The 288,358-nt window shown below is 47.7% G+C and overlaps 3 protein-coding genes across 4 annotated transcripts; 2 read left to right on the top strand and 1 right to left on the bottom strand.

The window, feature by feature from the left end:
• The first annotated feature begins 52,307 nt into the window (after positions 1–52,307).
• Positions 52,308–91,268, top strand: ANP32A (acidic nuclear phosphoprotein 32 family member A). 2 transcript variants are annotated; one of them, XM_045530616.1, is made up of 7 exons: positions 52,308–52,529; positions 82,807–82,956; positions 83,158–83,280; positions 85,593–85,791; positions 87,446–87,543; positions 89,714–89,777; positions 90,029–91,268. In XM_045530616.1, exons 1-7 carry the CDS (start codon positions 52,476–52,478, stop codon positions 90,088–90,090), a joined length of 750 nt encoding a protein of 249 aa, XP_045386572.1. In that variant the 5' UTR covers positions 52,308–52,475; the 3' UTR covers positions 90,091–91,268. The 2 variants fall into 2 exon arrangements, with proteins under 2 accessions (XP_045386572.1, XP_045386578.1); XM_045530622.1 differs by lacking the exon at positions 52,308–52,529 and adding an exon at positions 63,716–63,989.
• Positions 91,269–116,726: 25,458 nt separating this feature from the next.
• LOC123623467 lies at positions 116,727–125,015 on the top strand. The gene is made up of 2 exons (XM_045530601.1): positions 116,727–121,136; positions 121,792–125,015. Exon 1 carries the CDS (start codon positions 117,625–117,627, stop codon positions 119,152–119,154), a length of 1,530 nt encoding a protein of 509 aa, XP_045386557.1. The 5' UTR covers positions 116,727–117,624; the 3' UTR covers positions 119,155–121,136; positions 121,792–125,015.
• A 15,528-nt stretch (positions 125,016–140,543) lies between these two features.
• CORO2B (coronin 2B) lies at positions 140,544–273,751 on the bottom strand. The gene is made up of 12 exons (XM_045541820.1): positions 273,426–273,751; positions 209,241–209,441; positions 167,438–167,554; positions 155,515–155,664; positions 154,709–154,873; positions 152,495–152,611; positions 151,090–151,194; positions 150,381–150,477; positions 147,203–147,315; positions 146,780–146,870; positions 146,440–146,579; positions 140,544–142,485 (listed from the first exon to the last, which is right to left on the bottom strand). Exons 1-12 carry the CDS (start codon positions 273,438–273,440, stop codon positions 142,354–142,356), a joined length of 1,443 nt encoding a protein of 480 aa, XP_045397776.1. The 5' UTR covers positions 273,441–273,751; the 3' UTR covers positions 140,544–142,353.
• Between the last annotated feature and the right edge of the window lie 14,607 nt (positions 273,752–288,358).

The raw sequence follows: 288,358 nt of genomic DNA, 5'->3' as shown, positions 1-288,358 counted from the left end.
CAAGGTAGACTCTGAAACCATATCAAAAACTTTTAGTGTACTATGACACTAAAATCCATTGGTCTGTCTTGTGGCTTGAATGGACTTTTACCCATCTGCAACTTTTCAATAATCCAACTGACACTAGCACTCTCACCCAACAGGCAGCGGCCACGTTACCCACAGAAGCCCAAGCAGCTGAGGGCCCCGAGGCGGCTCCACCACTCGGAGCAGCTGATAACATTGCCCTTGAGATTTTACTCTCTCCAGCTCACGGTAATGCACTGAAGTTTATAGCACGAGGTTACATGGATTTACAGGTTACATGGATTTACAGATTGAGTTACGTTTAACTCAAGTAACCCTCTCAAGACAAATATAAAACTGGACCTTCAAAGGGGCCTTGGATCAAAGGTAACACCAGTAAAGTAAGCACGAATGAAGGACAAGAAAACGGCAAACTCAACACGTCTCCTGCCGATTTACAAGTTATAAACAGCAACCATCAAATAATCAGACCTGTCAAGAAGTTAGCCAGAAAGACTTGAAATTGTCAAGAAGACTATTGGAGATACAGTCATGAGTGTTTGAGGATGGGGACGAGTTCTGAGAAATGTGTCATTAGGTGATTTCGTCATCGTGGGAACATCGTAGAGTGACTTACACAAGCCTTGGTGGTGCCACCTACAACATACCTATGCTACATGCCTTGCTCCTGGGTCACAAACCTGTACAGCATGTTGCTGTACTGAATACTGTAGGCCACTGTAACCCAGTGGCAAGTACCTGTGTATCTAAATATCTCTAAACATGGAAAAGGTACAGTAAAAATATGATATATGAAAGATAAAAAATGATACACCTGTATAGGGCAGCTTCGTCATAATATCAAGGGGCCACGTCATATATGTGGTCCATTGTTGACTGAAGTGTCGTTATGCAGGGCATGATGGTATATTATTTCCACCCACTATTGTCAACCATCAACATTACCTCATGTATACACTAGGCCCAAAGACATTAGCTATGAGAATATGAAGCAAAGCATTTAAATAGCTGTGTGTGTGTGTGTGTATCTGTGTGTGTGTGTGTGTGTGTGTGTGTTTTAGTTTAGAAAAAAAAGCACCGGAAGAACTTTTTTAGAAAGAAAGCCCAAAATAGTTTTTGCTGTCAAAAGGAAAATATATTCAGTGTTGATTGTATTTGACCGAAGTGCATATAAAACGTTGCATACAGATTGCTCTCCCTTTCTTTCCAAGAAGACATCCTAGTGTAAAACAACAAACAAACATTAGAAATAGTGAATGGGAATTAATGCTGGGTGTTCTGAATATCTTGCATATGATTCAGCAATAAAAGACAAAAGAAAGACTGTACTCAACTTTCAAAATTTGGTGCCAGAGTCATATGTCCAGTAATATACTCAGCATGCCCGATTTAGCTCATAATTTATAATTATGTGTAGCTGTTTATTTCTGCTCAATCACAGGCTATGAGCAGAAGGTAATGGTGGTGAGGATAATGTGATCATTGTTTTGAAGAGTAATCAGGAATTATCTGAATTACTTTTAAAACTCTCCTTTTACAAATGAACAGAAAGTCATTCTGTTGCATTTTTTAGGATCCAACTCCCCACCCCCCAAATGTATGAATAGCTGATACTTAAACTGCATATTTAGGAGCAGCTTAAATCTCAGAGTCATGAAATACCTTAACACCTTTCATATTTGGCATGAATAAAGTATTTTGCTATTTATTGAGCTGATCAGCTCGCAGGTTAATATGACCAGCTATCGCCCACTCCTCCCATCCAGCCTGGCAGAGCAGGTGTGATCACTCTCTCCTCAGTTTCTCATAGCTCTTCATACATAAATGTGATGTGGCATTGTCCACGAAGTGCCACGGCCACGAATCATATTGCTACGAACTGGCTAGACCAACTTCTTCAAAGTGTGAACCATTTCTCATTTTTTCCTGCATCTCCCAGAGTGACTGACATATAGTAGACATCAGTAAGTACTTATAAAATTAATATGTTTTATTGAACTATCTGTCCCATTCCTGAGTTTCTTTGGATTTCAGAGGCCATATACTGGGTGTGATGCTCCAACTGATCTACCAAGTGACCTGTAAGACTGAGCTTTAGGTGAGGCCCAGAGCAAGAGCAGGTTCTGTAGCGGGTCCAGGCTGTGGCACAGGCCATCCTGCCTGGGGCTCAGGCCTTGATCTAATAGATCCAATGGCATCCAAAGGTTTATAGTAAAAAAAAAAGAAGAAGGAGGAGGAGGAAGAGGAGGAAGTAGAGGAAGAGGAGGAAGAGGAGGAGGAGGAAGAGGAGGAGGAAGAGGAAGAGGAGGAAGAGGAGGAAGAAGAGGAGGAAGAGGAGGAAGAAGAGGAGGAAGAGGAGGAGGAGGGGAAGAAGAAGGAGAAGAAGGAGAAGAAGGAGAAGAAGGAGAAGAAGAAGAAGAAGAAGAAGAAGAAGAAGAAGAAGAAGAAGAAGAAGAAGAAGAAGAAGAAGAAGAAGAAGAAGAAGAAGAAGAAGAAGAAAGAATGAAGAAGAAGAAGAAGCAGAGAGAAGGGAGAAGGGAGAAGGGGAAGGAGAAGGAGAAGAAGAAGAAAGAAGAAGGAGGAGGAGGAGGAGGAGGAGGAGGAGAAAGGTGGCTGTATGGAACATGTATGGAACAGGAAAGTCCCAATGAGAGAACCACAGCATAGTCTCACAGGGTTTTCAAGCAAAGCTACACCTTCCTAAGCTGAGAGCTATTCTTCCTTTGAGAAGAATACCCTGGATTGTCTCAAGGAATTTGTAAGGTCTGAACATTTGACTATTTGGTTGGTTCCGCAGGAAGTCAACTTGGAGATGGGGTTTGGTGGACAGGAGGTATATTGGACACTGCACTTGGCAGCAACTGCCTGTAAGAGAGTAAGAGAGACAGGATTGGGCAGGGGGAGAAGTTGAACTGCAATAGTTCTAACAGACACCTCAACTGCTCACACAGGGAACTCTGGAATAGGATGTCCCTATGGAGTTGTCCTGCCTTGAAAGGGAAAGGGGGCCAGAATGGCCACAGCAGTGAGGTATTAGATGTGGGCTTTCCCCAGGGAGGGGACATAACCCTGGGCAAAGCTGCTCCCATGGGCTTTGAGAAATGTCCACAGGTGGCTCATCTGTGATACTGTTCCTGGCAATTGGAGTAATGAGAGTCTCAGTCCTGGATTAGGGGCTCTGAGTAGAACACACTATCCACCACACCATGGGACTCTGAGTGGCTATGTGGCTTGAGTTTCCAACCATGAATGAAGTGTTCTCTGATCAAGTAAGCCATGACATTTGAGGTATGCAGAAACAATCTCTTATCAAATGGAGGTGGTATCTATGAGATGAGGTTCAAGAAGTTGTGGAAGGCACACGCAAGTCACACTTACCACCTTCTGCCACAGTGCTGGTCTTCCCTCAATTCAATCCGTGCCCTTCTGAGGACCTCCCATTGCTCAATAGGCAGAACTTAGAGGAATTTACCTGGTTATCCACTCTAGGTGGAAAGAGAATCACCTGAGAGATGGGTCTACATTGAGTTTTGGGAAGTTGCTGACAGTTTGGCAACCTGGTTAGGGATTTGGAAAGAACAAGATTGTTAGATTGGTGACAAGAAAATCTGGGTAAGAGGTATGAGGATGGATGTATGAAATTGGCATAGCATGTGGGGATATGTATGTCCCATGTGAATGTTTACCAGAGGGCATCCATTGTAGATGAGGCTCTCAGATATAAGGTGGCCACATCAAGCAAATGCAATTATCAATCTAGATTAGATCAGCTAATAGCAAAACCCAAGACTGAGCACCATTTCCCAGGGAGACCGGTCAACTGTGCAGTGGCAATATTGTCACATTGCACTCATCAATTTGTCCTGATTGAAATAGACACCTATCAGGCAGAGTCTGATGAAAATAGTATGACAAAGAAAAAGAAAGAAGATAAATTTTTAAAGAAATTAAAAAATATGAAATAGATACCTATTGTGGGGTATTAGTTTATCTTCCCTACCCATCATGCTCTTGCCAGCATACCATCTGTGATGTTAGAGAAAATTTTATTTACCATCGTTAAATTCCATGTGCCTTTTTTTTTTTACAAAGTACTCGCTTCATAGCATTAGCAATGCAGCAATGGGCTCCCACCCATGGAATTCACTGGTGTTATCACATACCTCTCCATCCAGAAGCAGGTGGCCCAAGAGAACAGAGAATGACCAGCTAAAGACTTTCTGTAGTATCTACCAGAAGACAACACCTGCAAGGGTCTAGGAACCAAGGAGTAAAACTGGGAGTGGTCCCTCTCATTGCTATATCTGATAAAATCATTGGGAGAATTCTTGCTTCCCATCCCTGAACTCTGAGCTCTGCTGATTTGGAAACCTAGGTCCTCAAGAAGGACAGTTACTCCTTTCAGGAGATATAATAATGGGTCCGTTAAACTTGAAGTTGAGTCTTCTACCTGATCATTTAGGATTCCTCATGCCACTGAATCAATAGGCTGAGAAAGGATAACTGTACTGTCTGGTGGAGGTGGTACCAATTACCAAATTGCGTTGCTGCTGCACATCTGTGAAGAATTGTGTTGCTGCTACAGAAATTGTGCTGCTGCAGAAAGGACCACTGTATCTGGAGTCACTCTAAGGAGTCACTGGGGTGCCATTTAGAATAGAAAAATATTTAAAGAATAGTAATTGCATGACCAATATTAAAAGCCAACTAAAGACTACGGTAACCTAATAAAGCCAAGAATACCAAAGACTCAGACCACTAAGGTACAAGTGTATTTTTTTACCAAGTAAATAACCCCAACTAGCCAAGGTGCTGGCTGCAGGCCAGGGTAACACGGAATGAGTGGTAGAATAAGAAAGTGAAAAATATCAATTATGGCCTTGTGACCAGTTATAGAAATGAGATCTGAAGGATCTATGCATATTTCATGTACATATTAACCATTGATACCATATTTTACATGAGGAGCATTGCTGGTGCTCAATTTTACAGTAAGTTCAATAGACCATGAGAAGCAACATTCAGACTCAATGGGAAGGACTGGAAGAGACCTTGGACCTGAGGTGGATACGATAGCTGAAGGGACTTGCCCTTCCCCTCGTTAGAGGATAAAAGGAGAACACGCCTTCGTTTGTAGCAGAGAGGGGCTCCATGTTTGACGTTGTTAGATACAGATGGAAAACAAATGTTGAATATCGAAGGGGTCTGTGCCAGTCCTGGGTGTGTGTCCACCAGACCCACTCAGGTCCTCCGGCCCTGCTCAGCCCTGCATCTCCAGGAGGCTAATCCTTAAAGACTGCATTGCCCAGGCTCCTGGAGGGGCTGAGTGGTTCTGGAGGGAGGATACAAAGTGGGAGAAAGGAACAGCCCAAATACTTTCCTCTGGACCTCTTCACCTCAGGCGACATCTCCAGAAGTAGCTGAGTTTCCTCCATGCGTCTGTCTCCCACAGGAAAAGTCTGCCACGGTTCCGCTTCCACCAGGTGGCCCTGGCCCTGGGCTCTGGTTGCAACGCTTGTTCCCTCTCTCCTTCCGCCTAATGGCAGTAGTGCCTTCTTAACGTTTGCTAATGCTTGGGTTATTTAATTTCCCCTATTTTATTTCTTAGCTTTCCTATCACCTTTGCGACCAATTTCCTGTGTTAATTTTTTTTTTTCATTCTCAGTACTTATGTGGCTTCTACTCCTTCATGAGACCCTGACAGATTAACTGTCCAAGAAGAGGGAAATGGTTAAAAGATAATAATAATCAAAATAGTTTCTATTTATTAAGAATTGACTATGATCCAGTCCCTGTGCTAGAGATTTTATATGCGTTAACTCATTTAATCCTCCCAATAACTCTAAAAGGTAAGCCCTTCATTTATCTCCATTTTGTAGACAGGTGGCACAACTTGCCTGAGGTCACACAGATAGTCAATGGCCTAAATGAGACTTGAACAAAGGTCTGTGTGACACCAAATTCATACTCATCTTAACCATTCGTCACCATAATGCATATTACACAAACAACCAAACAATATTTTTTTAAAAATATGGAAAGTGCCCATGATATGATATTAAGTTTTAAAAGTAAGACAGAAAACTTATGAATGGGATCCTAGGAGGTTTTTCTTAAAAAGTCTCATATGTACCTATTTGTCACATAAATGCTATTGGATATGTCAAAACAAGCTGTTTCTACGTGGTAAAATTACAGATTGTTTTTATTGTCTTCCATATGCACCTGTGTGCTGTCTGAATTTTCCAATCTAAAGGTCTGGGTGTGTATGATCTGTATCAATCAGGACACAGGTCCTAATCGTCACCAGGCTCTCGTCAGTCTCAGTGTGCCACCTCATGGTCCTGCCATTCTCACACCAGCCAGCAAGAAAGAGGAAGGGAAGAAGTACGTACCCATCCTTTGAAGGAGATGCTTGGAAATGTCATATACTTCTGTTGCCATGGCACTGACCAGAGGTTAGCCACAGGGTCACCACAGGCTCCAAGGGAGGCGGTGAATGTAGCCATTTAGCTGGGTGCCAAGGTGGGTGCTATTTAAAGAAGAAGGCAGAGAGGCAGGCAATTGGCATTATCTTGCACAGACTGTATAATCAGTATATTGTAGAATAAAAGCGAGTTGTTGCTTTAATTAATAATTCTACATAACATCTAACTAACTGGATTCTATTTGTATCCAGATAGAGATGTTTTACCTTTTGGCCTTTACAGGGGGTGTCGTACACAGGGGACTGATTTTTTTTAAGTAAACGTTTTATTCTGGAATAATCTTAGCCTTACAGAAAAGTTGAAAATACAGCACAGAGAGCTGCTTTACTCAGCTTCAGTATTCCCAAATATTATCATCAAATTAGCACGGCGTATTTGTCAAAACTAAAAAGCCAACCAAACTGTGGATTTAATTCAGATGTCACCAGTTTTCCCATTACTGTCCTTTTCTGTTCCAGGGTCAAATCCAGGACCTCACATTACATTTAGTTATCATACCTTAGTCTCCTTTGGTCTGTGACGATCTCTCAATCTTTCCCCCTTTTTTTTCCTTGATAACCTTGACAGTTTTGAGGGGTGCTGGTCAGGGATTTATGGAATGTCCCTCACTTTGGCTTTGTCAGATGTTTTTTCACGGTTGTGGGTTTTGGGAAGAACACCACGGAGGTGAAATGCTCTTCTCATCACGTCATATGAGTGCACGGCATCGTCAATGATACTAACCTTCGTCATGTGAGTAAGGGAGTGTTTGACAGGTTTCCATACAATAAAGTTGTTATTTTTCTATTTCTATACTCTACTCTTTGGAAGTAAGTCACTAAGTTCAGCCCACACTGGGGTTATCTACATATATTACTTGGTATCTTTCTGTTAAGAATATTTGCCTCTGCTAAGTGGGAGGAGGAAATTTTAAGGCTTATGGTGCGTTGCTTTTGCTTTAAGGCAATGAACAAATGATGAGACCATCTGATAGGCATATGATCAATGCTCGGGACAACCTGATATAGCCCTGGTTTTGAAGAACGTACAATCTTGTCAGGGACAAAAACATGTAAGCAAAAGAGTCATGGTCCAAATTGAGAGGTGGTCTAGAGGTGTGTGTCCAAAGTGCTATGGAGCCTTAATGGCCCAGGTGAGGTGGGGTTTATTCTCCGGGAAAGAGGAGGTAGAAAAGGCCTGGGGGGGGAATGGAATCTGAGAGGAAGCTGAGTATACCTGTTAGGTTAAGTAAACAACTGCAGGTCCTGTTAACCATGATCAGAAAAAAAAAAAGAAAGAAAGAAAGAACAAAAATATGGTTTGTAGGCTATGAAGCTCAGCGTTTGATTTGCTGGATTTGAGATGGAAACATTCAGTAGACATTTGATAGTCCAACCTGGGTCCTGGGAAGAAGAGGAGTTTAAGAGACAGATTTGGAAATCTACTCTCAGGGAGATGCGGGAGGCCTCAAGAGTAGTTCAGGTCTTTACAAGAGAGCGTGGAAAGTGAAAGGGGGTGGCCAAAGGAGAAGAGGAAAGGATTCAAAGGTCCCTCCTACCCAAAACCTCTCTCCAGGCACACATCGCCTTTATAGCGTGAAGCAAGACCACATTCACTGCAGGAGCAAAGCATGTACGGGAGAAGCAGTCTGCACCCAACCCCAAGGCAGATACTAGGGTGTTCTTCATTAAGTGAAGGTGCTTCTACTGAACACCACTAAGGAAGGATTTTTGAATAACTTGACGGCTGTGCTAATGGATGAGCATGACTTCTTTCTTTCTCCCTGAACCCTAGTGGTTAAAACCAAGAGAAAACATCTTTTATGACATTAAAATGCTCAGGTATATGTTTGTTCTAATTACGTAAGTTACATCTGCTCAACAAAAAAATTAATAACATTAAGAAACAAATGGCGGCCGGGCATGGTGGCTCACGCCTGTAATCCTAGCACTCTGGGAGGCCGAGGCGGGTGGATCACTTGAGGTCAGGAGTTCCAGACCAGCCTGAGCAAGAGTGAGACCCCGTCTCTACTAAAAATAGAAAGAAGTGATTTGGACAGCTAAAAATCTATATAGAAAAAAAAATTAGCTGGGCATGGTGGCGCACGCGTGTAGTCCCAGCTACTCGGGAGGCTGAGGCAGTAGGATCGCTTAAGCCCAGGAGTTTGAGGTTGCTGTGAGCTAGGCTGATGCCACGGCACTCACTCTAGCCCGGGCAACAAAGCAAGACTCTATCTCAAAAAAAAAAAAAGAAACAAGTGGCAAAAATTACTCATAATCCTGCCCTACAAAATAATTAACAACTAAAATTTTTGTATGCAAATACACACACAAATAGATATCATAATATAATGAATGTACATTGAGGGAAATGTAGAAACTATAGATAATTATATGGAAAAATTAAAGTTACCTATATAGCCTCCTGGAGATTTTTTTATGCCTATGTTTGTATATCTTTTGTCAACCAAAAAATGTAATCATACTGTGCACAATGTTCTATAACTCTCCTTAAAAATATGCTATGATTAATCATTATCATCGTGATCATTAGAGTTATTAATTATTGAAACATACTTTCAGGGAGGTATCTTTATTCCCACTTTACAGATTAAAAAATTGAGGATGGCAGATATTAAGTAAATTGTGATCTGGAGCAATTTTAACCAAGTCTTATAGACTCCAAACCCATGCACTTAATCTATGTCAATAAATACTCATTTAGAACATTGGCTTAAAATTAATTGTTCAACTAATTAAAGTTATCAATGCAAAATCTCAGTTCAGTTTAAAATATTAATCATTCTCTTATTCTCCTTATAAGTCTAGAGAATTTTAATAATTTTATAAAGAGCTTGGATTAATTTTGGTCTCATTTATAAATTTAATTAAATGCTTTAATTATTTCAAATTCAATTTTTACATTTAATATAGTCAATTTATTTTTTAAGTATTTCAATTATCTCATTAACAAAGAGACCAATAACATTTCTAAGTTTAGTAACTTCTAAATAAATATGAGTCTTAATGCTTTTAATTGTTCCTCTACTATTAATCAAATAAATAAAATTTAAACATGAACAACTTTAAACCAATTTACTCATTTATGCATTATAAGTTAGAATCTCAAATCTAGCACACTAAATTCCATTAAACATTATAGTTAGATAAAGATGAGTTCATTAATACATAAATATTAATAGTGCTTATTTGATTTACTTCTTAATCTTTATACTTAATTCTAAGTATCTTGAATCAAAATATTTATCCAGTTACAGTTCATGTAATGAAGGAGAAGAAGCCTGTATTAGACTAACTCTTTTACCAATAACGATTATAAGGTCTGGAAAAATATAAAAAACAACTATGTGAAGGCACTGGAGGGCAACTGAAAGTAGAGAGAAATGAAAATGAATATTATCCTTGAAAAAGGGACGTTCACTGGGTGAGATCCACATTCAATCGTTTTCCCCTAGTGCACATCCAGGTTCACTCACTGCAGTGCCTAGGGAAGTCAAGCTCGGAGAATGGTGCTTTTACTAGGTTGATGAGATGGAGGTCAGAATTTTGGAAACAGTCCAGAGGCACTGGAAATTGAGGGGAAGAATCCTAGAAAGGAGAAACCAACAAAGGAAAAGATCCAAAGTGTTCATATAAATTTCCCTCAAATCCTTGACTGATTCCTAAATTGTATATGCACAGGAAAAATCTTCAAGAAACCTAGCTAGCAAAAAGAAGGTTAAAAAACTGAGATGAGATTTTGGAAGTGCTCTAGAACTCAGGAGATTAAGTTTTGTATTTAAGTCCAACCAAAATAGCGGAGTTTGGTAAATATGTTGGGCTTTCCATTGAAACATCAAAAGGGCCATACCTTAAGGGTAAAGACCACATTCCAGAACCAAGGGCAAAATGAATATATCTATCCTAACAAAGCCTAAAACTAAGCCCCCCAGGATCAAGTTGATCTGCCAGTAATTTATCCATTTCCATGGCAAATGTAATACTTGTTAGAGGAAGATAACCTAATCCAGAGTTTCTACAACAACCAATTCACAACAACAAATATACAATTTTTAAAAAGTACTAGACATGCATAGAAGCAAAATATGTGACCTATAATCAAGAGGCCAGTAGAAGCAGATGAACAAATGACTCAGATGTTGGAATTAGCTGAAAAGGGCCTCAAAACAAGTATAAATACCTTAAATAATCTATAGAAAAAGATGAACAAAATAGGTGAACAAATAGGGAATCTCAATAGAGAAATGGGAAAATATTTTTTACAAAAACAAATAGAAATTCTGGATGAATAAACTGAATTTCATCACAAGGAATTATCATACAAACCCAAACTGACTGACATTCTACAGAATACTTGCCCTGTAAGTTTTAAAAAGTGTCAGAGACATGAAAGTCAAGGAAACATGATAAACTGTTTTACGATGCTCAGCATACAGATTCAGTATATTTTTGTTAGATTCATACTCATCATAGTCATTCATCACCATAATACATATTGCATAGCTATTAAAACAATAGTTTCAACAAATATATTAGATAATAAATATATAGAAAAGTACTCATGATATAATATTATTTTTAAAGTAAGATTAAAGGCTCAATGTACAGAATCCTAATAGTTTTACTTTTTAATATCTATCTATCTCATAAATGATACTATATATGTTGATGAGGAAAGCCCTTCTTTACATAGAAAGTGCACATTGACAGCTAACAAATATAAAAGTAATAATAGAAAATTATCATTTTACTGCAACTAAAAAATAATTAATTTAGGTAGACTCATCCATGGATGCTAAAGCCTTTAAATGAAAAGTTGGTAAGGAACTGGTTGTTCACATATTTCACAAGTCTCACACAACAGGTTACTTAATGATTACAAGAGGCGGAAAAAAACAACTTTACATTGGAGGAATTAGGTTGGCAATACCATAACTCAATGATCAAGCCTTCATGGCAGGACAACAAGACATATGTGCCTCCTAGTGTAATATAATTTAAATAGCACAGTCTCACCCATGAGTATTCTTGCCAAAAATATTTAACCTGATTTTTAAATTATTTAGATCCAAGTTCCATTTTATGAGAAATATGTGGGATAGAGGAACAGGTTAAATGACACCATGAGGACTCAATCAGACAAATCCAGAAGGTGGAATATATTACAGGACAACTGGCCCAGTCTCTTAAGAAAATGTCATGATGAAAGAATGCAGATTCCTGACTGTCCTAAATTTAACAAGATCTTAAGACATATAACCACGTTGCATTGGTACTTGATTGGATTCTGGTTTGAATAAATTAGAGTTTAAATATATTTGGGGGATAATTGGAAAATTTGAATATAGACTGGGTATTGGATGATATTAAAGAATTATTATTAATTTTGTTAGAGGTGACAATGAGTTGCAATAAAGTAGGAAAATGTAATTACTGTTTGGAAATGCTGTGGTAATGTATTAATGTTATTGTTCTCAATTATGTAATCCCTCTTCCCTGGGTGAGGATTATATATCCTTGCCTACTCTCATCTCTTGGCCTGTGATTAACAGGCCTTCCTGTAGAGGTAGTATATTTCCCCACTCCATTGATATTATGCTGGTTTTTGATTGGTGAAATGTGAGCAAAAGTGACAGTTTGCCAGTCCTCACAGAAGCTTGAAGTGGCACTGCAAGTCACTGTCTGCTCTCTTATTAATTTCCTTCTTCCATGAGAATGGTATGACCCAGAGAGGAGCTGCTCCTTCGGCTGGGTTCACAGGATGAACAGACAGGTAGAGTAGACCCACAGCCTATCCATAAACTGAACTATGACCAGTAGCTTACATGTAATGTGAAGGAAAATAAACCCTTGGTCTTGAAAGCTGCTGTTTGGAGGTTATGTTTTATAGCAGTATAACTTACTAAAAGCTGACTTATACAGATGTATATTGAATTAATTAGGAATAAAATATTTTACATTGTTTAGGGAAAATTCAAAGGCACAACAAAGAATCAAATGGAAATTTTAGAATTAAAAAATGCAACAATTTAAAATTTTAAAAACTCACTTGATGGGCTCAATAGAAGAATGGAGATAACAGAGGAAAGAATCAGTGAATCTGAAGCTAGAAGGACAGAAATTCGATACACCTGAAATTGAATAGCACTCGTTAAATAATCCATAGGTCAAATAGAAAGTCTAAAGGGAAATATTTTAAATGCATTGAACATGAAAATAGAGCATATTAAAAGCGTTGGATGCAGCTTAAGCAGTGCTAAAAGGCAAATTTATAGCACTAAAATGCTTATATTAGAAAAGAGAAGTGATCTCAAATCAATAATCCAAGCTCTTACCTTAAGAAACTAGAAAAAGAAGAGAAAAATAAGCCCAACTTAAGCCAAAAGAAAGAGATGATAAAGATAAGAGCTGAAAAACAATGGAGAAAATCAGTGAAACAAAAGCTGGTTCTTTGAAAATATCAATAGATTGACAAACATTTAGTAGATGGACAAAGAAAAAAATGAGTGAGGGTACCAATTACTAATATTAGGAATGAAAATATGCACCCTATAGACATTAAAAGGATAATAAAGGAATATTATAAATAACTCTACATACATAAATTTGATGATTTAGGTAGAAATCAACCAATTCATTAAAAACGAATACTAAAACTCATCCAATATAAAATAGGGAATTTACACAGGCCTATAACTATTAAATAGATTGAATTCATAGTTTTTTAAAGTCTGAAAAATCAATCTCCAACCCCAGGTAGTTTCAATGGATGACTCTACTAAATGTTTAACAAAGAATTAATGCCAATTCTATACAATCTCTTTCAGAAAACAGAAGGAACACTTCCCAACTCATTTTTTATGAGGCCAGCATAATCTTAATACCAAAACTGACAAAGAAATCACAAAAAACTAAAACAGACCAATATTTCTCATGAACATAGAAGCAAAAATCTTCAACAAAATATTAGCAAATTTAATATTGTAATATATAAAAAAAATTAAACACCATGACCAAGAGGGTTTTATTCCAAAGATGCAAGGCTGGTTTAACATTCAAAAATCAATTGGTATAATCCACCATATTAACGAGATGAAGAAGAAAAATCACATGATATTATCTATCAATTCACAAAAAAGGCATTTGACAAATTCAACACTTATTTGTGATAAACATCAAACAACAACAACAACAAATAAAAAATTCTCACCAAACTAACAATAGAGGAGAACTTTCTCAACTTAATAAAGAGCATCTGGCTGAGCATGGTGGCTCATGCCTGTAATCCTAGCACTCTGGGAGGCCAAGACGGGAGGATTGCTTGAGGGCAGGAGTTCAAGACCAGCCTGAGCAGGAGTGAGACCTCATCTCTACAAAAAATAGAAAAAATTAGCCAGCCAACTAAAAATAGAAACAAACAAAAAAATTAGCCAGACGTGGTGGTGAACGCCTGTAGGCGCAGCTACTTGGGAGACTGAGGCAGGAGGATCGCTTAAGCCCAGGAGTTTGAGGTTGCTGTGAGCTAGGCTGATGCCACAGCACTCTAGCCTGGGCAACAGAGTGAGACTCTGTCTATAAATAAATAATCTACAAAAAACCTACAGATAATGTTGTATTTAATAATGAAAGACTGAATGCTTTTTCCTTAAGATCAGGTTCAAACAAAGATGCCACCTCTCATCACTCCTATTCAATAGTGCTAGTAATCCTAGCCAGAGCAATAAGGTAAGAAAATGAAATAAAAAGCATACCGATGGCAAGGTAGAAATATTAGAAGATCACATGATTGTCTATATAGAAAATACCAAGAAGTCTAAAAAAAACCCCAAACATTCTAGAATTATAATAATAAGTGAATTAAGAAAGTTTTGGGATACAAGATCAACACACAAAAATCTGTCATATTTCTGTACAGAACAATAAAATGTGGAAACTAAAATTAAAAACATAACAGCATTTATAATTGCTCTAAAAAAGAGAAATACCTAGCTATAAGTCTAATAAAATGTGTGCAGGATACGTATGCCAACAATTACAAAAGAGTTCTCATGTTTCTTTGACCTTCACGGCTTTGACACTTTTAAATATTACAGGGCCAATATTTTGCAGAATTTCAGTCAATTTGAGTTTGTCTGGTGATTCCTCATTATTAGATTCAGGTTATGTATCTTTGTCAAGAATATCACAAAAGTGGGTGCTGTGTTTTTCTTATTGCATGCTCTCACGTTTCAGGGTTTCAACTTACCCCCTTACCAATCATGTTCACTTTGATTGTTTGAATAAGGTGTGGCCTCCCAGGCTTTTCCACTATAAAGTCAATTCTTTTTGATTAAAAAAAAATTATGTACAGCAAAGTTCACTTTTTCTTGGTGCACAGTTCTTTGAGTTTTGACATATATATACAACAATGTAACCACCAATCAAGATACAGAACAGTTCCATCATTCCAGAAATTTTTCTTCATACTACCCCTTTTTAGTCAAGCCCTTCCCCTCCCCTTAACACTAAACAACCACTGATCTATTCTCCACCCCTACAGTTTTGCCTTTTCCATAGTGTCTTTATGCTTTAGAGGGTAATGTCATATAAATGGAGCCATACAGCATATAGCTAAAGTATGTATGTAAAATCATACAATATGTAGCTAAGGCTATGCTATTGTTCTTTGCAATCAATAAATATTTATGGGAAAATAATTTTTTTTTGAGACAGAGTCTCACTCTGTTGCCCGGGCTAGAGTGCTGTGGCATCAGCCTAGCTCACAGCAACCTCAAACTCCTGGGCTCAAGCAATCCTTCTGCCTCAGCCTCCCAAGTAGCTGGGACTACAGGCATGCACCACCATGCCCGGCTAAATTTTCTATATATATTTTTAGCTGTCCATATAATTTCTTTCTATTTTTAGTAGAGACGGGGTCTCGCTCTTGCTCAGGCTGGTCTCGAACTCCTGAGCTCAAACAATCTGCCCACCTAGGCCTCCCAGAGTCCTAGGATTACAGGTGTGAGCCACCACGCCTGGCCAGGAAAGTAATTTTAAACTATGAAAATATCCTATTCATCATCAAACTTTCCACTTATTTACCTATTTATATCAGTATGGACTCATGGTTTCCTGTATAATTCAGTGGTCATAATCCATTACTATCATTATATATTTTGATCCTCAAATTGTCCCTGATTTGGCTAGTAGGAGTTCCTTCAAGTTTGCTTTTATTTCCTTTTGACATATCCCATCAATTTTTTTAATCTTTAATTTTTAATTATTATGGGTACATAGTGGTTACATATTTATGGGGTACATATGATGTTTTGATACATGGATACAACATGTAATAATCAAATCAGGGTAATTGGGGTATCCATTACCTCAAGCACTTATCATTTCTTTGTGTTTGGAATATTCCAATTCCACTCTTAGCTTTTAAAAAAATATACAATAACTTACTATTGAGTACAGTCACCCTCTTGTGCTATCAAATATTAGATCTTGTTCATTCTATCTAATTATATTTTTGTACCCATTAACCATCCTCACTTTATTCCCCTCTCCCCACTACACTTCCCAGCCTCTGGTAACCATCATTCTACTCTCTTATCTCCATGAGATCAATTGTTTTAATTTCTAGCTTCCACATATGAGTGAGAACATGTGAAATGTGTCTTTCTGTGTTTGGCTTATTCCACTTAACATAATGTTCTCCAGTTCCATTCATGTTGTTGCAAATAACAGAATTTCATTCTTTTTATGGCTGAATAATATTCCATTTGTGTAAATGTACATTTTCTTTATCCATTCATCTGTTGATGTACACTTAGATTGATTCCAAATCTTGTCTATTGTGAATAGTGCTGCAATAAATATGGGAGTGCATATATCTTTTTGATATACGGATTTCCTTCCTTTTGGATATATGACTAGCAGTGGAACTGCTAGGTCAGATGGTAGTTCTATTTGTAGTTTTTTGAGGAACCTCCATACTATTCTCTATAGTGGCTCACTAATTCCCACTACTGGTGGGAATGTAACCAGTGTATGAGGGTTCCTCTTTCTCCCCATCCTTGCCAGCATTTGTTATTGCCTGTCTTTTGGATAAAAGCCATTTTTAACTGGGGAGAGATGGTATCTCATTGTAGTTTTGTATTTCTCTGATGACTAATGATGTTGACCATTTTTTCATATATCTGCTAGCCATTTGTATGTCTTCTTTTGAGAAACATCTATTCAAATATTTTGCCCATTTTTAAACTAGATTATTTGATTTTTTTCCTGCTGAGTTGTTTGAGCTCCTTATATATTCTAGTTATTAGTCCCTTGTCACATGGGTAGTTTGAAAATATTTTCTCACATTCTGTAGGTTGTCTCTTCACTTTATTGATTGTTTCCTTTTCTGTGCAGAAGTTTTTTATCTCGATGTGATTCTATTTGTCTATTTTTGCTTTGCTTGCCTGTGTTTTTGAGATAAAACTCAAAAAAATCTTTGCCCAGTCCAATGTCCTGGTGTGTTCCCCCAATGTTTTCTTTTAGTAGTTTCACAGTTTCAGGTCTTAGATTTAAGTGTTTAGTCTATTTTTATTTGATTTTTGTTCATGGCAAGAATAGGGATCTAGATTCATTCTCCTGCATATGGATAAATAGTTTTCCCAGAATCATTTATTGAAGAGACTATCCTTTCCCCAATATATGTTCTTGGCACCTTTGTCAAAAATGAATTTATTATAAGTGTGTGTATTTGTTTCCGGGCTCTCTATTCTGTTCCATAGGTCTATGTGTCTGTTTTTATGCCAGTGCCATGCGGTTTGGTTACTACATCTCTGTAGTACAGTTTGAAGTCAGGTAATGTGATTCCTCTAGTTTTATTGTCTCTGCTCAGTATGGCTTTGGCTATCCTGGGTCTTTTGTTGTTCCCTATAAATTTTAGAATTATTTTTTCTATTTTTGTGAAGAATGTCATCGGTATTTTGACAGGGATTGCATTGAATCTGGAGACTGCTTTGAGTATTATGGACATTTTCACAATATTAATTCTTCCAATCCATGAGCATGGAATAGCTTTCTTTTTTTGTGTGTCCTCTTCAATTTCTTTTTTCTTTTTTTTTTTTTTTTTGAGACAGAGTCTTGCTCTGTTGCCCGGGCTAGAGTGAGTACCGTAGCATCAGCCTAGCTCACAGCAACCTCAGACTCCTGGGCTTAAGCAATCCTTCTGCCTCAGCCTCCCGAGTAGCTGGGACTACAGGCATGCGCCACCATGCCCGGCTAATTTTTTGTATATATATTTTTAGTTGTCCAGATAATTTTTATTTCTATTTTTAGTAGAGACGGGGTCTCGCTCAGGCTGGTCTCGAACTCCTGACCTCGAGCGATCCACCCGCCTCGGCACCCCAGAGTGCTAGGATTACAGGCGTGAGCCACCGCGCCCGGCCCTCTTCAATTTCTTTCATCAATGTTTTATAGTTTTCATTGTAGAGATCTTTCACTTCTTTGGTTAAGTTTATTCCTAGGTGCTTTATTTTATTTGTAGCTATTGTAAATGGTATCACTTTCTTAGTTTCTTTTTCACATTGTTCACTGTTGGCATATAGCAATGCTACTGATTCTTTGTATGTTGATTTTGTATCCTGCAACTTTACTGAATTTGTTTATCAGTTCTAATAGTTTTTTTGGTGGAGTCTTTAGGTTTCTCTAAATATATGAAAAGATCAATTGTCTACAAACAGGATAACTTAACTTCTTCCTTTCCAGTTTGGATGTCTTTTATTTCTTTCTCTTGTCTGATTGCTCTGGCTAGAACTTCCAGTACTATGTTGAATAACAGTGGTGAAAATGGGCATCCTTGTATTGTTCCAGATCTTAGAGGAAAGACTTTCAATTTTTCCCCATTCAGTATGATACTAGTTGTGGATCTGTCATATATGGCTTTTATCATGTTGAGGTATGTTCCTTCTATACCCAGTTTTTTGAGAGTTTTTATCATGAAGGGGTGCTGAATTTTAGTGAATGCTTTTTCATCATCACTTGAAATGATCATATGGTTTTTGTCTTTTATTCTGTTGATATGATGTATCACATTGATTTATTTTCATATGCTGAACCCTCCTTGCATCCCTGGAATGAATCCCACTTGATCATGAGGAATAATCTTTTTACAGAGTTGTTGAATTTGGTTTGCTAGTGCTTTGTTGAGGATTTTTGCATCTATGCTCATCAGAGATATTGGTGTATAGTTTTCTTTTTTGTTGTGTCTTTGGTCTTGGTATCAGGTTGATACTAGCCTTGTATTAACAGAATGAGTTTAAGGGTAATCACTCCTCCCAGATTTTTTTAAATAATTTAGGAAAGATTGGAATTAATTCTTTAAATGTTTGGTAGAATTCAGCAGTAAACCCATTGGACCCTGAGCTTTTCTTTGATTGGAAACTTTTTATTACTTCTTCTATCTCATTACTTGTTATTGGTCTGTTCAGGTTTTGGATTTCTCCCTCGTTCAATCTTAGTAGGTTGTATGCTTTGGAATATACACATTTAGGAATCTAGGTTTTCCAATTTATTGACATATATTTGCTTATATTTCTCTCTAATAATCCTTTGAATTTCTGTGCTATCAGTTGTAATGTCTTCTTATACACTTCTGATTTTATTTATTTGAGTCTCCTCTCTTTTTCTCTTAGTCTGGCTAAAGATTTGTCAATTTTGTTTATCTTTTCAAAAAACAACTTTTCATTTCATTGATCTTTTGTACTTTTTGTTTCAATTTCATTTATTGCTGCTGTAATCTTTATTATTTCTTTTCTTCTACTAAATGTCGGTTTGGTTTGCTCTTGTTTTTCTGGTTCTTTAAGATGCTTCATTAGGTTGTTTATTTGAAGATTTTCTACTTTTCTGATGTAGGTACTTACTGCTATAAACTTTCCTCTTAGTACTACTTTTACTGTTTTGCATAGATTTTGGTATGTTGCATTTCCATTTTCTTTTGTTTCAAGAAATTTTTAACATTCCTTCTTAATTTCTTCACTGACCTACTGGCCACTCAGGAGCATATTGTTTAATTTCCATTTGTTTGTATAGTTTCCAAAGTTCCTCTTGTTATTGATTTCTAGTTTTATTGCAATGTGGTAGAGAAAAATACTTGATATAATTCTGATTTTTTGAATATTTAAATACTTGTTTTGTGGCCTAATATACAGGCTATCAATAAGAATCATCCATATGCTGAGGAGAAGACTGTGTATTCTGTAGCTGTTGGATGAAATGTTCTGTAAATATCTATTTGGACTGTTTGGGCTACAATGCAGATTGGTCTGATGCTTCTTTGTTTATTTTCTGTCTGGCTGATCTGTTCAATGCTGAAAGTGGGGTGTTGAGGTCTCCAGCTATTATTGTATTGGGTTCTAACTCAGTTTAGCTCTAATAATATTTGCTTTATATTATATATCTGGGTGCTCCAGTGTTGGGTACATATATATTTATAATTGTTATAGCTTCTTCCTGAATTGATCCCTTTACCCTCATATAATAACCATTTTTGTTTCTTCCTTACAGTTTTTGTCTTGAAATCTAATTCATCTGATATAAGTATAGTTACTGCTGCTCTTTTTCATTTCCATTTGCATGGAATATCTTTTTACATCCTTTATTTTCAGTCTATGTGTGTCTTTACAGGTAAAGTGAATTTCTTATAGGCAGCCTATATTTGGATCTTGTTTCCTTATCCATCCATCAACTCTATGTCTTTTAATTGGAGAGTTTAGTCCATTTACATTCAATGTTATTATTGGTAGGCAAGAACTTACTACTGCCATGTTATTTAATTTCTGATTGTTTTATGGTTCACTATTTCTTCATTTCTGTCTTCCTTTGTGTAAAAGTAATATTCTCTGGCACTATATTTTAATTTCTTGCTTTTTAATTTTTGTGTATCTGTTGTAGGTTTTTTGATTTGAGGTTACTATGAGGCTTGCAGAAAACATCTTATAACCAATTATTTTAAACTGATGACTACTTAAATCTGATTACAAAAAACAAACAAGCAAGCAAAGAGAAAGCTAAAAAAAACACTCTATGCTTTAACTCCATCTCCCCTGCTTTTTGACTTTCTGTTGTTTCTATTTATATCTTTTTATACTATCTCTTTAAAAGTTGTGGTAGTTATTATTTTTGATATGTTTGTCTTTTAGTCTTACTATTCAAGATATGAGTGGCTTACACACTGAAATTATAGTGATAGAATATTCTGTATTTGTCTGTGTACTTACTGTGCCCAGTGAGTTTTATACCTTCACATGACTTCTTATTGTTTGTTAACATCCTTTTCTTTCAGATTGAAGAACACCCTTTAGCATTTCTTGTAGGACAAATCTGATGTTGACAAAATACCTCAGCTTTTGTTTGCCTGGGAAAGTCTTTATTTCTCCTACATGTTTGAAGGATATTTTTGCAGGATATAATATTTTAGGATTATTTTTTTCCTTCAGCACTTTGAATATATCATGCTAGTCTCTCCTGGCCTGTAAGTTTTCCACTGAGAAATCTGCTGCCAGACATTTTGAAGCTTTTTTATATGTTAGCTTTTCTCTTTCTACTCTTAGTATCCTTTCTCCATCCATACCTTTGGGAGTTTTTAATGTTTTTTTTTTTTTTTTATTGTTGTTGTTTTTGAGACAAGGTCTTGCTCTGTCACCCAGGCTGGAGTGCATGGAAGTTTGATTATTAAATGCCTTGAGGTAATCTTATTTGGGTTAAATCTGCTTGGTGTCCTATGACCTTCTTGTACCTGAATGTTGATATCTTTCCCTAGGTTTGGAAGCTTCTCTGTTATTATTTCTTTGAGTAAACTTTCTACCCCAATCTCTCTCTCTACCCTTCTTTAAGGCCAATAACTCTTAGATTTGCCCTTTTGAGTCTATTTTCTAGATCTTGTAGATGTGTTCATTTTTTTTTCTTTTTTCTCTTCTGACTCTGTACTTTCATATAGCTGGTCTTCAAGCTCACTAATTCTTTCTTCTGCTTGATCAATGCTGCTGTTGAGAGACTCTTACGTATTTTTCAGTTGGTCAATTGAATTTTTCAGCTTCATAATTTCTCCTTGACATTTTTTTATTATTTCCATCTCTTTGTTAAATTTCTCTGATGGGATTCTGAATTCCTTTTCTGTGTTATCTTCAATGTCATTGAGCTTCCTTAAAACGGTTCATTTGAATTCTCTGTCTGAAGGGTCACATATCTCCGTCACTCCAGGGTTGGTCACTGGTGCCTTATTTAGTTCATTTGGTGAGGACATGTTTTCCTGTATGTTCTTGACGGTTGTGTGTGTTTGTCATGTCTGAGCATTGAAAAGTTAGGTATTTATTCTAATCCTTGCAGTCTTGGCTTATTTATACTCATCCTTCTTGAGAAGGTTTTCCAGGTATTCAAAGTATCGTGATCTTTGGTCACTGCAGTAGTACCATCACTAGAGGGTGCCCCAGCCCAGTAATACTGCGACTCTTGCAGACTCCTGGTGGTACTGCCTCAGTGGGCTTGAGTAAGATATGAGAGAATTTCCTGGATTACCAAGCAAAGTCTCTCACTCTTTTCCCTTTCTTTCTCCCAAACAGAAGGAGTCTCATTCTCTGTGCTGGCTGCCTGGAGTTGGGTAGCGGTGACTCAGGTACTCGTGTGGCTACCCCAGCTGGGACTGTGCTGGGTCACCTGTAAAGCCAATACAGTATGGGGTCTTGCCCAAGGCCCCTGGTGACTACTGCCTGCCTACTGCTGATGTTTATTCAGGGTCCAAGTGTTCTTTAGTCAGCAGGTGATGAATCTTGCCAAGACTGAGTCCTTCCCTTCAGGGCAGCAGGTTTCCTTCTGACCTAGGATGTGTCTAGAAATGCCATCCAGGACCTAAGGCCTGGAAGCAGGGGCTTCAGGTATCTGTTTGGTACCTGATATTGTTTTGATACCTTTATTTCACTCTGGCTGAGCTTGTACCCGTTGTAAGATAAAGTCCTCTGCAATCTTTCCCTTTCTTTCCCCAAGTAAAAGGAGTCTTTCCCTGAGCTGCACTGCCCGGAGTTGGAGGAGGGGCGACACAGTTACTCCCTTGGCCACCACAGCTGGTGTTTCACTGGGTCATGTGCACCCCACTGGCTTGAAGCCCAGCACAGTACCAAGACTTGCCCATGGACTGCAGTCCTTGTGGCCTGACTGCCTTTCCCAGGCCACTTTAGTCATCCTGTGGTGGAACTAGCCAGATTCCTATCCCTGGGGCCGAAGATTCCCCTCTGGCCAGGGCTGCTATAAATGCTTGCTCTGCCTGGATTGGTGGCTTATGCCTATAATTCTAGCACTTTGGGAGGCTGAGGCAGGAGGATTGCTTGAGTCTAAGAGTTCAAGTTTACAGTAAGCTATGATTGCGTCGTCATAGCGGTGAGACTCTGTCTATAAATAAATAAATGCTCCCTCTGTGGGCACCCTCAGAATTCTGCCCTGTGTTGTGTTCCACTGTGACAGGGCAGCCCTAAGTTCCAATGCAAGGTCCCACAATCACCTCGCTCTCCCTCCACCAAGCACATGGATTCTCTCTCCATGTGGCCCTGCTAGGGGATAGGGAAGGGTTTGTGCAGGCAATGCAGGACTGTCTTTCCTACTCTCTTTGGTGCCTCTTTCCTTGATGATATTAAACTCAGGTACTATGATTGTTCACCTGATTTTTGGTTCTTATGAAGATTCTTTTTTGCATGGATAGTTGTTCAATCTGGTGTTTCTGCAGGGGGATGATCACTAGAGGGAGCGTTCTATCTGACTATTTTGCTCCACCTCCTTCCCCAAAGTCCCCATCAATTTTTGAGCACTTTTTAGCTTTCAGGCACAACAATATGCCTCAGACTTCCTTTGGGCTCATCACTATTGGGAGGCTCCTTCTCCCAGGCTCTTTCGCAGACAGAGCAGGGGAATACATATGCATGTATGTACAGACACATAGTACATATACATAGATATAGATATAGATATATATGAGGGCACTTCAAAACATTTGTGAAAAAAATGGAATTAAAAGGTAAAAATAAAAAATACAAACTTTATTTCTCAACATAAGCTCCATCAAGTTCAAGGCACTTTTGTAAGTGATAAGACCAGCCATTTAGTCCATTCCTAAAGAACTGAGGGTCCTGAATGTAACCATGTCAATGAAATATTTTTTATATTATTATTATTTTCTTTTTTCTTACCAAAAAATTACTGTATAACTTAAATTTTTTATTTTATTCACCTAAAAAAAAATCTTTAAAGGAAACAAAAAGAAGTCTGAAGCCAAATCAGGACTGTACGGTGAATGCCTAAAGATTTCCCAGCAAAACACTCACAAAATTGCCCTTGTTTGGCCAGATGCGGTGGCTCATGCCTGTAATCCTAGCACTCTGGAGGCTGAGGTGGGAGGATCGCTCAAGGTCAGGAGTTTGAGACCAGCCTGAGCAAGAGCGAGACCCCATCTCTACTAAAAATAGAAAGAAATTAGCCATACAATTAAAAATATACATAGAAAAAATTAGCCGGGCATGGTGGTGCATGCCTGTATTCCCAGCTACTTGGGAGGCTGAGGCAGAAGGATTGCTTGAGCCCAGCAGTTGGAGGTTGCTGTGAGCGAGGCTGACACCATGGCACTCTAGCCTGGGCAACAGAGTGAGACTTGGTCTCACAAAAAAAAAAAAAAAATGCCCTTGTTTGATGAAAGGAATGAGCAAGAGCATTATTGTGGTAGAGAAAGACTTGTCTAGTGAAGCTTTCCTGGTCATTTTTCTGCTAGGGATTTGGCTAACTTTCTCAAAATATTCTCCTAATAGGCAGATGTTCTCATTCTTTGGCGCTCCAGAAAGTCAACAAGTAAAATGCCTTGAACATCCCCAAAAAACTGTTGCTATGATCTTTGCTCTTAACAGGTCCAATTGTGCTTTGACTGGACACGTCCACCTCTTGGTAGTCATTGCTTTGATTGTGCTTTGTCTTCAAGATCATCCTGGTAAACTGTGTCTCATCTGCTACAGTTCTTTGAGGAAATGCTTCAGGATCTTGATCCTACTTGTTTAAAATTTTAATTCCAAGCTCTCCTCTTGTCTGCAGCTGATCAGGGCACAACAGTTCTGGTACTCATCAAGTGGAAAGTTTGCTCCACTTTAATTTTTCAGTCAGAATTGTTTAAGCTGAGCCAATTGAGTTGTTTATGGTGTTGGCTATTGTTTCTGCTGTTAATTGTCAATCATCTTCAATTAGGGCACAAAACAAGATGAATTTTTTCCTCCCAAACTGATGTGAATGATCCACCACTATGGGTGTCATCTTCAACATCATCTTCTCCCTTCTTAAAACAAGTTATCCATTTGTAAACTGCTGATTTCTTTGGGGCATTGTACTCATAAACTTTTCATAAAGCATCAATAATTTCACCATTCTTCCACCCAAGCTTCTCCATAAATTGGATGTTTGTTCTTGCTTCAGTTTTAGCAGAATTCATGTTGCCGTGATAGGGGCTCTTTTCAAACTGATGTCTTATCTTTATTAGTGCCACAAACTAGATCCTGTTCACACATGTTATGACAAGTCAGCATGAGTTTATATTGGCACACACAAAAAAATTAAAAGCCTAGCATAGTTTTTTCATACAATGCATTTTCCACGAACATTTTGAAGACCGCTTGTATATGGCCACACACACATACACATATATATTTCCATCTATATTTATTTTTATCTCTATTTATATAAATTGAAAACTATGAGCTCACACTAACACCTTGAATTCCAGTCCAACATTGCAGGGTTCATTCTAGTTTTATCCCTTTCCGTGTTTTTAACTCTCTTCCCTGAGAGAAACCTGATTCCAATCATTCTTAATATATTTAGTTCTTCAGTACGTGACTAATTTTTCAGTGTTACCACCCACCCCTCCCTCATGCAAAACTCACATTCAGATTTCAACTTTTCACCTTGGACTAGCTTCCTGCATGAACACCTTCCTCGCTCTGCTCGAGCTGCAGCACCCACTGCCAGGCTGGCCTTGGACATGGATACCCTCCTTTCCCCTGCTTAGGCTCTGAAACTCCAACCGTGGCCTCCCCCAGTGCCCACATGAATGCCTTCTTCATTCTGCTCGGGCTCTGGAACCCACAACAGCCCTTGCCCCTCCCCACAGGGATTTCCTCCTCACCCTGCTTGGGCTCTGAATCACCAGGATGGGCCACTCCTCTTGTGAATGTACCTCTTACCTGGCTCTGGACCACACTCTCTGCGCCAGCTTGCCCCTCCCCTCACCATACAGACACCTTCTTATCCGCGCTGGACAGCTTTCCTATGCAACACCCTCCTCCTGCTGTTCTGGCTCTGACAATGTGCCCGGGGCCCCCCTCCCACATGGATGCCCTCCTGTCTCTGTCGGAGCTGAAGCTAGTCTATGTCCAGTTTGCACAGGGCATAGCCTGTTCACAGATCTTAAATAAAGGGCCTGGGTTTTACCAGAGTCCTTCATACATGGTGAATTCTGAACTCCGATATTTGTCTCCTCATAAATGTGAGACTGCCAAAATCTCTGCTTAGCTTTTTAGCCCCTTAGCAACTTTCTGTTCATTTGCTAGGAATCTTATGAACCCAACTTCAGTGTCAGCCAAATATCTTAAGAGGAGATTATAAATAGAATTTCAGGCTCTCTTTTTTGCATTTTCCTTTTTTCTGGGATCTTGACCCCTCAAATGCTGGCTGCATAGGTGGCCCTGAACTAGAATTTTTGTTTCCCTAGCCCAGTAAACTTGCTAAAGGTTCTAGGCTGCCCTTTATATTCAGGCTTTATGGCCAGAACTGTGAATTTGTAAATGCCCTGAGGGGGAAAAGCTACAGAGAATGTAGAACACAACTCAATGTACTTCTCTTTGCTTCAGGATATTGGTCCTTCAAGTCCTAGCTGTTTTGCTTACTCTCCAATGCTTTCAAATAGCTTCCATAAAATAGCTTTTTTAAATCTATTTTTCATAGTGGTTCTCAGTAGGAGAGTACATATCATACCAACTATTCTGTCTAACCAGAAGCAAAAGTCTACATTTGAGTTTTGGTTTTGTTTTTTGTTAAATATTTCTTTGAAGCCGGGCGCGGTGGCTCACACCTGTAATCCTAGCACTCTGGGAGGCTGAGGTGGGAGGATCGCTTGAGCTCAGGAGTTCGAGACCAGCCTGAGCAAGAGCGAGGCCCCGTCTCTACTAAAAACAGAAAGAAATTAGCCAAACAACTAAAAATAGAAAAAAATTAGTCGGGCATGGTGGCGTGTGCCTGTAAAAAATTATATATATATTTCTTTGCATTGGTATGTCAATAGGTTCAGTTATTTCAGGGAAGGGGTCAGATTAGAGTGCGTGTAGACAACCATCCTTCTAAAGTAATTGCTACTTTCATGCTAGAAGAAATTAGGTATATTCCGTTTCTCTCTTTAAAAGAGCTAACATGAAGGGCTGGGCATGGTGGCTTATGCCTGCAATCCCAGCACTTTGAGAGGCTGAGCTGGGAGGATCACTTGAAGCCAGAAATTTGAGACCAGCCTGGGCAACATAGCAAGACTCCATCTCTACAAAAAAAAACAATCAAAAATTAGCTGGGCATGGTGGTGTGTGCCTATAGTCCTAGTTACTCTGGAGGCTAAAGCAGGAGTATCACTTGAGCCCAGGAATTCAAGGTTACAGTGAGCTATGATTGCACCACTGCACTCCATCCTGGGAGACAGAGTAAGACCCTGTCTGTAAAAAATAAATATATAAAAATTTTTAAAAAGAGCTAACATGATGGTTATTCATATAGGGTTCTCTGTATCTTGAACGACTCAGATGTGAGCAGAAACTGTTGCTCTTGGTAGATAGCCCATTTCTTCCTTTTATCAAGCCTATATTATAAAATATAGAAATTTCAAGGCAGAATTATAAAAATTGGAGTATATTTTAAATGCTTATATGCAACGAATGTGACCTTTAAAATACAAAACAGATACAATCTTTACATTATATTATTTACTAGATGATTATAAGAATATTAATTCACACAGCACTGTCAACATTGGTGTCCAGTAAAGGGCCACAGATTTAAAGTTGGAAGAAAAACATCATTTTCATCTACTCATCAATGTGCCTTATGAAGAGAGATATAATCTCATTTGGATACAACATTCGTATTCTAAATGTGAACATCATTCTGTATAATGTGAGTCCCTGGCCATGACAGGTCCTAACTGGGGGAACTGTCCCAAAGCAACAGAGGTTAGAAGAAAACGCTGACCGTGGACTTGCCCCTAGACATAACATTGTAAGGAAAAGAATTCAGGTATAAAAAATTACCAGCTTTAAAGGTGTTTTACCATGTTGTCTTCACACCAGAATACACGTAGGGAATTACATTGACTTCCAGGTCTCATTGTGAGCATCCCAGGTGCTGCAGGACAGGGTGGTCTAGTGGGGAGGGCAGGCATGCAGGGTAGGACCAGTCTAAACCCCAGCTCCACCCACCACTCACTCACGGTGTGACCTGGGGCAGTTGTTTAATCTGTATGGGTTTGTTTCCCCAAAAGGGAAGAGAAATTAATATCCCCCTTACAGAGGTGTTGTGAGAATTAAATGACACCATGGTACACGAAAGAACCTGGCAAATAGTATTTGCCTTTTTAGTGACTGTTTTCAAGGATGGTTTAAGGTCTGATTAGTAATTGTTAAACCTATGTGACTACAATATCTCGTGACTACCGGTTCCACATATAGAATACTTTAATTTTTCCAAAATGGCTGGCAATAAATTTCATTCAGTAGTCTAGCTGCATGAGAATGGCTATATATAATGTACATATATTAGTAGCTTTCGTGAACACGAAACAGTAACGATCTAGAAGATTCTTTAGGAATATCATGGTTGAATCTCTTCATCTCACAGATGTGGAAACCGGGCCCAGGAGGTGAAGCACCTTGCTCTAGGTAGCCTTGTTGGTTACTGGCAGAGCCAGACTGGTGTATGGGGGCCCAGACTCCCCCACACACTTGGAGGCTTAGGCTCCTAAGTGGCACTATATCTCTGCTGGTTCATTCTAATGGCAAGGCAAGCCACATGGCCAGCCCACACTCCAGTCTGGGAAATGGATTACACCTCCCAGTAGGAGGAGCTGCTAAGTCACACTGCAACAAACATGGATATAGGGCAGGGTGAAGAATTGAGAATGTTATTGCAATGAATCTACCATAAAAGGTCAACGTCTTCGACAACCCTGATCTTTCCTCTGAACAAAAGTAGCCAGGGGTCTCATACACACTTTTCCAAGTGCAAGTATTACATGTATCTTTTGACTTTCTAAGCATCTCCTCTTTAAACTGTGGGGAAGCCGTGGGGAGGTCTGTGTCTACTGAGTGCCTTTGTGAGCTCAGCAACACTGTGATGAATGTGTACAGAGGCATGCATCTGTAGGAATCAGTGAGCTAGCCCTGCGGGCTCATGAGCAAGATAAGATACACATGGGAACAATCATGAGCCGTGAATGGCAGTGAATGATAAGTGACCCAACAGTCAGGACAGAAAAGGCTCCTTGAAGGAAATGAAATTTACACCAGGCAGGGAAAGCAGATAGGACTTAAACAGCCAGACGGAGGGAGGGGAGAATGTCTTAGCTGAGGGAAATGGCATGATAAAAAGTGCAAAATCAGGGAGGGGGTGAGCCTGGGCTCCTGCCGGAAGGTAGAGGGCATTCAAGGTAGAAGGACAAGGTTAGGATGGCTGGGACATTATGATGGCTGGGGCTACACCTATATTAGGGTCTTTGAGGCTGTGAGTCAGAGCTGGGCAACTTCAGAAGTGGAGACAACAGAAAGCAGCCTTCTCTACCACCGGGCAGAAGAGCTTGGGTTAAGAAGGTCTGGGCAGTGGGAACTTAAAAGGGAAAATGCAAAGGCTGGTTTGATGTGAAGATTGACAGGATTTGGGACTTTTATGTCCCTTGCATTCAGACAGTAGTGGCAATCTGTATTATAAGTTAATTCGGTGTTTAATGATTTTGATATATATGTGTAAAACTGAAGATTCTTTTTCTTCACAATTATCTCCACTCTCTTATCCTAAATGCAAAAATATTGGTTGCTTGGTAGGTAAACAGAATTTTTCGGTTTATTTTTTAATCCCTGAAAAAAATCGGAACAAATGCAAATCAAAAGTACATATTAGGAACATTCACTTTTGAAAATGTTGTATTTAATACTGCTCATCTGCAGCACTCAAATCCAGTTCTATTTAGGTCTAGTATTTTTATTTTAGATCTGCTCTGTCCCACATGTGAGCCACTACTGAGTACTTGAAATGTGGCTAGTCCAAATTGAGCTCTGCTGAAAGCATAAAATATATACCAGATTTCAAAGACTTAGTACAATAAAAGAATGTAAAATATCTCTTTAGTCATTTTTATACTGATTACTTATTGAAATTATAGTATTTTGGATATCTTGAGTAAAATAAAACATGATTAAAATTAATTTTCCCTGTTTTCTTTTTACTTTTTTAACGTGACGGCTAGCAAATGTAAAATTATACATGGGCTCAGATTTGGGGCTCATATTATATTTCTGTTGGACAGTGCTATTTTAAAAGCTAAATTTTGTCTAGAAATATTATGTTATGGAGCTGTCCATATTGCAGTTAATGACATTAACAGGTGGAGGTTTTACATGCTCAATGCAATGAAAGATTGTTCCATACATTTCTATTTTCTTCCTAGGCTGAATCTGTGATATAGTGATAAGTCCTACAAATATCTTGAAGCACATGTTATATTATCTGCTTCTAAGGACAGCCATTTATGTGATTATCATTCCTTTTCCCATAGGGAAGGGGATATGAAAGAGAATTGCAATAAAGATTTCAACTTCTTAAAAAATTTTAGTAATAAATATTTTAGATTATCACTAAAGCATGATAAATTAATGTGCCTGCATCATTTTAGCATTAATTTACAAAATCTAAGTGCAGCAAGCAGTAGGCCCTTACTGAACAGGTGTGCTTTGTTGTTGCAATTGTTTAATTAGGTGTCTCGAGTGTCTTTCATCTACAGCAGTTCCCTTGCTGCTGCTTCTTTTCATGACATTGACTTTTTGAAGATTCCAAGTCAATTGCCTCATTAAATACCATGCTTGGTGTCCATCAACTCATCCCACCCCTCCCTGAATTCCTGGAAAATGGAGACCGAGCCTAGAGAAGCTTACTTACACTCAGGTAATACATTTTAGTAAAAATACTTCCTACATGATAGTGTGTACACTTAATATTGCATCATATTAGGAAGCATATATATGAAGTTTTTCTGTTTGTGATGTAAGTTTGATCACTTATTTAAGGTGGTGATTGCCAGATTTATTCATTGCAGAAGTATGTTTCCATTTGCAATTAATAAATAGTCTGCAGGATGACACATGTGAATATTTGGTTCCCCTAATAATTGTTCACCTAATGGCTGTATTAGGTGTACATCTATTGCCAGTCCTTGCTTGAACCAATTATTTCCTTAGAGGATGCATATGATGATTTTTAAATTCTGTAGTTCCTTTTACATCTATTAGTTAGCGCTGTTCTATAGTCACCTTTTTCTCTTTTTATTACCCTGAATTCATGGATTGTTATTTATACAATATTTTACAACTAATTCCAGTCATTATTTATTTTGATGCTCAAATTGTCCCAGATTTGACCAGTGTCCTTTAGACATGCCCCGCCATTCTTTGAGCACTTCTTTGCTTTCTGGCACAATGAAATGTCCCAGATTCACCTTGTATAATACTTCCTCTGCTCTAAATTGGGCCCTCTGTAGTGAAGAAAGGTATTTAGAGGCCAAGATCCGGACATGAGGTGTGCTCAGTGCTACTAGGGTCTCTCAAGGAACAGATTTTTAAAATTGAGATACAATTCACATATAAAATTCACCCTTTAAAAATGTACAGTTCAAAATGCAAATCAAAACTGCAATGAGATACCATTTCATACTTATTAGGATGGCTATGTTAAACAAAAACAGCAATAACATCAGAAAATAACAAGTGGTTACATGCTCCATATTTGGCCAAGAAAAAAAGAAAATAAAGAAAATAACAAGTATTAATAAGGATTAGAAAAATTAGAATCCTTGTGTACTGTTGGTGGAAATATAAAATGACACAGCTGCTATAGAAAACAGTGGGAAGTTCCTCAAAAAATTAAAAATAAAAATATCATATGATCCAGCAACTCCACTTCTTGGTATATACCTGAAAGAACTGAAAGCAAAGACTTGAATGATATTTGTATATCTATGTGCACAAAAGCATTATTCACAATAGTCAAATGGTGGAAGTAACCCTACTATCCATTGATGGATGAATAGATAAACAAAATGTGGTGTATACATACAACGGAATATTATTCAGACTTAAAAAGGAAGGAAATTCTGACACATGCTACAACGTGGATGAACCTCGAGATCATTATGCTAAGTGAAATAAGCTAATCACAAAAGGACAAATGCTGTATGATTCCACTTATATGAGGTGCCTAGAATAGTCAAATTCACAGAGACAGAAAGCAGAGCAGTGGTTGCCAGGGGCTAGAGGAAGGGGGGCTTGGGGAGTTAGTGTTTAATCGGCATAGAGTTTCAGTTTAGGAAGACGAAAAAGTTCTGGCCATGGATGGTGGTGATGGCTGCACAACAATGTGAATACACTTAATGCTGCTGAGCTGTACATTTAAAATGGGACCTTTTAGGTTATGTATATTTTATCATAATTTAATTTTTTTGTCATTGCCTGTTAGTATTTTCACAGAGTTGTATTACCATCATCCCTATCTAATTTTAGAAAATTTTCATCCCCTCCCCCAAAGAAACTCAATGTCCATTAGCAACCACTTCCCATCCCCCCTGCCCCAATGCCTACTTTCTGTCTTCGTGTATTTGCCTATTCTGGACATTTCATATAAACAAAATTATAAACTGTCTGGCCCTCGTGCTTTTCAGTTAGCATCATGTTTTCAATGGTCATACATGTCATTGCATGTATCAGTACTTCATTTCTTTTCATGGCCAAACAATATTCCACGTTATATAAATATACCATATTTTGTTAGTTTATTCATTAGTTGCTGGATATTTGGGTTGTTTCTATGTTTCAACTATTATGAGTAATGCTGCTGTGAACATTAGTGTAGGCATTTCTCCGCGAACACATGCTTACAATTTTCCTGGAATTGCTGGGTTCTCATGATAACTCTACGTTTAACGTTTTGAGGAACTGCCAAACTCTTTTTCCACAGCGGCTGAACCATTTCACGTTCCCTCCAATCTATGAGGGTTTCAAGTGAACAGTTTTGTCATTTTCTAAACTTCTAAAAAGTTGTATACCTTGGCTTAAATGATACACCTTTTGTTTTGTTTTGCTATGCAAATTTGTAATAAAATAAACCGGGAATGACACACGCGCGAAAAATGAACTATTTTAATAATAAAATGTATAGCGCAACCCCTGTCATCTATAATCCAGACGATTTTCCTACTCAACCTGTGGCCTTCTGACTACTTGCCTGACTCCGACGGGTAAGGACAGAGACGATTCGCAGACACACCTGTCTCGCAGACACACCTGTCTCGCAGACACACCTGTCCCGCAGACCGAGGTGGCGCTCAGCATCACTCCCACCCCTGCTCCGCAATGCAGAGCAGAAGGGACTACATTTCCCAGAATGCCCCCCTTCCAGGTTGGCGTTTGCCTGGAGAGGAATTTGGGGGGAACTTGGAAGGCGGAAGGGAAGGGGAATCTATTATTCTCCAGAGGCGGTGACAGCCGGTTGCTGAACAGACGCTCCGGAGCCCCCCCTTCAGGCTGACACCTTCCGCGTCCACTGCCATCCTCGCAGCGGCTGCCCTGACTCGCGCCCCCCGCTCGGCGACAGCCTGCGGGCCCCCGATGCCGTGTACCCCAACCCTCCACCCCGAGCGCCGAGACTGGCTTGTGTTTTCCGGAACAGACCCCGCATAATGCACATGTGTAGGGGGGCGGGACCATATTGGAAATACAATCCAGGAGAACAAAACTGTGGCGTGTCCAGAGACCCTGTGTTTTCACCACCGGGAAGTTTCTATTTCGGAGCCCGATGAGTTAGTTCAGCCTTGCTGTCCTTCATCTACCATGTGCGTTCTTTTTAAAGCATGCTATTAAAAACTCTTTTGTAAATACCATTTCATGGTAGAATAACAATCTATCAAACGAATGTCCCATAATTTAAGAATTAGTCCTATAATGTTGACATTTAGGTTATTTTTATTATTTTGGCTATTATAAATAATTCTGAAAAGAGGGACATTTTTTATTATTTCCTTTAAATAGATTTTTTTAAAGTGATATTTCTGGTTCAAAAAACATAGACATTAAAGGTTATCAACATACGTGGCTAGCTCGGTTTTCAGACGTGTAACAATTTATACTCCTACGTGAATTGAGCAAGCATTCGTCTGGCCACTCCACGGCCGTCATCAAGTACTATCATTTATCAATAATCCTTGCTAATTTGATAGGTACAATTTAGGTTTTAAAATTCAGGTTTGCTTTTCATTCACCTGTTGATTAACCATTTGTTTTCTCTCCCTCCCTCCCTTCCTTCTTAACTCTTTTCCCTCCCCTTCATTCTTTTCTTTTCCTCTTTGTTATCTTTTCCTTCCTTCCTTTTTTTCTCTCTTTCTCCATCTCTCCTTTCTTACCTTCCTCCCTCCCTTCCTTCCATTATTTCATCTTTCTATCGTTTCTCCCTCTCTAGAATTTACATCTTTTGGCTGCAAACCTGTCAAATGTTGTTATGCTTTTGTAAATTCCGCCCCCCCACACACTTCCTACTGCATTTAATTGTTTCTATTTTATTATATATTTGAACACTCTCATGCAGCAAAAACTATCCCTTTAGAGTCCCTAACACTGTTTTTAATCCTAGAAAATATCTTTGCCATTCTGGTATCAGATAAATGTTGACCTCTATTTTCTGTTGTAAAATTTATGACTTGATTTTATATACTAACTCTTTGACTCACTTAAACGTTTTTTCGGGTACATTAAAAGAAGATCTAATTTATTGTTTCCTCAAAATAACTAGTTGCTTGAGCACCCTTTGGACAAATCATACCTTCATGTAATTTAATATTTTTAGATCCTCAGTGTGGCTCTTCTATTTTTCTAAGACTCTTTTTAATAACTAAGACATGCTTGTTGAAAAAAGTTCAAAACTTTAGAAATACATAATATGGAAAGTGAAAGAATCCTCCCCCCAGATATAACCACTGCTGATTATTTAGTGAATTATTTTAAAATATAGCTTTTAAAGTTGAAATATATTTTACAAAAATAATACACATAGATTTTAAGTGTACAGTTTGATGAGTTTTGACAAATATATACCACCACCTGATCAAGATATAAAACATTTCTGCACCCAGAAAGTCTCCTCCTACTCCTTTCCAGTCAACCCCCCCAAAGCAACAATTATTCTAATTTCAATCATTATAATTTAGTTTTGACTGTCCTTGAACTTCATATAAATGGAATTGTAAGTATAAACTCATCTGTGTCTGACTTCTTTCACTCAACATAATGCTTTTGAGATTCATCCATATCGTTCTGTGTATTTGCAGTTCATTCCTATTAATTGCTAAATAGTATTCCATTGTATGGGTAAACCACAATTTATTAATATTTATCCATTCACTTATTTAAAAAGAACATTTAGCTTCTTTCCAGTTTGCAGCTATGTTGAATAAATCTGCTAATTACATACAAGCACTTCTGTGGACATTTCTAGGAATGGAATTACTGGGTCATAGGGTAGGTGTAACTTTATGAGAAACTGACACACATTTTCCAAAGGGGTTGTACCATATGACCCCTCCTCCAACAGTGTGGGACAGCAGCTCCACATCTTCACCAACACTTAGTATTATCTTGTGTGTGTGTGACGATGATTTTAATAGTTTTAATTTTTTGGAATAATCACAAATTTAGAGAAAGTTGCAAGTACAATACAAAAAACCTTTTTTTCCCAAACCATTTTACAATATGTTGCCAACCTGATGCCCCATTTCCCCCTAATTCTTTAGTGTGTATTTCATACAAACAAGGACATTCTCCTACATAACCACAATACAACCATAAAATTAGGAAATTAATATTGATACATACAACCATCTAATTCTCAGACCCTACTCAAGCTTTAACAATTTTCCCTATAATGTTCCTTCTAGCAAAAGGATAGAGTTCAAAAATTATATACTGCATTTAGTTGTCAAATTTCTTTACTTTCCATCAAGTTGGAACTATGCACATGTTTCCTTGACTTTCAGGACCTTGCTACTTTTGAAGTTTACAGGTTAATCATATTGTAGAACAGCCCCAAATTTGGGGTTGTCTGTATCTTTTCATAAGTACATTCAGGTTATGTATCTTTGGCAAGATTATCATAGAAGGCACATGACTTTAATTTTCCCCTTAACTAATGGTGTTTACTGATCACTTGAATAAGGAGGTGTTTGCAAGGCATCTACACTATGAAGTTACTGGGGAGGTACTTTGAGATTAGGTAACCATTCTGTTTCTTCCCACACTTTTAATTTGTTCATTTATTAATGTATATCTGTATGAACTTGTGATTTCCTATATTCTTCAGTGGGTCATAACCTATCACTTATTTTGATACTAAGAGTGTACCAGATTTAGCCCTGTAATCTGGCTTCTGTATCCTTTTGACATGTCCTTATCATTCTTGGAACAAAATATCTGGCTTTGTAGAATAAGAATATCCAGAATCACTTGTACTTTTCCTCCCCTCTCCTGGAACCAGCCATTTCTCCAAGGAGCCCTAGTTTCTTTTAGTGGAAAATGGTATTTAGAAACCAAGATTTAGGCACTTAGTGTACTCATTGTTATTGCCGCATCACTGCTTCCAGGGCCTCTCTCAAAACAAAACAAGGGCACATATGGAGGGACACACACACACCCCAAACACATACATTTACATCTATCTTTATTTCTATACCTGTCTACATGTATTAAAAACCATGAGTGTACACCAATATTTCTAATTCCAATCCAACACCATAGGGTTCACTTTAGTTTTCTTCCTTTCCATATTTGTAGCTCCTTACTCTGACATGTGTTATCCTTAGTATATATATTATTTAATCAATATGCTGAATGCATCCAGTCTCCCATGTTCACTGTCATCCCCTCCCCAACATGGTCATCCTCCTCACCATGTTCACTCACTGTGACACTCCACTCTAGGTCATTCCTCTAATAGAACACCCTGCTCACCTTGCTCAGATTCTGAAATCTTTGGGTCTCCCTGCCACTTGATGCCCTCCTTACTCCACTTAGGCTCTGACTCCCCATGCTGGGCCACCCTCCCATTGATACTTTTCTCATCCAGCTCAGGCTTTAACTCCCCAGGTTGGGCTACCTCTCATATGAACTCTGCTCTCCCAGCTCAGGTTCTGACATCTTACACTGGCTGCCCCCTGTGTGGGCACCCATCTTACCCTGGGGCTCATGCTCTAATATGCCATATTGGACTGTCCCTGGACATGACTTCCCTCCTCTCTCTGCTAGACTTCTGACCTGCCATGCAAGGCTGCCTCCCATGTGGTTGGTCTCCTCATGCTACTCAGGCTCTGGCACCCATACCAGGACTTCCCACTGTGGGGGATGCTTTCCTCACCCTGCTCAGCCTCCGATAGACTGTTCTAACCTGTCATGGCTCTATCTCCCACCCCCACCAAATCTCCATCATGTGGCATGTTCTTATTACCTATTTATACATCTTCTTTTGCAAGTGTCTATTTGAGGTTTTTGCCTACTTGTTCTTCTTGGCTTTTTGATTTGTAGGAGTTCCTCATATAGTCTGAATCCAAGTGTCTATATATATATATATATATATATATTTAAATATATGTATTGAGAATGTTCTCAAACACACTGTGGCTTGCCTTTTATTTTCTTAATGGTGTTGATGAGCAGAGATTTTTTTATGAAATCCAATTTATAACTTTTTAAATTTATGCTAGTGTTTTTTGTGTCCCATCTGAAATATTTGCCTACCTCAAATTCAGAAAGCTATTCTCTTATGTTTTTCTTAAAAAGCTTTAAAGGTTTAGATTTTATGTTTACATGCATAATCCATCACAAATTAATGTTTATGTATGCTGTGAGACATAGGTCAAGGTCTTTTTTTTCCATACAGATATCCAGTTTTTCAACACCATTTGTTGAAAAAGATCTTCATTTCCTGATGAATGACCTTGGATCTTTTTTTTTTTTTTTTTTTTTAGGCTGGTCAAGTGGAGCAGTGGGAGTGGAGAAGGAACAAAGGAATCTGTAACTGGTTGTGATCAATTAGTTGTAAACACCACTGCACTTGGACCAACAACCTTGGATCTTTTGCCAAAAATCAATTACCATATAATGGAGATTTATTTGTGGACTCTATTCTGTTCCATTAACCTGTAGTCCATCAATACAACAATACTCCATGGCATTTGAATACTATAGCATTATAGCCAAGTGGCATAAGTCCTCCAACTTTGTTCTTTTTCAAGATTGTTTTTTCTAGGTCTTTGAATTTCTATATAAATTTTAGAATCAGCTTGCTGATTTGCTACAAAAAATGTCATTTGGTATTTTGGTTGAGATTATGTTAAATCTATAGATCAAATTGGAGAAAATTGCTACCTCAATGATATCAAGTGTTCTATTCCATGAACATTATATAACTCCATTCATTTAGGTCTTTGTTAAATTTCTTTACAATGTTTTACAGTTTGGAGTATAAATGTCTTGCAGATCTTTTATCAAATTTATTCCCAAATATTTTACGTTTTTGAATGCTAATGTAAATGTTATTTTTTAAAGTTCATTTTTCAATTGTTTTTTGGTAGTATATACAAATACAGTTGATTTTGTATATTGATCTTGTATCATGCAATGATCCTTTTTTTTTTTTTTTTTTTTTTTTTTTTATACAGATGGGGTCTCGCTCCTGCTCAGGCTGGTCTCAAACTCCTGAGCTCAAGCGATCCTCCTGCCTCAGCCTCCTAGAGTGCTAGGATTACAGGCATGAGCCACCACACCTGGCCTCATGCAATGTTCTTAAAGTCATTTTTCAGTTTTGGTATTTTTTCACAGATTTTTAAAGATTTTCAATGTAAACAATCATGTCTGCAGTAAAGGCAGTTTTGCTTCATTCTTTTTCAATCTGTATACCTATTTCTTTTTCTTGCCTTATCACACTGGCTAGGACCACCAATACAATGTCAAATAGAAGTGGTGATAGTGAACATCTTTGCCTTTTCCTGATTTTAGGTAAATATTATTCAGTATTTCACCATTAAATGCAATGGTAGTTGTATGATTTTTTTTAGATGCTCTTTATTAGATTGAGGATGTTCCCTTTCTTCCTAGTTTGAGATGTTTTAATTATGAACTGGTAGTTACTTTTATCAAATGCTTTTTCTGAATCTATGGGGTTTTTTTCCCCTATACTTAATTATTGTGGCAAATATCATTGATTTATTTTCTGATGTTAAAGTGCCCTTGCCACCCTGAAGTAAATCCCATTTGCTAAATTTCGTTTGGAATTATATCCTTTATAATTTTAAACTTTTGAAATTTGTTGAGATTTGCTTTATAAACTGAAGTATATTTTATTTGATAAATGCTACATATGCATTTAAAAGGAATGTATATTCTGTACTTTTGGGTGTAGTATTCTATCAATACTAATTAGGATAAAATTGGTAGATGGTATTGTTTAAATATTCTATATTTTAATTTAGTTTTCTGCTTATTCTATGTTACTAAGAAAACTGTGTTGAATTCTCCAAATATAACTGAGGATTTGTTTATCCTTTTATTCTCTCAACCGCTGCTTTGTGTATTTTAGAGCTATGTTCTTAGTTGCGTATAAATTTAACATTGTTATTGGCTTGTGTTGAATTGACCCCTTTATCAGTATAAATTTTCTCTCTTTATTTTGAGTAATACTTCTTGCATTAAAGTCTACTTTGTCTGATATTAATATAATCATGTGTGCTTTCTTTGATTAGTTGTTTGCATGACATATTTGATCCATTCTCTCACATTAAACTTATTTGTATTTTCAGATTTTTGTATCTTGTAAGAAGCATATAATTGGGTCTTTTAAAAAAATTTTCCAACAATCTGATTTCAAATCAAGTGTTTTGTTCATTTACCTTTACTCTAATCATGAAATAATTAATTTTGGATTAAGTCTATCACCTTGCTATTAATATTTGTTTTTTATTTTTCCCATCTGTTCTTTTCTCCCTCTTTTCACGCCTTCTTTTTATTAATCAAGTATTTTAATATTCTTTTTATCTTTTTTGTTTTCTTTTGACTGTCAGTCTTTTAGCAGTTAATCCTAGAATTTACAAAATGTATTCTTATTACAGTGTAACTGTTACTATCACAAATAATACAAGAATCTTACAACAGTTATTGACTTCATATATTTTACTTTCTATCTAGATTACAAACTCCACAAATATTTATTATAATTGTTGTTTTAAAAGTGAATAGTCTTTTATATTTAATCAGTACGATGGTGTCTAGTGATTTTTCTTCAACCTGAATAAACTATTAATACTTCAGGATTACTTACCATGTTAGACCACTAGGGGTGCAACTTCACAGTTCTTTAGTATGTTAGTATGTGAAGATAGTCTTTTTTTTTTTTTTAACTTTCAAATTTAAAGTTTTGTCTGGTTTTTTTTTGTACAGAATTCTAGGTTGACAGGTTTTTGTTTTATTTTGTTTTCCTTTCAGCATTTTAAAGATATTATTTGAGGGCTGGGCATGGTGGCTCATGCCTATAATCCCAGCAGTTTGGGAGGCCAAAGTAGGACGATTGCTTGAGGCCAGGAGTTTGAGACCACTCTGGGCAATGTAGCAAGCTCCTGTCTCTACAAAAACAAAAATAAAAATAAAAAATTAGCTGGGCATGGTGGTGCATGTCTGCAGGCCCAGCGACCTGGGATGATGAGGTGGGAGGATTGCCTGAGCCCAGTAGTTCAAGGTTATAGTAAGCTATGATTGCACCACTGCACTCCAGTCTGGGTGATAGAGAAAGACCCTGTCTCTCTCTCTCTCTTTTTTTTTTTTAAGTTATTCCATTGTCTTCCACCATACACAGATTTTTGTTACAGATCAATTATTATCTTTATTGTTGTTCCGCCAGAGATAGTGTATCTTTTCTCCTCTGGCTGCTCTTAAGATTTTCTTTTTATCTAAGGTTTTCAGAAATTTGACTCTGCTGTGCTTAGGTGTGATTTTATTATCCTGCTTGAGGTTTGTGAGGCTTTTTAAATCTGTACCTTTATCATTCATTAGAACAGAAAAATTCTCAATGATTATTCTTCAAATATTGCTTATGTCCTATCTCTCCTCAGTTTCTGTAATACTAATTACATGTATGTTAGACCTTTTGTCTGCACCCTATATCTCTCTCTCTCTTACTTTGCTATTTTTTTCCATTATTTTTTTGTTTATGTGTTCAGTTTAAATATTTTCTATAACTATTTTTGAATATGGACTGGCACTATAACCATTAAAATAGTTCTTAATTTGAGAATATTTCAACTCTCATTTCTAGAATGTCCCTTTGATTCCTAATCGTAGATTCAAATTCTCTGTTGAAGTACTCTATATTTTCATCCATTTTGTCTATCTTTTCCTCTAATTTTTTAAAACATACTAATGATAATTATTTTAAAGTCCTTGTCTGCTAACTCCAATATCTGAATCATCTCTGGGTCTGCTTCTTTTACTGTTTTATTTCATGGTGATTGTTTTGTTTTTTTTTTTTTTTTTTTTGGTCTGCTGGATGTAGTGGTTAATACAGTGAATGGGCTCTAGATGATATTCTTCTGAATACTGAATCTTGTTCTAGTAGCAAATGTCTACGTAAATTTAGCCTTCACACTTATTGTGTAACACTAGTAGTTCATAACCCATAATCCTAGGATGTGGGCCTTCTAAAGTCTCCACAAATATCTAGCCATTCATTAAGGTTTATACATTCTACATTCGGCTGAGCCTAGCCTCTAGCATATCCCCATTATTGTGCAACCCCTGAAATCTCTGTTTAGCTTTCAACTTCCTAGAAACTGTTCTCTGTTATACCTCCTGGAGACTTGCCTTGTACATACAAATCTTAACAGTGGGCCAAATACTTGAGGGAAATTTATATGTAATTTTTAAGGGCTTCTTCTCTGTAGTTCCCTCCTCTAAGTGATCTTATCCTCCAAATTCAACTATGCTAGGAGGCCTAAACTCTGATCTCAGTTTTCTCTGCCCAGAGACACCGCTGCTCTCTGCTTGGGCTCTGTATCTCTGTGCTAGGATGAATGTGAGTTTGACCTCACGTGCTTCCCTTTTCTGAAGAGTAATAATCCTGCCTTGGTTGCTGTTCAGCATCTGTACATTGTTGTTTTACACAATTTGTCTAGCTTCTATTGTTTACATCAGAAAGGTGAGTTCAATACTAGCTACTCAATCATGACTAGAACTGGAAGTCAACAGATTTATTTTTTAAAAGAAATGAATTTAAGAATCCATTATGTTTTTCTCATCTCTAGCTGTAGTGCAAGGTTAAACATAAACAGCCTCTTACCTTACCACATGCTCACACTAAAATTCAGATTGCAAATTTAAAGTTTTATATATATATATGTGTGTGTATGTGTGTGTATATATATATATATATATATATATGAAATTTTTTCTGGCCAGTGCTAAGAGCCAAGAAAATTCTGTATTTTTATAGGGTTCTGTCTTTTATTTTCGTGCCTTCCATAAAATACTTAATAGCTTAATAAAATATACTCAACTTAATCTTTGCTAACTTTTCTATTATTCATATAATTGGAGTAAAACTAAAAAATTTACATATTGATTTTCATATTAATAGAACACTAGAGGAAAAAATATGTCTCAGGTCAAAGATAGAACATTGAAGTACAAGTGCTCAGATTTCCTTCAAATGTTAAATAAGAGTGAAACAGATGAGCTTTGTCATCCCATTCCTTCTTGCCCCTTGATGAATGCAAAACCTAAAGGAATAAAAGCTGTGTACCTTCACTAAAACTGGCATGTACACAAAATCAGATTGGAATTAGGGAGATCTGTAATTCCCATTTCTCCTGCAAATTGCCTCTTAAAACAATTCAATTCCTGGGTAGGAGCCTAAAATAAAAGACAAGACAATTCCTGGGTAGGAGCCCAAAATAAAATTGTTATAGTAGAAAAGCTTCTGTGTTATGGTCATAGAAACCAGAATTTATTTTTGTTTCCCTCATGTTGGAAAGAATAAAGAAGTTACGTAGCAATCCCTGTTTCCCCTATAGAATATTGCTACCTGACATTGAAGATCAAATTAATTTAAATGTTTCAATGGTACTTTTTAAAGTATGGTGCCTATGATGTTCAAAGAATTTATTTAGTCATTAAATATATACTGAATATCTATATTCAAATAATGAAGGGGTAATAAAAATGAATCAAACATTTTTTATTATCTTCAAGGATTTTTGGAATTTTGTGGGAAGGGTAAAGATACAGCATGTGGAAGTAAGTGGCAACTTGCTACGCTTTATAGTGTTATGAAAGTTCCAGGAGAGGAAAGCTCTTGGTTGTGTAGGTATAATGGATCATCAAAGGTTTCATGGAGGAACTGGCATCAAGTTTGGCCTTAAATTTTAGGTATGATTTTGACTGGTGGAGAAGAAAGGATAGAGTGTACAAGGTGAAAGAATCACATAGTCAAAGATAGAAAAGAACAGGGAATAACAGTGGGTCTAATTTGCCTGGAAATTAGAAATAACCCTGGAAAGGTAGCATGGGGTGTCCTTGTCGAGAGCTTAAAGGCCAGGTGGGGGAGAGCAGGACACAGGGAACCAGAGAGGCTGTTCCCTGTTGATCAAAGGAGCATCTGGCCACAAGACGGTATCAGACCACAGGGCCAGTGCTGGTCTAAACAAGAGTTTCCAACTACCTGATCTTGGACAATGTAGCAAATTCTCATAAAATAAAATTTTATGAGAACAGAATTTAATTCTATTCTGTCCTATATTCTGAAGGACTGTCCTATATTCTCAAGCTGAGTCCTCCCTACATTACCATTTTAAAAATAGTCTATAGAAAAATAAATGATAGTTTTTTTAAAGAATATTTTTATCTGGCAAAAATTAAAAGTTGGAAATTCTATGTTGGTCCTCAAGCCCTTTTTTTGAAATGTTATTGGTGAGAAAACCAGAAGCCTGGGAACCACTGCCACAGAGAGTAGATTTAGGTATGAGGGAGCTAGGAGCTCTCTCGGGTACAGTGGTGAGAAAGAGGGGCTCCAAGGAGGAAAGATAGTTAAAAAATTAGAGGACGAGGTAACCATTTGGCTATAGGAGTCAACAGAGCACAATTCCAAGGATGCCACTGATAAAAACAGGGGAGTCAGGAAGATAGTGGTAGTGTGGTGGAGGCAGAGTAGGCAGAGGCTGGCTGGGAAGATGACTTTAGTTTTGGAAATGTTGTGTGGTTGCTTCTGTAGGACAGCTCTTTGGAAATGCCCAACGAGCAACTGAAATGTCAGTCTGCAGCTTGGGAAGGGAGGTGGCTCATTTACTGAGGTGACAACAGACATTTATTTTATCCCTATTATGAGCCAAGCACTAAGTTTGGGGGAAAGAGAGATATTTGCATGTTATTTCTTTTCTTCATTAAGTACTTGTTATTAATATTTAATGTAATCCTTTTATCTCTATTGTATGGTACTTTGAACCTGTAAATTCAAAGACACACTGCAAATACAACAATACTCAAATTTACAATTGATCTGCAAAATCATAAACAAATAGAAAACTAAGACTGAAAAAAAAACTTTATTAGTATATTAGTTAGCATAGGCTACAGTAACAGACTCAAACCTATAACAGAACAGCCCCATAAAATTTCTATCTTGGGCACAGTTTATCTCTTGATAGGCAGGTGAATAGGCTGGTGGAATGGCTCTCCTGTGAGACACAGGCTGAGAGAGGTTCCACCGCATAAACACGAGGCTTCTAAAGTCCCTCCATCTCAGCCAGCATGCATTGGCACTGTCAGACCTTGAAGTGGCAACATCATTTCCACTTAACCCTCAACTGGCCAGAACCCAGTCACATGACCCCATCTAACTGCAAGGGCATCTAGGAAGCATAGTCAAGCTTTGTGTTCAGGAGGAAGAGGAAATGGATTTTGTTAAACAATTAGTAGTCTGCCATAATTTGCATTAAATCATCTGAGAAAAGTTAAAGTCTAATAAATATAACACTTGGTCATGAAGAACACTTTGTCTATCAGTGAACAGAATCTTCAGCACTGCTTCTCTGTAAAGAAGTTCTTGGCATTTATAAGGAACTTCTATTCATGTCACAGTTAAACCATGCTTTAATAGAAATGAAAACCAGTTGAATTCCTATAACATTGTTTAGAGTCCTTGCAAGGGTATTATTTGCTTTTTCTAGCTGAAAAGCAATCTAAGCTAACTGACCTGAAATGATGGGAAAGAAGACAATATTCCAGTATTAATGTTTTCTACAAGCACATCCTTGACGACCTTCCTCTTTGTTCCCAGGAATATAGAAACACATGCCTCTTTGATGTGTTTGTGGTTTTGGGGATTCTTTCACCATCATCGTTTTTTCTTCAAAATTGTCCTTAAAGTGACAGTATCCTGCTGGGAACCCTTACTTAGCCTGTGACCACTTGCCTACTTCTAATAGATTTTGACTACAAATCTCATACCCTTCTGCTTAGTTCTGCATTTGAGCCTGGACATGTGCTTAGAGTAGCAGATAGAAACTCATTAGCAGTAATCCATCACTACTCAAGATCTTATGTCATTTGGTATCTACAGATCTCTGCATTTATTCATGAAATATAACATGTAGATCATGCCTATATTTAGATTATCCCTTAGGACTAAATTCCTTGTAATTTAAAATCAAATATCTCTACTGGGGATATTTTCTTTTAAAGTCCTAAGGTTATCATCAGCTCTGCTTTGTTAAGTCTTTTATTGACATCAACAATAATATATTGTTTCTTTTGACCTAGGATTTGGATAGGGAACCATCTGAAAGGAAATTAGGATTTCAGATACTAACTCTGCTTTAGATTGATCCTCAATAGGTGATGCAGTCTCTTCCCGGTAAGTAGTAGTGAGCAGAAGAGGAGCTTAGATGCAGGTAATGTGGATCATTAGAAAACTTTCACAGTATGATTGTATTAGAACATGTTAGTGGATTTTTAGCTTTGGTCACCTAGCACCAGAATACTCTTTGTTTGGGCAGAATCCTAAAATAGACAGGAGGCAGGGTCACACATCCCACTGTGGAAGCTAAAGGGGGCAGATAATCTTTTTCCCTGACAGCTGGGGCATCTGCAAATGTTCCTGCCAAGGGCTTTGAACTTTGAGGGAGTGACACAAAAATGCAGGATGCTGAGAGATCATTTGCAGCCATGGTGGGGTGCAGAGCCCACAGCATAGAGATGACTTCTGAGGTGTGGGGTCCTTTGCAGACTGTACCTAGAGCGTCATCTTGGCTGTGCTTTAGGCTGCCCGGCTTCCCTTGTTTCCTGCTCATTTCCTGGGCCTTGTTCTTCTTTGGCTCTGTGATGGCCTTATAAAAATTGCTTTCTGCTTGCATTGGTCAGGGTAAATTTCTGTTGCCTTCAACCAAAACTTCTGACTAGCACAAACATCCCAGTTATCAACTACATCTATATTTTCTGTTAAAAATAACCATTTTTCTTATTGCAAAAATTACTTACCAACTGAAAAACTTTTAAAATATAGACAAATAAAACACCCCTAAACCAAAAACCACTATAACCTCATCACTCATACAGAGCCATCGTTAAAAAAATTTTCAAAAACATTTTTTGGTACATACCCTGCCAGACTTTTTTCCTGGGCATATGAATCTTTTCTCTTCTTTTCTTCTTTCTTCCTTTCTTTCCCTTCCTTCCTTCTTTTTCTCCCCCTCTTCTCTTTTCTTTCTTTCCTTACTTCTGCTATTATAAAAGTGCTGTGATACCATGATTGACATGTCTGTTACACATCTTCACACACTTATATCCTGAATTTGCCTGCTCTTCTGTGACATCTACAGCATTACTTCTCCACACGAACACAGACATGATGAGCTGGTCCAGTCTAGTGAAAAGTGTTTATCACACTTCATCAAGTTGCCTTTGCATAAATATATGTAGAAGTGATAATTCTCCTACACAGAAGGCATGGAAGATAATTTCAGGTAAATTACTGGGTCAGAAGACCAATCCAGAAGAATAAAACGTGTTCCTCTGCTGGGTAAAAGCCTCAAACACCTAACATGGCTATCTCATTTGGTCATGTGCAATCAAATTCAAAATTTTATCTTAAGGTTGCTAAGATCCAGAATTTCCAGAGAAAGTTTAGAGTACACGTATACTCTCTTGAAAGGACCCAATATTTCGACCAGAAATACAATTAAAATTTACTAATTTCTGAGACTGCATTTTAAATTAATCTCTAATTCAAGAAGAGTTGTAGAATACATTTTTAAAAATAGATCATTACTTAGAGGTACAGATAATAACTGCCATTACAAAGCAGAGAATCTGAGAGGACAATTTTACTGTGTATGCTCAAAATTATAAATACTATTTGCAAATAGTAAAGATATTAAAACTTCTTAGAAAGTCTGATCTCTACCTCTTATACCATAATGGATTTTAGTACCCTTTTCTTCATGAAGGTAAACTTCAACCTCAGGAGGATTAAAACAAATTAGTAGACTCTAAATTAATTGCATTTCTATTTTTTTCAACCTAAATTGCCTTTAGTCACAGTCTTTGTTCTATAGCTCCTCATTCCATTATTTGCTTTTATGGCATTTATTTCTTTCCTTTATTGCCATATTTTATACTAAAAATAAGAGCTTATAGCTCTAGTTTTCTTCCTGATGAATAGCAAACAAACTTTCCTCTCATTGGTACCCCCAAATTATCTTTAATAAACATATTTAAGAAATGGATTCATGGCCGGGCGTGGTGGCTCACGCCTATAATCCTAGCACTCCGGGACGTGGAGGCGGGAGGATCACTCGAGGTCAGGAGTTCGAGACCAGCCTGAGCAACAGTGACACCCCGTCTCTACTAAAAAATAGAAACAAATTAACTGGACAACTAAAAATATATAGAAAAAATTAGCTGGGCATGGTGGCGCATGCCTGTAGTCCCAGCTACTCGGGAGGCTGAGGCAGGAGGATCGCTTGAGCCCAGGAGTTTGAGGTTGCTGTGAGCTAGGCTGACGCCATGGCACTCTAGCCCAGGCAACAGAGTGAGACTCTGTCTCAAAAAAAAAAAAAGAAAAGAAAAGAAAAAAAAAAAGAAAGAAATGGATTCACAACATTTCTAGTGATTTCCAAACAAGTGTGCAGGTAATTTTTTTTTTCCTTTTCAAAATAAACCATCTTTAAGCTGAGTTTAAGATTTCTACTGTTTAATTTTTTTTTTTTTTTTTTAAGAGATAGAGTCTCACTATGTTGCCTAGGCTGGTCTCAAATTCCTTGGCTCAATTGATCCTACTGCCTCAGCCTCCCCCACACTTGGGACTAGGTACTCACTATCCTGCTGGGCTTACTAGTTTAATGTTTAAAGTCATATATAATCACTGTTTTCATGCAGTGCTTTTTCTCCATTGATAAGGTAATTATTCAATCATTTTTAAAAATTATTTTTCTTTTTTTACCCAAATTTTATGTGAAGATTAAAAAATTGCATTTAAAAATCATCCAATGCTTTATTAGCAAAAGAAAATGAGGAATATTTAACGATTCAATCATGTTTTAAAAAATATTTCTTTTTAAAAATCATTCATTCAATGCTTTACTAAGCAAAAGAAATTAGGAATATTTAACTTCTTAGATCCTAGGCCTCAACATTATTTTGTTATTCAAATCAAAATGTAGTAGTCTTCACATTTGTTACCATGGATTTCAAAAGAATAATCTACATTTCTAAAAGCTATTTATATATACAGACAAAAGAGAATATAATTAGGCTGGAATTTTTCCATATCATTGTCTTTGGGGTCCAAGCAGAACCATGACGTAGGTAAAAAAGTACTATGGCGAGGTTCCAGTGCATGTGATTCAAGCTGAAGAACAAAAAGTTGAACTGTGAATATATTAGTTTGACTCAAAAAGGATGCTAACCAAAGGGTCTCCGTCTTTAGAGCTCAAACAAGGGTAAAGGAGCTAAAACGGCAGCAGCAACCATGTGTGTATTTATAAAACAGTATTTTCCAACACATATCAAAAGAAGCTAAGGACACCCATTTATTGTATGTCTTTGAGAACAAAACAGGCTGTTCATTTGGAATGGTTCTTGATGGAAAATACTCTGGAAGGCAGGAAGATATCTTTCCTTCCTTGGCTGTCGTTCTCTCTAGGGGGCCAAACTTTGTGTATCTCATTTATTCTTCTCAGTGTGAATCAAACCCAGTTCCAGAGGTTAGAGATTCTACATCTTTCATAATCTAATTTCTATTGCAGAGTCACTCAGTAGTTAGGAACTCCACCTATTCCCACTCTATTTCACAATTCAGCCAAGATTCCTTGGTATCGAGCTTCTTTTCTTACTATCTGAAATGCACAGCCATTCAGAGCACTTATTTACTACTATAATGTGCGATAAAATGTAACTTAAGAAACCACTGTGTAAAACAAGGAATATAAGGGTAGTATGTTTTTTTTAAATATTTGGTTGAGTCATGTGGGGCAAATGGGTCAGCTTTAGCTGTGTTATATTCCTATTTCCTCTTGATAATAAAAGATCAAAATCATATTACGATTTCCTTACAACTGAACTACAAATAAATCTATTTATAGACCGGACACGTGGCAGCTCATGCCTGTTTTCCCAGCACTCTGGGAGGCCGAGGCGGGAGGATCACTTGAGGTCAGGAGTTCAAGTCCAGCCTGAGCAAAAGTGAAACCCCATCTCTACCAAAAATAGAAAAAATAGCCAGACATGGTGATGTGCACCTATAGTATCAGCTACTCAGGAGGCTGAGGCAGGAGGATTGCTTGAGCCCAGGAGTTTGAGGTTCCAGTGAGCTATGATGACACCACTGCACTCTAGCCAGGTGACAGAGTGAGAGTCTGTCTCAAAAATAAAATGAAATAAAATAAAATGAAAATTTTTTCTTTCAAAGTATGTTGGGAAAATGGGAAGTATTCCATTGGTTATATATGCTTTTTGGATATTTCAACTTCTGTAATGAGTAACATACAGTGAAGCTTACTTTCAATTTTCTAACACTAATACAAAAACTCTCATTAAAATGTATAAGATGCTTCTAAAACCAACTGTTACATTTAATATTTTGATTTAGTGATCAGGCCATGATTTTTTCAATTCTAATTTTAGTTTCTTTCTGTATACTTTCTTTGATGGGGGTTTGAGCTTCGAAGTCTTCATCTTCAGTCCTTGTATGCTAGAGTGAGCTATTTGCTTCTTTTTAACAGAGCTGGATGGGACACATCTCTGCATTTGATTGGTTTGCTTTTGAAGGATTACTCTTCTGGAAACACGGTCCCATATCTCATTGCTAGCTATGTGGTATTAACTGTGGTTAAAATTTTATATTGAAGATGAGCATTTACCATCAAATAGAACATAAACTTCAGGACTCCTATGTTACATAAATTGTACACACCATATTGACTTGTTTGTAATGAAGAGCTCTGTTTGAAAACAGCCTTAAATACCATATTCAGAAATAACAACTGACTCAATCGGAAAAGACAGGTAATTTGGTGTTCATGTTTTAAAAGGAAGCCAATACAATTCAAAAAGAATAAATTCCAACTACAGAAATAGGCTTCAATAAGATTAACAAAATCTGAGGATGACACATTTGTCAGCTAAGTCAACAAGTCAAATAAATTATACCACTTATACTCAAATGAAATAAAACAATGACTTTTAATTTTTATTTTGCATTTCCCAGCTACTTAAGGAGTAAACATCAGATTTCAAATTCCATTTATTATTGTATCTGAAAGAATCTACTGAGTGAAATGCTTACTTGCAGCACTTTACGTTTGCAATTTATCAAGCTGCAATATTAAAGTTACTGGCTTCTTCCCCAGTGTAAGCATTCTATATGTGTTTTATTTACATTCTATTACTTTTTAATTCCTCCTAAACTTTACGTTTAAGAATGAAACTGTATTGGTGCTATGCAACAATATTTTAAATTTGCAACATACATACTGATTTATATCTCCCTTGAACCCACGTCTCTGAAAAATAAACACAATGTATCCAAAAAGAAAAAAACTACCTTGGGGTATGTGGGTTAAGAGTTTAGACATGTAGAAATAGACACTGAAATACAGTTGTGTGGAAAGGTAAAGATGTATCTGTCCTTGTTGACGACCACCCCCGTGGTCTATTAACAGCCATAGGAAGCCAATTTAGAGCCATAAGAAGTTGGTAAACCAGTGGGAATCAGGGCTTTAAGGTCTCTTAAAACTTAATGTGATTCAAAAATACCCAAAACAAGCAAACCGAAAAACCTGGAGAAAGTGCTCCACTTAGAGCTTCCTTGGCAACCCAAATCGAACCAAATGACTCAGATGGACGATTAGAATAAACTGTGCGCCGTTCTTTTTCACTAGGTCTATAAAGCCCATAAATTATGTTTGGTCCAGAAAACCAGGAGTTATTAGGACCCTCCTTTTCCACTTTTTAATATTCTATATATCCAGCAACAGTTCTTAATCCATGGTCTTCATTCATTTATCGCCTAAACAAGATCCTCGGTGCCTCCTGGTGATCACTTCTTCCCAGCTGACCTTATATGACAGCAAAATGAAATGCCTCTTCGTGGGGAGGGTCGAGACCGCGCAGTAACTCATCCAAAGGTGGAAGCATCTTGCTTTTATTTACTTATTTATTCGAGGGGCGGCGATAGCAGCGGCCTGACTTGGACGAGGCGGGAGGGGAAGGGGCGTGCTGGCTATGAGCCGCAACCGGGGGGCTGGAGGCCGCGGCGGAGATGGTGGTGGGCTACACTCCTACAACTCGACCTGCCGGACCCAGAATATGACGAGGCTCTCCCCCGCACTGCACCCTTGACCCCTCCCCCTCTTTCCAGGCCTTTCATCGGCCTGCCCGCCCGGCAGCCCGCGGGCTCCAGACCTCACGCCACTCGCCTCCTACCGCAACCCCGCTGTGCGGAGCGGGCAGGCCCCGGTGGGCCCGGCGAAGCCCTCGGCCCGGCGGGGACCCCGAACCGACCCCTGCGGCCGCGCCCCTCCCCCTCGCATAACGCACCTGCGGCCCCGCCCCCGGCCGAACGCAGAGGCGGCGGCGGGCTGGCGAGGCCAGGCTGCTTGGCCCTCGAGGCACAGTCACCTTCCCTTCCCCCGCCATTCCGCCCACCCCCCTCACTCAGCCACCGAGCTGCCGCCGCGCTCCTCAGCCGCCCCGAAATCTAAAGGGGTCCGTCTCCGGCACCACAACCAAATGGCTGAGCCTCCCTGGCCGGCTGCGCAGTCCATCTATTGGTCCCTTCCCCCCCGCCGCCGCCACCATTGGCTGTTGCCCGGAGACCCTCGGCGGCGATTGGCTCAAGCTGCTGCCGCTCGTCCGCGGGCCGCAGATCCCGCCTCCACGGTGATCAGGTTAGTGTGCGCCGCGGGTGCTGGGGGCTCGAGAACCGAGCGGAGCTGGTTGAGCCTTCAAAGTCCTAAAACGCGCGGCCGTGGGTTCGGGGTTTATTGATTGAATTCCGCCGGCGCGGGAGCCTCTGCAGAGAGCGAGCGCGAGAGATGGAGATGGACAAACGGATTCATTTAGAGCTGCGGAACAGGACGCCCTCTGATGTGAGCATTTGCCAAAAATATCTCTGTCGGTCCATTCTCCTACTTTGTGTGTGTGTGCGTTGGGGGGAGGCACTTTTTTTTGAGGGGGGTCGCCCAGGAGGTGCGGGTTTGGAGGTCGGACTGCAAATGAATTGCAGGGCTGGGGGGTTGCAATGCCATCCGAGCCTGTTCCGGCTTTCGCCGCCGCTGCCCTTGGTGTGTGACTACCTGTGCGTGTGCCCCGCGTGTGCGAGTGTGGGTGCGAGAGTGTGCGTGCGAGTGTGCACCCATCGGGGCCAGCGGGCGCACGCGTTTGGGTCGGAGAGAACGAGGCAAATAACCCTTGGAGCTCGCTGCTCCCGTGACTCCGTCTGGGGGGAAGATTAACGAGGGAGGAGGAGGAGAGGGGCTGCCTCCTGGATTTAACAACAAAAAAGGGGGTTTATATTTTATAAATGTATCCCCCTTCCCGCCCCCCTCCTGCGCCTCCCCCCTCCCTTTCTCTCGCTCGCTCGCACACACAATAAGTTTTGGGCTTCGCGAGTCCGGTTTAGTTTCTGATAAATGTGGGCCGAGGCCCCCGGGGAGAGCGCATGGGGAGGGGGCTGCCGCGGAGTTGGGAAGGGCTCGAGTTTAAAGTGCGTCTTCATTTCTTTGCAGTGATGAGGCGAGAGACGGGGGAGCCATATTTGTAACTTTGTAGTGTTCGTGAACGCGCCCTTTCTCTCCCTCCCTCCCTTTCTCTGCCTCCCTGCCTCTCCTCCTCTCTCTCCCTCACTCTTTCCACCCCACCTTCGGGCCAGATGCTGATGTTTCTTCCTTTCCTTCGAAGGGAGGATAAATTAGAAGGAGGGGGAGGGATTTTCGAACGTGCAAAGGCACAGATAATCCCCGTGCCTCCCCACCTCGAGCGATCGCTAGTGCAAGTTGCCCGAAGGCTACGTCCCGGTCCCCCTCGCCCCGGCTCCCTCCAGCCTCGCTAAGATGCCAGCCGTCGGGCCTTGGCGCCCCCGGCTCGAACCCCTGGCCCGTCGTTCTCAGGGGTGGGCTCCCCGGCAGCCATTCGGCGCCCGGTTGATAAACGGGCACGGGAAACTTTGTCAGGACGCGAGCTGCCCAGAGCCGGTGCCCGTGGTGGGTACTGGCTGGGTCCGCGCTTATGCGGGCACGGCAAACACGCAGCTCCGCGATGGGAGTTTGCCTTCGCCGCCGTTATTGATTGGGCAGCGGCGGGAGACGGCCGGAGGAAACTTGCACGGGTGGAAATTGGGGGGCTCGGGCGAAAGCCCAACCCGAGGAGGGGGAAGGTGAGGTGGGTGACTGGAACGCTCCTTTTTATTTCTGTCTCGCTCTCGCTTCCAAACATGAGTGTTTTATGCGAGTTGGCGGCTTAGCGGTGGAGACCCTGGGTCTGGGGCGGAGACGCCGGCCAACTCCCCACTCGGCCCCTCCGGGGTGACCGGGGGCGAGCGGACACCCCCAGCCTCCGTGGCTGGGGTTCTACAGAGTTGGGGATTTGGGCAGCACTCTGCTCTGACCTGTCGCCCCTCCAGCCCGTTAAACCCGAATCCCTGGCGAAGGCAGGCCTTGCTTCCTCTTTCCCTAGTTCCTCCCCCAAACCTGAGTGAGACTTTTGAAAACAAGATCCTTTTTGTCTCCCCCTTCCCATCATAACGCAGCTGTGGACTGTAGACGTGCGAGTGCCTTATGGCGCGCAGGGCGGGGAGAGGGGTGGCCGCCGGAGGGGAGGGGTGCCGCCGGAGAGGCTGGAGTTTCCGCGAACAATTTGCGGGCGCTTTTGCTTTCCCCGGCGGGTTTCGTCGGGGCTTGGACCCGGAGCCGGACCATTTGGGGGCTGGGTGTGGTGGTGGGGGAGGGGGCCGGAGCACGGTCTTCCCGCGTACTTTCCGGAAGCCCCCTGTGCGGAGGGGGAAGGGCGCCAAGTAGGGGCCGGGGTTGCGGCTGCCAGCTGTGGAGGCGAGGTTCGCCCAGCAAACCCGGTCAACGCTGCTGGCCAACTAGGAGCGAGATCGAAAGCGGGTCGAACCGGCTCTTTAAACTTCCCCGAGTGTGTGTGCTGGGGGAGGGGCGCGCGGCGCGCCGAACTGGGAGCGATTTCTCACGCTTCGCCCCCTCGCCTCCGAGTCTCCCGGCCCACACGCCTGCCCCCTGCCTTGAGGCGGGGTGGGGCGCGGGTGGCGGAGGAGGGGGCACTTTCTGCACATTTGGGGGGGGAGGGGAGAAAGCTAGCGAAAGAGGGACAAAAGGGGTGGGGGAGGAGGAACTGTATTTTTTAAAAAACGTTCTTAAGACAAATAGCTCCGGGAGAGCGCCCCCTGCGCCCCTCCCCGCCGCGCTTCCCCGGACCCCCACAAACCCACCTTCAGAACCTCTCCCAACTCGGATCCGGGGGCTGGTGGCCACGCCGCGACGCCGAAATAGGACGAGCAGCCATGTTTCCCGGGTCTCTCGCAGCCCGCCCCGCCCCTCCCCCACGGCGGGGCCGGCGCGGCGCGCGGGGCTCGGAATGCGGGCTCCGGGCTCCATGCGGCGCGGGGCGCGGGCGGGCGGCGGGGGCGCCTTTCGCGCCGGCCGGGGCGCGGCGCCGCCGGGCGGGCCTCTTGCTTTCCCGAGCTGGTTTCGAGCTCCAGGTGTTTTATTTGTTATTACGATTTTGAACAACTAGGCTCGCCTGGGGCTGGGCCCGAAGGGCGCCGTGGCGTTATTGGGGGGCGGGGGCAGCCGCCGAGGCCCTTGCGCGCCTGTGGCACGACTGCCGGGCGCCGGGCTGCCATTTTGTCACCGTGGCTGTTGTCGCTGTGGGGGGCGGGGGGAGTGGAGTCTTGCGCCATCGCCCCGACGGCCTCCGGCGCGGAGGCGGCTGGGGGAGCCGGCTCCGGGGACCCCCAGTTGTGCTCTGGCCCCCGATGGGGGTTTTCACCCCCCGCCAGCGGCCTGAGGCTTTGCTGGCGCGTCAGGGCGGCTGTTGCTCTGGGAGGACGACGATCCTCTTTGCAAGTCCCCCCCCCCCATCGCGCTCCCTACCTCCCCCGCCCTTCTCTCGGGTATCTCGCTGTTCCTCCTGCAGGCGTTCTAGACGTAGTTAAATGTGGCCTTAAGGACTAACCGTTCGCTGTGGTGTTTGCTCCTTCGGCGGAAGTGATAGGGTGAGGGGAAAATTAAACAAGAGGTTTCTTTTGGCTGGGGGAGGGGGTCGCACACGCGACTCCAGTGGCCCTGACTGAAGCCAAGGACAGCAGCCTCTTACCCGGGAGGGAAGAGTTGTCGTTGTGTTGGGGAAACGCCCTCCTGGGCTGGGCTCTCCGGGAAGGTAGGTCGAGCTCCGCGTTTCAGGTGGGTGTTGCAGCGCCCTGCGAGGTAGAGAAGCCCCTCTCGCTCTTTTCCTGCCCTTTCCGCTTTTATTTTTGCCTGGGGGAAGGCAGCTACAATAGTAAATATGATCCTAAGCCAAAAGGAGAGGTAATAAAGTTTGCTTTTGAAAAAAGTAAACCGTCTTCCTCTGGCTATTGACTTAAGAGCCAGAAAATTTGTCGTGTTGCGTTCTCCGATGCTGCCGTCTCTCTCTCTGGGACTTTTAAAAAGCCGATATAGGTGCTGGTTAAGCACCTCACTGGTTGAACTCTGGTGTCCACATAGAGACTAACTTTCATGGCAGTGTCCAGCAAAGGCTGCCTTGGAAGCCAGCTTTTACTTGACCTTTGGAATACATCGCATGATGTTTTCCAGGCTGACTTACTGCCTAATTGGGTTCAAGTGGCATGATATTAACTTCTGTTTATGCAAACCAACCAGGAATTCACAGGCAGAAAATTGAGCATGAGTTCTGTATAGTCACGGTCAGTTGAGTTCTGTTACTGGGTGCTGCTGCTGCTGATGGTAGTTTTGAGTCTGGGGGCTCCAGGGGGAAGCTGGGCTCAGGGACTACACAGATGTGGATTTGAATTCCCCTTGCCACTAGGAGGTAGGATGATTTGTTTAACCTACCCTTGTGACCTTGGGCAGATTAATTTAACCTACCTTTTTGAAGCTTGGTTTCCTCACTTGTAAAATGGGAACGAACAATAATCCCATTTAATCAGTAAGTAGCAATAAAACTGGTTTGATCCTGGCCCTCAGTAGGTGCTCAGTATGTGATAGTGTTATTCTCAGGGAGATACGCTGCAAGGCAGATACACTGCAAGGCATGACTTTGAGCTTCTCCCGGGTTTAGAATAACAACAACAACAATATTAACTAATGCTTACATGGCATCCATGCTGTGCCTGGCACATTTCTAAGTGGATTATACATATCAATTAATTTAGTCCCCACAACAGCACTATGAAGTAGGTACTATTATTTTCGTATACCAAGTAAGGAAATTGAGGCACAGACGGTTATCACATGACTCATGAGTGGCAGAACCAGGATTCAGTCTCAGACAGCCAATCTGCCTACTCAGCCTCTACACTCTACTGCCTCCCTTGAAGCACCTTTTTTTGTAAGACAACGTGGAGAAGAGCTTTTTCTTCTCCAACTTTGGAGTGGTGCCACCTTATGAAGGGAGTGAGTTTCCTGTTAATTGAAGGGATTGTAATAAAGACCTGGGTAGTCTCTGGTTGAAGATGGTGGGGTGTGGTTTAGGACCAGAGGCACTGTGGATTGCCATTTTAAGGGGAAAGCCGTACATTGAATTTGGTTTGGCACATCACCTCTGGTTAGGCTGAAATGAATCTGGCCTTTTAGGTGCTGGAGGACACATTTTGGGTAATGAGAAGACAAGCAGGAGCCACTCTTATGTAGTCTGCATCTATAGCCCAAAAACTGAACAAAATTGGCATGTCCTAGTATTTGGGACATAGCGTACTACTAACGTCTCGTGGATCATCTCACTTAATCATCCCAACAACCCCTTAAGGGTTGTGCAATATCTCTATTGTGAGGATGAATTACCTAAGGTTTGGAGAGGTCAAACAACTGGCAGGCAGCAGAGCTGGGTTCTACTGTAAAATCAGAGGCCCCTTTGGTGGACAGTAGGAACTTTGAGGATTGTGTAGTCCACTGGGGCCCTAACGTAGCCCATTACCAGAATTGCCTGGGGAGCATGTAAAATGCAAATTCCTAGGTTCTGCCCCTGGACATAGGTTTACCACTGGGGTTGTCAAACTGCATCTGAGCTGCCTGGTTTTTTACAGCCCATGAGTTAAGAATAATTTGTATATATAAACATTGCAATCAATTTGATTATATGGAACAATAACTTTGAATCCCAATTAAGTGAAATGTTATCCCCTCCAAAAGAATTCTACTTGTCTCACTAGCAGACCTGCATTGCAAAAAAGAAATTGTACTCAATATATTTTGAATTTTATCAATAAAAGAATTGTGAAAATGTCTTTTTTTCTCTCTTTTTTTTTTTCCCTGAGACATTGTCTAGCTCTGTCACCCTGGCTAGAGTGCAGTGGTGTCATGGTGGCTCGCTGCAACCTCAAACTCCTGGGCTCCAGTGATCTTTCTGCCTCAGCCTCCCAAGTAGCAGGGACTATAGGCATGGGCCATGATGCCCAGCTAATTTTTCTATTTTTTTAGTAGAGACAGTGTCTCCCTCTTGCCCATGCTGGTCTTGAACTCCTGAGCTCAAGCAATCCTCCCACCCAGAGTGCTGGGATTATAGGTGTGAGCCACCGGGCCCAGCCTCTTTTCTCTCTTGTTACAAAAGTGCCTATGTAGTGTTCTCAGTTTTGCTTCTTGGTAAAGTTTACTATCTGGCCCCTTTACAGAACAAGTTTGCTAATGTTTGGTTTAGTGGATTGGAGGCAGGGCCCCTGGGCTCTGGTGTTTTGTTTAAGCAAACCATGTATTAGCGTGTGGTCTTCCCAAGTCCTACTGTGTATGTGCCCTTTAACTAATTGGCACCTAGTGGAAACCAGCCTTAATCTAAGAACCTCCATAGGAAGAGAAATTGTCATTTGTTACCCATCTAGTATTGAGCACTCCTCTTTTCTAGAGAAGTTCTGTATAGCCACCTGAAATTCTTTTATGTTGTATACTCAGAATATTTCAAAAAATTTTTGTGTATCTTTTAGTTATGTGGTTACTCTTAAATTCTAGATGTCTTCTCAGAGGTAGAGGGAAGGAGCTTTGAACTATAATGGTTTGAGCTTTGAGGCCTACATAAGGTGGGACAGCTGTGTACCTAGTAGCTAACATCAGACTCTCAGGGCACAGATCACTGAAAACTGCAGATAATCCTGGAATCTCTAGCTTCAGCCTGCTGCTCTTACTTAGTGCATATTTCCTGGGGAATGAACCAGCAACAAAGTATCTTTGAGTTTCAGGGTCCTATTTTTCCCTCTAGACTCTTGTGCCTGAGCTAATGAGTGGAAGGAATGTTATAAGATTGGCCAGGCTGAGGAGATAAATTCGAGGGGACAAATCCTAGTCCCCATAATGGCAGCCTGTGCTATGACAACAAACTACAAACCCAGCCTCTCGAGGTGACTTACTCTAGACTTAAACAGTCTGCCATACTTCTTTGTAATATTAGGGCTGGCCATCCCAGAGCTTCAGTCCAAATTAATTACACCACATTGAAATAAAAACTTTGGAGCTGTGGTGAGCCTTTACAGAGACTGTGTAGGATCCTCTTCAGATGTCCCCTTACCATTGTGCCTGCCCTCTCTACCTTGGTGCAGTCACTTAGGAAAGGAGCAGAGAGCTTGTTTCTGAGTAGAGACTGGGCCCTGGTGGAATGAACTTGGCCCAATTGTCTGGCCTGAATTCTGACTTGGTTTAAGAGAAGGCTCATTATTCTGATGTCCAGAGGGGGTGCTCCCTTAGAGATGTTTGCTGCCGCCTCCCCCAACCCCTATTTTGGCCTGTCCATCCCCTGCTTTAGCTGGTTCTCTAGTCTCCTAGGATCTGCCCTGCCCCCCAACACCGTTGCCTTCCTCCCACAAACAAGTAGAGAAACATGGACCTGATTCTGAATCTCGTATCACATTGAAATAGAATTATATGACAAATGATGAATACCCAACAATGATGTCTTCATTAAAGAGATGGAGTCTGGCAGGGATGGCGATTTGTGAAGGCATCTGTTATTCAGAACTTCTCATTTAATAAAACTTGTCGAAACTGGATGAGCAAAGCACCCACAGCCCTGAGCCACCTTCCCAGACATGGCAGCAGCCTCCTTGTAGGTCTATTTGTCCTGATGACACTTGTTAATACAAAGTCTGTAAATAAGATGAATTGTCTTTATTCTACCACGTCAAGCTCTGTCCTGGGTTTCCTGGGCCACACCCCACAATCCCCTTGTTTTCCCTCGGATTTATTTTGGATTTATTTTGTTTTAGCACCACAGCTGCCCCCTGCATTCATTGGTGTACTGGTTTCCTTTACCAAAACCGGCTCCAGGCAGCAGATCTAAAAGATTGGCTTACTACTCTACTGTTATTTACTCTAATGTGGATTAAAGTCAGTGCTGTTTTTCCCAGAGGTATTTACCTTTGGAGATTCCGGTTTGGTGAGGAAATTGCCAGAGAACTATTAAAGACTTGGATGCTGTCCTCAGCTTTGCTGTTAACCATGTTGGACAAGTTGTTTGGCCTTTTTGGGCCTCTGTTTTCTCCACTCTAAAATGGGAGTGTTGAATTGGATCAGTGGCTTTCAAACTGTTTGATTCCAATTGTAAGAAATATGTTTTACACCCCTACTCAGTATGTACATACATTGGTACGTTATGCAAAAAAACTGACAACTTGCTCCCTTACTACATGTAAAACACTTTATTAAATATTCATTAAAAAGAAAGCTAGCTGGTTTTGACCCATAAATTGATTTCATTACTTGTTAATGTTTGAAAGACATTAAAAGGTGGGTATTAAGTTACCTTCATACCCAGATACTTAGCCGTTTGGTTTGGGGGGGTTGAGAAGATGCCTTTTGTAGCTTTGTGAAGTCTTCACTGAGGGTCAATTGTGATTTCTCCTGTTTTAAACCAGTGCAGCTCATGGGCTCAAGCTACACTCCTTCTGTCCAGCTCTTTCTCACTCTAAACCTTTGCACAGCATAAGGAGTCATTAGCCTAGCTTCCTACCCCAAACAGGTGCCTTATAAGCTTCCTGGCTGTGCCACTGGCCCTCCGCCAACTGTGCTCCCCTACCCCTTCTCTGTGCCCTCATGGCCCACAGCCCTTATCCTTCTGTGTGCAGCACATGGAGAGGCGGTGGAGGGGTTGGTTGCCTGGGGCACCCACACTCCAACACTGAGAAGAGGAGAAGGGGCCCGGAGTCTCCCACCTAGACCACCTGAGGGTGTGTCCTGCCTTCCACCTTCCAGCCGTGCATGTCCCTTCACCTCACAGAGCTTTCCCTTTTGGTCTCTGTGACATGAGGTTGTACTAGTACCTACCGCACGCACGTTAGCTGTTGTTGCCATTGTGGTCTGCTCTGCTACAACACCATAGCTAGCATTCACTGAAAAAGAGCAAACTTACCAGTAGACACATTATGTGAAAAGGTAACATTTCTTTCCATGGGAAAAGAGGTTTAGAAGCTGGAGATTCACACTTGTTGGAAGTTATTTTTCCCTACAAGCAATTTCAATAGTAAATGTGGTGTTTCTAGATTTGGGAATAGCTATAACATCTAAACATGGAGCAGCCCCAGCACTGGGTTCTAGGTAGTTTCTACTGAGGGCAATTGTCATGACTCGTCCCTCTCCTGGGCAACTGCTTTTCTCACTGTCCTCAGCAGCTGTTTCAGACCTCCACTCCTCAAACTGCTGCCCATTGACCTTCCACCCTTTCCCTCCCAGCTGCGAGGTCCTCCTCACAGAGAAAATTGAAACCTGGTTTCCTAAGCAATTCCTCAACCAGGCTCACCTAAATTCCTTCCCAGCTCAGAGGCCCTTTGGGTCTTTTCCACTCCTCCCTGCAGTTCCTCTCTCCTCCTGGGCACCTGGCTGCTCCTCTCGTGTGGACTCTTCTCGAATTCAGGGTGCTTCTCCCCTCCTAAAGCAAACTGAAAGGCTCCCTTGCCTGAGCGTGTATCCACTGTACTGTACCTACTGCCCATCTCTCTCTTCTTACACTCTAACTTCCTGAATTTCTGTGACCATCTCTGTTCCCTCACCCCTCTCACTCCTCAGCCGTCTTCGGTCTAGTTTGTTTCCTAAATAGTGCGGAGAATCCCAAAAGCCTTTATTTCTTCCCTTGCATGGCACCTCAGCAGCAGTGCCCAGCATCCTTGACCTTCGTGAACTATGCCCCCCCTTGGCTCTCCCTGGCTCTGGTATATCTCCTCTGGCTCTGGTCACTCCTCAGTTTCTGGTGTCCTTTTGCTCTCCTGTGTGCAGCCGTGAAATATTGACTCAGTCAAGCCTGGGCCCTGGGCCCTCTTATTCCGTATTTCCTGCCTGTGAAATCTCATCCTCACTGACAGCTGCAGGTGCATTGTGCTGCCTGGGATTTGACTTTTACCTCTTAGCTAAGCTCCAGACCCGCCTGATATCTTCACCTGGGTATTCTAACAGCATCTTGCTCTCAAGTCCAAAGAGAGCCCGTGACCTATGTACCCTGCTCTGCCGACCACCCACACACACACACTCGTGATCCTCTTTCCATCCATCACAAGTCTTGTCGATTTAAAATAGCCTCTGTCGCTTGCCAGCTGATCTCCTGCATCCTGGTCTGGTCCTCTGGAAGCCATGCTTCCAACTTCAGCCAGGATGGTCTTATCAAAACACAGATGTAATCATGTCACACCATACCTAGAATTCACCATTGTTCTTAGTCCAAAATCCTCAATAAGACCGACAGCGTCCTGCGTGGTGTAGCCACTGCTGACCTTTTCCTCTCTTCTGCCCTTTGTCCCCCTTCTCTCTGCTCTGGCCTCATCAGCTGGCTCTCATTCCCTCAAACCTGCTCCATGCTATGACTGCCACCGTCACCTGGTTAGCATCTAATCATCTTTACTGTCTCCTTCATCCTCCTTCCTCAGGTTTAGGTCTGGTTCTTTTGTTATAAAACTCTTAAAGAACTTCTTTAAAGCGCTTCAGTTTGTAATTAGACATTCCAGATTATGAGTATTTAATTAGTATCTGTCCTCCTGCATAGCGGATGCACTGCATATTTTAAGGGACCTGCTTTTGCTCACCATTGTGTATCCTCAAAGCTCAGCACTGTGCTTGGCACATGATAACCATTCTAGAAATACTGATAGAGTGAAGGAATGCGGTACTTACATCTTCTTGTCACTTTCATCACCCACTGTCTGATAAACCGAGCATGAAGCCGCTGAAACACAGATTCTCCCCCAACCCCCACCTCCGCCCCAGGTTGGTGTGAGTTCCTGATTCACTTGCCTCTGGGTAGGTGATGTACATACACTTTCTCAGCTCAGTGGTCTTCCCATTTTTCTGACTTTTGCATCCCTTGTCAGTAAAAATTTGAACGAGTCCCAGTATGTCTACCTTGTAGTTATGGATTATTCACATATACTGCATATAAATATTTATATTATAAAATGTAATGCCAAAAATATAAATTAAAAAGGATAAGTTAAAAAATGCTGAGTCCTAATATTTTTTTCCTGCATCCCATTGGATAGTCTTCGGCAGACTTATACCACTGCTCTAATTAGTTGCTTGTTTTATTTTTAATTCAGTTACAAAAGGTCATGCTGTAAAAGAAATGCCCGTACCTTGCCAAATACTATTTCCTTATTAAGATCTTCCCAGCCCAGGTGTTTGATGAGTAGGGGTGGGGAAATTCACAGCCCCCCTTGGATAAACTGGCTTGCCTGAGATCCCCAGCGAATCAAGGCTCTGTTGCCACATACCAGCTTGGTTAGGCTGTGTATACAGATCCACCAAAGTCCCCTCCAGTCATCCCTGAGGTCCCACAGAGGCAAACCCCTGGGTTCTCCCTGCAAATATCCTGAGAAATCAAGAAGTGGCTATGGTGAGAGGATTCCATCAGCCATAGACTTGGGGCCAGTGGGTGCGTGGGTGGCTTTCTCCTGCTTATCTTCAGGCTGGGAACAAGTGAGGCAGGATCTGCTGCTGCAGGCTGGAAGAGCAGGGATGGGGGGTGCACAGTGAAGCTTAGAAGAGAGGCCTGCTGTGTTTCTGGGTGAGACTTCAGCAAAGTTGTGCTGGAACTCTCGGCAGCCAGCAGTGTCCAGGTATGGCTTTCTGGATTTGCTGCCTCCTGCAGAAGTCATGAGAACAGTGCACGTGTGCATGTGTGGGGGTGGTAGGGTGTAGGCAAGGACCTGTAACCGTAAATTTAGAGGGATTGCCTTCAGATTTCATCAGAAACCGAGGATCTAGGGGAGAGACTCATCTCCACTTTACATAACCAACTCTCCCTTCAGCCACAGCTTCACGAGCAAGCCCGAGTGGTGTGACTGGGAAGGGAGGGTGAGGGGAGCCCGCTTTCCTGACATGGCCTGTGTGCCCAGCATCCAGAATGAGGTGGGGAGTTGTGCAAATACCGCTTAAGTATTTGTGTAGCAAACTTTATTTCTTGAATTCCGTCCTTGTGTCCTGGGCGGGGAGGCGTGGGGGACGTGGTTACAGAGAGTGGCGTTGCCTAGTTCCTGCGTTGGGGTTGGGCTTGGGGTGGTGGAGCACACCACACAGGAGGGAAGGAGGCGCGTGGTCGGGAAAGGAGATCTCAACGCCTGCTGTGGGTCAGAACCACCGGGAGGAGGCTCTGAAGAAATTCCCAGGCTCTGCCCCAGCTACTGAATCAGTCTCCCAGGGTGGTGCCCTCTCCATGTATTTTTAGAAGGCTCTGTAGGGGACTCTAAAGCACAGTTGGGAACCACCCCATCGGGGCAGGGTGCAGAGCTTCCCAGCAGGGAGGAAGAAATAACTAAATGGAAACCAGAGGAGAACAGAGCAAGGCAAACAGGAAAAAGGAAAGGAGGACGAGGGATTTAACCTGCTGGGGTGCAGGGATCCACTCTGGCCTGTCCCCACAATGCCCCTCCACCCTGGGGAATTCCCACACACCCACGGTCTGTTCATCACCCTTGTCACTTTTTGTTTACGTGTATCTTGTGTGGCTGCTACTGGGAGTGTCGAGTGGGACTTATTTATCAAGACTGGACTTGGCCCATCCTTCATCTCCAGAGGATGGGGAGGCCAGTGGACGTTTTGTAAGAGGGAGGACGCCCCCAGCCCAGGCAATCAGGTGCAGTGCCTGAGGACTGCAGGTTGAGGGGCTTGGCAGGTCCCCTCTTTGAGACTGGGTTGCCACATCTGTAAAATGGTAAGTAACAGTAATGTTAATACCTGCTTTGCAGGGGTTGTTGTCAGAACTGAGAGAAATGTGGTTTGTCCAGGCGTGTGTTGTAGACAGACCCTGAAGGTTAGACTTTAACGCCCAGGCTTGAATGAGCTGTTTGGACAAGGGGCGGTGGGGGTGGAGCCAGCCCTCCGAATAAGGCCCTTGCTCAGTGTCTGAGATGGTGTGCGGTGGAAGCAGTTCTTGGACCTGGAGCTGCTGAAGCAGGGGGTGCCCAGGAGAAGGACAGAGCTCCCCCCTCCAGTTTTTTATGGAGGTGGGACTGGAGGGTTACGAGCCAAACTGCTCGTGTCCCCTGCCCCAGGGGCTCCCTTCAGGTGGGGGCTCTTCTCCTGGCTTTGTCCTTCTGTGACGTCAGCCCCTCTTGCCTCTGGACTCCCCTCCTGGCTGCAGAACTCTGGATCAGGCTCTCCTAGTCCTTTATCTTTCATTCGGACAGCTCCTGAGAAGGCCCCCTTCTCCAGGAAGTCCTCCTTGATTCACTGGAGCAAAGGGAGCAAATTGTGTCCACCCAGGTGACATAAAGGTAAAAGTCTTCCTTCCAGGTCACACAGCAGCATTCTCCTCTGGGATAATTCCAGTGGCACTTTCTTGGGTGTGCGTTTGTGACTCCTCTCTTTGTTGGTCCCCCTGCCGGAGGGCAGCATTGAGAGTTTGAAGCCAGCATGACCCCTGCAGCTGGGACAGAGGAAAGCTCCATGATGATGGCAGATGTGGCTCTGCAGCCTGCCCCTGGCTGCCTGTGGGAATGGTCTGTGTGTTTTGGCCCAGGGGCTTGTTCCATATGGAGGGCCAGGAACTGGCCATCACAGCCACCCGGGCATTCCTTCCACTTTTGCACGTCTCCCCTTCCCTGTGGAGACTTGGGTGTACCCTGGAGGTGGCCTTGGAAGACTGGCAGGCATGTACTTCGTAAAGCTCCCAGCTGTCTCTGGTGGGCCTGATGAAGCCTGTCTGCAGAGCTTGGCCTGCAGCCATAGTGAGCGGTTCCGCTCCTTCTAGCCCCCATCTAGTTTGCAGCTCTGTTGCACACATGCCTCTGTGTGTCTTGGTCAAGAGTACTGGTGTGTCTGTACGTTTAGGTGTGGTCTGTGAATCTGGGGAGGCTTCTAGAGAGAGCCCTCCAGGGCCGCTGTTTGGGGTGGGGGTGGCAGGAGCTGAAATGCAGTGCTGGCTGCCCTCTTAATGCCAAAAGGGTACTTGGTTTAGGCAGTTGGCCTCTGTGGGAGCCTTCTGCCAGTTCCAGTGGCCAGTGTGTGGCCATTGTCAGGAGCAACTGCAGGGCAAGGTCAGATGTGGAAGTGAGAATGTGTGAGTTTGAGGGGTGGCCGTAGTAGACTCCAGCGAGGTGTGGATCTTGGTCCGAGAGGTGCCCACTCTTCCAGAAATCAGACTTGTATCAGGCAAATGACTTGTTAGCCCCAGGAGGCTTATTATGGCCACACATGTCCCTGATGGTGAGCAGCATTGGCCGGCTACTGTCTGACGTTAATCAGGGAAATGGGGTGGTTCCTGCAAATAGGAAATATTGCAGAAGGGGTACATGGCTTACCCAGAGTTGCCCAGATGGTAAAGGGTGGTACAGCATTGGAATCCCCGTGTTTCTTGTTGACCCCTAGGCTTGTCTAACTCATTCATTCCTTCATTCACTCCACACACATTGAGGAATGCTTGCTGTATACTGGGCGCTCTGTTCTAGGCATTCTAGCTACAGCAGTGAGCTAGACAAACATATAACCTATGCTGCCCACATGGGGCTTCCAAGCCACGGGGGGAGAGGTCAGTAGTGACATCAGACAAAGGCATGGCAGCTGGTGTGGTAAGTGCCACGAAGACACATAAAGCTGTGTTAAAGGGGATGGGTGGTCCAGGAAGGCCTCCCTGAGGAGCTGGCATTTGAGCAGACACATCAAGTGACCTACACTGGACTTCGGACCCCATGAGCTGGAACTGTGGCATATCTGATCTAGAAGTACCTTACAAGTCATCTTCCCCATAAGCAAGGTAAGGCCCAACAAGGTTAAGGTGCAAACTCATGCAGTGATTAGTAGGAAAGATGAAATGATACGAAAGAGGGACACAGTGTAGCAGCTGGCCAGTGCTCTGCTCACATCAACTGCAGGCACTGGCCCTCTGCCTTTTCATCCTGGAGTGTGTTTTACTATCCTCAAGACTCACACTTAGAGAGATTTGGACTAACAGATTGCATTTATTAACAATAATAGATTTATCTTCTCATTTATGGCTTGGTGTGGGAGGGGGTAGAAAATTTAAACGCATCTGTAACTACCGATCAGTCCTCCAGGCAAGGCAAGGGCTGACTACCTGAAGCTGGTCTTTTCCTGCCCAGGCAGAGATGCTGCTCAATTTTGGTAACCACAGGCTCTTGCTGTCTATCAGAATGGGATTTCCATTGGTCTTTCTGAAATAGCAGTGTTTCTTTTCTTTCCCTTTTTTTTTTTTTTAAATTGAAAATAGAGATGGGTCCCACTCTTGCTCAGGCTGGTCTCGAACTCCTGAGCTCAAGCAATCCTCGTACCTCGGCCTCCCAGAGTGCTAGGATTACAGGTGTGAGCCCCTGCAATACCAGTATTCTATCTTGGAGAGGAGCCCAAGATAGAATTTTGGATTCCATCTGGACCTTTCAGACTCTCTCATCCTGGTTTGGGGGTCCAGGTGCTTTTTGTGTGGGCTGGGAATAATCCCAGTCCCTACTGATGCCTCTGACCAAAGATAGTGAAACAGGACTCAGAGGGCCCCCAGGGGATGGGGGAGAGAAGCCCCCAGTTAAGTCAGTGGTCACAAATACGGTGGCTGGCCACCCACCTCTCCCAAGGACCAGGATGAGCCATAATTGGCTGATAGTTTTCATCTAGAAGCAGGCATCTTGCATAAATTTGAAAGGAGATACTGGTTGAAGTAAGACTTTGCTGATTAACCTGTTAGGAAAACAGCCCCCTGGCCTCCCAGTATTATGGGGGCTGGATAATTCATGCCTAGTGTTCTCCTTTGAGCTTCTAAAAGGAAGACACTAGATTTTCATCTTTATACTAAACAGTGAGGAAAACATAATATCTTTTATATGTGTTTTGTTTGTTTTTACCTGTTGAGTACCTATGTGCCAGACACTGTATTTACTCTTCTTTGATCTATACAGAAATGCTGCAAGCTGATTGGGATTATTCCCACACTAACAGATGAGGGAACTGAGGCTCAGAAAGGTTAATAACTAGCCCAAGGTGCAAAGCCACTTCATCTAACCTGGAATCTCAGCTTTGACCTCCTGCCCCCTCCGAGCTACTTTGGGATAGCATGGAAATACTCTAGACCACTGACTGCCATTGCTTTCTCTTCTCTATCATAAAATCTCCTGCCTTCGTGTTCCTGGGAAAGCATAACAGATAATGCCACAATTTCTGATTTTTTTAAATGTTTTCTTATGAAATAGAGCACATAAAAGTAAGCCAAATAAATGTGAGCTTTAATGATTTTTCTCCTTATATTTTTCCCATTTAAATGATTATTTTACACTTTCAGTGATATCCCAGTAAAATCAACTTCCCATGCGCCTGCCCATGCCTCTCTGTGCCAGGGCCTTAGGAAACGTGTCTGGGTTTTCCCTTATGACTCTGACATATGCCAAACGCGAGGGCTTGTGCACATGGCTGAGAAGCACCCAGGGTGCCTCAGACATACTGAGGAGGGGCTGGAAAGTGGGAGAAGGGCAAATGGTTCTTTAATAAAAAGCAGGCTAAGACATAATTAGGGACTTAGGTGCTGCTTCAGAAAATAAGTGGCAGTATGTTCCAGACTCTTGTAAGAAAACAGTATTGCTCGTTGTGGAGTGGGCATGACAATGCTATGCCTTTTGCCTGGAATGCCTCGCTGCCCTTGCCTTCACCAAGACTCCTCTGGGGCAAGAGGAGGTGTACCCCTTATTGAGTACCCACGGCGAGCCTTGCATGGGATTTGCTTGCCAGTTATTTGGCAAGCATTGCCTTTTTGATCCATTAGAACACCCCTGAGGTGTAGGTGTAGACACCCATTTCCAGACAGGGATACTGGCCCAGAAAGGTCAGATGGTTTCTGAGGCACTGAATTACCCCTATATGTTATAATGGTCCCTTTTGCTTGTCCCTCCAGACTGGATACTCTGAGGACAGAAGGCAAGAATACCTTTATGATTGTATCCCCAATGCCTGGTGTGTCTTCAGTATGCCTGGTGTTGTGCCTGGCATTTGGAAGGTTCTAAGTAGCATTTATCGAATGAAAGGAGGTTAACTTGTACACATAGGAAGATGGTGGTGAGCCTATTAGATTGTAGGACTGCACGGCTCTGACTGCTACCCTGTAGGTCAGAAGCAGGATCTGATTCCAGCTCTTTCATCAATAAGCTGGGTGGATGCAAATGACATGTGCAAGCTTATCTATATCACAAAATTATTTTTTATAGCAAAAGATGGGAAGCAACCCAAACACTCATCATCAAGGGACTGTTAAGAAAAATGATGGCACATTCACACAATGGAAAATAGTTGAAAATAAGTGTACTCTGTTACACGAACTCTATGAAAAAAAGGCAGAGCAAAGATTTAGTATAATATGCTAGTTTTTAGTAGTAAAAGGGAGAAAAATAAGATCCCGAATTTGTGTATGTGTAAACACTCTGGAGGGATGCTTAGTGGGTAGGGTAGTTAACCCAGCAGACGAGAGAGGATGGGAGGGAGAATTGTGTATCTTCTTATACTTTTTGGTTTTGCAACCACAAGAGTGGATATGTTAGCCAAAAAATTGAAAAGGAAAAAATCAAAGAAGTGACCTTGCACCAGCTATTCACTTACCTGGGCTTCAGTCTCCACATCCGTAGAGTGAGGCAGCTGAACTCGAGCAAGGCTTCTTAATCTGCACTGGAATGTTGTGGATATTGTGTATTGCTCCGGCTCTCAAGGGCTTTCCCAGGAGGCCCTGACTTGTGCCAGGGTAGTCCTCGGTCCCTTCTGTTGGCGGCCTGGCCTGGCCCAAAAGGCCTAGGTGGCACAGAGAACATGGAGCCTTCCCTGGAGTAGTCAGGACTTATTCCTGTCTCCACTTCTGGAAGTTTATCTCGTGAACACACTGCCCTGATGTGACTCAGTTGGTTCTTCCCCTAAAGCGAAGGATTACGGTGAAGAGAAACTGTTCTGGAGCATTCTGGGAAAGTGCTGCAGTTTAATAGGAAGAAGAAATGGCAGAACATTTTCCCTGGGTTATTTTTAATGCTTTTCAAGTTCAGCAAACAGTTATTGAGAGCTAAGTGCAAGGCAGTGTGGGGGAATCAGTTGCATAACACCTTGTCTGCTCTCTGGGGTGTGAGGTCTTGGGTAAGAAACGTGCTCATAAAATTAGCCACAGGGACCTCTAGGACAGTGTGACTTTTCAAGCACTTTCATGCCCATTATCTCATTGGGTCCCGAGGAGACGTGGGATTGGTAGGGATTCTTCTTGCCATTTTATAGATGGAGAAACTGAGTCTCAGTGAAGTCTTGCCCAAAGCCACACAGTTGCTAAGTAGTAAAGCCTGGAACCAAATCTGATTACTTCTCCTGTGTCTGAACACTTGTGATCAAAACATTTTCCCGTAGGCTATTTCCCAGGGGTGTAGATCAGGCTCATTTCTACCTGTGCTTCCCACTCAGGGTCTTCGCCCTGGCCGTCCTTCTGCCTGGAAGGCTTTTCACAGTTCACTTGGCTTCAAGTCTCTGCTGAAAGCACTTTCTAAAGTAGTGTCCCTTGTCACTATTGCTTTTCTCTCCTTTTTCCCTTTGTAGCACTAATATACATTATATACAGATGTGTACATTTATTGGTTTATTATCTGGCTCCCCAGCTAAAATGTAAACCCATGAGGGCAGGCACTTACTTTTGTTTACAGCTGTATCTCTAACACCTAGCATGGTGCCTGGCATGGCATTCAGTAGTGAAGATTGTTGAATGAGTAAACCGGGCCTGTAACCTAAGCAAGTAATGCTTCTTTAAGAGGAAAGAATCAAATCATAGCATTTTAGGAGGTGAAAAGACTCAGCTCTCTTTGCAGGGCTTCATCATACAATATTATTAATTCATTTAATGATCATCCAGCACTGTTTATGTGTGAAACTCTTTGCGGATGGTCACTTAGCAGTCTCTGGCTCATAGGCTTACTGGGACAGGGAGCTCACAAGTTTTCGAGCATCCCATTCTTTTGTGGGACAGCTGTAATGATCTAAAGACCGTCTTATGTTTTACACCGGGTGGCAGACTGCCTCTTTGTAATTACCTGCATGCTGTGGAGCAACACAGAATAGATGCACAGGACACTCCTTCAAATACCTGGAGAGAGAGAGCAGTCACAGGCTCCCCTCCCTCCAGCCTAAACATCGCTAGTTCCTGCAGTTGTTCTTCCAGTGTGCCAGTTTTCAGATGCCTTCTCACCCTGAAGTTTGTTCAAGTTTTGGACCTCAAGGTCTGGTCCTGTCGGTGCAGAATGTTTTGGGACCCTGACCAGGGAACCCATTCCACTTGTTTTTCAGCACAACCTTGGATGGCCTTGTCTGTGTTGGCCACCATGCCAGAGGCCTCCTTTGTGAGCTTCTGATGAAAACTGTTAGGTTCCTTTTTACATTCTCTAGTCGTCTAGTCCCTCCCTGACTCTTTGGAGGCTTTTGTTTTTGGTTTTGTTTTTGTTTAGCATTTTGAGATTAAAGCAGCTGTAGACCTGTATAATAATTAGCTCAACCTGTATTTCTTAAAAAAACATTAAGTGTAGGTAAAGTTCTATTACCATAACCCAGGTGAAGAGTATAGAACATTGGCAGTTAAGCAAAACCTTCCAAGCCTGTGGCTTTCTCCTTTCTTCCCTTTTTTGTCTCTGTCTCTCCTCTCCCCTTCCTCCCAACAGCCCCTCACCTCCCCATTGGTTCCTTGCTCTCCCTCATTCCATTGCTATTATTTATCCCTCCTCCAGTTAGTAGAAATGTGGAGCTAACATTTACATCTGGCATTTCTTGCACTTTCATCACCAATATTTTCACTATACACATGTAATTTACAGACTTAGGCAAGTTGCACATTTCACACTTTTCTAAGGAAGAAAGAACCGAGATTAAATTGCTTCTTATGTGTGTAACCCTTGGCTAATTTGTTTTGTGGCCTTGGGTAGAAAAAACTTGAGTCCCCAGCCTTAGGTTCTTCTGCATGATTGGTTCCCATTTCTGCCCAAATCAGCGCTTTCCCATTGGTGGTTGGACACCAGGCTTCAGTGCCGAAGGCGGCGTTCACTCTGCTGCTGTCGATGCTGATGCTGCTGTCATTTTGGGTAGAGGTGGCAGGGAAGGAGGCCACGGTCGAGGTTTTGTCTCGGAGGCCATTTAGCCTTCCCTGCCTCTTCTGTACCTCCAGCCCTTTTGGGGTGTGTGTGGAGGCTGAGGCTGGGTTCGGGCCTGGGCTCTTTTCTGACAGCTATTTTTATTTTCTGCCTTTGTTTCTGCTTGCTTCAAGGAGTTCACTATAGACAGGCCGGTGACTTTGGGGTGTGGGCCCTAAGTTAGAGTCTTAAGAATGGCCTGTGATTTGATTCCACAATAGGCTAACTGTGTGACCTTCAGTGAGTGAGTCACTGGGTTGGTTTCCACCCAGCTTCATCAATTGCTGGGGAAGCTGGATTGGATATAGTGGTTCCCCAAGGGTGGCATTGATAGGGTCCTTTAGTTCTTTGAAGCATTTTTAAAGAACCAACTGGAAATGGGGTAGGTGGTCACACCAAGACTGTGGGAAGCATCTCAGCCTATAAGTTTGAATGGCATGGTGTTGTCTTAGGGGGGTTATGCTGGGAACTAGAATAGACAGAAGCTTTCACTTTTCAGCTCATGGATCTCTGAGTAGTAAAACTGGGGAAATGAATTAACTTTTGTTTTGCAGACAATTCTTCCACTCTGGGTCCACTGGGAGTTGGTAGCAGTCAAAGTGCACACTAGACCCCAAGGCAGAGACTCCAGGCTGTGCCCCAGAGACTCCGATGGGATTTCATCAGTAGACAGCTCCTGCAATCTACAAGTGATCTCAGCCCAGCTGGGCTTAAATCTCCCAATCTGATTTCAGGAGCCACAATCAACTGAATCAGTCAGCTGGGACAGTTGATTTGCCTAAGAGTGGTTTTAGTGGGGTGCTTTGCCTCAGAAAGTGACTGGAAACCAGGTTATTCTTCAGAGCCGTTGCCCACCCTCACCCTGACCCTCCTGTAGGCTGAGTTTGACCCCTCAGCAAGCATTTGCTGAAAGCCAGCCCCTCTGGGCAAGGTGCCTAGGGTACTCGGTATTTGGGGGAGAGACAGGAGGAAGAAACACTGGCCATTCAGCATCTCTCAGAGGGCCCTGGTGGAAGGAGCAGGTTCCCTGGGAGGGATAGAAGGGGTAGAATACTTATTGTCTATGAGGGGAAGCACTTTGGAAACTGACGTGCAGCACCAGGTGGGGTCTCCATTTTGCAGCACATCAGGGAGGCTAGCAGAGGGGTGAGGTGGGGACAGACTGGCTTGGAGGAGGCACAGGGTGTCCGCCAGACAGCACTGATGGGTGGGGGCCTGGGGATCTTACTCAGAATTTGCACTTGATCCCCATGGCCATTAAAGGATTTTGGACATGGGAGTAATGAGACATGATGTGATGTGTGCAAAGCAGGTTTTTAGGGACATTGATCAGGATTCACCCCCTTTGCACTCTAGGCCTTCCTCCTCGGTCTCTTCAGGGCTTTTCTGTTGCTCGAGTACAGTGCTGTGGCTCTTTAATAAGATCATCGAGAGCAGCTGTAGTTTTTATTGTGAATCACAGAATTGATGAGCTGGGAATGGCACCCCCTGAGTTGAGGTGCTGGGTCCTTGCCCCAGCCCCCAGAGGAGACTGGAGGCCCCCTGATGACCTGTGAGATGACAGATATCAGGTGGGATGATGCCAGGCTCCCACATTTGCAACCCAGCACCCAGGGCCTCTGGGGACTGTTTTTGTGATCCTGGTGTGTGGTTTTCTTAAAATTTGCATGTATATATGTATTTATTAGTTATTGATATATTATATATATATATTGGGTGTATTGATGTGTTTTAAGAGACTAGAGGATTGATTTTCCCATTTCACTCATTACCTGGGATAATTGCTGTGTGTCCCAGAGTCCTTGCATCCCTCAGTGATGAGTCCTGGGCCCCTCAGCCCATGAAATCACCCACCTCCTTTGGGGAACAGTGACTGAGTTTGGTTGTGAAGTGGACACTCATAGGCTCACAAAATGTTGGAGATAGAAGGGACTTTCTTTCTGTACTCAGGAAACCGGCAGAAACCTAGAGAGTGGCAGTGACTTCCCCAGGGTACACAGCAAGTTGATGGCAAAGTGAGACCAGAGCCCAGGTCTTCGGAGTGCCTGGCAGCATCCTTTGCCTGCACCGCAGTGCTTGTCCCCTTTCCTTCTCTTCCCTGGTTACGATTCAGACACCACCTGCGTGGACTAGCATGTTCGTTGGATTCTACTTCCAATTCCTGCCTCTTTCGGTCTTCTGGCACTCACTGAAGGTAGGAAGGGAGCAGCTATTTGGAAGATGGAGCTTGTGAGGTTTTCACTTGATCATGTCACTTGCCAGTTCCAAAGCCCTCATCTCCATTTCCCCATTCCTTCCTCCTGACCCCCAGCAAAGTCAGATCCAAGGCCCCTCCTTCTCCAGACCCCAAAACAGTTCCTGATGCCCTGCAAACACTTTTCCTACACATGCTCTTAAATCAGGCAGGACTAGATTAGGGGCTGGGCAATCAGGGAAGGCTTCCTGCAGGAGGTAGAACCAACAGGTCCTTGACAGACTCTTGGAGTAGAATCTAGACTGGCTGGAAGGTAGGAATGAGGTTTGTAGGGATGAAAACAAAGGCGCAACATCAGGGAGTGGCCCATCAAGGATTCACCTGCTAAAAAGGCCATTTGGCAAGCCAAAAGCCGGGGTCCTACCCCCACCACAGGCATTTAGGGTACTGCCTTGAGTCTGTCTTTCTGGCTGGAGGAAGCGTCTGCAATGGAACCTGCTCCTCTGCTTTGGTGAAGCGGAAACCAAGTCCTCCTCACACCTGCAGGAGGAGAGAGGAAGCCGGTTCCAGGCGGTACAGGAGCAAGTCACAGGGTTTATGTTAATGCGGGCTTCCCCCTCCCACCCCCGCCCGCCAGCGGCTTAGCCTATGAGCTGGGGCCTGGCGGACAGCTTAATTACTGCTGCAGCTTGCCTCAGCTTGCGTTCCTTGGCTCCCTAAAATAATAAGGTTGGCGTCACCGACTTCCCTGGGCCATGTGCTCCATGCTTGCCTTCAGAGCTCTATTGTAGGAAACAACAAAAAAATCAGACAGATGCTTTTTTCTTGGGGAGATTTTTTTTGTTTGTTTTTAAAGTAACGTGGGACCCTGCCCTAGTTAAGATTTTAAAAGATCTTTGAGGCCTGGCACCGTGGCTCACGCCTGTAATCCTAACACTCTGGGAGGCCAGGGCAGGAGGACCCCTTGAGGCCAGCCTGAGTAAGAGTGAGACCCTGTCTCTACCAAAAAAACAGAAAAATTAGCCAGTGTGATGACACATGCCTGTAGTCCCAGCTGCTTGGGAGGCTGACACAGGAGGATCTCTTGAGCCCAGCAGTTTGAGGTTGCTGTGAGCTATATGATGGAGGCCAGTGCACTCCAGCCTGGCGACAGAGCGAGACTGTCTCAAGAAAAAAAAAAGATCTTTGAGAGGTGTGCAGACCTGAGTGTTAGCTACTATTGAGGCTGTGAAATTGCCTCCTCTTAGTTGAAACTCGAAAGCTATGTGGATGATCTGTTAATTCCACAGTCTTCCGCTGGGATTGTGATTTCTGATCCAGGGTAGTGACGTTTTTTAAGTAATAGAAAAAAGTAATTGTGAGGGTAAGATTTGTTTCAGTTGTGTGTGCCTGTGCACACACACAAAATGTGTACATTGAGCCAAGGTGTAAAATGTAGAAAGCCACTGGCCATAGAAGATCTTTAAGGCCCTTCTAGTATCTTTATGTGTCTAACTTTTCTCCCAGAGCTTTGGCTTCTCCCCCATGGAACTTGACTAATTTTTGGGTGGTAGGGGGGCAGATTTTGCCACACTTGCTATTAAGCAAAACTATAGATTTTATGGTTAAAACAAGAAAATCACAAGCATTCATCACCCCAGTCTAAAACCTTGGTGTCTCAAACAGTTTGGCCTTCTAGCTGAAATGGGATCTGCGATAGGGGATGGCCCATTTAAAAGCTGACCTATTTAAAACCCATGAGCACCAAAAACCACGGGGTCAATTTGATTTGAGTCTTCTCTTCTGTGCAAAGACTGGAACCTGAAAACTAAATTGGTTAGGGACTGACAAGGTTGGAACCAAAGCTACAAGTATTTATTGAATTCTTGCTCAGTGAAGGAAAAGAAAATCAAGGCTCGAGGTTGGTGTAAAAAACAAAACAAGGTATAGGTATGAAATCCAGAGGGGCATGTTTTGAGCATACCGTTTTTGGTTCTCCAGCGGGTTAAGAGGGCCTGTATTTTCCATCAGGAACCCACAGGCAGCTTAGGTGACTCAGATCTGCTACCCTGCATGTTGTTCTCATTCTTGTACCTTGACTGGACTCGACAGTAAAGATGGCTGTGGATAAAGGGGAAGGCAAGTGGTTTTTTCCAAGCTGAGGACACTCTGAGTACATTCTTATTTAACCTGACTCTAGGTGATGGGTATTATAGTCACTAGAGGAAACAGAAGCGCTGAGAGGTGAGATGGGCTCGTAGGGACAACAGTTGAACCCAAGCCAGGTGTCTGACTCCAGAGCCTGCCTTCTGTCCACCGTTCCACAGTGCCTCGGGAAACACTGGGGAAATAAAGAGCACTTCTCACTCTGAGATTCCTTCTCTCTGGGCCTGTCCTTCAGAGGGTTCTGTTCTAGGCCCAGGCTGTCCCTTTTAATCAGGGCCAGCTTCACAGGCATGTGACCTGTGCAACATGTACTTGGTTTACTGTGCTGTTGTCACTGTCTTGGAATTCTTAATAGATTTTGAGCAAGGTGACCCACATTTTTCTTTTTATACTGGACCGTGTGAGTTAAATGGCCACTCCTGGCTTTGGTACAGTGCATCCCCTTTCTTGGTCGTTCCCTGGGTCCCTCTTGTCTGCCTTCATTGCGCCTGTTCTGTCTGGAGGCATTTGAAGAATGCACTCTGTCCCAACCTCAGTCCTGCTACCTGGCACGCTGGGCAGGAGTTGTTTACTGGCTGTTGTCTCCTCCCCACCGGCTACCGCATCTCTTACTGGCAAGGCCCCCAACCTTGGCTCACCATCTCTTCTGTGTCCCCTCAGCCAACAATGTCGCAGGAGTGCCCTGCCTAGAGAGGGCTGGAGACCCTTGTGCAGTGCACTGTCGGGTCAGCAGGAGTGTGCGCAGCCGGCCTGCCTCTCAGGGGCTTAGGCTTGTCTGAGGGGCACAAGACACCCTTTAAAACACATTGCTGTTTATAAAAGGTAGGGTTCTTTCAGATTTATTCGTGAAAGTGTAAGAGCTCGACTCACTTCTTCACTTCCAGCACCTAGTGTTGTGCCTGGCACAATAAACAGGACATTTGTTAAGCAGTTGCTCTGGTGTCCGCTCCCTGCTAGGCTGATTATGGAGAAGGACAGTCCCTGACCTCTAGGAGGATCGGATGCTTAATACACGATTAAATGATTCATGCAGCAGCTGCCCTTGGTGCCCCGGGATGCACAGAGCTGGGTTGGGTGGCTTCCTGGGGAGGGGGCTTGAGCTAGATTTGTAGAGAGGTGGGGAGTGCTGAGGTTGGAGGGAGGGAGAAGGAGCTTGTAAGAATGGAGAGTCCTGGAGGTCATGTTTGGGAACTTGAATTTTTCCCAAGGCAGTGGGAAGCCAGGGATGTTTTCTGGGCTCAAGTTTATACTTCATAGGTTAAACAGATACCATCATCCCCTTTCTACAGAGGCAGGAGCCTGAGGCCCAGGGCTAGAGCCAGGAACATTCGGCTCCCAGGTCAAGGCCTGTCCCCTGTGGTCCCGGCGGCCTCCTGACCACTTCCAGCAAGGTCACAGAGACGCAGTTTGGAGGCTAAAGCAGGCTTAATGTGACTTGAGGTGACAGTGACCAGGGCTGCAACATTGGGAATGGAGAGGAAAAGGTCACATTTGAGAGACTTGTAAAGACTTGTAAAGATTTCAGTTTTGAAACAAACAGCAAGTTGTTCCTTACAGTAACAATGTGTGTGTGTTCGTCATGGAAGTTTCAGCACCCATTGGTGAGAAGTGACTGACAAATCCTTGCTTTGGGGACAAGTTTTTCAGGAAATGCAGAAGCCCTGGCAATCTGACTTCTTGGGGGTCCTCAGTACCTCCCCACCGAGATCTCCCCTCCTGGGTGCTAACACTGAGGACCGAAGCGTCAGGTCCTGCGTGGGTTGGTCTTCAGGGTGTTGGAAAAGCTTCCGGTACAAGGAGAGTAATTCCAGTTGTTCAGCTGGAGAGTAACCACGTTCGGATATTTTTAAATGGCCAGTGGCATTGGGAGAGAGTCTAAACCTAAAGTACAAATTTTCAGTTTAATTTTAACTTGGCACTTCGCTCACACCCAGGACTTGGCAGGGGAAGTGGGCCTTTTTTTTCCCTTTTTCAAGCAGAACACACCCTGATGTAAAGAGATGGAGGGGTTGGAGCCAAGTGCAGAGGAAGTGGGTTGGTATTGTAGCAAGAGTTCAGGGATGGTCTGAGGCTGTGAAACTGGAGCCCTAAGAAAGCGTGGCCCTGGGGGAGGCAGGCGGGGGGTGGATGCGTGACTTCCACAGGCCAGCTGTGGGGCTGCTGTTTTTGTTTTGCCTTGTCCTGTCCATTTCAGACACTTCCCAGGCAGCTCACCTGTTGTCCCCTATCCTGTCCGTTTAGACACTTCCCAGGCAGCTCACCTGTTGTCCCCATTGTGGCACATCACCCCCAGGATGAAGCAGTAGGCTTTTCCCCCACCCGGTTTGAGCTTTTTGGTGATATCAGCAACCTCAGGACCTAAGCCCTGGCCCCTCCTTCTCCTGTTTGACAGCACCCTACACAGTGCCGAAACCAGCCAGGAAGGAAACGCAGAAACTGGGGATTTCAGACGTAGCCCGCTCCCCCTTAGAAACATGGGGCTTTCGCAAGGGAGTGGACACAGCCTCTTACTATTTGGGGACGAGCAGGGTCCCAGGCCCTTCTGCAGCGTCATCTGTGCCAGGGCTGGCTTAGCTTCTGTGCTTTGGTTGCCAAGGAAGTGTAACCAGGGCGGGGACCTCAGGGAGTGGTACCCACCTCGCTGTGGAAGGGGCTGACAGGGCGCAGTTACAGTTTTAGGGGCGGAAAGGTGAGATCCTTTCCCTCACCTGTCATCAGGGTCACAGCTGACATGAAAGACAGGTTAACAAAAGAAAAGCATAACAAATGTATTTATTCAGAGAGTTTTTTGTGACACAGGAGGCTTCAGAAATGAAGACCCACAGACCCAGGAAAAAGTGCCCATTTTTATGCTGAGGTTTGAGAGAAAATGTGCAGTACTGTAGAAATGTGACCGGACAGAGGGGTGTGATCTACTGGTAACAGCCGGGGGGGACCCAGCAAGGCCTGTCTGCTCAGGGTCCTCTTGGTCTCTCTGTGCAGCAGTCCTTCCTCCCAGGTGCGGGGCAGGACCCCTCTGGAATGAGGGTATTGGAGGGAGAGTGGGGAGAGTGACCTTTCTAGCCTCACGGCTTGCTTTTAGGGACAAGGAGTTCTCATTTCTGTGACCCGCCTTAGGGAAGAGGAATTCTGGTTCAAATGACGCAGTTCCCTGGAGAGAGAGGGCAAGAGACAGGGGAGGAGGAGAAGGTCAGAGAGAGCTGGCTTCTGAGGCTGCCCCCGAGGCCCTCCAGTCTCCTGTAGTTCAAAGTACTTGGCACGCCGCAGCGCCATGCTTGGGGGCATTGTTCTGAGCCCCAACACAGCCAAGAGAGCTTACAGAACTGAGTGGGGGTTCTGGGAGAGCTTGTGCCCTACATTGGGGATGTCAGAGAAGCCGTCAGGGGTCCCTCCTCACCTTGTGGCCAACACCAACCACCTCGTTGTGGGAGACACCCTCTTATGACTGACGACCGTGACCTGGGATTTTAGGATAGGTGATTCTGGTGTGTTACGCAGTGGAGAGAATATCCTATGGGGTGGTTGTGAGGATCAAATCAAAGTGTGTGAAGCCCTTAGAGTGTGCCTAGTGAGTGCTCAAGAAAGGCCTGATGGTTATTTTTAATAAAATTAAAAGTGGTGACTTGCATGTTGTCCCTGAGGGGAGTGGCCACTAGTTCGGGTGTGGTGGCAGGCACCGGGACTGGCCCGGTCAGCATTTCGAAACCTGTGTCTCCCTGCAGAATTCCCGGGTGGCCTGCCCCAGCAGCGGGCGTCCTGCAGGCTGCCACTAGGGGCGGCAGGCAGCACTGCCTCTCCAGGAAAGAGGCCGACTTCCTGGAGGAATTCCCTTGACTCCCAGCTCCGCCTCCCCCCTCGCAGAGGCCCTCCTCTCCTTGGCTAATGGCAGTAAGAAGAGAAGCCCTTGACCCGTCTAGAAAAACCCCGTCTGCAGTCTTTGAGGGTAGACTGGAATCTCTTCTCATATTTGTCTTTGTTTGATGGAGCTTCAAGAATTCCTAGGGCCTTCCAAGGAAATCAGTTACTAGAGAAGACTGTGGGCCTTGTGTTTCCAGTGTTTACTGCAAACGAAGGAGATGGTTCCCCTCCCCCAGCACGGCTCCTCCCCCTTCATTTGGGCTGGTCCCTAAGGCCTGGCTTGCTGGCTCTAGGCTGTCTCCCTGCCCTACCTAGGGCAGAAGGCCCCACAGGGCTTGTTCCCAGGCACTCTTGTCAGCGACCTTGAGAAGGTGGTTTGACCTAACCTGGACATCTGGCCTCTTGGGGGACTGAGGCAGGGGGAAGGGACTGAACTCCCCCTTCCCAGATCCAACGGGACAGTGGGCCTTGGTGGCCAGGGCCTAGACTAAGAGTTGGTTAGCTCCTGGAGAGGGCTGCTGCTCCCTGCTGTGTGCTCTGCCAGATGGAAGCCACACAGTACTGCTGTCCTGGGCATGGCAGCTGCGGGGCCCTGCGGGTCTCTGAGATCCAGATGTGCCCCAGAGCTCCCCTGCTCTGCCCAGTGGCAAGGGCACACTGAGGAGGGGTACACCAGGCCTGGTGTGGACCCTGTTTCCGTCTCCTTTTCCCCTCAGTTTCCACCTGGCCCAGAGGTGCTGGAGTAGGACGGGCACCTGGAGCCTGTGGCAGGCCGGTCATCTGAGCCCTGTAGAAGCAGCTGGGCAAGCTGGCCTGCTCAGGAGAGTGGGTACAGCCCCGCACAGGGACTGGTTAGAAGGCCCCTCTTTTTATCCAGGAGAAAAAAAGGTTCTAGGGGCAGGGGTCACCCTTTGGGCAGCACAGGACTGTGTGGAGAAGGACTGGCTTGCACTGTGTGACCCAGTGGTGAGAAAGGAGGACCCCTGAGTGGAAGTCCCAGGGAGGGAGGCAGCACGTCCCATGGGCATCAGTGTGTGTCTCCTGGCAGCCACAGCGGCCAGGCAGGCTGGGATGCTGTGTCCTGGGCTGAAGGGACCCTCAATCGGGTACAGCCAGGAGGGATCACCTCTAAAGTGTCTTCCAGCCCCAGAAGGCCAGGTTTCCCAAAGGGCTGGGGGCGCTCTGGAGCAGGGTAGATAACTGACTGGAGGGCCAGGCCCCCCCACTCCCTTGCTGGCTCCCAGGGTCATTTCCTGCCTGAGGCTTGAGACTTCTGTTGGCCTGTCTTCCTCCCTCCCTCACTGTAGCCTGCAGTATCGCCTTCAGCTGCAGCTGCCTTCTAACGACCTCACGGGAGGGTGGCTTTTTACCAGTTCTTTCTACCTTAGTAGAAATAAAGAATTTAGGACCCCAATTCTGGGCAAGAGAGTTGAGTGGGAAACAAGACAGTGCCACTGAGGTGCCTCCAAAGACTTTGGGATTTTGCCAACTTCAGCGTTTTATTCTGGGCCCATCCTAGGTTTATGGGTCTCCATTTTCCTTCCACTTCTATGCCCAGGACCCCGAAGAGCAAAGCCTTGAGCTGTGCCATCCAATACGATAACCACCTGTGTCTCTTTACAGTTTTAAATTAATTAAAATTATTAACAAATAAAATTGAAAGCTTAGTTCCTCAGTCTCACCAGCCACATGCAAGTACTCCGTGGCCACGTGTGGCTAGTGGCCCCTCTCTGGGACGGTACAGAATGTTTCCATCCTTGTGGGAAGTTCTGTCGGGCAGCGCTGGTCTAGAGATGGGGCGTTGGAGGGGCCCGGCGTCGAGTGCCCCTGCCACTGGGCAGGCCAAGCCCTGCTGCGGTGACATACACCGGCAAGTGGGCGAAAGCAGGCTGGTGTGTGGGTCTTGGGGTCCCCCAGCAAGCAGAGGGGCACAAGCAGGTGGAGGTGAGAGGAAGGTGGGGCTGAGGACAGGGAGTGGGTAGCTGGCCTCCAGAGGAGTTCAGGCTGGGACACTGGGGTGGCAGCAAGGCCCAGAGGTCCCTAACAGCATTGTAGCTGGGGACTGTGGTGTTTTATTGTACAATGGGATTTGGGGAGAATAGGGTTGGAATGAGACCACGAACTTCACTAATGGCAGCAGAGCTTGCGGGTCCAGCTACCTGTCTGGAGTGGCCCCTGGTTCTGCAGCTCTGTTCCCCAGTGCTCCCCCCACCCAGTATTGCTAAAAGCAGAAATCTGGGATGAGCAAATCTATCCCTTGATTGTTGGCAGTACAGGGATCAGAAGAGCAGGAGAAGTGACATTTTTAGCATAGCGGGGAAGGGGCGGGATGACTCGCTGACACCCTTCCCCACCTCAGCCCCCCTCCACCCTTCCATTCACGAGGTCCTTCCCTTTCCAGGTGAAAGAACTTGTCCTGGACAACTGTCGGTCAAATGAAGGCAAAATCGAAGGCCTCACAGATGAATTTGAAGAACTGGAATTCTTAAGTACAATCAACGTAGGCCTCACCTCAGTCGCAAACTTACCAAAGTTAAACAAACTTAAGAAGGTAAATAGTGTGTGAACCTGTGTGTGCTGGGGGCGGGTGGGGAGGAGGAGGGGCTGTTTCTTTAGGGAGGTAATTGAAGGTAAAGCCAGGTGCTTGCACCGAGCCAGGCAGTGCCCTGGGGCTACTCCACCTTCCTTGCCTGCCCGGGAGGGCCTTCATTTTGAAAGCCTTTTCTGCGTTTTCTCTCCCTGCCTCATTTAGCTTGAACTAAGCGATAACAGAATCTCAGGGGGCCTGGAAGTATTGGCAGAAAAGTGTCCAAACCTCACGCATCTAAATTTAAGTGGCAACAAAATTAAAGACCTCAGCACAATAGAGCCACTGGTAAGTCATGTGGATCCTCCCCTCTCCGTGGGGGTGGGCGGTGGGGAGGAGTTTGTATCAGGGAGCACTACTTTTGCATTTGTCCTTTCTCCACTTAATTCCTTTGACATTCATTACGTGCTTTCAGATAGAATTGAGCTGTTTCTGCTTAGTCTATAGAGAAACTGAGGCCCAGAGAAGTTAAATAGCTTCGCCAAGCTCACACAGCCAGAATGGGCAGTCACGGTGAAGGTCAGGGTAGGACCCTGGTCTTAATTTCTGGTCTTGTGCTTTTCCACCCATCGTTCCTGCTCAGCTTTGGAAACCTGAGCTGTAGTGTCTCCAGGCTCAGGGCATGGCTTACCGCCCCTCTCTGGGAGGAAAGAGTGATCCAGGAATTAAGCTGACCCTGGAGGTGTACTCCTGTCTTCTTCTCTGGGTCACTGGCCTGTGACCCGTGGGAGATGGGTCAGTCCTGACACAGAACCCTGGGATGACAGCTGCGTGGTGCCTGGGCCTCGTGCAGGCAGGCCTCTCCCAACATGGTGTGGAGAAGAGTGGCCCCTGGCCACCAGTCCTTGGCGTGACGATGACCAGGGCCTCAGAGACCCGGGTAGCATTTCTGCCTCCTGCTCATCCTCAGAGAGCTGAACATACCCCAAGCTTCACTGATTTACTAGCCACAAAAGGGCAGGTCATGGTCAGAATAATAATTCCTACATTACCAGGATCTGAAATTACTGTGTTCCTTTGGTTTTAAGGAAATCAACTGTAAGATGTGTCATTGATTAAATAACAGCTTTTTGAAATAGAGAAATCCTATCACATTAAGTAAACATACCCGTTGTAAATACACACGTGAGCATTGCCTCATAAACTAAGGCATCTTAGAATCAGGGAAAGGCCGGGGGGACATTTTGCCTTCAGTGTGGTTTGGGTCTGCAGGGTTCTTGTCCAGAAAGGCACTCCTTGCTCTCCAGATGCTCAAGGGCTTGGCTTGTTGGTGGGCCGGGGGCACAGATTAGGAAGCCGGCATTTCTTTTCCAAGCTCAAACTTTACCAAGCCGTCTGTGACGTGGGGCCAAATAATGGAATATGCTTCCTATAGAACTTCTTTCCATGTCTTCTGTGGTCTCCTTGGAGAAAGCAAAACTATTTTGATCTGCCTAAAAGTCTTGATTTCATAATTTCATTGTGAAAGGAAGAATGTAGTTCTGTATATGTATGGGTGAGGTATAGGGACAGAGTGTAAAGCGTCCTTGGAAAACATTGTGATTCAGTCACCGTTAGATCGCACACAGAGGCACACATGCACACCACATACTCCCAGCTTCCCCCTGCCCGGATCATACATGTTTCAGTAGCTTCTCCATCCCTGGTTACCAGCGTGACGTGTTACACTCACCTCCTGGGGGTGGCAAGCTGCTTTTGGTTGGGGGTGTCTGGGCCCCTCTGCGGAAAATGACCTGGGTCTTAATCTCAGGGTCTTGGAGAGAGCAACGCAGCTCCTGCCACTGACCCCGAGGGGCGGGGGCTTCACTCCCCCGTTAGACCCGGTCCCCATCCGAACAGAGACTCAGCCTGGGACGGTATTTTTTATATCTGGCACCTTGAAGGTGGGTGAGCTGGGAAGTTGAGGTGCAGCTCTGTTACTTACAAGCAGTGCGACCCTTCACCTCCTGGGCCTCAGTTTCCTCAGCCTCCACGCAGGGCTGACATGGAGTAGAAGCCCTCTGGTGTAAAGCTTTGGCACGGCACATGGTGTTAAGTACCGTGACAGAATCTGGATCCATTGGTTTTCCTCTGCCCTTTCGAACAGGTACTATTTCGCAGAGTAAGCGCAGGGTCTGAAGCTGGGCTGCCTGATTAAATGCCAAGTCTGTGCCCTCCGTTTCCTCATCTGTAAAATGAGCTAGTACCTTACAGGGGTTGTGAGGATAAACTGCCTGAATACATGAAGTGCTGGGTTAACTGCCATCATCATCCCTGTTACCAGATGTGGATGGAGTCAGTTTGTTGGTCCTTAGTCCCAGGGGCAGGCACCACGAGAGCCCGGGTTAATTTCAAGTCGGTTGCTATTAAGGCAAAAGCTGTAATTGCAGAATAACAGTGCGTTAACACTGGGTAATGCTTTAAAGATCCTCAAGTGCTACTACCCCCCATTTTCCAGATAAAGACACTGAGGCCCCCAAACCCAATTCCCTTATCACCTGCAAGTCTTGGGCTGCCCACACCATCTCGTGTCCCCGAGTGTGTTTCCTGGGGTTGTTTCCCCCACCTGCCACCCACCTCCCACAAATCACTCACCGTTGATTTCATTTTTCCACTTGCAGAAAAAGTTAGAAAACCTCAAGAGCTTAGACCTTTTCAATTGTGAGGTAACCAACCTGAACGACTACCGAGAAAACGTGTTCAAGCTCCTCCCGCAACTCACATATCTCGACGGCTACGACAGGGACGACAAGGAGGCCCCTGACTCAGATGCCGAGGGCTATGTGGAGGGCCTGGACGACGAGGAGGAGGATGAGGATGGTGGGTGGCGCCGGGAGGGCTGGGGCTGAGGGGCTCGGCCAAGGGGGTGGGCTGGTGTTGGGAGGCCCCACCCCGCTGCCAAAGGCTGGCCAGCAGCTGCCTCTTCCCAAAGCCATGGAGGGGAGCAGGTCTGTCTGCTTTGTTTACCATAGTCCCTAATCTGTCTCAGTGGTTGACTTCCCTGAGAGAATAGGGCACAAGCCCCAGAGAAGCATCCTGAGACTGCAACTGCATAGTAACTCCATTAAAACCATCTAACTGAATCCTCACTTTAATTTCTATCGCTTTTCCAAAGCCCCCCAGGGAATGAGGTTCTGCAATGTCTCTCTGTAATGTGACCCTGGCTTAGCTACTCCCCCAGGGAGGGGGTGAAAGGCTAGAGGAAGGTGGGGTGTGGCCTGAGGACCCCCTTCCCATCTGGGTGTCCAGTAGTGGAGATGAGGTCAGAGCCAGAGAGGTTGTGGGGCCCCCTGGTGGCTGCAGCCCACAGGACCACAGGCCGGCACTTGGGGGTGTGGGCTCAGGTGCTCAGGAGCCCCGAGGGCTGGGAAGTGGGGGACAGGGGACAGCATGTTGGGCTCCCTGGCAGTGCAAGGAGCAGTCAGGGCCTTTGGGAAGGACAGAAGGAAAAGAGGGAGCACCTCCTCCTGGTGCCTCCCCACCTTCCCTTGCTGCCAGCACAGTGCGGTTCCCTGCAGGTCTTCATGCCCAGGGTGAACTTGAGAATTCAGGCACTTGCCTGATTAACTCAGACACAAGATTCTGTTTTTCCAATGTTAGATTGGGAGTATTTTGCAAGACCCTGTTTGCCTTGGCAGGGATCTTGTGATGTAGCAGAACGGACCCAAAACTGGTAGTCCTGAGACCAGGTTCCTAGGCCCAGCTCTACCACTGATATATGACCTTCAACAAGGCAGTTCTCTCTGTGCCTCGGGTTTCTCACCTTGCAAGTGAGGCATTTGAGCCAGATGTGGTGGCTCACACCTGTAATCCCAGCACTTTGGGAGGCTGATGCGTGCGGGAGGATTACTTGAGAACTCAGGAGTTAGGATAGACCAGCCTGGGTAACATAATGAGACACCCCACACCCCCCCCACCCCTGCCATCTCTTAAAAAAAAATCAGCTGGGTGTGGTGGTGTGTGTCTGTAGCCCTAGCTACTTGGGAGGCGGGGCGGGGGGGGGGGTGGTGCATATCACTGGAGCCCAGGAATTGGAGGCTGCAGTGATCGTGCCACTGCACTCCAGCCTGGGTGACAGAGTGCAACCCTGTCTCTAATAAAATAAAATAAAGTGTGGAGTTTGGCCTAAATGCTCTTTCTAAATGAATCCACTTTCCAGCTTTCCTGGGCCCTGAAACTTTTTCCTCTGATCTGGCAATTTCTCAGTGGTCTCAGTCTCCACAAGGCAGCTTTCATTTCAAAAACTTGTGAGGGGGCCCTGTCTTTTGAATCACGTTAGGATGTGTTTGATCTCATTGGCACTCACTGTGCATGAGTGTTGAAGCAGTCAGTCTCTGGGCTTAAGTGGGCGTGGTAGGGTCATGAGCCCCACACTGGAAACCCCCCCAGGCCCATCAGCCCGGGGCCTGTGCTGTGTGAGGGAGGAGCCAGCTCACCACCAGCTCTCTTCTTGTTCCCTGCTCCCATTGCACAGAGGAAGAGTATGATGAAGATGCTCAGGTAGTGGAAGACGAGGAAGATGAGGATGAGGAGGAGGAAGGTGAAGAGGAGGACGTGAGCGGAGAGGAGGAGGTGAGGAGTCTGGGCTGGGTGGGGGCACCTTCTCCCTGAGCCTCCCCTCCCCTGCTGCCTCGGAGGCAGTCCCACTGAATGTCCCCGTGATCTCCCCGGCAGCCCAGGGCCCTGGCTGGGGAAGTGGCTCCTCCACAGGCAGGGAAGTGAGTCCGTTTCAGAGCCTTTCCCTGGGCCGGGTTGAGAAAGGCAAGACTTGCAGCGAGCTCTGGGGAGGCTGGCTTAGGAATGGGGGAGAGGGCTCTGGGGGCAGGGACTATGTGATGAAGTACAAAGTCCATGTCCCCATTTTCTGCCTTCTGCATTCATATGTTAATTAAGACATTGTGCTGGGGAGAAACCAAAGACTGCCTTGAACTGACAGGTAGTGGAATAAGACTGCTGGTCCCAAATCGGAGAGCGGCAGCGGGGCCACCTGCGCCCCCCCGCCCCCCCCCCCCCCCCCCCCCCCCGCATGCTTTGGAAGTTAGTGCATCGGGGTGGGCCGTTGTCCTAACAGACTGGCTGCTTCACAGTTTTCGTAACAAGGTCCATGAAGTGTCTGAGGGGGTGAATTCCACCTCTGCTACTTGCTAGCTGTGTCTCTGGACAACTTGCCTGACATTTCTGAGCCTATTTGCTCATCTATGAAATCGGGATCATGATACCTTTTTCACTGGGTTGTTAAGATAAAATAAAATGTAAGTAAAATGCCTAAGGACGGTATCTGACAAGGGGTGGTAAGTGTCTGACCACTTACTGTAGGCGTTTACACCCTCCTCCAAATCCCTGGCGCTGTGCGCTGGGTTTTGTGTTTGTATGTTCTGAGTCTCTCTGTAGCAGAGTCATTTTCCATGACTTGTTCAGAATTCTAAATCAACTCTTGCTGATTGCAAAAGTTAGACCTAGAGAGGTTTAAATAAGTGACAATAGCACAGAAGAGGTGCCTGTGTTGTTGTGCCTCCCCCCCAGTTTCCTGTCTCCTTCGATGGAGATTGCAGACATCCGCCTGCCATGCAGACTGCTCAGGCAGGGCCCGGCCCGGGCTTGGGAGGAACAGGCTCAGGCAGGTAGAGAAACTGGGTTTCTGTCCACTTCTGTGCTGAGTTTCTTTTCTCCCCGGATCTGGGCTGCTAGGCTCACCTCTAAAGAATATTTTAAGTATTTTAAACAGTAAATACTTAGAAAAACAAGTACCCCCACAGCAAGTCCCCCCAGGGCAGGGACAGTAAGCCTTGTTGGGTAATAGATTTTCATCTTGCCCTTCCTGTCACAAGAACCATCACACACAGGTTTAAGGTTTTTGTTTTTCGGCTTTTTGTAATCTCATTGACCATCCACATGTTTCCAGCTTCCTGTAAAGGAGAGCTTATACGCACAAAAAACAGTCCTGGCAAATGGACCGATGAGGGAACTACTTGGTGACATTATAAAAGATTGTTTCCCTTGACAAAAAGAAGTCTGTCACCAAGTTCTTTTAGCAGTGGGCTGCCGGCTGCCCCAGGAGCAGGGTTCAGCACACAGGGCTGCAGGTGGGCCCAGCCTTCAGGAGCAGCGCGACGCACAGGGCCTCGTGCTGACGAGGAAGTCGCACTCCTTGCTGGAACTCAAGCCTTAAGTTGGGCACGACGTCCTCAAGGGGCCCTGAATTTGTATTCCCCTCCCCGCCACCCCAGGTGATCCAGGTTCACCAGATGGTGAAGGGACTGGGCAGGGTGAAGTTGGACTTGCCCGCAGAATCTGGATTTGCTGAAACCGGGGTCTTCCCTTGAAGCCAAAACTAGATTGAGGACACACGCGAGAAAGGATGGCCTACTTTACACGCCAGGGAGTCTGCCTAGGGAACTCTGTTCTCCTCAGAGGACAGACTGGAAAGTTGCCTGCCTCGCAGGGACTTCAGATCAGGAGTTCTTAACCTGGCGTAGAATCCACAGCCCCCTGAAATTGTTTGTGAATATTGTATGTGATAAGGGAAGGAGTTCAAAGCTTTCTGCAGCTTCTCAAATGAGTCCTTGATCCAAAATAGATTAAGAACCTCTGCTGTCCGTTCATCCTGAGATCGTAGCCTCAGGGGCTCTGAGAGGTGGGGGATGACCCCCACCTTTTGTGCTCAGTGTCAAGGAAAAACCTTCCTCAGCACATCCCGAAGCCAGGGGCCTTTCTAATGTTCTGGTGTCTCTTGTTCCCCTAGGAGGATGAAGAAGGTTATAATGACGGGGAAGTAGATGATGAGGAAGACGAAGAAGATCTTGGTGGTATGGCAACCTTTTTACACTTAGCTTGGCCCCAGTTTGGCGTTAGATTGCTTAGACTCTAGGGACCCTGGCAATGGGCAAAATACTCCAATCCAGGCTCCATGTGCCTCCCTGGCTTTGCAGAGACCCTGCCTCAGTTTCCAAGGGTGGCAAAGCTTCCCAGATGTGTGGCCCCCTGGTTTCTTGATGGGTGGGTTGAGTTAGAGGTGGGATCAGTATGTAATCTGAATGCCCTTTCTTTGCTCTTCCAGAAGAAGAAAGGGGTCAGAAGCGAAAACGAGAGCCTGAAGATGAGGGAGAAGATGATGACTAAGTGGAATAACCTATTTTGAAAAATTCCTATTGTGATTTGACTGTTTTTACCCATGTCCCCTCCCCGCCTCCTCCAAATCCTGCCCCCCGAAACTTATTTTTTTCTGATTGTAACATTGCTGTGGGAACGAGAGGGGAAACGTGTACTGGGGGTTGCGGGGGGGAGGGAGGGCGGGAGGGGGTGGAATAAAATACTATTTTTACTGCCACTCTTTATTTTTCCCCCTACTTTTTCTTTGTGTCTGGTTTTTGTCCCTGTAAATGCGATAGCTGAGTACACGCCAAGTGAGCATTTGTTCCTTACTCTCAAAGAGGATGGTTTGGAGTTCTACAGTTCCAGGTATTTCCCAGGTCTCTTGAGTTGGTTGTAAAGCCATGGCTGGCCTCAGTTTGGTCACTCAAAGCCCAGAAGGGGCTGAGTACCAGCCATATCTTTAACTCTTGCTCTGGCTCACGTGGTTTCTGCTTTTCTTGGGCCTGCTAGAGGCATCCAACGCCCAGGTTTGTAAATAGCAACCTAGAGGCGTATTTTGGCACTGTTTGGGGACATTCCCCGTCTCTCTTCCCTTTTACCCCTTCACAGATGGTGGTGGGCTTCACTCGACAAAGAGGACTCTGATATGTTACTCTTGAGAGCTTGTGAGCCAGAGAGCTGGAAACGGCAGGCTTATGAGTTACAAGTAGGATGGATTTGGTAATTATAATGAAAAGAGAAGAAACGAGCCCTCAAACTTAAAACCTCTTTAAAAGAAAGAAAAAATGTCGTATCTTGTTCTGTAAAATATTAGAACGCTTTGTTTTACAAAAATGACGAGAGAATTCTTCCACATGTACTTCTGTGCTTAGAACATTTTTATAAACCTAAGCGCTGGAGACGTCGCTGCATGTCGGCTGGGTTTTTTTTTTCATATACCCGAGCACGGAAAAACTAACGCAAAATTGTATTTTCTTACCTAGTGGAAATCTGAAATGACTGCAAATTCCTAGTGAATGTACAGGTTTGCTTTCATGTCCCTCTTCTGGACTGCTTTAGAAGTGATGTGTTATTCCTCACCCATGTCCCATCTGTATAAAAGGACATCGGCACCAGTTTTTCTCCTGCCCCCTCAGAAGAGCCAAACTTTTGAGTTTTATGTCTGTTTGTCATTGATAAATTTCAATAAATCTTTTTATACAATTTTTTTGGGGATGGCTTCTTTGAGTCCAGCAGGCTCCTGATCTAAAATGCATTCTAGCCAAACTACCGGTGAGGGGGGAGGCTTCATTTTTGTTACCTGAAAGAAGTAGCATTTCTTATAGGATATATAATGTGATACTAAGTTTGGATACTTTTGGTCTCAAAGCAAGATTCAGTAGTGTATCTTGGTTAAAAAAGAAAGATATAAAGATGTGAAAAGAGTTATTAAACAAACACCCAGTCACCAAAAAGTTGGACCAACCTTGGAACCTTGTTTAAACATCTTTCATTGTTTTGTTTTTCATATTGTGAAAAGAATGTATGCTTGAAAACTCAGGAATGTATAAAACGTTATTTCACAAACCCAGAGGTTTACATATGGTGTTTTATTTTGTTACTTTTTTTACTTAACATTAGTATAATCATTTCTCTCTACCTCTAAGTAGTTTTTGAAAGCATGTATCTTAAATGGCTATCTATTAATAGTCGTCCATTAACTATATTCCGATTTGTTTAATTCTAACCAAATGGATTTACCACTACAGTGGATGTTGTTACAGTTTATTCATACTGTGTGGATTTCTTACTACAAACTCTTAAAAGATCTTAGAAGTAGAGTCATTGGACCAAAAGTTATTTATTAATATAAGGCTCATCTACGAGGTTCCATTATGTTTGCCAAAAGGGTTAAACCAGTTTACTGTGGTTGTTTATGCATATGCACACATATTCATTCTTAGCTTTACGGCCTTGAATGCCACAGCAAGTCCAAATTCCTTGCAATGTCTTACAGTTGTCTGGTGACTCCAGCAGTGTGAACTGCTCCCAGCGGAGCCTGTGACCCGCCCCACTCTCTTGAGCCATTCCCTGGCATCTACTGCTCTTTGGGGCAAGCTGCCTCTGGCTCCAGGTGTCGGACAGGGAGGTGACCTCCGGGCCACTTGTTGTGCTATGAGAAGGAAGGAGGCAGGCATGCTCTGTGCCTCTCAGAGCTACTGAAAGAACATGGGAGGGGCGTGAACTTGACAGACCTCTGGTCTGGCCTCACGTTTTCTGGCCCTAACTTCCCTCCATGGGGGCTTTAAGGATCAGTTGACTCACATAGGTATGGAAATAAATCCTATAAAATAAAAGATAAAAGAGATGATGAATGAGTCAGTGCTGATGGACCTCGGAAGAGACCCCTTTCTGTATCAGTCATGCCAAACATTCACGTCAACACTTAAGAAAGATCATATGCCCATTTTACAGATGAGGTAAACAGGTTGAGTAACTTGGAAGAGGTGGAACCAGCATGAAACCCAGGCCTGTCTAGGGCTTTTTCCACCTCACTGAACTCACAGATGGTGAACAGGAAGGCAGCTCAGTCAGAAGAGCGGGAGAAAGGAAGAGCTGACCTTTACTGAGCTCCTGCTCTGTGCCAGGCCCTGTGCTTCAAATGCAGCGTCTCCTGAACCTCCTGAATCACCACAGCCATGTTATGTAGGTGTCATTACCCTTGTTACTCAAGTGGGTTAGAGGGTAACTTGCCTAAGGTCAGACAGCCAGAAAGAAGATCACTGTCAGGAATTGACCGGGTGTGCCTGAGTCCAGAGCCAGCCCTCCTGCCCTCACACTAAGTGCCTCCTGCTCCTGCTCCCCTAGTCTGAGACCACCTTATGAGTTGAAGTAGCTCCTCGCCCTTGACCATCACAGCTCTGGTGAGGGAGGTTTCACCACTCCCTGTGCCAGCAGATGCCATAGAACAGGCCCTTGGGAGGGACGAACCCTTCAAAATCACCCAGTGCAACTCTTATTTAATAAAAGAGGAAACCAAAGCCCAGGGAGGGCAAGTCATGTGCCCAGGGTCACACTGCAAGGGAGTGACAGCCAATCCTGAAACCCGGGACTCCCTGTCCTGGGCTTCTGCACCATCTGTCATGCTGCTGTCCTGTGTGGTTGGGGGTGGCCGGCTGTGGTAAGAAGCAGAAGATACCGGGGCGGCGTGTCTTCAGGAGGAACGTAGCCCTGCCTGGAGTGCACAGTATGGTGAGTGCCGTGGCCCATCTGTGTGTCCGGTGTGACTTCAGAGTGCACCAGAGCTCCTTAAAATTGGCTCCCTGATACTGACTGACACTGACCCCCCTGAAAGGGCTGTGCATTTCCTGGCGCAGCCCAGTACCTGGAGAAGGAATAGTCGTGAGGATGCCTGTGTATGAGCTGCGCTGTGTCACATGCTTTATATCCGTTGCCTTCTTTAATCCTCGTGGACTTCACAGAGGAAACTGAGGCTCAGAGAAGTAAGACAACTACCCCAGCTAGGAAGTGGCAGACCTCAAATCTGCGTCTTTCTGACACCAGAGACCTTGTTCTTATCCACTGTGTTAAAAGTGCCAGGCCGTTGAGGGAAGGGGGTGGTTGAGCAATTCAGTTTGTCTCATTTGCTGACTTGCAAAGGCTGTTTTTATCCTGGTTCAGAAACTCATTGTTCGTGGTTGGAAGGATTCCCACAGTGGGTCCCTAATAAGCAGCTTTGGACAACAGCGGCTACAAGTCCCTGGACCAGCCCTTGCACAGGCCCCTGTAGCAGGCTGGGCCCAGGGATGAGCGGGCCAAGGAGAGGGCTGGAGAGGTTGGACAGATGGGGACAGGTCTGAGGCTGGCCATGAACGTGCCAGCAGGGGAGAGAGAGGAAAGACCCGGGCCTGATGGGGCACCAGGGGGCTGCCAGCTGAGCACACTAGAGAGCCCGTCCCGGGAACATCTGTGGGGCCACGGGCCAAGCATCAGTTTCTCTTGGTCTAGCAACCACATGGTTGAACTTTATTCCTCAAGTTCAAAGGGGCCGACCCCTATCCTTGTTCCCAGGATAAGCAAGTGACTTAGACCTGGCCAATCAGCGTATTCCAAATCCTGACCACAGTGACTGGTACAGGGAAGGACCTGGAACCCAAGTGGGTCCAATGAGGCTTGGTCCCTGGAACTCGGAAAATGAGAACTTCCTGTTGTGGGTGCTGGGCTGGGAGGGTGGAGGCCTGAGGTTGGGGAGGCACATCCCGTGGACAGAACCTGCCTGGGAGTGAAGCCAGGACGGAGGGAGGCAGAGCCAGCTCGCCTCTGGATGATTCCATTTCATCCTGAACGAGTCCTGGCTGACGAGGACGCGAGGACACCAACACACACTTAGAACTCACTGTTTGCTGGGCACTATACACTATTTTTCTTGTTTTTCATTCTAATCCTATCCAGTAATCATTATTATCTTCATTCCAAAGATTAAACCCACGTAAGTGCTCAATAAGTATTAGCTGCACAGTGCCAGACACAACAATAAATGCTTTTTAAAAATCAACCTAGTGTTTCCCAAATTTCCCTGATAAGGATCCCTGGGGCTTGTCAGACTGCCAGGACTTCCCCTGGGAATGCTGGTGCAGTAGCTCTGGATCGGGCCCCGAGAATCTGTGTTTTTAACAATACCCAGAGGATTCTTATCATGAGGGAAGTTTGGGAAATGCCACGTTAAACCCAATACCACAGCAGCCTAGTGAGGAAAGTACTGTGGCCACGCTCATTAAAAGTTGAGGAAAGTGAGGTTCAGAGAGGTTAAGCGACATGCCCAAGCTCACACCGGTGGCGGTGGGACTCAAGTCTGGGTCCACGTGACTTTCACACCTCTTGTAGAAAGGGGATGATAACAGCTACTTGCCTATCTCACAGCCTCTGAGATGACCGAGAGGATGGGAAAGAGCAGTGGAAAGTGAAAAGCGAAACTGCTATTAAAAAGAAAAGATGCCAGTTCTATGATGAAGAAGCCCAAGAAACCCAAATATTTTCTGTTAACAAGGAGAAAACAAAGTTCTAAATGCCACTTGGTAATTAAGATAATCTACATGGGAGTTTTCTCCCTCTCTCTTTAAAACTTTACATGCAGTAAAATTCACCCTTTGTGCCAACCACCACTGCCATGATACAGTTGATGGACTGTCTTGGTTATAAAAGAAAATGGATTTGCCCTCTGGGAGTATCCTAAATCTTGCTGACAGCCTCCTGCAGGTGTTATGCATCTTGGCCAGGACTCAGGAGTCAGGGGACCTGGATTCTCATCCTGGCTCTGAGACTAACTAGCTGGGTAACCACTGGCAAGTCACCTTTATGTTCTGTAACAACAGCGATGCAGACTAACGACGTCTGACAGTCTTAGTGGGTAGTCTGATGTTGTATTATCGCCCTCGGTGCACTGAGGCTTCTGGTTACATATATCTTGAACACAAAGTTCAGCATCCTCCTGCCAAAACTCTGCAGCGGCAGCAGGAAGGGTCAATGTGGGAGAAACAGTTTCTTTGCTGAGGCAGGAGAACTCTGATGGGGAACTAGCAAAGTGACTTTCTGAGGTCCCATGTGTAGACCAATAGCCTGGGCCATATACACCCCCAATTGCCCGGGTATTCCAGCCGGGCCAATAGGGTCACAGAGACAAAACTAATCTGTATTGAGTGCCTGTTACGTGCCCAGAGTTTGACACCTGTGATCTCATTTCATTCTCACAGCAGAATTCTCTTTGGGGTAGTTATTATTATACCCATGTTCCAGATAAAGAAACTGAGGCTCAGAGACATTATGTAAGTTGCTCAAGGTCACACAGCCAGGAAGACACCAGCTGGTATTAGAAACCGTAGCTTCCTGGTCTAAAGTCTGGAGGTGTTTCCTCAATTTTCAGGTCCTGAGCAGCCTACAACTAACTGCAGCAGGATTCAGCTCACCCAAATCTTGGCTTGATTAATTTCACACCTTTTTTTCAAGAATCCAGCTCCCAGGCCCAGCACGGTCCGCCCACTCATCTCTGCAGTTCCCCAGACTTCCAAGCCTGTGACAAAACCGGTCTCTCCATAGTCCCCTGGGAACAGATGTCTTGCAACAAAAATGTTTTGAACCTCAGGAACAAGGAGGATGGATCTCTGCTTCTGGAGAGAGGGCACTAGATGTTTTGAAAGCTCAACAGCAGCTCCTTCCAGTGCTTGAAAAATAGGAAGAGGTGCCCAGTTGGTGGTACCATCCCGGGCCAGAGCCAGGAGGCCTGTGTGACCCCGGACAAGCCACTTCTCTCTACTCTCTGCCTCCCAGAAACGTCAGGAGGCACAGAGCATGCGTGTGCCGCTAGGCATGATCCAGTAGAGAGACAGGCATCAGTGATGCAGGAGAGGTGGGGAGAACCTCGGAGGAAATCAGAGGCATGGGATCTAGCACATAAATAGAAGTGTGGCCTTTGGTAGAGGAAAGGACACTTCATCCTTTGTAACAGGAGAGAGGGAGGAGGAAGGCTGTAGAGACAGGTAGGTGGGCAGATTTGGTGGAGGGAAAATGGGAGCATTCCTGTTGGGATTGGAAGGAAATGGGAGGCAAGGTCATCAGTGGGAGATGGGGGCACAGGGGGCAGAATAGGAGGAGGGAGCTTGAGGAGAGACGGGAGGTGCGAAACAGTTGTTCTGGGGGTGGGAAAACAGCCATGCCAGGGAAGCCTGGGAGGGCGAATGCCTGCTTGTCTGAGACGGGTCAGCATGGCTCAGCTGCTTGGGTGCAGGCATCAAGGCAGACAGTTGGGTTTAACCAGCCCGGTGATTAGAGTGAATGAAGCGTGGGGTGAGGAGGATTGGATGTTCAGAAGGTTGTAAGGAGGGACCGTGCAGTCTAAGCTGGGTAAGGAGGGAAGTGAGTCAGGATTGATCGTTGGAAAGTGGGGAAGGTCGGGAGATTGGAGAACTGTTGGGTGGCAAGTTGGAGGGAGGGGAGAGAGCAGCCAGAGAGTAGAGACGTCCGGTGGTGCCGCATTGGTGAGAAGGGCAGGGATAGCCCCTGGGAGTGGGCTTCTCATAGGATTGAGGAGCAGATCTTCACTGGGGACGAGGAGGTTGCAGAACTGACAGTTCAAGGTACTGGATGGGTCATCCCTGAGACTGTTGAAATGGCTAAGAATGATAACAGGAATAATGATAATAGAAAAAACAACATAAGGCCATGCACAGTGGCTCACGCCTGTAATCCTAGCACTGGGAGAGGCCAAGGTGGGAGAATTACTTGAGGTCAGGAGTTCGAGACCACCCTGAGCAAGAGTGAGACCTCCAACTCTACAAAAAATAGAAAACTTAGCCGGGCACGGTGGCGCATGCCTGTAGTCCCAGCTACTCGGGAGGCTGAGGCAGGAGGATCGCTTGAGCCCGGGAGTTTGAAGTTGCTGTGAGCTAGGCTGACCCCATGGTACTTTAGCCAGGGCAACAGAGCAAGACTGTGTCTCAAAAAAAAAAAAAAAAAAAAAAAAACAAAGGAAAAAAAGATAGTGGACCAACCGCCGCTAAAGCCCTCACTAATGAGGAGACAGATTATAACAACACAGAGGCAATCTTGCCTCTATAAAGGAGGAGGGAGGAGAAATGGAAGCAGTAGTGGGGAACAAGAACAGTTCCCCAGTTCTGGGCTCTGGGGCACTGAAGTGGGGACAGCCTCCCTTGAGGCCTCCTCCAAGAAGACCACAGGGTCACGAGGCAGGCAGGGAGACAGGAGGGCCATCAACTGCTTAGCGATGGGCCCTCCCTGCTCCCAGAGGCAGAGGCGGTGAAAGGGGTGGAAAGTAGCCCTTGTTCTTCCTGCTACAACTTCATGCATGTTGGAGCCAGGGGTGGGATGGGGCTGGAGCAGGCAAAGAGCTGGGTCTTCCCCACCTAGTCCTTATGGGGGCCACAGAGGAGCTGGTCGCCTTGCATTCTGCTTGTCTTCTGCGTCTTTGGCACTTGCTGGCCTTTTCTTTCAGGGGCTGCCCAACTCCTTGGGCCCCCACACCCGCGCTTCGCTGTTCTAGCCAGGTGCAGGTGGTGGGCACTGCCTGTTGCCTCAGGTCCTCCCACCCTCTCCGACCAGTTCTGGCATGAAGTTCACTGATGGAGCATCCTCTTACAAAGTATGTAAATCACATGTCCCCTCCCACCGGCGGGCCTTTGGCAAATGCTCCAAACTTCATCGCTAAGGAAACTATAGAAGTCAGGGGAGGAATCAGGAAGCACCCCCACAGCATCCTAGCCCCGTGCAGACAGGTATGTTGGAGAATCACAACAAAGGCTCCTCTGTCACTCAGGTATAATGGCAGCCCCAGGGCCTCAGGCATTCAGTTGACTCTGCTGCTCTCTGCACAACCCCGGGCAAAAATGAGCTGCCTGAGCTGGCTGGTGACCAGCAATAGGGAGCCCCCTGACTGTCAGGTCCTAGCTTAGTCACCACCCCCTGCTTCAATCCTCTGGCCAGGGGGGCCCCAGCTTTAATTGATAGGCCCTCTCAACTGCGCAGAAGGAACCGCCCGGGCCCCTTTCCCAGAAGAGGCCACGGGCGGGCTCACCCATGGATCGTGGAAGGAAGCAGGCTCCCAAGTCTCACTGTCCACACCTCAGCGCTCCAGAGCCCTCGTAGGCCTCAATCCCAGGACGCACCTCTGCTGAATTCCTTGAGGCCTGTTCTTGGCCTGCCTTAATTGGTCTCCGGAGGTCTCTCTGACCTCCATCATTTAGGTAGGTCCCTGACTGGTCCCTGAGACAGTCCTCACTGCTCCTGACCAGCTCCAAGCTGTTGCCATCCAATTCCTTAGAAGGCAAAGGAGGGCGGAAATATGGAGGCTTCACGTGAGGGGTCTTAAACAGCAGGATAGACCTATGGTCCTGCTGACACTGTGGAGTCAAATCTCTCCCCGACAGTTCGGTGTTTAGTGAAATGGACCACACCACGGAATACATTAGACAAGCAGATACTGACCACCATGTCATGGGATAGGTACTAGGTGAGACTAGAAGGTTTAAGAAGGCTCATTTTTTGCTCTGTTTCAAGATGGCAGCTTGAACCACAATTTGGACTTGAAGCGTCCCTTGAGATTTTACAGTGACAAACTAAATTTTGCCAAATTTGATCAGCAGCCACTAAAAATGATAATTCTTAAAACTGTATCAGGGTTGGGCGTGGTGCATGCCTGTAGTCCTAGCTACTCAGGAGGCTGAGGAGGGAGGATCACTGGGGCCCAGGAATTCGAGGCTGCAGTGAACTATGATTGTGCCACTGCACTCCAGCCTGAGCGACAGAGCAAGACCCAAACAAACAAACAAAACTATATCATAATGCAAAAAGACTAATGAATGACATTTTAAAATGAACAGTTTCCAGCTTTCTAGGAGGAATAAAAGAGGGAAATGTTATGACACAATATTTATTGAAAATAACCAAAAACAAATTAACATGCATACAAATAAGAATAGTATGTAAAGTTTATTGTTCTATGAACAGATAACACACTCTACAATTCAATGTAAGAACAAAAACGCAATTTAAAAAATGAGCAAAATATTTGAACAGACCACTTCACAAAAGAAGATGTGAATGGCCAATAAACATGTGAAAGGGTGCCCAACATTATTAGTCATCGGGGAAATGCAAATTAAGCCCACAGTGAGTTATCACTGTCACCACCCCAATGGCGAGAATTAAAAAGACCAACACCACCAAAAGTTGGTGAGCATGTGGAGCAAGCAGAACTCTCATGTACAGCGTATGGACACGTAAAATGGTACAACCTCTTACGGAAAAGTTCTGGCAACTTCTTTTAATTTTATAATTGTACACCTACACTCTGACCCAGCAATTCCATGGCTAGATATTTACCCAACAAAAATGAAATATGCCCACATAAAGACTTGTATGAGAATATTTACAACAACTTTGTTTGTTTGTTTTTGAGACAGATTCTCACTCTGTTGCCCGGGCTAGAATGCAGTGGCATCAGCCTAGCTCACAGCAACCTCAAACTCCCGGGCTCCAGCAATCCTCCTGCCTCAGCCTCCCCAGTAGCTGGGACTACAGGCATGCACCACCATGCCCGGCTATACAGCAGCTTTGTCTGTAATAGCCAAAACCTGGAAACAACTCAAATGTCCAAAAACAGGTAAATGAAAACACAAATTGTAGTACATCCATATAACGGAATAATACTCAACAATAAAAATAAATGAATTACAGATAGGCACAACTCAGAAAAATCTCAAAAACATTACGCTGAACAAAACCAACCACACACAAAAGAGTACGTATCATATGATTCCATTTAAATAAAATTTAATAACAAACAAAACAAATCTACAATGATAGAAGTCAAACACTGGTTTGCCCCCAGAAACAGGGGAATAGGGATTGATTGGAAATAGGCAAGAGGAAACTTCCTGGGGTGATGGAATTATTCTATATCTTAATTGGGGTGTGAATGACACATGTATACACATTTGTCAAAATTCATCAAATGCCTAAGATTTGTGAGTCTAACTTTGGGTACACTAAAAAAAAATGCAAAACATAAATATTGAACTTTCATTAATGATACACATGCTGAAGCATTCGAGACTAAGTGCACTGATTCCTGGACTTTATTTTGGAATGAATAAGAACTAAGACGAATTGATATGTATATGATAACGTAAATATAGCAAAATGTTAATTATAGAATCTAGGTGGTAAATATACTTTCAGATTTTCAGTACATATGAAAAATTTTATGATGAAATAATGGTGTGAGATAACATGCAAAACAAAGACAAATTACAGAACTAAGATTGTGGCTAATTTTTTAAAATAATCTAAAACATTAGCTTTGTATTTTAAAATTCAACTAAAATACTTTAACATAATTCTTCTATTACTAAAGTAAGAAAAAAAGCTCATTATGTTATAGAAATTTTGGAATACACAGAGAAGTAAAACAAAATTTTTAAAATCTGTAATCTCACAACCCATAGAAAATCACTTACAACACATTAGTATATTTCTTTTTTCCTTAACATATCTTGAACATTTCCCCCTCTTATTAAATATTCTTCAGAAGCATGATTTTTAGATAGTAGTATGTTCCATTGTATGTATATACTATATATAAATGGTTTAATCACTCCCTATTGTTAGATATTGGCTTGTTTCCAATTTTTTCTATCACAAACAAAGCTAGGGTGAACATTATTGTACATATATCTTTGACCACATTTAGATTTTTCCCTAGGTTTGCTTCCTTGGATTTGATTCACTGGGTCAGAAGTTAGGAACATTTTTAACATTTAACACTAGCAAATTGTTTTCCAAAAAGGTTATACCACTTTTCATATCCTAGGTGGTATATGAGAGAGTTTGTTTTCCTGTAACTTGGTCATTTGAGGTATTTTTAAAAATTTAGTTTTTATTTTGTGCCAATTCATGGGGGGGGAATTGTATCATATTATCATTTTATTTTGTATTCCTTTGAATACTGTTGAATTTAAACATTTCTTTTTTTCCACATTGTTATTAGTAATTTGTATTTCTTCTTTGTATTATCTGTTTACACCCTTTTCCCTATCATTCTAGGGGTGGGGAGATATTTTTGATTTTGAAGGAATTGTAGATTCACATTTACTTGTAAGAGATGATACAGAGATTCTGCATCCCCTTTACCCAGTTTCCCCCAGTGAGAAGATCTTGCAAAATTGTAATACAATATCACAACCAGGATATTAACATTGATACAGTTAAGACACAGAACAGGCCAGGCAGGGTGGCTCACACCTGTAATCCCAACACTTTGGGAAGCAGAGGTAGGAGGATCCCTTGAGGCCAAGAGTTTGAGACCAGCCTGGGCAACAAAGTGAGACCCCACCTCTATTTTATAAAAAAATGAAATGAAATAAAATAAAATAAACACAAAACATTTCCATCACCACAAGGATCCCCATGTTGCCTTTTTCACATCCATACCTACTTCCCTCCTGCCCTTTATCCCTCCTTAATTCCTGGCAACCACTAATCTGTCCTTTATTTCTATAATTTTGTCATTTTAGGAATGTTATATAAATGGAATCGTGCAGTATGTAAGCATTTGGGATTATCTGTTTTCATTCTGCATAATTCTCTGGAGATTCATCCCAGCTGCTATATGTATTGTATCAGTAGCTTGTACCTTTTTATTTCTGAGTAGTATTCCATGATTTGGGTATATCATAGTTTAACCATTCACCCATTGAAGGACATCTGGGTTATTCCATGTTTGGCTATTATGAATAACGCTGCTATAAATATTCATGTACAAGTTTCCATGTGAACCTGTCTTCATTTCTCTGGGATGAATACACAGGAATGCAATTGCTGGACTGTATGATAGTTGCACATTTAGTTTTCAAAGAAGCTCCCAAACTCTTTTCCAGAGTGGCTATGCCATCTTACATTCCCACCAGGAATATATGAGTGACACAGTTTTTCCACACCCCTGCCAGCCTTTGGTGTCATCACTATTTTCATTTTAGAAATTTTTATAGGTGTGCAGTAATAGCTCACAGTGGATTTAATTTGCATTTCCCTAATGATTAATGATGTTGAACATCCTTTCAATGTGCATGTTTGCCATCAATATATCCTCTTTAGTAAAGTACCTCCTCATGTCTTTTGTCCATTTTCTAACTGGATTGTTTCTTTTAAAAAAAAATTGTTGAGTTTTGAGGCTGGGCACGGTGGCTCGTACCTGTAATCCCAGCACTTTGGGAGGCTGAAGCAGGAAGATTGCTTGAAGCTGAGAGTTCAAGACCAGCCTGGGCAACATGGTGAGACATTGTCTCTACAAAATATTTAAAAAAAAAAAATTAGCCAAGCATGGTGCTCCATGTCTATAGTCCCATCTACTTAGGAGACTGAGGCAGAAAGATCTCTTCAGCCCGGGAGTTCAAGGTTACAGGGAGCTATGATCGCACCACTGCACTCCATTCTTAACAACAGAGCGAGACCCCATCTCTAAAAAAGAAATAAATATTAATAAATAAAAATAAAAATTGTTGAGTTTTGAGAGTTCTTTATGTTTACTAGATACTAGTCCACCATTGAATATGTGGTTTGCAAATATTTTCTCCCAGTTTGTAGCTTGTGTTTTCATCCTCTTATCATGGTCTTTTGAAGAGCAAAAGTTTTTAATTTTCATAAAGTCCAGTGTATCAATTTTTCCTTTTACAGATGATGCTTTAGTGTCAAGCCTAATAACTCTATGTTTAGCCCTATTTCCGGAGGATTTTCTCCTATTTTTTTTTCCAAAAGTTTTATAGTTTTTCCATTTTACATTTAAGTCCATGATCCACTTTGAGTTCATCTTTGTATAAAGTATGAGGTTTCAGTTGAGGTTCTTTCTTTGTTTTATTTTTTTAACCTATGGATGTCCAGTTTCTCCAGCACCATATTTTCAAAAAGCAATTTTTCTTGCATTGAATTGCTTTCATACCTTTGTTGAAAATCAGTTGGTCATATATGTGTGAGTCCATTTCTGGGTTCTCTGTTCTATTGATGTGTGTGTCTATCCCTGTATTAATAGCACACAGTCTTGATTATTATAGCTATAAAATAATAAGTCTTGAAATTGGATAGACTGATTGCCCCCACTTTATTCTTTTTCAAAATTGTTTTAGCTATTCTGGGTTCTTTACCTTTCCACAAAAATTTTAGAAAAACAATATATATTTTTTAAGGCAAGCGGGATGTGAAATTTATTGGAGGGGAGCAAGATAGGATTATAAAGCAGGACCAAGATATAGGTTTACAGAGCAAGTTACATATGGCACGGATGTGGACTGGACCCCTTGTCATAGCAAAAGAGTGAAAAATCTTGTCCATGTCTATAAAAAAACTTCCTGAGATTTTAACAGAAATTACATTAAACTTATATATCAAGTTAAAGATAAGTTACATCCTTACTATGTTGTTTCCCAATCTATTAAGACGCTATTTCTCCCCATTTATTTAGATCTCTTTGATCTCTGTCATTGTGTTTTGTAGTTTTCAGTGTACAAGTCTTGTACATGTTTTACTAGATTTACACATAAGTATTTCGTTTTTTTGAGTGATAATAAATGGTATTTTACTTTTAATTCTGTGTCCCCATGTTCATTACTAGTATATAGAATTATAATTGATTTTTCTTTTCTTTTCTTTTCCTTTCTTTTCCTTTCTTTTCCTTCCTTTCCTTTCCTTTCCTTTCCTTTCCTTTCCTTTTCTTTTCTTTTCTTTTGAGACAGAGTCTCACTCTGTTTCCCTGGGTAGAGTGCAGTGGCATCATCATAGCTCACTGCAGCCTTCAACTCCTGGGCTCAAGCGATCCACCTGCCTCAGCCTCCAAAGTAGCTGGGACTACAGGCATTGGCCATTATATCTGGCTAATTTTTCTATTTTTAGACTCGGGGTCTCACTTTTGCTCAGGCTGGTCTCAAACTCCTGAGTTCAAGCAGTCCTCCCACTTCGGCCTCCCAGAGTGCTAGGATTACAAGCGTGAGCCACCACACCTGGCCTATAATTGATTTTTCTGTCTTGATCTGGTGTCATGTGACTTTGCTAAACTCTGTAGTTCTAGGAGTTTTCTGGTAGATTCCTTAGAGTCTTCTATGTAAGCAACCATGTTATCTGCAAATAAGTAGTGTTTTATTTCTTCCTTCCAATCTATTAATTTAATTAATGCCTTTATTTCCTTTTCCTGCTTTAATGCTCTGGCTAGAATTTCCTGCATCATGTTGAATAAAAGTGGTGAAAGCAAACATCCTTGCCTTGCGCCTAAAATTTTGGGGAAAGCAGTCAGTCTTTCTCCAGTGAGTATTAATATAATGTTAGCTGTAGGTTTTTTGTATCAAGTTGAGAAAGCTCCCCTCTATTCCTGTTTTTCTAAGTCTTTATCAGGAACGGGTACTGAATTCTGTCAAATGCTTTTCCTGAATGATTGATATGCTCACATAATTCTTCTTCGTTAGCCTGCGAATATGGACCACATTGATTTTCAAGTGTTGAACCAGTCTTGCATCCTGGGAATAAATCCCACTTTGTTATGATGTATGATTCTTCTTATATTGTGCTGAATTGTATTTGCTAATATTTTGCTAAGGATTTCTGCATCTATAGTCATAATGGATATTGGTTTGCCATTTTCTTTGTTGTACTATTTTTACCTGGTTTTGGTATCAGGGTAATACTAGCTTCATAAAAGAAATTAGGAAGCATTTCCATCTCTTCTATTTTATGGATGAGATTGTTTAGAATTGGTGTTAATTCTTTAAATGTTTGGTAGAATTCTCCAGTAAAACCATCTGGGCCTGAAGATTTTTGGAAGAGGAAAAATTTTTTAAAGAATTCAATTTCCTTAATATTTATAGGGCTATTCAAGTTATTTATTTCGTATTAGGTGAGTTGTGGCAATTTATATTTTTTTGAGAAATTGATCTTTTTCATCTAAGTTGTCAAATTTATGTTCACAGTATTTCTCTATTTTCCTTTTTATTTCTGCAGAGTATGTGGTGATATCCCCAATTTCATTCCTGATGTTGGTAATTCGAGTCTTTTCTCATTTTTTCCTTGTCCATCTTTCTAGAAGTTTATCAATCTTACTGAACTTTTCAAAGAACTAGTTCTTTGTTTTATTGATTTATTTCTATTTTCTGTTTTTAATTTCATTGATTTCTCCTCTTATTTATTATTTCCTTCCTTCTTGCTTTGACTTGACTTTGCTCTTTTTCTAGGTTCTTGGGGTAAGAGCTTAGATTATTGGTTTGAGATTTTTCCCTCTTCTCTAATGTATGCATTTAGTGCTAAAATTTCCCTCTTCCAGCATTGCTTTAACTGTGTTCCACAAATGTGTGATATGCTTTATTTTCATTTTAATCCAGTTCAATGTATGTTTAAAAAATTTCTCTTGAGACAAATTATTTTACTCATGGATTATTTAGTAGTGTGTTATTTAGTTTCCAATTATTTGAAAATTTTACCATCTTTTTCTTATTGATGTCTTAGCTTGATGCCATTATGTTCAAAGAACAAATTCCATATAATTTTAATTCTTAAATGTTTGGAAGCTTGTTTTGTGGTTCAGGATCTAGTCTACCTTGGTATATGTTCACTGAGTGCTTAAAAACAGTGTATATTCTGCTGTTAGTGAGTGGAGTTCTCAAGATGCAATGAAATACGGTTGGTTGATAGTATTGTTGAATTCTTCTCTGTCTTTGCTGATTTTCTGTCTAGTGCTACCAGTTGTCGAGAAGAGTATTGAAGTCTTCAACTATAATTGTGAGTTATCTATTTCTCCTTTAAGTTCTATCAGTTTTTGCTTCACATACTTCGCAGCTTTGTTGTTTGGTGCACACACATTTGGAATGGCTGTGTCTTCTTGCTGGGTAGGTCTTACTGTCGTTATGTAATGCCCCTCTTGATCTCTGGCAAAATTCTGTGCTCCGAAGTATACTTTACTTGACAATGATAAACAGCCACTCCTGCTGTCTTTTGATTGATATTTGAATGTGAGCAATATTTTCTGAAGAGCTCCTTTAAAATGAAAACTGGATGATGAGAATTCTAGTCTAAAAATGTTAACTATAGTAAACTCTTAGTTATTCATAAAGAACATAACCTAAAAGTGCAAAGATCAATTAGCATTGCTGAATTCACTTATTTTACTCCCTAGGTAACTTCTTGGGGGAGAACAAATTAATAAAAATGTAGAAATAAATCCTAGAAACTTTTATTTTTTTTTTTTGTTTTTTTTTTACTTAACCCCTCCCCCTCCCCCTAGTAACTTTTATATGCCTGATTCAAAGCAGTTTATACCAATCCCTGTAGAACTTAAGCCAAAGAGCAGAACTACAGTCAGACGTCTTCTCCTAACTTGTGTTTTGTTAGAACGATTCTCCCCAGCCTCTAGAATTTTGCTAGATTCCCCTAGGCTTCACATTCACAGAAAATCTTAAATATAGAATTTTCATCCTATTTCTAAATGAGATTATACATGTAACCACAGAGAGACACCAACAAAACTGAAAGAAGTTTGTCCAGCAACTTTAAACTTGTGGCCCATTACTGTACCACACTGCTGATCGTGTGCTGTGAACCAGTATGTTTATGAATTCTGTGATTATCTCCTGATTAGCACAAATAGGATGAATTTTATTATTTACATTTTAATATTAAAAGTGCCAATTAAAAATGTAGATATATAAATATGCCATAATTTTTGTGGCCCCATTTGGGTGTTTTTAAAATTTTATAACTTACCAAGAACCCTAAAATGTGACATTAGCTATGGTCTCTTTGGATGGCTCTGAGAATCTGATTACAGTGAGTCCTGAACCCTTTGAGTATAGCATGCTCTGATCTAGGATGGCTAGATTGATATTAGCTGATTGTCTAGACCTTTATAGGTCTTTATCTAGAAAGAGACAGAATCCAGATACTTCCCCCTGAGCACACTGAAAGAATCTACATTAGAAGGATGGTTGCCTTCCCCCCGTGGATCATCGGGCTGGGCTGCTGATCTACCAACTCAAAGAAAACATTTAACAAAACCAAAATATGTCACATCGTGTCCTTCGTGTAAGTAATAACAGGGGATTTTTGCAAACTAAACACGAATTAAAAACAAATATTTTATAATCTTTTCTGGAAAGCTGGAAGAGATTTAGCTTTCTTAAAATTTACTTGAAAGCCAATGCCACCACTGTATCATCTAAATACAGGCAGCCCAAGTTCCAGTCCTTCGAGGTGGGGTTTTTTTGGAATCCAGTGACTGAAGAGATTCAGATCCTCTGAATTATGGTGGAGGAAAATGTTGGGAGAGTCAATGGCCTTACTAAACTGAACACTACGGCGAGTTAAAGGATTTCAAAAGTAAATCCACGACGCAGCTGGTGTTTGTGGTGTTGCATTGTTCACTCGCTGGAGGCAACAGCCGGAGACAGCACAGTGGTCAAAGAGAAGGGCAATTCTTGTACTAGATAACCGTCCATCATGTCCTGCCATCCTTCCGGTAGCCTGGGCTGGCCAATCCGTAGGTGAGGCCGGCACTATACTGGGATTTAAGCCTTGAAATCCTGGTATTTGTGATCAGGATTAAGGGAAGTTTTTATCTGTTATCCCTTGCTACTTTAAAACAATAAAACGAAATCCTGCTGTGGCTTAAAAGGTAAATATCAAAATATTGAAAGAACAAATGGGTATAGAAACTTCATGAACTGAAAATCTAGCACTTCTCTCACACTATTGGTATATTAATTTGATGCAAAGTTAAAATTCTTGTTCTCTTTTGTTTTAAATAGATAATACATTCACATAGGTCAAAAATCAAATAACATAAAAGGGTGTACAATAAAATATTTCATTCCCACCCCATCCCCCAATCACTCTGTTCCTACCCCCTACCAAACCCTACAAATGATGCATTGTTCTCGTTTTATTCCTTCTAAGATTCCATTTTACAAACATGAATATTTTATTATAGCTCCCTTTACCCCTTTATTCTTACACAAAGGCCAGCATAAAGAGCATTAAGAGACTCTGAAGCCCAGCTGACAATGTTCAAATCCCAGTTCTTCCACGTGTTAGCTGTGTGTCTTTAGGCAAGTTTCACAATCTCTCAGTGGCTCAATTTCCTCATCCGTATTGTGAGGATAATAATAATATCTGTCTTATATGGTTATTTGAGGACTAAATGAGCTAATATACATGTGAAACATTTAAGACAGAGCCTGGTACATGCGGAGCCGTCTCTGTGTGGCACTGTTGTCATAGGCAGGTGTGGTCTTGTGATCCTAAGAGCATGGGCTCTGGAGCAAGACTGCCCAAGGCCAAATTCATTTCCTTGCCTGTAAAATGTAGATAATAACAGCACTTACCTTCCTAGGGTTGCTGTGGGATGGAAATGAAAAAATATACATATCTCACTTAGGATAGTACCTTGCACTGGGTAAGCACTCTTGTATTTCATCAAATGCAAGATGCCAAGGATTGTAAGACACATCATTATTTTATGTACTTAGAAAGAAAAAACATCACAATTAAATTACAACATGCTTTTGATTGTAACATATCCTCATTTCAAATATGTTACAAAGTGAAAAATGCATGTCTTAGATTTGATGAAATACGGGCTATAAGTGTTAGCCATTCCACTCTTATTTTCACTTAAAAATACATCTTGGATATTGTTCTGTACTGGTACAAAGACAGCTTTTCGTTTTCTTTCTTTCTTTCTTTCTTTTTTTTTTTGAGACAGAGTCTCACTCTGTTGCCCGGGCTAGAGTGAGTACCGTGGGGTCAGCCTAGCTCACAGCAACCTCAAACTCCTGGGCTCAAGCAATCCTCCTGCCTCAGCCTCCCGAGTAGCTGGGACTACAGGCATGTACCACCATGCCCGGCTAATTTTTTGTATATATATATGTTTTTAGCTGTCCATATAATTTCTTTTCTATTTTTAGTAGAGATGGGGTCTCGCTCTTGCTCAGGCTGGTCTTGAACTCCTGAGCTCAAACGATCCGCCCGCCTCGGCCTCCCAGAGCGCTAGGATTACAGGCGTGAGCCACCGCGCCCGGCCTCTTTCTTTCTTTTTTTTTTGTTTAAATGGCTATATAGTAAATTCTTTAACCAGTCTCCTATTAATTTCCAGTCTGTTGCTGTTTCAAACGATACTGCAATGAATAACTTTGTAGATGTGTCATTTTGCAAGTCTGCTAGTATATCTGCAGGATAAATTCCCAGAATTGGCATTGCTGGGTCACAGAGTACACATATATGAAATTTTGGCAGCTATGCTAAGCTCAAGTTTTAAATTTCCAGGCTACTTCAAACTAAGGAAGTGGTGGATCATGAATGTTTGAAAAGGACCAGCCTAATGAAGAAAGAGAGCTGGATTAGAAGAGCCCCACCACAAGGGTGTGGGAGAAAGAACATTCTTACATACACTGCTGTGGCCATGTAAATTGGTTAGACTTTTTGAAAGACATTTCGATACTTTTTCTTTTCTCAATTCTACTTCTAGAAAGCTATTTTACAAAAATATTAGCACAAGTTGTAAAGACATATGTAATAAGAACAGAAAGAATTTACTATGTGGCAGGCACAGTGCTAAGTGCTTTGTAGATATGAACTCATCTGAGATAGGGACCACTATCCCAATTTTGTAGATATGGAAATTTGAAACAGACAGGGTAAAGCTAATCAGCTACAGAGATAGGTTTGGACCCAACCAGCCTGGCACAAATTCAAAATAGTATATTTTACATTATAGTATATCCAATAGTATATTCAGAACATAGGTTCTTAAGTATACAAATATACTATTTTGAAATCTAGCAGTAAAAAAAAAGAGATGACTAAACATCCCAAAGTGAGTTAGTTAATATGATTATAAACCCACAACTATGGAAAACAATGCAACCATGATAAAGAAGGTAGTAAATTTTTATATATCAACAACAACCTATGTCCATAATGTATTGCCTGGTTAAAAAAATAAAAAAGGAGGCTACAAGATAACTTGAACAGCACGAGTACATCTCAATATACGTGTGCATGTGACGTTTCAATCACATAGATGGGTGAATGGATGGATGAATAGGCACACAGAAAATAGATAATATTGGAAGGTCTGGAAGGATAGTTAAATAATTAAGGATATTCACTACAATTACCTCTGGATGTGAGAGAAGGATAGGAAAGGGGAACTTCACTTTATATACTTCTAAATTATTTGAATCTTTGTAATAAATTTGTTCTTGTCATGAGCTTGTTGTTAAGAGGCATGAGTCTTATGGGCATTTAATTCCTTTTTTTTGTTTTTTTGAGACAGAGTCTCACTCTGTTGCCCAGGCTAGAGTGCTATAGGGTCAGCCTAGCTCACAGCAACCTCAAACTCCTGGGCTCAAGTGATCCTTTTGCCTCAGCCTCCCGAGTAGCTGGGACTACAGGCATGTGCCACCATGCCCAGCATTTTTTTTTAATCTATCTCTATATATTTTTAGTTGTCCAGCTAATTTCTTTCTATTTTTTAGTAGAGATGGGGTCTCGGTCTTGCTCAGGCTGGTCTCGAACTCCTGAGCTCAAACAATCTGCCTGCCTCGGCCTCCCAGAGTGCTAGGATTACAGGCGTGAGCCACCGCACCTGGCCGACATTTAATTCCTTACTCCTAAAATTTTATTTCACCCCATACTAATTTCGCTTGGGTAGTTGGGTATAAAAGGGCACTATAGAACCTGTGGGTTGAAAATAAACAAATAAACAACCCAGATTCAGAGATAAATAGCACTAACCTGTGCTACTGTATTACTTAGAAAATGATCCAACATTATTGTCTACAAAAGTAGACCCCATCCATTTACCAAATACAAATATTTTTTAAATGATTAAAAATAGTTTCATTTTCGTTAGCATTTTTTAGATTCTGTTTCCTCCATTTCTAAGTTCTTTTTACTCTCTAGAATCTTCCCAAGCTGAATTGAAACTCACCCTAAACACCTACTGTCTTAGTCCACTTGTGCTGCTATAGCAAAATGCCACAGACTGGGTACTTTATAAAGAACAGAAATTTATTTCTTATAGTTTTGGAGGCCAGGAAGTCCAAGATCAAAGTGCTGGCCCTGGTGTCTGGTGACGGCTGCTCTTCCAAGGTGGAGCCTTGTTGCTGTGTCCTCACATAGCAGAAGGTGGAAGGTAGAAGGACAAGAAAGTGGTTCTTTCAACCCTGATCCCTTTTATAAGGGTGCTAATTCCATTCATGAGGGTAGGTCCTCATGACTTAATCACCTCCCAAAGGCCACGCTCTTAACACTGTTGTATTGGGGATTAAGTTTCATCATGAATTTTGGAGGGGGTACAATTATTCAAAATACAGCACCTACCAATTACAATAAAATTAAGATAGTTTACGCCAGGACATGTCTATGAATGATTCTAAAGGGAATACATTTTTTTGAAAGGCCCAGGCTAGGCTGAGGTGGTGGAGTAGACTTGGGCATACAGGTGAGAGGAAAGTCAATGATATGAACACAAGGTGCAGCTGCATAAAGAGGGGGGCAGTCTCCCACCAAGATAGCCCACCTTCAGCTGAATGAATGAACCATGCCCTGCCCCCTTGTCACCCTTGGAGGTTGTACACAGTGTGCCCCACTGCTTTTGAGAAAGAGAGACCTGCTCTCAAGAAACTATGAGAACCACTGAAAAATGAGGGCTTGGTCTTTGAAGAAAGTTGTTTGAAATCGTATAAAGGGAATTTTTAAGGAATCAGTTCTCCACCAGGAAAACTGAGAAGAGAATGGCTGAAGTCTCATCTTCTAGTAAGGAACTGCCGTGCTGCCGAAGTTGTCAGAGGAAGTATCTATTTCAGTACACCCAACCCTCCCAGGGCAAAGGCATTGTACCTTCTGGTTTCGGGCTGTGGACAAAATTTCTGAGGATCCTAATTTTCCAAGCCTCTTTTCCTTTTTATTATCCTTTTTGTATGTTTTGAGGTATTCAGCTCATCTTCCTCCTTCACCTTTGCTTTTTTTTTTTTGCTCCCATTCTTTGGCTGAGGGTTTTCCGGATTAAAGGCCATTTAGAAAGCTCTTTTAGAAGAAAGATTCTTGGTTCTGCCTCCTTTTCTGTTTATCTTAAAATGCAATGTTTGTTTTATCTTGGGGACCTTGTCCTGTGACTACTCACCTTCCCATTTGTTATTTCTCCCTGGTGTCTTGGGGGTGACTGGGAGGGGCTTCTTGATCTGATACAGTTCCTGAGCTTGTAAACTCCCTTTTTGTCCTGAAGCCAGAGGAGTCTGCAGTGTCTGGCCATAATTGGAGTCCCTAAGCTGTAAGCCACACCTAGGGCTTTCCAGCAAGAAGGGACGGAATTTGTCATCTTCTTTGAGATCTTTTCTGGCTGTGCTCATCCTAGCTGGTGGGTATTTGCTACTGGTGCTTGATGTCTGTGCTGCGTTTCCTTTTTCCTCTCCTTTTCTTTATTTTCCTTAGCTAAAACATTGTCTTGATTTTCTTCTGCTTCACAGAACTGTTCAAAACACATCTTCTTTTCAGCTGTTCTCTCACGATGAAAAGAGGCAAGTGTGGATCTTGGAAGAAGCCTGTTTTCTGGTCCTGTGTCATCTCAAGTAGCTACTCCGTGGGGGGCCCCATCCACTCCTCAGGGCCAGCCGCCTCCCCAGGGCTGGCACAACCCGCCCTGTCTTTCTCCTCTTTTCTCTGTGGCCCTCAGTACTCCTGCAAAGCTCCGCATCTCCCTGGGGGCGGTTAGCTCAGGACGTTCCCCTGCGGAGACTCCACAAAGATGTCTGCCTTGCCCTCTGCAAACAGGAACTAAAACCACACTTCTTAGACTGCATCTTTACATGACTGTGTAATTTCTTGGATGATGTCACGTCCTGGAGTCCAGCTTCTCACTGAGTCCCAGGAACCCACAACTTCCCTGTTTGATTTTGTCCTCATTGCCTACAGGTTATTTGGAAGTCATCTCACACTGTAGTCCCTGATTGTTGCTTCCTCTGTCATCTCGCCACAGCTAGAGCATTACCAGTACCCGATCTCTCTTTGAGTTCCCTTTCTGTTACATTCTACTACCTCTCTCTCACGATCCCAAATTTTGTGAGGGTTTTCTTTGCTTTCTAAACACAGTTCTTATCATATATACAGATGCTACGTTGTTTAATATTGTTTGTTTCTGAGCTCTGTAAAAATCCTATTCCATGGATAATTAGATATCCTGGACTCTTTTTTCCCCCCTCAACATTGTGATTCTGTGATTCTTCCAAGACATTGCATGTAGCTGGGGCTCCTTATTTTCACTGCTGTATAATATTCTGTAATTTATGTAGCCATTTTCTGCTTGATGGACACTGAAGTTGCTGCCATGATTTTTTTTTTTTTTTGAGACACAGTCTTGCTCTGTTGCCCTGGCTAAAGTACCATGGGGTCAGCCTAGCTCACAGCAACCTCAAACTCCTGGGCTTCAGCGATCCTACTGCCTCAGCCTCCCGAGTAGCTGGGACTACAGGCATGCGCCACCATGCCCGGCTAATTTTTTTCTATATATATTTTTTAGTTGGCCAGATAATTTCTTTCTATTTTTAGTAGAGACGGGGTCTCGCTCTTGCTGAGGCTGGTCTCGAACTCCTGACCTCGAGCAATCCATCCGCCTCGGCCTCCCAGAGTGCTAGGATTACAGGCGTGAGCTACCGCACCCGGCCTTGATTTTTTTTTCTATTAGAAACATTGCTTCAATAAACAATCTTGTACATGCTTCCTGGCGCACATATGCAAGAGTTTGGGTAGGTATTGCAATGAGGAATGGTTCTAGAATGGAGATTCTCAAACTTTGCCATGTATCATGCCTGTAATCTCAGCACTTTGGGAGACTGAGGTGGGAAGATCGCTTGAAGCCAAGAGTTTGAGACTAGCCTGAGCAACATATTGGACCCTATCTCTATAAAAAATTAAAAAATTGGCCAGGCATGGTGGCACATGTCTGTAGTCCCAGCTGTTTGGGAGGTTGAGGCAGGAAGACCACTTGAGCCCTGGAGTTCAAAGTTATAGTGAGCTGTGATGTGCCACTGCACTCCAGCCTGGGCAACAGAGCAAGACCCTGTCTGTAAAAAAAAAAATTAAAAATAAATAAATACATAAGTAAATAAAATCAAACTTTGCTGTGTATCAGAATCACCTGGAAGGCCAATAGGGATTACAAAGAGCCAGGCTCGCAGAGGTAGCAAAAGGGTCTGGGCCTGTTTTCTGTTTTTAACTAAATTTCACAGGTGATTCAAAAATCATACCAAAGTATAAGAACCACTGCCTAGAGTTTGGACATGGTGACCTTTACATGAAAATGACTAATTATTTTGTAAATGGTTGTGCCAATTTATACCCCCACCAGTAGTGCCTGAGAGTTGCCATTCAATCACACCCTTTGCCACAGTTAGTACTAGGAAACTTCTTTAGTGTTACCAATCTTGTGAATGTAAAATGATCTTAATTTGGTCTTAATTTACATTTCCTTGTTACTAATGACATTTAGCATCCTTTCATATATGTATTAACTATTTCTCTTCTGTAGTATGTTCATTTCTTGTATCTCACTTTTTTAGTGAGGTGGTGTTTCTTATTGATAAGTAGGGAGTCTTTTCATATTCACTCACTGTTGTATTTATTGAAAGATTATTTTTTTTGGTCAGGCACATAGTAAATAAAACAAAGATCCCTGCCCTTGCAAAGTTTACATTCTAACAGAGGGAGACATAAAATAAATAAGTAAATCATAGTAAACAAGTAAATCATGCAATGACTTAGAAGGCAACTCCTAATATGGGAAAAGGTAGGGAGCCACTATTGGTATTATTCTGAGCTGTTAGTCTCCACTAGTTGCTCTGTTGTTTTTGACAGTACTCTAGGGTATAAATGGTTCTACAGTCTGATCCAATTAAAGTTGGGCCCTTTTGGTCCATCGTGGTGGCTCATGCCTGTAATCCTAGCACTGTGGGAGGCCGAAGAGGAAGGATCGCTTGATTGCAGGAATTTGAGGCTGCAGTGAGCCGTGATTGCACCACAGCACTCCAGTCTGAATGACAGAGTGAGACCCTGTCTCCAAAAAAATAAAAAAGTTGGGCCCCTTTGTAGTGGCAGAGTGTTGCCCAACTTTAAGGCTTGATGCTACCCTAGGAGGGCTCTTAGCCCTCTGTTGCTCTGATTCTCTATGTTAAATTTCTACCTGGTCTATAGTTTAGCCCCCTCTTAATTACTTGCCACCCAAATCGGTAACATTTTTCCACAATGCCCTTAGGCATGAACTTCCCCAAGCTCCACTCCAAATAAAGTTAGGGAGAGATGGATATCCCCGGGTTCTGCCTCTCCCCGGGAAGAACCTCTCTGCATCATTGTGCTGGAGCTCAGGATGGGCAATCCACTTCTCCCATATGGATGTCCAGTTGTTCCAGCAGCATTTGTTGACAAGACTATCCTTTCTACCATTAAATTAATTACCTTGACACCTTTGTCATCAGTTACTCATATATGTTATTCTATTTCTGCATTCTCTATTAAGTTCCATTGATCTAAATGCCTATCATTATGTCAATACTGTTATGTTTACTGTAAATTTATAACGAGTCTTGCAATCAGGTAGTGTAAATCCTTGTGCTTTGTTCTTTTTCAAAATTGTGTTGGTTATTATAAGTCCTTTGTATTTATAAATGTATATATAATATATATTTATTATATATAATATATTATGAATATATTATTTTATATATAATCCTATTAATTTCTTCAAAAGAGACTGCTGAGATTTTTATCAGGATTTAATTAAATCTATAAATCAATCTGCAGAAAATTGGCATCTTAAAAATATGGGATCTTCCAATCCATGGACATAATATGTCTTTTAATTTACTTAGGCCTTTTATATCTCTCAGCAATGTTTTATAAATTTTGGTACATAGGTCTTACACAGTTTTTATTAAATTTATCTCTAGTATTACATTTTTAATGCTATCATAAATAATATTGATTCTTAATTTCTTTTTCTAATATTTTATTGGCATTATATAAAAATATAATTGATATCTGTATATTGACCTTATATTCTGTAATTTCGCTAAAGTCATGTAATAATTCTGTGATGGTCTTAGAAAAAATCTTTCCTCAAAATTGACTACATAGGGTTAAATTGTTAAAGAATGTTAGGAGATTCTAACTGATGCTATCTGCTTCTGTACTAAGCTTGCTGTTCTAGTTGATGAAGGAGAAAGGTAAATAGTCCTCGGGGGTTTAACATAGGTATGCTTGATTAAATAGAATAGATGATCTGTACGTTAATGATTATAATCTGCTTATGTCGCTAAGAAGTCTGTAAAATCACTAGGCCCCTGGTTAGTGAAACCTTGAACTATTAATGATTGTCCTGTCTTTGTTCTCTTTGTTTTACTCGTACATGTGTGCAGGCACGTAGCCCTTCTCCGGAGGGGCATAAAAGTCCTGTACAATTGCAGATCGGGGCCACTCTCTCCGAGCAGAGGTGGTCGCCGGCCGGCTAATAAAGACTCCAATTAGACTTTTGATCCTTTGTGTCTGATTTGTGCGCTTTCACCCTACAACATTTGGAGGCCCCAGCGAGATTTGTGGGAGCCAGGGTGCGGAAGCGCAGGCTGAGCCCTTCGCCGGGGGGAGCTCCTGGGAACTAGTACCCAGCCCCGGGAAGGCTCAACCACCCTAAAATTTTGTGAAAATTCAGGAGTCTTCTGTTTGTTTGCACCGGTGAGTTGTTCTGTTTCGTTTTGTGGGCCCTCTTTGATTGCCTGAGGGAGGCTGGACGCAGCTGACTCCCCTGGTTTGAAGCTCTGAAGGCGAGACGTCGCTTGAGAGCTAGGTCTCTTGTTTGGTTCTGTGTTTCACGTCTTGTCTGTTATGTGTTTATTGTTATGTGTTTGTTATTTTAAACGAGATTCTGTAATAATAATAATTTGGTCTTAAGTTTTATATAAATAATCTTGTGTTTCTCTTTGGAACAGATTGAAAAAGATGGGACAGGCCGCCTCGAGATCGACTGGTTGCACTAATTACTCTCCCCTTGAGTGTTTTATAAAGAATTTTACAGACTTCCAACAGAGAGCACGGCCATATGGTTTCACTGTAAATTCTTTTGACTTACAGAAGTTCTGTGAACAAGAATGGCCGGCTTTTGGGGTTGGGTGGCCACCGGAGGGTAGCTATCAAAGATCTTTAGCTGCCCGGGTGCAGACGGTGGTTTATGGGAACCCGGGACATCCTGATCAAATTCCCTATATTCAAATTTGGAATGATATCTTGGCAGATAATCCTCGGTGGTTGCGTCGTTGCAAAAAGGCGGATTCTCCGCCGAAAGCAGTCATGGTGTCAAAGGTTGCAGGAGGGCCGGGAGAGGGACAAGCAGGCCGTAAGTTATATCCGGTACTGCCGGGACAAGGGGAAGATCCCCTTTTGGAAGGACCCCCTCCTTACGTTACAACCCACTCCCGGGAATCGGGGCAATCGGAGATCGGAGTCCAGAGCCCACCTGATCTAGCAAGTCCCTCACATACTCGTAGTGGTTCCCAATATCAACCACCACCTGGTGGTCACATACCTGAGGTCCCTATCCTTCCGCTACGACAAGCACCTATGAACCCAGGGATTGACCATCCTCCTTTTATGATATATGTCCCTTTTTCCACCAGTGACCTGTATAATTGGAAAAATCAAAACCCTTCTTTTTCTGAGAAACCCCAGGGATTGATATCTCTGCTGGAAACTATCTTTTTCACTCATCAGCCCACCTGGGATGATTGCCAACAGCTCTTACAGGTGCTCTTTACCTCCGAGGAGCGAGAAAGAATCCGAAGAGAGGCTACTAAGACAATTCCGGGTCCGGACGGGCAGCCGACAACTGATCCTGTCCGGATTGAACGCGTTTTCCCTTCCCTGCGCCCTAATTGGGATCCGAATGATGATGAAGGTAAGGGGGCTCTCGATCAGTATCGCCAGACTCTGCTCCGGGGTATACGGGCTGCCGCCAAGAAGCCGACTAATTTGTCTAAGGTGAGTGAGACAGTTCAGGGACAAAATGAGGCCCCGGCGGCATTTTTAGAGCGCCTCTTTGAGGCTTATCGCCTTTATACCCCAATTGATCCTGAGGCACCCGAAAATAGGCGGGCTATTAATATTGCCTTTGCTACGCAGTCGGCCCCTGATATTAGAAGAAAGTTACAAAGATTAGAAGGGTTTGAGGGGAAACTGCTGTCTGAGTTAGTGGAAATTGCCCAGAAGATTTACAACAACCGAGAAGGATCAGAGGTTGTGCAATCAAAGAAAATGGCTAAGATCTTAGTAGCTGCTATGGGGAATTCTCAGAATCTGTGTGCGGACATGAATAAGACTAAGAAAGGAAGACATCCCAAGAAAGGTCGCAGTGATGTAGGACCAAACCAATGTGCCTATTGTAAAGAATACGGACATTGGAAGAAGGACTGTCCGCTCCTCCAGCAAAAGAAAGGGGACCAACCGGCTTTAGTTCTGGCAGAAGAGACTGAGTGACGGGGCCCGGGCTCGATTTTCATGAGCCCCCGAGAGCCCAGGGTCACGTTAAATGTAGGGAGCACTCCGGTGAATTTCTTGGTAGATACTGGAGCTACACATTCTGTTTTGCAGAAAGCAATAGGACCCATATCGGAGGTAAAAACCTCCATACAAGGGGCTACAGGAAAAACTAAATCCTATCCATGGACTAGGACTCGAATAACTAACTTGGGAAAAGGAACAATTACTCACTCTTTCTTGGTCATTCCTGAATGCCCATATCCACTTCTAGGCAGAGATCTGTTACACAAATTAAAGGCCACTATAACCTTCCAGGGAGACGTGACCGAACTCTCGTTCGATCAAAGCCCTTCTGCTATGCTCCTCACGTGCCCCTTATCAGAAGAATATTTGCTAACTGAAGAAATTTCTGAAGAGGTTAAATTGAATAGATACCTACAGGAGTTACAATGTAAAATACCTGGTGTCTGGGCAGAAACTAATCCACCCGGACTAGCTTCCCACCGCTCCCCCATTATTGTGCAATTGACTAGTACCGCCACACCGATACGCGTACGGCAGTATCCTATTAGCTTAAAGGCAAGAAAAGGAATTGCCATTCACATAGCAAGACTTAGACAGGCAGGAATTCTGGTGCCTTGTCAGTCGGCTTGGAATACTCCTTTGCTCCCAGTCCTGAAGCCGGGGACGAATGATTATCGACCGGTACAGGACCTGAGGGAGGTAAATAAAAGAACTGAGACTATCCACCCAACGGTGCCTAATCCATATACTCTTTTAAGTATGCTGCCTCCAAACCATCAAGTCTACACGGTGCTGGACCTGAAAGATGCCTTCTTTTCACTTCCATTGGCGGCGGTAAGTCAGCCCATTTTTGCTTTTGAATGGATTGACCCAGAGGGAGAATACTCGGGACAGTTGACTTGGACTCGATTGCCACAGGGGTTTAAGAATTCCCCCACTCTGTTTGATGAGGCATTGAGTCAAGATTTGGTTCAGTTTCGACAGAACCATCCCCAGGTGACTCTGCTGCAATATGTGGATGATCTCCTTTTGGCTGCACAAGACCAGGCAACATGCAAAAAGGCAACTGAAGATTTATTGCTTGAATTGGCCCAGTTAGGGTATAGAGTCTCTGCCCGGAAAGCTCAATTGTGTACTCCAGTAGCCACATATTTGGGTTATGAACTAAAGGGAGGAAAAAGAACTCTCTCCACAGACAGAGTTCAAGCGATTTTGAGAATTCCACAACCTCAAACAAAGAAACAAGTGAGGGAGTTCCTGGGTGCAGTAGGATATTGTAGACTTTGGATTCCTAAGTTTGCTGAAATAGCAAAACCATTATATGCAAGTACTGGGGGAAAAGGAGAAACCCTAGTATGGACTGAAACTGAAACAGAAGCTTTTGAAAGTCTAAAGCGGGCACTTGTGAATGCCCCAGCACTGACCCTGCCTGACGTGACTAAGCCTTTTAAGTTATATGTGGCTGAAGCACGAGGAATAGCGAAGGGGGTGTTGACACAGGAGTTAGGACCTTGGAATAGGCCGGTAGCCTATTTATCAAAAAGGTTGGACCCAGTAGCCTCAGGATGGCCAGGGTGTGTGCGTGCCATTGCGGCAACTGCTGCCTTGGTGAAGGAGGCCCTGAAGCTGACTTTGGGGCAGGATTTATGTGTAATTGCCCCGCATTCAATAGAAACCTTGCTAAAAAGCCCTCCTGATAAGTGGCTGTCAAATGCTAGAATAACACAATATCAAGTGTTGCTATTGGATCCGCCTAGAATTAGGTTTTTGAAAACTGCTTCCCTTAACCCTGCTACCCTACTTCCGGACACAGAGCCATCAGAACCTTTGCACGATTGTTGTGAGATACTGGAATCCTTGACAAGCCTGCGGCCTGACCTTACAGACCAGCCTTGGCCGGACCCTGAGGAAGAGTTATTTACGGATGGAAGCAGCTATGTGGATGAAGGAATAAGGTATGCAGGGGCGGCAGTAGTTACTAAGGACCGGGTTATATGGGCACAAGCCCTCAACCCAGGGACGTCAGCTCAAAAGGCCGAACTTGTTGCCTTAACTCAAGCCCTCAGGTGGGGAAAAGACAAAGTTGTTAATATTTATACGGACAGCAGGTATGCTTTTGCTACTGCACATGTTCATGGGGCACTCTACCAAGAACGGGGCCTTTTAACTTCAAGTGGAAAAGAAATAAAGAATAAATCTGAGATTTTAGCTCTTTTAGAGGCTATATGGCTGCCGAAGAAAGTGGCCATTATTCATTGTCGGGGGCATCAGAATGAGAGTACCCCTACAGCGAAGGGAAACATGTTTGCTGATGTCACTGCTAAGGAAGCTGCCCGAAAACCAGTGGGGCCTCTCCATATTTTGCCTGTTCTGCCTGAGCGACTCTTGCCGCCCTCGCCGGTTTATTCAGAGGGAGAATTGGAATTGGGAAGGACTCTAGGAGCAACCACCGATCCGGGAGGTTGGAAAATCCTTCCAAGTGGCAGAACCTTAGTCCCACAGCACCTGGGTCGCCGGTTAATTGAACAAATACATCAAAGCACGCACCTAGGAAGCACGAAGGTGGCAGAACTGCTTCAACGAGACTATTATATACCTAATTTGCGTCAGATGACCCAACAGATTACGGCCGGATGCCTGACATGTGCGCAAGTTAATCCAGGTAAAAGATTGAACCCCCTCCCCGGAGTCCGGTTGCGAGGACAAGCCCCTGGGGAGCAATGGGAAACTGATTTCACGGAAATCAAGCCAGGCAAGTATGGATACCGCTACCTGTTGGTATTCGTGGACACTTTCTCAGGATGGGTAGAAGCATTTCCCACGAAATCAGAAACAGCACAGGTAGTAGTAAAGAAGTTAGTAATGGAAATTGTACCTAGATTCGGCCTTCCTTTAGCCCTGGGGTCCGACAATGGCCCGGCATTCATTGCCAAAACTACTCAATTATTAGCTCAGGTATTACAAATTAAATGGAAGTTACATTGTATTTATAGACCGCAAAGTTCAGGTCAGGTAGAAAGGATGAATAGAACATTGAAGGAAATATTATGTAAGTTAAGAGCGGAGACGGGCGAAGACTGGGTGAGCCTCCTTCCTTTTGCACTATTAAGAACCAGGTGTACTCCATATGTCAGAGGTATAACACCATATGAGATAATGTTTGGCCGTCCACCTCCACTGGTTCCTAAAGTGGGAGAAGAGAAACTAGCTGAATTAAGTGACCACGCTCTTCTTAAATCCCTGCAAGCCTTACAGCTGAGCACCCGGAAGATCCACAACTTAGTCAGGGCTGCACACTCTAGTCTTGCTAATTCTCCTTCTGATAAAGTTTCTCTCCAGGTACAGCCCGGTGACCTTGTTTGGATAAAGAAACTCCAGCCCGCTACTTTAGAACCAAGGTGGACTGGACCTTTACCGGTGATTCTCACCACCCCTACGGCTGTAAAGGTGGCAGGAAAACGCCACTGGATTCACCATACCCAAATCAAGAAAGCGACTCCAGTCCAAGAAGAACGATGGACGGCTCGGCCCACCGAAGATCCACTAAAGATAAGACTTTTAAGACATTCCTCTGGAACATCTTGATGGGGGTGGTGGCGACGAGCCCCCACCAGCCTTTAAATTACACTTGGGTGCTCACGCGCACAGTCGATGGGACAGTGATAACTCAGAATGTTACAGTCTTTTCTCCCTTGCTATATTTTGATTTATGTCAACTTTTAGGTAACACTGAGCCTGTGATGGGGTTATTACCTGAAGGGAGGTTCGGAGCCTACGGATGTGGCAATATTAACATAGAAAAAAACATGCAACGTATTAGATATTATGGTTGCCCCACCACAGGCCCCTCGCATTGTCATGCAGATGGACAATACTGTATAGAGTGGGGCTGTGAGACTATAGCTAGTTGGATAAACAGTGACTCTGATATTATATTAACAAAAAAGGCTCCTAGGTGTGTCTCTTCAAATACCTGTAACCCCGTAACTATAAGTATTAAACGGGGCCAGGATCAGACTTGGGCCACAGGGAAGACCTGGGAATTTCACCTGTACGGAGGAGGGGGAAAGAAGGGGCCAGAAGTTTCATTCACTATTCAGAGATTTACCCCCGTTCGTCAATTTAATCCTATAGGCCCAAACCGTGAGATTTATTTAGGACCTGAATTACCGACACAAGCCATCCTAGAGCCTACAACACCAGAAAAGAGCTTGATGTCAGAGCCACGCCGAAAGCCTGTGTTAAATTTGTTAAATTCAGTGTATAAGTTTGTTAACCAAACAAAGCCTAATATAACTCGAGATTGTTGGCTCTGCCTTAATCCAGAACCTCCTTATTATGTAGGGATTGGAGCCATCCGACCCCTAGGTCAAAATGAAAATAATATAAGAAACTTGACTGCTGAAGAAATATATAAGCAACATTTATGCAAATGGGGTCAAAAGCCCAAGCTGACTTTAGAAGACCTACAGGGACAAGGGACTTGTATTTACCCTGTGGGGTTCCCCATATCCCAATCTCCCTATATGGCGTCATGTAACATTACCATTCAACTAAATAATTTGACAGATCCCGAACCTAAAACACTCTTGGTGGCCCCAAATGGCACGTGGTTTGCATGTACTACAGGTATCACCCCTTGTGTCAGACCCGCGGTAATTATGCAAAAGCAGGATTTGTGTGTTCTATCTCATATCGTGCCTCAAGTCTACTTTTATTCAGGAGAAGGCGGACGAGAACATCTTCAAGCTTCTATCCCTTGGCGGCTAAAACGAGCCATTCCAGTTTTGGTACCGTTATTAATTGGACTAGGCATTGCAGGCTCGGCTGCTGTAAGTACTGCGGCCTTAATAACTGAAAATCAAAATTTTAAAATTCTGAGTCACCAGGTAGATTTAGATTTAAGTGACTTGGAAAAATCCATTAGTTATTTAGAACAATCAGTTGATTCACTGGCCGAAGTAGTCTTGCAAAACAGAAGAGGGTTAGATTTATTATTCCTGAAACAGGGTGGATTATGTGTAGCCCTAGGAGAAACTTGCTGCTTTTACGCCAACCATTCTGGAATTATTCAGAATAGTCTTTCCCAGGTAAGAAATAGAATTCGGGAAAGAGAAGAACAAATTAATGCTGGACATAACTGGTATCAAAACTTGTTCACCTGGTCCCCATGGCTCACTACCTTGTTGTCAGCCATAGCCGGGCCATTACTGTTACTTTTATTAATAATACTGATCGGTCCATGCATACTTAAATGTTTAACAAATTATGTTCAAAGGCACATACAAGGGGTAAAACTGATGGTGTTGCGTACTCACTACCATCATATTTGCGATGATGACCTATGATAACTATCAAGGATTTGATATTTCCAAGAAAACCAGTGGGGAATGTGATGGTCTTAGAAAAAATCTTTCCTCAAAATTGACTACATAGGGTTAAATTGTTAAAGAATGTTAGGAGATTCTAACTGATGCTATCTGCTTCTGTACTAAGCTTGCTGTTCTAGTTGATGAAGGAGAAAGGTAAATAGTCCTCGGGGGTTTAACATAGGTATGCTTGATTAAATAGAATAGATGATCTGTACGTTAATGATTATAATCTGCTTATGTCGCTAAGAAGTCTGTAAAATCACTAGGCCCCTGGTTAGTGAAACCTTGAACTATTAATGATTGTCCTGTCTTTGTTCTCTTTGTTTTACTCGTACATGTGTGCAGGCACGTAGCCCTTCTCCGGAGGGGCATAAAAGTCCTGTACAATTGCAGATCGGGGCCACTCTCTCCGAGCAGAGGTGGTCGCCGGCCGGCTAATAAAGACTCCAATTAGACTTTTGATCCTTTGTGTCTGATTTGTGCGCTTTCACCCTACAACAAATTCCAGTAGCTTTTAAATACATTCACTTGGATTTTCTTCCTGTGGGTACTATTATATCATCTGCAAACAAAGACAGCTTTGCTTCTTCTTTCTCTTCTTCTTTTTTAAACTTAAAAAATTTTTTTTTTCTTTTAAGATACAGGGTCTCACTCTGTCACCCAGGCTGGAGTGCGGTGGTGTGATCAAAGCTCATTGTAAGCTTGAACTCCTGGGCTCAAGTGATCCTCCCATCTCGGCCTCCCAAAGTGCTGGGATTACAGGTGTGAGCCACTGTGCCCAGTCTTTCTTCTTTTTTAATCTGCACACCTTTTATTTCTTTTTCTTGATTTATTGCACAGGCTAGGACCTCTAGTCTAACTCTGACTAGGAGTGCTGAGAATAGATATTGATCATCATATGGATTTTATCCTTTATTTTGTCAAATTAACCTTGAATTCCTTACCACCTGGTTGTGATGTATTATCATTTTTATATATTACTGGATTCAATTTGCTAAAATTTTGTTAATTTTTTTCCACATATATTCACCAAGTATATTGGTATATAATTTTATTTTCTTGTAATGCTCTTGTTTGGCTTGAATATCCAGGTAATACTAAGCTCAGAAAATGCATTGAGAAGGGCTCCTTTCTCAATTAAAAAAAATTTGTAGAATTGGTATTTTTTTTCTTAAATGTTTTCTAGCATTCATCGGTGAAGCCATAAGTTCTGGAGTGCTCTTTGAAGGAAGATTTTAAATTATGAATTCAATGTTTTAAATAAGTATGGGACTGTTCAGATTTTTTATTTCTTTTAGAGTAAGAATTGTACTTGTTTTTTTCAAGGAATTTGTCCATTTCATCTAAGTTTTTGAATATGTGGGTACAAATTGTTTATAATAGTCCCTTATTGTCTTTTTCACAGCTGCAGTATTTGTGGTAATTTCCCTTTTTAAATTGCCCAGTGCTTGCTAATTTCAGTCTTCTCTTTTCTCTTGATCAGTTGAGCTAGTTTTGTCAATTTGATTCATCTTTTCAAAGTTCCAGTTTTGCACTAGTTTAACTGATATTCTCTATTCTTTGTCCATTTTCTATTTCATTGATTCTACTCTTTATGATTTCTTTCTTTCTTAATTTGGGTATAATTTTCCTTTTTTTTTAGAGGCTTAGAATTCTGCTTTTAGACATTTCTTCTTACCTAATATAAGCAGTTACATCTATAAATTTCCCTCTAAATACTGTTTCAATGTGTTTCATAAATTTGTGCTTGTTGTGTTTTTATTTTCATTCAGCAATAAATATTTTCTATTTTTCATTATAATTTCTTCTTTTACTCTTGGGTTACATAGAAGTGTACTCTTTAATTTCTCAATATTTGTGGATTATCCAGATATTTTTATTTTTAATTTAATTATGTCATACTCGGAGAATATATTCTATATAATTTCATTTCCTATAAATTTATTGAGATTGTTTTAACTTAGTATACGGTTGATTATTTGTGAATGTTCCATGTGCACTTGAAAGGAAAATGTATTCTGCCAGTGTTGGGCATAGTGTTTTATAACTACACATTAGGTTATTTAATAGTATTGTTCAAGTCTTTTACATATTTACTGGTTTTCTATCTACTTGTTCTATCAGTTAGTGAGAGGTAAGTTTTGAAATCTACAACTATAATTGTAGATTTGTCTATTTTGTCTTTCAGTTCTTTTTTCATGTACTTTTTGGTTTTTTTAGAGACAGGGTCTTGCTCCATGCAGGCTGGAGTGCAGTGGCATGATCAATGCCCACTACAGCCTTGAACTTCTGGCTCAAGCAATCCTCCCACCTCAACCTCCTGAGTAGCTAGGACTACAGGCATGCACCACAGCGGCCAGCTAATTCTTTCATTTTTTGTAGAGATGGGGTCTTGCTATGTTGCCCAGGCTAGTCTCAAACTCCTGGCCTCCAGCGATCCTCTTATCTCAGACTCCCAAAGGACTGAGATTACAGACATGAACCACCATGTCTGGCCCATCCTTTTACTTTTAATATACCTATGCATTTTTATTTAGAGTTTGTTCTTATAGACTTTTTATGTAGTCTGATATCTCTGCCTTTCAGTTGGAAAGTTTAAGCCATTTATATTTAATGTAATTATAAATATGGTTGTATTTAAGTATACCACCTTGCTATTTGTTTTTTAATTGTTCCCTCTGTTCTTTGTTTCTTTTTCCTGCCTTCTTTTTCATTCACTGAATATTTTAATGATTTCACTTTACTGCTACTTGTGGCTTATTAGCTATATCTCTATTTTAGTTTTTAATGGTTGCTCTAGAGTTTACCATAATACATCTTTAAATTATCATAGTCTAACTCTAAATAACAGTATAAAACTTCACATACATAATAAGAACTGGGAAGGTTCTGAAATAATACCCTACTGTGCTACTTGCAAACATATAAACTAGCCTACCACAATTTCATAGATATTGGTAGAAAACTCAGGACTTAGGCTTCTTGGGTTACAGACAAAGCACCTTATAACTTGTGACACAGCAATCAGGGTATGCTGTGCACACAGTGGGTTTGCATTGCAGCTCCTGAACCCTTTTATAATGGTCTGCAAGCCTATCTCTCCAACCTTTGGCCTGGAGGGGCAAATACAAGCTTTATTCCCCTCCCCCCCAGATTATTACTCTTCCTAGAGTTTTTGCATTTCTCAACCAACTCTTCTGAAATGTTATGTGTGTATGTGCCTACACACACACTTAACATTCAGTGGGCAAAATTTAAGTGTAATATCTCTGGTGGGCAGAAGGCCACACTTTTTGGGCTCCTTGTGAAGGATTTAGGGTGTAGCTAATAGATGGCAGGTACACCAAACTGTTGTCTGGTAAGCCGGAGTCTATTTGCTTTGCTTCTCAGTTCCACTATTTGCTGCTGTAAGGCCTTGGTCACACCATAAATGTTCTTTGGGCCTCGATTTCCCTAGAACTCAGTTAGTCATAATAAATAAATAATTCCTGTATTCTATCAGTACCTTTTTATTGCTTAGAATTTTAAAGAAGTTTTGTACTTATTGAAGGGCTCTTTTAGGCTTATTTAGACATAGATTTTCTTTCATTAGACATCTTCCTTGCACAAACATAAAAAAGACAAATATGAGCAAAGTAAGTTGGTACAACAGCCCTAAAACTTCTCTGCAGTTGGAGTCTGGCTCTTCTGCGTCACCATGGCTCAGCATCTTTGTTTTTCAACAAAGTATTGTACCCTGTGTCAATAAGAGTTTGCAGAGGCAGCTTTTCTTAAAAGTGTACTTCACTATTGTCTTTGGAATTTTTTTCCCTAACCAATGACACTGATTTTGCAAGTGCAGGCAAAAAACACACCTCAGGACTGCTGTGTGACTGATATAAGACCCATCCTAACGTCAGAGATGTTGAAGTGGGGAAAGTGGGGGGAAATTGGGGTAGCATAGAGTGTATTTTCCCTCGTGTGGTGTGATGATCAGTAACCTGCCTAATGTGTCCTCACAGCCCTTTGTGATATGGGTCACATTATCATCGTTCAATTTTAGGTTTGGAAACTAAAGCTTAGAAAGATAAAGTCAGTTGTGCAAGCAGTTGGAAGGAAGGGTTTGTAGCCAGCTGTATCTGACTCAAAGCCATCCCGTTTCTATTAATATTCCCTTCCTACTCCACCGTGGTTCTCCTTTCTGACTCTTTAAAACCTTTTATTTTGCCCTTGGGGGTTAGCAGGCTTTGGGTACTCTGTTTCTTCAGGCCGTACCAGCTTGAGGAAGGTATAATTACATCATAAATAAGGTAAATAAAATAATGTTTCTCTGACTCAGCCTCTGCCGTGGAATTGCAGGAACCTCGCGGCCTCACAAGTCCCTTCCAAACAGCCCGGGGAATCCCCGGGGGTCTCATATGTGCTTCCCAGTTAGTCCCCTGACCCTTACTCAGTAGGTTCCTCTTCCCCCATTTGTCCTTCTGTGGGCCTATGGCCACTGGCCGGGAGTGCCTTGGGGAGGGCCTTCCATCCTGTCCCTTATGTCCTCTAGACACCCTCTGTGTGTGACAGGGCTCTCCTGTTCCTCGCCCACAGGGCTGGATCCTTGGACCAGGCTTGCAGGGTGGGTTTCTGTCCTGGGGGAGGCTCTTCTGGCCTTCGTAGAAAATGATTCTCCCTGCTTTAGTCTTCCTGTCTCTGGCCTACCCCCCATACACTCTCCAGACATGCTCAGATGTATAGGTATTTTCAACTGTGGCAGCTCAGGGCTAAGCTCTGGGTCAAGGGACCCTAATACACAGGTCCTGTCTCCTTATGTTAGTTTTCTATTGCTGTAGTGACAAGTTACCACAAATGTTATTATCTCACAGGTCTGTAGGTCAGAAGTCCAGGCAAGCTAGGTTGGGTTATCTGTTTAGGGTTCTTATAAGACTGAAATCAGCGTGTCAGCAGGACTAGGCCTAGACTGGAATTCTAGGAAATTCTAGATTCTCCTAGAATCTGGTGGTTCTCGGGGAGAACCTACTTCCAAGCTATTTGGATTGTTGGTGGAATTCAGTTCCTCGTGGTTGCAGGAGGGAGGTTCCCATTCCCTCCCTGGCTGTCAGTAGGGGGCCAATCTTTGCTCCTGGAGGCTGCCCTCATTCTTTCTCATTTTTTCAATGTCCCCTCTAACCCCAGCAATAGTGAGCTGAACCCTCTCATGCTCTGAGTCTCTGACTTCCTTCTGAGTCTCTGATTCCAGCTTGAAACGTATTCTCTACTTTTAAGGACTCGTGTGATTAGATTGACACCACCTGGGTAATGCAGGGTATCTCTCTGTTTTAAGTTCCAAAACCTGAATGACGTCTGCAAAGACCCTTTTGCCATGTAACAGAATATATGCACAGGTTTCAGGGATAAGTGCACGGACATCCTTGGGGGGACATTATTTGGCCTGCCATATCCCTCCACTAGTTTCGAATTTCCCTGAGGAACTGGGGTGCTGGCACAGCTCTGGTGCCTAAGAAACTCTGTTGCTGGAGGAACTTGGGGTCCTGCTGTTTGGCACCAGGGATTATAGGGAACGGTTAAAATTCCTGAAAATTTAATTTAAAAAATATTCTTTGTTTAGAAATTGATAGAAGCAAATATATGACCACCTTGTGGGAGGACAATTCCTTCCAGTCTGGCCCTTGCAGGCGGTACTCTTCAGAGGTCGGTTCTTGCAAGTGTGAGGAAGGTTCTGGGTGCTGCCTGCTGTTGCTGGGGTGGATGGAGAAGGAGGCCCCTCAGACTGGGCAGAGAGGGGTTTCCTCAGGGCCAGGGAGCTGCACTGAGAGATACAGGCCTTTCCCCAGATTTCAGCCAGTGCTTTAGGAAATCTTGGACAGGGAGGCTGCGTGGCTGAAAACAAATCCACAAGCTGCTGTGTGCCAAGGACCGTTATAGACAGGACAACACCAAACCAGCTAGGAACGTCTCTAGGTAGATTGTAGAGGCTTCATTTTACAGATGAAGAAACTCAGGCTCAGAGAGGTTAAATGACATATTCAAAGTCATACAGTGAGCCACAGAGGCGGGACTAGTGCCTGTTCTCTTGTCTCAGAGTTCAGGGCTCTTTCCTCCATATCATCGTGTCTTCCTGGGTTGGAAGTAGGAGCCATGGTTTGGTGAGGTTTGTCACTCATGCATTAGGTGATAGGAGAAGCTTCTGTACTTGTTATTCGAGTCCTAGCCTCTCTCTTGCTCCTTCTTGTTGCCTAACCACCTCACTTTTACTGATCTTTCTTTTCCTTCTGAATTCCTACAACATTCATTTATTCATTCATCGTGAACTCAGTACCCATCTGTTGAATATCTTTGACCTGCTGGGCATGATGCCAGGTGCTGGATACAAGGGTGAACGAGACAGACATGGCCCCTCTCTCAGTGGGCTTACAAAGCCGCCTGCACTCTTGGGAAAGAGACAATTATTGAAGTAACAACTGTGAAGTGTGGTGAGTGGTGGGATGGGGAAGTCGAGGATGCTATGGAAGTGGCTGAGTGTAGCTTCTAACCTATTCTAGTGATGGAAAAGACCTCTCTCGGGAGGTGACACTGAAGCTGAGACCCGAAGGATAAGATGACACTAGCCAGACCGAGAGAGTGGACAGGAGTGATCCACTCAGAAGACACACGGTGTACAAAGGCCAGGGGGAAGAGAGTGCCTGGAAACGGTTCAGGAAGTTAGGAAAACGAAACCAAACCAAGTGTAGGGCTATCTGGGATGCTTTCTGACACCAACCAATTCTCTAATAGGGTGTCCAACAATTCAATCCAGTTCTGACACCAACTACCCAGAATTAGTGCAGACCCCACAGTCCCACCAGACCACCCCAGCTTCAGGTGCCAGTCGCCACCTCTCAGGCCACCGTGCTTCTGACTGACTGGCTACAGACCAGGGGTTCCCACGCACCCCTCCTCAGGCTTGATAATTTGCTGGAATGGCTCGCAGAACTCAAGGATGCACTTTACTTACATTTAAGGATTTATTATTAAGAATATCATAAAGCGCACACGTGAACAGCCAAACCAAGAGGTGCATAAGGTGACATCTGGAAGGATCCTGAACACAGCAGCTCCTGCCCCTCGGTAGCTGGGGTGCATTCACCAACCCACAAGCTCTCAGAATCTTCTCATTGAAATTTTTGTAGACCTCAGTCTCCCTGGAGGTCAGTGGGTGGGGCTGAAAGTTCCCGTCCTCTGATCACTGGGTCATTCTGGTGGCCAGTCCCACCGGGGCTATCTGGGGACTGTTATCCTAAGTCACCTTCATTAGCATAAAGTCGGGTATGATCCAAGGGGCTCCTTATAAATAACAAAAGACACTCCTATCTCTCAGGAAATTCCAAGGGTCTTAGGATCTCTGTGTCGGGAACTAGGGACAAAGACCAAATATTTATTTTATTACACCATAGTGCATAAGGAGCAGAGAGTTTCAGGAAGCCAGTGGCAACAGATGAGGTCTGAGAGAGGAGAGGACCAGGCGGAGAAAGAATTTCTACTTTGGATTAGGGCAGAGGGGGAGCCACTAAGGGCTTAAGTAGGTGATGAGATTGCACATTATAAAGATGTTCTAGTGACCTTGTGAAGAACTGATTTGAGCACAAACCTGGAGCTGGGGAGACTGGGGAGGAAGCTGTTGTGACTATCAGGGAGGATGTGGTGATCTTGGCGGTGGCCCCAGAGGTGGAAAGAAGTGGGTGGGGTCACGAGAAGGCGGACCCGGCGCCTTTGATTTTGAAGGCTTTACAATCTCTATCAGCAATTCATTGTGCCTGCTCTCAAAACATTCATTGTTATACTTATTCCCAATTCTTTAGTGCTATTTGTCTTTTCGTCCATTTATATTTTGTCTCTCCAACGTTCCTTAAGATCAGAGATTGTCTCTCACGCCCAATCCAAATTTAATTTTTTGATTCTTTGGGCCTAAGGTTCCTCATTGCTAGCTTGGGGAATCCAGGCATCTTTTTGCTTTGTAGGGTTATTTTGAAGATGCATTATCCAAGATAAGGGGGCAAAGAAGCTTTAAATAGCGCACGAATGCAACAGATTGTTATCGTGGAGAAATTACCTGTCCGCATTAGATGAGCCCCGCCCCAAGTGTATTTTGGTTGGGATGCAGGCGGAGAAATACAAAGCTGATGTACTCTCTCTTATCTGGTTGATTCTTAAATTGTGACTCAAGTTTAATCAATAATAGCCAAATAATATTGACTCCAGCCAGAGAGAAGCCTGGAGACAATGTTTACCCTGACACTAGACAAGAGTTGGATAGAAAATAGTTTTTCAGATATCTACTGGTGTAATCCTCATACTTCAACACTACATGACATTGATCTGAACCCCCGCTCACAAGGTAGGGAAGACGCCAGCCTCTCCAAGATTTCTGTGAACTCCCTGGGCTTAGTTCCTCAATGTCATCTGCAGCTCTAAGCTTCCTTCTTTGCTGTCTTGTGGCCTTTATCTCTGTCTCAGAATTGCCCTAAAAGCTGAACACAGCCCCTTCTCCTCTGGCGCCCACTCACCCTGCTCCCCAAGGCAGCTCATGTAATAGACATTTATTGGAGATTTGGGGAATGGTTTACATTGAAAGGAAACATTGGATTACAGAATCACTGTCCAGGTGATTTAAAACTAAATCTGAGATCTCTCTGTTCTTAAAGAGCTTCCCCAAATTTCCCCCCATTAGGGCTTTAGCTTCCGACCTTACTGTTCAGCTTTCCCTTTTCCTCTCCTTTGTTTTTCCCTATCCCCAAATTCCTGTTCCTTTCTTAGGCTGAGCTATTTGCCTATCTTTGTTTTTTCCTCCCAACCCGGGTCCTCAGGGCCTCACCTTCTCGCCCAAGAGGCCTATCAAGGTATTTTCCTAAACAAAGACACTTCCTTCCTTAAAAGGAACTCTGGTACCAGCTGATAAAATAATAACTTCTCTTATTTGCTGCAACAATGTTGCCAAACCCAGCTTGTTCTTCAGGAGCTCCTAGAGGAGCAGGGCCTCCCAGCCACTAGGAAGAGTAACCCGTCCATCACTCCTGGTGATGTAGATTTGCACCTATCATCTCATTGGATTTAATGCTTACAAATTTGGGAGGGAGGCGGAGAGTTCTGATTAACCCATTTTATGATGGGCAAAAGTAGGGCTTAGAAATGGCTTAGAAATGACTAGATGACTGAGCTTCTGAGCTAGAACTTGAACCCAAAGTCTCAGCTCATTCAATTCTCTCTCTTTCTCTCTCAGGAGTTTTTACAAAACCAGAAAATGTCTCTTTTTTGTTAGTCAAGGGAGCTGTTTGAGAATGCACTTGGTGCCCTGGTGTAGAAGGTCAAAAGAGACTTGCGTTATTTGGCAGAGAGGTTGTATGTAAGAGTTGGAGGAAAAGATAAGCTGTCAGCAGAGCTTTCCCCTGCTGAGACAGAAATGCTATCTCCTCCAGATAACCATCTGAGGCTGCTGGGCAGGGCTCTGGCTGAGGGGGAGCCCAGTGGGACTGCTTAGGGAGCCACCTCTGAAGGCCTTCTCTCTGCCCTGCCTCTCCCTGTCGCTCTCCCCTCATCTCACTCTAGGTCCCTTTAAGGCCCAGTTCCCATGCTCACTACTGTCCTCGGGGAAGCCACCCCTGACAGCCACACATGGATCCAATCCTCTCTCCTGGGAATCCCATTGGCAGTTGCTCTCCGTTTTGCACCATTAGCACGTTCTAGACCAGTGGCCTTCAAACTTCGTCGATTCTACCCATAGTTAGAAACACATAGTTTACCTTCCATCTCAGTTTACCGCACCACTTTCTCTCTCTCTCTCTCAATCTCTCTCTCTGTCTCTCTCTCACACACACAGAGACAGAAATACTGTGTGTGTTCGACTGAAAAGTGTTTCAAATTTCATCTGGTCAGTCTGATGCTTTAAAACCTCCCGAGGCTTTGTGTTGCCTAAAAAGTGCATTCTAGGTAAGCAGCCTGAGCCCAAGGCCCTTTGCAGACTGTCCACTCACCGGCCTTCCCCTTGGCTTGGGCAACGCACGGCCCTCTGGGATTCTCCCAACACACCAGCTGTTTCCCTTCTCTTTGACTTTGCACATGCTGTTCCTCTGACTGCAATGCCGTTCTCCCTTTTCTCCAGCAGAAACTGCTTTCACTTCATGAACTCATATTACATACCTGTTGGGACCTTTACAGACAAGTTGGAATGTCTGGCTCAGAGGTCCTTCCTCTGGCTCCTGCATTTCGCTTGCTCTGATACAGCACTCAGTACCCTGAGCTGTAATTACTCCACTGAGCCAAGCTCCCAAGGCCACCAATTCAAATATCTCAGGTTTTATATCTCTGGCACCTACTGTAGTGTCATTGTCCAACAGATATTAGTGGAAAATTAGCAATAGAACAATGTTCTTTAGTTTCATATCATTATTAATTAAAATTCTTCCATTCCGAATGGTATTAATATCTCTGGCCATTTTCATGATGCGGTCCTACACGTATGTGGGGGTGAGGTGGGGAGGGTGGGTTTGGGGGATAACAGCAGTTGTTGGTTCTGTGGTCCCTGAGGCGTCGCCTTCCCACTGCAGCCCGCGGCATTCATTGCCAGAGGCAGAATCAGGATGCTGCTAGCTAGGGATGCACAAATACATACATGAATAGTTAACGAGCAACTTTTGAGCTTCTAAACAGATTTGCAAAAATTCATGGCTGAGGCAATAAAGTCAAGGCTTCTGATGTGAAGAGAAAGGCTCAATGCCAAGAAAGCAGGTCATAGGGTTTGTGCCACAAGCAGCTGGTTGGAATGAAGGTGGGTGAAGGGCTATTGTACCCTGCCCTCTCCCCTAAAGGCAAGATTAGGGATTGGCGCCACCCAGGTGGAGTAGGAGGTGGGCAGTGCCTGCTACCAGACCTGGAGGGCTCAGGTAAAGCAGAGGCAGGGACCACGAGAGGCTCCTGGAGAGGCCGAGCCAGTGCCCGCTGAGGACCTGTCACCGCCTTGGCCTGTCTTGGGATCCATGTGAGGCGTGCATCTCATTGGGAGGGGCCCTGCCTGTCAAGTGTCCAACAGAAGTGACACCTGGCCAGCCCCAAGTCTGCTCCCCCATCCAACCACCCACACGGGCAGTCCCCTCTTTGGCCCAGAGTGACAGGGATGATGAGGGAGGAAATGCCACAGCACCCACACCTGGTGAACTGAACAGAACAAGCCTAAAATTCGCCCCAAGGGAAACAACGGTGGCCAATCCTAAGCCTTTACGTGTGTTTCTCTCACCCTGTCACCCCGAGGTAATCGCTGCTACTCTCTGAGTCCTGCCAGCACTGCAGATGGGTGTTAGTTATAAACAGGACTGGAACCTTTCTGAGCCCAAGAACCACGTCTTATTCATCTCTTTAGTTCACTTAGGACAATACCTGATGCAGCAAAAGTATTTGATAAAATAATTTTTGAATGAAAACTGTCTCAAAATCCCAGTAGGCAAAGAAAAAGAACCTGTTTTCATTAATACAAATGACTTTTGGACCACTGTGTGAGTTTCAGGCATCCTGAGAGGCTGGGGGCAGGAATAAGGCAGGGTGGGACACCCCTGGGGGTGGGGGACTTTCAAATCATGCTGCTAAGAAGCCCTGAGGGGCAGCCAGGTCTTTCGGTGATAAAAGAACCCAACCAGCTTCCTAAGACCAGGCCTTCCTGTTTCACGCAGCCAAAAGGACATTGCTAGGCCAAGTGCGGCCAGCACTGTTCTAGGGGCCCTGTTGTTGGTTTCCAAGGGAAGCACACAGCACTGCCCCTGTCTTTGTGGAGTGTCCATTTGACAGTGGGAGGTGGGTCATCTCTCATCCCGGCTCTGGTTCCACTCCTGAGGGTTCTCCTAACGTGTCCGCCCCTTCCCCCACAATCAAGGTCAATTCCTTATCTCAGCAAGCTCTCTTAAGTCTGCCGTGACCACGACCCAAGTCCAGGCCACCACCATGCCCCACGTGGACCCCTAGCCCACCAGCCCCGTCCTGATGTCCCTGGTTGAATGTTGCCCTCCACTCCATTCCCGTGAGGCAGCCAGAGGGAGGTGTCCATTCCTGCTTCAAGCCCTTCTGTGGCTCCTCGTTGCCTGGGTGGAGTCCAGCCTCCCAGGGCAAAGATTCAGGGCTTTTCTGGGCTGTCCCCAACCTCTTCCTCTGGGTCCTGGGCTGTACTCGTGACTGGGAAGCAGAGATCATGGGTGACTGGTCCTTTTCTGCCATCAGTACCTTCCTGGAGACTGCGTGGGCTGGAGCTGGTGGGCTCCAGGTCTGGGCTGGGCTGAGCCCACCCAGGCTGCAGGGGTCTGGCCTGGGCCTGTCTCTTCCGCCCCTCCTTTTCTGCCCTCTCTTCACTTTCTGGCTCTTCTGCCACCTCCTCATCCCAAGCCTCATCGAATTGCAGACTCTCCAGGCCGAAAGGGCCCCTCCCTGTCCCTTTCCCCGTGGGGAAACAGCTCAAGGTCACAGAGCAGGTCAGGGGCTGGGCTGGGACAGGAACACCCAGACCAAACCTCTTTCCAGCTCCTCAGGGCGGTGTCTCTGCAGCCTCAGAGGGAGGAAGGTGAGGTGAGTGTCCTCCTCTGGCCACTCCTTGGAGACTGTTGGCCTCCAGGGCAGTGAGAGGACATGGTTGTCCCCTCCAGAGCCTCCCTTCTCCCAGACTTGGGGTGTTTCAGACCCTGGCTCTTCTGTGTGCCTGCTCTGCCATCAGGCCCTGGTGCCTAGGATCGGGTCATCCATTTTAGGGTGCGGTGGGAGGTGGCAGAAGGGACTCAGCTCAGAAAAAAAAATGGGCTTGATAGGAAGGCCATAATCTGCCACCTGCTGGCTGGATTCAAGTTTCCAGCCAACTCTTCCTGGTCTGTGAATCTGGCTGTAATCACTGTGACCTTGAAATCCAAGATCTCTTTGCTCATGTCTCTATCTCGGGCCTCCCACTGGAGGCCACCTCGCTCATTGTTCCCGCGTCCCCTTGCTCAATCTGTTAACCCGCTTCACACCAGCACCCGACTCCCAGGGGGACTGGCCTGTGAAGACGGCGCTGGCAAGGGCAGTGCATAACCCGAGGGGCTGTGTGCTGACGACAGGGGGGATTCCAGGCAGTGTCACAAGCCAGGTATGGGGAGGGGCTCTGCGGCAGGAGCTTCCTAGAACCCCTCAGCCCCAATCCTGTAGATGCCGCTTTCTCTCTCCGAGGCTGACCCATTTGTGCTTGTTACTGAATTAAAATTCTGAGGAAAGACAGGCTGCAGGTTGTTCCCAAATAGGAAACATACCCAGAGAATGAGGAGCTTCTGCCAACAGCCCAGACAGGGGCCTCTTCCCCTCCCTGCACCGCAGGCAGGCAGTGCCCAGGCCGGCCAACCCGGTGGGGGAGAAGGATCTGGTCACGCTTCCTGTGGCCGAGGTAAGTGTCTGCCTCTGCCCCAGGCGGCACCCCCTGTCACCGCAGCCCTTCCCAGCAGGAAGGCTGGGGGGCGGGGGCCCTGTGGTGGGGGTGTTTTCAGTATGAAGTCATTTCCCACAGTGAAGAAGCAGCCACGTTCTGCACGGTCCACTGGCAGTCTGGGATGTTTGCCCAGCACCAGGAGAGAGTCTAAAAATGCCCAAGCCCATCTTGGGATCTTAGGAGGCTGCCTGGAAGACAACCCAGGAGTCAGCCAATCCCAAAACAACTGCCCACTCCACGCTGAAATCAGCCAAGGCTGAAGCTCATGATAGCTTCCAGGGGCTCCGTGGCCTGCTGGGTGCCATGCGCCCACAGATGGACCACTGGCTGGGGCCCCTCAAGGGCAGCCTTGTTCTTCCCCGTCTTGGTTCCCAGCACCCGGCACTAAACAGGTCCAGATACTTAAAGTGTGTCAAACTGAGTTGAAAATCCAATTAGGTGTTGGGGTGGGACAAGGAGTTCTAGACATGCCCAGGAGGGCGCCCGTGCTGATGGCAGGGGCAATGGGGACCTCTCCACGGAAGAGAAGGGTCTGGAGTTGCCTAAGGTATCCTTCCCTGGAGAAAAGAAAGGAGCAAACTCCTGGTGGGGGCATGGCAGTGGGGACGGGTTCAAAGAGCCATGAGGGGCTTCCTTTCCTACATCATTAAATAATTAAAGCAATGTGTTGGGCGAGGCTGGGAACTGGCAGAGGGGTCAGCATAACCGACCAGGCATGGAATATATCCAAGCGTAGGAAGAACTTAAGGACACACGGATAACCAGTGTGGAATTGGTAGATTATTCAACAAGTGCAGGTCGGGCGCAGTGGCTCACGCCTGTAATCCTAGCACTCTGGGAGGCCGAGGCGGGTGGATCGCTTGAGGTCAGGAGTTCGAGACCAGCCTGAGCAAGACCCCGTCTCTACTAAAAATAGAAATAAAAATTATCTGGACAACTAAAAATATATATACAAAAAATTAGCCGGGCATGGTGGTGCATGCCTGTAGTCCCAGCTACTCGGGAGGCTGAGGCAGTAGGATTGCTTAAGCCCAGGAGTTTGAGGTTGCTGTGAGCTAGGCTGACGCCACGGCACTCACTCTAGCCCGGGCAACAGAGCAAGACTCTGTCTCAAAAAAAAAAAAGTGCAGTTGGGAAAATGTACTAGTGCGGGGGAAAAAATCAAGTTTGACCTTGACCTTAGACAATCTACCATAATAAGTGATGATTTCAGAGCTGCCCACTCAAGCTCAGAATTGGGGATTAGGTGGGACAGAGGTGCAGATGAGACAAATCACCTGTCCCTTCACCTTGCCCAGGGCCCAGGCAAGGGAAGCCTCAGTCAGCACCCAGCTCCCTCTTTCCCAGCATCCCAGGAGAGGGAGCTTATGAAGGCCAGACTTCAGCGAAATGAGGATTTCATTCAGACCCAGGCTTTGCGAATTGATCTAGAGCAGAAACTCCAGGGGTGTCTTTGTTCAAATTCTGGTTCAGCACAAGTACGTTTGTGTACTCAAGTCCTATAGGAAGCCATCCTCTGCTTCTCTTTCTCAATAAACTTCTTGTTTGTGCCACTTGTGCTAGACAGTGGGTGGTCTCAGCTAGCCAGGGGCAGAGCTGGGCCTGGACCACCCCTCCTCGTGTCCTGCCCACTGTCCCTCTGCAGCCCTTTGTCCTTCCCTCCTTAGCCCCCTGCTGTAAGACCTACACTGCCTTCCTCTGGCTCTTCTGAGTTTTCTGTGGTATCCACACTGCCATGTCCCTGTCCGTTTTGCAGCCTGACAACTCTTCTCCAAGACAACCCTGGACTGGTGAGGGAGTGAGGGTGTCCAACACCCCTGGTCCCATGACAGGCCCCAGCAGTCCTCCCAGGACGGACTCCACCAGCCCTGAGCCTGGCTGGGAACTGGGAGCATGGATCTCCTCTGGCTCTGGACTCAGAAGCTCCCTGTCCCCATGTGTCTCCCCCAGTACACTGGCTCAGTGACCTTGAGCATGGCACCATTCTGCATCTGAATGCTCTTCTTGAAAATGGGAATGATAATAGGACCTACCAATTAGAGCTACTGTGAAGATCAAATGAGTCAAGTATATGAAATCGAGGTTTGTAAACTCTAAGTACCTTTCCAGCGCAGAACACTGGTCTCCCCAGACCCCAGCGCAGGGCTAGATACAGAGCAGGTACCTAATGAATAACTGCAGAACAGCGGTTCTCAACTGGGGGGTGATTCTGACACCCCACAGGACATTGGGCAATATCTGGGGAGATTTCCAGTTGTCACATCTGGGGTGGGGGTTGCCATGGCAACTGAATGGTGGAGGCCAGGGATACAGCTCAACATCTTACAATGTACAGAGCGGCCCCCAGCAAGGAATTATCTGGCCCAAAATGTCAATAGTGCTGAGATGAATAAAAGTATGAAATTATATCTATAGATACAGACGTGGGTTGTCATTCCAGAAGGGCAAAGGAGCTATGGGTGGGGAGTTGACCATGGAGATGCCATGGTGACCAAAAGCAGGAACCACTTGAGGTTAAATGAGATGGCCATGTCCAGGTAGGGTAAGTTGAAAACATTTTATTTCAATTCTATCCTTGGGAGGCAGCATAAATAATCACAGAAGACCACAAAGGTCAATGGGGAAGAAAAAAAAAAAGCTCTGGAAATGTGGGGAGGAGGAGATGAGAGCTGACACTGTCTAGCTGCAGGGGTGGAGGTGAGGTGGCCCTGCTCTTGCTGGCTGGGAGGATGGAAGGTTCTGAGAGCAAAGGCCCGAGGGGTGGGAGGCTTCCCCCGTCCAGCTCACCCAGAGGGGCTTGGGTGGGCCTAGCCTTTGCGGGTGGGATGTTCTATAGGGTGGCCACGGGGGGGAAGCGAGTGTGGGGTGTAATGCGTCTAGTAGATCCTAGCTAGTGAGAGGGAGGAGTGGACACCTCATTTCTTGATCCCAGATCTCACCCCCGAACTGTGGCTTTTCTGAGAACAGTGTTTACGAACTCTGTGTGGGCAGTGGGGAATGAAAGGAGAAAGAAGGAACAAAAGAAAATGTACAGAAGACCAAATGAAATGTGGCATCGCAGAGTTGTGTGACCTCGGGCCACTTCTCTGTTTCCTCATCTGCAAAATGGGGTAGGTGTGAGGCTCAACGAGATCCTGTGTGTCAAAGAACTGTGTAAACCTTAAAGTGCTATGCTGATGCGAGTGGCTGTGGTCATTCTACGTGCGTAAGGCTGAACGTGGCTGAGCGGGCGGCGGCGAGACACGCGGAGCACCCCAGCAGCCGTCCGACCCCGCTCTGCCTTCCCCGGCCGAGCTCCACCCTCCTCGGCCTCAGCCTCCGGGAGGAAGAGGCCTCATCTCAGATGGAGTCCCCGGGGGGTGAGAGTCGAGGGCACAGGGCCGGGAAGACCTGGGGGCACTGGCGGGAGGGGCCTCGGCCGGGCAGTGTGGCACGTGGGCACTACTGGTGCTGGGCAGACGGGGGCGATGGCTTCCAGTTCTCACTCTCCACAGAGACTTGGGCACTGGGGAAGCCCACAATGGGATTGGCATCTGGATGCAGTGGGAAGGGCCCTGGCCTTGGGGTCTGGACAGCCAGGGTCCTGGCCCTGGGTCCACCACTGGCCTGCTGGGTGACTTAGTAAGTCGCTTCCCCCTTGCAACCCTCAGTTCTGTCATGTGTCAAATGGGGACACTAATCCCGACCCTGCCTGGCTCATAAATTAAACGGGAAAAGGGTGTGCAAGAGCTTTGAGGAGAGTCATGGGGAAGGCAAAGGGGTCAGTATGGCCTTGGAGAGCAATCCTCTCAATTCCCTGAAGACAAGGCGGGGGGGCAGGAGAAGGGCTGGGCTGCTGGCTGCCCTCCTCAGGTGAGTCAGGCTCCGGGGAGGTGGGAGGCGGGAAAGGGGGCACTTCAGCCTGTGACCCAGCCCTTACTCTGTGGTACCATCAGGGATGCTGAGAGCTCCGGTAGGGAGTGTGCGGAGACGTCCTGGCAGCCCCTGTGCAGGGGAAAAGTTCAAGTTCTAAGTCTAGCTGGGATCCTGCTTCCCTCCCTGCTCCCTGGCCCACTGAGGGCACCCCCTCAGGGGGAACGTGGTCTTCACCCAGCTGAGGGGAAGCCTGGCTCCCAAGGTGGCAGGGAAGGGGGCTGCCAGCAGGGGGTCTCCAGGAGAGGCCTGGGACTTTTATTAGCATGAGGTCAGAAGGTCCAAGGTCGGCTTCCAGTTCTTGAGGTGGTAGGTGGGGTCCTCAGGCTGGCCCCCCCGGCTCCAGTCCCGGCTCTGTCTCTGGGGTCACTGGATAAGGGGAAGTTAAGGGGGGAGTAGAAGCGACGGAGAGATCGGCGTAGAAACAGCCCACCTGGGGAGCTAACAGTTCTTGGGGCTGTTGCGCAAGTTTTTCAATTCCAGCTGGAGCTGCCGGATGCGGATGTCCTTCTGGGCCAGCTCCTCTTTCAACCGTCGGATCTCATCCTGCTGCCGGAAGAACATTCGGAGGAGCTGGGGTGGGGGAGAGAGGGGCCGCGGAGGGCCGGGGGAGAGCAGGTGAGAAGAGGACCCCGAGTAGGCCTCCAGACACCCCGCCCCATGCCCGCCCGTCCCCAGGCTCGCCCATGGCTCTGACTTTGCCTTGGCAGAAAACTTGCTTCATCCGCCCATTCAGGGCCACTGAGGAAGGAGGGACCCAACACGGTTTTCCAAACATCCTAAGCTTGCCCCTTGCTGGGGCCTAATCCAATGCTTTTCTTTACCCCCCTAGATGGAAACCTTTCTAAGATATTTTGTATCTTCTTCTCTGGAAGGCTTGGGACACAGCATGAAATCCAGCCTTTTCTTTGCAGACGTGGAGCTGGGATAGGAACACCAAAGTTTGCACCAGGCAGGGGTAACTTTTCTGAGGTGGGCACGGGCAGAGCACAGGCATCGTGGCAAACCTTCACTCCAGTGACTCCCCGGATGAACCAGCTGTCACTTCTGTGAAATATGCCGACACAAAACCCGAGCCCTGGAAGGCAGCCGGCTACTCATGAACCACCCACCACCACCTCCGCCCTGTACGCTTGAGTTGAATGTTACCCACTGCAAGTTGTGTCTGCTCTCGAACTTTCTGGTGTGAATTACATTTGTTATTGTGACTGCGTAACATAAACCGATGAGGTGAGCACAAAAAGAGAGTTGCTGTTTCTGTAAAAACTTAGTTAAATGCTTTAGAAAATCCTGATAAAGGTGATGCTAAAAAAATTGCAGCTGAATTAGGTGTGGATGATGTAACCACAAAAGGCTGGGGAATAATCCACATCTGATTGTGTGACGGTGGCGGCACCACTGTGTGTTTGCAGAACTTTTAGAACGATACACTACAAAGGATGAATTTTACTATAGATAAATTATACCTCGATCAACCTGTCTCAAAAAAGGATTAGAGAAAACATTATAGAAACTAGGGCTTCGCTTTCAGAGTGACTTTAAGTTCTTGTTCCACCTCAAAGAAACTGAAGCTGGACCTTGGAGCGAAGGCATGATTCTCGTGAGAAAGACGTGGCAGATTCCAACCATGGAGGCCTCCTCAAAGAAAAAGTCTTGGTCCTGCATCAGGATATGCTGAATGAGCATATATGTTTTATGTTTTAAGTGAAAATAAATGGCTTAAAAATGTTATGTGTCATTTTTATGATTCCCTCCATTAACTGACTTTAAAAGGAAATTTTGCTAACCAACAAACCACCAATCCTGGTTTTGTCTGTTCAGAGGGATGATACGCTATTTGCCCTTACACTAAATGATTCTACCGGTCTTGTGTTTTCCAAGTTCTCCAACTTTCTTTGCATAGTTTTTTGGGCTGCTTTGGTCAAAAAAAAAAAAAAAAAAACAGCTTTATTGAGGTATAATTCACATACCATAAAATTCGCTCATGCTAAGTGTACAATTCAGTGATTTTTAGTAAAGTTAGTGAGTTGTACACCATAAGACCCTTCACCCACATCCAGCTATCAGCTGTCTCTTCACACTTAGATCTATGTGTCTATCTTTTACAGTCCTACTTTCTAACGTGCTGCTTCTGATCTGTTGTGATGATTAAAGCTATGTGCAAAGCCAGAGTCAGCAGGCTATGAGGAAGCTGCTTCCCAATGAGGAAGATGTACAGCTTTAGTGTAGAGAGATTGTGGCATCTGTTTTGTCTGCTCAGAGACCCTTTTTTTTTTTTTGAGACGGAGTCTCACTCTGTTGCCCGGGCTAGAGTGAGTGCTGTGGCGTCAGCCTAGGTCACAGCAACCTCAAACTCCTGGGCTCGAGTAATCCTCCTGCCTCAGCCTCCTGAGTAGCTGGGACTACAGGCATGTACCACCATGCCCGACTAATTTTTTCTATATATATATATGTTTTTAGCTGTCCGTATAATTTCTTTTCTATTTTTAGTAGAGACGGGGTCTCGCTCTTGCTCAGGCTGGTCTCAAACTCCTGAGCTCAAACAGTCCGCCCGCCTCGGCCTCTCAGAGTGCTAGGATTACAGGCATGAGCCACCGTGCCCAGCCAGCTCAGAGACCCTTTATGATTTTCCTTAAGGTTCTCAGTTTCGGTTCCACATAGGCAAGTCTGTAGCTAAATGTTAACTTGATCTAACTACTGTTCAAACCTGCCTTCTCCTTACCCCTTGCCAGAACCTTGTCATTCAGGTTCATGTCCTTGTTACTGCCCTCCTGGGCTATCACAGTAACCTACATATCTCCGCCTTTGAAAAAGGACATTTTTTCAAAAAAGGACACAAAAATTTTTTTTTAAATGGAAAACATTAATATATACAAAAATAGAAAGTATAGTGCCATGAACCCCCAAGTACCCATCACCCAGCTTCAACTAATAGCATGTGGCCATTTTTACTTCATGTCTACTCCTCCCCACTTCCCCAGCGCCACTCCACTCCGGGACTGTTTTGAAGCAAATCCCATTTATGACATCATTTCATCCAGCCCTGAACATCCCTCTACAATGTCATGAACATATTTTATGGCAATTATCAGGATACCTGTCAATCTCCCCCTTAAGACAGCAAGGTCCCAGAGGTCAAGAAGGGTCTTATTTTTATTAGTAATAGTGATACTGTAAGTTGGTGGGACAGGCCTCATCTAAGATGGCCCCATGGTATCCCCTCTCCCAAGGGTGGGCTGGACTTATTAGTTTGCTTCAAACTTATAACACATGGCAGAAGCGGTGGGATGTCCTTTCCAAGATGAGGTTACAACGAGACTGTGGCTGCCATCTTGGATGCTCCCCTGCTCTCTAGCTTTCACTCGCGAAGGGAACCAGCAGCCGTGCTGTGAGCTGCCCTGTGGGGAAGTCCACACGGCAGGGACGTGAGGGAACCTTCTGGCCAGCAGCCCTCGGCGAACTGAGACCCTCAGTCCAGCAGGCTCTGAGGACATGGGTCTTGCCAGCAACCACACAGGTGAACTTGGAAGCGGATCCTTCCTAAGTGGAGCCTTCAGGTGTGACTGCAGCCCCCGTGGACAGTATGACTACCTTCGTGACAGACCTTGAGCCACAGACACCCCCAAAACTGTGAGATAATAAGTGTTTATGGGTTTAAGTCATTAAGTTCTGGGGTACTTTGTTACACAGCAGTAGATAGCTAATAAACCGGCTTCTTTCTCCTAGTGCTTCATATGAGCCAGAAAGGGTGCTAGACACTTACGGATTATCTCTTATGCTCACAGCATTTCATAGCCCCATTTTACCATTAAAAAAATGGACTTAGAAAGGACAGGAAACTTGCTCCGTCACAGCCAGGAAATGGCAGAGCCGGGATTCGAGTGCAGGGTGGGGGACCATGCAGCCGTCTCTGTTTCAGCTGCATCAGGCCTCGTGCCTGGCGCACGGCGGCCACCTGCGAACCCCAGCGGAGCTGAACCGTGTCGGCTCCAGGGACCAGGGCATGGGCTGGAAGGAGCTGCCTGCAGGGGCACGCACAAGGCCCGGCTTGAGCTGCCCCGAAAGAGCTTGCGCCCATACCAGATGGTTCAAAGAGCACTTTCAGAAACACCTAGCCTCTTCCACTAAGACAGGAGGCGGCAGGCCCTGTCACTGCCTCAGTGCCAAGGATGAAGGCAGGGCTGTGATGCAGGAGGCCAGGCGTCCCCCATTGGTCAGAAATTTACGATTCCCGTAACACTGAATGACAGCAACATTCTGAAGGGGATTCACGCGGGGACACATAACTCTGTGGGCTGGAGAATTTGAGGCTTGGGGGTGGGGCGGAAGCCAATATCTCCACGGCGTCCCGGCCTCTATTTATTGGGGTCAGCGGCAATGGAAGCCCATAGCAGGCTACTTATGGTATTTGTCACCGAAAGAAAAATGCCTCAGAATGGAGCTGGCTTAAAGGCTCGAAGCCCATAATTGAAATGTAAAGGTCTCGCTCTTCCAGGGCCCGTGGAGGTAATAACTTATATTCCTTACCTCGTTCTCTGTCCTGGGTGGGACATTTTCTAATAAATCTATGCCGTTGACCACGACGCTCTTCTTCTCTTTGATGGGAGCCTTAAATACCATTTTCGAGGACTTCTTATAGCCTTCTTTCAAAGACATCAGCACGGGATCTAAGAAAGGCAAGGGAGCGTTCTCACTGCCAGCCCACGGCCTGCCAAGTGATGGCGCATTTTGTTGGCATCATGCTTGACAGCTAGCCAGGTGTGAGGGGTGTTCAAGCAGGAGGACACCAAGTGGACTGGGGAGAGACGGGCCGATGGTGACGGCCGTAGCCTCCCGGCCTCTTCCGCAAGTCCAGCCCCCGCGGTACCTCTGTTGATGCCTCCCAGCCATTCATCCGGGGTCAGGGCTGGCTCCGTGCCTGGCGTCATGGGGTAAATGTCTTCCTGGTAGGAATCCGACTGCAGCGGGGGAGCAGAAGCGGGGACAGAGGGGGCTGCTGGGAAGGCCCCTGCCCTCCAGTCTGACCCCCCAACCCCGAGACCTGTTTTCCCGCCTCCAAGCCTTTGTACTCAGTGTCCCCCGCCCCGCCATGAACCACCCCCGTCCCCCTGCATTCATGTGCAAGCCAAACTGTCCCCGGCTGGGAAGGGCCCCCCCCACCCCACATGGGGTCTGAAGACCCTCATCCACAGCACCTCCCACATCTGGGCTCTGCCAGGCTTGTGGTCAGAGGTAAGCGGGCCGGGATTCAAGGCAGGGGCCCCGGGGTGCCCAGCCCCACCCCACTCACCCTGCGGGGCACGATCATGGAGATGGGCTCGATCAGGCCCTTGAGAGTGACCAGCTTGTAGAAGCGGAACACCTCGCAGGCCGACACGTCCAGCCCGTGCTTGGGCATGACTCCTGCGGACAGGCACACGTGGCTCTATGGGGCCCTGAGGACACTCCCTCGGGGCCCCTACCCCCTGATGTTCTCGGCCAGGGGAGGCTGAGGTGGCAGGCACTTAGGTTTGGAGCCAAAGGCCCATGGAGAGGGCAGAGGGTAGGCTCTGTCTCTGGGTGGTCACTTCTCAAATAAGTCCCCTGGGCCAGACCTGCCTTGCTACGGTGTGCACTTTAGAAATGGGGCCCTTTAGAACTAGAAGGGACTGCAGAAATATCTGAATCCTGCCCACTCCTCTTATAGATGAGGCTCCTGAGGGTCGGGGGGCAAGGGACTGTCCAAGGTCACAGAACATGGCAGGGGCTGGGCCACGGAGTACATCCCCTTCTGAAACAAATGGTTTTCTCTAAGCCTCTGTGTCTCCAGTCCTCAGAGAGAAAGGAGGGAGAAGCCATTCTTCACATATCCTATGTTTGAACATAGCCTAAGATTGCTGTTCTGTTGTACGTCTTTCAGAACCAACAACTCGTGCAAGTGTTGTCTGCATGTGTTCGCTAGCCACAACGTCCCCAAACAGCTACCTCTGCTGAGCACCTACCACGGGAAGGCGGGCTCTGGGGCAGACAAACCAGGTTTGAATCCCAGCTCTGCCCCTTCCCAGCTGGGAGTCCTTGGGCAAGTCACTAACTCCCCCAGCTTCCAGTTCCTTGGCTGGTAAGAGGACAGTAGTGGCCCCACCGGACAGTTGGGGAGAAAGTGTGAAGATGTTCATTGACTGCCAGGCTCTGTAACGAGCACAGATAACGTTAGTTTCTCTCCCTGTAATGTGAATGTGAGCTAAGGCTCTACCTTCCACTGGAATGGAAGGCTGCTCTTCCGCATAGAGGAGTTCCAGGAGCTGGAGGGAAGCAGTGCAGTGGTTACCCAAGTAGGATTAGGAGCCAGCAGATCTGGGTTGAATTCTGTCTCTGTCACTTAGCAGCTACATGACTTCCCTGGGGTGAGTTCCTCACCTTCTTTGAAACTACAAACAGTGCCTGGGTCATGGTAAATGCCCAACAGTGGCCACAGGTGAGGAGGACGAGGACAGGGTGAGTCATCTTTGGTTCCTCTTTGCCCACCCCACATCTGACACCTTGGCAAGTCCTGCTGACCCTACTTTGTAAACATCTCTGGACTCATCCTCTTCCCCCATCTTCACGCTGCCCACCTACGTATCACCCTCTCTTGCCTAAAAGTCCATAATCGCCTCCTGAGTGGTCTCCCTGCCTCCCCCCACCCCTGCCAAATCCATTCTCCCTACAGAAACCAGAGCGATCTTAAACTATTAATTACATTTCAGATCCTATCACATTGCCTCATTTCCCACCTACCTACCCACACACCTAAGAAAAAGAACCCCCCCCCCAATGATTTCCCAATCAAATCCAAACTGTTTTTTGGGACTAATGCATGCCATGGATCTCTGCCCACCTCTCTGACTCTGTCCCCTCTCTCAGTCCCATCTCCTATTACATCACAGAGCCTACACCATGATCAGACACACTGACCTCCCTGCTGTTCCTAGAACACGCCAGGCTCATTCAGGCCACAGGACCTTTGCACTAACTACTTCCCCTGCCAGGACTACTCTTCCCCTTTCCTGCCTTTCTGGCCTCAGCTTAAAATATCATCGCCACAGAGAGGCCTTCCCTGACCACCTGGTCTAAAGGAGCCCCCAGCCATTCTCGGTTCTCTCACCCCATTGGATTCTCTGCCTAGAACTCATTCCATGTGGTATTTTCTCACTTATTTGTTTCTTGTCTGTCTCCCTCTCAGCTGAATGTGAGCCCCGCGAGAGTAAGGTCACGTTCTGTTTTCTTTAACACTGTATCTCTGGACCTCGATGAGGGTCTGGTACACAGTTGGTGCCCAATAAGTGTTTGTTGAACAACTGTGTGAAGGGGCAGGAGGCACCAAGTGCTCTTCCAGGTGCCTTGTACGTGTAGTCTCTAAGCTTTGTAACAGCCCTGCAAGGTAAGTTTGATTATCCCCATTTCACAGATGAGCAAACTGAGACTTGGAGGGACTAAGTGCACAGCTGAGCCAGAATGTAAACCCAGGTCTGCCTCCAAAGCCCAGGCTGGTGTTTATACTGCCTGATGCAGGGGTGTCAGTGAGGGACGTGGGGGATGACAGAGAGTCAGGGAAGGGCAAAGGTGACAGGATGGTCATCAGGACCTCAGACATCTCTGGCCTCCATTTTGCTGTTGGTCACTGAGGCAAGCACTCAGGCCTTTTCAGTCCTGATGTCCCCGAAGCTGGCCTCAGGCTGTGTCCAAAATACCAGATGCACAGAGGGAACAAGCTGAGCTCAAGCCCGAAGGAGGAAGATCACCCATAGAGGTGGGAACGGGGGGCCCATAAAGGTGTTTGTTTCGTAGGTGATTCAGACCCCAAATGTGGCACGGCTGAATCTAATGCTCTGCCAGGTTAGTGGACAGGAATGCAAATTTGTTGTAAGACTTTGGTGGTGGGAGAATGTGGGCTACGAAGAACACGTTGCCTGACTCACTCCAGTCAATCCCAGAGCCCTCCCCAGGGTTCTGCCTGCGGCTGCAGTCGTGGGCACACCTGGAACCTCCCCCTGGATTGTCAGGTACACGCGGCTGCTGCAGGGCTCTGGGGGTCGCGGCTCCCCAGAGGCTCAGGAAGGAAGGGGCCTGGGTCTAGAAGACTCTGCTCTGACCTTTAGCTACTGAGCCACCTCCCACCATGTCGTAGCCACTTCGGGCTTCAGGCTCCCTGTCTGTAAGTGGGAGTGAAGACACAGAACACCCCTGCAGGCTGCTGGATGAGCAGAAGTGACGGTGGCCGCAAGGACCACAGGATGACAGCGCCGGCTGAGTATGTAGTGCCAGGCTGGCTGAGGAAGGGCCGCCTGACCCTCACGAGGGGCAGCACCTGTAGGTTCTCTTCTGACTTGCCCATGAGCTGTGACCTTCTGAGTCTGATTTCCATTTAGGGGAGGAGGGGTGACCCCCAGCCAAATGTCTCTTCTCCTGTTCTAGCGCAACCAGCCACGGCAGCGCCTGGACGCCCTTACCTAGGCCTTTCTGCGGGGCTGGGGAGCGGAACTCCATGAGGTAACTCAGGTAGGGCTTCTCCGTGCTGATCTCGTAGTAGCGGATGTTTCCGTCCCCCTGGGCAGGAGAGACGGAGGTGAGGAGGGCAGCAGGTGGGGAGAGTTGAGCAGGCCCTGGTCCCAGGGGTCTGCTGAAGAGAGCTGCTCCCTGTGCCTCGGAGGTGCCCAAACCACCAGGGACACCTGGCCCCTGGCTCCCTGGGGGGTCCGCCACAGGGGACTTACTGGGGCTGGAGAGGCAGAGGCAGGGGGTGGGGCTGGGGTTGCGCGCGGGCGCGTGTGTGTGTGTGTGTGTGTGTGTGTGTGTGTGTACAGACAGCCCTTCTGACAAACAAGGCTGCGTGCACCAAAGATCTCTTGGTGGGGGCCTCAAATCCCATCATTTGTCACTGTCTACACTCCAGGCTCTGCTCTTTGTTCCAGAGTAAAGCCCCACTGCAAATCACCTTGGAAAGAATCCTCGGCCTTCAGTGAGAATCAGTGTCAGACCTGAGGGCAGGTGTTGGCAGGGAGGGTGGGACCCGGGAGCTTGGCTTGGGTGGGGGGAGGCCAGGGAGGATAGGGCGGTGCTTCTTAGGGGGCTGGGGTGGGGCAGGGGGACAGCGGGGCAGGGGGACAGCGGGGCAGGGCTCCCACAGGCTGCTCCAGGCCCTCCCCCGCCTCCTACTACCTTCCCAGCCAGGTAGAGCATGTGGGTGTCAGCGTCGTAGAAAGGGAACAGGAGGCCAGAGAGGCCATCGATTTCTTCTTCGATCAGGGGCATGGACAGGTCCTCCTGCGGGAGGGGAGCTGGTCTCAGCCTGTGCCCAGGCAGAACAGCAGGTCACCTTCCCAAATCCCAGCAAGGGCCCCCCGGAGCTACACCCCCTTATGTCAAGACCTCCTGCCGATGTTAAAAAGCCTGTCCTGTGAGTGGGGACAACACTGACTTCCTCGTCACGGAAAGCAGCCTAGGACAGTGGCAGTGAGAGGCAGGGGACTTGTTCTCAGTGTCCCCTCCCCAAACCCACTCCTTGCTATGTGTCCCCAGGAAGTCCCTTGATCTCTCTGGGGCTCAGTCCCCAGCTCTAGAAAGAGAGGGTGAATATCTTGCAGGTGTGGCTGACATTGTCCTGGGAAGCCCCCTGGGCCCTCTGGCTGGTTTATCTACTGGGGATGCTGCCAGAAGCCGGCGCGTAGGCCCAGGCTGACTTTCTGAAGAAGTGACTGCCAAGGCTGGATGCTTCCTCCAGCCCTCCGATCTGCCCTCCACCCCACTCCTGCTTCTGGCCTGCTGTGTCCTCAGCGGCTCTTTCAAGAACGGAGAGTTTGCAGCGGGACGACCTTAGCCAATGCCTCTCTTCAATTCCCTTGTTCAGCTGATGGGGAGACAGGTCTTGCTGCTCACAGAGAGCTGAGCACCCTCTTCCCACACCTGCTGCCACCGTCCAGGGCCTGCTCACTGGCCTGCACCTCTGCTCTGGGGGAGGTGGTGGGTGGGGAGAGGATAGGGAGGTGGGGAGAGACTGGACACTGGTCCCCACGATCCTGTTGACCTACCCAGGAGTCCAGGCAGGCCTGGCTGGAGGCCAACCATGGTTTGCCTGGGGTGCGAGAGCAGATGCACGTTGATGGGGGCAGAGTGTTAGGGGCAGGGGAGCCAAGCTGCACCCGCTGCCCATGTGAAGATGCTGCCCTGGGGTCTGGGGGTCTCCATAAGCAGTGGCCTCAGAGTCTCCCAAATCCATGGGCCCCACGTCCCATGACAGAATCCCAGCACGTGCTTGTGGTGCACGGGGCAATGCACCCCTGTGTCTGGGCAGGTGTGTGACCACATCTAGGCCCCAGCCGGGACGGCCCTGCCTTGCCTACGCCACATAGGGACAGGCTCCACTCTTCCACATCATGTGAGCCTTGTTCTAGCCCTTCCCTTCCCTGGCACATTGCACCACCCTACACCTGGCTCAGAGGCGCTAGGGACCCCAGGCCACAAACCTCACTCCACTCCTGCCCCACCCTGGAAGCAGAGACCCCGCGGGCTCAGGCCTAGGCTGCCTGCTCCCTCCTGCCCACTGCCCAGCCTCCCCGTGGCTGACCTGGTCCCAGAGGGCAATCTGTCTCGTGTTCCACCTGGAGACCCCCGTCGTGAGGAGCCGCTTCATGTTGCCCAGAAACACCACCCGATTCACTCTGTGGTTTTTGCAGTTTGCCTCCTGGTAGGAGCAGAAAGAGTTGGTGAGCCAGGGCCCTAACACTTCAGTACTACAGTGGGATAAACGGCTCCCCGCCAAAAAGATATGTCCTAATCCCTGAGCACTGAGAATGTTTCTTTAAAAGGGTCTCTACAGATATAATTAAATTAAAGATGTTGAGATGCAGACATTATCCCACATTCTCCAGGAGGGCCCTAAATGTCACACAAGTGCCTTGTACGAGAGAGGTGAGATTACACAGGCACGTGGAGGACTAAGTGGTGTGAGCGTGGTGGCAGAGATGGAGTGATGTGGCCACTAGCCAGGGAGGCGGCAACCACCAGAAGCTGGAAGATTGAGGAACGGATTCTTCCCGGAGCCTCTGCAGGGAGTGCGGCCCTCCAGACTAGGAGAGAATAAATTCTGTTGTTTTAAGCCACCTACTTTGTGGTCATTTGCTGCAGCAGCCACAGGAAGCTACTGTGGGGACCAGGGAGCAATGGAGCCCTGGGAACCGTGACCCAGGCCTCTCTGCCACCCCCCAGAGCAGTGGCACTGGGGGAGAGGAAGGGAGCTGACCTCACCAGGGGCATCTCTTTTAATGTCCATAACAATAGCTACTGGAAGACATCATTATCCCCACTTTGAGGATGAGGAAACTGAGGCTCAGGGGGACACACCAGATTCATGCTGGGTCCCTGTTTGACAAGTCACTTCATCAGGAGGTTCCCCCTTAACGGAGCTGTCTTCTGCTCCTCTCCTGGCCATCAGCTCACCACACTTGATTTCCTCCTAATGTACCAGCCCTTCACCAGGTGAGTCAGCATCGAGTCAGAAAAGAGGCTAGTGGGGCAGTGCACAGATCCAGGCTGGTGTCACTTGCTCTGGATTTTAGTCCCATCTCTGCCAAAAAAGCGTAGCCTGGAAGTCCCTCACCCTCTCTGGGCTTGTGTCCCCATCTGCAGTGGAGTTCTCTGCTCTCTGACATCCTTTCTGTTCAGTGTGGGCTCTGGGTTTGAAATACAGCTCCTCCTGGAACTGTGAGGTTCAAGCCTCCCAACCTCACCAGGGCTCAGTGTTCTCACGTGTAAAATGAGAGGAACAACAGTGCCCACCTCAGAGGGCTGTCCTGAGGATGATGTAGAGCCCTCGACACCATGCATGCCACACAGCGAACTCTTAGGAAATGTCAGTTACTACCAATGATACTAACAACTGTAATTATTATTAATATTTGTAGTAGCATATAATGTGAATATCCAGTATTCAAAATGCATGGGGCCAGAAGTGTCTGGGATTTAGAATTTTTTCAGATTTTGGAATATTTGCATTATATTTACCGATTGACCTTCCCAAATTTAAAAATCTGAAATCTGAAATGCTCCAATGAGCATTTTCTTTGAGCATCATGTCAGCACTCAAAAAGTTTGGGATTCTGGAACATTTTGGATTTTGGATTTTTGAGTTGGGGATGCTCAACCTGTAGCAGTAGATGACTTTCTGGTCTTGCAAAAACAGACTCTTCCAAGATAAACACACCCAGGTCAAGCATCAATCCTTTCTTGCGTAGGAGGCAAATCCCAAATTTCATCCAAATTTTCCAACTCACTTAGCCCCATGACTAGCACACAGTAGGTGCTCAAGAAATGTTAATTGTTCCCAAATGGCACCTACCTCTTCCTTATACCCAAGACCCAAGAGATTCAAAGACCAAAAGTGGAGCTGAGCTCACCATCACCTTTGGGACCCTGAGCCATTTCCCCAGGCTCATCCCCTGCAGATGGCTGGGCAGTGAGTCCAAAGTCTCCTCCTCCTGTGCCCAGGATGGGACTTGTTAACACCTAGGGATTTATGCACTGAAGGGTGTCACCAGTTCAGCTTCCACAGCAGGCTAGACAATCCTATCTAGGGGAGGAGGTGCGGTGGGGGCAGAAGGGTGCTGAGGGCCCTCCACACTCAGAACAAGGCAGGGCTCCTACGCGCGGAGAAGGGCCAGGACAGACAGGCCGGTCAACAGAAGTGCGAGGGAGAAGGAGGCTGGCACAGCCTTTTCCTCCAGGCCTGGCTGAGCTCCAGGCCCCAATCCCTTCCCCCCCCCAAAAAAATGTAGGGTTCCACCTGCAGGACGCGGCCGGAGCGGGGCTCGATCACACGCAGCTTCTTGTCTTTGCACGTGGTGGTGAGGAGGCTGCCGTCTGTGTTGAAGGACATGCAGAGGATCACGTCCGTGTGGCAGTCGATCATCTTCACCGGCTCGCCCACGTCCAGGTTCCAGATGAGGACCTGCGGGACAGACGCGCAGGAGGCGGGGTCAGCCGCTGTTGCAGTCCCGGCGCATCTGTCCCCGGTCCGCACCCGACCGCCCTGGGAGAAGCGCCCCAGGCGGGACGTGGTGTGTGCTGGGATGCAGGACGGGGCCGCTGAGTTCTACATGGAAAGGCTGATACATTAGATCCTCCAATATCCTCGGCCAGATCCCAGCCCCGCCTGCGCTCCGTTTGTGTAACCGGCAAGAAGGATACGCGTTCCCTGCCAGGTCCCTCTGAGGACATGCCTGACGCAGAGGCTGAGGCTCCACTTTCCCCCTCCGGCAGCTTGGTCGCTTCCTTTTTCTGCCAGGAGAGCAGTGCCCACCTCTTGGTTAAGAAGGGGCCACGAAGAGGGTGTGGCGGAGAGTGCGCATTTTCCTCCAGTCCACCCGCCTCCAGCGAAGGCAGAAAAGATGCCTTTAGCCTCTGCGGACCCCAGGAATGACGGGGTGCACAGGACACGCTCAGTCGTGTGCAGTGAATGAATGAATACATGAATGAGCGAACGAACCGATGAGGCAATGCGGATTGCTTGGGAAATAACCGTGTTCCCTGTGGGCCCCCGAAGACCCTCTTGTCTCTCCCCCCGCCCCCAGCTGCCCGCCCGCCGCGCACCTTGTAGTCGTAGCCGGCGCTGAAGAGGATGTTGTTGGTGGTGGGGTGCCACTCCACCAGCCCCACGCGCCGGCTGTGCCCGTGCAGCTCCAGCAGCGCCTCCGTCATGTTCCGCTTCAGCCCGCCCTCGGGAATCTCCCAGATTCGCACCTGCAGAGGGGACCGAGGGCCCAGGCTGGGTGGGCAGGGCCGGGAGGTGCCATTGATAAAAGTGCCTCCTCCCCTGGACAGCTGGCTTTCCAGGATCCGCCTGGAGAGGCACCTCTTGGCTCAAGGCGGTGGGCAGAGCCTGACCGAGGCCTGCGGGGGTCCCAGGGTGTGGTTAGAGAGGAGAGAGACCACCACCTCTCTTTGCCTTTGAGAGGTTTTTTTCTGCGACATCTCTGCAGACCCAAGAACTATTATGACTGGCATGTTGCTATTGCTGTGGTCTAGCCAGGCTCGGAGGACCATGCACGAGCAGCTTCCAGCAAATGTTGTACCAAAAAGCCTATCTTTGCTTCCCATCTCACACCCTTCTAAGAGAATATGCCTTCCTTCTACCCTCCTTGGCCCCAGCCCTGCTGTTTTAACCACCTGGCCTTGCCCCCCACTCTGTCCCTGACCCAGGAGGGACCCCTGGGCAGAGGGAAGTGCGTGTGGGAGGCTAGAAGGGCTGGGTCTCTCCCAAGAGGCAATGGACTCAGGGGCAGAGACTGATTAGAAAGGATGGGCAGAGCCTGGATATAGTTGCTATTTTCAGTCTTGTGGATGCTGATAAAGAAGCAGAGAAAGATGCTCTGCAGAGAGGAGGATGGGACACTCGGGGAAGCAGAGAGAAGAGACCACGTGGCCCCAGAGAGGCTGAGCAGTTTCTCTGTAATCTCTGAATACCCCCCAGATTATTTACATTAGCCTTGGCGGGCATCTGTCACTCACACTAAATGTGCTCTGCATAGTTTCAACTGCTTTGTCTATAAAGGGGGACAAATCCTTGCCCTCCCTCACCTACTGGTAGGATAAGATGACATAATGGTGTGCCAGTTCATAAACTGGAAAGTGCTCTAAAGACCTAAGGAATTACAATTCTTGTCGTTATCATTCCTATTACCTATTATAGGCTAACTGGGCGGAGAGGAGAGAGCACATGTGACTACAACTTAGGACACCTTTAAAACAAATCTTTTGAAAATCTGGACCCCACCCTTGCTAGTAAGGAGAAAAACAGGAAAAACAGCTTTGAGATACCATTTATAATCTGCTAAAATAGCCAAGCGAAAAAAACAAGAGCCAGTGTTGGCAAGATTATACTGGAACTCGTAGATTCTACTGATGTTGGTAGTATTATAAATCAGAGTAACTCTTTTGGAGACAATTTGGCAATTTTTAGGAGGAGCCATAAAGACATTTATATTGTGCTCCTTGACCTAGTAGCTTCCCTCTTAAAATACGACATAAGCAAAATCTCCATGAATGAAGATGTTCATTGCATCATCTATATGGAAAATGTGGCAACACTGTAAGTGACCAACATCAGGGGAACGATTTACTATGTCCCATCAGTATGTAATACTGGCCACTTGATTATAATGCTGAAGGCCATGAAGACACTCGGACAGCATGTTAAAGAGAGCCAAAGACAGACCCGAGGGCCTGGGAGCAAGGCTGGTGCCCCTACAGGAACTTCTGCGACATTTCCCTTCTCGGTGCTTCTTCCTCAGACTACAGAAATGAGCATTTCCCCCACTTGTGTTCCCCTAAAGACCCCACTCCTGTACCTGTCAACTGGGAGGTTTCAGGGTAAGAAAGGCAGGTTCAATCACAGATTTGAGGTCACTTCTAGGTGTACCATTCTCAGTTTCAGTAAATCAGATTCAAAAGGTCAATTCAGAAAAAGTTTATAATTAGGGGACAGTTAGAAATGTTTTTCCAGCCCCACTGTCATCCCTTTGGGAGGGCTCCAGCCCTCCAGTAAAGCCCAACACTCCCCCACAGTCCTACGCAGTGGTGGTGGGTGGTGGGGGCTCAGCACGCCCTATGATAGTCTTTCCTTGGCAGCCCCTTCACCAGGGTGTTCAGAGGTGGGGACTGATCTGGAAATGGCAGGGAGGCTGCAATGGGGACAAGATGCTGTGTACATGACTCAGTCACCAACAAGACACACATTCCTTTTGTCCCCAAATGTACTGCAGGAAGGTGACCTTGAAGTTATAGACTAATGCTTTGGTTAGACATGTACATACCACACGCACACACACACATGCACACACACATGTGCATACACAAACTTCTTTCCGTTTTACCCAAAAGGGATGATATTACACATGTTCCTCTTAAACTCGCTTTTCTCCAGTAACAACGGATAGTGGGAATCTTTCCACACCGCTACATGAAGATCTACCTTATCTTTGTAAGTGGCCAGAGACACATCTGTTGTATGACCGTCCCATGATGAATTTAATCAACCTTTATTAATTGACACCTGAGTTCTGTCTTTTCTCACACGAATAAAATTCATTCTATGATGAACGTGCTCATAATACAAGCGTGTGCACGGGTGTGAATATTCTTGTAGGACTGATGCCTAAAAGTGTTTCCTTTTTTTTTATAGTTACAGTAAAATTGTCCCCAAAGGCTGTCCCAGTTTTTACCCACAGAGTCTGAGAGTGATTCATTATGCCTCTGAAACTACACCTTTTAAAAAACTGCTTTTAACCCATCTGATAGGTCAAAAATGCCTTCTCTCTATTGTTTGGATTTGCATTCCTTTGATTCGTAGAAATACTGGCATCTTTTCTCATGTCTCCTAGCCACCCATGTTTGCACTGGAGTAGAAAGCTCCAGAAGCTTTCAGACTCAAAGGCATGAGACTTTAAGGGGCAGAACGGCAGGCCAGCGGGGAGGCGTTTGGGGGCAGAGGATTCTGTTTATGGACGCCTCACACTGTACCTTGCCGTGCATACACACTGACTGAGGCAGAAGAGTTGCCTCTGGTCTTTGAGAAAGACCTTTGGAACCAAAATCTGAGCCTCATTCACTCCACAAATGCCTCCCAAGGGCCTCCTATGAGCCAATAGGACACAGCGTTGAACCCGGGCCATGCCTGCTACGAGCAGCACGCAGAGGGGCAGACCAGGCAGACTCCCACCCGCGGAGCACAGCGCTGGTGGAAACCGTGAATCCAATCTTGGGGCTGACCAGGGTGGGAGGGTCTTGAAGGAGCAGGATTAGAAGAGAGGATGTTGAACCAAGTTTAAAAAGACAGGTTGGGGGTGTGAGGAGGGATGAGGAGACAGAAAAATGACCATCATTGCGAGGTGGGGGATCAGGCGCCGTGGGTGGGAACAGTATATGCAGGTCAGCCTGGCTGGTGTGGAGCAGGGGGGCAGGTGGCAGAGGGGGCCTGGGGTCGTGTGTGTCACTCCCTGTCACTGAGGCCCAACCTAAGTCCTGAGCAGCCCAGCCAACTGAGGTGTCCCTGGGTTCCACGGCATGCCTGCTTAAGGTAGAGACACACGGGGAGCCGTGGGTTGAGGCTCTGCCCAGGCTCTAATCCCACTTACGAGCTGGGTGACTTGGGACAAGCCAGTTAACCTCTCTGAGGCCACACCTCCTCATCTAGAAAATAGAGATAATGTGCCTTTCAGAGGTGTGTGGATTAAACTGAACTGGCTTCGGAGTCCTTGTGCATCTGAAGCTTTCTAGCCACATGAGCTAAGAACCTTGGGGCTCAGCCCAGAGGAGGGGATGGCAGGTGGTGTCTGTGCCCAGGCTCCAGCCCCTGGACTGGGTGCAAGTCTCATGGAGCAAAGGGCACAGGTGGAAACCAAAAGAGCTGTTTTCACCAGTAAGTGTCAGACGTAGGGTCCCAGGCAGGGCTCAGGGGACCCGAATGAATGAATATCCCAGAGAGAGAGAGAAAGGTGCCCTGCTTCATCCCCATTTGATACCAGCCACTTTCCTCCTTGGGGCCTGGTTTTCTCATCCTCACATTGAGATATATTAGTTAATCTTCTAAACTTCTCTGCTTTTGACACCATTGAGTGCATTGCTGGGAGAAGGAGACTGGCTCTGCTTGACCCATGGCTGTAGCAAACAGTTGGCCCCACATGCTACAGAGCTCAGAGGAGGAGCTGGAGTTCACAGTGGGCCTAAAGAGCTGGGAAAGGAATTCCAGTCCCTTAGTATTCAAGGGATTTGCTGGAAACAAAGAGTGGATGGGGTGTGGGAGGAGTGCTGTGGGTCTGCCCAGAGGTCGCTCTGGGAGGTTACTTAAATTCAATAGGAAACCCAGTAGGGTCTGCCAAACCGGATTTCTGGAAGGAAGGGGTGGGGAGAAGTGGCCACAGTGCTGTCTCCAGCAAGCCAGCTGTGCCTGGGACTGTCCCCCTCATAGGTCCCTGGGTCAGAGCCCTGTTTAATTCATTTACGTTCAATCCAACAAAATATGCTCAGTTCCTCCCTGAGCCACGCAGATAAGATGTTGGGGGACAGTCCTCGGTCTCAAATGGCCTGCAGCCTTGTGAGGGAGACGGCAGACCCCGCAGCATGGCTAGGGCGAGGCAGCTGATACGGGCGTTTCATAAACCTACGAAACCAAATGTCCCCACGCACTGGAGAGGGAGCAGCCAGCCAAGAAAGCAAGAACCGTGTGGTCCGACGAGCTCCGTTCAAATCCAGGCTCTGACCTTATTGGCTGTGAGACGGTGGCTGTTACTTCACCTCTCTGAGTGCCAGTTTTCTCATCTGTAAGGGTAATTATACGCACACAACAGAGCTGCCGTGAAGACTAAAGATAAAAGAAGTACACTACCGAGCGGATTACGAAAGACTTAATAATACTTAAGGATGTTTATTTCATATTAAACAAGGATTATATGCACATTTTTATATAAGTAAAACTTTAGGTGTGATTGAATTATATTTTTTATGGCCACTTTGTTGCCCCCTATGTAGTCAATACGTATAATATGAAGTTTGTCTCCATTTTGCGGAACACAGCATGAATTTCATCTTTAAAATGCTTACATGATCGTGGAGGTATGTGGTCGGATCTCTGCTTTCTGACACATTGAGGGTTACGGCTGCTAGTGACTTAGGGCTGGGGCCCAGTGAGGGCCTAGTGAGCCCCCTGATGACACTGTTCCTAAGGGGAAGACTACTCCATTTGGGGGATCTGCATATTACACAGCTACAGCACACAGTACTTACCACCTGCGTATGAAATATAGGGGCTCAAAGGAAGAGGAGGAGTTCACAGCGGGCCTATGTAGCTGGGAGAAATTTGATGTCCAATGCCTTAGTATCTACTTAGGAAAAAAACTGTTTGGGGTAGCATGGGGAGGAAAAGGAAGGTTTTCCTTACGGTTTCTGCCCTCTAGAAGCCTCCAGTCTGGCTGTACTACAGTACACAGTCATTGGCTCTCAGATTTCCATCTAATGAACCCATAGAGATGGTGCCTGGGGCCAAGAGCACAGCAGCTCTCATGTCTCCTGCAGGGAGAAGGGGAAACTGTGGGAGTCTTGCTCCTGGAACCCCCAGGTCTCCATGTCTGGTCAATTATTTCGTTTACTACTAAAAACTGAGTGTATTGTCACTCACCTAAACAAGAGGTAGGATCTCAAAAGTCTGCCTGAATGCTAATGTCTCCTGACTACCTGACTTTTTCCCAATATGGGAAACAAACCACAGCAAACCCAGGGAGGTAGGAGAGGCCAACTGAGGGCCCAGCGGGAGCTGGGAGTCCTGGAAGGAGGTGCTGGAGGAAATGGTCGCTGTGGGGCTGGACACGGGAAAGGATAAGTGCTACATGCTGTTATTATCATTATTATTACTATTACTAGTGATTGTCCTTACATAACTAAGGAATGAGGCCCATAGAGTTAGGAAACTTGCCCAGGTACACAGCTAGGAAGGGAGGAGCTGGGATGCAAACTTGGAATTTGAATCAGGCAGACTATGTTCTTTCTCTCTTCCAAATACCTGCCCGTGTCCAGTCCTTCCTTCTCCCCTGGTTCACATCCAACCACCTGAAGAAGTCACCGCCTGCCTTTCTGCTTATCTGTTCCAGGGAACAGCAGCTCTCTGGCCCCAAGTATCTAGAAATCACCCTTCTTGGGGCACAGACAACCTCCCAGGCCTCCCACTGCATGGTCATCTCTACTCCAACAGGGGTTGGCTCTTTCAATCCGCCTCTGTCTCTCCATAGTACAGGCACAGGGAGCAATGCCTGGCATACCACAGGTGCCCAGGGCATATTTATTGAGTGAATCAACAAATGGAGGAACCCAAGAAACCCAGAAGCCCTCCTGTCATCAGCAGGTCCAGCAGTGAACCCCTCCCAACCTGGGGAGACAGGCTGGTGGGGGCCGGACAGATGAGGAGTCACCCCTTTAATCCTGATCAGGAAGGAGGACACGGTGGGGGACTTCTTTCCCGGAGTTGGAGGCTCAGCGTTCAGCTTAGTCTTTTTTGGAAACCAGTGACGGAAGGCCTATTGGGGGCTCCACAAATAAGAAAGAGACGCAGTAGAAAGAGCACTGCCTGGATGCCTGGGTCTCCGACTCCCACCCACCCCTCACTGGGGGGAGTTATTTAAACTCTTGGGTCTCTACTTGAGGAGGAGAAAGTCACTGTCGATGTTTATGGGGTTCTTAGGAGACACAAAACACTCTTTATACTCATTTATTCTCAGAGGCCAATGTGATCCTTATTTTTTATAGTAGGACAATTCGCACCTAGAGAGGGAAAGAAATTGGTCTAAGCCCACAAAGCCAGGAAGTAGCAGAGCCAGGATTTTACCTGGGCCTAGGGACTTCTGGGCCTGGCTGCTTAGCCACTAAGCCACTGAGCCACAGCACCACTTCCTCTGTGGCTGCCAGGTTTGCTGGTGAGGACCTAGTCAGGTCGCTGGCCTCCCAGGGCTACCTTCCTCCCATCTCTGAGAGTGCATTGCTCCCTTGCAGCTCCTGGGCCTGTGTGTGTGTGTGTGTGTGTGTGCCGGAGGCTGGGTGGTGGGCGGCTTCCAGCAGGGCTCACGTCCTGCCCCCTCCTGCCCCCAGCTCCTCAGGGAGGGGCACCACCTCTTTGGAGTGAGGAGGGCAGAGCTGGGTGGAGGAGCTTGAATGGAAGGCGAAGGAAAGACGCTGAGCTGGGCCCACCAGCAAGAGGGCCTGCCCCTGGCCCTCCTCCCTCTATGGGGATCGCTGTCCCCCTCTCCTTGAGATGTCAGAAAGCTCTCTCTTTCTCTGCGGCTGCCGGCCCGGAGAAGGGCTGGGAGCAGGAGGCTTGGAAACCGATAGCACCCTTCCCTGCCGCCTGCCAGCCGCCCTCCCTAGCTGCAGCAGAAGCTATAAAAAGCACAGCCCTTCAACAATAGGTGACATCACCCAGCGGCGGAAAGAACTGGATTCTGCCAGATGCCAGGGAGAATTATGGCCCCCTCACCCCTCCCTCAGGACTGAAGCCCCTCAGGAGGGGCTTGGGTATGTTCCACCGGGTCCCTGGCGGGATGGAGGTGAGACTCCAGAGCCCCTGCTCATGCCCTGGGGGCGGGGGCTGGGGGAGGCGGATCCCCAGGGACAGGGATCAGGGATCCACTTGACAACTTCACAGATTTCAGGGATGAGGATATGGGGAAGGAGCTAGGGAAGTGGGGGCTTGCTGAGTCCCACCGTGTCCTCTGTTCTGAGAGACAAGTGCAGGGCAGTGGGGGGCAGGGGAAGGGCCAGACCCGCAGCGCCCTCCCGCCTGCAGCACGGTGCCCAGGGCACAGTCGCTCTGCCGACTGACCTCCCAGCCTCGGTCCTGGGTGCCGTGTTTGACGCGCAGCAAGGGGGCCATAGGCTGGAATTGGGCAAGAGAGGGTATCTGGGAGGCCTGTGTCTCAAGGCACTTTGGGGGATGCAGGGGGAGGAGCCTCCAAGTCCAGCTCTAGGGAGCTGCAGACTCCGCTTCCCTTGTGCCCCCCTCCACCCCACCCCGTGAAGACGCCTCCCCTGTGCGAGCCCTGGGTGGGCACAGAGGAGACCTGTGATGTGAATACTGAGTGTTGGGTGGTCTGAACCATCAGCCCATCATGGCTCTGAGCCTCAGTTTCCTCCTCTGCAAAACCAGGGCTGCTGGCAGGGAGCTGAGCGTGCAGGCAGATGAAGACGCCCTGTGTGACCTCGGGCCAGGCACCTCCCCTCGGGCCCCAGTGCTCCCTTCTCCAGCAGGGGCTGGCTCCTGCCACAGGGGCCTGCTGGCTCCAGTGCCAGAATCCTTGGCCCCACAATGGGGAGGGGTGGACACCTCACGGGCAAGATGGGGCTCTGAGCCGTGCTTGTGGGGCAGCTGGCCTGGCAGCCGGACCAAGGGCTTAGTTCCTCTCTGATCCAGAGACTTAATCTCCTTGTCTCGGGATCAGTGGCCCAGAACAGCCCCTCCCTCCCCGTGCTCCAAGCCTGCGTCCTTTCCCTCCACGCCTCCCAGCCACGCGGCCCCTGGGTGCTCCCCTCCTCCCCACTCACCCGCCTCCCAGCCTGCATCCAGCTAGCCCGGGCCCCAGCTCCACCATAAAGCTGGCCGTGACCTCTCCACCCTCAGCGATCCCTCCTTGATGGCCTAGGTGTGGAATGTCCCCTGCATACCACTTTCTGCAGTCCGGTTTATGCTCAGATGGCTTGAGAAGCACAGGTCTCCCCTCGAAGTTCAGCTGCTCACCCTGCGTCCCAGGCCTCCTCTCTCTGGTCCCAACTGCTCCCCTGCCTACTCCCTCATGGACCACCTCCCCAGGGCTCCAGCCACACCAGACAACTCCTTTTTCCAAGAACACCAGACGGGCATATTCCCTCCTGGCCTCTGCCTGTGCAAGTCCCTTCCAGGGACTCCTTTGTTAGCCCCTTTTCTACCTGTCAAAGTTCTGCTTCCCCAGAGTCTAGCTCTCCCTAACACTGTCTTCTGCTCCCTGCATGTTGGTCAGGATTAACTCCTCTCCCCTCCGTGTGCATAAGCCCTTGTTTGGCCTTTGGTGAGTGCAGCGACCTAGTCCTGCATTTGCACTTCAGGGAGTGGGGAGTGGGGCATGCCTGCCGCTCTGGGTGCTTCCAGAGCAGGGCTGAGAAGAGCAGGCGCTGATGAGGTGCCAGGCATGGTGCTGGCACAGACTGTCTTTCATGCTCACCGCAAGTGCCCAGGGGAGGTGTCATTACTTCGGCCACCCAGCCGGCCAGTGGCGCAGCTGAGATCCCATCCCAGGTCTCCCAGGGCCGCAGTTGCGCTCTTTGGACCCCAGCAGCCAGGAGGGTGCCAGGTGCACTGTGGACTCTCCACCAGCGTGTGCCAAACTGAAGAGAGTCCCCTGGCTCGTGTGGCTGGGGGTGCGGGCTTCCGTTTTTCTTGAACACACACCACGGATGTTCTGTTTATACACTGGGGCCTGGAGCACGAGGCGCCTACCAGGTGAAATAAGACACTGAGCTAGAAGTGAGTGGGTCCCTCTTGCCCTGATCCAGGCAGAAGAAACTGTGACATGAAGAGGAGCCAGGGTGGCCGGCAATTCCAAGAGCGCTGGCCTGACCCGCCCCTCCCCCACATCAGATGGACACCGTTCTGCTCTTACCCAGCTGGGCGCCTGGGGACACAGGAGACACCAGGAGGGGCCCAGAGCGTCCGGCATTGACTGTGATGATGACACTTGGCGGAGCAGGGGGGCATGGCCTTTGCGGCCGGCAGCCCCCGGTGAAAGCCTCTCTCCTCTACTTCCAGCTGTGTGACCTGCCCCTTCACCCTCAGTCTGGGTGGCAGTGCCTGTCTCACAGGTTGGCCATGAGGCCTCCGTGTGTGTAAAGTGCCCAGAGTGGGTGGGGAGCTTGGTAAAAGGCAGCCCCGAGTTCCAGGGGTGTGTGTCCCTGCTGGCTGGTGGCAGTCACCCCAGACCTCAGCAGGCAGGGATGGAGCCAGCTGTGGTCACTGCACTCCTTCTTGGGCTCCCTGCATCCAGGAGAGGATGCGGAGCACCTGCCCTCCCTCCCACTGAGCCCAGACCTCTTGCGCTGGCCCTGGGCCCCCAGCCCCCACCAGCTCAGGAAGCAACCAGTGAATGCTTTGTGCCCCCTCCACTTCATCCCCTTTTCTGGGCACCATCCCCTTGTGCCCTTCCTTCTGCCACGCTGGTCTGCCTGTGCTCTGCCCCTGGTCACTGCCCCCACTTTGGTTCTGGAGCTGCCGAGAGAAGTAACCAAACCCGATGGGGGTTCTTGCTCTCTCTGCTCACACAGGCCCTGCCCTCCTGCTGCTGCTCTCGGGAGTCCTCTCCCACCAACTTCGGGCCTCGGCCACCAGGAGCTGGTCACTCCACCCTCCCAGCCCCCTCCCCACCCTCTCCCAGGTACTAGGTACTGTGCCAGCTGACCTCACCCCCAGCTTTATGAACTAATCGAGACTGTTTACTGCAAATCTCTCTCTTTGTTTGGATAACTGATTAGTGGGACTATATTCATCTACTTATTCATTCATTTGTTTATCTTTCCATTCATCCATCTATCCATCCACCCATCATCCAGTCATCTATTTATTTAGTCATGCTTCCTTTCATTCATTCATCTATTTATCACCCATCCATTCATTCATCTCTGTATCCATCATTGTAGTCCTCCATCCAACAATCCACCCATCCATCCAACCATCCACCCATCTGTCCAAGCATCCACCCATCCATCCAGCAATCCACCCATCCATCCAACCATCCACCAATCCACCCAACAATCTACCCATCCATCCAACCATCCACCCATCCATCCATCCATCCAACAACACATCTATCCATCCATCCAACTATTCACCCATACATCATCCATCCATCCATGCATCCATCCATCCTATCCAAGACCTACTAAGTATTTATTAACCACCAGGCCATGTGCTGGATGCTTGGGGTTCATAGCCAAACAGGCTATGGTCTCTGCTCTCAGGAGCTCACAGTCCAGTCTGGGAAGACAGGGAGACAAGAGCTCTGAAGTTCCTTCCAGTTTCAATATCCCGAAAGTCTGACCTGTACTCAGGCCATGCCGTGGGTGCTAGGTATGCTGTGGCCTGACTAAAAGGCTGATCCTCCTCCACCTGGGTACTCCAGGGCCCTCCTCACCAGCTCAGCTGAGGCTCCGAAATCCCCTTTCTCCCAGGCTTGCATGGTGGTGCTGCTCAGGGGCACTGTGGGGAACAGTAGGGGGACCCCTCTCCAGAAATCCAGAGGCTCCTGCCAGTGCCACTGACCCTACCTCCACCTGCGAAAGCCAGCAGGGCCTGCGCAGGGGGCAGCCGGAAGCAGCTTTAAATGTCCCTCTCCCTGCATTGCGCACCCCTCTCTAGGCCGTCTCTCCCCTTCCCCTCCCACCTCATTGTGCCGGCCTGTTCTCTCCCTGTGCTGCCCTCTTCCTGCCCTCTGTTCCTCATTTCCCTTCTCCTGTTCCCTCTCTCCTCCCACGGAATGGTGGGGCACATAGAGTTCAAATTTCGGGTCACCAGCGTGGGTCCTAGACAAGTCACAGTTCTCTCAGCCAAGTGTCCCTCCCTAGAAACCACGACTCATAGAGGGAGCCGGACGGTACACTCACCACGCCCGGCCTGTGAAGATCAAGCTCTTTTCCTGCTCCTCCATTTCCTCCCTCTCCCCTCCCTCCTTTCCACACTCTCCCTCCAGCCCTCTCCTTCTGCCATCACAGACAAGTGCTGAATCATACGCTTCATTTTTAAATTCTCATTCTCACCTACAAAATCAACACCTCCAAACTCAATCACACTAAAGGCGCAGATCTGTCGAATACGCCATGGGTTTGTGCCCTCTGACCTTTCCTGGCTCCGTTCCTCCCCATGCTGGGAGCCGGAAGGATGACAGGAGGTGGCAAGGAGGAGAGGAGGGGGAGCGGAAGAAGGGGGGGCCTCCAGGGGGAAGCGGGAGCTCACCGACGTGTCCTCTGAGCATGAGGCAATGATGTTGTCGATGAAGGGGTTCCATTTGATGTCCAGCACGTTGCCCTGGTGACCACAGACCTTGGGGTAGTTGGGCTCAATCCTGCCTGTCTGCAGAGGAGAAACAGAGAGAGAAAGAACAGGATTAGTTTGATGGCCCTGGGGTGGCCCTGAAAAGAGAGCCTTTTCTGGACTTCGGGTCCCTGCTGGGCCAGATCAGTCTGGCCAAACTGCCTGGTGGCTGCATCCTCCCCTACACTCCGAATGGTGGTGGGGCAGGGCCACTGTTCTCCATACACGCCTCTGTGCAAATTAGGAAAAGGTGCCCCTTCCTCAAGTAAAATTGCTTAAATTTAAGATGTTACTACCCACAGGGACAGCCAAAGCCTGGTAGGCAGCAGCCGTGGCAGCACACACGCGAGCCTACATTCTCGCCCGTTCATACACACTCAGACATTGGGGTACATTTGCTCTCAGTGCCCACGTTCACCCACTGCCCCCAGGACAGGTGGCACAGCCAGGTTTGGATCAGGAAGAGGCTCTTTCCTGCTGCTCTGGGAGTCGGCACCGAGGCCTGACTCTCTGGGTCCACCTGTACACTTTTTTTTTTCTTGAGACAGAGTCTCACTCCATTGCCCTGAGTAGAGTGCCGTGGCGTCAGCCTAGCTCACAGCAACCTCAGACTCCTGGGCTCAAGCGATTCTCCTGCCTCAGCCTCCCGAGTAGCTGGGACTACAGGCACACACCACGACAGCAGGCTAATTTTTATATTTTTAGTAGAGACAGGGTCTTGCTCTTGCTTAGGCTGGTTTTGAACTGCTAAGCTCAAGCAGTCCTCCCACTAGGATTACAGGCGTGAGCCACTGCGCCTGGCCCCACCTATACACTCTTATATGAATTATTCTATCTACAATGTGAATGGGCATCTTTGTGCAGTGTGCATCTTGAACACCTGTATACAGTGCCCTGTGGTTGAAAGTACAGTCTTTGGAGTCACACGGGCCTATGTTTAAATCACAACTCTGCCATTTTTTAGCTATGTGGCCTCAGGAAAGTCAATGAACTTCTCTGAGCCTTGGTTTCCTCATTTCTAAAATGAGAACATCATCATCTACTTCTTAGCATTGCTGTGAAGATGAAATGAGCTAACGTGCTTAGCAGAGTACTTAGTGTAGTGATTATCATCATATGATGTCAGTTGTTATTGTACAGTTTAGATGACACTTCCTCCAGGAAGTCTTCCCTGATGCCTCTATGGGTTAAGAGCTCCTCCTCTGTGCTCTCACAGCAGGCTGTCTTCCCTCTCTCACAACACAGCTGACATCTGATTTGCAGTCTGCTTCTCTTGGTCTGTGAGCAACTGAGGTCCTCCTTGTCCCTGAATCTGCAGCCCCTTTCAGGCCTGGCACACAGTAGGTGCTCAGTCCATGACATCAGGGAGGGGAAAAGGTCCAGAAAAGGATGGAACAGGGGATGTGCACGGGCGTGGGAGGAGCTGTTCCATGTTTAGTGGCTACCAAGGTGATAAGGAAAGGAGAGGGGCTGTAGGCAGAAGCTGTGCCTCCCTCCCGCAGGTCTTTTTAGTGCTCGTTTTTTGGAGTTTGGAGGAAGTAAGGCAAGGAGGTTTTCCAGTCACTGTCCATCTACAAATAGTGGGTAGGTGGTCAGAAAAGTGGGGGTCCACGAGGCAAGCCATGCCTCTCCCTCCTTTAGGCTCCTCGTCTGAATAAGGAGGAAGAGAACCAGCTTTAGCCAAGCTCCCGCTGCGCGCGCTACCACTCCCAGCGAGAGGAAGCGGGAGTTATTTCAGAGCGTGTGTCCCGCGTGACCTCTCCCCACCACTTTCTGCCGGCACCTCTCAGCTCATTTCCAGATCGTTTGATCATTCCTGACACAGCAGGGGCAGGACGGGTGAAGAAAAAACAGGCCTGGTGAAAACGGCAGTGGTGTGGAAGGTGAGAAATCAGGCAGAGAAAGAGAGAGGGAAAAGGCCCGAGAGTGGTGTGGCGTGCTGCGGGAAAACGTGGCACTCCACAAACACGGCACGTGGACACGCCAGAGGAAAAGGACTGGAGAGTGTTGCCATCAGCTACGCATGGGCTCCTTGCAACATTCCACGAGCAGTGCAATTAGCTTTGGAATATGTGTTTCAATTACTTTTGGGCTGTTAGACTATGATTTTCAAAATGAGACTCTAAGCAGAGACTGAGCCACACTGACCTTGGGATTTATTAGGGCTACACATTATCTTTAATGCACACAACCTGTTTATTAGGTATGAGGAAATTAAGGCACAGAGAGGTTAAGCGACTTGCCCAAGGTCAACCAGCTAAAAGCAAGGCTGGAATTCCTACACAGGAGTGATTGCCAAAGGTGAGCTTTTTGAACCCCACTACTCGTTGCTGGCTGGCTCCCTTCCTCCAGCTCAGACTTTTGCATGGGAGACGGATCCTGCACCGTCTGCCTCCACAGCTCACTTGTCCTCTGACAGAGCCATTCCTCACACCGTTCCTGCATTTGTGTTCCCTGAGCACAGTTGTCTGCACTAAGCTTTTGGCACCCAGCCCGGCCCAGGCAAATGTGAGGGGCACTGAACCAGCCAAAGCGGCCATAATGGGATCTTCCAGCCAGTAGCGTGGGTGACACACTGGAGGGACAGGTTAAACAACATCACAGGATCCTCCTCAGAATAGCAAGGGAACCTATTCTGAGTGGGGTGTGGCCAGAGCCCTGCATTGGAGAGGGGAACAAGTCTTTTTAAGGCAGAGAATGATCCTGATGTAGCGTATACTTCCAGGTGGACCTCTCCGTACACAATGGGTGTGTTCCCCAATGGAGTAAATATGATTTTCACAACTGAATCACATTACGGTTTATGTGAACGTTAACCCCTGGAGTTTTGCAGTGCACAACCTGGTTGGCTGTATGCAGCAGCCCTGAAGCGAAGGACCCCCTTTCACCCTGGTATTCTGATTTTCCTGTTTTAGACAGTGGGGTTCTATATAAAGTTTTGTTTGAAAGATGAGTTCCCCTGCTAAAAAGAAAAGTTTGTAAACCACTTTTCTTTAGAGAAATCAAGCAAGTTAAAAAAGGCAGTTATTAGGCAGGGAGTGGTAGCTCACGTCTGTAATCCCAGTACTTTGGGAGGCCGAGGAGAGAGGATCTCTTGAGGCCAGGAGTGCGAGAACAGCCTGGGCAACAGTGAGACCTTGTCTCTACAAAAAATAAAAAATTAGCTGGGTGTGGTGGCGTGCACCAGCAGTCCCAGCTTCTCGGGATGCTGAGGCAGGAGGATCACTTTAGCCCAGGAGTTGGAGGTTGCTGTGAGCTATGATGACACCACTGCAGTCTAGTACAGGCAACAGAGTGAGACCCTGTCTCAATCAAACAAACAAACAAACAAACAAACAAAAGGCAATTATGAACTCCAGGAAAAAATGTTGTATAAGAAAGCTAATGTAGGCTGGGCGCGGTGGCTCACACCTGTAATCCTAGCACTCTGGGAGGCCAAGGCAGGTGGATTGCTTGAGGTCAGGAGTTTGAGACCCTGTCTCTACTAAAAATAGAAACAAATTATCTGGTCAACTAAAAATATATATAGAAAAAATTAGCCAGGCATGGTGGCGCATGCCTGTAGTCCCAGCTACTCGGGAGGCTGAGGCAGGAGGATCGCTTAAGCCCAGGAGTTTGAGGTTGCCATGAGCTAGGCTGACGCCACGGCACTCACTCCAACCCAGGCAACAAAGCAAGACTGCCTCAAGAAAAAAAAAAAGAAAAGAAAGCTAATGTAATCATAGTGCCTAATGATTTATGTGCAATATTTACATGGTTGTAATAATGTAAAAACTGAATATTTACATATTTATTTCAACAAGAGTTGTGCTATAATGTACTGGGAGGACAGAGCAGGGAAAGTGTATGGTGTGTGTGTATGTGTGTGTGTATGTGTGTGTGTGTGTCTGTGTTTAGAGAAAGAAGGGAGACAGAGCTGGAAGAGAGCTAGAGCCTCATTTTCCATAACGGGCAATGTCCAGAAGTTCAATAAACAATGTCTAAAATTTAAGAAAGAAAGACATTGTGGTAAAAGCATGTAATTAAGAAATATAGGGGAAAGAGTAAAAGGAAACAGCTAAAAGCAATCAAAGTAGCTACCTTTAAGGAGCAGGAAGCCGGGTGTGTGTTACAAGGTGGGACGGAGGCCCAGGTTATACGGAAAGCTGGGCAGGTAGATGTTTAACGACTGGGTCTCCAAGGAACGAAGGCCCGAACTGTAGCAGCATGTACCAATTTTGGTGGCGTAAGAATTCCCACCTTTGCTAATTTTGGGCTAAAGAGGTGATGTCACGGAATATAGAGTTATTAGAGATTCTCAGTAGTGCACCATTACATAATATTTCCACTATACAAACATAATAGACATAAATAACCTCAAGAACACAGATAGGAATAAAATAATTAGGAACTAATGAATTTTTAATACTTAGTATCTTTGTTTGTACTGTAATTTAATTGTAAGTTTATGCAATTTAATTTTTAATAATGACTGTGTTTAACAACCAGCTTGTATAGCTCCTAAAAGTTTAACAATAGGCTCTCACGAGCCAGTCCAAGCCGACTCCAGGACGCATCACTTGTCTTGCTACAGGCCTTGCAGTACTATTAGACTTTCTGAACTCCGCGCATTTATTGCTTTGATAGACATAAAAATTAAAGAACAAATAAAACACCTGTGTCAGATGTTCTAAGGAAAGCTTACTCTAAATTTTTAAGACATGTGAACAGTCCTGTCCCCCAACCCCACAAATGCCTCTGTTGTACAAGTCCCTGCTTCTTTATAGGTGGTGTGGCCAGAGACCAAACCTGGATCTGTCTGCCTGCAAAGCCTGGCTCTTAACCGCCTCACAACACTGCTTTCTCATGCTTAATACGACACACTAATACTCATACGAATACCAACACCAACACTAGTAGCTATTATTACTATAATTATATTAATATCATCAAGTTTATATTGATTTACAAATATAATCAAATTTAATCCTCACAAAAGCCCCGTCTTACAGCTGAGAAAACAGAGGTTTAGAGACCTTCTAAGGAGTCAAGATTTTTCAGTGTTACATAATTTTAGAATAACTGTTTAAATGGTCGGCTCACAGAATTGTCCCAGTGGTCAGGTTCTCAGGGGTCCAAGGATCTAACCTGCCGTCTGGTCCCTGAATCTCACAGCGCTTCAGCCTCAACAGAGTGGGGGCAGAGACTTGCAGTGTGGGGATGGGGAAGCCCATTCCTAGATCTTCACACTGTTGGTGTGGGCCTTGTCCTGGAGGACGCACGGAACAAACCCAGCCCCGCTTTGCTGGGACAGACCTTCAACTGCAAGTGTCGGATGGCAGCTGTTACCTACCCTGAGTCTTCTGAAGGAGGAGCCCGGTGCTGGGATCAGGTTGTATCTCAGATGCGCCCCATCTGCCAATCGACAGCGTTAGGTGGGGCTAGGGCACAGGCCCCCTGCTCCAGGGTGAGTGGGAAAGCGAAGTAGGCCTACTTTTCTGGAGGTCCATTTGACGGAATCTCTCCAAAACTTTTAAAAAGTGCATGGCCTTTGACCAGTAATTCCACGTTGGGAGTTTACCCCAGGGACATCAACGGACAAGCACTGAGACAGTCACTGCTGTGTTATTTATAACAGGGACAGCAAGGGGCATTGCCAAAATGGAATATTATGAGGTCATTTAAAATCACATTTTCAATTACTATTTAGTGGCATGGGACTTACTAAAGATCCAGGACTTAGTAAAACAGAATCAGGTTATATACAGGCTGAGTATCCCTTATCGGAAATGCTTGGGACCAGAAGTATTTTGGATTGGGATTTTTTTTTATTTCAGATTTTGGAATATTTACATTATACTCACTGGTTGAGCACCCCAAACCCAAAAATCAAAAATTTGAAATACTCCAATGAGCATTTCCTGTGAGTATTATGTTGGTGCTGAAAAAGTTTCAGATTTTGGAGCATTTAGGAATTTGAATTTTTGGATTTGAGATGCCCAACATATATATATATATATGTATATATATAACAATCTCTATTAAAAATATGCAATCTGCAAGAAAATACATCAAAATGTTAATAGTGGCAACCTCTGGATAATTGGATATTATTAGTGGCTTCCAATTCTTCTATAACAAACATATAACATATTTATTAAAAAGATAGAAGTTATTCTTAAAAAAAAAATACACATCTCATAGCCTTGATTGAAAAATATTCCTCTCTGGTTTTAGGCAAATAGGTCTGAAGGCATGAGATGCAGACTGGTGTCTACCAGATTTACGTTTCAAAAACTTTTGTGGAATATAAACTTGTTTATTTATAGAGGTTTCTCTACTCCTTTACACCACTTGAATGGTTTGGGGGGGTTCTATGTTTGAATGTATCCCCCAAAGTTCATGTGTTGGGACCTTAATCCCCACTGCAAAAGTGTCGGGAGGTGGGGCCTAAGAAGAAGTGATTAGGTCATGAGGACTGTACCTCATGGATGAATTAATGTCATTATCTGGGGAGTGGGTTAGTTACCATGTGAGTGAGTTTGCTGTAAAAGCAAGTCCGGCCCTGTCTTGCCCTCCCTCCCTCTGGCAAGGGATGGAACAGCACAAAGGCCTTGACCAGGTGCCACATCATGCTCTTGGACTTCCCAGCCTCCACAGCCATAAATAAATTTCTGTTTATTGTAAATTACCCAATCTGTGGTATTTTATTATAACAGCATAAAACAGAATAAGACAGGGGAAAATAAATCCTTGAAATAAAATAAAATTATATAATAAACTGAGAGTGGGTTTCCCAGTGGTGGGTGCACACACAGAGTGCACGCGGGCAGCCAAGGCCAGGCCCTCCCGTGGAAAGGCTGGCCGCGTGGGGTCAGTGGGTGCAGCTCACTGAGCAGCTGCCTGGAGGAGCGGTGGGTGCTCTGGGCCCCCATCCAGGCTTTATCTGAACCCAGCGAACTGACTGGGAACGAGATAATTTCAAAACAACCCGCACTGCAGCTTCAGCTTCCTAGAATCTCCCATCACTGCAGAGCTGAATTTTGTACACAGAAGCAAAATGTTTTCTTACCTGGAGAATCAGCTTAGCAAGGCAGAAAGAACAGCCTGAGCAGGAGGTAGGGTTTCCACGCTCAGATCTGGCACTCACTGGCTCAGTGACCTTGAACATAGCCCCAGGCCTCTTGGGGCTTCCCAGATTTCCAGACCCCGCTCTAACACCCTTTCCGCTTCTTCCCAGCCGCCCTTTTCACTATGTGAAGCAAGGCGTGTGTGCAGCCAGAATGCCTGGCTTCCAGCATCCCAGGACAGAGGCAGGAGTCCACACTGAGTCCACTGTTGGAAAGATTGGCTGGCAATACTAGTAATACCCGTGAAAAAGATGATGATAAAAGACTATTTGATGAGTGCTTACAAAATGTGAGAGCTTGTGCTAAGCAATGTATATACATTTTTGAAATTTAATGCTTGCAACACCCTGGAGAGTTTTATTAAATCCTTATAACCCTCTGGTAACAGTCCATTTTATGGATGAGAAAACTGAGCTCTGGGAAGCAGGGAGCTGGGATTGCACTTTACTCTGTCTGCCTCTAAGGCGCCTCTGCTATGCCAGCTCCCGTTTCAGGTTGTAGATGAGACACCAAGTAAATCAGAGGAATCTCTGCCATCCCAATGCCCAGGTTGCACTTGAGCACTATCAGTTTAATTATCAATTAGATAAAATAAATAATTAAGCATCAATTTAATACCAATACCCGAGCGGTGAGAGCCAGGCATAAGTATTTTAAGATTCCCCAACTGATTTCCACGGGCAGCAAAGACGAGAAACCACTACCCTAGAGGCTCCGCGTCCTGCTGGGGCCTGGGCCTCCTGCTTCGGTAAGCACCCAGGACACTCGTGCACTCAAAGAGGGGTCAGTCTTACCCCCTGTGGGGGCGGGAGAGCAATTAGAAAACAGCATGCACATTTCCTATGGGCTCATTTGTACAAACCACAGACAAAGCAATTAGGAAGACGAGTCACATAGGTGATGAGTGTGTAAAGCAGGGCCCAGCGCAAGGGACGATGCTGAACTCAGGAGAGGGGTGACCTACAGCTGGAACCCCAAGCCTCAGTGTGGGAGGTGTTTGTGGATGGGCCACCCCGTCATCACTTTCCCTCCACCATGCGCTGCCCCGTGCATCCCAGACCACCCGGTTAGGTCTTGCAGTCTTTGTAGGCCTCTCTCCTGTGGTCAGAAGTGAGTGTTAAATGAGAGAGCCATTATAGGACAGGCACCGCAGTCCCTCTCCCCACTGCCCTGGGCGAAGGTCAGGCTCCCGATGTCCCAGGCTCCTGAGCTGCAAGAAGTGTTGTCCCCACCCACACTTACACAGGCTCAACACGTGGAGAGACATTTGGTTAATTACTATTCCCAGGGAAGGTGACTTGACAAGTGAGGAAACTTGTCCCTGGGCACACTACCTGACCGTGACAGAGCCAGGATGAGTTTGTGCAGATTCAGAGCTCTGGGCACCACCGTGGGTGGGAGGGCATCTCATGTTCCTAAACACCAACCTTCACCCAAAGTGCTGGCTGCCCCCACCCCAGGCTGTTCCCTACCTGCCAGGGACTGTCCCCAACACACATACGCACACACACCCCGTGGGGATTCCTGCCCAGGCCTCTGACTCTGCTCTTTCTCTCCCTCCCTCCCAGCAAAACTTCCTTGTCTCATGCCCCCTACTTCAGGACCCTGCCCTCTTCGGCCAGGTAACCCAGTGAACAATGCCTTCTAAGGAGGACACTGGGGCATAAAGGGTTAGTCCATTTGTCCTTGCAGGTCACTTATATACTTTTCTTTTGAGACAGAGTCTCTTGCTCTGTCGCCAGGGCTAGCGTGCATGGCATCAGCCTAGCTCACAGCAACCTCAAACTCCTGGGCTCAAGCAATCCTCCTGCCTCAGCCTCCTGAGTAGCTGGCACTACGGGCATGAGCCACCATGCCCAGCTAATTTTTCTATTTTTTGTAGAGACGGGGTCTCACTCTTGCTCAGGCTGGTCTCAAACCCCTGGCCTCAAGCAGTCATCCCACTTCGGCCACTCAGAGTGTTAGGATTACGGGCGTGAGCCGCCGTGCCTGGTCTTACATATTGACAGGAGCCTTTTAGAGAAAGCTGCTTGGCCTGAAAGTGGACTCTCCTGGGGTTTTCAGACTCTCAGGCAGACTTCTGGGACATCTATTCTGGGCCGAGCGCTTTATTCACCCTAGAGCTGGCAGGATTGTTCTGCAGGATTCCGAAGTGGGCACACTGCTTTCTCTCCTTGCCTCTAGTGTCTGCCCTCTTCGCTGCTCTCTCCAATCCACCTTACACACGGTTGCCTAATTTTCCTAGAGTACAGCTCTGCTAAAATAACTCCTTTGCTCCAAAATCTTCAATGACTCCCTATTGCCTAGACCTTAAAAGGCAAACTCCCCATCCAGGCATCTGAGCTGTTGTAGCCCCGAATGATCCTGCCACTGTCCCTCAGCCACTGCCCACACCACACACACAGCAACACCCCCCGTCCCCGTGCTCCTTCCACGCTGGGTGACCTTTGGCTCCTGGCTCACTCCTGCCACCAGGCTGTGAGCACTGTGGAGACAGCAGTCTGGACAGAGGCATCTCCAGGGCTTCCCGCCGTGCCTGGCTCAGAGCAACATCTTGTGCGGGCGGACGGGTGGGTGAATGGTTGTCACCCTAATTCCCACCTCGGGTCTTTGCAAAATGCCCCCCTCTGACTGGACCCCTCCTCCCTTCTGTGCACCTGTCCAACCTTGGCACCCAGGAAACGTTCATTGTGTGAACGCATAGACACTCTCCCTTTCCCACGCGGGGAGATCATTGTGGATCCTGCCCTTCTGATCTTGAGAAATTCTGGACATAGGGCTGAGCCTCAGGGCTAGATGCAGAGTTATGCGATCAAAGTTGTGAAGGTTCTAGAGTTAGTCATCTAGTCAGAGGGAAATGCAGACTGAACGTCAGAAGGCCTCCTAACTTCCCAACTTCCTGTTTTGACTTTTCTCCTCATTCTTTTATTTTTGTGTTTGTCGAAATGGAAAAGGGTTTTCCAGTTTTTCCAGCTAAGATGCCTGGTGTGTATGTGCGTGCAGGCGTGCTCTTGAGGGGGTGTGGGAGGGGCCCCCCCGCACGTGTTGGCGGCTTTGTTTGGGGAAGAGCAATGGGGAATTCTGTTTCTCCTATAATTCGGCTCCTGGAGACGCGCCCTGTTCTCCCAGGTTCCAGGAGGAAGAGGCGTGGGGGCCACCTTCGTCCTTGGTCCCGTCAATGTTCTTTTGCAGATCCCAGACGAGGGGATGAGAGGCTCCCTGAGCCTCGGGTGGGCAGAGTGAGTGTGTGTGCTGGGGAGGGGGCCGCCGGGGTCTCTAGGGCCCAGGACTCCTGCCCCTCTCTGCAGACCTCAGGGCTCACCGGCCCTTTTTTTATAAAACCCTGTGCTGCCACACAGAAAGAAGATAAGAGAACTCCAAACCTGCTGCGCCTGGCAACCCTGCAGGGACCGTGATGGGACGGGGTTTTTGAAGGGGTGTCCTGGGAGGGGTGTGGGCCCCGTCCTGGCTGCTCTAGTCTGTCCCGGGAGGTGCAGGGGTGGGGGGGGCGTGCTCTGACTGGGGGCACAGAGCTGGCGCGGGCTCTGGAGACTTAGGAACCAGAAGAGTCTTCCTCATGGAAGCCCACACAGCCAGGGAGGAGGGGCGGCAGGGCCTAGGGGAGTGCTTAGGACACAGAGGGACCAGCACCCACCAAGGAGGCACAGGTCTACTTGGGAAAGCCACTAAGTAGAGAGAGACAAGGCCACAGAGGAAGGCCTGGGTCAGACTAGTCAGGAATTTCTGGCCCATGAAGGAGTCTGGACTTTACCCAACAGGCAATGTAGGGTCTCAGGCAGGGCTCAGGGGACCTGAATGACTAAATAGCCCACAGAGAGGGAGAGAGGTGACTTGCTTTATTTGATACCAGCCACTTTCTTTCCTGGGGCCTGGTCTTCTTCTCACATTGAGACATGCTAATTAATCTTCTAAACTTCTCTGCTTTTGACACCATTGAGTGCATCACTGGAAGAAGGAGATTGTCTCCGCTTGACCCATGGCTGCAGCAAACAGTGGGCCCCACATGCTACAGAGCTCAGAGGAGGAGCTGGAGTTCACAGTGGGCCTAAGAAGCTGGGAAAGGAATTCCAGTTCCTTAGTATTCAAGGGATTTGCTGGAAACAAAGAGTGGATGGGGCGTGGGAGGAGCCCTGTGGGTCTGCCCAGAGGTCGCTCTGGGAGGTTACTTAAATTCAACAGGAAACCCAGTAGGGTCTGCCAAACCGGATTTCTGGAAGGAAGGGGTGGGGAGAAGTGGCCACAGTGCTGTCTCCAGCAAGCCAGCTGTGCCTGGGACTGTCCCCCTCATAGGTTTAATGCAGGAGAATGGACGGCAGAGGGACCCGGAAGTGCTAGACAATTACAGCAGGGCGAGGACTATGCTATGCTTGGGGAGCCCAGGGGCCCACGGAGGGTAGGGAGGGCCCCCTACCCCATGGGAGCATGGCCCTAAGTGGGGATTGCTGGAGAAATGCCCTCTGTCGTGCCAGAGCCCTCGTGCCCCATGCCATCTTGGATGACTCCCTCAACCACCGATTCATCCAGACCTTTCCTGGGCTGTGTGTCTTTCCGTAGGAATAAACAAATCTGTTGTACGAGACTCCATTAAATCCCTGAGAGAACTTTTACAAATATCTTTGTCAGTCCCATTTTATACATGTGAAAACTAAGGCTCAGAGAAGTTATAGGGTTTGTTTGAAATCACTAGAGCAGGAAGCTCACCCTACATGCTCAATTCCAGACCTCACTCTCTTTCCACCCCGCCGGGCAGGGCTCGGAGACAAGCAATGCAATGATCCACGTCTGTTCGCTGAGATAATACCCCAGGGAGGGCCCCCCTCCGTCCTCAGGCAGAAGCGGGGCATCTGAGGTTACACACCATCTCCCCATTTGACAGGTAAGTCACCTAAGGCTGAGAGCCAGTGACTACCTTGTCCAAGGTCATGCAACACAGAGGGGGTGACGCTGTGACCAGGACCTGCCTGTGACTTTGTCTGAGGCCACACTGCCTCCCTTGGTGGCAGAACAAGCTCTGCAGGAAGGGAGGTGGGGCAGCTGTGCCCTGAGACGGTGAAACTCCTGTTTCCTGACACTGGGGGCCTTAAATGTCATGGGGGGGTGACCGTAGAGGGAAGGTGAGTCTCCCAACATCCCCGTCCCACCATTGTGTCCCAGTGTCCCACAGTGGCGAATGAGGGGGTGCACGAAAGTCTGTAACTGTTGGAAATGTGAAAGAAGTGGCAAAAAATACGCGGCAGCATCTGTGCAAATCGTGGGAAAAGTCTTCATTCTGTTTGTTTTACAATGAGTGGAAAAGCACATTTCGGGTTCAGGAAGAAGATCAAAGAAAAAGAAAGTGCTTGCACCATCTCAGAGCTGTCATCGCCAGCACTGGCTTTCTCCTCCCCCACCACAGAGCCATGTGCTCCAAACAGGTGGGGACATGGGGACTGCACCAGCGTGGGACTCACTCTGGGGTCTTCAATGTCTTCCCTGTCCTTGGCCCCAAATACCTTCATCCTTCAGGATCCACCCAGAGCACAGTGGCTCCCCCCAGAGGACGTCCTGAGCACCAGGGCCTGCTCCCCGGGGGAACCCACCCCAAGTAGGGGTACCCGGGGGAGATGTAGCCACGAATGACCCCAAGCAGGAGGGGCTCAGTCAAGGTCAGGCGCCAGTGCCCAGGTCTGCCCTCTGCTTCTTGGTCCAGAAGCCTGGGTTTCTGCTCTACCGGGGGCCATCTCAACAGATGACCCGTCACAACTTCTGATTTGAGGGGCTGCTGCCTAGGGCACAACCACCCCTCCTTCCATTGCCATCTGCCCAGCGAAAGAGGAGGGGAAGGGGACTCTCCCACCTGCTGGCCTTCCTGCAACACCCAGTTGTGCATACTCCTCCTGCAGTGTGCAGGGAAACTCATCTGGGGCTGTTACTTTTGCCCAGTGCGCCTGGGATCCGGGGAGCATTACCAAACCCCTGCGACCGTGGAATTAGCCAAACAGCCTGGGAGCCAGAGGACCTGGGTTTTCATCTCAGCTCTGCTGCTCAGTGTCCTTGGACAAGTCTCTGTCTCTCTAGGTCTAGTTTCTCCCTCCAAAAAGTGGAGACCTTGTTGCGGGGTGGAGATAACCCAGTGCTGGTACACCTGCCTCCCCCAGGGCTGCTGCGTCTCTGGCAGGCACCGCTAGTTGCTCACTGGGTCCCACCCGAGCCCAGCAGTCCTCAGCGCAGCGTCTGGGGAGTCCCGCCAGTCCATCAGAATGCAGAGATGAAGTCACTCTGCCTGGGCCACCACGTGACTGCCTACAGCTCTGGCAGCTGTGAACATCTGAGCCCCCTGCTAAGCCTCTGAGACTCCCTGTACCTCTCCATATTCAGGGAGGATTCCCAGGGGCCTCTGATAAGTTAATCCCCACAAATGCCTTTACATCTCTTCCCTCCTCTCCGGGCCCCCATGCCCACCACCTTCCCGGGGTACTCCAGCTGTCTTCTAACTGGTCTCTTCTAGAACCCCAGTGTGAGATCAGCTCTCTATGATTCTTACTTTCATTGTGCAACTCTTCCAGAATCTTCCATGGTGTATGTAACCATGTGTAGAAGTTTCTGGTAGTTGGGCACCCAAGCTCCCTTCCTGGTTTGGAGGACTCTCCCCCTGCATGCTGTCCTGGTGGATACAGGGCCCCACCTCCCACCACAAGATCGGAAGCAGAGGCTCCTCCCACCCAAGGTCCTCTGCTGCCCAGGAAGGGGGCCTGTGACTGGCTTTGGGCAGTCAGACTCCTTGCAGGGTGGGCAGGGCCTGGGCCCTCAGGAGCTGTCTCCATGCTGACCTGTGTTCCAAGTCTGGTTCTCCACTGCCCCCAGCCCAAGCCCTTAAATCTGTGAAGCCCCCAAATCCTTTTCTGCATGAGAGGCTGGGGGGGTCATTTCTGTTGCTAGCAACCAGGAATCCTAACGGGTCCGCTCCCTCTGCCCTGTCTCCTCACATTAGCTTATTTGCTGGGCCCACACACCCTGTTCCCACCTCCACCCACCCTCTAGCCTTGTCTTTCAGTTCACGCAACCCTTTGCGGGGGTCACAATTCTCAAATTGTCGAGAGACAGACCCAATTTTAAATGTTATGTTTCAGGGCTGGGTGCGCTGGCTTAAGCCTGTAAGCCTAGCACTCTGGGAGGCCAAGGCAGGAGGATCGCTTTAGCCCAGGAGTTTGAGGTTGCTGTGAGCTAGGCTGACGCCACAGCACTCTAGCCCAGGCAACAGAATGAGACTCTGTCTCAAAAAAAAAAAAAAAGTTATGTCCCAGGTCCTAATAAAATACAGAAATCTCTCCAAATCCCAATATTCCATTGACCACACTTTTGTCTCAGACTTACTTGCTCACATTTGAAAGAACCACAGAACTTCTCTGCCAGCTCATGCGTGTCCTAACTCTTGGTTTGGGAAAATATGGTCCCCAAACAGGGAGCTCCTCACTGGCCCACAACAGCCCCACTCCCCGTCCTGACTTCCTTGGACACCCGTCCTTAGAGGGGCTGCTCCCCTGGGCTTCTGCACCCGGCAGGAGCCACCCCAACTCCGGCTCCTGCTGAGAGGACTCCTCGACATCCTGAGATCTTCCTTTTCCCTCGACTTTTACGAGCCTTTCTCCCCACACTAGCTTTGATAATACAGGCTGTCACTTCCTGAGGGTCTACCATGTGTCAGACCTGAAACCAAGTGTTATTTCAATTATTCATCACAATCACTTTATGAAGTACGTATCATTGTGTCTATTCTGCAGATGAGGAAATTGAAGCTTAGTGAGATTAATTAATACAGTGGCAAAGCCAGGACTCAAGCCTTAGTCTGACTTTTCAGTTAGAATGCAAGCTACATGAGGGTTGGTGCTTATTCTCTGTTGTAACCCCAGTCTCTGGAATCACGCTTCACATATGGCAAGCTGTTGGTAAATCTTTGTTTTATTAATGATGCCATAAACCGTGGACCTAATCAGAGTCCCCTGTACAGTTGCATGGGTTGTGCACTGTACAACTCAATGGGTACCATTCACATAATGCGGAGCCTTCTGTGATGCTCTGGGCCTAATCATGACTCTGCTTTGCTTCTCAATGTAGCACTGTCTTGTATTGCTTGCTTTATTTCATGGGTGTTTTTTGCCTTCCCCAAGAGATTATCAGCACTTTCCTCTTCAATGAGGTAATCATGGAGGGTTTGCAGCAGAATGTGGGACCCAAATGAAACCTCAGAAGTACAGACATGCTTCTTGTGCCCTCTGGCCTCAAACACAATGTCAGTCTCTGTTCAGGATCAAATGATCCCCCAACCACATGCTGCCAGTTGCACAGATGCTGTTTTTGTGCACAGTGGGAGTGGATCACAGGGCACCATCCATGTGCTCCCGAGCCAGGCCACTCCTCTGCCTTGCCTCTTGGGGATGTCCACTGAGAGAACCCACTATCCATGAAGAGCACGCAGACTGCGGGGGCTCAGTGCGCACCATCTTCCCCTGTGGACACTGTCAAGACTCAGCCCTGGGCCATCACTACCCATACAGAAGCCGTGGGATCTGTGGGCAGGGCAGCGGACCTGTGGCTCAGGACCTCAGTCTTGCTCCATCAGGGACATTGATGAGGTCAGAGAAGGGGCTGTATCACCTCTGAGGCAATGACCCCGGGGCGTCAATGGCCTTCACAATTTCCTTTACATTGCAAGTGAGCAGCCCTGTCCTTGGATGACCAGGCCCACCCATCCCAAGCTTTCTCTCTGCTGCATCTGCTGGGGTTGGCTGACCCTCAGGGGCCAGGGTGTGGCAGAGGGAACACTGTGCACCCCAAGCTCCTAGAAGTCGGGGTCTGCTTTGACTCAGCTCACACTGATGAGTGACTGAGCAAGTTCCTTCCTCCCTGGGCTTCAATTTCCTCATGAGCCAATAGACATAAGCTCCCTGGGCACAGTGCTGGCACCAAATAAGCCCTCAATAAATGTTAGCTGTTATTATTATCTGCAAAATGCAGGTTAGCCCCCACCCCCCCGCCCCTGAGCTCTGCACACACCTCTGTGACCACACCCTCCTGTGCACTGTGCTTAGCCTCGCGGAGGGTGAGCTCTCCAAGGGCAGGGCGTGCGTCTCACCCGTCTCTGCACCCCAGACCTAGCACAGCCCTGGAGCACGTGCTCAAAAAGTCTCTGGTGAGCAGAGCTGAACTATCAGGGCCCTTCAGGCACTGCCAGTCCTCCAGCCATCTGCTCATCAAACTCAGGCAAGGGCCCTTCCTGGGTCTCCGCTGACCACCTAGAGATGCATAAGATGGGATGCTTCTGTTGAATGTCATCTCCATGACATTCTGTCTGTTTTGGTCATTGCTGTATCCCCAACACCTAACTGTGCCAGGCACATAGTAGAGTCTCAATAAATGTTTGCTGAATGGATACATGAGTGAGATGCAGGTGGCATTGCTGGAGAGGCCCTGACTTCCCTCACCAGCTTGGAGGGCCAGGGTAGGGGGTGCCACCTGGCCTCTACCCAGATCCATTATCTTTCTAGTGACCTGAGGACACATTTTATACTCTAATTCTCGCCTGTCTGAGCACTGGGGGACCAGCGATGAAGGCTGGGGGCCAGGTGCCCAGTGCCTGTGTGCTGGGGGTTCCTGGGGACACTGTATAGGCCTGGCTGCCCCACCTGCTGACCCCGGGATACTCTCGGTTGCTGTCTTTTCTCTGTCATTGCCCAATAGCCTGTGGCCCCCTTCTGGGGCTCAGTGTGAGGAGGGCAGAAAGGGCTCCCCTTGGCACAGACACTGGGGGATTCCTCATCCTCCAGAGCCCCCACTCTGTGTCGTGGAGCTCTAGGCCATTCTGCCTGACCCCTTCTCCCACGGCAGCGCCTGGCTCTGCCCTCTTCCCAGACTCGGTAAGAAGGGACCTCACCCACCCAGGGTTGCAGGCTGAGCCAGCAGCCAGTGGCACGGGGTGCTGTGCAACTCTCCTGGGGTAAGTCGACTGCACGTTAGGCCTTCACCAGGAAGGGGCGGCACCACTTGCTGGGGACGGGGGGATCTTGTCCAGTATGGAAGGGCAGAGCTGGCCTCCTGGGCCAAGGGGCTGGGCCTCACTCGGCCCTGGGCCTTTTCACCACGGCCTGATCTCTGCCTGGGAAGGAGAGGAGACCCTCGGCCCAGCCTCATGTCTTCCCACAGCTGCAGGGAGCCTGTGGCCAGCTGAGCCAGGGGACCGGGAGGGAGTGAAGGGGAAGTGGGGAGACGTGTCAGGAGCAGGATTGGGCAGTGGGAGAGGAGCTCCTTCAAGCCATCAGGGCTGTTTCATTAGCAAGAGGGACAGAGACTAGCCCAGGGTGGGCAATTTCCCAACACAAAGTCACCAGGCCTATGGCAAGAACAGCTATTTCCTTTCTGCCCATGGCAGCTTTGAAGGTTGATTCCCAAATAACCTATGCCCCCTCCAAGCACCCCAAAACCCCATGGGGTACAGCCTCAGCATCCCTCCCTGCATGGCCTGTCCCAGAAAAGCTGCCGGCCCACCGCCCAAGGAAATGCTTTCTCTGTGGCATAGGGGGGCTTTGATCCTCAGTGACTGCACAAGAGAGGGCCGCCTCAGCTCCACACCCTGCTGTGTGGCCTGGAGCCAGCCCCATCCCTCTCTGGGCCTCACCTGAGTCATCTGTACAATGGGGCTCTGAGGTTCTGGCATTTTCTGAATGCTCAGGCTCCGTAGGGATGACCAGCAGTGCACCCTGGTACACTGGTACAGTGACATGGGGGCTTCGATTGGAAGTGAGTGCAGCTGTGCAGAAGGACAGAAGGGCAGGCAAGGGGACATGGACAGATGGCCAGGGGAATGGAGGGTGTATCCCCAGGGCTCCAGGCCTGGCAGGGATCACAGTCCCAGAAGTGCTGTTAAAAACAGATCTTGGGCCATCTCCAGATCTCCTGAATTGGGGTCTCCGTGGAACAAGCATTTTAAACACTCCCTCCAGGTGGCTCTGGTGAGCCACACCGGCACAGAGGTGGCAGCAGGCATTAGGGAACCAATGCTGCAGCATCCTGGGGTCCAGCATGGGCGTCTCATGGGCCTGGGTTCAAGTCCTGCTTCTGCGGCTTCCTGGGAATCACAGCTCCATTTTACTGGGGAACAGGAAACTGCGTGTGGAGGTGTCTGGCACTCAGTGGGTTTGTCAGTGGTCATCCTTGCTGTTAAAGCAGACCCTCACCCTCTGGCACCTCAGTCCTGGCAGCTGAGGAAGATGACCTTCAGCTAGATTGGCCCCAGGAAGCCAAAGGCCAAGGTGGGCCAGGAGGAGGAGAGGAAGGAGGTCCTGCCTGAATTCAGGGTCCCTTGGAGTGTTTGTGCAGCTCACAGTGACTCCATAACCATGTCCCTCACCCACAGCTGTGAAGGCTAGCAGCCATGTCAACACTGCAAGTGTGGGCCACCCCCGACACACACATTAGCCTGATTGGATCAGAACGAGCATCTAATTCACGCTCAGCCAATCAGCTTTCCTTATCTGCCCCTGCACACACACACACACACACACACACACACACACACACACACACACAGCTGATTGGGCCAGCATGAACATCTCATGCAAGCTGAGCCAATCAGATTCTCTGACCACCCTACTTACAGTTATAACTACCCTTCACTCTCCCATACTCACCTTCCTAATTTATTTCTCTTTCCAGCATTATTTACCTTCTAATATACCCTATGATCTACTCAATTTATCATCTGTTTGCTCCATTAGAATGTAGTTCCCATGAAAGGCTGAGATTTTTAGCTGTTTTGTTCACGACTGGGTCCCCAGTGCTTCCAACACTGCCTGGCACGTAGTTGATGCTCCGTAAAAATCTGTTGAGTGAATAAATTCTCTCTTCCAGGAGATATAATAGCAGCTAACATTTACAGAGCACCTACTGTGTGTTAGTGTTTTCTAAACACTTTATGTATTGACTTGTTATCATCCCCATTTTACAGACAACTTGCCCAAGGTCACACGGGAGAGGCAGAATTCACAGCCAAGGTGTCTCACGATGGCAGGGGTGGGTATACCACTCTACTAATGGCTGGGTTCTACAGTCTACAGACAAGTTTATAAACATCTTGTTTGAGCCTTATCACCTCCCCAAAAGAGGTATTATTTCCCTAATTTTAGAGATGAGAGAACTGAAGTTCAGAGAGGCTAATGGACTTGCTCAAAGCCACACAGCAACTAAGTGGCAGAGCTAAAACTAGAACCTATGACATCACCTCCCACCTCCCCAAATCCCCAGTTCTCTCCAGACATAGGACGCCTCTCCTCTGTCTGGAAGATGCTGTCCCTGCCCTCAGAGGCTTTCCTTTCCCTAAGATGAATTAGTGGAAGGGACATGTCCAAAGACCCAAGCAGAGGCTGTGCTGACTGAGGATGGGGAACTGAGACGAGCTTCTTTCCCGCCCTCAGAGTTACCGTGAAATCCTTATGAATGACGGACAGCAATGCAGCAGGCAGCTGCTGGAAGGGGGACTCCAGCCCGCGTTGAAGGCAGTGGGTGGAAACATCCCAATTCAAGCCGGACTGGCAGTATTTTCGCCATCATGGCTGCCTTCTTCACATTACCTTCTGCTCTATTTCCCAATTAAAGTGCGGCTCATGGAGCTGAGAACAATACTGTGCTTCCAGCCTGTGGTCAGACCAGCACAACAAGGAGGGGGAAAAATTTCTCCTTCTTTCTCGACTCTCAGGTCTTGCTGCCTTATAAAAGGATCTCCGACTCTCCAGGTAACTGATACCTGAAATTCCACCATTAGGGATTCACTCCTTTGGTGTTCCACCTTGCTGCTCTTAATATTTAAAGAGCAGTGAGGAGAGCACAGTGGGAGATGTTATTGGCCACTGTCAACTCATTCTGAATGAGCTCTGGGTTTCCTGAAGGCAGGTCAGAGGGGAAAGGGCATGAGGGCACTGGTGGAGAGGGACGACAGGGGGAGATGAGAAAGAGGGAATAATGTGGCTGGGGTCAGTGCGAACTCTTAGCCTCAGGCCTTGCCGATGAGGCCACTGGGCACTGCTGAGTTTGGTGTCTTTACCCCGTGTCCCCCAGAGGAGCCCTGCCCTTCACCCCACCGCCAGCGTGAGGCCAGGTCGGGAGGGCACTTGCCCAGTGAGTACGTGGGTGACGGCTATGCCAGGGCCACACCCCGGTCTGCAGACACCCAGGTCAGTGCCCAGTCCCGGCCTGTCCTGGAGACCTTGCTCACGGGAAGGGGCAGGAAAGTCACCTGAGAAGCCATAAGAGACACGTCAATTACCTGGGGGCAGTCACTGGCTTCACTTCCGTGTTACAGATCCTGGTGGGGAATTCTGATGACCTTGCCTGCCTTCCTGGCACACCTACGCAGGGGACATCCCTCGGCCCCGGCGGGGACCTCGGACCCCAAGGGGCTGCTTCCTACCTGGACAGCGTTGCCTGGCCAGAGGCAGCACTGCGGCCGAGCCGGGAAGCTGCGCTGCCGCCATTCCACCAGCAGAGGGCGGTGGCCCCCTGCTCTCAGCGGCGTCCGGACTGCAGCCCGCGCGCGGGGAGCTCGGCAGCCCGCCCTGCCCGAGGCCGCTCCCGCCCGGCCTGACCGCGGTGCCCGGGCAGCTCCCTCTGTGCCCAATGCACTTAGGAAAACTTCCTTCACTTGCAACTGTAGCCATATGCTCCTACTTCTGTTTCTGGGGCCACAGAGTCAACCACCGTTTTATTTGCCAGCCCCCAAGGGGGCTGGCGTCCCTTTCCCAGTGGGCCACCCGCAGTGCTGTGCGACACTTTCCTTGCGTTATTTCTTATCTACAAGAAGGCGGATGGATCCTGATAAATTCTGAAGCTTCTTCTAACTCTGACGTTCCAAATGACACCCCTTTCACAGTTACCGCGGAGGGGCACAAGAGGGGAGCCCCTGCACCCCACCTCCTGGCTCCGGGTTCTGGCACTCACAGGGGCCCGGGTTTACCACCCCTCCAGGCTGCAGCTTGTCCTTAGACCCTTCCCCTGGCATGTGCGTTCCCCTGACGGCCGTGTCCTCACGTCCTCCTCCACCCCGGCTCATCTTCAGCTCAGCCCCCCACGGCCCCCACTAAGTGCGTCTGATCAAACCGCCCTGCACAGGGCTGCCCCAAGGTCCCTGAGCTCACACCTGCTCTCACCATCCCACCTGTAGCCCCTGGCCACTCTGTGGGGGCAGGGGAGGGACAGGTTCACGGGGTGGCAGGTCCCTGCCTCACAACCCAGAGGGCCTGGTCTGTTGCCTTGATTTACCTCGTCCCTCCCGTCCCTCCCCACCTCTCCCCAGGCCTCTCCGTGCTAGACCAGGATTCTTCCTGGTTGTCCCAGCACCATTTCTTCCAAAGCTGGGCCACTGCATCCTTGTGGTTTCTTCTGAGAGTCAGATGAACTCACTGTCCTCAGACATTTTTGTTTTAACTTCAGAAATTATACATGCTCACTAGACTCCGGTTCTGTCACTTTCCAGCTGTGTGACTTTGGGTAAGGTACCTAAATCTCCTCATCTGTAAGAGAGGGCAGCCCTGTTTGCTGGGGTCGCTGTGAGACCAGGCATGTCAGGAGCTTAGAGCAGCCTCCAGCCTGTTGCACGTGCTCAGCAGGTGTGAGCGGTTGTGTTCACAGCAACCCTGCGAGGTCAGATTTATTACCTGCAGTTACAAACAAGAAAACCCAGGCTTTAGGGTCCAATCACTCAGCCAGAGAATGGCCGAGTTAGGTCTAGACATCCGAAGCCCATGATCTTCAGGGCTACATATTCTAATTCTGCTCACAGAGATGGCGGGGGGCGGGGTGGGGGGAGTAACTGGTCTGAAATCTCTTTCCTTTCCAGCAACTCCCTGCCCGCACATACACAACTAGCTCTTTCTGCATCCCTCCACATTAGCCCAGCCTGCAGCGCTCTCCCATCTCACCGATGGGCCAGCTGAGGGTGAGAACGGGCAGGTGGGTGAGTAGGGAAGCCCGGTGCATACCTGGCTTGTCCGCAGGGCCTCACCCAGCACACCCCTTGCCTGGAGTCTTAAGTCCAAAGCTCTGTAAGCAGGCAGACATGGGTTTTGGCCAAGGCTCATCAGCACCCTGAGTCTCAAAATGTTTCCCTGTCCAAAAATATCCCTGTCCAGTGTCCTGACTGTTGTTCCCCAACCTCAAGGAGCCCACCGCCTAGTGGCAGGAACAGATGTAAAAACAAAACAAGATCCACCCCCTACAAAGTGTCAGGGATATGGTGGGAGAGGAACCTGGTGGCAGAGCAGAGGAGGAAGTAGGATGGCTCTGGGGGGCTTCCTGGAGGGGGTTCCCTGAGCTACGTGGGGAGGAGCAGGGAGAAGAGCAGGCAGGTGGGAGAGACCAGGACCTGCGCAGGGTTGGGGAGGGCGGGTGAGTCGGGAGGAGGGCTGGGAGACTCAGTGGGGCCAGGGTGGGGGCGGACTTCATCTGGAAAGGGAGGGGAAGCCTTGGGGGCTTTTAGAGTAGACGAGGGCCCTGTGAGAGTCGAGGAAGATTCCGCAGGGGTGAGGCTGGGGAGAGGGAAGACCAGGGCCTGTTTGCCAAGGGTCTTCCTCCAACAGGTGCGGCACCTGCGCGGCCATTGTGATGGCTGTCCTCTCCCTGCCCGGGGGACGAGCTGAGAGCTGTAACTCACCAGGGTCATACAGCTAGTTTCTGCCAGTGCCAACATTTGAACCCAAGTCTGTCTGACTATAGAACTGTGTACTTTCTTTTATATATATATATATATATATATATATATATATATATATATATATATATATATTTGATTCAATGTGGTGATTGCAATAGCGTAGATGAAAAATGACAACACAGAGGCCCCCTGTCTGGCACAGGGTTGAGAGAGGCACAAAGCTCCTTTGGCCCCTTCCTTGCCCATCCCCCAACACCAACCCCCTGACCCCCAGTGCCCACACCCCCGCTTCCCACTGCCCCACCCCAGCTGTCCAGGAAGAGCTCACTCAGGGGAAGAGGGAAGCACCTTCTTGGCCACTTCCCTTTCTTTGTCTGGGGCTCTGCCAGGAGTCGTCAGCTGGGCAGGAGTAGTAGAGAAAGAAAGGCAGAAAGGAAATTCCCACCAGCTGTCAGGGAAGAAAGTCTCCCGGAAGGCCATCACCCTGCCTGGATCCTGCAGGAGTTCACAGCACGGGGGCATGGGGTGGCCATTGTCCTTTGCCTCCTCTGATCTCAGCATCACCCCACCCACCTCATGTCCTAAATCTGGACTCCCCTCTATTTCTGATCCCCATGTGACACCCACGTGGGGCAGGGCACTAAGCTGTCTGGGGCCTCACTTTCAGTATTTGTATATCTGAGCATCACCTGATAACTTACCACGTGCCACGTCTAGTGCCAGCTACACAGAATATTCCCAAACAAGTCTCTGCCTGAAGCCCCTCCCACACCTCAAACAAATAGGACAACCCCGTATTGGCAAGTATAATAAGTTGTTAATGGTAGAATCTAGATAGTGTTCACTGCAAATCTGTTTAAATTTTGCAGTATATTTGAAAAGTTTAATAATAAAATGTGAGGGGAATATTTTATTTTTCTCAACCGAAAGTATTTAATGGATAAATACTTGATGCATTGTCACCAAAGTTAGGACTTAACACTTTCCTGGAAGTACTAGCTAATGCAATTAGAAAACAAAGAGATATCAGAGGTATAAAAATTATAAATGAAGAAGAAAATCATCAGTACTTGCAAATGGTAAGATAGCATCCCTAGAAACCCCAAGAGAAACTACTGAAAAACTATTATAAATAAGTTGTGAATTTACTAACATGGCAGAATATTAACATACAGAAATCTTTGGCTTTCTAATATAAATCACTAACTAGCAAATCTAATTTAAAAAGGGTTCTATATACAAGAAAAAAGGTAAATATATGTAATAAGAAATGTATAAGAACTATGCGAAGAAAATTTTAGCACACTATGCAAGGACACAAAAGACTAGAAAAAGTAAACTATGTTCATGGATAATTAGACTCAACATCAGAAGGTTGCCATCCTCTTTAACCATAAATTTAGAATAATCCCAATGAAAATATCAACAGAGGTTTTTTGTATCTATATAAACAGATTCTAAAATTAAATACTAAAATAAATAAGCAAGAAGAGCCAGCTAATATCTGAGAGAAGACAATAATGAGTGGTGACTAGCCCTATTGATATTAAAACATCTAATAAAGACTTAGTAACACAGCATTGTGATACTGGTACATGAACAGGGAGCCAAATCAGTAGAAAAAAATGGACAGTGCATAAAACAAACCCAAATACATACAGAAATGTAGAAAGTAGTAAAGATTGCATCTCAAATCACTGAGGGGAAAATGGATTACCCACTACATGGTATTATTACAACCAAATAGCCATCTGGGAAAAAATTAAGTTAAGCTATACTTCACACTTTACACCAAGACAAATTCCAAATTCATCAAAGATTTAAATATAAAAATGAAATTATGACAGTACTGGAAGGCTTGGTGGAAATATTACTTTATAACCTTGGAGAAACGAAGTCCTTCTCACTATGGCCCAGGATCCAGAAGCCATAAAAGAAAAGAAGCTAAACTAAACTACTTGAATGTAAAAGAAGAAATCTGCATTGCAAAAAGCACCATTTGAAAGGTATATTTGGAACTCATATTCCAAACAAAGGGCTAATTTCCCTAATATATAAAGGACCTCTTAAACCAATAAGAAAAAATCAAAGATCCTATAGAAAAAATTGGCAAAAGATATGAATAAACAATTCACACAAAAGGAAATGTAAATAGATTTTTAAGCATATAAAGCTATTTTAAATCTCATTTTTCATTAAAATACCAACTGAAACTACTCTGAGAAAGTTTCCCATCCATCAACTTGGCAAAAAAAAAAAAAAAAGTATGATAACACTGAATTTTCAAGGGGATAAGGAAACAGGCACACTTCTACTTTGCTGGTGAGAATGTAAAATGTTATTATACAATCTTAATGGAAAACAATTTTGTCAGTGTTTATCAAAATTTCAGAGGCACATACCTTTTTCTTCCTGATATGAAAATTTTAACTAAGGTGTACTTATATCCGGTAAAATACACAGATCTTAGCTGTAAGGCTCATTTAATTTTTGTACACGTGTACACTTATATACCCACTACTATGATCAAGGTATGGTATATTTCTGTCACCCTAAAAAATGTTTCCTCATATTCCTCATGTTTCCAACCACCATTCCAACTTCCATCACCACAGATAAATTTTGCATGTTCTTAAACTTCAAATAAGTGGAATCATGCAGTGTATACTATTTTGTGTCTGGCTTCTTTTACTCAACATGTTTTAAAGCTTTATCATGCTGCTGTGTGCACCAGTAGCTATTCTTTTTTATTGCTATGTACTATTCCATTTTATGAATTTTCCACAATTTCTGTTTTCTGCTTATGGAAGTTTTCATTATTTCTAGTTTGGGGCAATTATGAATAAAGCTGCTTTCAACATTCTTACACAAGTCTCTTTTTTGTTGATATATGAACCCATTTTTCTTAGGTATAAACCTACAAGTGGAATTGCTTGATCATAGGGTAGACATTTGCTTAATGTTAATAGACACTGCCAAACAGTTTTCCAAAGTGACTGTAACATTGTATGCTCCCACCTGCAGAATATGGGAGTTCCAGTTGCTCCTCATTCTCATCAACACTTGATATTGTCAGTCTTTTTAAATTTTGGCCTTTCTGGTGGGTGTATAATAGTGACTCATGGTTTTAATTTTAATTTTCCTGATGAGTAATGATGAGCAAAGCATATAAACAATTCACACCCCAAAAAAGAAATGCAAATATATCTTAAATATGTAAAGATATTTTAACCTCAGTCTTAATAAAAATACTAATTGAAACTACTCTGAGAAATTAGTACCTTCTCACAAGTATATGGCAATTTGGATATCCATTTTCATGCAATGCCCATTCGGGTCTTGCTCTTTTTTTTTCTTGCCCATTTTTAAACTCAGTCATATACTGGATACTAGTCCATTGTCAGATATATGCAATGTAAATATTGCTCCCTTGTCTGTGACTTGCCTTTTCACTTTTTAAATGAATCTTTTCATGAACAAAAGTTTAAAATTTTTATTCATTTCCATTTATCAATTGTTTTCATAGTTACTACTTTCTGTGTCCTGTTAAAACCTTTGCCTACTACCATGTTAGGAAGAAATTCTTCTGTGTGTACGTGTGTGTTTTTCCTGGAAGAAAAGCACATACCTCTTGAACTGTCAATTCAGCTTCTAGGGATTTATTCTACAGACATACCTGCACATGTGTGAAACAAAACCTGTTCACAATGATTCTCAGCAGCACTGTCTGTGAGACTGAAAATTTGCAAACAATCAAATGCCCATCAGTAGGGGAACTGTGGCTTGAGAAACGATGGTACATCCAAACAATGGGCTACTGTGTAGCTGTAAAAATGAACAAGGAAACTCTTTCTGTATTTGATGTGGAAAGAGCTCCAAGATACACAATCACATGAAAAGAAGCAAGATGGAGAGAGAACCAGTATAGGTAGTGGGCTATTTTTGTGTGAAAAGGGATATACAGTTGACCCTTGAACAACATGGGTCTGAACTGTACGGGTCCACTTATACATGGATTTTTTTTCAATAAGTAGACTGGAAAATTTTTTGGAGATTAGTGACAATTTGAAAAAACCCACAGATAAACTGTATAGTCTAAAAATATCAAAAAAATTAAGAAAGAGGTACGTCATGAATGCACAAAACATATGTAGATACTAGGGTATTTTATCATTTACTACCATAAAATATACATAAATCTATTATAAAAAGTTAAAATTTATCAAACCTTAGGCACACACAGACTATACATATGGCCATTTGCAGTTTAGAAAAATGTAAACAAATGTAACGATGCAGTATTAAATCATAACTGCATGAAATTAACTGCAGTACATACTGTACCACTGTGATAATTTCATAACCACCTCCTGTTGCTACTGTAGTGAGCTCAAGTGTTGCAAGTATCCACTTAAAATGCTGCATGACACAAATCATCTCTGTATGAGCAGTTTCTCCACAGTAAATTTCGTATCACAGTAAAAAGTGATTTTTCACAGTTCTCACATATTTTTCATTGTGCTCAGTGCCAGTTGTGATGCTGGCAGTGCTCCCAAGAAGCAGAGAAAATTCATGACATTACAAGAAAAAGCTGAAGTGTTTGCTGTGTACCATAGATTGGGGTCTGCAGCTGTGGTTGCCCGCCATTTCCGGATAAATGAATCCAGTCTGAGGACCATTGTAAAAAAAGAAAAAGAAATTCATGAAGCCGTCACTACAGTTATGCCCATAGGCTCAAATACCTTGCATTTTTTGTGAAATACCTTTTTATCTCATATTGAAAATGCAGTTTTTATGTGGGTACAGGATTGTGATGAAAAAGGCATACCTATATACTCTCATATGATTCAAGAAAAAGCAAAGTCATTATATGACAACTTAAAGCAAAAGGAAGATGAAGGATCTAAAGCTGGAGAATGTAATATCAGCAAAGGATGGTTTGATAATTTTAGAAAGCAGTTTGGCTTAAGAAATGTCAAGATAACAAGAGAAGCAGCTTCTGCCAACCAAGAGGCAGCAGACAAGTTCCCAGACATCGTTAAAAAAATCAAAAGGAAAGGCTGAACAGACAAAAGTGCCCTATTCTGGGGGAAAAAATGGCACAAAGGACATTTATTAGTAAGAAAGAGAAGCAAGCACCAGGATTTAAGGCAGGAAGGGATAGGCTAACTTTACTGTTTTGTGCAAATGCAGTCTGGTTTATGATTAGGATTGCCCTTGTCTATAAAGCTGCTAATGCCCAACCTTGAAAGAAAATGATAAATACAGCTGCTAGCCTTTTGGTTGTACAACAAAGAGGTGTGGACAATGAAAATGCTTTTTCTGGATCAGTAACATCCAATGTTTTGTCCCAGAAGTCAAGAAGTACCTTGCCAGCAAGGGACTGACTTTTAAAGTTTTCTTGACATTGGGCAATGCCCTGGCCACCTAGAACCCTGTAAGTTCGATGCTGAAGGTGTGGAAGTGGTCTACTTGCCCCCAAACACAATGTCTCTAGCACAGCCTCTAGATCAGGGGTCATAAGGACCCTTCATTCTCATCACACACAGGGCTCTATGCAGAGAATTGTCAGTGCTATGGAAGAGAACTCCCATAGAGAGAACATCATGCAAGTCTGGAAGGATTACATCATCGAAGATGCCATTGTTGTTACAGAAAAGCCATCAAGTTCTAAACAATAAATAAATTTCTTCTGGAGAAAACTGTGTCCAGATGTTGTGATGACTTCACGGGATTTATGACAGAGCCAATCAAGGAAATCACGACAGCAATTGTGGCTATGCAAAACAGGTGGGGTGTGTGGGAAGGGTTTCAAGATGCGGGTCTTGGGGAAATTCAAGAGCTCACAGACACCACACCAGAGGAACGAACAGAAGAGGACTTGCTGGCCATGCGTGCTTTCGAACCAGTGCCAGACGATGAGGAAGAAGATGTAGAAGCAGCAGTGCCAGAGGACAGACTGGCACGAGACAATCTGGTGGAAGCATTCCGATTATTCAGGACTGCTTTTGACTTCTTTTATGACATGGCACCTTCAATGATACCGCGGGCACGGAAACTAAAGCAGGATTAGTACTGCATGGAAATGTGTTTAGAGAGATGAAAGAGCCAGATAAAAATTGCTATGAATATCCCTAAAGTTACACCGAGTGTGCCTTCCTCTTCTGCCTCCCCTTCCACTTCCTCCATTTCTGTCACCCCTGAGACAGCAAGACCTTCCTCTTCCTCCTCCTCCTCAACATGAGGACGAGGCTGAAGACCTTTATGATACGCACTTCCCCTTACTGAATAGTAAATACATTTTCTCTTCCTTATGATGTTCTTAATAACATTTTCTTTTCTCTAGCTCGCTTTATTGTAAGAATACAGTGTATAATACATATAACATACAAAATACATGTTAACTGACTGTTTCGTTATTGATGAGACTTTCCGTCAATGATAAGCTATTAGTAGGTAAGTTTGGGGCAGTCAAAAATTATTCATGGATTTTCGACTGTGCAGGGGTCAGTGCCCTTAACCCCTGCATTGTTTAATGCTCAACTAATATATATATATATATGTATATATATAATTTTAAGGAAGACACAGGAGCAATTGCTAACACCAGCTGCCTCCTCGTGGAGAGCTGAGAAACCGGAAGTTAGGTATGAGAGCTATGGTGGCTTTTCACTGTAGGCGCTTTGCTTTTGAAGTTCAAACTGTTAAACTGTGTGGAGGTTTTGCCTATCTGAAAAGAAGTACTTATAAATAGGTAAGTTATTCAAAGTGGGTAGACTTTTATGGATGTGGACATTGGTGGGTAAGGGTGACCCAGAGGGTGGGAAGAGCTGGAGCAAAGGCGTGCAGGAGAGAAAGCTGGCAGCAAAGTCCCCTGTGCCTGGTGACAGCGAGAGCACCTCACACACCTCGGCTCAGGGTCTGATCAGGCCTCAGTGCTGCATTCCAACCAGCAGGGGCATCTCACAGTCCCAGGTATGAGCCCTCTCTGGACTGGCCTGTGGCACCGAGTCCACAGGGAAGTGCTTTCTGCTGCCAGCATGGTACTGGGGTACTTTATCTACTCCCTGTCATTTAAACCTTGTTCCAATCCCAAGGGGTAGATCTTAGGAATGATGTCTACAGGTCAGGGAAGGAGAATGAAGCTCAGAGAGGTTAAGTAACTTGCTCAAGGTCACAGAGCCATTAAGTAGCCTAGCTGGACCTCGAGCTGTGTATCCTTTCCAGGATCCTACAAGATCAGGATGGGGAGAAGGAGGGTGGAAAGAGTTAAGCACCCAAGAGTAAGCGACCAGGCTCTTTCCTGGCCCTTTCCTGGCCAGCCCCTCCCCCTTCCATCCAGGTTGCTGTCTGGCCTAGGCCCCATCCACAACCCCCCACCGGTCCCCCACCGGCCTAAGGCAGGAAGGAGGCACAGATGGCAGGCGAGCACAGGCCCCCAGCCAGGCTCACCCAGCTGTCGCTTTGGAGAGCACCGTGCCTCTCGTCGTCCTCCTCCTCCCGTGAACAATTGGGAGCCGGCCAGCTGGCCCCAGCTGTTCCTTCTCCCTGGTCCAGGGCACCTACAGACCCAAGCTTCTGGGGTCTTTGTCTCCAGGGAGGAGAAACACAGAGTCCCAGAATGTCAGAACTGGCAAGGCCTCAGAGGACAACAGGCCCAACGGCTCATTTTACAGATGGGGAAACTGAGGCCCAGAAAGGCAAAGTGACTTGCCTAAGGTTACAAACAACTGGACACAGAAGTCAGGTGAAGCTTAGTATTGAAGTGAAGCTTAGGTTTTTGGGGTGCCCCGCAGGGGTAGGGGTGCTCAGGCTGGCTGCTGTGCCCTCTCCCTGCCAACCTTCAGCTAGAGCAGCTCTGCTCGCCTGAGTTTGTACAATGACATTCTCCTCTGACTTTCTTTCCAGGGTCTTTAACCCAAGGGGGTCCACAGGCCCCTTTAGGAGGTGCGTGAGTTTGGGTAGGAGAAAAATTGAGTCTACGTTTTCACTGGCCTCTAACTGAAATTCCACATTTTCTTTGTAATGTAGGCAACGAACCCCAACAGGGTTAGCCGAACCTATAATGTTTTCATCAGTAGACATCACAGATACTTTCAGATCACATCTGCTACTGCTGTCTCTAAATATTGTCTAGGCTCATCGTTACTGTGGAATTAGAGTAGTTATGGGCCCGATACTTGATCATGTTGCTTAATGCATTAATATAAAAGCACTTACACTGCTACGCCACAATTCTAGTACACATTTGGATAATTGTATTTCAGTATAATTATTTTCCTTTGTAATCCTATTTATTTTATTTTATGTATTTAAAAATTCTATTCTCCCATCCAAGTACTAACCAAGCCCGACCCTGCTTAGCTTCCGAGATCAGACAAGATGGGGCGAATTCAGGGTGATATAGCCATAGACCAAAAATTTCATTCTGTGAGGGGGACTGTGGGCTTTTTTAGACTGCCAAAGAGGTCTGACTGCCTGACTCCCCAAAAAGTTAAGAATATGTTTCATTTGAACAAACGTTTCCAGTGTTAAAAATTCAAGTTTGAAAACTTTTGTACTATATCTGTGACATCACAGAATTGAGGCAGAATTCCCGTGAGATGAATGTGTGAGCACAGGGGCGGGGGGGGGGGCGCTGGTGCTCCAGGAGGTGTGGGGTGCACCAGGGCCCAGGGGGTCAGGCTCACACCAGCAGACGTGCATTAGGAGGCTCACTCTGTGCCAGGCATATAACACCTCACTCAACCCTCAGAACAGCCTTACAGTGAGGACTAACATTCCTCCCATTTTGCAGCTGAGAAAACTGAGGCACAGACCAGCTAGGTAACTTGCCCACAGCACATGGATAGTAAATGGTGGAGTGGGGATTTGAACCCAGGCCAGCTGATGCAGACCTTGAACAACTAATCACTGGACATACTGCCTCCCTGTCTGGGTAGATGGAAGCTGCTCACAGAAAGTCCCTAAGGTGTCACTGCTGCCTGGTGCTTCTCTTGGTGGGGGTCGGGGGTGGGGGGAATGGGATCCTGGAGGGTTTGCTGCCGGGATCAATCATCTGACACATGAGACACTAACTAGCTGTGCAACCTTGACCAAGTCTCTTGCCCTCTCTGGGTCTCATCTATAAATTGCAGTGTTCTAAGCACCGAACCCCCACACCTTCCCCCCCATCACGTTCACCTGACGACCCACTTGGAAACCCAGGCACGAGTTGCTTAGCAACTAAAATCAAGGTCTTGGCTGAGTGGAACGGAAAGGAGGGAGGACAGACGAGAAGTGCCGTGCATGACGCTGATGCCACAGAGCCGTCTCTTGTTGTAAGAGGCTGTGAATGCCGTGACCAGCTCTTCTCTCCCACCCAACCCGCCCCGCCAAGAGCCTCGGGCTGGGGGTGGGGGGCAGGGAGATGAGGGAGGCCATCCAGAAATGGAAACTGCCCTCAGGACTAAATCAGGCCTGGAGTTTCTCAGGCAAGGCACACAGGCAGCCATTGTCCTAGAAGCTGTCAGGAGAAGGGCCGGTGGTAGGGGTCTTGGCCAAGGCCTCTGGGCCCCACTGGCCCCCAGGGAGATGCTCTGTTTCAGGTCAGGCCACCTTAGTTCCACAACCTGTATCATTTTTGTTTTCCTGAAGTGCTGGGAGCCGTGGACACGTTGCGAGAGAGCTTCTAAAGCTGTGGGCTGGCCTCTACCTGGGGGCTGGGGGATGATGGCTGCCCCGAGTGCACAGACCTTCCTGCGGACGGAAAATCTACTGTTAGCAACACATTCCTCTGGGTCTCAAGAGTTTGGTCTCCTTAAATCTCACCCAAGCCTTAACCACATGCTAATTCCCTTGGTAAAGGAAAGCCATTGTCATCAACAACAACTTAGTAGATGGGATTTTGGACGCTGAGAAGTGGCTGAGTGCAAGGATGCCTGGGCAGGGGGCCCGAGGGTGTCCAGGCATGTTGTGCAACTGTGGATAACACACTTCTCCTTGTGGTCAGGATTTGTCATGGGCTCAACAAAGTGCTGGGAATATGCGATCGCTGGGGTCCCCTCTGACTCTGGCGTCGTGTCAATATAAGTCTGGGAGTGGGGCACTGGGAAGGCGGGCCAGGGAGGGGCATGCACTGTGAGGACAATGTGGCCCAGGCCAGCTCGGAGCACAGGTGCTCCAACTCCGGCCCGCTCCATGGGCCCGTGCCCCGATCTGAGCCAGCAGGACTGCATGAGCCCATCCCCAACCCCCAGTGCCCTCCTCCTCCCCCCAACCTGGAGCTTATTATAGTAATAATGACAGAAGCAGGATAGCTCGGATCTATTGAGCACTTGCTGTATGCCAGCCACTGTGGCAAAACCTTTACATGCATTACCTCATCTAACCCTGGCAGACAGCCCCACTCTGGACACGCAGGCAGGCTGACTGGGGGGAGGTACCACCCGGCTCCAAAGCAGGCCCAGGCCTCTCTCCCTGGCCCAGGCGCTCAGCCTGGCACAGACACACCAGTCATGCCTCCCTGGAGACCCCTCATCACTGTCCCTATCCCCTCTTAGGCACAAATGTCTAGACTGTGGGTAGGTAGGGTGAGTGCTCAGGGCTAGGATATTCAAGGACTGTACCAGACACAGAGACAGTAGCAGGAAGGCCAAAGACAGGCCTCCTCCTTGCTGGCTGCAGGCTCCAAAGCTCATGAGCTATTGCTGGGACTGGGTGGCCCAGGGAAGGGGAGGGGAGGGGGCAAAGAGCTTGGCATCCACACAACTCCCACTTACTCAGCACCCACTATGTGCCAGGCTGTGTGCTAAGTGCTTATACAGCACCCTGAGAAACAAGGACCATCATTATTTCACAAATAGGGAAACCAAGGCACATAGAAATTACATTTCAAGGATTTCCCAGCTAAGGGATGGAGCTTGATTTCTGAAGGAATGGGAGGCTCAGGCCCTAGAAGGAACAAGGGAACAGATCAAGTAGACTGGCAAACTGCTCTGGAGGCCAGGCTGGTGCCCTGGGCAGGGTCGGAGCCCCTGGCCTGAGTTCACAGGGTCCTAGCGAACCAGGCACTATCATTTCCAGCCCTCCTGGCTCTGCAAGGAACGGGAGGGATGGAGCCAGGGAAACAGCTCCACTGAGGCCCTGGCCCCAGGCATAGGGATGGGTTCTTTGACCTCCAGTGCTACCCACCAGCCAGATTGTATCTCTGGCCCCCTGGCCCCAAACCCAGAGAACTCCCATCCCACAACCTCGAAATAAAATTAAGAAAGCAACGCTTCCATTTCTGCTGAAGGGGTTGCCTTCGCTTTTCTCAAAATAAGCAGCCACTCTTCCAAAAAAGGGAAAACACAAAGCCGGGCTGTCAATCTCAGGCCTCAGACAAATGGAACGAAGTTGCGACTTCTCTCTCTTTCAGAGCACAGCTCTCCTCCCTTTCCCAAGTCACTTACTGTACTTCAGGCTGTCATGGGCTTTGAGATGCAAATTGCACCAAGCAGGAAGGCAGCAAGAAGAACAAAGAACAATTGAGGAAAGATCTGGAAAATGGATTTGGAAAAAGCTCTCTGAATTCCCCCGGAGAGGGAGAGACCTCACCGCAGAGGGGAGCCCTACTCAAGAGTCCTGGATTTTTCACAGGGGAGAGAAGGTTTGAGAGCTCAGTGCTGCTTGTGGGGGAGTGATGGGGAGGTACAGAAATCTGGGATGGGAGCGAAGGCTTTGGGAGAGCAAGGAAGTCTGACTTTATTACAGTTCTCAGCACTGGGCTGGGCACCTTCCCCCCCTTCTTCTTTTAATACTAGGCTGTGAGCCATGGAGCTCATTGTTCCATCAACTCCTGGATTTGACTCCAGAGTGAGTCCAGGTCAGGCCGTACTGTCCTAAGGGCTTTAAGGGGAGGATGCAGCCCCCTTCAGTCTGGGCAGCCCCTGCGGGGCACTACATTCTCCCTGGGGCCTGGCAGGGAGGGGCTGCCAGGAACAGTGAAAAGGAAACCCCAGCTCCGGGGAGATGGGGAACCTGTCTCTGGGACATGCCTCAGGTCGGCCCAGTTCCCCCTTGCTGAGGACCTACTGTGAGCCAGCCCCTGCAGCCAGACAAGGTCCCCACCTCCCTGGGTTTTCAGTCCCAGAGAGGCAGCTAAGTGCACTGTAAACTCCAGGCGGGCAGGGACTTGGTCCTGTTTGCTGTTGCATCCCTGGCCCGGGAACTGTGACTGAAACATAGCAGGTGTTCAGTATCCATCTGCTGGCTTGATGGGGGGGTGGGTGGGTGGATTTATGGATGGAGGGACTAACCACCTAGAAAATAAGGAAGCACGTGGCAAGTGCTCCAACAGCGATAGACACAAAATGCCTCCAGGTGGGTACTTCACGGAGCTGACGACACTTGTCGATGGCCTTGCGGGAGGAGAAGCCACTCTTGTATTCTGCACAGTGCCCACCAGCACGCTGGCGAGGACATATTTGAATAAAAGGTTGTCAGAAGGGAACAGAATGTGAAAGCTAAAATGAGTCCTAGAGATTACGTGGTCCAACCCCATCATTTTGCAGAAAGGAAAACTGGGGCACAGGAAGGTTAAGTGACTCACCCGAGGTCGCACAGCACCTGAGTGGCAAGGCGGAGAGTCAAGCGAGGGCTGTTTCCAGTGCCTGAGCTCTTAGTCACCACCCTGTTCTGCTCTCCTCACTGAGATGCCGTGTGGAGTTTTGCTACCACTCTTGTCTCAGCCCATCTCCACCACCCACCCCTGCAGGGCCCGGGAGAACTGGGGTAAGTGGCCAGCCCTGGTTAGGCCTCCCACCCCCAAAGACCAGAAAAGCAAGAGGGGACCACAGCGAGTGGGGAGAAGGAGGAGAATGCATCGCCCAGCCCCGGAGACCCAGGGGAATGTCTGCCACCAGGTTGAGACTGGGCAAGGTTGTAGGGGGGAGGCTGCAGGAGTGACCCCCACCTGGAGACCAAGCCCAGTATCCTAATCCCAGAACTGAGCAGCTGCTTTAAGGTGAAGTTACTAGTTAACTTCATTATATGCAGCCGGAGCTGAGCATCAATGATCAATCCCAGTTTCTAGAGAAGCAATAATGCCCTATCATTTTTAACTGCTGGCAGGGAACACATAAGGTGCACATGTTTAAAAGCTTCCCCCACCCAACCTGGAGTTGGTTCCTTGAGCAAGACATGGGCATGACCCAGGGGCCTCTCAGAGACCAGGCCTGATGTTACCTGGGTCCACAGTGCTTGCCCCATGACTGCAGGAATGGTGCTATCTCGCCTGGGCCCCCGCTCCAGGACCCCTCCCCTGCCTCTCCTTGCCCTGGAATTGTTGCTTCATTCCTTCAGAGAAGACGCTCCCCCACGATCTGCTGTACTTGCGTGGAGTTTGGAACACCCATTCTCCTGGCTTCCAGAAGAGATGGCACAAGCGGTGTTGGCACACCAGAGCAGTACAGTAAAGTACTGGTTGAATTAATGCTCAAGGAAGTCCCTGAAGTCACCCAAATGGCAGTACTAATAATACAAGGAACATCTATGAAAATGCTCCTCTCTAACCCTCTGTAAGGTGGGCAGGCATGCAGCTGGGAGAGCCCTGGGTTTAACTTCTTACTCTGTTACTTGTATGCTGTGCAGTCTTGAAGAAGTCACTTGACTTCTCTGAGCCTCTGTTTCTTCATCTGTAAAATGGGGAGAATAATTGTACTTTCGTCATGGAACTTGAGGTGAGATTCAAAAAGAGCAGGTATGTTGGACCTTCAAAACCTCCCCAGGCCACAATGACTGGGGTAGGGGAGAAGAGTGTACCCCACCCCGTAGACCTGGTATACAGCCAGGGCTGAGAACGGCTGGGCTATGGGGAGAAGCCAGATCCCTGAGATCCAGGCCAGGTTTCTTTTCTTTCTACCAGGTGCCAGTTGGGGTACCAGGTAGAGCATGTTGGGGTACCCGGTAGGTCTGTTTCCAGCACTGGTCTTCTCGTGGCCTGGATGTGGAGGTGGCGGGAGTCCGGTGGGTGCAGCAGGAAAGGGCGGCACACCTGGGGAGGCTTGGTGGTTAATCAGGCCGCAGGGCACAGTGCCTGGTCTCTGGAATATTCATAAGGCCCCTCCAGCTGTGCCAGGCAATCAGGGTGCTGATTGCTCCCCCATCTGCAGCTTAACATTCCACTCTAGGGAGCTGGCAGCTGAATGTTAACTAGGGAAAAACAGGCTCTGGCCTTCACAGCAGCAGCCTGAACAAGAGCCCCGGGGAAAGCAAATCCACTCCTTCGAGATCTGCCAGCCAGCCAGCACGGATCTGCTCACCAGCCTCACAGGCGGTGGACAGAATCCTGGATCTGGAAACAAGGGAGCTGGCCTGGGGTCCAGCTCTGCAAAACCACGCATGCCTGCCTCTGCGGCCTTAGCCTCCCCAAGCGTGCAGCGGGACGGAGCTATCAGCCTGATGAGAGGGCCCGCTAGGACAGAGTTTGTCGGGCCCCAAGAGAGTGCAGCACAGAGGCAAACCATCACTGTGGTGGTTGTTTATAGTTGTGGACGTGGCTTCCTATTCTAGAGACAAGGTTTTAATTACAAATGTGGAGATCGCAAGCAAGCTGGCTTTGCGGGAAACTGAGCAAAGAGAGGAAAGCTCCCTGGAAGGTTCTGAGCCTTCCTTGGAAGGCGTGGTCTCAGGGTAGAGATCCGGGGTCCTGGCAAGTGTTATTACTCTATTCTGGCCCAAATCTCTAGGAGAAGCAAGAAAAGAACGAGAAGGGACACCAGACGGTAGAGGGAAAAAAATTTAGAGAAGTGCCACCAAAGCAGAGGTCGCTCAGGACAATAATCTGGAGCCATTCCGTGTAGGGACAAGAGCGTGCTGTCATCCATGCACAGCTCATAACCAACGCTGACAGTGATGATTTGGAGTCACCAAGAAATGGCCAAAACCTACTCTGTGTGTGTATTGAATAATACATAGGCAACCTTTTTCAGGGAGATTTCTATAAAAGTGGAGGGGAGGAGAACTGGAGCTAAAATGATTTAACTTTCTTCCTAGAAAACTGACCAACGTGGAGCAGCTCATCTCTACCGACAGATAAATGAGGGGGCTCTGAATTTGGTGTGACTGTGACTGTCTGGCAGCCCTGCCTCACTCTGCCCCCACCCAGCCCCAGCCAGGCGTCCCATGCCTGCAGTGCAGCTCACCCAGACCACAGCGAGCGGCAGACGGACAGCCTTGGCCCAGGCAGCAGGAGAAGGCTGGCGCTGGCCTTGCTATCTAAGGAGCCCCTCTTTGGGGGCAGCTCCCTATTCCACATCGTCCCCAGACACCAGGGTCCTGCCTCAAACTAAATGAACTTCTCATATCAAGGAGCTGCCGCACCCTCCCACCAGGTCAGGCCCCGGCCCCCTACTCCCTCACTATGGGTACTTGCATTTCCTTTGAACTTTCTCCAGGGAGCCCACACCATGTGTTACTCTGGGAGGAAACGCAGGCAAGGTAGGTAACAGAGGGCTGATGTTCGAGGTAGATGAAGACATCCTCTGACCACGAGGGCAGCAGGGCCTCTGAACCACAGGGGCCCCCTCATCACATCGATTGCTTTTGTTGTTTTTTGCTAAAGTACCAAATGTTGAGGGTTCATTGCAAAAAAATTTGGAAAATATGGGTAAGGAAAAAAGATGATTAAAGAGCCCTGGTGATCCCAATAGCCAAAGAGAACCACTTATAACATTGGGTGTATATTTTTTTCAGTCTCTTTGAGATAGGCAGATGGACAGATATTTTTACATGGGATTAATCATATTTGCATGGGATTAATCATAGCATATTTTTTTCACTTAACAGCGTATCATAGTTTTCTCTCATTAAATATTTCTCTGCCTTAGTGGTTCTCAAAGTGTGGTCTGGGGACCCCTGGAGATCCCCAAGACCTCTCTAGGGAGGCCGTCAGGTCGAAATTATTTTCATAATAATATTGAGACAGTATTTGCCATTTCATTCTCATTCTCTCACGAGTGTACCGTGGAGTTTGCCAGATGTGATGTGTGATGTGTGAATCCAGCATCTTCTATTAAGCCAGACTAATGTTAAAGAGACTTGCAAAAGTGTAAAACAATGCCATTCTTCTCAATAATTTTTTGTTTTACAAAATATAGTTATTTTTCATAAAATATGTTTTTCAGGAGAACACGAAATAGTTTTATTATTGAGTTAATAAATGTGTACTTTTAAAATTCCTTCATTTTTATTTTGAATATGATAAATATTTATAGTTATAACCCATAGAAATAAAAGTTTTTTTTTGGATCCCCTATGATTTTTAAGAGTGTACAGTGATCCTAAGACCGAACGTTTCAAAGCAACTGCTCTACGTCATCACTTTTAAGGACTGTATAGTGTCCCTTGGTGTGGCCGTCCCCTAATTTGTTTACCCCATTTCCTTACTGATGGACCTACAGGTTGTTTCCAACTTTACACTATTATAGAAATGCTGCACACATCATTAAGTACTCATGTAAAGTGAAAACTTCTTGAAGTGAGAAAACAACAGAAATCAACTGGTCGTGTGAGTCATCGCTATTAGTCAGTGATTAGTCAGGTTAAACAAAAGCTATTACAGAATGTGAACAAATACAGTTGGAAGAATGTGTATATCAAATATAAGTACATACATATCACACATTTCTATAGAGAGACTTATACTCTGTAAAGAACACTTTTTTTCCTGCCCTCAATGAAATGTTTACAAAATCGGATCATATTCTAGACCAGTGTTACCGACAGTAGAAAACCCTCTGTTACAATTACAGAAATTGAGAGGAAGAGTTTAGAAACGTTTAAGCAATTTGACAGAGAAATTTTCTTTCTGTTGAATATCATAAAAATTGAGGTTTGTATAAAAAATCAAGGTTTGCTAAAAAATGCTGCAAACATTTCTTTTTTGTACACTTGACAATATTTCTGTGGGATGGATTTCTAAAGTGGAACTGCTGGACCCGCAGACACACGTAGTTAGATGCTGAGAGACATTACACCCAGAAGCCTCACTGACATCTCACCAGGAGTGCCTGAGCTCCTGCTCTCTCACACCTTCGGCAATACTGAAGATTCGTACTCTTTTAAATCTTTTCCAACCAGTAGGTTAAAAGATATTTTGCCCTCTGTGAATTGCTTATTTAAATCTTTCGTACATTTTTCTTTTGACTTCTTTTTCTTATTGATTTTTATGGAACTCTTTATATATTCTGGACACGAATCTTGTGTCTTTTATATATTGCAAATATTGTACTCAAGTATGTGGCTTGCCTTTTCATCTTGTTTAGGTGTCTCATTGTCATACAGAAACTTTATCTCTTTAAAAAATTTATTCTCATCTATTAAACATTTCCTTTATGGCTTTAAGGATTCTTATCTCTCTTAGGAAGCCTTTCCTCATTGCACGATTTTAAACATGCACTCCGTTTTCCTCTAAGTCACCTGTAGCTTTTCTTTTCTTTTCTTTTTTTTTTTTTTTTTGAATGCTTAGAACTTTAATCCATCTAGAATTAATTTCTGCTGTGGTGTGAGGCATTGAGTGTTGAACCTTGCAAGCCATAAAGTGGAGTAGGGCAGGGTGCTGGCAACAGGCTGGAGTCTCAACAAGAACCAGCCCGCGTGTTCCTGGGACCTGCAGGCCTGCTGCGGACCAGACCGGTGGAGCTGAGCAACAGAGACCTGAGGCCATCTGGCTCGGGAGGGGAGCAAGCTACACTTGAGGACCCTTCCGAACCTGTTAGAACGTCTATGGGCCTTTGCCAGGTCGACCAGCAGAGCTGACAACTTGCCCAAGAAAGTAATCAAACACCTTTAACATGTCGTGTGGTTCCCAAGGAGTTCATGTCTGTCATCCCACTTAATGCCAACAAGGGAGATACAGGCAGGGGAGGATGTATGATCCTGGTTTTGCCAACACAGGAGAATAACAGGCAGAGAGGTGAAGCAACATGCCCAAGGTCAAAGGCTGGCAGAGGGCAGAGTCCAGACCTCCTGCCACCAAATGCATGCTCCTTGGACCTGTTTGCATGTCCAGCTCTGTCCTTAGAGCTGCCCCCTTTGGTGGAAAGGAGGGTCTGGCCTAAGCCTTTTCCAAATATATGCTCCCCCACTTTGGGTAGGAGAGACTGGAAAAATCCATCCTCCACCACCAGCTGACGGTGAATTTTGAGAACCAAGGCTTCCTTCCACATGCACCTCCTCCTCCCCCTGAGTGGTTTGGCGGAGGATGGGAGTGGGGATGAGTCAGGCCAGGAAGGGGGAACTCAGCCATAAACAAGTGGGACTGACAGCGAGCACTTTCTCTGAGGCGTGTGACCTCCCACGGGCCTCCGGGGACTCCGCCTGAATGGCTACAGCTTAAAAATTTCATGATCTAGGCTTTGCAGATTTAATCTGCTATATTCATATAAGCAACCACAGAATGGGGAAAACCTTTAGATAGGAGGTGGGGGATGAGGAAGAAGGTAAGTTATTTCCAGTCTCTCGGTGGAGAGCAGTTTTTTTTTTTTTAACAAGTGTACCATTTTTGCAGATGCTCAATGGGTCTTCCTCCCTTCCTCCTCCAGACCAAAAGGATGTCCAGGAGGCAGAATTGTGGGCTAGACCTGGTCTTGGAGATCAGGGTGTTCCAATCCCTCAGGTAACGGAACCTGTGTGCACCAGGGGAAGTGGGCTGTCCAAGTAGACACCTTTGGGCACCCTCTGGAAAGATCTCAGGTCTCCTGGATCCCAGGCCTGCATGTGTTCTGTTGACTCTCAGGAAAAGCCCAGGGAAGTATACCCACTAGATGTTTCGTGGGGAAGGAAAAGGTGGCCAGGGAGAAGCCAGAGAGAAATAGGGCAACATGCCCAACAGCAACCTAGGAGGTCTCCTCTCTGCCCTGGAGCTGCAGCTGGGACGAGGAGGTACAGGGCCACCTACCTGCTCCAGGGGGATGACGAGGAAGGAGCCGCCTCCCGCGCTCTCGGTGACAATGGCCAGGAAGCGGGCGTTGACAGCGCAGAAGTGGTTGTCGTGCACATTCTTGGTGATGGGGATCCCGTCAAAGCAGTGCTCCCTGTTGGCCACCTTCCCGTAGACATTCCGGAACTTGGAGCTTCGGTATTGCGGACGCCAGGACATCTGTGAAAGGCCAGGACAGACCAGGGTCAGGCTGGGCACTGGGGGAGGGAAGCTGTGCCTTGGGGATGCAGGGGGTGAGCAGGTCCTGGCGCCAGCCCGCAGGCAGGGGGAGAGGGGAAGGAACCTCCAAGAAGTCAGGGCCTGCTGTGTGCCCAGCCCCATGCTAGATAAAGCCCCGCAAGAGCAAAGACTGGCGTGGGGCTTCCAGACACACAACCCCGCCTTCCAGAAAGGTTGTAGGGCTCTTTTCCTAGCAGGGAATGTGCCACGTGACAGACAGAGCAAACCCACAGCAAACACGGGCTGCCTCCTGAGGGTCTGCAATTATGCTCAACTCAGCTCGGCAGGCGCAGACACAAGAGGCTGGGTGTTCACAAAGATTGAGAACAACACTGACGGCGGGCACGGGCACATGTCACTCTGTGTACAAGGCAAACCGTCACCCGCTGCCATCCCCTCCTCTGATTCTCCAGGGTTTCTAACCCACAGGCGCACTCTCAGAAATCCCTTACCCCTATATATCATCCCCACACCATCTCCATCATCATCATCAATAGGCACAGAGAGGTTAAGTGGCTTGTCTAAGGCCACACAGCTGAGTAGGGCCATGAACACAGGTCTTCTGACTGGGAATCAGAGACTCTTTCCTATACCAGACTACCCCTTGGAGCAAAGTTTAGCAGCATGTGGCCCATAAATCACCTGTATCAAAGTCACCTGGGGTGGGGGAGGTCTCTGAGCCTCCTGTGTCATTTATTAGAAATGCTGATCCCAGTCCAAACCTACTGAATCCAATATTTTGGGGATGGGTCCCAGAAATCAGCGTTTTGATCCAGTTTCCTTGCTTACCCCTTGGGTAAGACAGAGCAGAACACTGAAGTTTGAGAGCCCCTGTTCTCACCCCTCCCTTCCTGCTATTGACAACACAGGCTCCAACCAACCAACGAGATGTTTCACTGGCCCCTGCGGCACGCCAGCCCAAAGCCGGGCACAGCGGAATGCAGACGCACACGGTGGGTGCGTGAGGGCAGACAGGCAGCCCTCAGTGGGGTCCGGCTTTGGGTAGGACGGTGTCTCCTGCAGGGAAGCCCTACAGATGGGCACCATCGCAGAGTGGGGTCCATGCCTCCTGGCAGACACACATCCAAGCACCATGGGCCACAAGCAAGTGCCCAGCCCGGGACATGGCATACAGCAGGGGCTCAATAAATGCTTTTTAAAATGAATATGCTCCTGGCCCAGCAGGTTTTGCCCTTATCCCTTCCTGCCAAATCTCTTGATGTGTCCCGAGTCTCCCACCCGATCTCAGGACGACGGAAAGGGACAAGCTAATTTCTTCGCTGAAATCTCCCAGGGGAGGAGAAACAAAAGGAAACACCGCCACCGGATCAGGAAACCAGCTCTGGGAATTTGTCTGAAAACAAAACTTTGCATTTGATTTAAATCAAGCCAGGAGCTAAGCCACAAAGGCCTCTTTACTGAAGGAAGAAGTTCAGAATCCAGTAAGGAGAATCCCAAGGAAAACAACTCCAGCTCTCTGGGCCCCGACGGCCCCCCTCTCCTCTGCCTCGCCTACACTCCCCAAGGCTGCCCTCCACCCCAGCAGGAGGGTCTCCCTCCCCGCCCTCCTCCCCACCTCCCTGCCTGCCTTCCCGTCCTGCTGAGTTCTGCCCAACACTGTCCAGATACAGTCAAGCTGGACAGGCAGGAACACTGGCCAAGAGCCTGGCGGGCCACTGCTGACGGGGTGACCTCAGGCGAGCCCCTTCTCTCTCCAGGCGTCCTCCTCCTCAACGAGATGACATCAGCGATTCCCAAAGTGGGGTCCCAGGTAGTCACTCAAAGTTCCTCTGCATGGTACAGAGGTGAAGTTTTTAATTTTAATAGTCCTATGTTTATTTTAATTTGCATTAGAAAAAATATAATTTGCATGCCAAATCCATATTTCACAGATACCATTGCTAAGGAGGCTGTTTAAAAAAGCAAATCGATTCAAAGAAAAATACAGTATGAAACAACATGGTATGGGTGGTTTGTGAACCTGGCAAAGTTTAATCTGAGGTAGGAATGCTAGGAACTGCTGTCCCTTCCAGGCAGAACATTCTAGATTCCACAGTTTCCACAGAAGAGAAAGGAGGTGTTGAGCTTGCCCCTTCCAGCCTCCAGGTCCCTGCTGGTGCAGGTCTAGCCTGGGATGTCTTGTCTCTTCTCTGCCCAGCCACACCTCAGCCGTCAGGGTCTGGCTCACCTCTGACCTCTCCCTCGGCCCCTCGACCTTGTCCTAGGCTCTCCTTTGTGGGGACTGATCTCCACTCTGTGATGGCCGGAAGTGACACCAGAGCCTCCAAACAGGACCGAAGACTAGTTTGTGCTTTTCCTGGGCAGCCCCGATGGGTCTTGGAGGCTGTGGGCAGACCGGCTGGGCACCTGGCCCGGTGGCAGGCCCAGCCGCTCCTTGAAGGGAGCCCAGCCTAGTGGGGGGACAGATGGGTACCGCTCAGCCTCCCCTAGAACCCAAGCCCCAGGGAGCCACTTCACAGCCCAAGTCTGGAGGGCAGGGATCACAGGGTGTCTCTCTGGTCCCCGCGTGGCCCGTGGCTGGGCACCAGGGCTGGTCTGCGTGAGGCCTGTTTCCAGACTGAGTGGCCCGGCTCTGTGCTCTTCCCAGTGCTCACTTCACTGAGGGGTTCCCTGGGGGGCGTCTGAGGAGAAGGGCACCAGGAACCAGACTGGGAGCCACGCAGCAGACCTAGATTCAAGTCCCACCCCTGCTGCAGCTTAGCTGTGCAACTTGGGCAAGCCACCTAACCTCTCTGTGCCACCTCCATCTGCTCCTGTATACCGGAGGCTGATAATGCCCACCATCTCCAAGGGCTCGGGCGGAGCCAATGCCAAGCTGCCCGGGACTCACCGGGCACAGGGCACACTGACCTGACGGGCAGCACCCACACTTCCCTGGAGCCCCCGGGGGGAGCCCTCAGCCGCCCGCCACCCTGTGTCTGTTTTCCCATCTGACTTCACCTCCTCCCCCTCCGCCTTCCCCTTTCTCTCCCTTCCCTGCTCCTTCTGTTGCTCCCACTCTCTGCCTCTTCTCTTCCCAGCCCAAAGGGCAGATAGGGGAAAGGGGCATTTATGGCCAAAGCTCCAATGCCTCCCTACCCATCTCCTCCTTTCCTCCCACCCCCAGCCCAGCTAGCACTTCTGAACCGTATGCTGTGTCCTGGGGGACCACAGCCCTCAGGCTCGGGGTCAGCAGGCGTGTTCTCCCAGTGAGCATGTCCCCCTGGGCGGGCCTGGGCAGGCCCTAGCATGAGGCAGGCCGGCTTCCTGGGACGAGGCGGGAGTCTCTCCAAGGGCTTGCTCTCAGCAAGCCTGGGCGGGCTGTCCCTGTGGCTGGTAGGCTGGGGCTGGGTCTCCATGGAGATTCTTCCTGCTGGGTCTTGGGAACAACCAGAGGAGGGATGTCAGGGGCTTTGCTAATCAATGGCTCCGTGTCACTCACCATCACCGTGCCTGCAGCTCGTCTCCACAGGAGCGTGCGCAGGGCAGGCAGCGGGGAGCCCGGGGTCTGCACTCTGGCTGCATTCACACTCCTGCCAACCTCGGCAAACACACCTCGCCTCCCTGAGCACCTGCTGCACCCCTCTCTCCCCCAACCCCTCTCTTTCTTCTCTCGTGGATTTACTGGAAAGGAACTTGCTGAGATCATGACTCTTGATTTTTTATTACTTCGGCACACGTTTCCTACAAAAGAGGGCAACCTCCTACCTTAGCACGTCACCATTATATATCACATCTAAGAAAGCCGACAATTCCTCAGCACCGTCTAAGTCCAGTCCATATTTAAATTTCCCCCAAATGTCTTTTACAGCTATTTTATTTTCTGAACTAGGATTCAATGAAAGGTTCATGTGGTACATTTGGTTGTGATCTCCCTTTTGCCTCCTTTAATCCAGAACACACCCACCACCTATTTTTTATTTTAATGGCATTGACTTCATCCTTAATTGCTTGGCTTTGGCAGGGAATAAGAAAGGGGAGGAGAGGGCGTAGGGAACGTGTGAGCATGCTCCTGGTCTGGCTGGTGGCAGCGAGGTGGCCGTTGGCCAGTGCCAAGGGTTTGTTCTGCAGGGTGGTGGGCAGAGGCTGGAGGGCTGGGAGGCCCGGTCAGGCACTAGCACACGCTGTGGGCCAGAGCCTGGTGTCTGCAGGCACTGGAGGTCTGACCTTTCTACCCCACATTACTAAGGAGCTGACCTCACGCTGAGGTCAGACGCATGAGTGTGCAGGCAGGGAGAAGAAAAGACTCCTCCCTGCTCGGCCAGAGGGAGGAGGCCATGCCAAGGCTGCAACTGGGGGAGCTGCCCAGACCTCAAAAAGATATCAGTGAGGGGAGCCACAAGGTGACCTGAAAATCTGGCCCCATGTCAGACCCTACCCAGACTCTGGTAGATTCCCCCCTAGCTGTTTCTAGTGAGGGCAGGACACACTGTCTTTCTGAATCTTTCAGGACCAATGTGCACAAGATTGGGACACATCTGAGCTCCCTAAAAGGAAGGACTCTCTTAATGGTTAGAGCTGCCTAACATGGAAAAGGAAGCTGCCTTGATAGGTAGTGAGCTTCCCATCGCTGGAAGGGATCAAGACTTAGGTGGATGACCTCTGCTCAAGGGCAATGTGCAACAATGGATGGAACTAGATGGCTTTCCAGTCCCAAGATAATAGAGTTCCTCTACTTTATTAAAGACATTATGTTACAACAGGGAGGAGCTTTGGGGTCAGAGAGCACCATCCTGGTTCTGCCACCCAGGCTGGGGGCTTTCCTCCTCTATTAATTCCCCCACCCCAGCTGGGTTGCTGTGACCTTGAATGACAACAGCTCTCACATGGCAAATGCCCCCTCCTCCTAGGGTGTCCCACAGAGTTGAGTAATGCTTGGCCACTTATCTTAAGCTTTAGATGTGCATGTTTTCTCTCTGCATATTTACCAGAGTGTAAGTTATTTGGCCATCCAACTCCTCCTGGCCCCTGCACAGCCCCACCCTACCCCAAGCCTGCTCCAGGGCTGCCTATTAGCAGGAGCCTTACCCTGACCCTGGTTGAGCAATCGCTCAGTGTGGCGGGAGGGCAGGCGCCAAGGCCAGGCACAGGAGATGCCTCATCCAGGACCCTCACCTTAGGGCCAGGACATCAGCATGCTGAGGTGTGTGATAGTCTGCCCCGGCCACAGGATGAGGTTCTGGTCCTTACCTTTCCCTCATGAGCCCTTCCTCAGCTGTCCTTCCCTCTGGCCATGCAGCGCCATCTCCTCTGGGCTCCTTGTCACCTGGATGCCAAGGCCTCTGAACCCAGTACTGCTCTCAGGCTGGGGCCCTGTGACAGCACAGCATCAGCAAGGGACCAGTGCCTGCGGGACCACCCCAGAGGCCCAGCCACAGCTCTGATCCTGCCAGATGCCACCTCGTTTGGCTCCCCTGCCGTCCAGTGGGCAGATCGGGGCAGAAGCTACAATTTCATTTACAACATAGAGTACATATGTGACAAATTTGAAGCTCAGAGAGGTTAAGAGACTTGTCCAAAGTCACAGTCTCTCAAAGTAGTGGAGCCAAGACTTCAGCCAAGAACTTCTGACTCTTCGTCTACTGCTTTTTCCAATATAACAGACTTCGCCTCCTTCAGCCTCTCTATCCGAACTCTTACCCCTCCCTACTTGCTCCATAAATACAGAGCACTATACAAAAGTGTCAAGAAACTATATACAGTAGGCAGGATTTTAGGAATCAGAAAGAATCCAATGGTTTCTATCTTGGCTCTGCCACTGCTTAGCTGTGTGACTTTAGACTAGTTACTCAACCTCTCTGAGTATCAATTTCCTTCACGGTAAAATGAGAATAATGGTCACCCAGCTCACTGGATACAATGAAGAGACCCAATGCAAAGTGCCTGGCAAGGTGTCTGGCACAGGATGGGTGCTTGCCAGACACTGGTTCTACCCTCTCTCCCCTTCTCCTGTAAGACAGAGTGTCTGACTTCAAAGAACCAAGTATTTAGTTGGGGAGGTGAGGCTCTGCCAGGAGGAGACGGGCTGTGGGTTGGGCTGGGCTGAGCCGAGGACCAGGAGAGGGAGGCAGAGGCTCTGGCTTCCAGATGTGCACAGCTGCTGGGCCTGCTCCCTGGCAGCCTCTCCTTGGGCCCAGGGCCATCCTGGTCCCCCTCTGAGCAGGGAGGGCCGGAAGGAAGAAGTATTCATTTTGCAGCTGAATGGCCCTCATAGCCTCTCAAGAATTGGAGGGTGGCTTTTTTTCTCTTCTGAGATAATCACTATGTAAACCCCACAGGAAAGCAAATTGTATCCTTTCCTCGGATCTCAAAAATGATTTATTGTGGCCAGCGGATACATCTAGATGATGACACGACTAAAATTTAGCTCTTTAACTGCAACACGAAAATGGATGAGGGCAGGTTTTTTTCTTTGTCTCTGGCTCAGGTGAGGGGGGAGCTGGTGGCTACAAGGACATCAAAGGGCTGGGGAGGAAGCCCCCTGGCAGGGAGCCCAGGAGACCTTCCGGATCTGCCCTGGTGGCTGCTGGGCACTCGTTCCCATGGGAGAGCCACTCCTGTGCAGGTACCATCAGAGCAAGACTGGCATTTTCTTTTATTTATTTATTTAGTTAGTTATATTTTTATTTTTTATTTCAGAGTATTACAGGGGTAATACATAAATTGCCTTTGCAGCATCCGACAAACATGCCCATCCCCCCAGAAAGCATGCACCGCATTCATTAGGTGTGGATTTGCCCATCCCCTCTTCCCCCCTCCCACCTGCCCAACACCCCATGAATGTTACTTTCCATATGTGCACATTAGTGTTGATCAATCAATACCAATTTAATGGTGAGTACATGTGGCATTTGCTTTTCCATTCTTGTGTTACTTCACTTAGAAGAATGGGCTAGGCCGGGCGCGGTGGCTCACGCCTGTAATCCTAGCACTCTGGGAGGCTGAGGCGGGTGGATCGCTCGAGGTCAGGAGTTCGAGACCAGCCTGAGCAAGAGTGAGACCCTGTCTCTACTAAAAAATAGAAAGAAATTATCTGGCCAACTAAAAATATATATAGAAAAAATTAGCCAGGCATGGTGGCGCATGCCCGTAGTCCCAGCTACTTGGTTGGCTGAGGCAGTAGGATCGCTTAAGCCCAGGAGTTTGAGGTTGCTGTGAGCTAGGCTGACGCCACGGTACTCACTCTAGCCCGGGCAACAGAGCGAGACCCTGTCTCAAAAAAAAAAAAAAAAAAAAAAAAAAGAATGGGCTCCAGCTCCATCCAGGATAATAAAATAGGTGGTTTGTCATTTTTTATGGCTGAGTAGTATTCCATGGTATACACATACCACATTTTGTTAATTCACTCATGCATTCATGGGCACTTGGGTTGTTTCCACATCTTTGCAATTGCGAATTGTGCTGCTATAAATATTTGGGTCCAGCTGTCTTTTTTATAGAATGTCTTTTTTTCCTTTGGGTAGATGCCCAGTAGTGGGACTGCTGGATCACATGGTAAGGACTGGCATTTTCTGTCTTGTTTGGTCACTAGCTGAGTGACCTGGGATAAGCCACCTTCCTACTCCAGGCTCAGTGTCCTCTTCCGTGAAATGTGGTATCAACCGCACCTAGATCCTGGAATCTGTATGAGGATGGAACATGAGAACACGGGAGAAAGGGGCTGCAATGAAGGGAAAATACCATTACCAACAGCTCCATCTGATCTGCCCACAGCACTCCGGTTCTGTGAGTGGGACTTGGTCACCTGGTCCTCCTCCAGCTCTGCTTTCCCAAGCCCAGGAGAGCTGGACACACAGGAGGGACACTGCACATTTCCAGACTAGAGCAGAAGTGAACCACCCCAGAGTGCTGAGAAGCTCAACAGGCTGGGAAGCAATTCCCAGTGACCTCCAAGCTTCAATTTCCTCCTCTGTAAAATAAAGGGGCACAATCTTATTCTTTTTGGCAGGAGAACCCTTTCTCTAAATAAAATATTACTCAGAACTCCAAAACGTAGAACAGGCAAAACTAGAGCTATTTCCATTCAAGTTGAGAAGGAAGCTGGGAACACCTTCAAGCAATGGCCCTGGGACTATACCGTGGAACCCTGGGGCTGCATGGAACCCCATTTGAGAACCTCTGGCAGGTGGCACGAGGTGGAAACCTGCGTTCCAGCTGGCTAAGCTAAATCCCTGGGGACACTCAGGCAGACCCCTCCTTCTCACTCAAAGACCCACCACCTAGCTCTGCCATGGCTGGTCTAGCCAGGGTGCTGGCTTCTCACTGGCTCCCAGGACTATTGAGACGATGTCATAGCCATTCAAGAAATTCCCAGCATAGAGAGGCTGGACCACACATTTTCTCTCTTACATGTTCTGAGATTATTGAATCCACTGGGTTTGGGCCTCCAGGGATCCTGGTGGTGCCTTGAAAGTTAAACAGCAATGGAAATAAGATGACAGAAAATGAGGTAGTGGCCACAGAGACAGATAGATCGGTGACAGGAAGATGCATCAACTGTATGGTTTTTGCCATTTTCCTCAGTTAGCATCTCCAAGATCCCTGGCCGGGTCATTCTCAGACTTGGCTATGCATCAGAATCATCTGAGGAGCATATTATGAAGGCTTGTGTTTGTGGACACCAAGCTTGAGAATATCTGCTCCTGTCTGTGCACCTAAGAGTAGGCTAAAACTGCACTGTCCCATACGGTAGCTATGAGCCACATGTACCCACTTAAATTCAGGATAATTAAAATTAAATTAAAAATTCAGTTCCTCAGTTAGACTAACCACATTTCAAGTGTTCAATGGCCACATGTGGCTAGTGGCTACCATATGGGACAGCAGAGATTACAGAACATTTCCATCACTGCTGAGCGTTCTATTGGACAGTGCTGGTAGGACATCAATTGGCCCCTAAAAGTCACATCCTAGAAGAAAAGAATCAAATGGAACCTCCACACCTGGGAGTTCCTGGGTGGGATGTACAGGGACCGAGGAAGGCCCTTGTCTGGAGTCACCCCACTGCCCTCTCCGCCCCTAGCGAACATGGAATACCTGGCTTCCAGGCCAGCTCTCTCTCCAACTCAGAGGGCTCTTGGGCAAGCCCCTCATCCTTCTCACTCATGAAATGGGAATTCCTCCCCGCTGCCCAGCTCCCCCCTGCCTCCCTCATGCTACCAGGGAATGCATCAAAGTCAAACGGGGACAGCATGGTCGCGATGGTGCCTTCTCCAGTCTGCAGGTGGGAGGACGCAAGCCCATCAGCCACGGACGCTGCTCTCTGCCCGTCACCCAGTGCAAGTCCAGCCAGAGACCAAGTCTATTCCTGGACCAGGCTTTTGCCCTGGGTCTCTGCAACCCTTCGCTGTGCGGAACAAGGCCAGACACCTGAGGAGAAGGCTGCAGCCTCCTCTGCCTCGGTCCCTTGAGGGGAGCCTGCCACCTCCTCCAAGATGGTCCCCGAGCTGGGAATCCTTCCTGAAGGCCCCAGATTTCATGCTGAGCTCCCCTTGCTCCCGGCTCACCATGCTAATAACAATTGCCAACATGTATTTAGTGCTGACTGTAAGCTAAGCATTTTTCATTCCTTATATCCTATAATCCTTAAAATAACCCCAAGAAGTAGGTACGATTCTTATCCCCATTTCCAGATGTGGCTGGGCTTGTCCAAGGTCACGTAAGCAGAGGAGCTGGGATCTGAACTCAAATCTGACACCAAGACCTCTACTATACTGCATGGGATGTTACTGAGGGCGGGGACTGCATCTCCTTCTTCCTTATTTTTTTCAGGGATTAGCATTAGGCTTAATATTGTATTGATAAATGTTTACTAAATATACGAGTGAAGGAACAGGAGTTAGGGATGAGGAAGAGCAACCCCAGCTCTGCCCCACAAGGCCTCCAAAAGCCCTCTTGGTGCTTCCAGCCAGCAAGACCTTGTCCATCACCGTATCCACAGACCAGATCCCACAACAGCCAACCTGGGCAGAGAGACAGGAAAAGGAAATGTCTGCCTTCCTCTGGGCCCACTTTTCCTCCTTGTGGTTCTGACACAAGAAGGCCTTCATGGAACTACAGCCTGCCCCCAGAGCAGAAAAGGACTTGGGGGTCCACTAAAATCCAGCCTTTCATTTTATAGACAGGCCCAGAGAGGGGAAATGACTTGTCCAAGGTCACACAGCAGCATCTCCTGCTGACCAGTGCACACTGCAAGCCTCCTCTCCTGGGGGTGGTGGGATCTGGGGCTGCCACCTCTCCCCTGCAGGCCCACCCAGTGGGAGTGTCAGGGCAGGCAGTGGCAGAGCAGCCCCCGGGCCCCACCCGGGGGAGCTCCCACCAGAGTTTTGAGCTCTGTGTTCCTCCGGCCAGGAAGAGAGAGGCAGCAGAGCTCAAAGCAGAGGCCCAACAGATGGTTTCTATTTGCAGCCACCGAGGCTGGTCTGTGCCAGACTCCTGACCTATTTTGAGGAACCGAGGCCCCTGCTGGCTCAGAGATGCCTCCAGCTTGCACCCCTGAACCCACAGTCTGGCAGGAGATCCACTGGGTGGTTCGAGGCCAGTGGGGAGGGGTGTGCACACAAGGCCAGGCTGGATGGTCTGTGAGCGCAGGCTCCAGAGAAGGGGGCCTCGGAGTGTGAGCCCCAGGTCACCTGCTGCAGAATCGCCTGAAGTGTTTGTGGAAATGCAGGTTCCCGGTCCCGACTTCAGGCCTGTAGGATCATACTCTCTGAGAGTGGGCCAGGGAATCTGCATTTTAACTGAGCCCCTCACCAGGTGATTCCTTTGCTTTTCAAAGTACTGCCTGTGGACCAACAGTACTGGCACTCCTGGATTCAGAGTCTACAGTTAACAAGCTCCCCAGGGGATTCCATATATGTTAAAGCTGGGGTTCGTGCATCCCACATTTGAGTGTGCACCACCATCACCTGGGGGACTTGCAAGCTACAACTCGCTGAGCCCGCCCCCTTTCTGGTTCAGGAAGCCTGGGAATCTGCATCCCTAATGAGCTGCCAGATGAAGCTGAAGCTACTGATCCTGGAACCGGACTTTGGTCCCTGAGCTGCACTGCAAGCAGCACGGTGCTCTCCGAAGCTTTAGCTCTGTGACCCTTCATACATCCCCTGACATCTCCAAGCCTCAGTTTCTCCATCTGTAAAATGGACATAATTCACACCTTTTTCCTAGGACAGTTGTGAGGATCCAGTGAAATGATTCCGTGTGTGGAATGTGCTTTGTGAACTGTGACTGCTCGACCAAGAATCTAATATAAATCAATTTGTGCTGTCAAAAGTGCTGTAGGTGATCCCACCTGCCCTTGACAACCCTCTGCTCTACAGTAAATCAGTAAAAGAGCTAGGCCTAACATGTCCCTGGAGGGCTTTATTCTGCATTCCTAGGTAGCCATGCACAAGACTGTGCATACAGTAAGAGCTCAATAAGGGCTGGTGGAATTCAACCTAGGACTTCAGTTCTTGTCCCAATTTTCTGTCTACTACAGTCTCTGCTTCTCACAGCCTCCTTCATGTTCCCTACCCCGCTCTTGGCAGGTGAGGCTGAGCAAATTTTTTAAAAAAGTTGTCTCACAGCTGAGACTAAAGGCTGAGCTGGGGAGATACCAGGCACAGCTGCCCCCACCAAGGCTCCTGGCCTGAGAAGCGCCCTGTCCGACTCCCAGGATGACTTGGGATCCCGTGTTCAGAGCGCCTGGCCTGCCCTGGCATACCGTGGCACCCTCGACGCAGGGCCCCTCCCCTCTGAGGAATCTCCCCACCAGACATCCCAGGCCTGGGCACTGGGGGGCTCGTGTGTTTATGGTCATGCAGACCCAGCACGGATTGTTGGTGCTCCCTGTCAAAGAAACCTCCTTAAACAATGTGCCAAGTGTGACTGCCGGGCAAGGGAGCAATCTGAGATGTCCATGGGGTGGGGTCGCCTGGGCCTCCTCATGTCTCCCTCTGGCCCCAGGGTACAGCAGAGGGGTCCCACTTATTGGTCCTTATAGTCGGGGACCCTCATACCGCCCACCTCACAGACAAGACCTTGCTCCCTGTCACCTGGCAGTGCACAAAAAGATGGGCTGGTAACTGTCCCCGGGGGATCGTGGTAATACAGCTTGGGCCTTCCCCTTCCCAAAGATAACGTACGTAAACTGCAGCCGGGGGAGGCACAGGAGAGGCTGGCCCGCTGGCTACACCTCTGCCTCCATCTCCCAATGCCCCAAATGGGAAAGGAAGAGCTGAAACTCTTTGCATTACTGTTAATCACCTGGGGAATAAAGAGGGCAAGACATTAACTTGCCCGCAGAGAAGCAGATGCCAGGCCACATGCACAGAGCTTATTTGGGGATAAACTCTGCACTGTCCCCCTCACACTGTCCCCAGGAGGCGTGTGTGTGTAGGAGTAACCGTTTCCTCCGGGACTTTGGAAACAATTCAGGGGGCCTCACCAGCTGAGGGTCTAGAAGCCAGAGCAGGAACTTTTTGATTGAACTTAATGTTACTGAGAAAATGAAAGGGTTTTTGTTTGAAACCCCTCTGGTGACTGTCTCATGATGTCCTCCCCCTCTCACTCTTGCTACCTTGTGAAACGAATCCACTCGTTAATTTAGGACACTGCAAAGAAAGGATCTGGATCTGTGGCCAACCATTCCCGGACAGCAGCCTCTGCTCCCCAAACCCCCAAGGGACCCCACCTCCTTCTAGGTGGTCGCGTTGCCTCCCACGGGACCCTCCGGCCCAGAGCTCTGCCTCACAGGAGGGGCCAGTGGTGATGGCTCAACCCACCAGCACCTCCAAAGGTTCAAATGTGAGCTACGCTGAGCAGGTGGTTGGCGGCAGAGGCAGATGCCATAAGTGGAGAGAAAGGGAGGGAAGAGGTCAGAGGAAAACGCCAAGGGGATCATTGTCATTTAAAGAATGTAGCCGTGCACTTTATTCTTCCGCACTAACTAGTCGTGACCTTCCCCCTTCCCTCTGAATGGCCTCCATTTACCCAGGGAGGGCGAGTGCTGTTAAAGCCGGATCCAAAGCAATCCAGGCTGTGACATCCAAAATAGGGTTCTGCAGCAGCTAAGTGGTCCAAGAGCCAGCATTGTTGAGAGAGGGCTTTTCTCAGTTCTTTCTCCCCGTGTTAGCGAAGGAAGAGTCCCGCCGGGCGGACTCCATCATGGAGGGGCCTGGTCAGACACCAGGAGGGCCGGGAAGGCCCAGCCCTTGCAGCCCGCGGGACTGCGAGTGAGAAGGGACAGAGACAGGGAAGCGAGTGTTCCGGGCTGTGCCCTGATTTCCTGTACTCTGGGCCAAAATCTCAGGGGGAAATGCGCGGGGTAGGTTGAGGGTGGTCTGAGAGCGGAGAAGTTTCTCTCCAACTTCCTGGTGGGCCCAACAGAACATGGCTGCACTAAGACGGCAAGAGGCCTGGCCAGAGGGGGCCCGCTGTGTCCTCCTGAGGCTCCTGCAGCCCCTGGCTGGTGGGGAGGACCCAGCAGTCCCCATACACCCCTGAGGTGGGACATGGAGGGTCTGAGAGCCACAGGCCACCCCGAGGTTGCCATGGCGAGGGGGCCAAGACGACTGCCTCAGAGGCTGTGGGGGAGCCAGTCCAGGTCTGGGCAGGATGATTATTGAGATTTGGATTGCGCAACCTGCAAAGTCAGGGATGGACCCTGTCGTCAGGGCCAAGAAAAAAACAGACTATGAGTTTACCAGTTGCAGATGCCCAAAGAATGCCCTGGGACAGGACAGACCAGCCACAGCTCAGGGATGTCAGCCAGGATATGTTTAAGGTCCAGTGTAAAGCCAGAGGTCCCCTTTGCCCCCAACACCTGACACCTGAGGTCCTGAGGTCACATGAGCCTCCATCATCTATATGCTTGGAGGCCAGAGGAGGAGGTGCTGTGGAAGATGAGTCTACTGTAGTCATTCAAGCAGATGCCAAATTCCCCCAGAGGCTGAGCCTTTACATCACACACACTGAATCAGACCGACTCCACTGGACCTGGCTGGACGTGTTTTCACTGTTACTCTGCCAGGTGGGCTCCTGAATGAGATCAGATGAGCTTCAGTGAAATAAAGAATCTGTATCTTCTCTGCACATGCAAGTTGCCAGGACTGGCACGTAAGCCCGTGAAGGCTGTGCGCTGTGCAGATGGACCGTATGGGCAGACAGCACCCCCGGAGTTATGCCACACAGGGGCCACAGATGCGGGAGGGTGGCCTAAGGGCACTCACATCACCAGAAAGATAATCAGGAGACGCCAAGCACCTTCTAGCGCCTAAATTCCAGGCGTCAGAGGCCTGGGAGCCTGGGAGGCCTGGCTGCCAGTCACTCACTCTCTTGCCCCTCTCCCTCTTTGTTGCTAAAGGTCAGAGAGAGTTTGTTGCTAGCAACCAGGAGAGAGCCCTCTCCAGTAATGCTGAGGGCTGACACGCGCCCTCCCTGGCAGCCACCCGGAGCCATTGCCGCACCCTGTTTACTCTGCCAATAGAAGCATCTCATCCCTGACAGCTTAAGAGGAAGGGCCCCCCTCGTCCAGGTGTGTCAGCATTTTCTCCGATGTGGCTGCTGGTGTCAAGAGGTAAATGAATTGGCCCCACTGGGTCCCTGAACACCTTGCTCCTGGGGACCTACCCTCCCCTGAGCACCTGGCAGCATTTTTTGGCTGCCACCTCCACCTGGCATTTAGAGTATACTTCATGGTTGATCGATTCTCTTTGCATACATAGAGCTAACTTCTCTGTAAGGCTGTAAGCTGGGCCTCACACGTGGGCCTACATGTCAGCTCTGAGGCCTAGCATGCTCATGGACTCTAAAGTCAGACAGATACGGGTCTGAGTCCTAGCACTTACTAGCTATCGACCAGACAAACCCTGGACAAGTTCATTAACTTCTTGGAGCTTGTGTTCTCACCTATAAACACGGAGAATGACAATGCATACATTTTGGGACAGTTCCCATCCTCTTGGTCTTCCTTGGCGTGCCATGCATGTGCAGACCATCGATAACCAATTGCTGGGCGAGTGACTGGCTGTTTTGGGAAGATGGGGAGTTGAGCGCAACTTCAGAACTCTGGCATCTGGGTGCTCCCTGGGTCAAGTGCTGGGGAAGGGAGGTAGGTAGATGCTGCGGACTGGACACATACCAGCCATTCCCCCACCCCATACCCTCCCACTCCCCTACAGGAGCACCCCTCACCCTCGGGGGAGGGCCCACAATCAGTTCTGGCCAGTGAAACAGAAGAGGAAGTCTGCTGCAGGGCTTCTGAGAGAGATTTTTGTCTCATTAATCAGAAGAGAGACACACAAGAAAAGCTCTTTCTTGGCATACTGGCTGACGCACTGCTTCCTGGCCTTTGCCTGCATTTGAGGATGTAAAGCCTGGAGCCGTGGCAGCCATGTTGGGGCCAGAAGGTGAGAAACCTACCACAAAAAAGCCAATATGATGAGAAGGCAGACCCAAAGGACAGAAATAGACTCGGTCCTTGACGACACTGTGGAGCCACCAAGCAAAACCCAGGACCTCTTCCCTCCAGACCTCTTGTTTGATAAACCACAAATATCCCTATAGCTTGCATCATTCTTGGTTGGCTTTTTCTTGTTACTTGCAGCCAAAAGCACTCCAGCCTATGGAAATAAAGAGGAAAAAGTAGAGAGTAGCAGATGTCTGAGTCTTGGGAGACTGTCCCCATGAGACGTCTCTGCCCCCACAGCCAAGAACCTAGGCACGATAAGGAGGCCCAGAGACCACACAGCCCCACCCAAACCCAGCAGGCCTGCCCCTGCCAGGGCCAAAGAAAACCAAAGGCCCCCCACTTCCTTTCCAGGACTTCTCTCATCCCTCATTTCCTCAGGGTGGGCTGCTGCAGCTGCCTCAGCCGCCCATGCAGTTGCTGGACAAGCTGCACAGCTCAGGGGACAGTAAGGATGACCACTGGTGGGGGCACGGTGCTAATCAGGTCCATATGCCCATTGCTGCACAACCACCCACACGGCATCTCCTGGGTCCAGCAACACGGCCGAGGCTTGGAGGCAGATCCCCGCCCCCTGCCTTTCTTTCTTTATTCCACTGAATGCTGTCATCCCACAGAAACCACGAGGGCGAGGGGTGGACAGGGAAATGAGGTAACATATGTAAACATGAGGCACAGGGCCTGCTGGGCATCAGGCAAACACCAGCACCCTTCCTCTCCCTGCCAATAGAATGGCAATGATGGGAGACGACGCACGGCCATGGGGCAACCCCTCGGGGGTGGCAGTGCCTCTGGCAGGGCCACACCTGCTATCCTTTTGGGATTCCTGGGTTTGGAAGTACTCTCTCTACTGGGGCACTGTTCCCTCACGGTGTCCACTTAGATATAATGTGCACACACACAGGCTGCTCAAGAGCCCAACCACCTGACTCCATAGTGGGTTGGGGTCACAGTCCCAGGGCCAAGGTTGTCAATTAGCTTCTTCCTCAGCCTCATCCAGATCCTCCTGATCCGACCCCACCAAGCCTGCTCCTGTTGTGGACCCTTCTGCCGGCCCCATCCCTTTCATAATCACCTCCAGAGCCCCGGGAGTTGCCCAGTGCCCCGCCGTTCCACGCACATTGTTTCATCCCAGTCCTGATCTCAGGCTGGGTTCTTTGCTTCGGGCCCTCCTGGTCCCTAAGAAAATCCAAGCCGTGGTTGCCCAAGTGTCAGGACATTGGCATCGTCTGACCTCTGCAGACTCAACTCTGTGGATGAAGCCTCTCGACTCACCCTCCCATGGAGGCAGGGTCCCCCCCAGTCCAGAGGGCACTCTTGTGAGAACAGAAAAAGATGCTCTTCCTCCGGCAGATACGGCTCCAGGCCAGAGTCCGGGGCTCGGTGAGCCAACACAGACTGGATTTCAGCCCCCACTTGCCCCTGCCAGGTGCCTCTGCACGGGGCACAACTCACACAGTGTACACGGCAGACCCGCAGTGGAGACTTGCCCATTACCTTCCTGTGTTTCCGACCTAAATGTTTTCCTTGGACGTCGACCACTTCAGAACTACTCTAGAACTTCCAATGTGGAGCAGCCCAGCTCAGGGGGCAGCAACTTTACAAAACTCCGAGATCCCCTCAGTGCTCCCCAGCAAGTCCTTGCCGGTCTCACTGCCCGGGCTTTTCTCTGCTATGCTAAGGAAAGTCACAGCCTCTCCGCCGTCCCATCACAACTCATTCCTCCCTGCCCCATCTGGAGGTAAATCACCACCTGCCCCAGGAGACCGGGCTGTCCCTCCCTCCTGCATGCTCAGCCTGCCCCTTGCCCAGCTCGCCCCACCGTCCACAGCGGGAACTGAGGGGACCCCTTTTGGCAGAATGTCTCCTGTCCCCAGCAACCTGCAGGTAAGGTTCAGGCAGTGAACAGAGAGACAGGGTGAGCCCAAGAAGCAGGAGTGTAGACGCTGGAGGAGGATGGATAGGCCCAGCGAGACGAACTCTACCAGCTCCTGCCAGAAACAAGTTGCTCCACTTCTGGGGCCCCATTTGTCTGTCAAATGAGGATAATAATGGTGCTTCCTCATGGGGCCGATAGAATGCACGTAAAATGACTGTCACATTACCTGGCTCATACTATGTGCTTAACACAGGTAGGAATTGTAAAGCCCCTAAACTCAACTGCTTCTGTTTCCTTGTTTATAAGATGGATAAGGCAATGTGTTGCATGTTTTCATGTGTCTCACCCTTAGTGTTGGACTTGCTAAATGCCAGGCACTGCTCTAAGCACTTTGTAAATATTGACTGACTGAATCTTCATGGCAACCCAATGAGGTAGGTGCTATTATCTGCCCCTTATTACAGGGCAGGAAGAGATGGTCATTGTATTAATAGCATTTTTGTGGAATGTTTATCACCATATGACTGATAGATGCAAAGTGCCCACCCAAATTAAGCTGACCCTTCTTCCTCTTTCTCCCTCCCCCCAGCACTGATGTCGCTGGTTCAGTGGTGGCGGGAGGGGATCTCCGCACTCTCTATGGAAGGCTTCCTGCTGGTTCTCCAGTTTGGCGACAGGGAGGGAAGGTTTTGAGTGAGTAAACTCAGCACAGAGCCTCCTGGAGCTGGTACACCAGAGTTCAGGAAGTTGGCTGCAACAGGGGGAGGCGTGGAGACGGGGTACGCCTGGGCCTTTGGGGCAGGAAGGAGGCTATGCCCGTGAGCCGGAGCATCTTTGGGGAGGGGAAGCAAACAGGGAGAGGAAGCTGCCCCTGCAAGATTCAGCTCAGCGAGTGAGAACTGAGCCACCTCATACAATCTGCGAGGTTCAGTGCAGATGGATGCCATTTCCTGCCACATCATCCCATCCTGTCCTGCAGATAAAGACCAGACTTGTCTCAGTGCCTCTCACCAAACCACGATTCCCGGTCTCCTCTCCCACTAGCTCCTTCTGCTACAGCCACACTCTCCTCACCGTCCCAGGCACATGGTTACCTCTACTTCCCCAACCCCAAGACAGTCCATTTTCTCTTCTCCCGCATCCCGGAATCCTACCCATCTCCCCCCAACACACTCCTTTCCTGTCCACCTTCCAACATACTCTTCCTTCTTAGGGACCCCCCTGTACTTAAAGGTTCCAGCACACCACCCTCGGGCATGGAGGGTAAATCACCCTGCCTGGTGCACTGCTTTTCTAGTGTTTGGCTCTTACTTCCAAACTCCTCAAAGGTTAGGATGATGTCTTAGTCATCTATGAATCCCCAGTATGAGAATGGCACATGGTAAATATAAAAATGAATACACAAACATAAAATAAAACAAATACACAAGTAAAAATAAAGTTTTGTAATTAATGCATGTTAGAAGCATTTACAGGAATTAACTAATTTAGTCCTTATTATCCTTATGAGGCTGACATTACCATGCACACCTTGCAGATGCAGGGGCAGAGGTGAAGACAAGATAAGCATATTGCTAAGGCCCTGCCGTTAGCAGTGGTGGGCTGGGAGCTAAACCCAGGAGTCTGGCTCCAGGGCCTGTGCTCACAGCTGCCCTCTGCACTCTCATTGGTCATTGCTGAGTGACCAGTGACACCTGGCCTTCTACCTGCTCTTCACACCTGTGATTCCCCAGGGAGACTGCAGGGAGGTGTGTCCTGGGGGCTGGGGCTGGCCTCTCTCTAGAGCAGTGGTTCTTAGCGCTTGCTGCTGCAACTTAAATTCACTTGGGGAGTTTTTTTTTCATAAGTACTGATACCTGGCCCTCTCCCCAGCCAATGAAATGGAATCATCCATCCTGGATGGGTCTCTGTATTCCTAAGAGCTCCCCACAGTAAGAATCAAGAGTCGCTGTTGTAGGAGCAGCAATTTCCATGGAGTCCCCGATCATCTCCTCCCCCCTCCCTCCCTCAAAGGCTGGGCGTCCTGCATCTGTGTCATCAGGCCCTGCTTCTCCCTTCCGTCCACGCCAGTCCTCCCCAGGGGGCACAGGGGAGGCAAACAGAGCAAATCTCTCTGCATCCTTAGTGCTTAGCACTGCATAAGCCACAGGTCATGAGACAGGGACTCAGGGACTCAACCTACCTGGCAGCCAGCACAGCAATTAAAAATGTCCTGAAATAGTTGCCAACATTAAAAAAAAAAAAGCCAGGATACTTAATAAAAATCCAGACTTCTTTCTTTTCTTGAAAAATCAGAAACCAGAAAATCTGGCCACTCTGGGCCCACATTCCCACTGCTGCCCCGAAGGGTTGTGGGGTGCTCTGCCCATGCCTCCTCCTTCATGAAGGTTCTGTCTCAGCCCTGTAAGCACTGGGACTGTGTGCCCTGCTTGTGGCACACAGCAGGCAATTTTTTAAAAAATTGCAGAAGAATGAGTCTTTTGGTTTTTTGAAGCAGCCAGTGCAGAAAGATTTACATATGGATCACATGCCTGTAGTCCCAGCTACTTGGGAGGCTGAGGCAGGAGGATCACTTGAGCCCAGGAGTTTCAGGTTGTAGTGAGCTACGATGACACCACTGCACTCTAGCTGGGGTGACAGAGCAAGACTCTGTCTCAAAAAAAAAAAAAAAAAAAAGTGAAGCACAAATAAATTGGCCCAGGAAGAAAAGCTGTGGCACATCCACGTGGTGGAATATGCTACTCAGCAACACAGAGCAAGCTACCTGTACCTACAACAGCACAATGGCCCTCAGATACATCATGCTGGTGAGGCAGGCAGACTCAAAGGTTACACACCGAATGATTCCATTTATGCTATTCTGGAAAAGACAAACTTACACAGACAGAACACAGATGAGTGGTGACAGGTCTGGGGGTGGAAGGATGGGCTGGCCACAAAGGGGAAGGAGGGAATTTCAGGGGGTGATGGAGATGTTCTGTTATGAGCGTCATGGTGGCTACACAGCTTTGTGCATTTGTGAAATGCATGGAACTAAACACCAAGAAGGATGACTTTTACTGCATGTAAATTATACCTAAAGAAACCTGACTTAAAGAAAATTACGTGAAGAAATTTTTGTCCTGGTTTTAGATACAGAAAGCTGCAGAAAAGAAACTATGGAAAAGCTTCAAGTTCAAAGACTCCTCAACCCTGTTTGGTGGGCTGCAAAGCTGGGTCCCTCACCACACAGCATCCTGTTCTGGATGCTCACTGCAGGGAGCTTTAGGAACAGCCACATGCAGTGCAGAGGAGCGGTCCCTGGGCATGCTGTCACTGTCCCGTAGTGTCCTTGACTCTGGGCAGGGGTAGCCTTAGACCACTAGCACTGAAGTTAAAAACAGAGAGCTGGGCATGGTGGTATGAGCCTGTAGTCCCAGCTACTCAGGAGGCTGAGTGGGGAGGATAGCTTAAGCCAAAGAGTTCAAGACCAGCCTGGGCAACATAGTGAGACCCCCCATCTCTAAAAAATAAAAAAATTAAAAAAACAGAGACCCTCCCCAGCCCTACCCCAGATCCACTGAATTAGAACCTCTGGGAGTGGATCCCAGGAACCCGCACCTGAGTGATTTGAATGCACAACTAATACATAATTTATTAGTTTTAGGCCCTAGAGACAGTAGTTCCGAATACTAGCTCCAGGCTGGGGAAAACATCATGAACAGTGCCTTTCAAAGACTCGGTGGTCCTGGATATCACTATTATCATTGGTGTTAGCAGTTGTGCTCACTGCTGATTCCAATATCCAACACTGGTAGGCGCTTCCAGTGTACAGAGCGCCCTGACACGGATGACTTCATTTAAGCCAGGCAGCCGGCTTTATGTTTTACCCCCATGTATGGTATAAGGAAACGAAATTCGAGAGGTTAGGTAACCTGCTCCAGATGGCGCAGGGGCAGGACCAGCCAACCCAGTCCTTTGAGTCCCTCTCTCATCTCTTCCCATCACCCTGTCTCTAGGGATTAAAATCCTCCTTCCCACTGGAGGCTGAGCTGGGGTGGGGGCACAGAACACAGGAAGAATCGGAAGGGCTTCCTGTCCACACAGTGGTCAGGAACCTGGCTATGCTCCCTGTGCTCAGTAATCCGTGGTGTTGACTATGGAGGGGCTGGGGCTGCTCAAACACCCCCACCTCCAACCTCATGCCTAGCCAGTGGCACAAACAGGGAGTACCCAGGAGCTGCGATCTAGCAGCAGTAATCTGCCCCCAGCCCCACCCGCCCCCTGCTAGCCCTCCCCAGGATGCTGGGATGGAGACCTCCAGTAGGGTTTCTGGAGCAAAGGAACCGGAGGCTGCCCACCAGGAGTCCACCCCACTGCCCCGAGGTGACTCCTGGTGCTGCCGGCAGCCTCAGTTCACACTGAGGGTGGGAGAGGCTGACCTCACCCACTCTGTCCCTTTGGGACCCACGGGGTGGGGGTGAGGAGGCGGAGTAAACACAGCTGTGGGTGGGGTGGCCTGGAGGTCACTCACGTCAGGCTTCCACATGTGTGGACACTGCCAGGGCTCCCACATGACCTTCCAATGGTGGCGCGAAGGACACAGGGTGTGAGTGCAGCAGCTTCAGTCCCGGCCCTGCTCTGCCGCTCTGGCAAGTCTCAGTGCCTCGAGTTAAGAGGCAGGGTAGGGTGACAGCTAAAGAGCTAGACCTTTTCCTTGCTGTGTGGCCCTAAGCAAACAACATCAGCTCTCTGGGCCTTTATTTCCTCATCTGCAAAATGGAGATGATATTAATAGGGCTTCCTTCATAGGGCTGATGTGGAGATTAGATTCCCTAAAGTACACAAGGCACCTGACACACTCTAAGCATCTATAAATATTAGCCATCACTATCCCCATCACCACCACTCTGTTCCCCAGTCTGGTGAATGGCAATAACCCTAATCCCCACCCTGCCTCCCTCATGGGGGTGTCATGAGATAAGGTGAACAAAACCTTAAACTCCCTGAGGACAGAGCCTGTGTCTGCCTTGTTCTCTTTTTGCATCCCCAGGATTCAGAATAGTGTTTGGCAATAGAGGTGCTCAGCAAATACGAATGAATGAATGAATCAATGAATGAAGTGTGGGGATGAATTCTTTTTTTTTTCTGAGACAGAGTCTTGCTCTGTTGCCCAGGCTAGTGCCGTGGCATCAGCCTAGCTCACAGCAACCTCAAACTCCCGGGCTCAAGCGATCCTCCTGCCTCAGCCTCCTGAATAGCTGGAACTACAGATAGTACCACAATGCCCCACTAATTTTTTCCATTTTTAGCAGAGACAGGGTCTCATCCTTGCTTAAGCGGGTCTCAAACTCCTGAGCTCAAGTGATCCTCCAGCCTCAGCCTCCCAGAGTGCTAGGATTACAGGCGTGAGCCACCGCGCCCAGCTAGGGATGAATCTTGTGACTCTGAAGCCACTGCCCACGGCTGAGCTGCTTTTGTTTCTACGGGTAGATAGTGACGTCTAACGATAGGATGGGCTGTGCTGGGAGGTGGTAAGCTTCCCATCACTGAAGGCAATTAAAGAAACTGGGAAATCACTTGGCACAAGTATCAGAGATAGGACTCACATAGCAGGTTCAGGTTGACCTGGCTGACACTCGGGAGTCCTTTGCAACTCAGAGTGAATGACAGGCTGACTCGTCCCATCCCAAACCCCTGAAGCCACCAACTGCCCTCAGGCAAGTCTTGCCCAGTCAGCTCACACGCAGGTAAATGTAAAATTATTATTTCCACTTTAAAGATGGAAAACCAAGGCTCAGAAGGTGCAATGACTTGCCCAGGGTCACATGGCTGGCGAGAAGCACAGTTGAGTTTTGGACCCAGGTTGTCTCCCTCCAAAGCTCGAGCCACACGCCTCCTTAACACAAACCAACAACCAAACCGAAGCTGGGCCCACTGGGTCTCCTTCCACCTTGACAGTGGAGCCAACCGGGCAGCCCACCCTCCAGAAAAGCGGAGTTGTGAGGCCAGAGCTCCAGCACATCCCACCCCAGGTGGGCGTGCACTGGTCTCCAGGTTCACGCATGCGTGGAACTCTGGGCCAGTGCCCTCATCAGAAATGCCTTCTCTTCCCCTGGCAAATCCTATTTAACGGCACAAGTCCAGTTCAAATGTCTCCTGCCCCGGGAAGCCTCTCTGCTCCCTGAGAAAGAACTCGATGCTCCCTCCATCACGCTTGGTGCAGACCTCCTGCTAACACATACGACATTGTTCTCTGGCTAGTTGTTTATGTGTCTGCCTTCCCCGGCAGACCATGAGTCCCCTGGGGCTGGGGGCAGTGTCTGATTCATCTATGCCTCCGTTCCCACCATGAGCACAGGGCCGGGATCCTCAGAGATGCTCGATCGTTCACTAAATGCTGTGGCTAAATTTCTTCTGGCCTGGAGGGTCCCAAGCCCGGTGCCGGCAGGGTTTACGGGGGGTCACAGAGTTGAGAATAGTCACCGCTGATCTCATCCATCCACTCCGAGCCGAGTCACACAGCCCATTAACAAGCAGGCGAGGAGAACATCTGCGGCTCCCTCAGAAAGTAATCACTTCCCGGAAGTGGAACGGAGTGTAATCGGCCATGTACCATTCTCTGCCGCTCCCACGTGGAGCTCGGCCAGCAGACTGCCTTGCTGCTCACCCCAGCAGACTTTCTACCCTTTGTTGGGGGATTTCATCACACAACTGGCTCCCCGCCCAACCCTGCCCGACATGCACAGTGGAAAGGCCTGGAGATGTCCTAACCTTGGTCCTGCCATGGCGGCTCAGTCGTGGCAAGCACTTCTCTCCAGGGATCAGTTTGTTTATCTGCAATTTGGAGAAGTAACAACCCTACTATGTCTGCCTATTAGGGCTCAGATATAAAGGGGAATGAGTGAGCAATACAGAGATGGCATTTTGGAAGTATAAAAATGATTCAAAAGCAAGATATGGGGCCAGGTGATCCCTAAACTCAGGCGTTTGAATAATGTTGGAAGGGGAAGGCCCTTTGTACTCCTGTGGCTTAAAATATTAACTACAAGACTCAAGGACAAGTGCTCTGTCCTTTCTGGGGCTTGGGTTTTGTCATTTGTCAAACCAGGGGTTGAATCCAATCAGTGTTTTCCAAACTTCACAATTTGTGTACTACTGCCAATGCCTTCTTGCCATTTCTACAAATCACCCAAACCATATTTATTTAAAATTTTTCTTCAAATTGACTTCCTAAAATTTAAATGTCTGTATGAGCTTCATTCTAAGCTGCTTTAGCCACAACATCACTGGTTCGATGTGCTAGCTATCCTTTCTTCTAATACGCATTAAATAAATAGATGACAATTAAACCAAAGCATGTTCATCCAGGCCCCACTGAGACCATCTTGTGCACCACTGGTGGCCCACATCCACCCTCTGGGAAGCAGAGGGAGAGAGGACCCTTCAGGTCAGTTCCAGATCTACCAGTCCAAGGTTCACATCTATGTGATGCACTCACCTGGCACCCAGTCCTGGGACAGAAGCCCCAGGAGACGGTAAGAAAATCCCACCTTCTAGTAATACCTTCCAGTCTTGCCGGGGGAAGAAAATGCTTTTCAGTTGCTTCAGTGTGTTTTATTTGCATTTTCTTTAAAGCCTGCTCTAAGGCATTGTCCTAAAATATGTGCATTATAGCAGGATGAAAATCTAAGTGATAAAATTCAGACTAAAGGAAAGTGAGGGTAGGAGAACAAAGGCAAAGCAAAATGAATACATAAAATGAATACATAAAAGGGTAATTAGAGCTCTTGAATATTCCCTGGAAGAATACCACCGAGTGGGGCTCTGAGCTTCCTAGTAGTCAAAGTAAAAAGGGAAACATGATTCATTCTCCTTCATTCTCCTTTCATATCAGTGTGTGATATGAAAGCAACATCCCCAACTGCATCCCTAGGACAAATGTGGTGTAATGATGGTCTCCAGGGTTGCTGACCTGGCTAGGAAGATGCTACTCCCATCTCATGACAGGGGTTCCTGCCTCTTTTTGGGCCCATCTCCTATGCTAATGCCACTGTGATCGTCCCTCAAGTAAAGCTTTGATCACTTCCCTTTCCCAAAATCTTCAATGTTTTTCTCTTACCTACAGAATGAAATTAAAAATTTTCAGGCTTATATTCAAACATCCCCACAAACTAGCCCCGAAGTATCTTTAGGGTCATGTCTGTAGGAACCTCATGTTTAGATCACAATGTAACTGCCTGAATTCAATGTCTGGCTCTGCCACTTAGTAGCCATGTGACCCTGGGCAAGTTACATAACTTCTCTGAGTCTCAATTTCCTCATTTGTAACACGAAGCAATAGAGTGCCTGTCTTACAGGATTATTGGGAACCGAGCGTGATAACCCAGGGAGAATGCTGCTCACATGCAGGCACACCAGTGCTGGCTCGTCAGCTGTGCACTCTCACACTCCCTGGCCTCTGCGTGTGCTCTTGCTTCAGTCTGGCCGCCTTTCTCCTTTTTCTGTTTACTGAAATCCTATCACACATCTAGATCCGGCTCAAGTGCCACTTGAACTGTGCATCTTCCCTGATTTTCCCAATCAAAATAACCCATTCCTTGCTCTCTTTTTCCACAGCACATAATGCATATGCAATACAATATGTGTAATATATGCAGCACTCAACCAGTGTTTCCCACACTGGGGAGTCACCTCCTACTGGTAGGTTATGAAATCAAAGTGGTAGGTTGCTACCAGCATTGTCTTAAAAATGAAGCAGAGCAGAAAAGACTAGAAAACAGTAGAATGCATGGCATGACCTTTGATTTGGTTTTGTATATCTAACATATATTTTGCACGTGTGTGTGTATGTGTGTGTACTGGGTCATAACAAAATGATTTTCTTACTAGCATTTGTGGCCAGAAAAGTCTGAAATATGCGTTCCTGGAGGGCGGGACTGACTCTGGTTCACCTCTGTCCCCAGCATTTATTATACTACAGAGCCTGGCACATAGTAAATGGTCAATAAACATTAGTTGATGTGAATTGGAAAATCCAGTAATACTGAAGAGTGTGTTTACTAAGGCATTCACATTCCAGGTGCCTGAGATTCTGCTGTAAAACCCCATGGTCAGCCACAACTTCCGAGGGCCCCATTCAGGCACAGGCCCTACCCAGCGGGATGACAGCCACCCACTGAGGATTTCAAATTGATGTTGCTGGGTGTGAGTGGAAGAGAACAGTATGGCTTTGCCCCTGCTTTCCCAGGACCCCCCCTTAAGATTCCACTTTCTTCCTCTCTAAAATGGGAGTGCTGATGCTAGCCAGCATCGTCCACCCCACAGGAAGAGAACACAGTGAGAAAAGGCCAAGCATTCATCTCGTCCTATTCTTCACACTGAGTTTGCTGAGAATGAACACACACACATACACACACTTACACATATATACATGCATGACACACCCACACACATACACCCTTACACACACACATACATACGCACACACACACTACTCTTCATTTTACAGGTGGGAATGTGGAGGCCCAGCATGGGCAAATGACTTGCTCAAGGTCACACGGCCAGCTAATAGCAGAGCTAGGACTAGAACCAAGTCCCTTGGTTCCCAGACCAAAAGTGAAGGGAAGACAATGATACATTGAACAGAAAAGTGCTCGGAAAACACAGAAGGTCCCTTTCAAGAGTGAGAGGTGGTATCAATGCCCAACTCCAGGATCCGCAGAGATAAGAGGCCACAGTGGCTGACACACTCTCTCCTCTCCTGTTGCCTCTGCGTTCCTGCCCAACGCCAGCCGCCACTCCCCAGAGCACCTGAGCCAGGCTAGCACCTGGCTTCATAGAGCCGGCGAGAGCAGTATGGTTGAAAAGCACAGGCTTGGAGGCAGACAGACCCGGCTGCATCTCAGTCCCAACAATTCCTGGGCCAGCTTTTAACTCCTTGAGAGCCCTCGTTCATCACCGGGTAGCTGGGGTTACCATTCTCCATATACATGGTTCTTGGGAGAATTCGATGAGACAAGGCAAGTTAAATACCTAATAAGTTTGTAAACGTTAGTTCCTTCCCTTCCCCTTGCCCCTCAAAAACCCTTTGTTTCATCCTGAGAGATTTCTTCCAAATAAAACAAAACCTCGTTCCAAAAGACAGCTCAGATCCATAGTTAGCATTCGCCTGTCTGTGTGAGTTTGGTTCCAGAACCAATGCAGTCAGTCCCTCCAGCCGTGTGCCTGTCTGCCTCTCCCATGAGACCACGAGCCCCCAAGAGGTAGGACCCAGGCCCTCCGTCACCCCAGGCCCTCGCCCATGGAGGCCTCACAGACCACGGCGGCATGGGGTTGCCTGTGCATGTGGGGCCCGCGTGCTGACACAGCCACACCCGTGCCTGTCAGAATCATTCACCCGCGGCCTGGAAGACTGCACAATTGCCCACGGCACCCAGCAGGCGGTTTGAATCTGGATCCAGGGCAGCCGCCGGCTTTCAAGGGAGCACAGCACGGCAGAAGGCCAGCAGGCCAGACAGCAAGAGCCCCGTGGGGGCCTGGGTGACCTTGAGCAAGGCTTTCCCCTTCTGTTGGAGTCGCAGTAAAATTCTGAAACCTATAAATAAGACTAAGAATAAGGCTAAATACCTGTCTGAGAAGAAACTAGGGTGACTGGAGAGCTTTTTAAAGCTATACACATCCTGCCCAAGATTCTTAACCCTCCTCCCCCCAACAAGTGCATGTGGGAATCTAGGGTGGTGGAGAAGAGGCAGGGGTGTCATTCTGAAAAGGCTCCCATGATAATTCTGATTAGCCATGTCCCCAACAGCAGCCCAATTATGCCCGTCATTGTACTGCTTACTACAAAAGCTCAGGCTGTAGAGTCAGTCCTTGGGCAATTACTTAACCGATCTGAGCCAGGTTCTTCCATGACAGAACGGAGAGAAGGCCTCGTGCAGGACAGGACCGCTGGGAGGAGGGAGTGAGCCCCGAGTGGAAACCACCGAGCAGGTCCGGCCCACGCAGGTGTTCTGTGAATGGTGGCCTCCTCCACCCTCCTCACCTGGGCGACATTTGTGTCTCCGTTAAGCAGTAAGCATCTAGGAAGCAGGGATTTGGTCTTCCCTCCGGTCTTAGTCCTTGCGGGCTGCTATAACAAAATACCATAGACTAGGTGGCTTATAGACAACAGAAATCTATTTCTCACAGTCCTGGAGGTGCTGGGGAGTCCAAGATGACGGCACTGGCAGATTTGGTGTCTGGGGACTGGCTTTCTGCTTCATAGATGGAGCTTTTTAGCTGCGTTCTCACATAGCGGAAGAGGTGAGGGTCTCACAGGGGTCTCTTATATAAGAGCACTAATCCCATTCATGAGGGCTCAACCCTCAGAATTTAATCACCCCCAAAGGCCCCACCTCCTAATAACCTTGGGGGTCAGGATTTCAACATATGGATTTTGGGAGACATATTCAGACCACAGCACTTCTGCTTCTCATCTGAGCCTCTGCTACTGCCACTAGCTCGGGACTGGGCACATCCAAAAGGTCTGAAGTCTCTTTTAATACAAATATCCATTGTGTGGTTGTCCTGCAGCAGGCCCCGGGGTTAGGGGATACAGAGAGGAGTAAGACTGGCTGCACCCCTCCCGGTCCAGGGGTTCACTCTCACTAGGAAGGTCAGCATCAATCTCTTAGGTGCCTGAGGGCCTCAGGCCACACCACAGGTGCCCCAGGGCATTACTCTCTGACTGTTAATGGCCAAACAGTGTATCCCTAGGAGCCCTGGGGGGCGGAGGGACCATTTCCCTGGCTGCCCTGAACTTGAACTAAGCCATGGCTCCTGCTTCAGCCAGGAAGGCCTGTGGCGGCACCCACAGTGCCCTCACCTCTCTCCTCTCAGAGGCCCTGTTGAAAAGCCTGTCTCCTGTTCACAGCACCCCCGCCATCCCACCCTCTGGCATCCTGGTCCCTGATGAACAGGACTCTGTGGGCGGCAAGCCCCCACCCCACCCGACTCCCACACACAGAAGCTTTGTCCCCCGGCTGCTGCATAATACATGGGCGCAGGCCCGGACCAGCCTCAGGCCCATCTTGGACAACAGGCCCGTCACTAAGAGGCTGTGAGGGGCACAGCCAGGACACAATGCGCTCCAGTCAGAGCTGAGAGGAGCGCATAAAGGGCCTGCTGGGGCGCTGGAACCAGCCCCTCCCCCAGTGCACAGCGCAGGAACAGAGGGCCCCAGGGAGTCCTCAAATCCTCCCACTTTCCAGCAGAGCCTCTGACCACATCCTTGACCTTGAGGCTTAGCTGCTTTCCCCTCATGACCCTGTGGAGTCTTTCTGGACCCTCCTTGTCTTAGCCCCCATGTTCCTTCCAGAAAAGAGTTTCTCCAGCAGGTCTCACTGCCCTGGCAGGATCTGGCATGGTCTTTGCTGTCTTAGGAGGTGGTTTCTGATCCTAACTGGCCCGGAGGCTCCTCACCTACCCCTACCCACACAGCAGTGGGAAAACAATAAAGAAAAATAAGAGAGGGACATTATGAATCACCTACCACGTACTTCCTAAAAGAAGCTATGCACAATTGTATGTGATAATGTAGCACCCTTCTCTTGCAAGGTATTTAAATAGAACAAATCCACATGCAGCCTACCTCTCTATAAGCAGAATTAGGGAATTACATGTACAGCTGCTTTAACAATAGGGTCTGGGAGATTTGTTTTTGCACCATCCTGCAAAACACATTAAAGCTGTGTCCAGAGCACACAGACACTTATTCTGGGGCCCACTCCCAAGCTTCTGATGCAGGAGGTTTAGGTGAAAGGCTAGGGATCTGCATTTTAACAAGCACCCAAGTGATGCCAATGCAGTTGGTCCACAGATGACACATTTAAGACACAGAGGTTAATGAAAACCTATAGGCTTCAAAAACGCAAATGGGTACCACACACTGTGGTTAACTAAACAACCCACAACCAACTAAATCTATAATGATGGAGCTAAACTCACAGCCATTTATAATTCAAAAGCAGGAATAGCAGCAATGGGACTTTGCAGCCAACTAAAGATGACACTGAGGGCAAAGTGTCCTCACTGAGAATTTCGAGTTACAGCCATCTATGTAGGTACACCCAGTAGATTTGTCAAGGACTGCAAAGGTGCCAGGCATCTTAGTAGAATACTGATTTCAAGGCCCCAAATAAACTCTAGGGATATGCTAATTTAGGTTTACAAATGCCATGTCTGATAACCCTTATTTAATGCAGGAGGATATTTGTAAGCACCTGTTGGTTGTATATTAAAATAAAAGTCTGTGGAATTTTGTCCATCGTTGGCTCTTAAGAAGCCAAGGAAGGGCTTAGGATTCCAAATCTGTTCTCAACCCTTCACGGAGAACCCTGCCGCCCGCCAGGGGACTGAAGACTGGTTGTTCAAATTTTGCTGCATAGAGAGAAAGGAGAGAAGGCCTGAGAGGGTTGAGGTGGGGCAGGAGTCAGAGTCAACTCATTTTGATAAGCCTCAATTTCTCAAGCTATTTGGAGCCCTGAGGCTCTGGGTTTGAAGATCTGTTTTTTGCAAAGATTGCTCATTTCCTGCTTTTCTATTCTTGATTCTGCTCTATTCTATCTCATAGCAATAGAGTCTTAGTTTTTAGTGGGGAAAAGACTACATTTCCCAGGTGCCCTTGCAACCCAGTGTATGGTCATGTGATAAAGTTCTGGCCAATAGGATGTGAGCAGTTGTCATGTGGCAGCTCCTGGTCATCCATGAAGAAAGAAGCCCTCTCCTTCTTCCCTTCCCCCTTCCCATAGGGAGAAACATGGGCATAGTGGGGAACCATCTTAGATGACAGAGTAATAAGACAGAAGGAACTTGGGCCCCTAACAGCTTTGAAAAGAAAAGCCACCTTCATAGCCTGGATATTTCTATCCAGACTGTGATGTGAGGGGAAAATTAATTTCAATTTTGTTTATACCACTTTAGGTCTTTAATTAGAGCAGCCAAAGCCATGTCCTCCCCAAACACTATTTCTAACGCCTATTTCTCACTCTTTCATGACCCTTAGTGTGGGGGCAGGCAGAGGGGGTGTCTGACTCCTGATTTTGAGAGGAGCCAGTTAAGAGAAAAGCACACAAGCTAAGGTTGCTCCTGTCACCTGCCTCTTCTAGAACTCCTGGGGAAGACAGGAGAGCAGCAGGTTTGTCTGAAGGGCCATCGGGAGTCGGGTGAAGTTCAAGAAGGGAGTCCCAAGTCCTGCTAAACCTGGCCATCCTAATTCCCTGTGCTGACCCAGGGGAGTTAATGGCTCTGAAGTTCTGGAGCTGGGAAAAGGATTCAAGAAAGTAGTTCCAGGCCCCAAGGGACAAATGCTACAAAGGGCAGGGGAGCTGGGGTCAATGCCACCTTTCTGTTCCCAAATGCTGGGAACTCCCAAGCTATTCATCTGCAGAGCCAGAGGAATCCAAAAGATCTTCCAATCCCACTCCCTCATTTACAGAGGAGGGAACTGAGGTGTGAGGATGTGAAGTCATGAGTTCAAGGTCGGTTAGAGACCATGCTGTAGGCGGGCCAAGGCTGGACCTCAAATCACCTGGCCTCTCTCAGTTCAGTGCTCTTTTTGAGTTCTGTGTTCCAACTGCTAGAACAGCCCAGCTCCCAGGAACTCAGGAGTGTTCAAAATCTTACCAACCTCCTCTCACCCGCAACAGCTCTCAGCTCTCATCCTCTACCCTAGACCTCAGGGTACTCACCCCCATATCATCCACTCCAGTACTTGAGGACTCCTCGGCAGTACTGGGCATTTCTCCTTCTCCTTCTCCCTTTCTCTCTTCCTCTTCCCCCTAACCCCCTCTCTCTCTTTCACACACACATCCTCATAAATAAATGGAGTCATTCACTATTGATTTGTCCTTATGATCATCATTTCAAAGTCTATACACAAAAAATAGCAGGGAAAATAAGGATGCGATAGGTGTAATGCCCATTTTTATTCCTCTATATTCACACATTCACTTTTGGTCCCTGTCAACATGTACATGCGTCTGCATCCAGCGCCTTTAAGACATTCATTTGTCTCATTATATCTACTCCTGGGAATCTACCTGCTATGGTTTGGATATGGTTGGTTTGGCCCTGCCAAATCTCATGTTGAAATTTGATCCCCAATGTTGTAGGTGGGGCTTAATGGGAGGGACATGGGTCATGGGGGCAGGTCGCTCATGAATGGCTTGGTACTGTCCTCTGATAATGAGTGAGTTCTCACTCTATTAGTTCCTGCAAGAACTGATTGCTAAAAAGAGCCTGGGACCTCTTCCCCTTTCTCTCTTGCTTCCTTCCTCTCTCCATGTGATGCTGCCCCCCTCTGCCTTCCACCATGAGTGCAAGCTTCCTGAGGCCCTCACCAGAAGTAGATGCTGGCACCATGCTTCTTCTAATAGCCTGCAGAACCACAAGCCAAAATAAACCTCTTTTCTTTAGAAATTACTCAGCCTCAGGTATTCTTTTATAGTACCATAAGTAGGCTAAGACACTACTCCAATAAAAAATGAGCAATGTGGAAATATTTCATGCACAAGGATGCTTCTTAAAAGTAGAAAGTTGGAACAACCTAAATGCCCAATAATAAGATGCTTATATGGCTGGGCATGGTGGCTCACTCCTGTAATCCCAGCACTGTGGGAGGCCAAGGCAGGAGAATCATTTGAGACCAGGAGTTCAAAATCAACCTGGGCATCATAGTGAGACCCTATTTCTACCAAAAAGTTAGTTGGGCATGGTAGCACCCACCTGTAGTCCTAGCGACTCTGGAGGCTGAGGCAGGAGGATCACTTGAGCCCAGAAGTTTGAGGTTGCAGTGAGCTATGATGATGCCACTGCACCCTACCCAGGGCAACAGAGTGAGACTCTGTGTCTAAAAATAAAAATAAAAATAAAAATAAAAAAGGCTGATAAAATATGTTTATGTGATAAACTATTGTACAGGTATAAAATCATGCCTTTGAAGCACATACCATATTTTATTATGTCTAATTCAATCAATTGTAGGACTGACCATTATTTTGTATTCCTCTAGGAAAGGAAAAACATATAGTGATTAACTATGCCATGCTATCAGTTGAAGAGATATCCCAATTTCAGAGATCACAAATGTGAAATAGTAACATCAATGAAGTATGGTATCAATAATGCCATAGGAAAATGTTCCTGATACAACATTGTAACATTAAATGCAAAAGGTAGGATATATTCATATACAGTCATAGGGAAAAAAAAGTGAAAAGCAAGCACCAAAATATTAATACAAAGGGTGGTATCTTGGGAAGGTAGGATAAAGGGTGATTTTTTTTTTTATTTCATCTTTATACTTTTCTGATTTTCCAAATTTTCTAGAATGAACCTGTATCATTTTTATAATCTTAAAAAGACATTGCTATTTTAAAAAATAAATGTAAAAATGAGCACAACAGAAAAGGTGAGATCATGATGAGCATATTACTCAGGACACTGCATTCTTTTCCGTCCTCTCCAACGTGCATGTCCGTATTGACAGCCGGTTCCCATGAGTCATGCTCAGTGCCGAGGGCGCATTCCCTCGTGCTGATGAACCGCTTAGCTTAGCTTAGCTGTTGTTCAGTACATGGAATGTTTCCCAATTTTTTGCTAACACAAATACAGCTTTGTACAAAGTGCTTCTTTTATTTCCCCCTTTGGATTCTTTCCTTGGCCACTACCAGGGTGTGAAATGGAAGGTGCTACCTGACATCTCTGGGTGTTAGTTTACATCTGTGAGCTGGAGTCAAGGGACAGTGCGGTGTGGAAGGTTCATTTCTACTCTGATACTGTTTCTACCTGTGAACATTCTAGGCTGGCCTGACACTGTGTTGGCCTCCCAAACCCGCCTCACGGAAACTGAAATTCTTCCACTGGGCATCAGAGACTCTTACACTGCAAGGTGATAGGCCATTTTAATAAGTGAAATCAACACATCAATTCCTGGGGAGACGGGACCTGTGAGAAATGCACACTCAGGTACAGGAGACAGACATAGGATCTGTGTGGTACCAGGTCTCCCCACACAGAGCTTAAAGGTGCTGGGTGCTGGGCAAGGGGGGTTGGTGAGAGAGGGAGGGAGGGAGGGGAGAGTGGGAGGAGATGGGGATTTTTGAGGAGAGGGACTTGAGGAAAAGAGCAAGGATCTGTTGTTCCAGGAACATGGGTCTGGAGATCAGTGAGGAAGACAAGCCTGGGGACACAGGTGGGGGGGGGGCAGGCAGCAGGGGTCCTGCGTGTCAAATTCAGGAGTAGGCAGTGGCTGGGCTTAGGTACCCAGAGCCTAAGTCAGCACTTAGCCCATCGGGTCTTGAGGAAAGTGTAGGGCTTTAGAGCAGGGAGCGGCTCAACCACTTGCTTTGTAAACCAAGCAGGGGAGATCTAGCCCCATCCTATGAAGTCCGAGCTCCTTTTCTGGGCGCATCCACGGATATTTCGTGAGGGCTGCTGGCACTGGAGCCAGAGGGCTGCAGGGTCCCTGAGGACAAGGCCCGCTTCCCAGACAGCTCTGCACCCTTCAGTGCCTCTGGCCTAGGAGGTGCTCAATCAACAGTCACCTGGCTAATTCTGAGTAACAAATAGAATCATCCCGGCGTCCATTTTCTCTCTGTGCCTGAGTCTCTGGCCAGATTTCACCAAGAAAACCGCAGGGTGGAGAGGAGGGGCTGGTTGCATAATTATGGGGCCCCCAGGGATGGGCTAGTTGGCCAATCTGGATGATTCATGCAGATTCCAGGTCCAGCAAGTGTTCCGAAAGGGACCACATTGAGCTCCCCCACCCCATCTCACCCTGTCTGACATCACAGTCAGCGAGGAGGCCCAAAAGGGCCATTCTTGCGCCCTGTGGTGAAATGCAGCCCTACAAGCCCACAGCACCAGCGGGCCCCGGCTCACCCCTGGGCAGCCAGAGTAGCAGCCTCCCATCGGTAGCTTTTATGCCTTTGGTGTTTAACAGGGTGCTCTGGGGAAAGAAGAGCAGTGAGGGAGTGGAGAGGGGGGCTTGGCGAAGGAGCTGGGAGACCAGCAGCAAAGAGGAGATGAAAATCCCATTCACTCCCCCAATTCCAAAGAAGATGCGGATTCGGGAGGTAAGCCCTGCCCTGGAGCTCGGAGATTCCCCTTCCTTTTCTGCTCCATCGACCCAAGCCTGGTTCAGACCCTCGTTAGCTCACGCCTGGATGCCTGATGTACACCGTCAACCGAGGCACTGTCCCAGAGCTTACACAGCCGCAGCCCTCTTCTTAGATACGGACCCTGCTGGGAGAAGTCAGACAGTTCCTAACAGCCTGGTGTGACTCAGTTCACCGGATCCTCTGCTCCTCCGCCAGAAAAGGCTCAGAGAGAGAACAACGGGGGACGAGGACAGATTCTCTCGACACAGCAAATGTGCCCCCATCCCCGGGCAGCTGTACCCCCGGTCCTTACAAGGCCCCATGCTCATATTGCTCCTGTCACCTGCAGTCCTTTGCTCTCTCCCTGCCCGTCTCCCAGGCCCAAACCCCAGCCATCCCCGGAGGCCCAATTCTAGTGCTGCTCCTCCCTGGCTGTCCAGGTGCAAGTGTGCCGTGCAGGCATCCTGGAGCCCTCAGCCGCTCTCCCGCTGCACATGGCGGTGATTTGCAAGTTGATTTCCTCTCCGCTGCTCCGAGAGGCTCTGAGTGAGAGCTCTCTCTCCCGCTTCCTGGCACTGAGTGGGAGTTTTAGTAAATACTTGTTGAATGGATAGATGGAGGCCTGGAATAGTAGACAAGGGGGAGGGGAATGACGATGATGATGACAATGATGAAGAATTAAGTCCCTTCCTGTAGCCTCACAACTCTTTACAGCCAGCTGTGGGAAGCCTGAGAAAGGGCATTAGGGAGTCCGGCAGGGCAGGGGCAGAGAACAAAGCTGTGACACTCCAGCCATTCAAGACTCAGGAATTCTGGTTCACAGGGGAGCTTCCTCCCTTAGAGAGGAGGAACTGGGAAGAAGAGGGGAGGATGTTCCCTGACCCACAGGTCTCACATCATTCTCCAGCAAATCCCTTGACTGCACACGGCAAAATCCTTGAAAAACAGAAATGTCCCCCCCAACACACATATTCACGCACGTGTGCACACACACACACACACACACACACACACACACACACTGCAATACCAGGAAGTGGCTGGGGGCTCCCAGGGGGAGAGAGCTGGGCTCCCGCCCAGCCAGTGGGTCAGCCTGTGCTGGCTGGCCCGGCCAGGGGAGTTGTCCTTAAGGCCAGAGTCCTCCAGAGGACCAGAGTGCAGGGGGAGGGAGAGTCTGCCTTGCTGCCTTGCTGGCCCTTCTCCCGGGAGGCCTGGACACTGTAACCACCACTCTCAGTCTGGCCAGGCGCAGCCAGCCACAGGGGCCAAACCTTGATCACTTCACCCTGAGGCACTGCCCGGCTCTTCGCAAAGACGACTCTGGGCCTGCAGTGGTCAGGCCACCAGGTCTGGTTCAGGTTGCCTAGGTCCAAGGGAAGGAAACCTTATCCCAGAGGTGGGCAGCAGGAAAAGTGGAATAAGTCCTCTCACCCTGGTGGCATTTTACAGGCTACACAACCCTTTGCAAAGCTGTGTCCCGTAGCTGCAGCTGAGCCCAGGGGCACGTGGGCCCCTTCCTCCCAAGCCCCTGTTTCATGAAGTGCTATGTGCAAGGACATCTGATTTTGACTAAAAGAGGGTAAAGGCCCTGGGGTCTTGGGAAAGTCAGAAACATGAACACTGGATGGTGTCTGTCCCGCGATCTGGCCTGACCTATCTTAGGATCCAAAAGTGAGAGCCAAAGAAACTCTTTTTGAAAAGGACTCTGAGGCAAGTTCTATGTCCTCTCCCTTGGAATCTGGGTGTGGAAGTGACCCTATGTGACTTCCGAGGCTAAGTCACAAAGAGCTCATATATCTTCTTCCTTGTTTGTAGGAACACTTGCTCCTGGCGCCCGGAGTCACCATGCAAGACATCCGACTGCTCTGAGCTGCCATGCCGTGAGGAAGCCCAAGCCACACGGAGACGGCATGTGCAGATGATCCAGTCAACAGCCCCATCTGAGCCCAGCCTCCGAGTCATCCCAGTCCAGGCACCAGACATGAGTGTGAAGGAACTTCCAGATGATGCCAGTCCCTCAGATCTTTGAGTCACCCCTAATCATTTGAGTCTTCCTAGAAGAGACCCTTGATATTTGGAATGGAGACAAGCTATCCCCTCTGCACCGGATCCACAAAATCCACGAGGCCCCTTGCTAACCCCTCTGCTTACTTCAAAAGCCCAATATCTACCCTGACCCTGGGGAGCCAGGGAGAAAGGCAGGAGGGACTCGAGACGTCTGGGGAAGGCTCCTTCTTGTGTGTCCTCCAGCTGCGGCTGCCCAGGCACTGCCTGGCTGCCTTGCCCTTTCTCCAGCTCCAAGTCACTCCATGGTCAGAGGAGGATGTCCTGAACACCTACAAAGTGCCTGCCCTGTGCCAGCAGCTCCAGGGGATGCCACCATGTCTCCCATGCCCACCCCTCTGTGCTCAAGAAACCTTCCCTCTATCTGGAGCCATCAGAGGCTGACGGAAGGTATCTGAGGAAACATAACTCTGTATTCAGTTACGCTTCAGATTTTTCTTTGTCCCAGTTTCAAATATTCTGCCCTGCTATACCCATGAGCTATCAAAACATCCTCGTCATTTCAATGTTTCTGTATCCAAACTGCATTTTCGACATGGCCTCTTCCACCCAGAAGCAGTTCAAAAATCTGTCAGACCATGTGCCAGAATTTGGAGTATGAAAATGTTTTCTTTAAGGAAAGTGACTGACCAACAACTATTCCATTCAGTTCAACAGGACAGACTCAGCGTGCCACCCACATGTAAAGCCCTGTGCTGGGCACTGCAGGGACAGTCAATGCAGTTCTGGAGTCACTGGAATCACCCGGGGAGCCTGGAATAAATGCTGATGCCCAACCACACCCCAGAGGCTGTGATTCACCTGCCTGGAGGGATCTCCAGGTGACTGTAGCATGTTTGCTTGGCTGAGACCCAGCACCCCGACTCTCTTCCCTGCCTGAGGTCACCCTGGATCAGGAGTTTAAACACCATCTATGAGTTGATGGCTCTGAAATTCCTGTCCCTGGCCTAGGTCTCTTTACTGAACTTCAGACCCTCCATTTGGATTCTTCCAGACATCTTTGACCTAACGTGCTGACCTAACGGACCACTGATCTTCTACACACCCCAATATGCTTCTCCACCACCGTCACCACCAGTAAATGGGCCTTTAATCCCCCCAGCTGCTCAGCCCCAGACCTGAGAGCCATCTGTGACTCCGCCCAGCCCACCTCCAGGTCCTGTCAGTTCTCCCTTCACTTTCCAGCCTGAGAACATCTGTACTTTCCAAAGAACGTTTACACAGTTATAATCATTTTTGCATAAAACTCTGTATTCTGCCTTTCGCACTCAGCACGAACATTTTTCCATGTTGCCATATCATTTTGGCACGATTTTTAACGGCTGCAGAATATTTCATTGAATACATGCTGCCTGATTTACTTAGCCAGTCTCATATTGTTAGGCCTTTATTTTGCTTCCAGTTTGTAGTTGTTATAAATAATGCCATGATGAGCATCTTGATGCACAGAGCTCTTCCCTGCCTTTGGATCATTTCCTTTGGACAGATTCCCAGAGTGGGATTACTAGGTCACAGGATATGGACATTTTTATGGCTTATGATACCTGTTGCCACATTGTTCTGCAATAGGGTGATGCTACTTTATGTTATGAGTCTTTGATAATGGCTTATACCACTTTGGACTGTGCTGCCACAGGATCCAGAACAGTGCTGGGCAGCTGGGAGTTTGGAATTTTTCTCTCTCTTTAACAACTTCTTAAAAGCTTGCTTAATTTTCTCCTAATTATCAAAGTAATAAATGCACAATATAGAAAGGGAAACAGAAAATTATAACCCAATAAAACAAAGGTACCCATAACAATCCCACTTTTCCCTAGATTCTCAGAAGGTGTGATGTCTGATTGTTGGAATGCTAGGATGAGGAATTTGGGTTGAATTTATACAGAAGTGAGGTGGTTGTTTTTAATCACGACTTATACATATAGAGAGAGTCCCAGCCTTTCCAGAGAAGTCTCCAGGACATGCACATATTCTATCTGTACTGCTGAGAGCCAATCAACTTTTAAAAAATAAGAACAGTAACCTTTTAAACTCCTAGTATGAAATCCTGCTTAGGACTAGCAAGGCATTCGTGGGGATGTCCTCAGTGCTGGCAGATCTTTGCCCTTCATTAATAGCGCTCCTCTCCTTAGCCGTAACTAAACTCGCTCAGGCACAAGTCTGGTCTGTCACAGAAGGGGAGACGGTTTGGGGGCGAGGAGCTGGCCATGAAGAGCCGAACCAATTTCCTGACCGTGGCAGCTGGTACTGAGAGCTGCTCTCAAGAAGGTCCCCAAACATGCTGAGCAGCGCTGGAGCCCTGGAATATGCGCTGAGGGGAGGGGGCACCCAGAGGGACAAGCAAATGTAATAAGGATGAGGAGGGACAGCTCATGCTCACAGAGCACTGTGTGCCCAGCCCTGTGCCAAGTGCTTTACCTACATAAAATACACTGAAAGCTCACAACACTTCTATGATTATTATCCCCATTTACGAATGAAGAAATCAATGGTTTAAAACATATCTAAGCCCTCACAGCTAGTCAGTGGAAAGGGCCAGGATTTGGACCCCAGCAGTCTGACTCCATGGCCCGGGCTCTTACACTGACTCTGCTGGGTGCACGTGTTCCAGTATGAGCCTGCCGAGGAGACCAGTTGCCCTTCTCAATGCTAGACACGGCACACCTGCCCCCATGTTCTGTCTACCTTGACCTCCCAACGCAGACCCAGTGACCTTACATGTACCAGTCTGCTTGGGCTGCCGTAACAGAACACAGGCTGCGTGGCTTAAACAACGGGTATTTATTTCCTTATAGCTCTGGAGGCTAGAAGTCTAGCAGGGGTGGTTTCTGGTGAGGGCTCTCTCATTGGTTTGCAGATGGCCACCTTCTTGCTGTGTGCTCATGTGATCTTTCCTCTGTGCACACATGGAGAAGTCGAGCTCTCTGGTGTCTCTCTTCTTATAAGGACATCAGTTCTATTTGGTTAGGACTCCACCATTATGACCTCATTTAACCTGAATTACCTCCTCAAAGGCCCTACTTCCAAATATATTGAATCTGGGGGACACAATTCAGTCCATAACAACATGTCAACCTAATTCTGTAATGAACAACACTGACCCCCTTATATCTGTCGATGACCTTGCACCGTTACTACAGCTTGTCCTCCATGAAGGCTCTTCTGCCATCATGCCTCATATTAATATCATCAATAAGCGTGCTTTTTAAAATTAGATTACAATTATTTGGAGGGTACAGGCCAACTTTTACTTATCTGTGCATGCCCTCCCATTCATTCATTTATTCAATTCATTCATTTATTTGGTCAGCCACTCAGTTATCCAGAGCTAGTTTAGTAAGCACCTACTATGAGCCAGGCGCTGTGTTAGCCCTGGGACTTCAATGGTGCACAAGACACAGCAGACAATTTTGCATCCTCATTCTCGCCAACCTACCTGCTTCTCTGTCATCATACTCCCTAACCCCAGGCTACCAATGTCTCTCACCTCCTATTCCTAAAGGACCCTTGACAAACCCCTTCTTGAACAGGGTTCTCTTTGACACCTTCCTGCTCAGGGGAAACAGATGGTGTTAATCCAATGTGGCAGCTGTTTCTACCCAAGGGATTGCAATGCTGTGTGTCCCTTCCCAGAAAATAAAATTGTACATGTGCCGATAAAGGAAACAAACATGCGTTTGCAAGATTCGTACAAGCAGTCCCTCTTTGCCCAGGAAATAGGCTAGCTTCCACGAAACATTTCTATTAAAGAACAGAAAGGAATTGCTTCTCGGTGTTCTGAGAGGAAGAAGGTGGGTGTTGCTTGTCACATGGAACTTTCTTCTCTGAAGAAAGAGAACCATGGAACTGGCAGTCACACCTCACATCTACGTCCCTACCCCGGGGGGCAATAGAAGGAAGGGAAAGCCCATAGCAGGCAAAGCTGTGGGGCTCCCCCCAGCCGGGCAGATCAGAACCCTGGGAACCAGGGTTGTCATAGCTGAATGCCTGTTTAATGTGGTGCATGACAGGGAGAGGTGGTTAAAGCCACAGCAAGAGCCCTTTTGCTCATCTCTCTCTTAGTGGCCTAAAATTTCCATATCAAGGTGAATTAAAACATCTAGGTCAGCCTCTAACTTGGGCAGGTCCAATAGCTGCATCATGGCAACACCCTCTCCGCTTCTCACTTGCTGCCTTCCACAGCACCAAGAGGAACTGTAAAAGGAAACTTAGAATATCTCTATTTTCTAATCATAAAAAAATACAACAGAGTGGTCTTCCAAAACATAAATCTGGCGTCACTCCCCCGAATAAAGCCAGCCAACAGCTCCCTCCGTCCCCACCTGCAGGATGAAGTTCACAGTCCTCACAAATGGGATCGCGATGGCTGCTGTGGTTTGAGGGCGGCCCCTTTAAAATTCAGGTGTTGCCAGTGAGATCGTAGCAAGAGGTGGGGCCTTTCAGAGGTGCTTAGGCCACAGGGCTCCTAAGGGGATTAAGGCCCTTATGAAAGAGCCTTCTGGTCCTGTTTGGTCTTCCTCCTCCCACCACGTGGACCCTGCGTTCCTCCCCTCCAGAGCACGCAGCCCTCACCAGACAACCAAACGTGCCGGTGCCTTAATCGTGGACTTCCCAGCCTCCAGAACTGTGAGACATAAATTTCTGTTCTTTATAAATTGCCCAGTCTCAGGTATTTTGTTAATGCAGCATGAACGTGCAGTGACCCTCCCCGGCCTGGGCCCTGCTGTGGCACAACTAAACTCCTACTCGCTCAACTTCTCTCTGCTCCTTGGAGCCCTTGTTATTCTTCCCTGGGCCTCTGCACACACACGGCAGTTCCCTCTCCCTCAGTCACTCTTCCCGGCTCTTCACTTGGCCAGATCTTCCTCCTTCTTCAGGTCTCTGCTTCAAGGCCACTGTCCCGGGCAGGCCTTCCGATCTCTCTGGACTGGTTAGCTGGTCCTCATCCCAACACTCCTTGCACAGCACTGCAGGGGCTGCACTGCCCACCCCACACCACCCTGCCTGTGAGCTCCTCTCGGGCAGGGACCTGTGCCACATGCCCCATTTTATCTCAGCGCCCACCAAAAGGCACGGCACGTGGGCAGTGCTCAGGGCAGCTGGCTGAATGAAGCCCGGGAACAGGCCTGCCCCTCAACCCCTCAGTGCCCATAGCCCATCCCACCGCAGCCTGCCCACCTGGAGCCTGGGGCAGTATCTCACCCATCTCTGCATCCCTGGGACCTGGCGCTGGGCTTGGCGCCCAAGCCAAGAAATGCTTGCAGCACTGAGGGGCGTGAGTGTGGAGGAGTGAGGAGAAAACTCAGCTTCCCGGAGAGAGTTTCCAATCTCTGCTTCGCCTGTCAACCATGCACACACCCACACACCTGCACACCACCTCGTGCCCCTCAGTGGGGACACACACCCTGCAGGAGTGCCCCTTGCCTTAAAGGCCAGCTGGGAGGTGTCCTGTCCCATTTAATTAAAAGTCAGACAGGCGGCCTCCTCCACACTCATTCCTTTCTGCAGGTCACTTCCAGAGCCCGAGAATCAGCAGGACAGCAGGGCGGGAGGTGTGGTGGCTGTGGGGAAATTGCTGGGTTTGCGTCTCTCCCCTCCCATCCTCCTCCCACACTGCATGTCTTCCTGTGGGTGACCAGGCTGGCGGCTGAACGGCCAGAGTCTGGGGACCTGGCAACCGGGAGGCTGGGCGGGGCAGGGCTGTGCTGGCTCACTGTTTCCTTACCTAAGATCTTTTCTGCTTCACTCCCTCCCCAAAGGCCTGGTTTCAAGACGTCCCCTTCTTCCTCAGGCAAAGAAGGCCAAGTGCCTGGCCCTGGCCACACCCACAGTCATAGGAGGCAGCAGCATCTCTGAAGGCCCCAGAAGCCACATCTACAGCAAAGCCCCAGGCCTGGGCCTGGGGGTGGGACTGAGGCCAGGACAAGCTGCTAGCAAAGACTGCTTTCTTCTTCTAAGTCCCACGGGGACCCAGGTCTGAGGTCCCAGAGGGGAAAGCCAGGGGGCTCCCTATGCTCGAGGAGCTTTTCACCTGGTGGGAAGGGCCCAGGGTATGCAATCAGTGAAGTCTACTCCTGGGCAGATTGTGCTGGAAAAGGCCCATGGGGAATAAATCAAGCATAGTGGCAGAACAGGGCTGGGAGAGAGACAAACATTCAGGAAGGCTTCCTGGAGGAGGTGACACTGGAGACAGGCCTCCATGGACTAGTACAGTTTTCACATTTTAGAAAGATTTATAAAACAAGCAGCACTTAAGCTACTGGAATTTGATGTGCTGTGTGTGTGTGTGTGTGTGTGTGTGTGTGTGTGTGTGTGTGTACAGTTTTTAGATGAAGGATTGTTTATTCATTTGTTGAAGAAATCCTTGGCCAACAATGAGGCTGTGGGTCATCTATTTGCATCTTTTATCCTGCAGCACTGAGGTGGACTGGGGGCTACACGGCTACATGCAGAGGCTGTCTCCTTCCGCTCTCCCCAGCCCCAGGTCTGCTCTGGAGGGGGCCTCCATGAAGCAGGGACAGCAGCAGCAGTCTACACTAAAGTGTGGGGGGGCACCCCCGAGCCAGTCGCCAAGGACGCAGTTCATTAGGATGCATCCTGCGTTGCTATGGAGACCCCAGGCCCACAGAGCCTGGCTGACAGTCCCTGAATTCACTCAGGCCTCGAGCACAATTAGACAAGATTAATTTTTGAGTCAGAGCATAATGAGACCCGGATGTCCAGAAAACGTATGGCAGCCTCCCAGGGGAAGGCAGAGCCTGGGGAGGGCACACGGCTGTCAGGAGGTCACCAGGGCGCTGCCTCTCTTGGGCGGGAGGTCCCAGAGGCAGCGGGGAGCACTTTCCCTCCTTTAGAATTCCTCACGGGCAGCCCAGCTCTGTTTGAGCGGCGTGGGGGTGGGGGCGATGGGAGAAAGGGAGAATACGCTCCCTATATCTGTCCCGGGTCCTTCTGGGGACAGCACTGGGAGGCTTTATTGTGCACCCTCCAATGAATTTGCCAACAAGTGCATATTACATGGCTGAAGCTATGCTATGTGCACAGAATAGATTCTTATATCTGTACAAAAAATACAAATATATCATTCAAAAATCTCTAATTGAACATCTTCAGGGCCAGGCACAGAGCGAGCTTGCAGTGAGATCTGTGGCATAACGCACTCCCTCCCACGCAGGGCAGGGGGCTTGCCCTCTGGCGGGGAAGATAAGACATGTTCAGAAATAACCATCTTATCTCTGCAGTGACTAGAGAAGGACAGAGTTTAGAGCAAGGAGAGATCAGAGAAGGCTCCATGGAGGAGGCAGCATTTTGACTGGGCTTGGGATCAGGGATCAGGAGACCTCTCAAGTAGAGACAGACAAGCAGAGGTTGAGTCTGGGGGCAGCAAACAGACCAGTGTCGGGGCTGGGCAGGGGCAAGGAGGCAAACGGTGGCCAGAGAGTGAAGGCTTTGAAAGTCCAGCTGAGTGGCCTGGGCAGTGCAAAGCCAAAGGATGGGGCCACAGGACCCAGGAGTACAGGCTGGCAGATGCCCCACGCCCACCCCCACCCCCACTCCTCTAATCCACACCAGCCCCAGGCCCAGCCTGGGCCTGTACCCAGGACAGGCTCCCATCCCCCACTCAAGCAGGGTCACTCTTCCAGGCCCCAGGAAGGTCTGGCCAGAATAGAAACTTTCTTCTGGCAAGGCTCCTGCACAACCCCCCCCCACCCTCCAATTTCTAAACCCAGACCAGTTTAGCAGAGTAGCCCCTCAGTGCCCAGCAAAGAGGGGGGAAGGCACAGGAGAGGAAAGTTTGCCATAGAGTTAAAGGTCCAATGTAAGGGGCTGCAGAGGGTGGCCGGGCCAGTGGGCTCCTGGGCAGGAACAGAGTCTGGAGACGGCAGCCCCATGCTCGCCAGGGACTGGCCTCTCCAGGGCCCTGAACTCGCCCTGGCTTCTCCAAGGTCAAGGCCTTTTTAGAAAGCAGGCCTGCTCTCTAGAGAAAATTAGATTGCTGTCCTTAAATCAAATTTTTTTCCAGAAGGTTGCTATTAGCAAAAATCACTGACAATGCATGATAGAGCAGCAGAGACAGCGAAACTTCTAGTTTGTTCCCAACCCCACCCCACACACAGGCACACGTGTGCACGTGCACACATACACAGCAGTTCTAGAAAGGTTTAGCAGTGCCAAAATCCTAAACCCCACATTGTTTGGGGCCAGGAACCCAGCTCAGCTCCCTGGGAGTCAGCACAGCCCAGCTCTGGCCCAACTGCCAGCCCTCTTCCCCAGGAGCTGCCTGCACAGCCCAGGGCTCTCAGCTTCCGCCTCCGTGGGATCTGGGTTTCTCTAACAGTGAAAACTCTCAGAGCCAAGTCTGTGAACAAGGTAGATGATCCAGGTGGTGGAGGGAGCCTGGGTCTGCAACAAAGGTCAATGGATCAGTGTCACCTCTTCCTCCTGGATTCCCCATGGCCCTCGGCTGCACAGTCAGGAGCCTCGGGTTTCCACTGACGACTCCCACCTCATACCTACCCCTACAAACTCATCAGAGTCCAACACGTCACCCTGCATCCTGCCCTCCTCTCCAGCCCATGCTGCTTCCCCCTGGACCACCACGACGGCCCCGTAACTTGTCAGCTGCCTCTGGGCCCGCCCAGAGCGCTGGGGCTAACGGTGCAGGCGCCCGGGAGAGGGACAGGGACGGAAGCCACAGCCTAGACTTCTGCCTGTGCTTACTCTGCCCTGTTCACCACAGTAACTTTGGTGAAGACTGAGTTCCATACAACACAGGATTTTTATTTTTATTTTTTTTTAATGGGAGGGAAACAGAAATTGGGAAGAAGCAATTGGCTAAACACAATGCTTCTAAGAGGCGAAACAGCCAGGCAGTTAAGGGCATGGGCTCTGGAGGGCATGAAGGATTACTGGTTCTATTTCAGTTTGCTATTTGTGTGACCTTGGGCAGCTACTTAACCCCTCCGAGCCTCAGTCTCCTCATCCACAAAATGGACATGATAAAGAACCCATCTCCCGATGCTTCGCAGGCTACAGGGGGATGTGAGATGCATGCAAAATATTTAGCACAGTCCCCGGAACACAGTAAGCGCTGAATAAGCATTAGTGGTTCTATCTTAATCATTAAGATTTTGTTACTAGGGAATTTAAATCCTACGGCATCTCCCCTCCCTGCCACCCCAAAACCAGGCCACCCTGCAAAAGATGTGGCCGGCAGCCAGGCAAGCGGCAAAGCCACTTCTCTCTGCCATTTCTCCTTGACCTGAGAAGGCTCTGCCTCTTAATTGCTCTTTGGTTTTACTCAATTTGCAATGAGCAGGGCACCAATTCCCTGCAGGAGAAAAAAAAAATATGCTTCTGCTCAAAATACTAATGAGGTTGGATGCGAGGTGAGGCTGGCAGGGAAGGGCGGCCCCGAGGCCTTCCACCGAGCCCCGCTGACCCTGCAGGAGGACACGGCCCAGTTTGGAGCATCCCCAAGAGAGCAGGCGGGATGTGAGGCTGTAGATTCACGCCACGGGCCCCAGGTCAGGGGCTGGGCCAGCTTAGATGGCCCGTGGGAGGGGTGTGGGGAGCCCTCTGTGGTAAGACCCAGCCATCCACCCCGATAGATCTGTGGATCCAGCTCTTCTCTGAGGCTCTCTGGAAACACCCTGGCTGTTGTGTCACATCCCTATCCTCCCACCAAGGCCTGGAGATTCGCCTTCCCCATGCCCACTGCCTCTGCCCTGGCTCAGACCCTCATCACCTCAACACAGCTGCTGGGCTCCGGGCCTCTAGCCTTATCCCCTCCTATCTGTCCTCCTAGTCAGTCAACAAACATTAGTGAGCAGCTAGCATGGGCCAGCCTTGCAGGAGGCAGGACCCGCTTCTTCTTCAACCTCCTTTCCAGCCTGCTCCCCTCCTGCTGCCCCCAGACCAGGGCTTCTTGTGCTTTAAATGGCAGCTCCTCCTGCTACCTTGAGCTTGCCGCTCTCTCAGCCAGAAAGAGCTTCCAGATCCCTCCCTTCAATCCACTTGGGTTCCCCTTATCACAACTGCCCTATCACCCTGTTCCTGGCCCCCTGTATTTTCCTTAAGAGTGTTTACTCGCCACCTGACGTCATGGTATTTATGTATCTGTGTTCTGTCCTGTCTCCTTGCTGTCCGGGGCCTGTCCCTGAGGGCAGGAACTTTTTCTGTTTCGTTCACTGATGTGGCTGTGTCCCACCTAGGGTCATGGGCACAGTGCATGCTTAACGAATAATTATTGTCGTGGAATCCAATGATGCAGTCACATCTCTTTCCTACTACAGGCTCTTCACAGTCGCCCTGCAGTCTTTGAGGCAGGTGTACAGACCCAGGAGCAGCGCTCCTGCACAGCTGGCCTGCCCCCCTCCTGCCCCCCGCCCCCAGCTCCCTTCCAGCTGCCTTCCCTGCCTGGGTCCCCACACTCAAGCCACAGTGGATGCCCTTGTGCTTCTGGAACAGCCTGAGCATGGCTGCCGCTGCCTTCACTCCCAGTGCTCTTCCTCCCTGATCCAGCCTCCCCTGCAGAGTGAACTCCAAGGCCCCCTCCTCTCCGAAGCCTGGCCCAGCCTCCCTGGTGTCCCCAAGGGCCAAGGGACTTTCATTCAGTGCTGGTCCCAACACTTCATCTATATTCATTTGCCTGTCTGCCTCCCGGCTAGAATTTAACTTCCTCAAAGGCTGGGGAAATTGGTCCCCTCTGAGTGTCCCCCGAGCCAGCACAGTGCCTGGCATGGAGCAGATGCTTAATGGATGGTGGTTTGTGCTAAGATTCGCATTGGTCTAATGATAATAACTGTTATTAACTTCACCACGTACAAGGTCCGCCGCGGGAAGGAGGACAGTGAGCCAGCCACGGAGCTGAGAACAGAGCCCCAGCCCTGGGAGAAGCCCCTCTAAGTGTGGGCAGCAGATGCTCTGAGGCCTGCCACGTGGCTCAGGGCACGGAGCCACAGGCCTCCACATCTGAAGACAAGGCCTGTCCCATGGCTGGGAAGTGCTGCCTTGCTCCCGCGGTGCCTGCAACTCCCAAGGATGTTAACCGCACACCCGCACCCGCCTTCCTGGGAGGAAATCCTGCCAGTGTTCTCAGGGACGTGGAACAGGGGGGCTCGACGGGAGGAGGAGCCCTGAGGCAGGGTGGGGCCTGGATCAAGGGAGCTCTCCCTCTGGCCTGGCCCCACAAGTCGCAGTTGAGGCTGCCCGCTGGGCTGGGCACTCGGTGGCCTTAAGCACTGCGTAGCTGGGACCTCTGCATGGTACAACTTCCCGCAGCCACGTCTCTGCTGCACAGCACACTCACCTCACACCTCACTGATCCTCCAAACTCTACCAAGGGGCAGACAGACTGATATCTCCCTCTTCTAAGAGTTGGAAAAAAAAGACCTGGAGGAGTCAAGCAACTTGCCCAAGGTCACACCGTGTGCTAGAGGGAGAGCCCAGAATAGAAACTAGGCTGAGATTTCAGTTATTATTTGGAATTGACAGGAAGGTATGTGCTAAAAGGCTTTTCTGGGCCTGGAGGCAGGAGGTTGACAGGGCTTTCCAGAAATCTCACCCCCTTTTCCAAGCGCACAAATTCTGTCTGGCTTTAAATCCAAAGTAATTCCATCTCTGCTCATTGGCTCTTAGACTCGGGAAGTGGCCCATTCCCTGTGGCTTCTTCCCTGGAGGATGAGTTCAATAAACAGAGCCCCTTTCTCATCTTCCTGCATAAATATTTCAGGAGACAGGAACAAACAGATCTGTTTTTGATCTGCTGTTGGTCACTCAGAAATGGGGGCTCCTCTAGCCCAGGCAGGAACCCCCTCTGCCCCCAGGCATTACAGTGTGCACCAGCCCTGGGAGACACAAGATAGCACCTTCCTGCCGGGGGCTGCCCACCTGGGCGGGGGAGCTGGCCAGAGCTGCAGAGCAGAGCTCGGTTCTTGCCAGAAGCCCCCCAACCTACCCACCCACCAGCTTGCTGTTCCTAGAAATTCAAGGAAATGGTCTGTTCCATGTCTGCTGTTCTTGGGGACACTTCAATCACCGCTGGCCCGAGACCACACTGCAGAGGACGCCGGGTTCCTGCACCGACAGGCACCGCCTATGGGGAAGAGGATGAGGAACCTCCAAGGGCAGGGGGACCAGAGTTCTGGCTGGAAACCTCGCAATGTAGAGGGCCAAGCCCCTCTAAATCACCCCCACACACCGCTTTTGTTTATTCATTCAAACGTTTATGGAGTACAGTGTTCCTGGATCTAGAATATTCAACGGCTCCCCATTGCCCACAGGATTCTGACTTTTCAGACTGTCATTTCCTGTGCTTCCCAACCACATCTCTCTCTGCTCCAGTCACTCTCCTGTTAGCCTGGTTCCTCCCTTTCCCCCAAATGAGTGCTTCCTTCCCCTTCCCAAATGCTTTTCTCTCTCTGCCTTTTCTCCTCTCCCCTTCGCTAGTCCTTCTCAGGATGGCTCGTGCGCCACCTCCTCCAGGAAGCCTTCCTGACCATCCCACCCCACAATGATCCCCCGTCCTCCCTGAGCTCCCTCGTGGCTCTCTGCCATTGCTGCCCAGGAACTGCTCTTGTGACACACTCGCACGTGGGGTCTTAGTTTTCCAATTCAGCTACAAGCTTCTAGAGAACTAGGTTCCAGCTTGTTTCGCAAGTGTCCGAGGATTAGAGCCACATCTAGACCTGGCTACTCCAGAGGTGAAGCTCAGATCTTAAGATATAAGATGCCAGGGTCCCACCTCCCAGAGATTCTGATTCTATTATTCTGGGGGAAGGGGGACAGGGAGGATCAACTGTTGATATTTAATTTGCAGTTCCCATTTTAAGAAGATTATAAAGAATTTCCAGACAGTGACAGCAGAATATTAAACCAAGCATTTCACAGGTTGCACACTCGTTGCTACGGCTTGAATGTCCCTGCCAAAACTCATGTTGAAATTTAATTGCCTTTATAACAGTATTAAGAGGTGGGGACTTTAAGATTAGGTCATGAGCCCAGGAACAGTGGTGCACGCCTGTAACCCCAGCACTTTGAGAGGCAGAGGCAGGAGGATTGCTTGAGTTCAGGAGTTCAAGAACAGCCTGGTTAACATAGTGAGACCTCATTGCTACAAAAAATTAAAAAATTAGCCAGGCATGGTGGTGCACACCTGTAGTCCCAGCTACTCAACAGATGGAGGCAGGAGGATCACTTGAGCCCAGGAGTTGGAGGTTACAGTGAGCTATGATGATGCCACTACACTCCAGCTTGAGTGACAGAGCTAAACCCTGTCTCTAAAAAAAAAAAAAAAAAGATTAGGTCATGAGAGCTCTGCCCTCATGAATGGATTAATGCTGTTATCCCAGGAAAGGGCTCCTGGTAAAAGGATGAGTGAATGACTTCAGCCCAGTTTCCTCTCCCTGACTCATGTACTCACTGGCCACGTGACACCTTCTGCCATGGGATGACCCTCACCAGATGCTGGCGCCATGCTCTTGGACTTCCCAGCCTCCAGAACCATGAGCCACATAGACTTCTTTACAAATTACCCAGTCTGTGGTATTCTGCTATAGCAGCAGAAAACAGGCTAAGACACCCATGAAGTCAGCCCTGGAGACAGGCATTCAAACCTCTCCAGGTGATTTGCAGCCAGGGTTGAGAACCACCACCGTGGGCAACGGGGAGCCACTGAAGGTTCTTTGCTTCTGAGTTCCCATGACAGTGCACAGACCGGCATCTCCTTCACCCCTGTATGCCTGGGCTGTATGGAGCACACATAAATATTTGTAGAGTGAATGAACATATATGGATGGATGCAGAGAGGTGAAGCTTGAACCAGAAAGCTGGAAAGGATCATTTTTCCATTTATTTTTTAAACTGAGCTGTAAAATATACACCATATGCCCATAGCACACAAGTCTTAAGGGTTTATCTTGATAAATTTTTACACGTGTGTAATTTTTACACATGTATATATTCATGTGACAATCATCACTCCAGAAGGTTCTCTCTTAGGCCCTATCTTAATTAGTATTATACCTCTATCCCCACCCCAGGCACTGCTGAAAACTGGATAGCATTTCATCAGAGAAGAGCTCTCCCACTGAGAGACGCAGAGTAGGCACACACGGGGTATATCCAAGAGACAGGAAAGATGCTGACTCAGAAAATTCCCTTATGTGTGCCAAGAGCTGGCATTTACACCAAACGCATGGAAATGAACACAAAGGTCCAGACAAGATAAATGACCTCCTCAAAGTCACAGAGCAAACTGGTGGCAAGACCCAAACTCTGCTCCTCAACCTCCAAGTTTCATGAACTCTTCACAAGCCTTGGCAGCCTGGAGTGCGTGTGTATCGTGGGGGACCCAGCTAAGAAGGAGACAGTGGCTGCAGGGTCTGGCTGGGTACGCTGGGGAAGGAAGCAGGGTGGGCAGCGACAAGGCATAAACTCACATTCATGAGCTCACTCCTGCACCCCGCCTCAAACCAGGTGATATCATCCTAAGACAATCGGGGAAACTGAGTCACAACCAGAGGCGGGGCAAGTAACCATCCCAAGATCACACAGCCGGGGAGTGTCAGGGCTGGGGCTCAGGCAGGAGCTTCCGAATTGCCATTCCAGTGCTCTTGTCACCATGCTACAATCACATCTTCCTAGAAGGAGCCTGCTGGACCGCTACCCCCTCCTATCTTCTCGACCCCCAGATCCAACCATTCTGGCAGCCCAGGCAGATGGGAAAGGCCTGTACCATGGGGTGGTCCTGGCCGGGGCTATCTCTGTAGGGGAGAGGGACACGTGCAGCACTCAGCTCCCAGGCACAAGGAGAGACCTTCAGGAAATGTGGGCCCTACCTCACTGCACATGGGCAACACGGGTGGGGCAGACCACCTAAAGTACTAGCAGGGTCACATCACTCCTTTGCTTAAAACCCCTCTTGGGCTCCCCAGCACCACCACAGCATGCAGCTCAAGCTCCCTGGCTTGGCACCCAATGCTCCTTGGAGCTCCTGCCTGCCTCTCCAGCCTTTTTCAACCACGCACTGCCCGCCCTTTCCAGCCCAGCAGCACCCAACTCTCATCTCTTCTGGAAGAGGCCAAATGTGTTTCCCCTTCCACGCGTATGTTCGTGCTGCCCCTCAGTCTGGAATGCCTTTCCTGCCCCTTCATCTGCCTCCTTGAAGACTGAGCTAAGACCTTTTCCTCCAGAAACCTTCCGCATCCTCCCCAGCCCCGTCCCTCACAGCTTCACCGTTCTGTGCACGCCTCTGCCACCTCCCTTCCCCAACGACCCTGCAGCCATGTGTCTTTCTGAGGGGCCTATGACCCCACTAGACTGGGATCCCCCTGGGGGAAGGGACAGCTTTGGTTCATCCCTGCATGATCCCTTCATCCTAGGGCTTGGCACACAGGGCTCAGCAAACGTTTTCTGGACAAATCTTGGATCTCATTTTATTTGCACAAGGGGCGGGGTTGGGGAAGGTGGTCAGTGTGCTGCCCAGGAGAACATGGCAGCCAGGGTGGAGAGGTACACAGAAAAAGGTCGGCCATCCTCTCTGCTCTACCCTTATTTCCCTGGCAAAATGGGCTTGCTCACGGTAAGCAGCTCTCTCTCCTGCCTCAGTTTCCCCCTTTGCCTATCCTGAGTCCCATTACTCTAGGGTCTTGCTCTCTGCAGGCTGAGCCCAGTGAATGACAACTACTTAAAGCATTATTATCCCTCTCAGGGGAATTTATGTTTTAATAACATCTAAAAGACCCAAACGAAGTGAAGCTATAGTAGGTTCTAGAAATGGGGATGTGGGAGGGCTTTCTGAAAAAAGCAACCACGAGGCACCATCAGCCATCGCTGCCAGGCCAGCGGGCCGAGACGCTTCTGCATGTGTGCGAGGCTGTGCAGGGAGACATGTGAGGGTCAGGGCCCTGTCGCCCTTCCCTGCTGTGTCAACCAGGGCGAGTGCCGCCCCCTCTGAGGCTCAGTTTCCCCATGGGAAAAGTAGGGACGATAGAGTTATAGGGGTACACGAGAGAATGGATGTACAGGGCTGGGCACGGGGGGCGGGGGAAGCTCAGGAGAGCGTCTTTGTTTCTGCAGCTTTTCAAAAGCAAAGGCCTGCACGGCTTGTGGCTCCCAGGCTGCGCTAGCGCTCTGGTGGCCGTGGGAAGGGGGTGGTTGGTGCAGAGGGCAGGCTTGTGGCCCCTGAGTACCCCCTCTGCTTCCCTCCACCCACTCTCCCTTCCTCCCTCCCTCCAACCCAGAGTTCCAGGGAAAACTTGGCCAGGAGACTTCTCAAGCCGATAAGGTCTGGCCAGAGGAAAGCTCTTAGCAACCCAGGTTCCCAACCCAGGGGCCCTTCTCACGGTTTCGGAGAGACAAAGGAGAGAAAGACTGCGGCAGCCCAGTGTGCCAGGACAGCTGGCTTCCAGAGGGGAGAACCAGGGGTCACGGGCCAGGGTGGCAGTCAGTCCCATAGGGCACACACAGCCATACCTCGGCAACCACAGCCTGCAGGCTGAGCAGAGGGAGCCCAGGAGTTGCTCCTCCTGCCTCTGCCACCACCATGACTGGGCCTCAGGGTAGTGGGGCTCCTGGTTGGTCACCTGGGGAGCCAAGCCTCTCCACTCAGGTGTCTCCTCCCACCTAGGCCAAGTTCTCAATGTCTCCTTTCTGGAACTTCCTCCCATCCCTCACTTTGAATCAGTCCTTGGCCTGCCAACAGCAGGCAACTACTAGAAGCCTAGAAAAGCCCACTGAATTGAAACGCATCCAGCCTGAGCCCACCATTAACTTGGGGGAGCCCCAGTCCCCACTCAGCCCTGTCTTCCCTGTGCCCCCCTGGGCAAACCTTCGGGATTATTTTCTCTGCAAAATAGAGGAGTCTCCTATCCATCTTTAGCACCCCTTCTGGCTCTATCAGGCCACAGATCTGTAAGAGTAAGGATTAAGCCCAATCGACAACATCCAGGGAATATTTTAGGCTTGCTCCAAATCTTGCCAAATCATGTATTACGAAAATCTATAACACACCCTTACTAACCGCATAGCCCTTTGGCAAGTGCTGTGAGAGGCACTAAAAAGAATCAGACGTAACCTCTGGCCTCAGCAAGCTCACAGTTAAGTTAGGAAGCCAAAGATCATGCTCACAAAATATTCAGCAAATAGCACAACAAGTTAGGCCTTTACCTGCCAGGTGGTACACAGTGGAGACCGGGACTACAGGACGTCTGAGGATTGAGAAATTCATGTGGATCTGGACCCTGAACAGGCCGGTTTCACAGCACAGCTCAGGCCCTGAAATAGCCTCGATCCATAATCACTTGAGTTTGTTCCCAGATATTTTAATGAGTAAGGCAGGAAGGCAGACTCAGGGCCTTTAGAAGACAGATTTGTGATAATAAAAAGTTATCAGATGGCCCCTCAGGTATGCAGAAATCCCCTTTCCCACAATCCCACATTTCTCAGAATCCCAGATTTCCCCGTGCATTCCTGCAAACCGAGCTTTCATCTGGAGGTCAGCAGGGCAGGCGTACGTAGCGTTTTCTTCATTAGTAAACAAAAAATTTAGGAATTAAATCCCTTTGTCACCTGCCACCAACACCTTTCTTTCCATCAGCTGTTCCAAGTCTTGGAAAGTCCAAGTATAATCTGGATTCCAGATTATAAAGCTGTTCGTTCTGAAGTCAAACTCAAGGTGTTTAAATGGCTTACCGCAAATGCCTCAAGCTAGTAGAGGCTGTTCCTTTCCATAAACCCAAAGGAGAAGCAGGTCTGAGCCCCAGGACCATCGGAATGTATCTGGGGCAAAGGTCAAGGTCATTTGACAGTGGAGACCCGGTCTCTCCGCCCAGAGACCCAGGCAGGGCTGAGCTCTGGGACCCACCCTCCCCAGCCTTCCACAGGGAGGCCGCCCTGCAGGGGGCCGGATGATGCAGATCGAGTTTCGGATGCTTTACTTGGCTCCCTTTTCAAGTGAAAGCAGGACACCAAATTTTTATAGCCAGATTATTTGTCCCAAGCATATTAAAACAGCCAAAATAGACAGAACAGGAAGAGAGAAAAGCAACTTTTCATCTGTACCAAACTAGCCTGACAGAGTAAAAACACATAGAGGCTGTTTGGAAGAGATGAACTTTTCTCTTCCACCCACAGAGCATGAATCAATTCTGAAATAAGGACTGCAGCAGGGGAGAAGTGGGCTAGCTATTGGAAGGAACTGCCTAAATTTGAAGGCCATGAAACAGTGGCGGGGGGAGGGACACACATTAGACATTACAATAAGCCATCTCCTTCCACCGCATCTACGCGGTGCCTTACTTACATCTTTCCATGTTACTTACGGATTGCAGCATGCTAGTGAGGCTGATACTAACTCCGCTTTCACAAATGGGAAAGCAGAGGCTCAGAGACACTCAGGGACTAGCCTAAGGTCACACAGTAAGGAGTAGAGGGAAGAGCAAGGCTTGGGTCTTCTGCCTCTGGGTCCCCTGCTCTGGCCACATGTTTCAGGGTCATTACCATGAGCCTGACAAAGTGGCAAGACACTGGCCTGGGAGGCAGGCGGAGCCCCTGACCAGCTGTGCCACCTTGGTAAGTTACCTCCCTCCCCTGTCTGGGCCTCTGTTTCCGCAACTATAGAAAGGAGAATAATAATAGCACAGACCTCAAAGGTTGTCATGAAGACTAAATGAATTGATATATATAAAACGCTTTTTACGTGTGTGGTATACATTAAGCACCCTGGAAGGGTTTAGCTGGTTCTATTATTGCTGTTGTTGTTACTGTCTTTTGGTCACCGGGGACCTAGCACCTGGTGAAAGGCTGGGAACTGCCTACTAATAAATTAATATTTATTAAGCTAGTCTAAATTTTCATATCCCTAAAAAGTGTGGAGTGCCATAGAGGCAGACGGCTGGACTAGATGACCCCAGACGTCTCTGAGGTTAAGCATTGATCCTGGAGGCTTCCCAGAAATTAGCATAAGCACCCACCCAGAGTGAGCACCCCTCCCATCTCTGGGCAGCCAGAGCCTCCAGGGGTGTTAACTTTTGACTTATACTGGGCCAGTAAGTTCAAGCCTGTGGCATAAACACCGCGGAAAACATTCACCTTCTCTGATTTCATGCAGGGCAGAAACCAAACTGCAGATACCTACTGGATTTTTTTTTAAGAGACAGGGTCTCGCTATGTTGTCCAGGCTAGACTCGAACTCCTGGCCTCAAGCCATCCTCCTGCCTCAGCTTTTCAGATAGCTGGGACTACAGGCATGGACTTTTAATACTTTATATATACATATGTAATCTCCCTATAGTTTTATTTTAAAGACCAAAGCCCAATCTAGATAATAAGAACGATTTAAAAAACAAAAATGGTCATAATTCAGCCCACTAAAAATATAAGGTAGAAATTTTTCTGCCAGAGCAAAGTTTCCTTTTGGAAAAATAAATGACCTCTCCCTGCTGCGTGAGAGCCAGGAGGGCCTCTGCCCTCCTTGTGCAGCCAGGGAGGCTCTGTGAGGCAGACAGCTGGGCAACTGAACTTGGCAATTGCACATCCTCCTTGCCTGGGTCAGTTTAAGTAGTGGCCCAGGGTCAAGCTACCCTCCTCATCGCCACGAACAGGGAGGGGGACAGAAAGAGCGCCAGAGTCAGGAGGCCTGGGTATGGACCAGCTCCATTCTGCCCTGCTGGGCCACATTTAACAGGTTACTTGGCCTCTCTGTGCCTGTGTCCTCATCTGTAAAGTGGCGATAATAATGGTAACCTACACCATGACATCATTCTAAGGGTTAAATGAGCTAATACATGTACCAAGCTCTCATCAGTGCCTGGCAGGCAGAAAGTGATGGTGGTGAACTGATTTGACTCCAGACATTTGCCCATCCGTTCCCTCTGCCTGTTCCCCTCTCCTCAGCTCCCCTCAGCTTTCATCTGCCACCTCCTACTCATCCTTCATGACTCCACTTAAAAGTGACTTCCTGATCCCCCTGACTAGCTCAGGCCCCCTGCTATTCCCAGAGTTCCCCACACTCCTCATTTCATAACCCCCAGGACACTCCTTAATTTTCTGATATTAACAGCTAACACTACCTTCCAGGCTTGTGGTAAGTGCTTCACGTGGATCAGCTCACTGCATCTTAATAATAATCCTTTTAAGTGCTACTATTATCAATCCCAATTAATGGATGGGGAAACAGGTGTTCAGAGAGGTTAGGCAATTTGCCCAAGAACACACAGCAAGTAAATGACAGAGTGCCATCTGTCTGACTTCAAAACTGGCATGCCTAGCCACCAGCATCCCTTGATCACCAGGGGCCATCTCGAGAGAAGACTGCTGCTTCTGGCAAGGGCTGCAGGCCTGGACCGGGCACCTGCACTCCCTGAACAAAGGTAGCTCCATGGGAATGGAAAGGACAGCCCCGGCTGGCCTCCCTGCTCAAGCAGCCCAATCTGGTGTCAGACACCATGTGCAGGACACCCTCCTCCCCAGCACCCTTCCCCATATTATTTACGTGGTTCCCAGCTCCAGCAAAGGCCACAGGCGAGTCTAAGCAGGACACCTCCACAGGTGTCACCCTCAAGGCAACCAGCATTTGCCCTGCACATCCTCAGTGGCAGGGCCACGGACACAACCGACAGTAGTCCCCTGCCTGGGCAGGGTGGTAGGAAGCAGAGTAGGCTCATGCCCCAGGATGAAAGACTTAGAAATTAGACCAATGTGTTCTCTGGAGTCAGACAGCCCAGGAAAAAATCGCTGTCCCCATCCACTAAATCTGTGACCTTGAGCCAATCTCCTCCGCTCACTGAGCCTCAATCTCCTCCTCTGGAAAATGGGATTGATGATAGAATGTACGTCATGGTTGCACAGAGTAAATGCGGTCACACGTGCCCAGTGCCTGCTTAATAACTGTAATTATCATGATGACGGTGATTAATCTTCATGGGATGTGGACCATTATGTGATTGGACTGAAACGGTCCTGGCTCCAGTCAGAAGTCTGGGTGTGCATCCTGCCTGACCCACATTCGTTCCGTGGCTAGGGGGTGGTCATGTCTCCACTCAGAGACTGTTTATTCTTCCTTAAATAGAGAGACCCTCCCCACCACAGTGGGGCTGAAGGGATTCAGCACAGTGACCCATGAATGTGTTCTGCACACAGCTCAGCCTGAGCAACCCGAGAGCCTCTCCTCTCATCGCTTCGTTAATTAATTGGAAGGAGGGTGCCAGCCAGAAACCAATTACAAAGTCCCTCCAGGGGCCTCTGTGGGGATGAGGGTGGGTTGAGGAAGGCGGGTGGTGGCTCCTCCCCGCGCCCCACCCCCACCCCACTTGTGCCTCCTTAGCAGCTGGTCCCACACTCCAGGCCCACAAAGGAGAGGCTCATTCTAAACAGCTTCTTTTCATGTGGAAGCCACTGGATTTGCATCTGTCCCTCCCTGGCAGAGCCTGCCCCATGCCAGCTGCTCCGAGCTTCCGAGGCTGCAGGCTGCTCTGGGCCCTGGGCCTGAGCCTGCAGGGTCTACAGGGAACAGAAGGGGAAGCAAATGGAGCTAATGGGGAGAAGCGGGAAGGAGACAGGGCTGGGCACAGAGGGAATGTGCACATTCTCTCATCTCCCGGACACCAGACACATGCTGTGGCCAGGCGTATCCAAGTCAGAATCTGGGCCGCCCTGGCTCCAGCAGCCAAAACTGCACCACTGCTGCCGCTGGCTGAGGCCCTGTCTGCTCCAGCTAGCCTGCCCGGGAGAGAAGTGGAAAAACTCACTCCATCGCCCGGCTGCCAGGGCCTGATGCTGCCAGGCCAGTGGTCCAGCCAGCGTCCACGGTCCCAACCAGCCACACTCAAGTCTGTGCCAACTCCACAGGGCTGGCCAGCGGTTGGGTAACTCTGGGGCCCTGAGGAGCCTCACGATCCTCCCCAGATACCTCTGAGAGTGCTATGGGTGTCAGAGTGGCAATGCCCCCGGGCAAGGGGACACAGGGCCTCTGAGCACAGGCAGGAAGCAAGTGAGAGACAGAGCTTTTCTGGAGAGTGAGCTTCATTGCCTAGAGGGAAAGAGAGTATGGAAGGAAAGAGCCTGCGATTATTGAGCACTTATAGTATATAGGCAAGACAGATCTCTACTGGCTGTACCCATGGGACTGTGAGACCCCTAACTCTGGACTTTGGCACATCCTCTCTATATCTGTCCCCTCTAAGGTCCTGGATCACAGGCCTGTGGCTAATGCGTCTGTGTCCCTAGTGCCAAACATGGGGCGGAGTAGGTGCTCAGCGGGTGCTGGCAGAATGAATGACTAGCCACACACCGCCTAGCACGAGAAGGGTGGATCTCTGGCAGAAGGGCTGAGAGGGAGAGGAGGCACAGCGAGGGTGTGGGCAGAGCGGGCAGAGCCCCTGTCCCACCCCCAAGTGTCTGGGAGCTGAGTCTGTGCAGGCACCTCTTGGCCTCTTAACCGACGCTCTGTGAGGAGCTGGCTCCCTCACCTCCTCTCCCAGTGGGGTCCAGGCAGGAAAGAGGTGCTGGGAGTGGAATGTCTGGGGGTCCAGGCCTCTCCTGGGTAGGGCACTGGAGACAGAGGGCCCTCCTAATTCCCCCTCACCATCCTGACTGTGGGTGCAGCAAGGCTCCATGTACCTCGCCCCCCACCCCATGCTTTTTCTCCAAGGGGAGAGGCTGCCCGGCAGGGAGAAGTCCAGACACCAGCAGGACAGGCAGGGGGAAGCAGCGGGGTAACCCGAATGGGACCAAAACACTTTCGCCTGCTCAGGCCACCTGAGGTCCGCTTCACAGTGCAGCCAGGTCAAAAGAGCACTGATCAGGAGTCGAGAGGACTCAGGTTCCAGCCCCTCCAGCCTCAAACGTGCTGGATGACTTTGGGCAAGTTATAATTTCTGCTCTCGGGGTCTCAGTTCCCCATTTTCCAAGGGCAAGGGTCGGGTGATTTGGCTGATTCTGCAGGGGCCCTAGAGACAGAGGGTCTTCGGCAAATGCAGGCTTGCTATTAACTGGGCAGGACAACACCATGCCTGGTCCTTTTAAATGCAGCAGGAGCCAGTGGCAGGAGAGAGAAGGCTGGCCTGCAGAAGGAGGGGCCAGGGTACAGCTGACAATGCTGCAATCAACAGCTTGGTGGCAAGGAGGATGCTGGCATCCAGGGTCTTTTCTTTGCCACGTTCCTCCTAAGTCCTTCTGAGATGCAGCAGGCATTTCTGCTGCTCAGGGTACTTTGTTCCTGGACCACTGACACCCTGAGCCAGCCTCAGGAACTCGAAAAGCATTCATGTCACTAGCACCTAACTTAACAAGGCATACCTGAGAACAGCGGAGCCAAGTCACTATAAGCCACTTCCCCTTCTACCTATTAATAGAAGCCCCACCTCTCATCACATCACAGGCAACAGCCCTTAAATCACTCCAAAGGGCCTCTGAGCAGTAAAAATGGGGTTGCAAAGTCCTGCATGACAGCACACATGCTTTTCTTATAGCCCCTTAACTTGTACTTTACACACAATTCCAACATCTTTTATCCTCTGCTATTTAGTTGATGGCAGTTTAGAAATGGATACTCAGGGGAAGCACTGCTAATCTGGCACATGACTGAGATGGACAGAGATAGAAAATTATAATATAAAAAGCAGGCACAAAACTCAGAGAATAAAATCTTCTCGAGCTATTTGTCACTGGGAAAGCAGCCTTTGCTCCCTCACCCCTGAGCTGCCCTAGGGGCACAGGGGGACTAAGACTGAGAGGAGGCAGCCCCTTCACCCTGGGATGTTCATGGCCTGGGAAGCTGCGTCTGGGCCTTCTCTCTGCTCTTGCTTCCTCCCACCTTCTCTTCTCCTCCTCCTTCCATAGAAACTAGGGTAGCTTCCTAAAATACAAACGGTAAAATAGAGTTTAAAACATAACCAGGAAAAACGCCATCAGGCTAGAAGGTCACAGTGCAGAGATCTCCGCAGCTCTGAGTTCCTAATGCCAGTTGGGACATGAGTTCCTCCAGAAACGCCCCTGGCGTCATACGCAGCTTCCCCAGCTCTTCCTCATGGCAAGGGGGCTGCAGGTATGTGGAAAACTGACGCTCACCCCTTCAGGGCTGATTTTCTGGCCAGAGCAGAGCTGCTCCAAGGTTCAGCAGAGGGGACCCTAGAGATCAACCAATTCCTGCGTTTGACAGATGGAAAGACAGAGGCCCAAGGATGAAAGTGACTGGTCCAAGGTCACGCAGCCTGTTGGTGGCTGATTTTGGACGAGAGGCCAGGGCTTCAGGCTCTGAGAGTGTGGCAGTTTTCCCCAGGGCACATGGAGGAGCCTCTTCTAGCAGGCTCGCAGGCAGCAGGACAGTCCCCAGGCCCACTCCTGCCCCCTCCTGCTCACTTTCCCCACAGGAACACAGCTGGTCTGTGAAGGGCTGGCAAGGGGAGAGAAGACAGGGTTAAGGTGGGGATTTTATTTAATCCTCTGAGCTGGCTTAAGCCAAAGCCACCCTGGCTAGAGCAGGAGGCGAGAGACATGGAGGGGTTTGTTGGGGGCTGGGTGTGGGGTATTAGTGAACGATCACTGGATACCAAGAAGTCTGGCCTGCCAGCGGGCTTCAAAACTACCCACCTTTACAGACTCCCTGTCCCACTCCTGCCTCAGGATCCAGGCCTCCAAGCAGTGCCCCTATACCGTGGGAGTCCCCCAGTCTCCAGGTTACTCAAGAGTGCAGAGCAGTGCAAAGATCATTGGCCACAGACTGAGACAGACCTGAGGGCTCTGCTACATACTTGCTGCGTGACCTTAGGCAAGTCACTTCACTTCTCTGAGCCTCAGCTTCTTCCTCAGTTAAATCGGACTGAACACACCTTCCTTGCAGGCCTCATGGGAAGGCTGCAGGAGTTCATGTACATAAAAAGACACAGGGGAGGCCCCGAGTCAATCCTCAGTGCTAATTATTACAAATCCCATATCCTTTATCTCTCTATCCAGGCCCATCCATTACTCTTCCATCCCTGCCTGCTTCCATCTTTGACGTTAATAATCTTAATGATGATAATCCCTCCCAGCTGAATAGCATTTGTATCATTTCAAAACACTAAGCATCCTACCCCTGCGGGCCACAGCAGTCCTGCCAGAGTAGCTAGAGATGAGGAAGCCCCTCCATCTCCAAGTTCATCTTCCCACAATGCTCCCAAGTCCCAGAACCAGGGCCAAAGCAAACTTTGGAGTTGAGCCCGAGGCCCCCAAACAAGCATGCTGTCCTTTGGCAGATCTCACGGGGGCTTGGGTAGCCCCTGGCTTACCAGAAGGAGCCAGAACCACCCTGCCTCCATCACCTGCACCCCGACCCTCCATCTGGCCCTACTGCTCTGACCATATGCAGGCTGCCCACTTTGGCCTCCAACTCCCCAGGTCTGAGGGCCAGCTGGGTAGCTGGAAAGGATAGAGTCTGGCCTTGGGTGCAGGGATCACCAAACCCAAAGCCAAGGCCAAGGGCAGGCTGTGAGCCCTTTGCAGAGTGTTGGTTCACACCCTTGATCTTATTGCTTCTTCAGCTGCCTGTCACCACCCCCAGGACCCATATTATCATCCTCAAAGTACACAAGAGGAAACTGAGGCCCAAAGCCCCCTCCCACACACACAAGGTCACCCAGGGTGTCTGGGATAGAGCTGAGGAGTGAACTCAGGTCTCCCCTGGTCCCTCGACCCTAGGTACTTTCCACTGCCCCGCCTGCTTTGCTCTTAACTCTTTCTTCCCGACAACAGAGAAGCCCCCAAAGTCTCTCCAATGCCTGGGCCCCTGTGGCAAGGCCCAGGAATCCTCCTCCAACATGGGGGCTGCCAGGATGCCCACCTTCCATTCCCTCCCCGTATCTTCAAGCCGGCCACCGCGGACCTTCCCTTTCGCAGGTAGCGACTGGGCAGCGCCTTCTCCAGAGTGGCGCTGGACTGGAGCCAGCGCTCCTGGGACTGGCGGCAAAGGCCGGCAGGTGGGGTGGGTGAGGTTTCCCCTCCACCGGCCTCCTCAGGGAGGGAAGCCCATTCCCACATCCACTGCTCAGCACAGTCCCTGCCAACGCGCTCCCCGCGGCGCGCTCCACCGAGGGACACCACGGAAGTAGCGGCCCCAAACAGCTCTCCAGGGGTTAAAAATGCAGCATCCCAAACAAGGGTTAAAAATGCAGTCCCTGGGTTGGGCCGGGCGCGCAGGGACGTTGTCCAAACCGCAGGGGCTGGCGAAGCGGCATCCTCCCCCTTGTCTCCGCAGCCCCTGGGGGCTGGAGTGACTCGAGCGACTTGGGGAGCAAGAGAGGCGCACGGCGCACCTTCCCCGCACCAGCGCCCCCTCCCCACGCCCACACCCCCGCACCCCCCGCAGCCCACGCCGGGGGCGGGGGGGAGGCTGCAGGCGCAGCCAGGTCCGGGCGCGGCGGGCGAGCGGCGCTTACCTTTGTGACAGTCATGCAGAAACTCCGCGGCGGTGCGGGGGCGCGGGCGCGGCGTGCGGGGGCGGCTGCGGCCCGAGGCGGCGGCGGGAAGGGGTCCGGCGCGGCTTGGCGCGCTCGCGGCCCGGCAGCTCTCGGCGCGCTCCCCGCGCCCCGCCGGCGGCTCGGCCGAGCCTGGGGCCGCGCTCCGGGCGGGCAGCGCGCAGGGACCGCTCCTCGGCGCTCGCCCGCCGCTCGGCGCTGATGTCAGCCCCGAATGTGCATTTATAATGGATGAGCCTCCTTCGCCGCAGGAAGGCGAGGCAGGAAGAAAGGGAGAGAGGGAGAGGGCCCGGCTGGGGGGCGGGGGGAGGAAGAGGGGCCGGGAACTCGCTACAAAGGAGGAGGCGGAGGGAGGAGGAGGAGGAAGCGCAGCCCTCCCGCCGCCGTGCCCCGCGCCTCCCAACTCGGTCGCCGGTGGCCGGGCACTGCCGCTCCCTGAGCCCGGGCCAGGCGCTCGGGCCGGCGGCCTTAACCCCTTCGGGCCCGCGGACGCCACGCGGCTGGGCGAGGCTGGCTCCTGGCACCTGCCGTCTGGGGGAGTGGGCGGCGGCCCTGGCTCTCGGGTGCCCCGCTGGCTCGGGGATGCTGGTGAAGTCACAGGCTGGACGGCCGTGGCGCCGCGCGGCCCGAGAAGACGGCCGGGCTCGCCCCCTGGAGGTTCGCAAAGTCGGCCCGTGGGCCGCGTGGCGCGGCAGGCCGGGAGGGGCGTGGCAGCCGCGAGCCGGGAGCCCAGCCCTGCCCGCACCCCACCTCTCGCAGGCCGCGGGCGCCGGGTCGCCAGACGGGCTTGTGTAAGCACTCCTTTGAAGCTAACTCCTGCAGCGATTAGCTTGCCCGAAGGCCCTTTTAGCCTATTTCGCAGAGAAGGAAACTGAGGACCAGAGTGGGAAGTGACTTAGACAAGGGCGCAGGACCGCACCGCTGAGCCCTTTCTCCTGGCGCCCGCTCTTTCCACTTCGCCGCAAGCTCCCTAAGGAACCCCTTGTTTTTAAAGGTGCGTTTCTAGAGACAGGACGGGCCCTGCTCTAGTCTGCACCACCCTTGAGTGCGCGGCGCTACTCTTAGGGCAACAGCACAGGTGCGTCCTGTCCTGTGAAGTGGACTAATCCTGACCTGGGTCACACTGTATCTTGGAGCTGCTGCACGGATTTGAGTGACAAACACCTGAAGCTGACCTCGCAAGTCTTGAGAAAGGAGTGTCCCAAATACCTGGAGAGAACCGGTTTCGGCAGATACTGAACCGCTGAGACCGTGGAGGGGAGGGGTTGGCAGGGCTGGAGGCAGAGGGGTCTTCCACGCACCGCGAACTCCCGGCAAGCACGGAAATGCTGGCTTCCCGCTCCTCGGTGAGTGTACGGTGCAATTCACCGGGACAACTACGACAACGTCATATATGAGCACCTGCTTTGGGAAGGTGCTGGGGGATCAGAGAAGAGATCGGACGCCTGCCACCGTGGAGACCACTGTCTAGACTAGAGCAGTAATAACAGAGTGACTAGCTTCGGGGAAATGCTTTGTGAACCATCATGCTATTTTTATTTACATTTTCTCCCATAACCCTAAATGCAACAGTATGAGGAAGAAATTACCATCTGCGCTTTGCAGATGGGTAAACAGAGTTAGAGAGGGGAGGGGACTTGCCCAATATCACACAGTGACAGAGCGAGGACTTGAATGGAAATCTTCTTAAATCAAGGCCAGCATTGTGCTTTGAATCTGTGAATTCCGGGGTCCATTCATACCTGCTGCCTTATTTGAGCTTCACACATGTCTTAGGAGGTAGGTAGGCAGCTATGGGTCCCAGAGGAGTTCCAGTGACTTGGGTCTCTTGGGTAGCAGATGTTGCCACAGGCCTCAGGCATCACCTCTGTGCCACACTCTTCCTAAGCGTATCCCCATGTTGGACCTCATGCCTTTGACCACATGGCTTGCTTGCCAGGAATGCCCTCCTCATTCTCCTGCACTAGCCCAGATGTCCCCACCTCTCACAGCCCCACCTCCTTGCCACCTCACCTGACAACTCCAGCCTCAGATTCTCCCTGTTGCGTTTACTTCTGAGTGTCTGGTGTGATTTTCATGCTCTCTGTGGGCACAAATGGAGAGCCAGCTAGCGTCTGAACACAGGGGCTTGCCTTCTTTTCCTGTGTACCCCCGGGCACACAGTAAGAACTCAGAAAATACTAATGCCACCAAGAACTCATCAAGCAAAATAGACCTTCATCCTGCAGCAGAAGAAATTTAAATTAGGCCCAAGAAAGCATTTTCCATCAGCGAGCTGTCCAGCATCAGAAGTAGTGAGATTCCCTGTCTGGGTCAGCCTCTAGGTAGGAGGATAGAACTCAAGACTTTTCCAGGGCCCCTCCAGCCCTAAGCCCCCATTGGAAACTGTTACAGAGCAACTCAAGAGCACCACTCACCCTGCACCCATGGCTGCGACTTGTCTCCTTTTATCTCTAACAGATATTTCAAATCCCAGATTGTCATCCTGAGCTACCCAGCATGCCTCTTGGCGCCTTTCCCGCCGTCCGCCGTTGTTGTGGGCTCTGAGAATGAGACAAATACTTAATATCAGCTTGAGCCAAATGTAATTAGGAACATCAATCTGCTGCCCCCAGCCCACGTGACACACCCCAAAGGCAGAGAGAAAATGTGTCTGATCCCTCATGTGCTGCTGGCATCTCTGCAAGGCAGAGGTAAGAGCCAGAGAACTCTGGGCCCCCATGTCAAGGCCTCGGCCTGTAGGAGATACTCAGAAACATGTGCATTTTCCATGATGCAATTGTCAACACCTCAGCACGGTCCTCCCTTGGTCCCCAGCAACATGGCCCAACCTAGTTTGTATCCCTCCCTCCCCGAAGCAGAGCCTGAGAAAGGAGTTGAATGCAGATGATTTACTTGGAAAGTAATCCCAGGAGTGGAAGAATGGGGTGGGGGTGGGTAGTGAGGTTGGGAAGGAGGAAAAGCCAAAATAAAGCTGTGGTCTCAAGGTCATTGCCGGAGGCACCCATGAGAGGGGGGCTCAGTTCCCCAGAGACTGGGATGGATACAACATTGGCTGCCAGAGGCACAGGGTGTTTATCCACACCCCACTTCCGCATTGTCTGAGGGCCGCCTCTGGGAGAATTACCTCCTTGGACTTCAGGGCTGTGCTTCTGGGTGGGCAGAGCAGACCCCTCATCTTCAGAGACTGTCTCGGGGCAGAAAGTGGAAAGTCTTCCATCTTTTACTTGAGGGGGGATGCTGACAGCTCCAGTCTGAGCTGTCTCAGACCATCCTCTGAGCTGCAGGTGAAATGAGAGGTTGGCTAGGCTGAAAGGATGTGTTACAAATTGTGGAGTAAGTAAGAGTTTGCAGTATTAGCTCTGGTCTCTTCTAGATACTTCCATGCCTCAGTGCTTTAGGCCATGCTCTTTCCTCAACCTCCAGGGCCTTTACCGGCCTCTCTTAGCATGGCAAACTCCTATTCATTTTTCAAAGCCCAGCTCAGCTGTCATCTCCTCTATGTAGCTCTCCTGACGCTACCTCCACAGTGGCCTGGTTCACACTGTATTATAATCACAATGAAATACATTTGCTCCTGTCTCTTTTTGTGGGCTGTGACCATGTGTTCTTTCTCTTTTTTTAATCACAAGGCTGACACATAAGAGATGCTGGCTGACTGCCCAGCCAATCCCATAAGGCTGTCACGGGCACCTTTAGCTTCTGCCTTAATAACCCCCTGGCTCAAGTCCCAGTTCCCCACTCTAAGGCATGAGGGTCTCTCGACATGAGGCCCTGCCCTGCCAAGTGTGTTCCTTTGCCCAGCATTTGCCCAGGTCCTGTCTTGGATGCCCCTATTCAGAGTGAGGAGGGCTTGATCCTTGCTCACAGGAAGCTTGCATTGTCCTGGAAAAGACCCACAGATATGAGCACCCACCCTAGACCACGGGTGGGTGCTGCATTGTCCCAGCGGGCAGGAGGGAGATTCCCACAGCCGTGGAGCCCCCTAAGAGGGAGGTGCTCTTCTAACCTCCCCAGCTGTGTTGCTCATGCCACCCAGGGCACATGGCCACACTCTGGCCAACTCGATTCCTTAGGCTCCCCAGCCCTGTAGACTGCACTGTCCCTGTCTCTCTCAAGTGTTCTTCCCTCTACTCTGTCTCACTGTGACTGCCCTAGGGCAGCATTTTCCCTCGCTGCACCACTCTGACTCTCTGACTCGTCCTCCTGCCTCCTGCCTTGTGCCACTCAGTCCGCTCTCCCTCCTCCACTGCCCCCAGCAGCTCATGCACACCCAGATCTGCCTGCTTGAAACCCATCGGGGGCTGCCCACTGTCCTCAGGATGAGGCCCAAACAGGGTCCTCCAAGACTTGTCCCCACCCCCTGCACCCCCAGTTCTCTGTCTCACCACTCCCTGGCCCTTCTCTCAGCATATAGCTGACTCTTCCTCATTCTTTCCTCAGATGTCACCTCCCCCAGGAAGCCTTCCAGGCCCATGATCAGGACTGTTTAATGCCCAGCCTCTGTGCTGCTTTCCGTGACCCCCGAGCCTCCTTCTCCCTGCCCTTGTGCGTAGTTCTAACATGTCCTGTCTGTGTGTTTGACAGTCTTCTGGGGAATGAGGCATGCTTTGCTGGAGGACAGAGACTGGCTCTTTTGGTAATTCCAGCACATAGCAAGTGCCTTACTTAGTCAGCTTCTGTCTCCTCGTTCCCTGTATAGGATTCTCCTGTTCCCATTCCTCCTTTTCTGTCTCTTTTTTGTCTTCCTGGCCTCTGTCCTCTGCTGCCACCCCAGCCTGTGGCTCTGCCGCATCCCCCTCCATACCTCCCATCTGCCTGGCTGTGCCTTCCCCACTTCCTCACCAACACCCCACGCCGGCTTCCCACCCTGCCTCCTCCCCTCTCACAGCCCCCCACTCCATGCTGGCAGGGGCTCTCCTCTCGGCCTCCCTCCCCTGACCCTCACGGTTTCCCTCTGCCCCGTCTTTCCTCCAGCTCCACCCGCCCCACCCTGGCCGCTTATTTTTGCCCTCCTGCTCGTCTCACCTCTCTGTGTTTGTCTCCATCTCTCTGTCTCTGGATCTCTCTCTGTCTCTCCTCTTTGTCTCACTCTTGGTCTCTTTCTCCCTTTGTCCCTGTTGCCCTTTCTCCATGGCCCCCACACAACACACAATAGATACTGACTTTGGCGTGAGGGATGCCGGGGCAGGTGGGGGCCCTGGTCTGGGTGTCATCTTTGAAAACATGTCTGAGGGGCTGATCCATGAGCCACTTGAGGGCAGGCTTGTCTGGGGCCTCTGAGGGTTGCATGCTTAGCTGGCGGACACCCTCAGCTGAGCAGCAAGCTCTTTGCTCTGCCCCACCCTGTGAGTGTGCGGGACTGTGTGTGCAGACGTGTGTGTGTGCGTGGGTGCCATGTGTGGAAATGGACCAGGGAGGCAGGAGCCGCAGACCTGGGCTCAGTGAGGGGACCCCAGGGAAGCCTCTCTGCTCCCAGCTCTCCCTGGGGCCATGATGACAAACAGGCCCTGTCACTGCGGGGAGTGCATGTGCAGCTCAGAGGCAGATATGCCCCAGGAATACCCTGTACCCTTCTATAGTGTAGGGGTTAGGAGCTTGGCTCTGGAGCCATAATATCTGGGTTCAAATCCCATCTCCCTCACTTGTAGTCTGTGTGATTGGAATAGTTGTTGAACTTCCTTACACTTCCCTTTCCTCTTCTGCAAAACAGAGATAATAAGCACACTGGTCTTAGAGGGCTGTTACTAGATAGAAATGACAGAGAGCACTTTGGGCAGTGTATCTACTCCATAAATGTTGTTATTACTGTTGCAAATGAACAATGTGTGCCCATCATTCAATCCTTCTGCTTTTTTTTTTTTCATTTCAGCATATTACAGGGGCACACATGTTTAGGTTGCATATATTGCCTTTGCCCCAACCCTTCTGCTTTTTATTCAGTCTTCATAATATTCTAGTCAGGGTAGAATAAGCAACTATTATCACCTCCATTTCTCAGAAAGGAAACTGAAGCTCAGAGACCACCTGGCTTGCCCAGGCTCATGGCTAACATGCACCAAAGTGTGCCTGGGACCCAGGTGTGACTCCACCTTTGCTGCACTTTCCACAACCCCAGCATCTGCCCAAGACCTCCCTGCCTCTGAAGGCAAGCCACCCTCCCCAGGGCAGAACCCCATTTCCCATCAATTCTTACCTCTCCTGTCCACCATTACCTGCAAGTCCCAAACTTCCCTGTGCTGTGGATTAGGGCTCCTCAAGGGTGAGAGGGGAAATCAGGAGACCTGGGCTGTAGCTCAAGCTTTGCCACATACGAACATAGTTTACAGAAGCCCATCCACTCAAGAACTGTCAACTAGAAAACATTTGATGAGGTGCCAACAGCGCCCCACCAACGGAAAACAGCTGCCACGCTGCCAACCACCCACAGAGGGCGTGAGCGGCCCCTTGTGTAGAGCCACTCGGGACTTGGGAACCAGATTTCCAGTTTTTAAGTCCTTTCGGTTCTAAACTTACATAACACCTAGTCAGTGGTTCTGAAAGTGTGGGCCCCAAACCAGGATCAGCTTGTTAGAAATGCAAATTCTCGGGCTACGCGCCAGGCCAATGGATTCAGAAACTGGGGGGTGGAGGGGCAATCTGACACCCCTCACCCTCAGCTTGAGAACCACTGATTTGCATGGTAAGGTGTGGAGAGGCCCTGTCAGATAAAGCATGCAAAACAGATACGAGGGAGTCCTTTTCACCTTCCATCTCTCTGGCAACGCGGTTGAACAACATAGTTGAATTTTAACCTGGGCTGGAGGATTTTCAAATCTTTCCACTGAAGACAGGAGGTTACAAGCATGGCTGGGAGCAAAAGCAAGGTGAGGGGCAAGTGGCCTGAAACAGCTCCAGCAAGGGACAGGAGCTTTGACATTTCATGCTTTGGCTTAAAGTCATAGGCAGATTTATTTAGTGGCTCCAGGTGCCATCCTGGACTACCCACACTCGTTCGTCCCTCTGAGGCTGAACCTGAATGTGCCCCCAGTTTGGGGAATGGCAAGTGTCCTGATTGCCTCATGGGAGAGATGCTCCTTGATTTCGAGAGCAAGGGTGGGGCCTCAAAGACTGGGAGGAAGGTCTGGGAGATCCACTTGCAGCCCCTTCCCAGATGTCCTCTGAGCCAGACCAGTCCCCAGCAGTGTCCCCTAGGTCCTGCTCACTCCTGTCCTTCTGTGTCTGCTCTCCCAGGAGTGCTCTCCCCCAGGGCTCAGCAGAGAGCCCTCTCATTCCAGAGGGACCTTCAGCCACCACTCCAGCCACACCGGCCTCTCCCTGCACTGAGCTCCCCAGCATGTCCCACCTCTTCCTTGGGGCTAAGTATCTTGAGGCACCTGTCATTGCTGCATTTCTGTCCCTTATTATTTGGAAAAAGCAGGCTTTGGATCAGGTTGTCAAAAATCTCTCCCTGCTCAAAGATGTTCCAAATGCTAGTTCCCAGGGACAAGGTTCATCTCCCTGGTTACAGCTGCCCTCAGTGAGTACAGGGCTTTGGGCAAATTTTTTTGCATGTGTAGCACCTGTGTCTATACAATCAATTTCATTTTAAAATGTAATATAAAGTTTTGGGCCCATATGAGGTATTGTGATTTAGGTTTAGAATAATGGGGAGAGGAGAGATACTAACATACTGGCTTATTGTCCAAACAGTGCACATGAAGATTCTTTGCAGGGTCCAAGAACCATTTTTGCCTGTTCAGGTCCAGGAACCGTCTCTTCATGTTTTTCTCATTACATATGCCATTCCCGCCTAATTCCTTTTCTCCCACCATGAGAGAAAGGTGACAGGACCTGTTTGTATTGAAACGACATGGAGCTTGCCTCTGCAGTTCCCTGCTACCAAGTGTTTAATGCTGGCTACATCATTACTCACCGTGGGGGCCCCTGCGGCTGGGGCAGAGTGGGAAAGGAAGGTGTCAGGGAAACTCATCAGGAACTTACAAAGAAACAGGTTTAAATGATCTCGAGCAGCTCTTTAAAGAGATGTTTGCCATTCTCATCACTGTCCCAGAACTCTTCCACAGCCTGGGGGTATGGCTTTTACATGTCAACTGTCCATTATCTCTTCTCCATTTCCTTGGCATTGACTTCCAAAATAACAAAATCCTGATTAAGTGCTTTCTGCCTTCATCAAAAATAAGAACCCAAGATGAAGAATAAAAAGGTGACCAGAGCACTCCCCGTACTGGCTGCTTTAGGGCCACTGTCCCAGTTGTCTTCACCGTGCCCAAGACAGAGTTTCGTCTCCATTTCACAGATGAGAAAATTCAGGCGCAGAGAGTTGAAGTCCAAGGTCATCCCGAGAGGCAGTGTTAGAGACGAGATTCAACTGTGGGTCTGTCTGGCTCCATGCCGGGCTCCTTCTGCTGCACCACCAAGATTTTCTCACCATTTGGACACAGGCCCTGCCCTTCCCTTCCCTGAGGGGAACGTGCTGAACATTCCACTCGGCATAACTGGGGCAAGCCAGGTCTTCCGAAGCCGTCACTGTACTCCAGGAGACAGCAAAAGGAGAGTCTGAAAGCATCTAGCTTTCTTATCTGGGGTTCCTCCAGCAAGACCACCTGTGGGCACCTTGCTTGTTCCCAGCATCTTAGACCCTGATCTTGTCTCAATGTGAGAGCACCCCTCAGAAGTTTCCCTCAGTGTCTTACAACCTCATGGTCATGACCCACAATAGCCCCTAACTCATTCTATGAGGCCAGCATTACCCTGATACCAAATCCAGATGCAGACATCACAGGAAAAGAAAACCACAGATTAGCATCCCTTGTGCATGTAGCTAGATGGTCTAAGCTCTAAAGATCGCTGTGTTTACAGGCAGGCATTGCATATGCAGTCTCCTTTGCTCTTCCCCACAACCCCATGAGGTTGCACTCATTTAGGCTAGAAGAGGCTAAGTAACTCACATGAAGTCACACGGGTAGTAAGTGGCAAAGTCAGGATTCCACCCCGTGCCCAACCCCAAGCCCAGCTCTTCCTACCACTCCCGCCAGCCACCCACAGAAGGCAGGAGAAATAGCAGACCCTGAACGTTTTTACCCTTGTTCCACTGTCACCTCTGGAAGGCCTGTTGCCTGGGTGACCCACCAGACTAGCCTCTCTGCAGGTGAGACCTTTCCCAAAGTCTGCTGGGAAGGCCATGAGTCCCACTGAACAATGACGCCGCAGCCAAGGAATACACATCAGTCTGCACACTGTGAGGGTTCAGTGTGTGGGAAGAAGGTGAAGTGGGAGGGTCATGTGCCACTCCCTGGGCAAGGTCTTTACCTCTCTGCACCTCAGTCCCCTCATCTGCAGAATGAGGGCAAACTCGAAAACACGGACGACACCAAATGCTGGCAAGGATGTGGAGCAACTGCCACTCTCGTTTACTGCTGGTGGGGCTGCAAAATGGTACAGCCACTTTGGGAGACAGTGTGGCAGTTTCTTACAAAGTAAAACATACTCTTACCATGTGATCTAGCAATTGTGCTCCCTGGTATTTACCCAAAGGAGTTGAAATCTTATGTCCACACAAGAACCTACACACAGGTGTTTATAGTAGCTTTATTACAAATTACCAAAAGTTGGGCACAATCGAGACGTCCTTCAGTAGGTGAATGGATTAATAAACTGTGGTATTAATACATCCAGACAATGGAATATTATTCAGTGCCAAAAAGAAGTGAGATACCAAGCCATGGAAAGACACAAAGGAGCCTTAAATACATGTTAGTAAGTGAAAGAAGCTAGTCTGAAAAGGCTACGTACGTATGATTCCAATGGTACGACATTCTGGAAAACGAAAAACTATGGAGACAGTAAAAAGATCAGTGGTTTCCAGGGGTTTTCAAGAGAGAGGGATGAACAGTTTCTCAGGGCAGTGGCACTACTCTGTAGGACACTGTGATGGTAGACACATCATGTGACACCAAGAGTGAACCCTAGTGTCACCTGTGGGCTTTGGGGCATAGTGACGAATCCGTGTAGGTTCATCCATTGTAACAGATGTGCCCCTCTCCTGCCCTGCGTGGACAGTGGGGAGGTTGTGCCTGCCTGGAAGCAGGGGCCATACGGGAACTCACTGTACTTTCTGCCCAATTTTCTTGTGGACCAAAAACTGCATGAAAAAAATAAAGTCTATGAAAAAAATGGGGGCAAAATCACCCAGGTACCAGGCTGGGGTAAACAGTTTGTAGATGGCAGGTTGGTTTATTGACATAAGGGACAGGTACTATTATGTTTTAAAATCCCAGCTGTGCCAAAAATCTGCAGTGGGAGTTCCGGTGGGTCACTTTGACTTTCGGGGTCCTATTGTCCTCAGCTACAAACCACGATAATACTTGTTCTTTGTCCCCCACCCCAATGACAGCCTCTCAGAAGGTAAATGTCAGTAATAGTGGTAATGACAATGATAGCCACAACTTATGTCTAGGCACTGGGTTAAGCCCTCTACGCACATTATCTCACTTCATTTTTTATAACCACCCTGACTTTACAGATGAGAAAACTGAAGCATGGGGTAGGGCGAGCACCGGGAAGGGGAGAGGCATAACGTGCCCTGGGTCACACCGCTGGGCAGTGGCAAAGCAGGCTCTGAAAGACTCAGTGGCCTGTACTCAACCTCCAGCTTTGCCCCCCTGACTCCCAGCTGACCTTGCAGGGCACCCCACAGGGTGGCCCCATTGCCAGATCACTGGGGACTGGCTTCGTGACAACAAATGCTGATCGTGGACACCATTTCCATAGGACTTCAGGAAGGATGTGCCGTCCCCAAACATGCCAAACTGGTATATTGATTATTTCATTGGAGAAACTGTAGTCTCAGAAAGGGCCAGCTGACTGACGCTTCCTGCGTGCAGCAAGCCATAAAGATTCCCCTGGGAGGAGTACCCTCCCTGCACCAGGGTGGGAAAATAGCCCTTACCGCCAGAGACTGAGAACTGGGGGCTGCAATGGACTGAGTACACAGACTCACCCAAGAGACGCTGATCTTCCACTAGTTTCACACCCCCCACATATTTCCTAATGACTCCCCTAGAAATTTACTGCCCCTAGCCAGATCCCACTTCTCCTGTCATTTCTTCCCGACCTCGTCATTCTTTGTCAAAAAATATGAAAGCATCCTGCTTTGGCCACTTCAGACTCTTGTGAAGATCTCTCTGTACTAATGAAATGTGTATGCTTTTCTCCTGTTACTTGTTTGGTGTTAATTCGATTTCTGGATCCAGCTGCGACTAAGAGCTAAAGGGGGGTTGGAGGGGATCTCAGGCTCCCCTACAACCTACGGTGAGCCAGAACTATTTTTAAGCATGTGGCATGCACCGTTTCACTTAATTCTTACAATAACTCCAAGAGATGGGTACTATTAGCATGTCTGTTTCACAGATGAGAAAACTGAAACTTCAGACTCAAAGAATAGAGAACTTCAGACCTAAGAGGGAATGTGGGAATCAGCTCATCTGAGTTGTTTATTGGACTTGCTGTCTCTTCTCAGGCAACCTCAGGTTCTTGCGCTGCTGCAAGGCAGGTCAGGTCAAGGTGAGAGAGAGAGAGTGTGTGTGTGATGCACATAATGCTGTGCTGTTGAACGAACACTTCCCTTTGGGACGCACCAAATCAATAGTCAAGAGAGGCCACACCTGGGACTCCTGAGCATTGTGTCGTGCCCAGTTCACCCCCAGGGTATCTGGCAGTCCAGGCTTTCTCCCCACCCAGGATGATGTTTTGTCCCAAATTCCAGGCCAGGGAAGGAAAGTCAGGAGCATGGAGCCTCATCTGCCCCTCTACCACAGAGGAGACCTGTGAAGCAGGAATACAGGCAGGGGACAGGCAGCAGCCCAGGGAAGCAAAGCATCTAGGGCCATGAAGAGACTCCACCCAGTGTCTGGATTCCTGGCAGGTGTGACCCAAGGCTGCAGGGGAGAGGAAGGACTAGCATCCCTGCAAGCACCTCCCTTTTTGGTACCCGTAAGCTCAGAGACCTGATTTCAAGTAGGAGTCCTTTCAGAGAGGATGCTCTGGGTGGTCATGAGGAAGATAAGGCTTTATGAGTCCAAATCTTGCCTCTCCTACTCCCTAGCTGTGTGATCTTGGTCTAATTATTTAGCCTCTCTGAGCCCTGGTTTCCTTCTCTATCAAATGGGGACAATGGTGGCAGCCACATCACAGGGGAAGGTCCTTGGCCTGGGGCAGAAACTGGCACAAAGTGAGAACTCAATGCACATTAGCTGAGTCTCAGCTGTTCAATAGGATTTCTGATAGGAGCTACCACATAATGAGGATTGAATGAGTAAAAGACATGAAAAGTGCTTAGAAAGGATCCTGGCACAGAGACAGTGCTGTTTTTATTATAATTAACATCCTCTTTCTCCCCTGCCCCTGCCCTCATCCAGGCAGGGCACCTGGGGTACAGGGAAGGGGGCTGCTTGACTTGAGTATGCAAGTGCAAAGGCGGCTCTGCTGTCAGATGCCTCCCCACAGAGGCAGAGGAAAGATGGGGCTGCAGGAATTCATTAGCACCAATTAACACCCTGAGGCTCCCTTCTGCTCTCACCCTGGTCTGCCTCCCTGCTGGCTGGGGGCCTGGAACCACATGGCAGAGGAAGCAGCTAGGCCCAGGCAGAGGGGGAAACTATGGAACCATCAGTGAGGGCTGGGGTGCCCCAACGGAGCCCAAACAGGTATTAATCCTAGCCCAGACTGAAGGCTCCAGAAGGGAGCATGAAAGCATGGAGCTTGGGGTGGGCCTGATACCTCTGCCAATCAGTGTCCCTCCTGGTGCATCTGACACCTGGAGCAGTGTCATCCCTTCCTGTATACAACAAGCTTACTTTCGGTCAGAATCCTGCAATAAAAGAAATAAAACAAATGGCTAGAAAAGAAATGCAGACAGAGAAAATGTTTTGTTGAACTCCATCTATATATATGCACGTTCATGCCAATGAAAAATTTAAAAATAAAAATACAAAGAAGGAAAATCATAATAGATTAATACCTTTTAATTACATTAATGTGTTTTTGAAAATAGGGAAAAACTTATGTCTCCATATTAGTGTGTCACAGTAGCAAATAATAACATTACAGCTTGTGCAAATCTATGAAAGACAATCTAAAAATTGATCTTCTCAAATTCATGTTCAATAGACAAAGTCATATCTGTCCATCTATCTTTGCTCATAATTAATTAAAGAACACTTTTTAATTAATTTTAAATTTAAAAAGTCACTCTCACATGAAGCAACAGATACAGAAATAATTAGGAAAATCTTAACTGTAAGGATAAGTTTGGTAGAGATTCTAAAAATTTCCCTCCACAAAAAAATCCCAGAAATTTTAACACTGTTTATATCTTTCTTTAGGATCAATTATAATAGTGTTCACAAGTTTCTGTAGTCAAAAATTTCCAATAAAATATTTTCACCAGAAAAACAAAACAAAACAAAATATTTTCACTGGAAGATTTTTTTTACTCTATTTTGAAGGCAGGCACCGTCTGAAGTTTTTCTTCTGCAAAAACCAGAGAAATGGCTGAAAGGTGAAGAACACTGATATAGTTTGACCCATTGCTTTAGAAGGAGTGACCAAGTTGAGCGACTCCAGTTCTATTTCTTCATTTTTACAGAGTCTCTCATCACTGATAATTCTGAATCTACCAAGATGCAAGCTATGCCAGAAAAAACCTTGAAATATTTCAGTACTATGAAATTATTCTCTAAACATCCTGCACAACAGTTGGGTCTAGGTGTGTCAGAGGCCACTGTGTAATTGGGAGTCTTCTAAATTGACTCATGTGTTGAAAATAATGTTTATTAAATAGTAGTAAAAAGTGTTAATTTGCCGTGTCCCACTCACCCCACATTCAACAATAAATACAGCAATTGTTTAGAACGTAGACCTTCTAAAGTTCATAAAGGATATTGGCCTATAGTTTCCTTTTCTTGTAATAACTTTGTCTGGATTTGAGATCAGGGGAATGCTGGCCTCATAGAATGAGTTGGGAAGTTCCCTTCTCTTCTAATTTTTGGAAGAATTGGTGTTGCTTCTTCTTTAAATGACTGGTGGAATTCACCAGTGCAGTAATCAGGTCCTGGGCCTTTCTTTGTCAGGAGATTTTTGATTATTTATTGAATCTCTTTACTTCCTATAGGTTTGTTTAGATTTTCTATTTCTTCCTGAGTCAGTTTTGGTAGTTTATGTCTTTCTGGGAATTTGTCGATTTCAGCTAGATTATCTAGTTTTTTGGCATTTGATTGTTCATATTCTCTTATAATCTGTAAGGTGGGTAGTAATGTCCCCAGTTTCATTTCTGATTTTAGTGATTTGAATCTTATCTCTTATTTTCTTTCTTAGCTAGCAAAAGGTGTGTCAATTTTGTTGATCTTTTCAAAGAACCAACTTTTATTTTTATTGGTTTTCTCTATTGCTTTTCTATTCTCTATTTTGTTTACCTCTGTTCTAATTTTTATTATTTTCTTCCTTCGGCACGCTTTGGGTTTAGTTTGCCCTTCTTTTCCTAGTTCCTTAAGGTGTAAAGTTAGGTTATTGATTTGAGATCTTTCTTCTTTTATAATGTAAGTATTTATAGCTATACATTTCTCTCTAAGCGCTGCTTTTCCAGAATCCTAGAAGTCTTAACTACATTATATTTTTGTTTTCACTGTCTCAAAGTATTTTATAATTTCTCATTTCTCCTGTGATTTCTTCTTTGACTCATTGGTTTTTAAGAGTGTATAGTTTAATTTTCACATATTTGTGAATTTTCCAGTTTTCCTCCTGTGATTGGTTTCTCGTTTCATTCTACTGTGGTCAGAGAAGATACTTTGGATGATTTAAATTTTAAAAACTTATTGAGACTTGTGTGGCATAAC

Source organism: Lemur catta, chromosome 1 (assembly GCF_020740605.2).
Source record: "Lemur catta isolate mLemCat1 chromosome 1, mLemCat1.pri, whole genome shotgun sequence".
In the NCBI taxonomy this organism is placed as follows: Eukaryota; Metazoa; Chordata; class Mammalia; order Primates; family Lemuridae; genus Lemur; species Lemur catta.
Note: the sequence above shows the minus strand (reverse complement) of the source record. Positions and strands in the feature narration are given on the sequence as shown.

Bases quoted from the DNA above. Each gene is read 5' to 3' on its own strand.
- ANP32A (XM_045530616.1), top strand. From the start codon at position 52,476: ATGGAGATGGACAAACGGATTCATTTAGAGCTGCGGAACAGGACGCCC. The intron at 82,957-83,157 runs GTAAATAGTGTG...TGCCTCATTTAG, and splicing joins AGTTAAACAAACTTAAGAAG to CTTGAACTAAGCGATAACAG. The intron at 83,281-85,592 runs GTAAGTCATGTG...TTCCACTTGCAG, and splicing joins TCAGCACAATAGAGCCACTG to AAAAAGTTAGAAAACCTCAA.
- LOC123623467 (XM_045530601.1), top strand. From the start codon at position 117,625: ATGGGACAGGCCGCCTCGAGATCGACTGGTTGCACTAATTACTCTCCC.
- CORO2B (XM_045541820.1), bottom strand. The intron at 151,195-152,494 runs GTCAGCCACGGG...CCCCTCCCGCAG, and splicing joins AGATTGCCCTCTGGGACCAG to GAGGACCTGTCCATGCCCCT. The intron at 142,486-146,439 runs GTAAGGAATATA...CCCCCACCCCAG, and splicing joins CACCCAGGACAGAGAACGAG to CTCCTCCGAATGTTCTTCCG.